We start from the raw sequence: 285,205 nt of genomic DNA, 5'->3' as shown, positions 1-285,205 counted from the left end.
TTTAACAAATTGATTTCTACCTGTTAAATATGATTCAAACCAATTGAGCATATTGCCATGGATGCCAAATTTACGTAACTTCATCAGAAGAGTATTTTTGGGAACACAGTCAAAGGCTTTACGAATGTCACAAAAGATTCCAATTGTATACTCCTTGTTATTCATAGCTTTACTAATGTGATTAAGTAGGTGAATCATGGGATGAAATGTTGAGTTATTTGGCTGGAATCCAAATTGTAGTTCATCAATAAGATTATTTTCAGAAAGATATGCTTGCAAGTTAATAGCAATAAACTTTTCTAGAATTTTTGAAAATATAAGAAGTAGAGAAATTGGCCTGTAATCATTAAGATTAAAAGGGTCTCCGCCCTTTTTGAAGACAGCAGTTACTTTTGCAATTTTAAATTGGTCAGGTACCGAACCAAGTTCAATTGATTTATTGAAAATATGGCATAAAGGATCTAAAATATAATGGACAACTTTTTTTAATAAGAATGATGAGATTCCAAGGTTGTCACAAGATTTTTTTATCTCAAAGTTATTAACAATTTCGGTTATATTTGCAGGTGTGATTGGGGGAATATTAAAAAGATTGCCAGATTCTTCAAGATAAGAATCAGGTGGTCTGTCAGTAGGTGGTATAGTCTGTTGAATATTAAGAGCAATACTAGAGAAATGCCTATTAAATGCCTGTCCTATGTTCTTTTCACCAAGAATGTCATTACCTTCAACAATAATTTTATCAGTTGTAAATTTTCTTTTTGAGTTCAAACCAGCTGCATCTTTAATAATTTGCCAACTCTTTTTAAGATTGTTTTGGTTGGAGACAAGAAGATTACTGTAATATAACTTTTTTGCAGTTTTTAAAACTTTGTTATAAATATTTTTATATTTAGTATACAATTCCTTATTCTCAGTTGTTGGAACTTTTGCTAATCTAGATTGTAATTCAAATTTCTTATTCCTAGACCTTAATATACCGTTGGTCATCCATTTTTGAATGAAGTGGTAATTTTTATTAAATCTGATTTCTTTAACAGGAAAGTTTTTCTCAAAAGAAGATTGAAATAAGTTTTGGAAAATAGCATAGCTTTCTGTAGGGTTATTTTTTTCAAAGACTTCATTAAAAGACAAATTACTTAAGTCATCTTTAAAGCTTTCAATATTATTGTCAGAAAAGACTCTGGTGGAAATTACTTTTGGGCTTGGCTTGTGTTTATTAGTGCTAATAAAATGAAAAGTTGAAAAGTGATCACTCAAATAAGTGGTTATTATTCCAGCAACCATTTGATCCTTAATATCATTTGTCCATATGTGGTCAATGAGTGTAGCTGTATTATTATGGGCTGACACTCTAGTAGGATTAGAGATCAGCTGCAGGAAGCCAGCGCTGAAGAGCATGCTGACAAAATCAGCTGTATAGTTATGTACATTATAAGATAATAAATCTAGATTAAAATCTCCACAGAGAATAGCTTTACATTTTCTCTCATTAATAGAATCTAAAATACCTTGAAAATGTTCCAAAAAAAGCTCAATTTGCATATTAGGTGTGAGATTGTTTACACCAGTGCTAGGAGATCTGTAAAAATTACCAATAACAAGTTTTTTCTTGTTGTTAAATTCTAATTCAATAAATAAGCTTTCAATAATTTTTTCATGAAAAATGGAGTACTCATTTAGAACAGAGAAATTTAAAGATTTGTTAATATAATATGCTACCCCTCCACCAACGAAAGTTGATCTTGTTTTAAATGATAGAGTTTAACTTAAAGTCAAGAAAATAAAACATTATGATAACCCGTTTTACCCCATCCCTTATCCTCTACCCCACTTTTGCTTTCATTACAAAATTCTTCCATCCTAACTTAACAACGCTATTCAATAATGTAGCTCACCAAATTTACACATAAGGTGACGTTAACATGGGAAATACATATAATTAATTATGAAAATAATATATCCAAGTGCATCTGTCGATAAAAAGAGAAAGACGCAATAAATCATTTAGCTCTTTATTTTTAATTTTTTAAGTTTAAAAATATTGTACTCGGCTATTCCTTGGCCGATTTAGGCTTTTAATCATATCCTGGCCGAGACAAATTTAGACCGTTGACTAATCAAAAATCGGTTCAGTTAGAGGGATACCCAACGTCTCAATTTATTGCTACCAAAAGTCTTATAACTACGTTGCAATTATATAAAAACCCGTAAATTGAGTTTAATCAAAGGAGTATACTACACATTTCAATCACGCCCCCATCCCATGATACAGCGTGGCATTAATTTGTCATCGACCGTTTTAAATACAATCGGATGATACAAAGATATTTCAAAAATGGATGGAATGACAATGGAGTAACATTCTTGTATACAAATGATGTCAAAAATAACCCCTTTTTCTTTCCAAAAATAAATTAAATCAGAAAGGCTAGAAAATTTAGCATTTATGGATTGTAAATTTATACTTAAAATAGAAATGTTTTTAGAGTTATTAAATTTTTCACAAAATTGATCAGGAGAATAATATGAACTATCTAAGTCAATTTCTTTATAAATATCAAAATCTTCGTTGTCATCATATAACAATCTATGAAAATTGTTGTTACTTAAATTGTCTGTTCCAAGCCTATGGAATGTTTCATTCATTTATATTAGATCTAATAGTAGGAGAGAATAATAATCCCACACACACACATACGTGGTAAAGTATACAGGTAAAATGAAGGGGGAAAGAGTAATCAAAAGGGAAAAGGGGCGGGAGAAGGAGGGAGGAAGGAAATAATATATACATGTGAGAAAAAAAAGGGTTGAATTTATCATTTACGGCTAAGAAATTATAGAAGTTTAGGGTGTCCGACAATTTTTTAAAATAAGTGATAAGGTTAAGTTATTAAATCAGATTTAATTTAATTGAAGAATGTAGAGGAATTAAATTGTTACATGAAAAAAAAGTAAAATTAAAAACTACATGAGGTAGAATTTTAAAAAACATAAAAAGTAAAATTGCGACATGAAAAATCCTCGAATTTTCCTAATGCACTTTACAGCATCATGAAATGGTCAATGCTAGTTTATCCTAATGGTAGTCATAAATCTATTTTGGTGTGCATTCACATCCGCGCTTGTATAATATTAAATTATTTTTAGTGCAAATAATTACAACAGCACAAATTGTCCATTGTTATTTGCTTTGCCCTTTTAATAATCATTTCCTTTTTATTTTTGTCAATGGATGTAGAATATATGTGGAATTGGGGATATTATGACAGGGGGATAAAGGTTGCTAACATGGACTATAAAGCACTCCATTTTTATTATATGCGGCAGAGGAGGCACACTACATATTTTTTCAAGCAAGATTGACAACTTTCATTAAACTGCAAAAAGGCGTTTGTATGTTCTTTTTTGCGGAAGCGAAGTTATTAGATAATTAGGGTAGCAAAGCAAAAGTACGTATGTCTTACACTATTACATCTACTTAGTATAAGTCACTTAAAGTGTAAGGACTTTTGTTAATTTACTATCATTCTTTCCCCAAACTTCCTCATTTTATGCCAGTTTTTTGGGAGGGTGGTAATTTATCATACATTGTTTGTCACAGTGTCCCTGTCAAAAACAATTATACATTGGAAAAAGTAGGAAAATGATATTATTCTGTGATTCTAAATACCAAATTGACTTTAAAAATCAGCATGTAGTGTTAAAATTTAACAGTGTGTGCGATTATATGGTCAATTTGTCACTCCGTTACCCATAAATTTCAGGAATCTTAAAGGATAAGACTATGGAGATAATTGTTAGTAGCCAAGCTACTCTATAATTCACTTTGTCTGTCCGTCAGTCAGTCCGTCCGTCCGTTACGCTATGGGAGAAATGGGATTAACTCAGCTCCTATAAAAGATAGAATTCTGAATTTTTTTTACAACAATCCAATCATTAAGGAGCACAATTAACTATAAAACATCAATGGCGGTCGGACGGCTTTTTAGCAGGCTATTTTTTTCCCCCACATTTTCCTCCATATCTTTAGTGTTTATGATCCGATTATTAAAATTTTTTCAGTTATAAATATCTAAATCAAATTTCCCGTCGTTTGAAGAAAACAATCATGACGGTCAGTCCCATCCACGAAATTTTGTGCTTCGCTACTTATGGATGTTGTCACCCTTGTTTTATATACATATCCCCAAATGAGGAGAAAAAAATCACCACTTGCATAAATTATAATTATTGTAGAAAAGTTTGGACACTGCTAGTTTGAACCAACCAATTAAGATTAAATGAAATTCAACGAAAATTTTAAGACAACGAATAAGAAAAAGTGATTATAAAATAATTTGCAGTCTTGTGTGCCTTCCATCCCTTTTAAAATTGTTTTGAATGTTCAATTTTATTTTTCATTCTTATTTACTAAGAGAATCTTTCAAATTAATGCCATTCTGATAATGACATTATGATTATCGTCACATGAAAATAAAATAACGGCACAAAAGACAAGAGTAAATAGTTTAATAGTAGGTTTTTGTTTTAGATTCTAAAAATAATCTAAAGATAAATATTTTTTTAATGAAAAAGACAATTTAGAGACCTGGGTGATCTTTTAATCTTGTTAGATTGTACGAAATAAAATTTTATGACACTGTAATTTAATTTTAACTAGAGAAATTGATGGGCGTTCATTATAGAATTTAATATGAGAGGAAAAAACACAAAAGCAAATTATCAAGGGGATGGAGCAGCTTACAGTAGCTGTAAAAAATAACGTCATACAAAACAAAAGACCAATAATAGGCCAGTGAACAATGTAATTTAACCAATGGTAAAATATATACTGGCCAATCATTGGTCATTTGTATCATAAGTATGGCGTCAATTTTTTATAGGCACTATTAGCTGCTTCAAGGGGGTATTTGAAGATGACTACAAGGATGTAATTAGAAAGGGACAGTTTGTGCTGTTGTAACAATTTGTAGTTTTAATAATTTGATAATGCGCGTAGGTGAAAGCACACCATTAAATTTCCCCTATTTGCAGGATTAATGTTGTTCTAGAAAGTTTTACATTTAGGCCTTTTTGAGCCGGATGTACGTTTTTGGTAGCGTAGCAACTCTATAACAAGAGTAGGTCGGTACGTCATCTTAACAGGTATGTTACCTTAAAGTGCCTATAAAGCATAATTCCCCCACCCCCTTATTTATTTGCAATATATATATATAAATGCAAATTTTTTGTATGCTTGTTTATTACTTTAGGGCATTTTTGGGTACTCGCTAGCTCAGCAAGGTTTTGGCTTTTCAGGGGTTAAGAATAAAGAAAAAAAATTCCCGCCCTTTTTTCAATTTATTTCAAAAATAGACAACCCTTTCAGAAAAAAATTATTACTTCAATCTTTTAAAATCCTTAAATAACTAATATATAAAACTTCATACACATTAAAACACATAAAATGATAATTTTTGGCCAGCAAAAAGTGTAAAATTTTCAAGCATGTCACTTTTATGCCCATTTAGGCAGTAAAAACAAATACTTAAAACATGTCCTAACTAGCTATAAACATCAACATAAGAAATATTTCAAATTAGTATGTTTCATTACTAGCAAAGCTACTTTATAACTTACTATGTCTGTCTAATCGTACATTAGGTTATGTAGGAAATGTTAAATCTAACGCTTTGGAAATTTCTAGTAAAGATTTTCTCGTATTCATTCGAATCCGGTGGATAGGAACCAGTTCTCATCCTCCGGCACCTCGAGGCTAAAAAAACTAGTTTTAATCTTATAATTGTACATTCTATATCCGCGGAAAGCCGTTTATAATACGATACGAGAAATAACTATTCTCGTATTCATTCGGATCCGGTGGATAGGAACCAGTTCTCATCCATACGAAAAAACAATGTCTAGCATCGTATTATATTCAGCTTTCTACGAATATAAAAATGTACAATCATAAGATTAAAACCAGTTTTTTTAGCCCGTGCCTTGGACACCTCGGGGCTAAAAAACTGGTTTTAATCTTATAATTGTACATTCTATAACCGCGGAAAGCTGTTTATAATACGATGTGAGAAATAACTACCTGAATACCTCCTTTCATATATATTTTTCCGTACGTCCATATGTCTGTTAACAATGCTATGGGGGGAAGGATATATTTACTTGCCTATATTTAGAGTTGTTACAGAGATCTTAAGCAACACAACGACAGAAATAAACACAGCCAATCATAACGGATAGAAAGCCAAATATAATTGGTATCTTTAGTTTTAATTTCGTGACCTAAAACGATGTTTTGATTGTTTTGTTACAAATATTGTGTCTGTAATTAAAATATTTATTTTTAGAAAGGCGGAAAGAAATCAGTGTGCATTCAATTCCGTATAATATCACATCAGCAGAGTGTTCATCATTCACAATACACAATTTAGATTAGAGGGTATTTTATGGCGGGAGTTTAGCAAAATAGAAAGAAGCAGGGTTGAATAGGTAGTACCCAAAGTTTTTAATAAGATGTTTCATCATTCGTTAACCGTTGGGTACTTTTCATAGACGTCCAAGGGGGGGGGTGTAAAGGGGTGATAACCCCCTCCAAATGAATTTGGGGGTGCCTACGGCACCCCCAAAATTTTGGATTTTCAATTTTTAACCCCCCCCCCAAAAAAAAAATTTGGATTTTCAAAATTTAACCCCCCCCCCTAAATAAAAAAGCTTGGACGCCCCTGGTACTTTTGTTAAATCTGGATTGGCTAGTTCAAACTTCTTGATCAATAATGGTGATGTATAAAAGTGGTAATTTGGCTTTTCGTCATTGGGGAAGTACATCGTCATCAGAGCTGGATCTTTAAATCATTTCAATGGTGCGCCATATCGGGGTGAGCCAACTTTCCACCAATGAGAGCACAGCATTTTACGAAATGCCGCGCTGTGATTGGCTGAAATTTGGCGCATCCCGATTTGGCGCACCATTGAAATGATTTAAAGATCCAGTTCAGTTTATCATTCATTGTATTATCCTTTAAGAAGGATTTTGCTATAGTAAAAATATGCAGTTCTGATTATTCAATAATGTGTCACATGTGTGGAAATGACGGGACACCAAGTAAAATCACTTCCCTTTTACAATGTGAAAGCTTTTTAAACATTGTTATTTAAACAAGGATGATAACAACAGAGGGCAAAAACGCATTTGATATCATTATTAGATCCTACCCCGTAACCTGTAAAAATATTTCATAGTCGAATTTTTTACAGTACATATTTCGAATAATTGATTTCATAGAGTTTTAAACTTTTTAAAACAAACCTTTACAAGCAGTAACTTGAGAACACAATTGATCTACTAGAAACCAAAATATCAATTAATTTTTATACCAACATATGTTAATTGTAATGTTATTAGCATAATTTTGAAAAGATTATATGAATAATAATATGTTAGTTATGACCACCTTTATTTTATTTTATGTCTTTTTAAATGTTTGTTGTCATAATGTTTTGAAAGATTTTCATAAAGTAGTCCACAAAAAAAAAATTCGACTAAAGAGAGTAAATTTTCCAGAAGCTTTGCTCTACTAAATATCTTAAAACAACTTTATGGGGCATTGGCTTGGCTTTGAAAATATACCATCCAGTAAAACAACTAAAATACATTTTTGTTTATGTCGACTTTAACACAGTAAATAAAAATAGGTATACATGACATACGATCGACACATATTACCATTATGACTCTAGTCTTATGTAGATATAATAACAGCACATTATGGCTGTGCTTTAAAATTAGTTGTTATGAAAGATAACTATAAATTCCAAAGGTCTCTAAGTTTAATTATAGTCCATCTTTCCGTTTTTTTTGTAGCGAATCATCTCTACAATTTAATTTGCCTGGTTGTCTTTTCTTTATAGATTCAGTTGGTCCGTTAATCCATTGTGCTGTGTTTAAAATAAGATTTTCTTAGCTGCTATAAATCATATACTACTAACTTTTTTGTGAAAAAATCGTATGGCTAACTAGTCTAAAATTCAAGTTGCTCGTTTCTCTTTTATGTTGTACTTGGTGTTTATTTATGAGCTTCGCTACTTATGGATGTTGTCATCCTTGTTTTTTAAGCACGCCATCAAATGCCATCAATGAATAAGAAAGTCCCCACTTCCTGCTTTTGAAGATATCTCTCTCTCTCTCTCTCTCTCTCTCTCTCTCTCTCTCTCTCTCTCTCTCTCTTTCTCGGTAATTTGGAAGATTAAAAACTTTGAAAGGCTCTTATTAAATTTTGATTGAGTGGTACAAACTAGCAGTGTCCAAACTTTTCCACCAATATGTACATCTCCATTACCATATTCCTTAAGAACCCTGAATATTAAACTAAAATTTCTATTTTTGTAAATATTGCAGACTTGAGATTTTTGATCTTTCAAAAAAGGATCATCGAACAATTATATATTTCTAAATTTGGTTATCTTTTCTAAAACTCAGGATAGGGCCACGTAATTCAAAATATATTTGTTCTTACTCTTTGTATCTCAAAGTATAACAAATGAAGCTCTAGATCTCGGTAACCACTAGACACTGCTTTTCAAGTCATATACCTACTGGGCATAAAATGGTTTTCATTTATGTCCCTATCAACCCTTTGGGTCAAGTTCCTCCACTTCATATGCTGCGGGCGAAGCCAGCAGTATGCCAATACAGTAATAATCAAAACATTGAATTCATTTTTTTCTCAATAATTTTCCCATTCGCTAAAAAAAACACAGACATAACAAGGTTATGCGTATGCAATGGAGTTCATACTAAGCTACCAAACTTTAAATATTAGTACTAATATATCATTAATGTTAGGGGGAATGTCTTGGCATTTCATCAGGTGCAATTAATCAAGATGTACAATTAGGACATACAGACAAAGGTCGCGCAAGCTAAAAGTTGTCTGTTAATATTTGATTTAATACCTCAGGTGTTTGGACAGAAAAGGAAAAATTCTTGGTTGTCAGACCTGCCGTTACAGTACAGGTTACAGGTAATTTACGATAATGTTGTTAATTTGATAGAATATTAAGTCAGCAATGACCACAACTATATATAAATGTATTCATTGCAAATAACAATGTTCCTAATTTTGACACCAGTCTTTCATTTGGTTTTAGCCTATTTTGTGGGAACGTCATATTTGAATAATTGAGAGAAAAATGAAACATGTTCCTTGGTGTGCAATCTTTTCCGAACACAAATCATTGAACAATGTGTTGCTTCCGAGGAAGTGAGGTGACATTGGACTGTTCACTGTTTAATACACTAGTTCCCAAAATCTTTCATTAACGTTTATTAATTCGTTGCCTTAACAACACTTATAACTTTTATTGAATTTTGATTGGTTGTTTCATTTAGTTGAGTGTCTAAACGTTTTAACCACTTATTTTAATCTACAAGGATAATTTTGTGTAAATTCATTGGCGATGTACATCAATTTATCGGTCATTGTCTTATCCCTTCCCGTTTGTCTCACTATAACCATAAAACAGTTCTTTTAAATTAATTTGCTATTGCGTTTTCATAATATACGGCAATGATTGCACACTGAAGAAATTTCCTTTTATTTTTATCTAATCAGATCACATCATTCGATCATCATAACAAAAATTTACTAATATTTATAACTCTTATTTATTTCTTCTTGGGATATATGGGGTTACCCCCCCCCCCTCTCACCAACCTTTATTATTTTAGGTAGGGAGGGTAAATTAGAAGGTAAATTACACTGGTATTCAAAGTTTTTAAATACGTTCTTTCATTCTTGGATCTTTTATCTGATCTTCATAGGGTTATAAACTAGAAATTGCCCTACTTTTTCACTAATAATATAATCTTTTCATAGGGGTAATTTTGTTTATTATCATTAGGATTCACATAAATTTGTTTATCATAAATTTTTATCAAATTGTACAATGTACATAACTAAAAAGTGTGTGTGTTAAAATGTACATACATACTACACATGCCCTAAAAAGACTCATCACTATAATACACACAGCCCTAAAAAATCCTCCTCCATTAAACATTATTTCAAGGATAAAAAATGAATAAAGGGATATGACAATGTTGTATTCAAACCAGCAGTGTCCAAACTTTTTGACCAATAAGTAAATCTACAGAAGGGGCAAATTCAGGAAATAATACATATCAGGGACAGAACAATGAACGATAAAATAATATTTCCCCTAAATATTGGGTGTTAAATCAGCTTTGATTGATAAATGGTTAATTAAAGGAGGAAATAAGGGCTGTAGATCGACTTAACCACCATTATCTTGTTGTCTTTAAAAATACATATGGACAAAGTCAGATAAAGAGTGGCTGTACTAAACGAAATCAAAAGTGATCACCACCCAAATTTAAATATCCCAAAAATAAAATGGATAACATTGTATAAATCGCATCTTCTCCACAACGTTATGTGTCGGTAAGTCTGTCAGAAATGATTGTATCTTCCTTAATTTATAATGGTATTACTTTTATGATATTTATTTTAATATACGTGGAAACTTGTCCTGAATGCGATTCTATACATGAACTTTTTTTAGTACGATTGAGAGCCGGCTGTAATCCTGCGGATATGGATCGGTTGCGACGCCATAGTGGAATATTTTTTTTTTTTTGGGGGGGGGGGGGGTGTTCATATTATTTTTTCCTTATAATGTGTGTGTGTATGCACTAGTATGTATGTGTGTGTGTGTGTGTGTGTGTTTACTATATGTATAGTAAAACACCGCCCAATAATAAACTAACTCACTTAGGTTTTACGTTTCGCATTGGATCATGGATAATCATTGGAAAAACAAGGACAATTATTAACAAAAGCTCCCATGTTAAAAAAAATGTCTTGTGATTATAACGTCATTAGAGTTTAGATCTGTGGATAATATGTCAGTCAAAACTACTTTGTAAAAATTTCATAGAGTCAACATAAACCATTTAAATTCAATGTGATCAAAATGAAACAATTTTTTTACCGTGATAATAACTTTAATGAACGTTAGACCGTCTTAAAATTGGACAGATGTATCCTATTTAAAGAGTAGCTTTCTGTCCTTCCGTAAGTCAGTCACTAACACTATAGGGTAAATGTCATTTTCTCGGGTGCTATTAAGGATAGAAGACTGAAACTTCTTTTCAACATTCCCATCACGAACTATAATTAACTATAAAACATCCATGGCGTGGTTTTTGACTATTTTTTATTTATCCTTGTTTTTCCTACCACCTAGCTGTGTTTGTAAGGGCGTGTCAAATCTTTTTCAAAGTGAAACTATTAACAACTCTGTAAAAAAAATATCAGAGGGCAGGGATATAAAGGGATAAGACAATAGCCGAATAATTAATGTTCATCCCCAATGATGAAACACAAATTTCCCCTTATATAGATTTCAATTAGTAGTGGAAAAGTTAGGACACTTATCTTAATGAACCAACCAATCAATATTCAATAAAAGTCCCCTAAGTTGTTAAGCTAACGAATAAGAATACGTTATTACAAAACATTGGGGACTAGTGTAATAAACAGCCCATTGTCCCCTCCCTCCTTGCAGATCCCTAATTCCGTGTTAAAAATATGCATAAACAGACTGACACCTAGTATTATTCTTTATCTATTATCAGGATGTTTGTCTGTTAGTTTGTGTGTCTGTAACGAAGGATTTCGCTAACCGCTGAACCGATCGGGTTCTCCTTAACAGGGTAGATTCTCATAAGTCCCGGGAAGGTTTTTAACTATTTTGGGAGAGGGTACCACCACCCTCCCAAGAGAAATAAAAAAGTTCGTTCTCGATTTTAGAAAGAGAGTTCAACGCAAACATAAACGTCTAACGTAGCCGCTAGTTTATTAATATACTAATACTGTAATGGATGTTGTCATTCTTGCTTTAATTTGATTTTATCTAAAATTGAAGGAGATGTTTTTTCATTTTTATATGAAAGATTCATTAACATCTTAAGGTAGCCTTATATCTTATGAGAATATAAGTTTTTTTCTGCTCCTTCCCCCCTTTCCCTTCGAATACAGAGCCCCTAGATTCTAGGGGTGCAACCGCTAGCATTTATGATTGTACTTAACCTATACGCCTCATATAAATTAGGGCAAGTTAATGTATATTATGTATTATGTGGTTGCGGTGGTTGTATCTTTCACAAAACCTAAGGACATGAATACTTGAAAACAAATTGTAAAGCAGGGAAGATCAACTACCCAAAGTTTTATTAATAACAACTTTCATCTATTGCTTAAAAACTTTGGGTACTTTTATCAAAACTTGGTTGGTTTTCAAACTTTTCAACCAATAATTGGAATCTCCAAAAGAAGTAATTTTGTTAGTCATGTGCATATAGGTTCCAGGAAAAACACAGAAGTCCCAAACGTCAGAGTGGACAAACGCAGGAGTGTTAAAATATTAATTTATTAAGTATTTCTAAACAGATTAGGTTAGGTTAAGATATGAATGATCAAATAAGCCCCCCGCAGGGGTTAGGCATTTAAAAAACCTGTAAGATGGTCTAAAATAGGTTAGGTTAGGTTAAGTGTCCACTCCGACGTTTGTCCATTCCGAGGTTTGGGACTCCTGCGTTTGTCGTAGGACCCATATACAAATATATCTTCCATTGTCTTTTCCCTTAATTTCCCTGGCGACACTTGTTTTAGTATTTTCTTATGAGAATAGCGTTCCCTATTCCCTGTTTGCGGGGGGGGGGGGGGGAAGAAGATTATAATTTTGTCCATTTAAGATTATCATGAGATTTTAATATGACAACCAATAACCAACTAAAAAATGGTGTTCATGCAATAAAGTTAAAAGTTAATTATCGCATCGTATTATAAACAGCTTTACGAATGCACGATTGTAGATTTTTATATTTGTATAAACATTTGATATAATACGATGCAATACATGATCTTTCAGTATGGCTGAGAACCGGTTCTAATCCACCAGAAATTAATCGGTTTCGAAGATGGAAAGATTATCAAAGTTGCTTTTTTTCGCCATTTTCTACAATTACATGTATATGTTGTAATTGTTATCAATACAGAATGGTACAATTTAATTGAAGTATGGCAATTCAAAAATTCAAGATACTGCGACGTACGCCCCTAAAACAATTTTTTTATTTCGCTTTTTTGTTTGGAGTTTAACTTAAGTAGAAACTTTATGTAAGGTTTTGGTTTTGTTTGTCTGTCAAGATCTCGTCAACCACTTGCCTCCATCCCAATTCGAATACACAGCTTTAGAGGCTAAAAAGCGCAGCAGGTATATTTTTGGTAAGTTTAAATAGACATATAAATAAATCCAGCAATCAATGAATCGGCAGATTTTATCTATCAAATGTTTCACGAACTACCTAAAATTATACCCCTCCAGGGATTGTACAATGGACAGTCAATTAACCTTCCCCCCAATAGGAATGAAAAATTCACCCCTGAGGAGATTTCAACTAGGTTGAAGAAAATTATTTGGAGTGTTTGCCATTCAATCAACTACAAAATTATCCAACAAGTATAAACAGGTTTTCAAATGTAGGAATTTTTTTGGAAGAATAAATTATCGTCCATTGTACTATCCTTGTAACCCTGATAAAAAGTAAACTCACATCAAGTGATATTGAAATTTGAGACCTTCACGTTTTGATATATCAATCCTACTATTTTTTATTTTGTTGTTTGTTTGTTAAGATCCCTCAACCGATTGAGTTCTCTATTTTAGGTAAGTTTCATGAAGATCTTGGCATGGTTTTAGGCTATTTGAATCAAATTGGATCAATCCTATTATATAAAGCAGTATGGTTTTTTTTGCAGTTTAGAAGATGTCAGAGCTTTTTTCAGGAAAAAAAAGTTTTTGGCAGTAACTTTATAGGCTCGGTATGTTATAGTTTCTGCTTGTGTGATGAGAGTCCCACAGGGAAAACAAAACTTTAGGCTTTTTCTATAGAATTGGTAATAATTATTTATCGCATCATATTATATACAGCTTTCCGTGGATATTCCGAGGGAACCTAGTAATAGTGTCTAACTTTTTATCTTTGTGACGTAACAAAAATCGAAGGATGAGAGGGGAGGTTACAAAGATAAAAAGTTAGACACTATTACTAGGTTATTCCGAGGGTACGATTTTTATTATAATAATTTTGGAAAATTGTCTATAACTCGATGCTATACATGATTTTCCAGTATGGCTTAGAGCCGGTTTTAATTCAACGGATATTAATCGGTTTCGAAGTTATACTGGGAAATATATTAAGACTTTGATTTGTTATAGTATCAAAAAATATCAAAAAGAAACATTTCAATTATATATTATTCCCTTTTTACTTATTTTCTATGAAAAAAAACTTTCATATCAGGTGATGGGGCATTTTTATAAACAGAAATTTTGACATTTTAGAGAAAAGATATAATTTAACAAGTACAGTTATGTCAATATGTAGCATAGCAATGAAAACAAAAAAAATATTTATAAATGTATATCAGTTATTAAAATCTTTACTACTTTCAAATAAAAAAAAATAGTGCGCAAACTCTGCTTTTAATTGCTTAATAATCACCAATAAAAAAGGTAAAATTAGCTTCTTTAACAAATTCAGACTGAGTGGCGTTATGACTTACGGACGAAAGACTATACCCAGTTATAGAGACGCTACGCTACCAAAAATATGTATTGAAACACACATGTCTAATTCTTTATGGTACGCATCAATTTTTAACTTTAAAAGTCAAAATATAATTTTCTTTAAAGAATTGAAAATAAGCACCTAAAAAAGGGTTGCCCTACATATTTTTAAAAGGGTAGTTTCTTTACAAATTAGGTTGATATGTAGGTAACATTTTCAGTAGTTATCTTTCAATCTATCTATTTTTCTCTTTCTGTATTAAGCAGTTTGGGAGATTTTTAATTACAAATAAACAGATAGACAAACAAACTCTCCTTTCTCTCATTCTCTTCCTCTATCTATCTATCTCTCTCTCTCTCTCTCTCTCTATCTCTCTTTATTAAGCAATTTGAGAGATTTTTACTTATAAAAAAAAGTAGATACACATCCTGCTACAAAAGTGTACTGTACTTGCTTTATGATTTTGCCAAAGAAGCACGTATGGTTTTCAGCGTTCGGCTTTGTACAGAGTACACTACATATTTTTGTACAGATTTATTTTTCGCAAGTTTTATAAATAATTAGAAAATGTTTAACATCTACTACTAAATAAAACAAATCTAAGATATTCTTAAAACAAAATATGGATTAAACTTAAAGAAGCAGTATCTAAAAGGTTTCTAACCCTTGTACTTTTTAAACTTGCATACATTCACAGTCTACTGGGTCATACCATCGAAAAGAAACTTTATAACGACGACAAAATGTTTATATTATTGTCGGAAGTCTTTCTAAAGTTTGCATGATCTTATGCTTTTTTCAACATTTAAGACATATCGTATTTTGGCATTTTAGCAAAATATCAAAAAGAAGTAAAAAAAATCCTCTAAAAATGTTTAAAAATCCGTAAAACTTGAAAATGACCATTGATAGATCTAAAATTAAAGTAAAATAATAGAAAGGGAAGGGGTTAAATAACTCTATGTACCCAGCCCGTTTCTCTGTGCCGACTTTCAATTGAGACTTTGAATATCAGCTAATAGCGTTGGGAATATTATCACAGCCAAGTCGAAACAGAATAGCAGAAAGACATTTACCAGCAGACGAAAAAGGCCTCCAACACTAAATTTGTAGTTGTTGGGGTTATACATCTATAAAAATACATTTATTGATCTAAATGCTTAATGATTTATTTGGCAATACAAAATTTTTGCTTAAATACATGAGTACTTTAATGTACATATTTTGTTCTTAAAATCTCTTTACCATGCAATGTTTACCAAATATACGGTGGATATGTAAACCAGAAAATAATTATTCTTTATCGAATCGTATAGACAGCTTTCCGCGGTTAATATAATGAAAAAATGTAAGATTTAAACCAGCTCCGCGGGGCCAAAGGCACAGGCTAACAAAACTGGTTAAATTTTATGATTCTTCTTTTAATATTTGTGAGAAAAAAATCTGAGATACGATGCAATACATGATTTTATAGTTTGGCTGAGAACCGGTTCTATTCCAACGGATATCAATCGGTTTCGAAGCCATACTGGAAAGGTTGTTGATGTTGGCATATTTTCGATATAGCAAAGTAATTTTATTTTAGTCTTATGTTGATACAATAACAGTATAACAAATCTTTGACGGAGTACTTATTCCAGATCTCCTTTTAAAAATCTTTTGGTTCGTCAATCCATTTTCATCCCCCGAATGTTTATGAATTAACAAATAAAGAATTGGGGAGGGAGGGAATAATTTTCCATCTATGGTCCTATCCCTGAAATATATTGAAGCAACTCTCCTTTCTCTTTTTCTTCAATTTGTCTTTCACACGATTTTGAGCCATTTTTTTCCATGGGTGGTGGTAAGATGTTCATTAACAAGGATGACAACATCCATAAAAGCGAAGCACTGAAACAGTAGGACAAACGGACATTAACACTTATATAGTGTCATAACTGAATAATCAGAATATAAATGTATAAGAGTTGAAGCAAAATTGTAAGTAAATTTGTCGTAAAACTGCTTGATACAGGATAATTTTTATGGACATACTTACATTTTTAGGACTTGATTATAGAGTTGCTTCGCTTCTAACATTATACTTTGTTGTCCCAGGAATCAATGTACCAAAAATCAGATCAATCGGATGATTAGATCACATAAAAATTTGTTGTTAAAAAAGTAAAAAAAATCCACATGTTTAAAATGGACGTACGGACATTTTGGTAATGATTATAGAGTTGCTACGCTTTCTAAATCGTACCTAACTACTAAAGAAATCACCATGCAATATTTGAAATCGATAGGACAATTCTAACATGCCTAAATTAACGGAAAAAGCTATCCGTTACGGAAGTATGGACGGACCTACCCTAATTGTAGAAAATCTTCGCTTTTAAAAAGACACTGCAGCATTTTGATTTTTTGTAAAGAAACAAGTACAATTATGATCAAAAGTAGTGCAGCAATATCAAGATAACAATACTCTATTACTTTTTTTCAGTTAAGGGCTAATAAGTTATAAGTTTTAATAGAGTTTAAAAGCAAATTAAAAGGACACTGCAGAATTTTATTTTAATTTTTTTTTGTGAAGAAACTAGTATTATCATATCCATAAGTAGGGCAGCAATATCAACATAACAAATAGAAACAGAAATTAAAAACCTGTTAGATTAAGAACAAAATTACTTTATACTTATAACAAACTTTAACAATTGTTTACCTATTATTTTTTAAGAATAATACTATCCTTTACTTTTCTTATGCATATTTCAATATGTGCTTAAAGTCTTGATCTATTAGATTTTAAGATCTAAAACTCATTTTCAATTTTCAATATAGCAATAGGACAATGGTCGAAAATTAATCTTCTAAATTTTTGTATGTAAAATCTTATAATAAAGATTGGGATATAGATCAATTTATAAACCCCTCCTTTTTACGTTTTACATAAAATAGGGGGGAAGAAACTCGTAATTGTTTAAGGAAATTTGCTACATGAAATTTTATCCTAATTTTCCTAATGATTCTTTCCTTAAAACATATAGCTTCATACATTGCCACGGTTATAGGTAAGTTTTCTATAAAAAAAAGTATGTATTTTTTAAAATATATAAGTTTAATAAAAAAAAACTATCTAAACTGAATGAATTAATGTAATTTACAAGAGAAATGGTTTATGTCGTCAAAACAAACAGTGTGATTTATTATTTGATACATATTAACAAAGAATAGTTATTTCTCGCATCGTATTATAGTCAGCTTTCCGCGGATATAGAATGTACAATTATAAGATTAAAACCAGTTTTTAGCCCCGAGGTGCCGAAGGCACGGGCTAAAAAAACTGGTTTTAATCTTATGATTGTACATTTCTACCTTCGTAGAAAATTGGATATAATACGATGCTAGACAAGTTTTTTCGTATGGATGAGAACCGGTTCCTATCCACCGGATTCGAATGAATACGAGAAAATATACTATGAATCAGGGGAATCTTATTTTGTAGGAAACAAAGTTTTCTTTCTGGGGAAAAATCTACGTTTATTTTTGGATTATAGTAGAAAACAAAATGATTAGCTCTTTTTCAGAGAAGCTTTACCTGTCTTTTAGTTTTGTATCTGACATAATTTAGGCAAATCTGTCACAAATCATGGGTGCTTCGCGTCACATAAGTTAGATACATTAAAAATGCAAAAGTTTATTATATTTATAAATAACTTTAATGATATAATAAATTCACTGAGTGAAAAAGTCTTTGATACTTATTGATAAGTTGATCTAAACATCTAAAGTTCTGCAAAAAAAAACCTAGCCTACTACAAGAAATGCAGAAAAATTATCCAACAATATTTAAGATATAAAAAGCAGTAAACTGTCAAACAGTAGGTAATAAAATAAGATTAGAATTTATAACTTTAAGAACTAAAATCAGAATACTAAGTAAAACAAGAAGGGGGAAATTAAAACCGACTTAGGACATCTTAGATAGGAAGGGAAAGCATCTAAGTCCTTATGCAAACTTAGGGCACCCAACATCGGAAGCGAATAGAGAAAAATACTAAGAAAAAATATTTTTTTAATCAACCTTCGATTACAGTTCCTTTGTCTGAAAGTCCTAAATAAGAAACCTATTGGTATATAAACCTAATTATAAGCTATGGCATTGCCCCTAATTGAATTGTCATGCTATTGACTTAACAGCAACTGATATTACCATTTTTAAAGTCCAAAGTTATGACACAGTTCTTAAATATACTCCAGATAAAACGGTAATATATAGGGGGAAAAAAGGTTATATTCACCCATTAAACTTCCTAAGTACTTTTATATTTTGTTTTTCATGAAAGGTTTCCCTATTGTATGATAAAAGGAAAGCATATAAAATGTATGATTGTCAGAATATGACAGAACTGTCAACTTTATTCACCCCTCAAAACACATATTTCTCCTAACACAAAAAAAAACCAAATATTTTTCACAAAAAAATGTGTATTGGTTTTCTCGTATTCATTCGAATCCGGTGAATAAGAACCGGTTCTCATCCATACGAAAAAACTATGTCTAGCATCGTATTATATACAACTTTCTACGATTATAAAGATATACAATCATAAGATTAAAACAAGCTTTTTTTTGACCCGTGCCTTCGGCACCTCAGGGCTAAAAAAACTGGTTTTAATCTTATAATTGTACATTCTATATCCGCGGAAAGCTGTTTATAATACAATGCGAGAAATTACTATTCATTCACTTTGTAGAAGTTTAATTTTTTTTTCTTTAGAAAGTAGTAGGTTGTTTATTTGTTTACAATACCATTAATTTCAATATGTGCATGAAGATTCCTTTAACTATTAGGTAAATGTTATTTTGAATTTAAATATTCATTATTTCATTTTAAATCCAATTTTTAAAATGATGGAATCGTTCTATTAATTTGTTCTTAAATGGTGATTCTTAAGACGCTACAAGTTTCACTTTAATAGAGTACATAATAAACTGGTGTAAGATCCAAGTAATAATACATCCATTCTTATTATTATGTGTGGAACTTCTCTTTTATAAATGTTGTCATCCTTGTTTTAAAAGAAACATTTAAGATACAGAAACCTAATTTATTAACAACGCCTTAATCAAGACAACATCATACATGTTTATGTTGTTATTAACCAAGGAAAGCGATTTTCATTATAATAATAAAAGCCAATTGCCGCTTTTCGTAAGGAGGTCTCAATTTTAAAAATCATCAAGATTTTGCCAAAAGTTTCAGAAATAATTTTTTGATTTATAATCTTAGTGGCTTTGCCCATAGCTTCTATGTATCCTACATAATTTTTTTGTCAAAGGGAATTGGAAAATCGATGGCTTCAAATCCGATAGATATCCGCTAGATTGGAACCGGTTCTCAGCCATACTTAAAAATCAAACAAAATTGGTTTTAATCTTATAATTTTTCATTATAATATCCACGAAAAGCTGTCAATAATACAACGCGATAAAATAAAATATTCCAAAAGAGACTTTAAGTTTAATACCTATACCAACCTTTCCTAAAACAAACATCTTACTTTAGTATACAAGAGGAAAATTTTATTGAAAATCTTTTGTAAAATTATCTTTTTCCCTGTGTATCTGTATACACACTTTTCCTCAACAGTTTAGCGGATTTAAAACCAACACGCAACAAGCGGTTAATGGATCCTATAAAAAGACATATTTGCTGAATCAAAACTGGTTTTACCTAAATTGTATCTGTTCCTTCTTCAGGATTATAGAATTTCAAAGATTTTAACCAAAAATGTGCGATGATTTGACTTTAAAATAGCATTTAATCTTAATGTTCATGGCTTATTAATATAAGTTTGTCATATTTGTTGAGGTTTTAAAACAATATTTAGCATATTTAGGATTTATAACAATGGTTATTTTATGCATTATGAGTGATATAAAAGTTAAAAAGTCATATCAAAAGTACTTTTTAATTATTAATTCTAATTGTTTAGATCCTTTGCCGTTTTTTACACAAAAGTAAATATTTTTGTTCTAAACCATTTTGAATTTTATATGGATAAAATAATTGATATAATGAACAAGGATGACAACATCCATAAAAGCGAAGCAATGAAACGGTAGGACAAACGGACATAAACACTTGTATAGTGTCAGAACTCAATAATCAGAATATAAAAGTACAAGAGTCGAAGCAAAATTGTAAGTAAATTTGTTTTAAAAAATCTGCTTGATACAGGATAATGTTTATGGACATACTTACATTTTTAGGACTTAATTGTAGAGTTGCATCGCTTATAATATTGTACTTTGTTGTCCCAGGAATCTATATACCAAAAATCAGATCAAACGGAGAATTAGATCACATAAAAATTTGTTGTTAAAAAAGTTGTTAAGTTATCAACATGTTTTTAATGAACGTACGGACATTCTGGTAATGATTATAGAGTTGCTACGCTTTATAATCGTACCAAACTACTACAGGAATGACCATGCAAAGTTTGTAATCGATAGGCACAATCGCTATTTTTTATATTGAGCTAGTATATCTTAATTAAACACCAAATTATTGTCTTGTGTATTTAAGATTATTTAGCAATTGAAAACAATTATTATTTAATTTTGTATCTTATTTAAGACATGGCAAAACCTTTTTCAAAATGTGATCATAATCTAAATAGTTCAAAGATTTTGGTCCTTGTTGATCTATAATTATATTTTTTTTAAAACAAGACTCTTTCAAGATAAAGAATAAAGGATAGAAGCATATACATACAACAAGTATCTTTAATACATGCAGGATTTTAAGTTAACAAACCAATAAAGGTTAGTCTTTAGGTTAGATTAGAAAACCTTTACATCTCATTTCTGCTGCTTGATTTTAATTTCTTTTAAAATCAAGCAGCAGAAATGAGATGTAAAGGTTTTCTATATTTATTGTTCGTCTATCTGTCCATAAAGGATAGATCTTATCGTTAATTTAGGCATTTTATAATTGTCCTATTGATTTTATACTTGGCATGGTTGGTTATTTCTGTAGTAGTAGTAAGGTACGATTTAGAAAGCATAGCAATTCTACAATCGTTGTCTATTTACAAAAAGTTGATTTGAAACATTTTTTATATTCCTACTACAAAAAGGTAGAATGTTATAAACAAAGCATATCAAAAATGTAGGAATGTCCTTAAACAGTATCCTATATTTTGCAACAAATTTACTTACATTTTTTTAGACTTATACATATACATATATGTATATTTGCTTATTCAGTTATAACACTCTACAATTGTTAATGTTTTTTTGTCCTACCTTTTCATAGATTCACTTTTATGGAAATTGTCATCCTTGTTATTTAATGTATAATCAACTATTAAGTTGTTAATTAATTTGACTAGGTATACTTATTAATAACAGTCCTTTGATACAATCAATAAAAGGCCTAATGTCTTCAACAATCTATTGTTTATGTGGTTGATAACTTTATACTATCGTGTCTTTTTTACATACAAAATTCGAGTGTCAATTCTAATTGTTTCTGTATAAACAAGGATGACAACATCTATAAAAGCGAAGCTATGAAACCGTAGGACAAACTGACATTATCATTGTGCAGTTTAAGAAGTGAATAATCAGAATATAAAGTTATAAAAGTCGGAACAAATGTGTAAGTAAATTTGTTTAATTGATTGTAATTAAAAAAACTGTTTAAATACAGGATAATGTTAAAGGACATAATTACATTTTAGGACTTGATTATAAAGATGCTTTGCTTTAAACATTGAACTTTGTTGTCCTAGGAATCAGTATTCCAAAAATCAGATCAATTAGATAATTTTTACACATAAAAATTTGTTGTTAAAAAAAGTTAAAATCAACATATTAAAAATGAGCGAATGAACATTCTGGTAATGATTGTAGAATTGATACGCTTTCTAAACCGTATCTAATTAGTACAGGAATAACCTTGCAAAGTTTGAAATCGATTGGAAAATTCTAACATGTCCAAGTTAATGAAAAAGGTAATTGTTCCACCTAAAAAGCTAACTGTTACTGACGGACGGACAGACTAACCGACCCCAATTGTAGAAAAGCTTCAATTTTAAAAAAAAGTATATGTTGTAAATCAATTGTGCCAGTATTTTTAGTTAAATGATATGTTTATTTTTTATTACTGTTTTTTCTTTCTAAATTTAAAATTTCAAGGTAATTTGAAGAAAAACAAGCATTAATTAAAGTCAGAAGTTACCCCGTCGACAATTTTATAAGTTATAATTAATCTACAAAAAAAGGTTTTTAAAACAACTACTGTTTTCATGTGTTAAGGGTAATATACAGCATATATATTTTACATCAAAGGCCATTTTAAAGTCAAATCATAACACATTTTTGGTTAAAATCTTTGAAATTCTATAATCGCGAAGAAGGAACAGATACAATTTAGGTAAAACCAGTTTAGATTCAGCAAATGTGTCTATTTATAGGATCCATTGACCGCTAGTTGCGTGTCGGTTTTAAATCCGCAAAACTGTTGAGGAAAAGCGTGTATAGGTATATGACAAACAAAGATGCCATCTCTCTGGGTTATCAAATAAAAGAATGTTAATTACCCACGAATATAGGGATAGCACAATGAAAGATAGGAAAATGATTCCTATGTGTAAAATTTTAATTTATCTATATTACTAAATGTATCTTACACCAGATTATCATGTACTCTGATAAAGTAAAAACTTATACCCAGCTAAAATAACACTTATTACACCATCCCCTCCCCTCCTACTGGATAAACGAACTGACAAATAATTGATGTCCATGTTAGCAATCTAAATTGACCAAATTTTTTTCCCTGTCATAATATCCAAGTATATTTTATATCCAAAGTCTAAAAATGTGGAAATAAAGTATTTTTTATTCTGATATGATAATTTAGGGACTTTTCTTTAGAGAAAGCATCCCCTATGTCCTTGCAATGACGCCCTGCAGAAGAAAAAAATGTCAACAATATGTCAAGTAGTAAAATTAGATTAAAGTCAACACGACGAGAAAAAAAATGTTCGAGCAATATGAACAAAAGATATTTGAGGATTTTTTGTGATGAATTCTCCTTAGCTGCAATGAGCGCATCTTTTTTATATTTCACATTATCCGTTCTTGTGTATATAATACTCAAGGATATGCTCTTAAGAACATTTTTTTGTGATGATTTCTGATTTGAAGAACTTACTTTGTCCGTATGAATGACTAAAAAGCACTTATTAAAAAATAAGAAATATCGCTAAAAATATGTAAACTATTTGTTATCTTATATTAAAACTTTTAACAGAAAGATATAACGGTTAACAACTTTCATAGGTTTCATTATTATCATAGCTTTATCTGATTTAAATAATCTTTAAGGTTTTAAGAAGGCTTAAATACATCCCACGCCTTCTTATTCCCCAGACAACTTTTAAGAAACAAAAATCAACTTTAAAAATTTAAGTAACATATTAAAATTTTAGTATTGGTAAAAAGCTTTATTTTTAAAATAATTTTATCATTAAAATAATGTCCTTTTTTAAATTCCTAAACTAATGCATAGATGTATGATGTACATCGTAATTTTGCCTATAGATTATTATTTAAATCTTTGAACGTTTATTCAAATGTATTTACTTATTGAATTTTTTAAAAGTAACAATTAAAATTCCTGTTCTAAAAATAACCAAATAACAGTTTTCGTCCTTTTTTTGAATCACTAAAAATCACTATTTCTCCATCTTAATGAAGAGTTAATAATTATTATTCACCAAATCACTTTGAAATCCAGAATTTTTGTTCTGTGTTTCTTTAAATCACTAAAATTTTAAAATACATGAGTTAAAATATCATCTAAGGATTTTTTCTAAAAACATTCATCAATAAAAGAAATTAAGCATTGTAAAAGAGTTATTTATCGCATCGTATTATAGGCAGCTTTTCGTGGATGTTAAAATTTAAAAAAATATATATAAGATTAAAACCAGTTTTGTTAGCCAATATGGGCAAAACTGGTAATAATTTTATGATTTTAAAAAATATTCGTGGAAAATTGTCTGTTATACGATGCTATACATGATTTTTCTGTGTGGCTGAGAACCAGTTCTAATCCACTGGTTTTTAATCGGTTTCGAAGCCATACGGAAAAAAAGATTTAAATGATTCAAAATGTTATAGACTTTTAATTCCATAATCATAATGAAATATTGATAAAGATCGATTAAATTGCATTAAATAAAAGTAACCATAGCTGACATTATATTCAATTACTTTAAAGAAGTTGTATCAACTTTTTTGCTTTTTATTTAAGATAGCTAGCCGGTTCTTTCAGTAAGTAGTAGATGTAAAATTTTTCATAGAATTCAGATATGCAATCGGTTTTTTTGTAGACCTCTTATTTTTTAAGTAATTCAAGTTTTTAAAAAAAATAATTAAGTCGGTTTTAAGGTACTAAAACGCAACAAAATAAAAGAAGAAAATAGCCAGTATGAACAAAAATAGTAAGATCTTTAATTTGACACCTTACTTTTAAAATTCTGTTGAGTAATTGTTGAAAAAATCTATTTTTTTAACCTCGGTTTAATCAAAACATTAAACCTAAATATTTTCTTATACAGACATAAAAATATAGGTTCATATATACCATTAGAATGAGAAAAATAATATGAATTCATTCTAAGCAAAATTGAAAAAGTTTAAAAAAATTGTAATAAAAAATAGAAAAAATAAAAAGTTTATTTTAAGAATTGTAACTACTAAACTAGCCAATCACAAATCGCAAAAATTGACGAATCGGGAAGCTTAACCTATAAGATTAACCTATAGAATTGCCAGAAAAAAAGGAGAACGTTCATACAATATATACAATAGATACTACAATAAATATAGTGATATTAAAGAACATGTAAAGAATGAAAAATTATGAACAAATATGCATCAGTCTGTTTATAAACTTCAAAACAATGCAGTTAAAAATACATTATTGTTTTTTTGTGTTTAAAAAATATCTGCTACATTGCATTGTCTTTTGTTTAGGTTTTGTTCAGGTTTGGTTCAAGCTAACCCTTTAAAGCCGAAAATTATGATTCTTAAATACAACTTATTTTTTTTATTATAGTTTTATAAAACTTTTTCAATTTTGCTTAGAATAGATTCGTAATATTTTTCTGATTCTAAAGGTATATATGAACCCATGTTTTTTATGTCTGTATAAGAAAATATTTAGGTTTAATGTTTTGATTAAACCGAGGTTAAAAAAATAGATTTTTTCAACAATTACTCAACAGAATTTTAAAAGTAAGGTGTCAAATTAAAGATCTTACTATTTTTGTTCATACTGGCTATTTTCTTCTTTTATTTTGTTGCGTTTTAGTACCTTAAAACCGACTTAATTATTTTTTTAAAAAACTTAAATTACTTTAAAAATAAGAGGTCTACAAAAAAACCGATTGCATATCTGAATTCTATGAAAAATTTTACATCTACTACTTACTGAAATAACCGGCTAGCTATCTTAAATAAAAAGCAAAAAAGTTGATACAACTTCTTTGCAATTTATTTTAAAATAAAATTTCTACAAAATAAGATATTAGGAAATTTTATTATAAATCTAAAAATAATATAAAAATTTTGATGTATATTCCAATTAATTTGTGCTTTATCTTACATAGAAATCTTAAATTTAATATCTTTTTAGTAGTGAAGCTAGTCTATAATTCGATATGTCAGTCCGTTTTTTCGAATGTCCATCTAAAAAGTTTTGAGGTAACATATATTTTCTAAGCGCCTATAAAAGATAAACGACTGAAACTCCTTGTCATTTAAAGCCTCTTTTCTTTGATACCACGTAATGACATTAAAACGGGGATTAAAACACCAAAAGCATATGTTGTTTAATAAAAGATTAATGCCTTTTTCATCTTAATTTTGACCTAATTTGCTATTATTTTATCATACATAATTCACATTAAATGATTCTTAATTCTAAAATCACTTCAATAAATTTTAACTCATGTATTTAAAGTTAATATCACCTTTTTTTATCAATATTAAAAATCTTTAAAAATCACTACAAAAAATGTCGGAAACGTGCGCTAGTAGATCCTAACGCAACAGACACTAATATCGTACTAAACATCTTAAGATTGAGATGCGTGTGTGTGTGTGTGTGTGTGTGTGGGTGTATTCGCCGTATTTTCCCCGAAGTTTAGGCTTCTGTCCATGCCGCCCCCGCTTGCGTTTGAGTCTTCTTCGGGATGGTTCTAATCCTATTTAGTTCTATTTAAATCACAGTAATGTTATAATCTAAGCAACACTGTAAAGGTTCTGTTAAATTAATAATAATAAATTAAATATTTTGATTGCATATAAAGAAAAGCAAAGATGGTTTATTAAAATTTAAAGAAAAATAGTCTTCCCCGGCAATAAAATCTATCTAAAAATGGCTTTATTGGAAAAAAGAAAGGGTTTTAGATTAATTTATGCGCCTATGTGAATCATCTATCTCCATATTTAAGAAAAGTGGAGAGATTGTAGAATAATTTCAATGTAAATCGACCAAAGAATTAATTGTTTTTTTTTTAATTGATTGTTTTTAATTTAAAGAGTTATTCTTTGAATTTTATTTAAGAAGGTCTATATCTTAGGAGGCAGTAGCTAACCTTAGATGGTGAGCTCAATTGGTTCCAACTGTTATCGAGATTTTTAATGAACGACAAAAAAATCCTTATTAATTTATATCATTGGATAGTAAAACCATATTGGTATAGGGAATCTTCACAACAAATTTCAGACTTCCATCTTATAAGGGAGCCAATAAAAATCACATTTCCAATTAAATGTTACAAACTTACGGACAGACATACTTGGATCTTACACCATATTATCAAGTACGCTAGTAAAGTGAAACTTGTAGCTGGCTAAAATAACGACCCCATACCCCTTTTACCCATCCTCTCCTTTCCTACAGGATTAACTGATCAAAAGATGTTAGCAGCCTAAATTTACGACAATTTTTTCCCTGTCATAATATCCATGTATACAGAGATCTGAAATGCTTGAACATTCAACTTAATAAATCAACCAATCAAATTCACTAAAGTCTCCAAAGTAGTTAACCCAACGAATAAGAAAACGTTATTATAAAACTTTGGTGACCATTGTCATAAACAGCCCATTGTCCCCTCTCTCTCTGCATGTATATTAAGATATATAAGTTGGAAGGAATTTTAATGTTAGGGTGAGATTTGAAATCTGCATCAAATTTTAAAGATTTTTTATAAAATTAGTTTTTTGTATAATTCTTTATCTAAAAGCGGAAATACAATTCTAGTTAATTAATTTTGACCAATAGGATAGGTGGATTAGAAACTACCTGCGCTCTGATTGGGTGAATGATGTACGACACTTAAGCTTCTCCAATCAGAGCGCAGATTTCAATCCACCAATCACAGATGTAAAAATTAATTAACTTATATTGTATTTACGCTTTTAGATAAAGAATTATACAAAAAAACGAACTGTATAAAAAAAACCTTAAAATTTGATGCAGTTTTCAAATCTCCCCCCTAACATTAAAATTCTTCCAACTTATATATTCTAATGTATATTCTATATCCATAAGAATACTGAAGTAGCTTCGCTGCTAAAAAAGGGAAAGTAGCTTACATTTTATCTGCATATACACGTACATTCAAGATAAAGCAAGAAATGGGTAATATTCATGGTGTTCCTACATAAAAATCAATATATTTCTAAAACTCATAGCAAAAGTGTTCTACAAAATAAAAAATAAATGATTTATTGACATTACCTGCCCAAAATTACATTATCTAAAAATTATATTGCTCCTTTTATTTAAAAACTGAATAAAAGTAACATGATATCTATCTGTCTGTATGTCTGGTTGTAGCGTAGGATCTCGCTAACCGCTTAATTTATATGGATCTCCTTTACAGGGAAGCTTCTTAGAGGTCAACTATTTTGGAGGAGGTTACCTCAACCCTCCCAAAAGAAATTGTCCCTAAAACACCCCTTCTTTAAATTTTTACTTTAAAAACTGGAATTGAAGTTGAGGGTTAAATTTCCCCTCTTTCCCTCAAGCAACCGTAGAATCCTCTAGGGGTGTAGCAGCTAGTTATTTATAATACACCATCTATAATACAAAGTAGTACGATGTCTGTCTGTCTGTCTGAAGCTTAAGATCTCAGTAACCACTGAACCGATTTGGCTCTACTCTTCAGGTCCTGCGATGGTTTTAAGCTATTTTCTTGGGGGGTGGGACACCTAACCCCACCAAAAAAATGAAAAATCTCCCCCCCAAAAAATCTTTTTCTTTTTAAATCTAAAATTTAAAAAGGGGGTTCGACTACCCCTCCCCCCCCCCAAAAAAAAATAGGTTGATCAAACCTCTTGGGGCAAAGCCGCTAGTTTACTAAAATGTATAAACGTCTAACATCGAAGCCTATTCTGAAAACATGATATTCAATTTAAATTTTATTAAATGGCCTATTATGTCGGGTTTATGTAGGGGTTATGTATACATACATACAAGGATGACAACATCCATAAGAACCAAAGCATAGGAACAAAACCAAAATAATTCAAACAGCAAATAAGGCTAAATTATTCGGTGAGTTGTATAGTAAATGCTCAATCATTGGGGTAATACAAGTAGTGTTTACATTTAACATCCAGCTAAACTACAAGACTGAAGAGGGTGCCATGTTTACCGTAATATATTTTATTAAATAACTAAGAAGTATCAGGATTTTTTCACTTAGTGAATTTATCTAATCAAGTAACTTCAGAAGCATATTGTATATAAGCATATTTATCCCTTAGAAATCACATTTCACCTAAAATGCAATGGATTAGGGTGAATTGAAAACTAGATTCACGTCATTCAGAGAAATCCTCACAAGAATCTTCAGAAGCTTATCTGAAGCAGGCCAGAGTAATTGATATTTCCATGTAGAAATGTCATTCTTTTATTGAGCAATTTACTGACATACGTTAATAGTTATATAAAAGATGTTTATTCATTTGAACAATCATCACAAACATTCTTTCAAATTATAGAATTGTAATCATGTCAGACAGACGTATTCTTAGAATTAAAGAGGAGCTTAGCTGCTAAAAATCACGCTGCTATATTGATAATCCTTAAAATAAAGCAACAGGATGTCTGTATGTCTATGTGTTTGTATGTTTGTACCGAAGGATCTCACTAACCACTTAACCGAATGGGTTGTCCTTAACAGGATAGCTTCTCATAGTTCCTGGGAAGGTTTATAGCTATTTTATGGGAGGGTACAAACACCCTCCCAAGAGAAATCACAAAAAATCGAGAGAAAAAAAATTTGTGAGAAGACTTAAACGAAACATAGAAATTATTTCTCAAATTAGATAATCGAATTGAAAAATCAAACAATTAAAGTGCCACTAGAGACTTCTAGGGGCGTAGAAGTTAGTTACTAATAATGTAATACATAAAACCTTAAGCCCTTTAAACAATTAGATTTTAAAACAAATATAATGAATATTGGATGTTATATAAAGAGATCTTTGAAACAACTAGACGACCGGACAATGTGAGTTATATACTAGATGCTCATTAATAATGTCCAGGAAGGGAGGAGACCTTGGGCTGTTAATTAAGATAGTCCCCAAAGTTTTACAATAACGTTTTCTTATTAGTTGGCTTAATAACTGTGGGGACTTTTGTTGAAATTTAATTGGCTGTTTCATCAATTTAATTGTGCAAACGTTTTAGCCACTAATTGTAATCTAAAAAAGGGGTATTTTTGTGTACCATCATTGGGGATGTTCATCAATTTGAGCTTTGGATAGTTGATTTAGATGCATGCAGCTCTAGTATTTCGATCATATTTTTTTTGTTTGTCCTCCTCATTTGATAAATAATTTTTTTAATGCTCCACTAATTATTATACAAATTCTATTTTATTTGGATAAATTTTTATCAATTATTATGTCTTTGAAACGTTGATTCCATTTATTAAATCTAATACAATTTTAACTGTCTACATATTATGTAAGACAGGTTTCGCTTTCTTTCTCTCGGCTCTCACTTTTTATGGGATTGTGTGTTTGTGTGTGTTGTGTGTGAGCGTGTGTGTGTGTGTGTGTGTGTGTAGTGTGGTGAGTATGTGTGTGTGTGTGTGTGAATGGTTGTAATATGGTCAAAACTTGAGTGTTTCTCTAGTACTGAGAAAGTATTTTTGTATAGATTATAGAATTAGTTTTTAAAACCACTAGCGGCTACGCCCCTAGAAGCCTTCAAATTTGAGTTTCAAAAGAGTTTTAAAAATATTTTTTTTGGGGGGGAAGGGTGGAAAAGACCTTCCCAGGACCTATAAGAAGCTTCACTGTAAAGGAGAACAATATCGGTTCAGGGGTTAGCGAGATCCCTCTGGACAGACAAAAAACGCTTACTACTTTATATAATAGGACTAGCGGCTTCGCCCCTAGCCTCTAGGGGCTTTGATCAAACCAATTTTTCGTATTTTAGATATAAAAGAAGATTTTTTTTTAAATTTCTTTTGGGGGGGGGGTAATTTTTTTGTTTTTGTTTTGGGGGGGGGGGGGTAGTCGACCCCACTATTTTAATTTTAGTTTTAAAAAGAAATTGTTTTTTTTTTGGGGGGGGGTATTTTTCATTTTTGGGGGGGTTGGAGGTGTCCCAACCCCCAAGAAAATAGTTATAAACCTTCCCGGGAACTATAAGAAGCTACCCTGTTAAGGAGAACCCGATCGGTTCAGCGGTTAGCGAGATCCTTCGCTACAAACAAACAGACAAACAAACAGACAGACAGACAGACATCGTTCTACTTTGTATTATAGATAGCAATGGTTTTATAAGATTTATAAACACTCAATCTTCTTAAATATTGTGTGAAATAAACAAGCAGAGTTCAAACTTTTCTACAGCACCTTTTTTATGTTTTTATTTGCATTAATTTTTCGTTCGTTGTTTTATCCATATATATAACTGGAATAACCCATAATTTTTCTTTTGCTGAAATAATTGATAATCCTGTTAAATAAAGTACTAGCGGCTTCGCCCCTAGTCAAACTAATTTTTAATGTTTTAGATTTTAAAGAAAATTATTTTTTTTTTTTGGGGGGGGGGTTATTTTTCATTTTTTGGTGAGTTACGGGTGTCCCACCCCCCAAGAAAATAGTTATAAACCTTCCCGGGACCTATGAGAAGCTACCCTGTAAAGGAGAACTCGATTAGTTCAGTGGTTAGCGAGATCATTTGCTACAAACAATCAGACAGACAGACAAACAGACAGATATCGTTCTACTTTGTATTATAGATTAAGGTTAATTTTTCTGAAGCTTAACTTCACATTAACTCCTGAACAGATTGGGTTCTCTATTACAGAAAAGCTTCACATAGGTCCTATTCTGGTTTTAGGTTATTTTATTTTCAGGTTTTAATTGATGGTTTTAAGTAATTTTTCTAGCCTATATATGCTAGGGACATAGCCGCTAGTTAAAGGTAATTAGTAGCTTCGCGTTAATACTAATGTAATACTTTCAACACCATATTCTGACTTTATTAAATTGTTAAAAAGGAATGAACTGAAAATCAATTTAAATGTCTGATTTTTTGCTGTTTCGTTTATGAAATGCTGTAATATAAAAACACTACCGGTCAAAAATATTCTATCAGTTCCTTTCCCTTTTAACTATAAAGAAATTATGTTCTCATGCTAGCGTATAATTTCTAAGCTTAGCGTATTTATTTTGGTTCGAGGATTTTTTTCAAATTATTGGAAGATTTTTTAACATTAAAATTTACCTAGTTGGACAACAAATTAACTTTTTGAAAGTAAAACATTTCTTATGTACATTTGGTTAGGTTAAATAAAGGTTAGAAGAGCTCCACAGGGGTGGATTCTCGTAGAGTTAGACATTCTTCCACGTTAGGTCCAGATTTTTAAAAGCGAAGCTTTTCTATAATTAGGGTCGGTCCGTCCGTACGTCCCACCGTCCGTCCGTAACGGATAGCTTTTTTCATTAATTTAGACATGTTAGAATTGTCCTAACGATTTCAAATTTTGCATGGTGATTCCTTTAGTAGATAGGTACGATTTAGAAAGCGTAGCAACTCTATAATCATGTTGATTTTTTTACTTTTTTAACAACAAATTTTTATGTGGTCTAATTATTCGTTTGATCTGATTTTTTGTATATTGATTCCTTGGACAACAAAGAACAATATTATAAGCGAAGCAACTCTATAATCAAGTTCTAAAAATGTAAGTATGTCCTTAAACATTATCCTGTATCAAGCAGTTTTTCAACAAATTTACTTACAATTTTGCTTTGATTCTTATACTTTTATATTCTGACTATTCAGTTCAGACACTATACAAGTGTTAATGTCTGTTTGTCCTACCGTTTCAGTGCTTCGCTTTTTTAGATGTTGTCATCCTTGTTAAAATAAGATGAGGTTAACTCAGGGCCAGTATAAAGCTTCCCTTTACAATAAACACCTAATACAGACAGAGAGACTAACAGACATCAAATTACTTTCGTTTTTAGTAATTTTATCCGTTATATTTCATTTAAATCTTGAATTTGAATTTTTGAATAAACACTCCTCTCTCCTATGGATAGTTGTTGGACTATTTGATTTCTTCTTTTAATGGATATAGAATACGTGGATATTGTTAGAGATTTTCGCATACCATGATAAAATGTTTTTCCAGCTGGCTTTTGTAACGATACTGCCCCCCCCCCCCCCTCCAATCTCATTACTTCATTACCCCATCCCTTTCCCTGTCAATGTACGAACGTATTGACCAATAGCTGAAGACTAAAATAGTAACCTAAAAATATCTCTGTCATAATATCCACGTATTTTATATCCATTCTTTTTTAACTCTCGTCCAACAAGTTTTTTTTAACATCCTATAACAACACACATCATTACATACTAAACAACTCATTTAATTTGTAGTGAAGCGACTCTATAAACAATGTATGTCCGACCATTCTACCGTAAAATCGTTATTACTTTTATTTTGTCAATTATTTGTAACTAGTGCTTAGCTGTTACTAGATTTTTTTATATAATTTAACAATAACTTTACTCTACATCATTTCCTATTATATAAAGTAGTAAGCCTTTTTGTCCGTATGATGGATCTCGCTAACAGCTGATTCGATTTGGTTCTCCTTTACAATGAAGCTTCTTTTAGGACCTGGGATGGGCTGTTTTAATTTATGAATAAGTTTTGGTATGTATTTAGGCTATTTTTCTGTCCTTCCAAATCCCCCCCATTCAGAGCCCCTCGATATTTGTGGCCTCTAGTATATAACAAACTATTACTGTATAATACACTAATCTATGAATCGAAAGAGGGATGCGACATTTGACTGCACTGGTATTAAAACGTTTCTTTTAATTCTTTCATTCGATGGTTAACAAAATTTGGCGCGCGACTTTAGTGAAATATTAATTTGTTGGTTTTAAATAGCAGCGTCCAAACTTTTTAACCAATGATTTAAATCTACAGGCCAATTTTGGCTATCATTATTGAGATTTATATCAATTTATTGTACACTGCCTATCTCTTAAAATCTCTAAGATATATAATAGAGATTTAAATTGTTTTTTTGTCATCTGTTTAATTAAACAGAGAGGTTTCGTGTTTTCTACATCATAATAAATTAAACAAAGTATATTTATTCCAATAAAGTAATAGAATGTACAAGATTAAAACTAGTTTTTTTAGCCCCGAGGTGCCGGAGGCACCGGCTAAAAAAACTGGTTTTAATCTTATGATTGTACATTTCTATATTCGTAGAAAACTGGATATAATTCGATGCTAGACATAGTTTTTTCGTATTGCTGAGAACCGGTTCCTGTCCACCGGATTCGAATGAATACGAGAAATATACCACGGGGCTAAAAAAAACTAGTTTTAATCTTATAATTGTACATTCTATATCCGCGGAAAGCCGTTTATAATACGATACGAGAAATAACTATTCTCGTATTCATTCGAAACAGATTAATATCCGGTAAATTAGAACCGGTTCTCATCCGTACGAAAAAATTATGTCTAGAATAATACGATGCAATGATAGTTATTTCTCGCATCGTATTATAAATGGCTTTTCGCGGATATAGAATGTACAATTATAAGGTTAAAACTAGTTTTTTTTGCCCCGAGGTGCCGAAGGCACCGGCTAAAAAGACTAGTTTTAAACTTATAATTGTACATTTTTATATTCGTAGAAAGCTGGGTATAATTCGAAGCTAGACATAGTTTTTTCGTATGGATGAGAACCGGTTCCTATCCACCGGATTTGAATGAATACGATAAATATTTTTACAGTATGGCACAGAACCGGTTATAATGCAGTGGCAATACTAAAAATCTTTTAAAAATACAAAAACAAGAATCAAAGCAACATAAAATACTTTCTTTTGAATTTTAAACTTAATCCTTTTATCAAATTGATTGGTTTTGTCAAAGGGATTTCTGTGAGCATCGTTTAGTAGCGCATCTACTCTGCGAATTCGGATTTCGTCTTGTCTTCGGATAATAGGATAGGCTAATAGGGATAAACTAACAATCATGCCCATTTGGGAATAAAGAATACGACAATTTGTCTAAATATAATATGGCTTTATTTAGCAGGTAATATTTAAGGGAAAAGGGTTGTAGATTAATTTTAGCACAATTAACAACTCTCTCTCTCTCTACATGCAAAGAGTTTTAAATATTCATGTAAGTAATGTTTTGTCAGGTCGACATAAAATAGGCTTTAGTGTTCCTTTGAAATCGTATAACAACATTGCTTTTTATGTTTCAAACCTTATATGTTAATATAGAGCGTGTTTGCCTAAATTAAGTACCCTAGGAGCTCTTGAGAGGGGGGGGGGGGGTTCGAACACTTTCAATTGTATTTTTAAAAGGTTTTAAAAAACTTTTAGTGGGGAAGGTCATATTTTCTATGGGCGATTTCTCTTGTGAGGGGGTGTTTCCCCCCTCCTATGACAAACCACCCTGTAAAGTAGAACTATATCGGTTTAGTGGTTCTGATCCTACATTTTTACTACGATAAAATTATTTTAGAAATACATTTGGCTATTTTGAATACTGCTGTTTTACGGAAACACCCGACGCCCAAAGCCTAAAGAATGGTAAAAGCTCGCAAAGTGAAAGAAAGAGAGAGTTGGCTTTCGAGTTTTTTTTTAAAGGGTCATTGGTTACGGGGTGGGGCAATAGAGGTATTGCTTGTAGACTGGTCAATGAATGAACTCTTTTGCATTAAAAGAATAATAGAGATGCTTCACTTAATTGTTCTCGGAATCGCCATTTGTATAGAGACAGAGAGGCAGACAGAGAGAGACATAGAGAGACAGAGAGAGAGAGACAAAGAGAGAGAGAAAAAATGAGAGACAGAGGGGGGGGGGAGAGAGAGAGACAGAGAGATAAAGAGAGATCGAGAAAGGGAGAGAGAGACTATAAAGGACAAGCCCTAATTTAAAAAGTAGATACTCTGTCAAAAATCTATCTTCTTTAACTTTAATGGTCTATTATGCATATGTAATGCTAGGCTTCGTTGGAATGCTGGGTAGTGAAAAGGAGAAAAAGGGGGGGGGGAGATTAAAAAGCAAAAGGTTTGTGAGAAGATAAAACAAGTACAATAATGTTAATGTGCAGCACTGCAACAAAAATAACAATACTCCAGTTGTTTTATGTAAGTGTCATTAAATATAGACATAAACAGCTTTTTAATAAATAATTTTGGGGTATAGTTCTTTTCGTGGCAATGTCTCTTAAGGGGCTTTTCGTCGTATTTTCACAGTAGCATTTCCCCTATTTCTAGCTCCTGCGGGGAGCTCTAACCCTGCGGGGGAAAATTGCCTAACCCTTAAACTAACTAACCTAAAATAACCTATCATAAGGTACTGTGATAATACCTGTGACTATATCCGACTTTTTTACTTTAATTTTTCTGTCCTTGTCTTGAAAAAACAGTAAAGACCCATAGAGAGGATGCTTTTTGAAACGATAAGGTAAACAAAACTTATAAAAAAAAAGTGTTAGAGAGAGAGAAAGAGAGAGATAGTGAGGAGGAGGAGAGGGAGAGGAGTACAGAGAAAGAGATAAAGTAATTGAAAAAGAGAACAGGGATAGAAAGACGGGCATATTTTAAGAAGAGATAAATTAGATAGCAAGTACTAATAGATAAAGGAAAAGAATAGAAGGGACAAGGGTTAATAGAAGGGTTGGGCCGGATAATTTTTTGGCCGGATACCGGATATCCGGCTGATTTCAAATGCCGTATATCTGGCCCAACCCTAGTTAATAGCCAATAGCGTCGGAAGTATTAATAAAGTTAAGTAGTTTTCTTGGTTATTCCAATAGTTATATATTTATTAATACATTATCAAATTCAACGTTGTCCCAGAAATGGTACCAATGAGAAAATGCTTTAATAGTTATTTCTTTCATCGTATTATAAACCGCTTTCCGCGGATATAGAATGTACAATTATAAGATTATAAGATAATTTTTTTTAGCCCCGAGTTGCCGAAGGCACGGGCTAAAAAAATGGGTTTAAGCTAATAATTGTACATTTCTACATTCGTAGAAAGCTGGATATAATACGATGCTAGACATAGTTTTTTCGTATGGATGAGAACCGGTTCCTATCCACCGGATTCGAATGAATACGAGAAAATAAAATAAAGAAATCATTACTTCCTTATTTTTATTTATAAATGCAGGGAGAGAGAGGGCAGTGGAATGTAAATTTTACTAGAAGCTAAATTTTTACAAACACCAAACTTTAGAAACTTGTATGTAAACTTAATAAATGGTTAGTTAAGACTAGCAGAGCCCAAACTTTTTTACCAATAGTTCTAATCTATTGAAGGGGAAATTTGGTTTGCCATAATTTTATATGTACATTAACTTATCTTCTATTGTCTTATCCCTGAACCCTAAGATCCCTGAGAATAAACTTAAAAACCAAAGTGTAGGTTTTAATGTTCATTTAAATTTTATAGAGATTTGCACTTTAAATTACTTTCTATTGACTGCTTAAAGTAATATTTATTCCTATGGTCCTTTTATTTTGCCTTTAAAATCAAATTTAGAAAATACGTAGAATTATTAAAGATTATATCAATGGATATATTATTACTTGGATCTTGCACCAGCTTTTTAATGTTTTCTAATAAAGTAAAGCACGCAGGGGGCTAAAATAGTGATTTTTCTCTTCCACTCCCTTTTTCCCATCCGCTCCATTCCTACTGAACGATGAACGAACTAACCAATTATTAACATGAAATATATCAACCTAATAAATTCCAAACCCTCTAATCATAAGCCCAAAGATTGCTCTTATATTTAAACAAAAAATATAAGACTAATCACTTCAAAAACACCGCGTAAAAGTCTTCACTGCTTTTTTTAAAAAATGCAATTTTCTTCCTAAGGCTTGTGAAGAAATAAAACAAGGTTGGCTTTTCTAGCATTTTTTAATAAACATGTGTGGCAGGATATTCAGGTTCCGATTTTGTACAGTTCACATTTTGTAAAAATAGGTTTTTCTCGAGATTTAAAAATATTCCTAAATAGATAAAAAAAAAAAATTAAAGCGAAGCTTTTCTATAATTAGGGTCGGTCAGTCAGTCAATTAGTCCGTCAGTCCGTCCGTAACGGATAGCTTTTTTCGTTAATTTAGGCATGTTAGAATTGTTCTATTGATTTCAAACTTTGCATGATGATTCCTGTAGTAGTTAGGTACGATTTAGAAAGCGTAGCATCTCTCGTTACCAGAATGTCCGTACGTCCATTTTAAACATGTTGATTTTTTTTACTTTTAACAACAATTTTTTATGTGATTAAATCATCCGATTGATCTGATTTTGGATTACTGATTCTAATTACATAAGGTACAATATTTCAGAGCTTCGCTTTTATGGATGTTGTCATCCTTGTCAGACTTTAACTATATCCCTCTAAGGGAATTAGAATACGTGGATATATTGAAAGGGGTATATTTTTTGCCAATTTAGGTTGCTAATATGAACCTCATTTATTGGTCAGTTCGTTCATACAGTAGAAAGGGTGGAGATGAAATAAAGGGGGAGGGTGAGGGGTATCATTATTTGAGCCAGCTGGAATCATGACTTTATTATAGCACACGAAAATCTGGTGCAACATGCAAATACTCAACTTTTTGAAGCAGTATTTTTGATTATTTGTTTTTGTACTTTTTAAACTTGCGTACAATCACAAACTAGTGGATATATGTCACCGAAATAAGTTTTTAAAACCTTGTAAGACCTTTTGTAGTAAGATTTCATTAAAACAGTCTCACCTAAAGTTATCCAAATTATTAAAATTACACAAGAATAAGTAGGCAAGGGAGTGATAAATAATGATGTGATTATCATTTACCCAACAACTATTGAAACCAGAGACAATTACTTCCGTAATTTTTTTGTCACACGTTCGTCGTGCCCCACCCACCCAGGGAGGGAGTGGACATTGGGCTGCTTATTACACCAGTCCCCAAAGTTTTATAATAATAGCGTTTTCTTACTTGTTGGTTAAACAACTTTAGGTTAGGTGTCCAAAAGTTTCAACCCCTAATTGTAATCTGCAGAAGGGGTAATTTTGTGTATCATTATAAGGGATGTACATCGATTTGTCGGCCATTGTCTTGTCCCTTTAGATTCCTGCCACCCACCAAATAGTAGGGTGTGCATTTATTTCCGTATAAGTATCATATTAAAGGAACCGCAATTTATTCCAATTTCTTCATATTTTTTTCATTCATAAAACACTTCTGATAAAGTAAAACTTGCAGCGGGCTAAAATAAAGATCCCCTATTACCAACCCGATGAACCAATTGACCAATAAATGAGAGGAGAAATAGCAACCTAAATTGTCGACAATTTTTCCCCTTTCAAATTATCCACGAATATTCTACATCTTGACATTGAGCCTTTTAGTGTCAATAGCAGCAATATGTGACAATGTGCGGAAGTGAATGCACAGCTGTTAAGAAACTCTTGGGATATAAGGATTGGGCAATGCAACACCCGTATAAATATATTCTTTATTAGTATCAATCAATCTAATAACAAAAAACAATATTTTGCCTAGCAATTCATCATAGGGATGTAAAACCACTTGGGAGTGTAAAAAGGGAATGCAAGCCTACCAAATTAAAATTTTTGTGGAAGTGTTGACACCCTTACTCTGAACGCCAATGACAGAGCTCCAGACGAACATAACTATGTTATAAAGCAGCTACACTACTAAAATCTACACGTTACATTCATAAATATTGTATATTTATAAATCATAGTAAAAAGAAAGCCAATCTTTGACAGGTATAATACAAAGTTACATTGGTCCATTCTATAGTGGTTTTATGCTACTGCTTTCTACATTTACTCTATCCCCCCCATCCCCACCCCTCCTCTCTTAAAAGGGGAAATTTTTTTTTCTCGTATTCATTCGAATCCGGTGGATAGGAACCGGTTCTCATCCATACGAAAAAAACTATGTCTAGCATCGTATCATATCCAGCTTTCTACGAATATAGAAATGTACAACCATACGATTAAAACCAGTTTTTTTAGCCGGTGCCTTCGGCACCTCGGGGCTAAAAAAAACTAGTTTTAATCTCCTTATTGTACTTTCTTTATCCGCGGAAAGCCGTTTATAATACGATGCGAGAAATAACTATTATAATATGAACAAAGACAATTATAACCATAAGTTGCAAAAAAAAACATTGATTATTAAACAAAAGAAACCTAATAAAAAAAAAACTCTTTTATATGAACACAGTAATAGTGTCTGACTGATTATGACGTAACAAAAAAATTAGCCAATGAGAGGCCGTTATTGACCAATGGTAAAATTTATAGTGGCCTCTCATTGGCTAATTTTTTTTGTTACGTCATAATCAGTCAGACACTATTACTGTGTTCCTTTTGTATAACCAACAGTTAGGCAAGTATGTTTCTAGCAGTGATAAGTCAATGAATGATAAATTGATATACACTCCTAATGATAATTTGAAAAACACGGCTAGTTTTCATCTAATAATTAAGAATTAATCCAAAAGTTTTTTAATAATAGAACGTTTGTGTCATAAAACTCTTAATCAAAGCGGTTTTATGATTGTTTAACAAAAATAATAATAGGTTTGTACGAACGGACAGACAGACGTAGGGAAGTATAGACAAGAGTAGCTACGCCACAATGACTAATGTTGAACTTTGTTGTCCTTGTTTATAAAATCAGACATAATTATTCTTTTCTTAGCTTTCTTTTCTCATGTTTTCTACTTATTCGTCATGCAAGACCAGGGATTTTAAGGGATAAGACAATGGATGATAAATTAATTTCCATTCTTAATAATAATATAAAAAATACTTTACCTTCTGTAGATCAAAGTCATTGGCTGAAAAGTTTGGACACTGCTAAAGTTTGGACCAACCAATCAAGATTTCTTTCTCTCTCAATCTTTAAATTTACTTTTATCTATTTTTCCTTTTATTACCTCCTTCTTTCTCTTTTTCCTTTTAGAATTTTCCCTCTCTTTCTCTCTTTCTTTCTTTTTTATATATTTTATTTCTTCTTTAAGTCTCTTCTCACCTTCACACACACCCCCTCTCCCTCTCTGTCTCTCTCTCTATCATCTCTCCCTATTTATATTAAAACCAACTTCTACCTCCTTTCCCTGTGACTAAGTACCATCATATTTTTATAATAATGCAGTAATCAACAAATTGTTAAACTAATACGTACAAAAATACACATAAAAAAGTTTTTTTAAATTCATCTTTTCAGGGTATATTTACTTTGATTAAACAAATGGCATGATTCATTTACAATTCATGCAAAATTAAATAGAATTCCTACTAGTAGCACAGCAATAACAAGTTATCCAGATTTTAAAATTTATTTATATAGAAAAAAATAAGTTTTAAAAAAAATAGTAATGGGTAAATATTAGTAATTTTTTTAATGTTTAAGTACATATTTTTATATAAAAAGAAATATACATAAATTTAATTTGTAGGTATTGTCAATTAAACAATTACTTTTACTATCGTTCCATGTTAATTAATTTGCCATAGGGCCGTTGTGACAGACGGATAGACATTGATCTATCATTACCTGGATGTTTCACCAGATTTTCATGACGAAGCCCATTTTGTTCCGAATTTGTATCACTTTTGAAAAGTGCGACTCCAGTTACGTCATATTTTTCTTTCCCGAAAAAGGGAAGGGGGAAAGAAAAAAAGGGAAGGGGGGGAGAAAAAAGAGATGAGAGAAAAGGGGGTTTTCCCCATCTCTTTTGAAGAGATTTTCTTCCCCCCTTCCCTTTTTCGGGAAAGAAAAATATGACGTAACTGGAGTCGCACTTTTCAAAAGTGATACAAATTTGGAACAAAATGGGCTTCGTCGATTTTCATGTTCTCTTAAAAAGTAAAACTTCCAGCGGGATAAAATAACGTTACCCCTCATCCACCCCCTTTACCCCATTCCCATCCCTCTTACTAGATGAACAAACTCTAGGCAACCTAAATTGACGACAATATTTCCCCTATTATAGTATCCACGTCTATTCTACATCCAATATCAGTTTGCCAAATAAGTAAATATACTCTGGCTTTATCAGAAATATTAAGCTTGAAAATGGATTAATTGTTGTGTGAGTATGATATCCTGCCAATGTCTGATAGTAGTTCTGTTTACAATGAAGTTTTTGATCCAGCCATACATGATAATCCAACTCAAGAAGGTAATATCAATTAAGTTTCATCTTTTGTGTATGTTTTCATCCTTGCTTACAAAGTGTATCTATAATAAATTAAAAAGTTATGTTTATTCTGCTTTATTCAGGCCTAGCTATTCTAACAATCAATTCTACAAAAAAAATCACGAAACCTTTTAAAGTAAGGTGGAAGTATATTTTGTTTTTTGATGTAACTGAGGAGGGGTGGGTAAGAAGGGGAGGAAAAGGGGAATGGGGTTGTGGTGAAATTTTCCTTAAGAATTGTTTTTCAGAAACACATTCCCTTTTCTCTGGCTTTATTTTTATCTAATTATGCCGCTACTCGTGTTTTATTCCTTGCAACTGTTTTTAATAGCGGTCCTACTCTATAATTTACTTGGTCCGTCCATCAGGCCGTACATAAAACCGTCAGTTAAGATTATTATTGAATGCGTTGTTACTTTAAATTTCTTAATGTCCGTTTATCAGTCTGATTTGTTGAGCCTTACTTTGATATGTTGTCATCCTTGTTATATCTAGAAGTAGATGAGTATGCCCGTGCCAAACTGGGAATTGATCCCGAGACTGAGCCAAACCTACTTCACATTGCCAGACAGGGTCTGACCGCCAAGCTACCAGAACCATGGAAACCTTGGTATGTCCTATTATTTAGTGTACTTAGGTATTTTTGGCTTAAGCTTAAGATCTCAATAGTTTTATGTAAGTTTCACATAAAGCTCCATTCTATCTTTAATAATAAGCCTTTATATAGTTTTAAGCTATTCTATTCTAGCTCTCTCATCGAATACAGAACCCCTAAAGGCTAGGGGCTTAGCCTCTTGTAAAACAATAAGGTATTGACTAACTCAAATTCCTAGTGGCTATGGGTTCAAGTCTTTACCAAAATTGCATTATAAATAAAAAGCAAGGGTTTTTCCAATATGTTTTATAATTAAGGATGCCTTGGCCCATAAACAGGCGTACATATAATTCTTTATGCTAAAACGTTTACTTTTAAGTTTTTATTATGCACATTAAAGCTACTATCAGCTAGTGTATGTCAAAATGTCTTTTTTTTATACAATAGTCTATTTACAAAAAAAAGTTTAGAAGCCATGTATATTAGGCAGATATTTTTGTGTGGATTTCTCTCTCAACTGAACACAGCTAGCTTAAGCCAGGTACAGGTTTACCTGAGCACGCCAAAGAAACTGACTAGCAGGGGTGTTCTAGGAAGGTATTGTGAGTTCATAACCACTCTTACTTAAATCGTAGCTGTAGCTTCCCTACTATGATTTTTTTCAAAATACATTTTCTTGGCTGCTGGGTTTCAATTTTTCTTTCATGAAATGAATTGTTTGTTTCAGTGAGCTAGTTTACAAAGTTTAAAGAGCAAATCTATCTGTTAACTGGATATTTTAGTCATATAATCCAATCCATCAATGAAAAATGATATAAGAATTCATATTCTTTTACTAATTATAAAATTTTAAAGTAGATACTTTCAAGGTTATATAATTTACATTTAGGCTAATAAACCATCCTTATTTTTAATTTAATTGATGAAAGCAATGATAAAAGCCTGGTGAATATGAATAAGATTGTCCCAGAATATTTCTGAGACAATTCTGAAACACCTAGTATATTTTTAATTTCTCTACTGCAAATTATATCTTTGAAGTTAAAGATAAATAAGATTATTTTAAACTTAATCATCTAAACTATAATATGTCTGAAACAAGTAAACTGAAATAATCATAACACAACAAGAACAAACTTCTTAGTAGAAATTATATTTTGATTTATTCAAGCCTTCTCAATTTTGATCATTTGAGAGTTACTGACTAGTAATATCAGTACATGTTTAACAATAGATCAGATAATTGACTCAAATTACATTGATAATTGATACCAGAACCAATTTCTTGTTGGTTGAACAAATTATTAAAGAAGGTCTCTTCTTTTTTAAAATCTGATAAACTAATTCAGATGATCTATACAGACCTGCATTTTTCTATCTTTGGAATCTTGCAGTCAAACAAATATTACAATTGCATTTCTGCTCCGTTTTATCATCTGAACAGGTACTTCTTTGCATAATAAGATCTTTATTATTAGGCTAGCAAGTAATTCAGTTAAATTACCAGTAATTTTTTGGCAGTACTTAAGATATTTCAACAAGTACTGCATTTGCCAGTTGGAAACACAGGGTTGTTAATGTTATAGTTCAAATTCACTAAATATACAGAAGCTCTCAAATGATTAGAATTGAGAAGGCTTGAATAAAGCAAAATATAATTTCTACTAAGAAGTTTGTTCTTGTTGTGTAGTATAGCTCTAACCGCGCGTTTTTTGAGAAATAAACATACCATGTAAACTATTTCAGTATCACCTACTCTCATTATTTTTTTTGTCACAATGGACACAGACCATGCCATATTTGCCTGTTAGTGTAAGGATTTTTTCAGTTTACTTGTTTCATATTATAGTTTAGATGATAAGTTTAAAATAATCTCATCTATCTTTGAAGATATAATTTGCAGGCTTGAATAAATCAAAATATAATTTCTACTAAGAAGTTTGTTCTTGTTGTGTTATGATTATTTCAGTTTACTTGTTTCAGACATATTATAGTTTAGATGATTAAGTTTAAAATAATCTTATTTATCTTTGACTTCAAAGATATAATTTGCAGTAGAGAAATTAAAAATATACTAGGTGTTTCAGAATTGTCTCAGAAATATTCTGGGACAATCAATACAGATTCACCAGGCTTTTATCATTGCTTTCATCAATTAAATTAAAGATATGGATGGTTTATTAGCCTAAATGTAGATTATATAAACTTGAAAGTATCTACTTTAAAATTTATAATTAGTAAAAGAATATGAATTTTTTTATTATTTTTCATTGATAGATTGGATTATATGACTAAAATATCCAGTTAACAGATAGATTTGCTCTTTAAACTTTGTAAACTAGCTCACTGAAACAAACAATTCATTTCATGAAAGAAAAATTGAAACCCAGCAGCCAAGAAAATGTATTTTGAAAAAAATCATAGTAGGGAAGCTACAGCTACGATTTAAGTAAAAGTGGTTATGAACTCACAATACCTTCCTAGAACACCCCTGCTAGTCAGTTTCTTTGGCGTGCTCAGGTAAACCTGTACCTGGCTTAAGCTAGCTGTGTGAATCATTGAAAGAGACAAGGTCCAACTTCTGAAAATTATTACCCTCTATTACTCGCTCTCTTTATTTCTCACTCTCTCTCTTACTCTCTCTCTCTCTCTTTCTCTCTCTCACTTCATCTCTCTCTCTCTCTCTTTTTTTTTCATTTCTTTATTTTGTAGTTATGATGAAGTAAGAAAGAGCTGGTACTATTTTAATTTTGGAACAGGAGAAACTCAATGGGAGCACCCTTTGGACAAACATTTTAAATTTCTAGTTCAACAAGCAAGAGAAGGTAACTAAATCAGATTATACTAACAATGAAACAAATTCGAAAAAAACATCACGAAAGCTATACATGCTTTTCAGTTGTCTTTGGGGTCAACACATAGTAAAATTAACGACTTTTACATCTGCCCCCCAAAATACTATTTAAGATTTATTTTGCTTGTTGGTTATACGTTTTTCCTGTGACTAAAGCTTTATAAAGGCAAACTATAACTAAATAATAACTAGGTATCTATCAACCATTCAGATTAAAAAGACAGATTTCAACTTTTGACATGTATATTAAATGAACCAGTTCATTATATTTTTAAAGGTATCTTTGCTTTTAAACTTTTAAAATCCATCAAAGAATAAGGTCACTAAAATGACTTTTGAATTTAGAGAATTAAAGTTTTTTAAAACCAAAGTCATATCTATTTTCTTTTCTGGCAATAAAACTTCCATTTTTATGTAAATGTATTATACATGTGATTTTGGTTTGGTTCAGGACCTTTTTTAATCCCACCAGAAATTGAAAGGATTTGAAATCATATTAGAAATAGCTTTTATAAATTCTAAATTATTTTAGGTAATCAAGAACAATTTGAAAATTACTATTTGGCTTCGCCTATTAAAGAGAAAAGAACAAAGGTAAAACAATTTGATAAAAATAAAAAAACAAATATATTTTCTGCTGTTTAAAATGAATTTTAATTAAAAACATGCGGCTATGCCCAAAGAGGAAGGGGAACCCTCGATCATTCCTTTTCAATTTTAGATTTAATGGAAAAAAAGTAATATAAAAGATTAAGTGAGTGTTTTTTTCAAGAGGCGCTTTCTCCTAGGATGGTGAATGTATTTCTTTCCTTTTATATAAGAATTATAAGAAAGATATCTCATTTTTTACATCATAAAATATGTTTGGCTTGATTCAGAAAATAATTATTCTTGTAATTTAGAATCTTGATGATACAGACGCATCTGGTTTAACAGACGAAGTTCTTGTGAATGATAATAATAATGACACTCATAGAATCATAGTTGACATTCCAAGTGAACAATGCAAAATTACATCAGAAAATGAAAATATTGATGTTGTATCTGGTGATAAAGATACTATTGACAATGAACATGTAGATACCGTTAACATTGTTAATGAGCCTAAAGATAACCCTAACAAAGATAATAATGAGTGTAATAGTAATGAGTTTACATCTGCTTCTGTAGAAATTGAAAAAAGCATGGAGCTGAGATCTTCTATGAAGTTGGTAAGTTTTATTATTTCAAAATTGAAGACAAACAAGGACAATTTTGTTCACAACAGAAGCATTTATGGAGATACGGAAAGTGTCATGTGTTACGTTATAAAAATATATCTAAAAAGGATGAATGAGAGGAGAAGTGGGAAAGGAAATCCCTAAAAAAGAGATGGATTGAGACGTAATTTTATGACGTCACACATGACACTTTCAGTCTCTCCAGCATTTATGTGTTAACAAAGAAGAAAAAGGAAATAAGATTTAGAGCACATAAATGACCTGAAGAGTAGCTTTGTGTTTGAATTTTTATTTGAATTTCAGTCGCCCCTGGCGCCGATTGGGAGCAAACCTGCACTTCCCCCTCTCAAGAAACAAGCTTCCATTGGTGTGTCTGATGGAGGAGGACTCGGATCCTCTGACAGGCTGGGCTCTGCCAGGTATGAATCCTTTCCAGCAGTGTAGCTGTCTTTGTCTATAATATAAAGTAGAACAATGTTTGTCTGTCTATCCATCTAGATGAAGCTTATAAGATCTACAAATGCTGGACTAATTATTTAGCTTTTTGGAAAATGTGTCTACTTAGGTTTTAAGCTATTTTTGAAATAAATATCATAAATATATTATGTCAGATAATTAAAAGTTAGGAACCCTAAGGAGTCAATAATTCATAATTATACCAATCTATTTACACAAACTAAAGTTAGGGACTCTTCTCTTATAATTATAATAATTTTATCCATTTATAGTTTTAATTATTTAAGTTTCATAAACCTAATTAAGGACCTAAGCAGTCAATAACAGAAAATATAACCATATATCTATTATCCTTTTATCTTTTTACAAATTTTAGGTTTGACAAATCATCATTAGGAACCCTTAGCAGTCAACAATTCTGAGGTTTAACCATCTATTAATCATTTATCTTTTTATATATTTTAGGTTAGACAAACCCAAGCTAGGAACCCTAAGCAGTCAACAATTTAGAGGTTTAACCATCTATTAATCATTTATCTTTTTATATATTTTAGGTTAGACAAACCCAAGCTAGGAACCCTAAGCAGTCAACAATTTAGAGGTTTAACCATCTATTAATCATTTATCTTTTTATATATTTTAGGTTAGACAAACCCAAGCTAGGAACCCTAAGCAGTCAACAATTTAGAAGCAGTGATACAAATCTAACCAGCAGTTTAGAACATCAAATTCAGGAGTGTTTTAAAATATAAAATTGGTCATTTGAAAAGTTTTAATAAGTATCTTACCTAGTTTATTTTGTGATATAAATAACACTAGCATAGATAATTTTTAAAAGAAAAATAATTGTTTTTTAAACTATAATTGTTCAAAATTTATTTCAAAACACCAAATTCAGGACTCGCTTTCAAATCCATTGGATAAACCAAAATTGGGTGGACTTTCAGGAAAACTTCATACATTTTAAAATTATTTATCAAGAATTTAAAAATTTTTTGGTAAAAAAATCTATAATTTACACAAATTTGTTACCTAATGTTTTTTCTTATCATAACTAACAAGATTTTACCATAAACTTTTTCTGTTGGTAGTGGATATAAGTATAATTGGCTGTTTTTAGAGAGGATACTCTTAAAGAAATGAATCAATCTCCTAAAGGCTAGGGAAGCATCCACTAGAATTTTGTACATATATTATATATTTAGGTAATTATAAGGTGTTTTCATCCCTTAATATCTTCAAAACTGCTAGACCGATTTCAAGCTAACTTTCACTAGGTTACAAGTGGGTGGGTTTCTTATACCCCCATTTTCAGGTAAATCACTTAGAACATAAAGGTGCAAAAATTTATGAATGCCATCTTACAGCTCGAAGTCTTGAAAGTTCCTCGAGGCCAGGATCTGGATCTACGCGGCCGCTAAGTGGCATTTCTTCAGGATTAGGTAAAAATGCATTCTAATATTATTATAATGTTGAATTGACAGATTTTTTTTTGTAAACAATTCTATTCTAAGGGGCAGGTTTTTTTCATTTGAACCTACATATATAATAAGTTAGCTAAAAATAGTTGTACCTCTTTCGATAAAGCTTTACTTGGTGAAATTATATCAGGCAAATATATTTGTTTCAATGATTGGATTGAATCATATGAAAAATAGATCCGTCTGCTAGAAAGTCTTTTTTAAATCAGACGGTTCATTGTGAATGCCAATCTTAACTAATAAATATATTACATCTACACTTGCCCTTTATTGATGTCTAAATTCTGTTGCAATTTGTCAGAATATAATAACGCAACCTTCCCTGTGATGCCCTTAGGTTGTAAGGAGGGAGATTTGTAGGAAGTTAGGATCCTACCTATCAAGCAACTGTAATCGTGCTTTCCCTCGTCCATGCTCCTCATTCATATGAGAGTGCCATTAATTAGGGTGGCTTAATATGGAACACCTGCCAAAACTCTAGGCCAGGGTGATGTAATAATTGAGTAGCTTCCACGAGAATTGCGGGTCAGCTTGTGATGTAACATAGAATAAATACACTCAGCTGTGCGCGAAGCTTACCAATCTAGGATTGGCCAAAGGATTCTCTCCTCCAATCTCCTTGTGCATCTGAATCCTAGCTTTAGAGAATCAAGGCTACTTACATACATAAATGTCTTCGAGAAACCTTCAAGGTGTTCATGATATATTACATTAATGACACTAAATGTTTTAGGGCATCTTGCTAGTGATTTACCAGGAGGGAGGCCTCCGCTTTCCAGAATAGGCAGCAGACAAAGTCAGGTAAAAACCTTCTTTAAAAATGAATAAAAATATATCCTTAGTAATTATTAGTTACCTGTTTTATTTCAAGTAATTTCAATTACAAAACCAATATATGATATTCTAATGGTTTTTTGTCTTATCCCCTAAGATCCCTGCTAATTTAGGAAAGTTCTGGCGGGAGTCGATCTAGCAACCTGTGGGACGCCAACAAGGACAGAAACAGAACTTCATTTCTCAAGTCTAATTCTGTTAAGTCAAATGATAGTGGAGACAATAAGAATGAATTAAGATTGGGCTCAGCTTGTAAGGAAGTAAGTATATGATTGTTCAAAAATTGATGTATATTTACTTGGATAATGCACAAGATTTTCGCCTACTAATATAAAGATACTTCCATCCACCCTTTTAACCCCATCCTATTCCCCCCTTGCTGGAGGAACGTACTGACCAACATATAAGGCCTAATATAGTAACCTATATTGACGACAAAATTTCCCCTGTCATCATATTCAATTTTTCAAAGGATGACAGGATTTTTAGACATGTGATAAGTTAATAATTTGTCCCTAGTATAAACCAATTACATGTCTCCTTTGTCAAAAGAATCCAATAATACGCTGGTACATTGAAAAGGAGAAACGTGATTGGTTGAATTTAGCGGCAAGTTAAAGATTATGGAAATTGTAAGTTGTGTTTAATACACAAACAGACACAAATAAAGAAATCTTGTTCAATTATTCAAGGTTTAAAATGTCTTTTGAATAAACACACAGACAGAAATCTTATAACATAAGGCCTTTAAAAATAGATTTGATTTAGGTTGACAAGTCAGAAAGTGAAGAAGAAACTGAATCAGATGAATCTACAGATAGACTTCAACTTAGGTAATAATTAAAAAGTAACCCATCCAGTAATAGTTATTTCCAGTATGGCTTCGAAAATATCCTTCGGTGTTTGGACATAGAAGGATGCGTATCAGTCACCCTTAGTCTTCCTGGATTGCTGGACCAGGACCTGGACAGTACATAAAGTCGATAAGTCCTGGACTGCAATCCCACCCGTGTACGAGGTAATCCGAGGTAATGGCTTCGAAACCTATTAATATACTGGATTAGAATCAGTTCTCATCCACACTGAAAATTCATGTATAGCATCGTATTATAGACAATTTTCCACAAATCTTAAAATAAAAATCATAAGATCGATACCAGTTTTGTTGGCCTGGGCCTTCGGTCCCTTGGGGCAAACAATGGTTTTAATATTATAATTTTTCACTTTAATATTGGAAAGCTGTCTAATACAATGCAATAAATATAACTTATATTATAATATATAACTACTAGCGGCTTCGCCCCTAGCCTCTAGGGGCTTCGCCCTATATAGTTTTGGGAAGTCAACCCACCTTAATAGAAATATTCAAAAAATTATTCTTTGTTTAATTACTCTGTGGTAAAATTAAACCCAGGTTGTGCGCTTTATGCACAAAAATTTTAATTTGTACAAATTAAACCCAGGTTGTTTGCCGTATACACAAAAATTTCAATTCATAAAAATTAGACCTAGGTTGTTCGCATACACAAAAATAAAAATTAAAAAGAAATATTTTGATTTTTTTTTTCGGGGGGGGGGGGATTCATGGGGGCTTCGCCCCATGTTGCAGTGGGGTTCCCCCACCCCAATTACTGGTTTTTGTTTTAAAAAAATTAAAAAAAAAAATTTTGGAAGTGGGGATTTTTTTTATTTTTGGGGGGGTTGGGGTGTCCCAATCCACAAGAAAATAGCTTAAAACCACCAGAGGACCAGTAGGTATATTCCCAGAAGGGTAGAGCCCAATTTGATCAGCAGTTACTGAGATTTTACAAAAAATGTAAAACAAAAAATTTTTGGGGTTAGATTTTTTTTTATTTTTGGGGGGGTTGGGGGTGTCCCACCCCCAAAGAAAATAGCCTAAAACCACTACAGGACCTGTAGGTATATTCCCTGAAGAGTAGAATCCGATCGGTTCAGTGGTTACCGAGATCTTAAGGGACAGACAGACAGACGGACAGACGGTCAGACGGACAGACATCAAGCTACTTTGTATTATAGATAATCTTATTTTCGTAAAATTTAAATTTATTATGCTGGAATTATTCCAAATACTCTGGTAATGTGAGAGCACATGGCTAAACTTAAATTTGTGCATTTTTAAAAGCGAAGCTTTTCTATAATTAGGGTCCGTCCGTCCATACGTGCGTCCGTCCGTCCGTTCGTCACAGTTAGCTCTTTTAGTTAAACAGGTTATAATTATTCTATCGATTCCAAACTTTGCATGATGATTCCTGTAGTAGATAGGTACAATTTAGAAAGCGTAGCAACTCTATAATCAATACCATAATGTCCGTACGTCCATTTTAAACATGAAAATTTTTAACTTTTTTGACAACAAATTTTGTATGTTAAAATTATCCGATTCTTTTGATTTTTTGAAAACTGATTCCTATTCCAACAAGATACAATGTTATAAGCGAGGCATCTCTATAAACAAGTCCCAAAAATGTAAGTATGTCCTTAAACAGAATCATCTATTTATGCACTTTTGCAACAAATTTAGTTACAATGTTGTTTGTGCATTTAATATTCTGCTAGTTCAGTTCTGACAATCTACAAGTGTTAATGTTCGTTTGTCCTTCCATTTCAGAGCTTCGCTTTTTATGGATGTTGGCATCCTTGTTATATTTTTGTCTTGTAATTGTTTGTCAATTTAATATTTTTTCTGACTGTTTGTATCCTGATGGCTAGAAAAAGCCTAGCGTGCGAAAATCAAAGGCCTTTTGAGCTATTTATTTTTAACAGATAATGAATTCAAAGATATTTTTACCATTTAGTGGTAGACCAGAAGTAAAAGGAATCTTGAAGTCATCGGACAATGAATCAAAGATGCAAAGGTGATATTTGACTTTCTTTCTTTCTATTTTTCTTCTTTCTACCTTTCTATGTATTTATCTTTTTAACTATGTACGTATCTATCTAACTCCATATACCTCTCTGTATGTCTATCTTTCTATCTATTTTTCTATATACCTTTATTTTCAGCTTTCTATCTATCTATCTTTTTGTTATCTATTTAGCCAATTACGCAGTGAGATGGCAGCCCGTGATAACAAGAGGATAATGTTTAATATGAACGCCAACATTCAATTTGCTTCAGAGGTAAACTTTTAAAAGAAAATCTATTCTGTAATTAAGGTTTGTCCTACCGTCCGTATGTAACGGATAGATTATACCATTAATTTAAGAGACGCATCTCTATAGTACATTTTGAAATGTAAATGTCCGTGAAAGATTAACATGAAATTTTTAATTAGACTTCTAGATATTGTTAAATATTATAAATGCTTTGTTACTCTATATATGTTAATGTTCGTTTGTCATGTTCATGGGAGGTGGGGTAAGGAGGTGGTAATATAGACATTTTAAGAATATAGACCCCATAATCAGTAAGTAAAAAGAGTAAGAAGGAGGCAATTATGCACCCCCACTCATGCATTAAAGAAATAGAAAAACTTTTTTAGACCTGTACAAAGTCTGTGATTGTATTGTTTATATTATTATAGTTTGCAAGATACTATCGGTTAAGCTCTAGTGGCTCACTATTCAAAGGAGTAAGAAGGGGTAAAAAAATCTTTTTAAAAAATAGCTTAAAACCATCCTGGGAGGTATGTGAAGTTCAGTTCAGCAGCTATATAAATCTTAAGCTTCAGAATTAATAAACCTTGCTACTTTATATAAAAGGATATCATAACATTTTTTATTAAGTCTGAAGAGACGGAGACTGATTCAAGAATGGAGGAGAGAAGAGAAAGATTTCAAAGTGCTCTGGGAGCTACCTCTCAAAATATTAACATTAACCAGCAAGTAAGGTTTAGAATTAACAACTATCCATACAGTGCTCTTGGAGCTACCTCTCAAAATATAGATATTAACCAGCAAGTAAGGTTTAAAATTAACAACTATCCATACAGTGCTCTTGGAGCTACCTCTCAAAATATTAACATTAACCAGCAAATAATGTTTAGAATTAACAACTATTCAGTGCTATGGGAGCTACCTCTCAAAATATAAATATTAACCAGCAAGTAAGATTTAGAATTAACAACTATACAGTGCTCTGGGAGCTACCTCTCAAAATATCAACATTAACCAGCAAGTAATGTTTAGAATTAACAACCATACAGTGCTATGGGAGCTACCTCTCAAAATATAAATATTAACCAGCAAGTAAGATTTAGAATTAACAACTATACAGTGCTCTGGGAGCTACCTCTCAAAATATCAACATTAACCAGCAAGTAATGTTTAGAATTAACAACTATACAGTGCTATGGGAGCTACCTCTCAAAATATAAATATTAACCAGCAAGTAAGATTTAGAATTAACAACTATACAGTGCTCTGGGAGCTACCTCTCAAAATATTAACATTAACCAGCAAGTAAGGTTTAGAATTAACAACTATACAGTACTCTGGGAGCTATCTCTCAAAATATAAAATTAACCATCAAGTAAGATTTAAGATTGACAACTATACAGTACTCTGGGAGGGGTTGTATAACAATTTTTTTTGTAATAGTGTTATCAGAGTAAAATGTCCCCACACCAACCTTGAAAGTGAAATACTTTTAATTTAGGATTCAGAAAGTGAAGCAGAGGAGGGGGTGGGGTACAGAGAAGAAATTATATTTGATGATCAATCTAAACAGAGTGGTCCAAAGCAGTCTGTACAGGAAAATGATCATTCAAGAAATACAGCAGCCATTGTTTTAATTTATTTTTAAAATTTTTATGTTAGTTGTCGCACATGAAAATACTATGAATGAAGAAAAATGTCACTATATAAAGATCATAGAATATACAAAACTCCAGTTGAAAATTGATTGTTATTACATTTAATTATGAACTTTGGACGAACAAATTAATATCCCATGGGGAGGGGGGATTGATACAAAACTCACAACAAAATTTTATTTGAATGACCATCAAGCAGGGAGGTGCAATAAAAGAAAATAATGCACAGAACGAGCATGATTCTCCTGTCTCTGGTTATATGAGTAAGTTATAATTTCTTCATAGAATTTGTATTATAAAAATACTTTTAATATCTTTATAGAAAGAGTCATATGTTTTGTGTAAATGGCTAAAAATCTTGAATGGAAAGACAACATTATACTCATGCATTCTCTCATTCGTTAGCTTATTCACTTTAAGACTAACTAACAGTGTCCAATCTTTTCCACCACTATTTTTACAAAAGAGATTTTGTTTAACAATTTGGGGTGTACCTTAAATTATCATGCTTTGTCTTATCTCTAAAAGTCCCTATCAAATATAGAATATCTACTTGTATGAACTTTCTAAGGTCATTGATATAATACATAGAAATATATGCGGGTATCTTATCAATGTATCATTATTTTTTATGTGTTTATTGTTTTTTTTGTATTTTGTTAACTTATATTAATGTTTAGTTTTTTAAGAAAAAAATCTGAATTTTATTGTACATACAATAAGATACAGGAAAGCAATATTCTTTTTACTGCTTCTAACAATATACTCTTTTGAAATTATGATTTAGTGTTTTTGTAGTTTTTGTATTATGAATGACTCGACAATAACAGATAAATTTATGTTCAATTTCAATGTTTGTTAGCAGGGCTCGGTAGCCGCGCGTCAGCCGTGACGAAGCCTTGAATTTAAACCCGTTTGGATGCTTCGAAATTTTTTTGTTAAAAAAGATCGATTGCCATATTTGGGTCAGGTTTAGACTTCACGCTGTTTTCTTATTAAATTGTAAAAAATTGATTTCTCTGAGGCTTTCGGATGTATGATAGGCGTTTGCCGAGCCCTAGCTTCTTAGAAATGAAAATAGAAGGAATATGAATTTATCTTGTATTGTCATATACTTGTATCCATATGATTTTCAGAAGTATATTCTACAAATTTTGGAAAATATTTTTTTTCTGCGGCAGAGAAGCGAAAGATTTTTGACGCCAAGGATCTTGCCCCAGCGCCAACAGAGTCACCCCGAGCCAATCTAGCCCCTTCACCTACACATACAGACACTAACAAACCAAACCCTACTTCGCCCCTAACTTCTCCTAAACATGATGCATTATTGTCTTCAAAAGAACTTATTTGTCCTTTGAATACTGATCAAATATCCAGTAAAACTAAAGTATTAAGTCCAAGGGAACATTTTATGCCTAATCCTAACCTAGAAATTGTTCCAATTTCAATTAATGCTAAAATAAATGATGATAACACAGAAAGTGTTAATGAAAATTCCTATCCTATGGAAAATAATGCTCCTTTTCCAAGTGAATTAATTCCTCATAATCAAATACAGGGTGTGTAAAGCATTTAGAATGATTCTAATGCGACTATGGCTGCAAATGTATTGAAAAATGTCCAAACACGTATATTAAAGCAGAATTAATAATATTTTACTTAGAACTAGCGTCAGCGCTTCTAAAATCTAGAAGCTTGAATATGAGTTGTACAATAGCCTAAAACCATCGAGAGACTCCAATCTAAAAACTCTGGGGACCTATGTAAAGGTTTCCTAAAATGTAGCACTCAATTGGTTTAGTAGTTATTTAAATCTTAAGCTACAAACAAAAAAGCCTTACTTCTTTATATTATGGGATTTACATGATGTGATTCTATCAAAAGCTGTAGAGTCTAAAATTGAGTCTTTTCTATTTTTATAACAAATTTTAACATTTCTAATATGTTTGAATGCCAGCTTTACATTCTTATTTTTCATTTGTTGGCTAGTTTTATAGTTATAGGACGCAAAAAAACGTCTAAAAATGCTTCGCCCACCCTGTCAACGAGTTAGATCCTAACGCAAATAACAATACTGAGACAGAAACAGAGTCTGAAAGTGAAGGGGTGTCAAGTAAGAACAAAATTGGACATATTAACAAATCTTTTGCTGTTTTGAATTCTAATTTTGAAAAATAATTTGGTCTATGAATACAAAAATGACAGCTTTTTAATTTATTTCATCAATTCAACAATTGATATAATCCCTTTAGTCCCCCCTTCCCCCATTCCACTATTACTCGTGATTAATGTCCCTGAGGGGTGCTTTAACCATGCAGGGCTCTTTTAAACTTAACTAAACATTAAATCATCCATAAATAACTTGAAACATATTCAGATTTTTAAACGAGAATTTATATATTTAAAATCAATTAAATGGCAAAAGATTTGTTTAAATCTCTAATTTTCTCTTCCACATAAGAAAAGAAACATACTGTAATATTAAAAGAATGTCTTTAATATGAAAAAAAGGACATAAAAAATTATGTATTTATCATTTAAAGCTTAATAAAATTATCATTATAAATTAAACTTATTTATAAACATATCATGCAAAGTATTAAAATTACTTAGAACTAAATAGATATAATATAAGGTAAGTAGAAAAACATACAATATTTAATAATCTTTAGGTAAGTTTGACAATTTGATTTTTACAAGACAAATAATAAGGTATAGAGCTAATTTTTACTTGTTATTGATATTATATATTTTTTATTCAAATATTTATTTATCAAATACTTAATGTTTATAAAAGCATGTTTAATGAAATATGAAGATATTTAAACATTACGTAAAGCACATATTATAATATACTGTAAAAAATAGACCTTCTAATAAATAAAATGCAAGTATATGAAATCAATGAAATTAACCACATCAGTTGTGTAAATTAAATTAAAGTTTTAGTGCCAATTTTATTGAAGGATAGTTTGCAAATAACATCAGCCACAATTTACCTCAAAATTTAATTCATTTCAAGCTCAAAATGTAATTTCTGAATGATTTAATTTACTCTGTTTTAATTTACACTACATCAAACCTGGTAGACTGGTACATTAAACCAACTTTGAATCACTATAACTACATGCAATATATAATTTTAAATAATTATACATGACAACTGATAAATATTAATATTGTAAATTTATTTTAATTATCAAAGCAAAATAATAAAATTATTGCTTCTTAACTTTATACTAATTAGTAATTATACATATTATATATTAATCAAAGACGACCTATTTACGAGGCAGACAAAGACTTGATTAAAATCCATAATTATATTGGTTTAAAAATTTTTTCTAAAGTTCACAAAGTTTATCATAAAATTAATTGTTTCTTACGTTTACAAAGATACATTATTCAAATTTAATTTGTAAGATTTTTTTATAAAAAAAAATTAAATGATTTTCTCATTTTGAAGATTAGACCTTTGTCAGCCCTGTTTAAAAATCCTTAAAAATATTATCCCCGTCCAATCATACCTAAATATAATATGCAATTACTTTTTAGAATCAAGTTCCCAGAATAGACCCCCTTCAGGAATAAGAAGGGGTCCTAATTATGAAACAGAAACATCAGGAATAAGGCAGGAATACAGTAATAAATAAGTTGTCAAGGCAACGAATAGATTTATAATTTTTAATTTATAGTGTTTTGGTTATAAAATTTTGAATTCCATTTGCCTTTTATAACTCTGCTACATTTTAAATGCTTGTTTCCTGTAAATTTAATAGACCACCCCTTTTTTTATTTAAAGGAAAGTATTATTTCATGGCAAGGAGTGAATCTTTTTTTTTACCCAAGAGAATAAAGTAATACAAATATTCAAAAATAAAATTTTACTTACTTATCCTGATATTCCTGTTACCAGAAGAGGTCCAAATTATGAGGCAGCCGCCAGTTCCGGTATAAGAAGAGGCCCTAATTACGAAGCTGCCGCGTCAGGCATTGATAATATCCAATTTTTTAAAATTTACTAAATAGGCCATTATTTACATACTAAAAAAAAGGTAAAAAATTGGTGACTGAAGACAATTTTTTGGCAATGGTAATTTCTCTTTGGAGGGTCCCAAGACCTATAAAATGCATGTCAATAAAGGAGAGTCATATGGATCTAGCTGTTAGTGAGATCCTATAGATATACATACAGATAGACATCCTGTTACTCAAATAAGGATAGCAACTCTTAATTTTTAAATTACTATTTTTTTCTTTAAAATTTTTTTATTTTGTTCATAACAGTAAATCTAACACAAAATTTATATACATATAACAATAGAGTAATAGAAAGAAAAAATTTTAAAATATTTTTCATTAAAGCAGCTTCTCTTTAATTTGGGTATATCAGACCGTCACGTGTAGTGGATATTGTCAAATGAAATTTGTAACAGGAATAAGACGAGGTCCGAACTATAATGAAGCTTTAACAAGGATGCAACAAACCATGGAACCAGAATCAGACTCTCAAAACTCTGAAGAAGATTCTTCTACTGAGCATTCAGGTCAGAGAATGGATTTATTATTACCTGGATCTTCAGATTTTCATGTTCTCTAGCAAAGTGAATCGTGTAGCGGGCTAAAAAACGATCTCTCCACCCCCTCACTTCCTACTGGATGAATATCCCGACCCATAATCGACAGGGGATATAACAACATAAATTGGTGACTATTTTTCTCCTGTCATAATATCCACGCATATTCTACATCCATTGGTTAGAGATATCAAATAATTAAATTCGTGTTCTTTAGACTTTAGGAAAGCGTTTGAGGTTAATAAAAAAATTGGCGTTTCAACAGTCAAACTATTACGCTGTAATTAATCAAAAATCTATTATTCTCCATCTTTTTTCTTGAGGCTATGCCCCTAGAGGCTTTAGTGGCGTATAAAATAGGGGGAGAGACCAATAATCAACTTGGATTTTAGTTTTAAAGTTAATTTTTTGTTGGGTAGGGTATTTTTTCTATGGGGATATATTATTTCTCTTGGTAGGTTAGATGTGCTCTCCCCCAGAACAGGTTTTGAAAACTTTCAAGGATAAACATAAAAAATTATTTAAATTACTTTTGATTAAAAACAAATTTATTGATTAATGTAAAAATAGAATGTAAGTTTTACATGATATAAAGTTTCTTCAGTTGCGTTAGACCAAGTGATTAACATAGATACACGTACTATATTATTCTTTTTATGTGATACTTGTCGCTGTGCCCCTAGCTTTTAGGAGAGCTTTTTTTGAAGGATAGGGAAAGCAGAAATATAGCCTGAAACCATCTCGAATCTTAGATTTAAAAAGTCAATAGCCTAAAACCATCCTGTGACCATAAACTGAAGAACTCAATCGGTTCAGTATCTTAATCAATGGACAAAAAAATACTACTACTTTTACTTTATATTATGACCAAAATCCAGTTTTATTCCTTTATTTAATTGCTATGTGTTAATTTAATTGTAATGTTATGGAAGAATTTCCTTAGGTTTTCCTTTAACACAAATATTTTATCTGTATACCATTCTCTCTGCACTTTATTGCTGTTTTACTTTTTTTATGGATTATGAATTGAATTCTCTTTTTAGTAAATCTAACATTTGCAAAGTTTCTTAACATTATAAAAAAATTGATTTATGATCACCGAGCATCTGCTCTATAACTCCCCTTGTCCATTTGTCTTCCATTGATGTTTTTTACGATTCATTACTTATGGATACTGTCATCCTTGTTTACTTTCTGAAAGAGTCCTAAATATAAATATAGTCTGCAACCATATTGGTATTAGCATATTATAATCTTATTTTTTATCATGCAACAAAAATATAATCTGCCTTTCTCGTATTCATTCGAATCCGGTGGATAGGAACCGGTTCTCATCCATACGAAAAAACTATGTCTAGCATCGTATTATATCCAGTTTTCTACGAATATAGAAATGTACAATCATAAGATTAAAACCAGTTTTTTTAGCCGGTGCCTTCGGCACCACGGGGCTAAAAAAACTAGTTTTAATCTCATATTTGTACTTTCTATATCCAGGGAAAGCCGTTTATAATACGATGCGAGAAATAACTATTATAATATTGATTAAAAAATAATCCCAAATAGCAAAATTAAATCTGTAAATCTGCAGGGGTAATGATTCAGTAATTGTGTTTAACTTGCCGCAAATTTGGATATTTTGTCATTGTAATTTGTGGGAAATATGATTTAGGGATGTAACTAAAGAGAAGTGGGTATGAAGGGGAAATTTATTAAATTATGTTAGTTGAAAGAAATCTTTTAGTTAAAATTGTTTGCCAGAGCTGTTGACTCGTTTAGTGTTGTTTTAAGGTGCTTTCCGTTAAAATTTCTGAAATCAGCCCTATCCCACATATTTTTTCCTATTTCTAACACTGCGGGGTTTATTCCTGCGGTTTTCACAGCCTGTATCCAAATACAACCCAATCTAATTAGACCTAAAGTAATAAACAAACAAACAAAGAAATACCCCATATTTTCAATAAGTAAGTCGGGGTTTCTGTGCTTGACTATGGACTTTGAGGGAAACCTATATATACCTCTTTATCTCTCTCTCTCTCCCTCTTTTTTTTCTTTCTCTCTCCCTCTTTCTCTCTCTCTCTTTCTATCTCTTTCTCTCTCCTTCTCTCTCCCTTTCTCTTCCTCTAGCTTATTATATCATGTAATCGTCTTTATCCCAATGAAAATAAACAATTATATTATTATTTTCTCTCTCTCTCTCTCTCTTTCTCCCTCTCTCTCTCTCTCTCTCTCTCTCTCTCTCTCTCTCTTCTCTGCCTCTCTCTCTCCCTTTCTCTTCCTTCTAGCCTATTATATCATGTAATCGTCTTCATCCCAATGAAAATAAACAATTTTATTACAGGCAAAGAAAGTTTTGGAGCATCTCTGAAAGCCTTGCTGAAAGAAGAATTGGATGAGATTGATAAAGTAGAAAGTTCTCCCTCTCCTAAGAGCTTGCATGGTACTAAAGCTCCGGGCAAAACAAAAAAATCAATTCTTCAAACATTATCAAACAGGTAAAGTTTTTTTCAAAACAAGGAAGACAACACTAATAAAAGCTAAGCAGTAAAAATCAAACAATCGGATTAACGATCGCACCCCCTAATTTTTTTTTTAAAAGTAATTTTTTTTGGGGGGGGGGTTTAAATTTATTTAGTAGTTATATCTCTTGAAAGGTTGATGGAAACCTCCCCTAAGATAGTTATAAACCTTCCCAGGACCTATGAGAGGCTACCCTTCAAAGGAAAACCCGATCGGTTCAGCAGTTACCGAGATCCTTCGATACAAACAGACAGACAGACAAGCATCCTGTTACTTTAATATAAGGATATGATAGAAATATCGGCTACTAGTGGCTTTTTTACCAAGAAGCTTCACTGTAAAGGAAAACCTTAACATTGATCCAGCGGTTAGTGAGATCTTAAGCTACAGAGACAGACATCCAGTTACTTTAAAGTTAATTTAGGTTAAGTAATGAGAGTGTAATGGATATATCTAACTCTCCCTCAGCTACTCCAAGTATAAATATTATACCTGGCGACACTGAGCCTGGCCAGGAACAGACAGCTGCCAGCAACTCTGCTCTGCAAGGTGTGAAGCTGGACACTAGCACTCTCTCAGCTTTAAGGTAAAATATCAGTGTTATAACCTTCTGTAGATTAGAAAAGCTATTTTTAATAAGATATTGGATAACACTTCCAGGGATGTAGTTGATCATGAAATTCATATTAAATCAGGTTTTGCCATTCGCTAGAATGAAACTTTTAAATATGAAAATTATTGAATGTAGCAAAGTCAAAGCTTTTTCACCGGTTAATTTTATTAATAATTCTTCCTTTTTCTTATCATAGAGTTTGTCTTTTACAGTATCTAATTTACTCATACTTTCTTTAAGATCCAAGAAAGCTGAGTTGATGTCACGAGATGGTGGGGACAGATCTCCTGATAAAAAGTTCAGCATACTCGCCAAGCCTGTGGATAAACCTATTGAAGCTACTGCTACCCAGCCTGATGATAATATTTCAAGCAGGTATTGTTTAGTTTTGGGGTGCTGCCATTTCTACAACACACAGAATTGTTACTTATTGCATCATATTATTATATTTCTCAATTCACAATATTTCTCATTTTTTCTAAAATTTTCCAAAATTTTTCTAACATTTTTCTTAGTGATATAAGTGAATCTCAGATGAACCATAAGACCATAAAAAATCAGAGCAGTAAATTGGTTTCTGATCAAAGAAGAAGACCAAATCAAATGCTACCTCAGGTGTAGTTATTGTTTTCTTATTATGAGCTTTCAATGACGGACGAGCGAATCGTTAAGTATACAGATTATAGATTATAGAGAAGATGTGTAAACAATTATTAAATCTATTTTTTTCCTTTTCTTTCAAAAGTTCAATTTTAGTCTTCTTCTTCTGTGGAAACCAATGAAGTTGAAACAAGAAGAAGACCAGAGAAATCCGCCAACGCACAAAAACGTGAACAATCAGCTGTTTCTGCAAAGTCAGCTGTTGCCGGAAAGTCGTCCTCCACACCTCAAAGAGCTTCCTTTGCTGATAGATCCAGAGATGGTAAAGTGGAGGGAAATTCAGCTACTAAAGATCATGATACCAGGTTAAGTTTACATGTAAAGATATGTTTGTTCGTCTATTTCTTGATATACACCAAATGACTGTTTGAAAAAAATAGTTAAACCTTCATGTTCTACTAATCAAAATCTGTCTATTCACTGTTTGAATTTTTATTTAGTGAAAGTCAGGAATATGGAGAAGACTCACAGATAGACGAAACTGAATGCTCCAATGCTGCACCGGCTCCTCTAGTCCCTGAGAAAATCTTCGAAATTTTAAGCAACTTTGTAGAGAAACAAATGCGGGAAGAGTTACTTGCCATGAAAGAGGAGATTGAGGAAGATAATAAGAAAAGTATTACTAATGTTCAAGAGTCACTGGAGAACAAAATAGAAAAGCTTGAAGAGAAGCTAAATTCTATGTCAACTGAAATGAAAGACTTTATAAAGAAACAACATATAGTTAAATCCCAAGGAACCAATAAAATAAGTTATAACAGACTAAATAGCCTTTTCCAAATTGTCCAGAAGTAGCGCAGCAACGAAAAGCTTACAATATTACAACTGTTAAACATCACAGTACACTAATGTGCATACATAAATTAATGATAATTAAATAAAAAGTGTAAAATTACATTTTTAGTTGCATTATCATGTGTGTTTGAGAGATAGAGAAAGATTGCGTTTAGGCTGTTGATTGCAGATAATAATAGACTGAGTAGAGACTGTTTTTCTAAACCCCCATTGTTGGTTATCAAATGCAATTTGAAAAAAAAAATAATTTTATTTGAAATTTAAACCAGAGCCTTCAAAAGAAGCAAACCTTATTGAAGTACCAAACGTGGAACATATTAAAACTGAACTTAAACAAGATATGGAACAAACTTTAAATTCTTTTAAGGTAAAAATATAAAAAAGAGCAACTTTTAAATAACAGCCCACCCATTGCATTCCTTGTAGACATTTGTCCAGAAGTTTAAATTGGCATGATATCCCCCCCCCCTCTTTTGTATTTTTTCCTATGCTTAATCTCTGCGATGGGCCTTAACCTTGCAGGGCTGTCCAGTACCAAAGAAAAAATCAAACAAATGGAATGCTCCGCCTATCCTCATTGTCTATTTATTTGAAAATTAAGGGGGGAGGCTTTGCTTTTCTAGGTTTAATATTAAGGCTTTTGACTATTTTAAGGAAACAATGATGTCAGATTTAAAAGAGTTTGTGAATGATAAACTAAATGAGAATGAGAAAACAAGAAGAGCAGACTATGAAGCTCTGGACAAGAAGGGAGATAAACAATTTGATGAAATGAAAACATTATTGCAAGAAGCACAAAATCAAAACAGTAAACAGATTAATTCTTTACAGGTTCTATTCAAATTTATAGTGTTAATTTTCGTGCCATTTAAGTTTTTTTTTTTGTAGCAAAGCTATGTGTTTAGATGACTGTCTGTACATCTAAAATGGAATTATAATTTACTGGGCTTATTCAATATATAACGATTCCTATGACATATATGTATTCTGTGTGTGTGTTATTTTTTCTGTCTGTCTGTCCTTAATACAATTAGTGATTTTATTTTTACTCGGGATATGTGATTTACACGTCTTCATCTACTCAATAATTCTTAATTTCCGTCTGTCTTTCAATAATTTTTCGAGGGTTAATTCGATTTCTATGAGAAAACGTAATTTTTGCTTTTCCATATGAAATAGGAATCTGAATTTTTTTGGCAAAATTCCTCTTATTGATGACCTTTGATTCTAAGTAATTTACTTTGTCAGTCTGTCTGTTGTATTTTTATTTTTCTTGATTTTTTTTATTTGCTACTTATGAATGTTACCATCCTTGTTAAAATATTAAGAAATAAGAAAACTTAATGTTTAGGGGAGTTTAAAAGCTGAAATCAAAGATGAAATAGATAAGCTGAGACAAGAAATACTAGAGAAGGTAAAAAATATTATAATAAACGGCATATTTCCCCAAAGTGCCTTGTTGAGCACTGAAACCCCACACCCTCTAATTTTCTTTAAATAATTGAAATAGTTGGTTTGTTTATTACTTGAGATAAGTTAAGGTTATATTAGGAACTGAGAAGCAATATAGGGTAAGTCTGCTAAACAAATAGTTTTTAAGTTAGTATAATAATTGTGACATATTGACTATCTAGGGGTATTTTAAAAATAACTAGCGGTTACGCCCCTAAAGTTCTCTAGGGGCACTTGAGGGGGGAAGAGTTGGAGATGCGATCCTCAATTTTCAAATTCTTTGAACGTACATATGAGACTTTTACAGAAATGCTTCGCATCCACAACTATCTATCTATGCTTGATATAAAATCAACACTTTATAGATCATATTATGAACCTTTGATTGACACGTGCCCTGCAATTAACTAGTAGCACTCAGGGGCAAGACACAATTACTTTAGCTAGGCCCAAGGCATTATTTGTATCAATTTATGCATTCATAGGCCTGTCTCTACCTATATGACACCATATACGGGTAACGAAAGCCTATTCATGGTAATCTGTATGTGATTTGCTAATAGTATATGTTTATTAAAGATATTATGTTTATAGTTAATGTAATCATATAAACAACCAGTACATATATGTATGCCTACAACCATGCCTGATTTACGTCACATATTAACACACAGATATTTAATTGCACAGACAAACACTAAAATCCTGGTCCAGAGCTAATGTTATAGCATGTACCTCTTGAATTTATTCAGTTATTTACTAACTCTCCTACCATCAACTTCTCTTTCTGGCTTTAAAAGGTAATGACTTAGTTGTTTGGCATGCATTGTAGTTTAAATTTAGGCCCCTTAGTACTTAGCATGAATTGAGCTCAGGCCTTATGTTAGAACTCTAACACTTAGCACAATTCACTGCTTGGGACTTAGGGCACATTTCTGTCCTACTCTACTTATAATTTTAACACTTATCCTGTAAATATTTTCATACTTAACTTATGCACTTGTAATATAAATACACTTTATAAAAACATTTTCCTTCCTTAATACTTAATATACTTATATAATTCTGATCGAATATCAAAACCAACCATTTATTCTTAGGTTAAAACAACATAATACTTCGCGTGGGTCTTTTGTTGAGCTTCCACCAGCTCAACCAAATTCGTATTATACTTGTGGGAATAGAGGGTTAAGCATTCTAAACAAACGAACCGACGATGAGAATGTCTATGTGTATTGCATTAAAATTAGGTTTTAGTAGTACTCATAGAAGAGCGGTCTCCATACCTAATTATGGACAAACGCCCCATTCGCACACACAATGGTGCAACTTACCGGTTGTATCTTGGAAAAATTTTACTTCATAAATTTTTTTTTCTTTTTTTCCTTACCGTACCCGAACCGCCTAAGGCAGGTATTTTTACCAAAATCGAATAATTGTAGCTATGGCAAAATCGGATTTACCAAAACCTGTGATACTATTTGAGAGCAAGGTTAGGACTATGAGGCGTTTGAAGAGATAGGGACTGAAAGGCACGACACAAATGCAATTGAGAGCCTCGTGTACGAGCAGTTGCACTAGCTGACACTCTAGAGGCCCTAGAGAATGCTAGCATATTTGTGGCCATTGGTCGCCGCCCTATAAGGACACTCGCACTGGTTGACACTCTAGAGGCCCTAGAGAATACCAGCACACCGGCACCTCCATGTCCGCCTCTCTTTAGTAAAACACTTGATTTGGAATAATCTATGATTGAGCTATGTGCAAAATTTTGATTTCTGGACTTAGTCAGAATTTTGAAATTTAGGAGTTGTGCTAGGTGGCGGAGTATATATATAAATCTTCGGACTTAGTATGATTTTTACTTATTCGGAAATTCTCTAAGTGTTGAAATACTTGAATCTTTGATACTTAAACCAGAACTTATTAAGAATCAAGCATGGAGTAACTTTTCATTTATAAGCTATCAAAATACTATTTGTAAAGGACCATTTTGAACTGCCTTATTAAATGAAAACTTAGGAGCAAATCCTATAGAACACGGGAAACGCTGTTAGTTGGGATACATATTGTCTTTGGAGCCATGTTTCTGAAACAATATGCCGAAAGCAGTTAGTACTCTTGAGTCGTAGTAAAGGGCCAAAAGATTATTACAAACTTGTAGCATTTATACTCAAGTTAGACTGTACTAATACTTTGGTGCCGTTAGAACCGATTTTCTGAGATTTGCACTTACTTATACATGCCTAGGACTTATATTCTTAATGCAATTCTGATTTATATGCGGATGTATCAAAATAACTATCGCCTCTAAAATTTTGAGTTAAACAAAATATTTCAAAGTCTCAAAGATATTCTCAACATCGATCGGTTGGAATGATATAAGTGTAGACAAATTGCTGTATGCAATCAGAGAAATAACTCCAGAGACTTCCTGAGACTCTGAGCAAAATATTCCACTTTTGGACTTAGCACCGTTTCTATTTCTTTTGTTACAGAGAGAATCTCGAATTTCTGGACTTATAGTAATTTTTATGAAATTGTGAATTTGGTTGGAAATTTACCAAAATTCGGACTTGTAATAATTACGATTTTTCCAACTAGATTAACAAATTTCATTTTCCACACTTAAAAGAAAATTTTGTCTTAGAGTATTTTTGTCTTAGCCAAAATATTCCAATTATGGACTTAGAGAGATTCTATTTCTTTTGGTGAAGGATAATTCTAACACTCTAATACTTTATAATTTTAAAATCCTTAACTTAGCGAGATTTGCATTTAGTCAAAATATTCCAACAGTGGACTTAGAGTGATTCTATTTCTTTTGACTTATAGGCAATCTCTAAAGTAGCGTTGTGAATGAACTGTTAGGAAATTTCATCTCGGACAAAATATTCCACGTCTGGACTTAGAGTAATTCTATTTCTTTTGTCTCAAGAAAAATTCACTAATTTTGTACTTAGCATAATTTCATTGAAAGGTTATGGACTTAGTCAAAATTCACTAATTTTGTACTTAGCATAATTTCATTGAAAGGTTATGGACTTAGTCAAAATTCACTAACTTTGTACTTAGTATAATTTCAATAAGAAAATTTTTTTTTGACTTAGTCAAAATTTGCTAATTTTTGTACTTAAGATATTTTTAGATTTTTTTTTTTCCCAAGCCAAAATTTATTGATTTTGTACTTAGAATAATTTCCTTAGAAACTTTTTGGACTTAGTCAAAATTTTCCAACTTTGGACTTAGAGTGATTCTATTTTATTTTGACTTAGAAAGTTTTTAATTCAATCTTAACTTAGAAATTTTTTTGTATGTTCTTTACAAACATATACATAAATACAATAAACAGTTCACTCAACAATAAGTAGGACATGAAAACTAAATTTTTACTTGCTTTGCTAATGCTAAAATTTCTATTTCATGTGCCGCCAGAATTCAACAGACAACTTGAGAAGAGTTATAAACCATCAATCATTAGTGATAGTGAATATTAGTGATTTAAAAGTATAGTCAACAACCTAAGCCCTATATGTAATTTAAAAGCACACTTATAAGAGACAAAGTTCTAGTAACCAAACGCAGCAAAAGGTTGCAGCAGCCTATCTTGGGAGTCTTGGGACGTCTCTAAAAGAAGTAGCAAGTAATATTGGAAGTACTCTACTGTCTTTATAAACATCCGGATTAAAACAAAGAAAGAACATTTTCTTTTTATACCATTGAGAAAATTTAATTTTACTTAGGATTATTAGCATAAAGTCTATAACCAAGTAAGATAAAGTGTGTACATATAGTTCATAATCTTTATAATCTAAAATTGTTACTTTTTTTAGAAAAAAAAGTGCACTAATTCAGCTAATTTGATTTTCAATAATATTTGACCAAGCAATAACACCAACCTTGTAGTCTACTTTAAAGAGTTTGATTGACAACTTCCAGCGTATAGATTGATCACCTTGCGTAGGATATCACACTTCAGTAAGACACATAGAATATTGTGTTCTCACTAATTAAGTGGAGCACATCCGGTCTATAATAACCTTGAAAACAAACTGATTATATTCATATATATAGGACAATCTAAATTGAGTCTCAATAATATAGTTATAAGGATTGAAATCACAAGTGAAGCCCCATAATAATTCGCGAATAATACTTAGTAGGATTGGTAGGCATACCCTAATACAACTATAAGTATTGGGTGCGAGATCTTTGATATTCAGGCAAAACAGTTGCAATACTATTAGAATATAGACGATCCTTTGGGAGTGAACCTTAGTAAGTTATATTCATAAAGCCTTACAGGAATAAGCAGATTGTAAGCTACATATCCTTAGAGTGAAGTAAGAATTCAACAAGGATTATAAATTGCTGTTTTTCTCAACAATAACATTTGCTAGGAAAAGTCGACGCCTAAGCAAATAACAGTTAATTTGTGATAGTATATTAGCATACCCAAATTAACTTCGCTGCAAACTTTAACATTCTATCTAACTTTATAGCTAATTTGTATAGCTAACCAACCCACATTAGCTTTGTAAGCAAATATAGAATAAATCTAAGTAAAAGTGTTTCTACAGTTGAGCTTAATTAAGGATAAGAGTGCATTAGCGCACACTCCAGAATAAGATTCCAAGCTCACACGCAAGCATTCACGACGTAGAAACAACTGTAGGTGAAGTAGACAATACATACTCATCTATATTTAACAATTTTAAAAGAAAAATTTGTTATTGTAAACAATTCCTGATTGTTTTAACGTTAAGCGCATTAGTCGGTTTCTTCTTGTACCTCTGCTATTTAAATCCTAAAATAGTACAACATCTCATAAGCTTCTTTAAAGAACTCATAGAAAGTTTAAAAGCTTTAAGCTAGCTGTAATGCCATTATTTAATAAAAGTAAGAAAGATGACAACGCTGAAAAGGCGAACACTCCACGTCGAGGACGCTCGACGACGCCTGGAAGAAGAACTCCGTCAGCTGATGCAGCTTCTGCAGGAGATGATACACGAAGAGAGGAACCAATGCCCAACCAGGAGGAACCAGAACAGAATGGTGAGAGAACCAAGACGCCAGAACCAGACAGGGAATCTGTAAGATCCATACCCATGCGAGAGGACTCACCAGATGCACTGATCAGAGATCGATATGTTAGAGCAACACTATCAGATCCTCTGGGAAATTTCCTGTTCCCACAATTCCTGGATACAATAAGACTTTGTAACCCCAACCTACGTGTGGACTCAGAAATGATGAGGAACTTCTGTACCAACTACACACAGAGTATGAGGGAATACAAAGAGGAACAAAGACGTGAAGTTGAGTTAGAGGCCCAGCGTATTGTACAAGAGGAGAATGACAAACGCACTCAACGACACTTCAGTAACTTCACCAACCAAACTGGAATTAAACCACCAAGCAGCTATGCAAGTAAGAGCACCCTAAGCAACGATCAAAAGCTTAAGTTAGCCAATGGAACCTTCCCTCTCAAGCATTGCTTCAAAGGAGACGGCAAACCACCCTACATTACTGATTACCTATCAGAGATGAACACTGCTCAGGAGTTATGTAACCTCTCAAGATCAGAATTTGAAACCTTTATGCTTAGAACCACAACTGGCGAAGCATATACTACTATCCAGCAGAGTTTCAACCTTGGACTATCTATTGAAAGTGTCTACAATAGCTTACTGCTACAGTATGATATACTCATCAGCCCACAGGAAGCTCAAGCTAAGCTGATAGCCTTTAAGGGAACCAAAGCCATGTCATTCCCTAAGCTTGTCAGTACAATTCAGAATCTTGCCAGCAGAGCCGCTGTTCATTATACAGACAAGAAGGAAAGACAGAATGTATTCAACATAACTGCAGTGGAGGCACTCAAACGTAGCTTACCAACAAATAGCCGCAATATAGCATCTGAAAACCATCACAATCTCACACATGATCTTGGAAGATCCCCTACATATCATGAGTTGACCGCTTCCATGTATCCTAGAACTGAAGACCTAGATCTGGACCTACAGCAGAATGGTGTATCAGCCAGTTACAATGGAGACTTATCGCTTCATAAAAAGACAAACAACACCAACTACTCACATGACAGGGATACAAGAATGAACAGAGACAAACAGCCTGCTAAAGTTGCCGCTACGTCAAGCTATTATAAAAGGCCAACAGTTAGAGAAGTTACTGCTAAACCAGCCTATCCTAAAACCTACAACAGAGAAAACAGGGATAATAGAGATAGACAACCACAAAAGAACACCAAACAAGATTATCATATCTCCTATGGTACATCCAATAAGCGCTACTGCGGTGCATGTGGTCAAAATTCCCACAAAATATCAGATGGATGCAGACTACTGTGCGATGACCAAGGACGACAATATCAAACAGCACTAACATCCGGATACTGCCCAAGCTGTCACAAGAAGTATGGCAAAGACCTATACCACGCGCAACACCTATGCCCTGGACGACCAGCAATGATGGAACTGTACCATAGTGGTAAAGTAAGACCTGGTGGTGTGTTTAGACAGGCATATGAAGAATGGGTTGAGGCCAAAGCCAATGGACAATCCAAGGAGCGTGGCAGAACAGGTAGGGTTAACACTATCACCGTTCGAATGGATCCAAACGACCCCAAGATTTTAGCGGTAGATAGTTCTGCAGCTATCATGGATGAAAATAGGAAAATGTACCTGAACTGTTCCGGCTGTATGTCAAATGGAAACTACGATGTATACATGACAGCTTTGTTTGACTCAGCAGCAGACAGAAATATCATGTCAACCAGCTATTTTGGTATGTTATTTGGAGTACAACAAAATGAGGTTAAGAACCATCTGGAAAAGAGTGACATGGTTCTTGTCAGCTATTCTGGACACAAAATCCCAGTAGCTGGAGAAATAACTCTCATGATTCGTCTCACACAATTCTCAGGCATCTATAGACCAGTACCATTTATGATTGTACCTGAGGAACACAAGAATGTCACACCTATGATCATTGGAATGAACGGCATTAGAGATCTCCAATTAGGGTTGACTTTCGTTGCGGATAATCACCCGCCAGCACCATATCTATACTCTATGTTCCATCCTGGGAGAGTACTAGATAGCCTGTTCTGTTCTGATTATGAGTTACAACTCTGCACAGGGACAATAGACAAAATTGAGCCTAATGAAACTCAGACTATAGAAATGAACATCAACCATTTCTTCAACTTAGCTCCTGGAACAAAAGTCATTCTCAGCGATGACCACATTGCTAATGATAGAAATGGAGGAATCAAAATTCAGCCTGGACAAACGCAACTGACTGTCAACAACCGAGGACAACTTAGTGGAAGAGCAATGATAACAAATGTCACTGAACATGCAATCACTAACACTGTTATCACCGGATACTTGGAACCCAGCAACCAATTTGTAGTCAAGGAAATCACCACAGACTTTGATTTCACACAATCATTCCTACACAATGTATCTGTGACAACTGAGCTAGATGAGATTGTACAGGCCCTGGAACAACACGCAGAAAAGGCTACGGCTCCAGCCATCAATCAGATCTCACTAGACACCAGAAACCACTCAGTTCAACTCTTATAGCTACCGAAATACAGCGCCATCAATCTGGTAGAACGATCTTTTCCTTTAGCTGACGGATATATACCGAATCCTACAGCTATAAACAATGACACTCCAGTACCAGGAGTAGCCTTATCTGACTACCGTTCTAATATTGATGAAATTCTAACTACACCAGATCCTGAAAAGAATAAACTCTTTGAGAATAGCGATGACGTTATTGAACTTGGCTTAAAACATATAGCTGAATCTGATAACCTTATGGATTATGTAACAGAACCTACTGGCTATAGTGTGCCAAAGGACCAGTTTGTTAAACCAGAGGATCTTGTGGTGCTGTCAGACTATCCACCAGAGGTAAGACATTATATAGAAGACATATTCCTAAAATCTTACCCTGATATCATATCTACACATTCTACTGATAGAGGTAACATGAGTAAATATCTGGGCAATTATACAATTAGACTAAAACCTGGTCAAACTTTACCCCAGCATAAGAAATTATATTATTTATCACCCGTAGAGAAAATGCAAATGCAATCTATCTTAGAGTTTTTGTTAAAGAACGGCACCATTGAAAGAGCTAATTTGGATGGGGATTCCTATAACAACTATGCAAGCCCAGCATATCTGATTCCAAAGTCGGATCAGGGGAGCTGTCCTCGTTTAATTGTAAATTTTCAACAATTGAATCCTTGTCTGCAGTCTGAACCTGCACTGCTACCCACAGCAGAAAATTTGATTCAGTCACTAAGGGATAAATTTGTGCATAGTAGTAGTGACATGGCTAACGCCTTTCATAGTATAACGCTAGAACCTTCTTGCAGAGACCTAACATTGTTTGCAACCCCATTAGGAGCTTTTAGACACGCATCCTTACCAACTGGCATTAAGACTTCACCTGAAAGTCTATCACGCTTTATGGAAAAGATATTACACTGGGAATTGGTTTATGATGATAATGGTAATGTTGTAATGGACGGTGATTTAGCCAAGATGGTATACTCACCTATCCCAGAAGTCCAACACATTTACGATGATTTCATTGTCTCAACTGAACTAGCTAAAACTAGATCAGAATCATTGAATATACATTTTAAGATTTTGAAGAAAGTTATGGGGAGAATACACACGCATAAAGGAAAGATTAGTTTAAAGAAATCACAACTTTTTAAAAGTAGGGTAAATTTCTTTGGGTTCTTCATTTCACATAATTATTGCTGTGTAGATCAAAGGCGAGTACAAAAACTTCTAAATATTCCCATGCCTACTGATATTACTATAATGAGATCTTTTATGGGAGTACTACAAAGTATGCATAAACATTTAAGATTTGATATTATGGCTCCTACACATATTCTAACTTCACTTACTTCTACTAGAATAGGTAAAACTTTTGTCCCAACTCCAGAACAAAGACAAGCATTCGAAGACATTAAGAAAGCTTTAGCTTCAGGACCAATTTTTAGCAAATTAGTTAACTTATCGGCACCTAAGATTATCTTATCAGACGCAGCCGGCACCTCAACTGGCTCATATTCGGCAGTCTTAGCGCAAATAGTGACACCAGAATTACAGGCTAAAACCCTACCCCCTGGGCTAAACTTCGATGACCCTGTACACCATGTTATTTATGATAATAGGTTACCAATTTTACCCCTACCTTTGCAGAATGAAGGTGAAAACATTAAGGATTATGCGAAGCGTATGTCTGAAGATGGACCACCTGAGTTTGAATATTTGGCTAGTAAAACTTTGGGCTATCCTGAAGACACTGTACACAATAGTCTCGGGATATCTTTACAATTGCTTCTAGAACTAAATAAAGTTCAAACACCTTTGACCACTATCCTGCAAAGAGCATCAAAAATTATACGTTCTACGATGTTGAGACAAAAGTATATTCAATTTGTATTTAATAATGATAGGGATAAATTCTTAGAATTTATTCGCAAACTAGAGCATGGATATGTATATCTAGATCCGCAACAACTCATATTTGAAGCTCTTAGTGTAGCTATGTACCGTCCTGTGATAGTTATCACAAATATAGAGGGTGCCAAACCTGTCACTCAACACTGTTCAGACAAAACAAAACCCCCTTTTGTATTTTTACTATATGGACACAAAGAGCAACACATAGTAAGACCCGCAATGGTCTCATCAACCAATAGCTTTAATTTAAAATCTTTAGCATCTATGTTTGAAATTATCGCATATACCTCAAAGAAAATTACCGTTGCTGAGTCAAGATTACATATCATAGACATTGAAATCCTAGGAATTATTTATGCAGCAAACTCGTTTAGAACTCTAATAGGTCCAAGCTGTGAATGTACTTTGTTAACAGACGCAAAGTGTGCTTACTATCTCTTCAATCCTAAAGCATTAACAGCCGTTAATAAGTTGAAAAGGTGGAATACCACTCTGTTAACTCTAATACCGAAGCTAACAATGTCCTTCTTAAGAGGAGAAGACAATTTGGCAGATTTCTTAACAAGGGCATATAAGGCTACTCTACCAAGCATTAAAAAAGTAGCCCTACCTAAATTTGTTAAATCTGGGTTTGAAGATAACTTACCCCAATATAAAGTTTGGACTATTGAAGAATGGACACAGTTCATTATGGATAACCCCGACTATTTGGGTTATGATGAACAACCCCCACAGCCAAAGCAACAAAAACCCAAAATCACCATAAATTCACTTGCCGCAGAACATAGAGTTATAGGCAAAGTACTAAGACCTTTGGAAATCCTAAAAGAAAGGATTAGCATAGAAAATATAATTGCAAACCAAAAAGAGGAATACTCTGATATTTACACACGTTGTCTAACCTCTAAATCAAATACCTACACTTATAAAAGACAGAACTACGAACTTAAAGACACGATTCTGTTTACAAAAATAAAAGGAGATTTAAAAGTTTATCTCCCAACCAAACTACTACCAGTATTAGTATGCTATACTCATCTTTTGTTAGTACATAGTGGAGAAATTAAAATGCTTTTGAATATGCAAAATTTCTTCCACCCTAATCTTAAGAAATATGTTAGAAATTACACTAGATCTTGTTTAAATTGTCAACTTCAAAATTCATCTACTAAACTAGAACAAGTAGGAACTTATAGTACAATTTCAAGACCTTTTGAATGTGTAAGTATTGACTACATACAATCCTTACCCCCTTATCGTAGTTATAATCATATCCTCACTATAGTCTGCCAACTAACAGGAATGATTCTTGCATATCCCATGAAATCACTAACATCCCGTGAATTTATAGACAAATTCATGTTTTATTTCTATCCTAATTTCTCCCCCAGACAAATATTGTGTGACAATGCAAAATCATTTTTAGAAAAGCAAAATTTGATATTCTTTGCTTCTATTGGCATCCGAGTTTTGTATTCTACTGCGTACTTTTCACCCTCTAAAGGATTGGTGGAAGCTAGCAACAAAGTAATAAAATGGCCAATCATTAAAATTTTAGCGCAAGACTCAACAACCTCATGGTTATATCTACTACCGTTAATAGTCCGACAATATAATTGCACTAAAATACCAAAAACTGGATTTTCACCCATGGAATTATTATTCGGGACACGTAGCTCCCTGTCTAAATTGTTCTTTGGAGCAATAAAACCGGATGAATATCACCCTGAAATAGCACGCACAGAAGCTTATGTGCAAGACCTCTCAGACGGTATACAAGAAAACCTGGACATTTCAGCAAAAGCTATTGAAAAGGGAAGGGAGGCAAGACTAAAGTATATTAACAAAACCCGCATACACAAACAATTTGATATAGGAGATCTTGTCTTGGTTAGAAATAACACTATTACACCTGGTGTTAACCCCAATCTTAGACCTATCTATCATATTTCACCCTATAGAGTTTTAGATGTAAGCCCTAACAGTTGCACGCTTGAAAGAATTTCTGACAAGAAGACTGAAATATTTAAATACTCTTTCAATGAAATCAAAAAGTTCAAGCCAATTGACGAACATTTTGACACCCTCCCAGAGGAAATAAGGGATATTATCACAAAGCCTTATAATAAACTCACAAATCAAGAGATAGCCACATTAGTTAAAAATGACACACTTCCGCTTATATTTCCGGTTAATTCAAAAGATCCACAACCAGGAATACGCGCACACTCACCCTTAGAAACACGAAAAGAAGCGTCACAAAATAAGAAACCATTAGATTCTGATTCGGACATAGAGGACTCAAGTGCCGACGAGGACATGACACTCGATTCCGTATTTATTACCGGAGGTCGACGACTTAGGAAAATAAATGATAGACATGTCAGATTTCGGAATGGCACAAGTTCACAACCATAATTTACATTTCCATTTACCCTGTAAACTTGTGAACAATATGATAATATGTTATTCTAATCTGATAACTAAGTTATCATATTCATGTAAATTTTCCCACTCAAGGTTATATATCCAGTGGTAAAATATACATCTTTTCTCTTCAGCAGGGGAGACCAACTATATGCAATATACGTCGACTAAAGAGTCGATCCCTTCAAAAACACTTACATAAAAAAAATTTGCATATAGAGAGTTTTGAGTCTGTATAGGCAAACAGAGTCAAACGATTGATACAGATTGTACAAAAATGCGAATGTTACAAATGTTAAATACGCACCCTAAAATATACACAAAAACTATTTAAAACATTTAATACAAATTGTACAAAGTGTACAAACATAACAGTACTAATAGGCAACCTATATATATACGCCTTGAATTATGATGAGTTGATTAGTTATTAGAAACTATAACCACTCTACATACAAAAAAAATATGTCAAAAACTTTAATTATAACTTCGGACAGGAAACGCCCACTCAGAATTTTAGTAGTAGTAAACAATAACGATAACTTAAATTTTACCCTGAAATTGAGTCAGTTTACTATAACATATCCACAAGTGAGGAAATCACCAACCTTGTGAAGTACTACAGTTATCACATAACACGTAAGTCTTAACAGAATATCTTACAAAAGTTATAAAATGCAAACTAGATTCCGAAAGCCTATGCCTAGATCACAACGAATTCTACATGAGACCTTCGCAAACCTAGTAGAATATTGTTATAACTTGCTTACGATGATTAAAGAAATGTTAGCGTTTAAAATTAGTTGTGGAATCAGCCAACCTAGTCGTATTGTACGATACTTGCATTGTCGTATACTTAGAAACACTTATAGAGACGCATACAACCGTTTGGTTATACGGTATAGACAGCAAGAGTATAGAAACCGACAGACTATAACAGACGAATTACGGGCAGTAGCACGCCAAATAGAGAATCTGAGAGACACAGTCCTTCTTATTTCTGGACATTGTACTCTCCCCACTATCCACGAAGAGTAAACTAGATTACAACTGATTCTTATAATCTGATTTCTAAACAAAGACGTACGGACGTATCCTAACGATATAAAAGTTTTGCATATGATAAAACCTCTTGTACATATGTGTATTGATGTAAAATACTTATATTCTCATATATCTCTATGTAATTATTGAAAACGATAGAAAATTAATCGCATAAATCATAGTAGAGATATCAAAAAGAACATAACAAGAAATTTTGTTATTTATACAAGTTATCATAAACCAAGTGAATGTAAGCTAAACTAAGCACTTTGCAAAAATAAACTTTAATTACGTATCTAACTAAATTAAGGAACAGACAATAATACTTATAGAGTAGCTACGTAAACGAGAGTTGTACACAACAAATACTAAATCAGTAAATAACAGTGTATACGCTACTTAAAATTGCTATATTTATTTAAACAAAAGTAAATAATCTTTAGAAAGGTATAAAAATTTTGACAAATATTTTTCTTTGGTGAAAACTTAAAATTAAATCAATTTTGAAAACAGAACATAAACTTTTATTTTTACAGTATTTGAAAAACATTATGATAGTAAGAAGTTTTCTGACAATTTAACATCTTAGTTAATATAATTTGGACATAAGCTGTATAATGGCACATAATAAAACTTCGAGATTGCTAAATGTTGAGTTTATACATAAATGTTGAATTTATACATATAAAAAGCACATAGCCTAATAACAAGCTAACGGGAGCCAAACATTTAACTCTACTTGTTGGAAATAAGACTTAGTTTTAAATCTAAAGGGACATAAGAACATTTTACCTTGAGACTTTAAACTTTATGACTATTGTATTGAAATTTAAAAGGGAAACGCTATTTATTCTAAGCCTTACTAATTAAATAAAACTTCCTTAATGAGATCATCCAATCAATGATATTACTTTAATTACTTGAGTTACAAACAGTCTTTACATGAGTTTTCTTAAAAAATACTTGAATAAGCGTATGTAAATAATTTTGTCTAACGTCAGTCTTTCGGTCTACTTAGATATTGGTTACAAAAAAAAAAATATATATGCTATTTACAAGTCCTCTCTATATCACAGCACAATTAAAATTCACGATTAATGCACAGGGATGGATATAAATGAAATTTAGAGAAAAGGTACTGAGTTGCGAGTTCGATTAAATATCTATATATACATGACCCTTACAAGCTAACAAGAATGAATAAACTGCGACATAAGGCTGTAATTACAGTTGTTAATATACTATTGAGAAAGAAAAAGGATTAGTTCGCTTACGAAGAAAGTAATTAAGAATTGAATGAAGTTTTAAATTATGGGCATAAAGAAAATACAACCTTATAATCATTTCCTTACATACTAAATATCCTTACAGACTAAACATATATATACATAATATAATGGCAGAAGTGTAAATTAATGTTTGGCTTTGTACAGTATAAAAAAGTCATAATGTCTAATAACAAAAGTCTTTACTTCATAGTGATTACTATTTTGACTAGTTACATAAGAATAGAAAATCTGTAAATTTAGTCACATGTTGTCTAAAACTGGTCATTGTCTTAAAATTTGTATGTCATATTTTCAACCAAGCTAACAGCGCCACTTTACGGCGTACGTCTAGGGAACATGGGACCCCGACGTCGAGGGACTCCCTCGACGCCGGAATCCTCTGTCCTGTTATTATCTGAGGAATGCGTAGCTGAATTGAAGCTACTCTCCGCTGATGTTATCTCTTCCAAGATAGCAGGCGTTGGAGTACGCATGGAGCGGCGCAGACGTTCTAAACTGAGGACCCGCAGTGGAGTGGGGTACTCGATCTCATCAGTCACCGCATTAAATCTAATGGGCGGGAGATCGGGGTCCTCGATATCGTCAACCAGTGGGACTAAACTGGCCGCATCCTAAAATTAAGAAAAGGGACATTATTAGACAATCATGTTAATAAATGTTCACAAGAAAATTTATCAACGCTAATCCATATATGTTTGTGAGTCAATTTTTACTAATACTTTATCTAGAATCTTGCTATTAACTATTAGGAAGAAATTACACCATAGTTAAAGTAAAGTTATTGTCTAAAAGCATAGCTATCTGAGCTAAACAGCCTAGTCTAAGTTACGTAATTTTTGCAACGAAGAAATATTATAAGAGCTTATCAAACTTACCACAGACAAATCAGCTGCAGAAGGAGATTCAATGCGACTTAAGCACATAATAGAGCTCAAGGAAGAGCTGTCGCTGGATCCCTCAGCTGTCCTCTCAGAGCTGACTCGATTACACCTCCCCATATTGGTGTAAAACTGTGCCAGGGGGATGGAGTTGGTCGCCTAAAATATAATAGATCTTATTAGTTTAATCCCAACGCCAACAACGAGTCTAGGAAAATCAGGAAATGAGAATGCCTAAAATCCTGTAAAGCTATATGATTAGGTAGCAATTCAACCCACTTTATACTAGAATTAAAATCTTAGATCGGTTCAAAAATGCTTATGCAACCATACATTTTAAGATTAATATTCTACCAATAAAAGAATTTTAGTTGCAAATACCTCTAGATACGTGTACAAATATACAGCCTCTTTCTAAAAATTAATAGAAAACTAAAGCATGGATACTTACATGTAAACGCTCTGTTTGATCAACGATCAACGGACGGAAGCCAGGACTTCCCGTCGAGGTTTCCAAGCCCGCAGGCACATTTCTTCCAGTAACCCGATCCTCAGTGGCAGACAAACAGTGTACGGCAAACAGGCCAATTCTGGACCTTACTTCTGCTGGAGTCGATGGACTAGCAGAGGGAGCCTAAAACAAAAGGAAAACATTAAAGTCTTGATCTAACATTTAAACCCCCAATGAGAAACGTACGGCACGAGCAAACTCTTAACCTTCCCAGAGGGAAATAATATTAGGTTGCTACTTAAGATTTTAGTAAATGTTAACTGGTATCTCAACTTAATTGCGGTAACCGAGCGGATTTCTCTGGCGACATAAAACGACGACAAACGGTGAGCGATATATATGGAAGAGCCGAAAGTCAACGTTGAGGAAGTGAGAATAGGACAGAACAACCCTGCAACAACATGATGCTTTATTAGACAAAACGGGTGGCAAAAAAAAATTATACAAAACAAAAAAAAAGAAATATACAACAGAAGAAAACTCACCTGTGTATCCGACAGAATATCATCAATCTCAGAGGACGCGGCTTCATACATGGTGTCCGACGGCTCCGCAGTTGGCGACATAGCCCCAGATCTAGTCCTGTTGGTCCTGTTACTGCAGTGAAGAAGCTCAATGGTCCTGACGCCTATGTTTCGGAGGCGCGTACATACATCTCTTATCCAGCGAGCCAGCGACCTGTCTGAGGTGTTGTCAATACGTGTTAGAGTCTCAAGCCCTACAGCACCGAAGAAGACCACTATGAGAGCACATGAAAACAAGCCTAAACCCAACAACATGTTAATTAAGCCATCCATGTTGAATGTGTCCAGACTCGTCTTCTGGTCTCTCCCCAACTCGGCAGACCCAGAATCACCTCCGGCAACATCGTCACCAATGTCACCGCAGGAGTTCTGCATCACCGAGTTGAGGAGAGACCAGATGATTTGTATCGTTCTACTAAGCATCAGTGAGAGATGCTCGTTGCCGAACATCTCCCCTTGATCCCTTTCGGACTCTACAGTACTTGTACTCCCATAGTCATCGACATCAGCAAGGCTTGGCATCCCGGACTGGTCGCTGTACACTGAACTCGAGTCGTCTAAGGAGTTTTCAAGAAACGAGGAATTGGCAAGAGTGGCCGCAGCCGCCCTCATTGATTCCTCGAATCTTTCCTTAATATTCTGATGCGCGTCCAGGCTGTCAGGCACATACATTATGAGCGAATGTAAATTTAAAATAGAGGACTAGTGATTCTGAAAGGCAATATAGTAAAGTTAATTTTATGAAAAAGACTGTACACACGAATGTTTTTGTATTTTAAGCAACTATGGTTGAACCTCCTAACCATTAAACTTTGATTTATCATCTAAAAGTAAAATTCTTTAAGTTAAAGAATATGTAATTAATCTTACATGATTCAACGCTTAAAAATAGCTATCGTTAAGCTATTCAAACATTAAAACTTTGTTTTATTAGATTCAATTAAGTTAAAGAATATGTAATTAATTTTACATGATTCAACGCTTAAAAATAGCTATCGCTGAGCTATCAAAAACATATTCATTATGATGTATCAAGCAATTAAAAAAACTTATGTACTAGCTAAATCTGAATATCTTCAATGATGTTTAAAAACACTCTCGATAAAGCTAGCTAAATATAATTTTTGTAAGCGACCATTTTTTTTAATATGGTTGAGTTACTCGTAACATAAATAACCTATCAATTAACGTCATTATAATTGAATTAAGTAAAAAGAAAATCTTATTTTAAAACCTATAGTAAAATTGTTTTAGAAGATTTGAATCAGGACTCAATAAGTTTTGATTATAAAAAGGGAACGCTGTAATCAAAAGTTAAAACGAATAGAATGATGGAACATATCTGTGTCAATATAAGTTTTGTTTATGATGAACGAATTTAACTTTTGCAGCAGACGGAAAACGTAAACAAAACAAGGTACATCAATTTACCTGATGACTCAGATATGTCCTATCAAAACTACAAATATTATATAAAACAAAATTGTCATATATTGAAGACGTACCCATATTGCTTCTAACCCACTTTCGTTTAAAAACACAGTGATAAAGGCCTTATCGACGAAGAAAATAAGATTCTTGAGTCTTAAATAGCGGCTAACGAATGCAATAATGGGCATATCAACAATCTATAACATAAAAACATTCATATAAAACAAACGGGTTACTATATTTTATCACTTTTATATAAATTCTCTTGGAATTTAGCGGTAAAATTAAACACTCGAACGCAAGCTCCGCTCGCAAAGACAATTATTATATAAATGAGCATAATTACTGGGCCGCCAGCTTTTTATAACCTCGCTCAAATCCAACCCCTATCACTTTTGACCGCCCAAACATAAACAAAGGGTTGACAACTTATTGTTACGTAAAATTTAATTACGGACGTCGAACGATATATTTTGTAGATATTAAGTCTAAAAGGTACACTTGATAGCGACGTAATGTAAGATATTAGTCTTTAAAATGATTAAAATTTATTCATGTTAAAAATAACATAAATACAGTTAATGCCAACAATGGTATAAACCATATGTACATATACAAAATATACAAACAAAGGGTTACCAACTATTGTTAGTAAAATCTTATATTTTTACATACATACGAGTAATGTAACCAAAGAAAATAATACGATATGTAAATACTAATTGTACTTTTTATACTTTTTATGTACATTTTATATAAAATATTGTTTATATTCAGGAAACAGTTATATTTAACAGAAATAGAGATAACTAACCAATCCATTATAGGTCTATCTGTAACGAAAGAATTTCTAGAATATCCCAGGGATAAAAGGATTAATAAAAGATTATTAAAACTTCTTTTGTTTAGATTACCATAGCCAGGATACCCCAAGGAACCGGATGGAGCACGCGCACTAACTCTTTTTAGGATCTACCATGGACCAGCCTGGAGATAACCTAGATGATCATGGAGTATTGGAGCCCTACCACCACCCTACCTTGGACGGATTGCGGTTGTGTTCCTGTCAACACCTTGACACTATAGACGAGAACAACAACATCATCACCACACCAGAGTACGATGGATTCTCAGAGAACCTGTCCATCACCATCAGGAATTTCTTGTTAAATACAGCCCTGACTACCAGAGAAGATAGTAGAGTGGAGACCGATAGTGACACTAGCTCCAGCAGCACACTGTCCCTCTCTACCAATGACCTCAACCAACTCTACTATGACCTGGAAAATCACTCAATCACCTTGGACGAGAATGGAAACGAAGTAGCACAAGTGGACGCCCTTGGCTACATATCTACCTCACCCCCAACCTCAACCTACACTTCGAACGAGAGCACTTCACCACCTAGTTCATCATCAGAAGAAGCTGAACTATCCAGAACAACCAACGCAAAAACATTTATTGATGTGACAATGTTAGATAAAACTAAACCCCTCAAGAAAAGAATGTATTCTATTTGGGAGGTTTATCATCTTGTATACCCAGCTATGAAAATACGCAAAGCATACTTTCTTAATGGAAAGCGTATTTAACTTAGCTTGGAATACATTATAGTTTATTATATATGCCTATATACTGGGACTACTAAACTTTTTCTTTTTCTCTTTTTTCTTTTTTAACAACTTACCCCCATTGGAGATGCGATCCTCAATTTTCAAATTCTTTGAACGTACATATGAGACTTTTACAGAAATGCTTCGCATCCACAACTATCTATCTATGCTTGATATAAAATCAACACTTTATAGATCATATTATGAACCTTTGATTGACACGTGCCCTGCAATTAACTAGTAGCACTCAGGGGCAAGACACAATTACTTTAGCTAGGCCCAAGGCATTATTTGTATCAATTTATGCATTCATAGGCCTGTCTCTACCTATATGACACCATATACGGGTAACGAAAGCCTATTCATGGTAATCTGTATGTGATTTGCTAATAGTATATGTTTATTAAAGATATTATGTTTATAGTTAATGTAATCATATAAACAACCAGTACATATATGTATGCCTACAACCATGCCTGATTTACGTCACATATTAACACACAGATATTTAATTGCACAGACAAACACTAAAATCCTGGTCCAGAGCTAATGTTATAGCATGTACCTCTTGAATTTATTCAGTTATTTACTAACTCTCCTACCATCAACTTCTCTTTCTGGCTTTAAAAGGTAATGACTTAGTTGTTTGGCATGCATTGTAGTTTAAATTTAGGCCCCTTAGTACTTAGCATGAATTGAGCTCAGGCCTTATGTTAGAACTCTAACACTTAGCACAATTCACTGCTTGGGACTTAGGGCACATTTCTGTCCTACTCTACTTATAATTTTAACACTTATCCTGTAAATATTTTCATACTTAACTTATGCACTTGTAATATAAATACACTTTATAAAAACATTTTCCTTCCTTAATACTTAATATACTTATATAATTCTGATCGAATATCAAAACCAACCATTTATTCTTAGGTTAAAACAACATAATACTTCGCGTGGGTCTTTTGTTGAGCTTCCACCAGCTCAACCAAATTCGTATTATACTTGTGGGTATAGAGGGTTAAGCATTCTAAACAAACGAACCGACGATGAGAATGTCTATGTGTATTGCATTAAAATTAGGTTTTAGTAGTACTCATAGAAGAGCGGTCTCCATACCTAATTATGGACAAACGCCCCATTCGCACACACAGAGTTGATTTCGAAAACCCATTTTTTTTATTTTAGACTAAAAAGAAAAATTAGAAAAAATTTGGGGCAGGGATTTAACTTTTATTTTTTGGGGGAAGGGTATTTTTATTTTTATTAGGTGGGTTGGGGGTATCCAATCTCCAGGAAAATAGCTTAAAACCACCCAAGAATCATTAGGTATATTCCCTGAAGAGTAGAGCCCAATCAGTCCAGTGGTTACTGAGATCTTAAGCTTCAGACTGACAGACGGACAAACATCGTTCTACTTTTTATTATAGCTATATTTATTTATGTTTCAGTATGAAAAAGAATTAGAAACACGGCAAAAAAATGAAAAAGAAACAGAAAATCATTTAGAAGATTCAAAAATCGAAGCCACAGTTCAAGAAATATTATCAAAACCAGCTATTACCAGCAGCAGAAACTTTGAGTGTGCGAGTCCGCTGGTGCATGAAGCAAATTCAGAGAGAAAATTTGAGAGTAGAGTGCAGAATGAAATAAGTTCTCTGCAGAATAAATTGAAAACTGATTTTGCCAAGGAGATTAATAATATTGAGGTAAATTTTGCTATAATTTCTGCTATAAAGTAGTTGGATGTATGTAAGTTTGTATTTATTTATTATACTTAGGATCTCATGAACAGCTCGACTAACACTTCGACAATAATTAGAGAAGGTTAAGCTGAAGAAAAAATATTAATTACATATTTAATGCCAACTTATGGACGAAAAACCTGTGATATAAAATAAAATTAACATTTGATATTTTCTTTATGAATAATGTTATCCTTGTTTATATATATTTTTATGTTTATTTGTAGGCTGAAATTCAATCATTGAGATCCAGATTAGAAAATGATGGCCATACTGTAAATATTTCCATGGATCAAAGTAAGTTTTTTCTTTAAGTACCCGTTTATCTCATTGAGTTAAGGTTTTTTTGTCTGTAGTTTAATTAACTGTTGTAACGATTGAGTTCTCCCTTTAAGTGTAGATTCAAATATGTCCAATAATGGTTTTAGGCTATTTTTTGCCCTTTTCTAGCTCTTCAATATATTCAACAGAATAAATTTAATATTTTACTTAATAGAGTAAAAACTAACATTTTTATTTACTCTTACCCATTTTTTATTATTCAAATTTGAAAAAACTGATATTTTTAATATTATAATTTTTATTAGACCTTTTTTTTGCCGATTACAATGAGCATAGCAAGTATGTTTAGACGCTTGCAGCCACAAAAGCTCTTTTTTTAAAAGTAAATAATCGATTCCAACAATATTATAATGTTATCTTTTGTGATTAGGTTCGATGACAAGTTCAGGTGATGAAGAAGAATTGCCACCAAAATCTAGAAAAAATAAATATAAATCAAGTAAAGAATTTCTTTATCTATTCATGTATTGAAGTAACAGGATAACAGACACGCCAACACATAGACAGACACAGATCCTTTTTTTATTTAAAGGAGGACTGTAATAGACATAATTTTTTTACTTATATGGACATCTAATAACTTTCTTCTTTTACTAATGTCTGAAAATATGTTCTATAGAATTTCACAAAAGTTTCGTTGCTCTTAGCCGTAATCGTCTTTGTCTCTAAAGTATTATTTACTTTTAATGCTGCGCTACTTAGCCTCAGATAGACTTTTAATACTGCGCTACTTAGCCTCAGATAGACTTTTAATGCTGCGCTACTTAGCCTCAGATAAAATTTTAATGCTGCGCTACTTAGCCTCAGATAGACTTTAAATACTGTGCTACTTAGCCTCAGATAGAATTTTAATACTGCGCTACTTAGCCTCAGATAGAATTTTAATGCTGCGCTACTTAGCCTCAGATAGGCTTTTAAGATCTTATTTTAGTGTATCTCTAAACTAAACATTGCTTAATAATGTGCATGGTTATATGGTCAAACGTTCTTCAGATAAAAAACTCTTTGATTTCACAACCTTTGTCTGGAAGTCTTTCCTGTGCATGGCTATGAGTTGCTCCTGTTTTGGGCAAAGGCATCTCCCTGCTATAACTAATAACTGACATAGCAGCAGGATGATGCGCTACGTCGTGGGTTATGCTGCGCTACTTACATATATGACTGTTCTTTTCTTGGTAGGTATGAGAACTGCCTGGACAGCCGCAGATGAAAGTGATGCTGACAGTTTGTATGACAATTCTGTTACAGGTAGGCGTGTAATATCATGGTAAATTTTAAATTATGTTATTTTAAAGTAAGATTTGTTCACAGTATAAAGCTTGCTAATAACGGGTCTAAAAAAATTAGAAGCCTATACTGCATAGAAAATAATAATATCCTATAGAGATCCAGTTTCTTTAATATTGTTGAAAACAAAATAGATATACAGACATAATTGTTGACAGACGAACATTTTTTTTTATGGCAAATTTGTGCATGTAGAAACCAATATGTTTAATAATCAAATGCTGCTCTAAAGTCACACCGTAAATCATGTATTTTAAATATTTTGATCATAAATATACAATATATTAAACAATACTTGCAGAGATGGGTTTTCGAAAGAAGAATGCCGCGTTTTTTCGACACTTTTTTAGACCTGTCGTCTTCGTTCAATCAATCATTACTATGAAAAGGCCCTGTAAGATTTAAAAAGGGTATACAACTATTTATTTATTTATTTCGCTTTTGTTGGTAAGGCTTTTAAAGAATAAAAATGAATAATCTTAAATACATTTTTGCTGTATGTTAATTAATGCATCTTTTTAGACCTTTTTAGACATTATACAAATGGCTGAAATAATAATTTTAAAATTTTGAATTCCTAAGTTGTATACTCTGTTTAAATCCTACGAGGCATTTTCATAATAATGATTGATTGAACGAAGACGACAGGTCTAAAAAATGTCGAAAAAACGCGGCATTCTTCTTTCAAAAACCCATCTCAGATATTTCACTAAATAAGCATTATAAATATTTAGACCATCGCAAGGGCTTTAGACAATTTGTCGAGGACTTCTTCCACAAGCAAAATACCTAGTTAATCTAACTAATATTGTTCTATTAAGAGTTGAATAAATCACTTGGACAACTGCTGCAGAGAGTAAACACGATAGAGAGAACATTGGTTCCATTCACAGGTTTATTATTCTCATTTTATAGACTTTAGTTGATAGGAACTGAGTAAATGTCGTCTTTGTGTAAAGTTGTTATGGTAATAGAGTGAAAGTTGGCAATAAATAGACTTGTCTCATATAAGTGGACAAAACTTGATTTAATTAATCCAAACAATTAAGATTTAGAGTAAAATCTTTTCCAGTTGGAAACCGTTTAATATCCACAATTATCGAATTATACTGTAGAAAATTTCAACAAATATAAATAAAACTCATAAAGTTCATACCAGTTTTTTCGGCCTCGACCTTTTGTTCTTAAATCTTTTATTCAGGCAAAAGAGCAACAACTTCATGGAGATGGGAGGATGACAGTGGTGTTATGTCTGTCGCCAGAAATATGGAGAGACATCCAGGTAAAAGTATTTTTTTATCAAAATTTAGCAAATAAAATTTTAAATTAGCTTCAGTGATAGGACAATAAAATAAGTGGGAATCTTCTTAAAGATTCTGTAAATTATTCTTCTTATCAATTCATTATTATAATCAACGGCTTTTAATCAGAGGCGTTCACATTTACTATCCAACCCCCTGAAAAAATTATTAGGGGGGGGGTGGGATATACCCCTCTTGTCAAGGGTCTACAACCCCCTAATACAGACATTGTGGTTAAAAAACTGCCATCCCATAAATCTTCAATCTATTAAAAATTAATTGAAAATTATATTAGTGAATACGGGAAGCGACGCGATGACCGCCTTGGATATTCAGATCAATCAAACCAAACAATGGCTGAGAGAGAGAGCTATGCAATTGAAATAAGGATTGTTCAATTACACAGGGATGACAGACAGTGTCAAATGCTTGTTTCAAGTCACAAAAGAATACCAAATTAAAAATATATTAAATTTGCAGAAATTTACATAGTTCCGAAACTTACATTTATAACTTGAATTGTATTTTATATTATAAACACTTTCAGTTCTTATTATTATTGTACTGCACTGCCATTATCAATTATTTTTTTCCAATCTCGTAAACCTCATTAATTTGTAACATTGAAAGACTTAACAATGTACTGTATGAATGGTCACAAAGTCATTTCCTAAATCCGAGAAAATTTCGATTTTTTGCTCGTATTCATCCTGAATCCCTTTCTAATTAATTAACATTTAACTATTTTGACAATCTGGTTCTAATAGACAATTAATATTGAAAGAAATCCTCGGATAGCCATTAAAATATTAGTGCGATTCACTCCCATAATTCTGCTTTAAATATTGTTTTTTTTTTCTCCTTCCTTCCTTCTTCTTCAATATTATTATGACCAGTCTTACTGTACATAACTTTATGTGCCAAAACTATAAAACCTATGTTCAAATCTATGCAAAACATTGTTATTAAAATTATTTCATTTTCCATATGTCATGATTTGTGTTTTAATTGATTTGTATTAAAATAAATGTAACCAGACTTTACTTTATTTTTCAATATTGTACACTACCCACTGCGCCTCTAGGGGCTCCATATTGGAAGGGATAAGGAAGGGCAGAAAATAGCCTAAAACTGTACAAAGACTTATTTATACTAACAAAATAGCCTAAAATCATCTCATGACCTACATTAGTACATAAGCCGCCAAAACTTTAACAGCAGCAGCCGCCCTGCCCTATTTAAAGCAGTCTTTGTACCCTTATTCCAATAAAAAGTCATATCTCTTTGCAATTAGTAAAAACAAATAAGATGCTTTTGAACCGGTTTATTAATATTTTTGCATTAAAAAATATCACAATTTTTCAATAATTAAGAATAGGTATAATATATCAATAGGTAGTTATTAAATATATTTTTTATATGAATAACACTGTATAATATTTTTTTTCAATAATACTTCAAGGAATCAATCATTTAAAGGATTATTTTAATTTTAATTGGCCGAAAAGATAAAAATCAATACTATGAAATAATAACAAATGATTGTTTAAGAATGTTTTTGAATATACAATACACCAAGTAAAATTATATTTTGAATGTTTTCAAAGGATGAGCAGATTCAAAGCCCTGCAAAAATATACGTTGTGTGTATTATTTTGCGGATTTCTTAAATTACAATGTGCGGATTATTTTTAATCACTGTCCTCCTCTTCAGAAGATCCGCTTTCATCGCTATCGTCTTCATCTAACCAATCAAGGAATCCTTGGATCTTGGATTTTATACTTGTATCCTGAAAATTAGATTTTATTTTACAGCAAATATGGTTTTAATCCAGGGGGGGGGGGGACATTGGGCTGTTTGTTACACTTGTCCCCAAAGTTTTACAATAACGTTTACTTGTTCGTTGGCTTAACAAATTCGGGGACTTTTATTGAATTTCTATTGGTTGGTTCTTTAAGTTGTGTGACCAAACGTTTCAAATTCGAACTATAAACTACAGAAGGGGTACTTTGTGTATCATCATTGGGGATGGACATCAATTTATAGACCATTGTCTTATCAATTTAGATGCCTGGCTTTAATCAAAAGTACTAATAAAAAGATTTATTTCAGGCTGTAAGTAGCATGAAAGGGGGAGGGGCGAAAGTGACACTTTTTGTAACCAAAACTAAAAGTCAACAAAGGAACTCAATAATATTGGAGTGATTTTTTGTTTCTTTTTAGAAAATCTTTCTATTGGTCATAGGTGTGCTAAAATATGATTCAGCCAATGTTAAAAAATAACGTTGTAAGTTATATGTATATATTATAAAAAGATCTCAAACGTTTCGACCGATCGCCACATAATTTTCATAGAAGTATAGAAATGGTGCGGAGGAGGTTTTGGGCTATTTGTTGATGTTTGGTGTGGCCAAAACCCTCCCTCTCTCAACCAAAAGAAAAATATGCATTAATAGGTGGACCTAGTGTTAGGAAAAAATAAGAAGCTAATTCAACATTTAAGAATCTTTTAAAAAGATAATTATTAGGGTGGGTCCATTTCCCCCTTTTTTTTAGATTTTACTGTTATCATAAGTTGTGGAAGTCATATATATTATATATGTATGATCAGCCCCATTCAAGTTTCAAAAGTGACTTGGCTCTTATGGCTGCTGGCGCGCGGGGGGTATAATATGTGCCCACCCCCTTATAAAACCAAAATTTAAATTCCTTCAAACACAGGCATGTTACACATCAAAATGACCGTATTGAAATGCTGATTACGAATCTGAAAACCGTTTTGAAAAATATTGCTCCTAATTCGAATAAGATCTCATTAAGTACCTAAAAACAGCTGATTTAGTCAAAATTGTTCATTTGGTAGGTTTTTTGCAAATCATTTAAGACTGAATCAATATTTTTGAAAACGGTTTTCAGATCTGTAATCAGCATTTCAATGCGGTCATTTTGATTTCAATTTTTGGTTTTATAAAGGGGCTGGCACATTTTATACCCCCCGCGCGCCCGTTGTTTTTGGATTTAAAAACCTCTTTCAAGTTTCACAGGGTTTTATATTGGTCCAGTAACCATTGCCAATGTCTACTAATGTGAAATTCCAAAATCTATCCACCCTAATAATTATTAGCAAAGATTATTAAAACAACAAAATATATCACAATTAAGGACACAAGGAAATTTAGGAAAGGTTGGAAAATCCTCTGTACCTGTAACTTCGAAGACCACTTAAGGATGGCATCTTCTCCTAGAATGTCTAGTTCGTACAACAGATGTAACACCTAAAAAAAAGTTAGATAAATGATTGGAGCTACTTCAAATTAGAGATTTTTCTATAAAAGTTTCAAGATTGGTTTCGGATAAAAAATAATTTTAATCTTCTGTAAAAATAACTTGAATACTTCTAAACCAAAACCACATGCCAAAGCCCCTCTTAAAATTGAAATTGGTTGGAATGCCTACCTTACCCTTTTTCATTTCCTAATGTTATCACCCCCTCGTAAATGGCTCTGCACGCCACTGTCAACGCTATTTTGACTTTTCGTACATCGTAATGTGATTTTTATAACCTCTAAAAATTAAGGAAGATCATTACCCCGCAATCTCGAGTAAAGTTCATCATTTTAACCCCCCCCCCCCCCAAGAAAGTTTAAAATGACACCAAGAGCGATCAATCATCTAGATTTTAAACTAGAATCTTTTCATTTAAAGTATTTAAAACAAAAATTTAAATATTTAAACGGAGTCTTTTGGAGAATTACAAGTTTAAAATTGATTTTTAACAGACCCACCAACACAAACATAAAATTACTTGACAATTATAAATTGGATTACCTTGGCTATAACTTCCAGAATCGGCGGGAACCTCTTAATAAGTTCAGGTACAGAACTCAGGTAATAATCTTGTCCAGATTTTGATTGGGAATACTTCAACAGTAACTGTTTAAACTTCATAATATTAGCCTAAAAAAAGGGTAAAAGTTTCATAAATAGCTCAATGATACATTAAAAGTCTGCAATGGGGTAGTTGCAAGAAATACATTTAAGCTTAAATTAGAGAGACCAGTACTTTGTCTAAATCAGCCAATAGGAAACAATCCAGTCATACTATTGATTAGAAAGTGTACAGATTTTAGTGAGAAAAGGTGATTATTTCATTTCAAGAACACAATAAGTAAAAATTTCTCCGCTCCTGTAATGTGAAGCATGTGTCAAAACAAGTAATATAAGTCAGCTTTTAATAGTTTTATTTCTTAAGATAGAGCCAGCATTCGATAAATTATAACCTCAAAAATTTTCATCCCTAGTATAATTAGAAAAAATCGTGTAAAACAAACATAAATAAAGGTGTCTGCTAAAATTCTCCATATAAGTTTGACGGATTATTGTGCCAGTTTGACCACCTAGGTCTAAAATACTATCTAAACAAGGATTATACCTTTAACTTTGCTAGTAACTTAGGAGGTGGTAAGGTAAAGTCTGTTCCCAGGGTAAGAACTAAACAATTATCATACCTTTAACTTTGCTAGTAACTTAGCAGGTGATAATAAGGTAAAGTCTGTTCCCAGGGTAAGAACTAAACAAGTATCATACCTTTAACTTTGCTAGTAACTTAGGAGGTGGTAAGGTAAAGTCTGTTTCCAGGGTAAGAACTAAACAAGTATCATACCTTTAACTTTGCTAGTAACTTAGGAGGTGGTAAGGTAAAGTCTGTTCCCAGGGTAAGAACTAAACAAGTATCATACCTTTAACTTTGCTAGTAACTTAGGAGGTGGTAAGGTAAAGTCTGTTTCCAGGGTAAGAACTGAACAAGTATCATACCTTTAACTTTGCTAGTAACTTAGCAGGTGGTAAGGTAAAGTCTGTTCCCAGGGTAAGAACTAAACAAGTATCATACCTTTAACTTTGCTAGTAACTTAGCAGGTGGTAAGTTGAAGTCTGTTTCCAGGGTAAGAACTAAACAAGTATAATACCTTTAACTTTGCTAGTAACTTAGGAGGTGGTAAGGTCAAGTCTGTTTCCAGGGTAAGAACTGAACAAGTATCATACCTTTAACTTTGCTAGTAACTTAGCAGGTGATAAGTTGAATTCTGTTTCCAGGGTAAGAACTGAAAATGTATCATACCTTTAACTTTGCTAGTAACTTAGCAGGTGGTAAGGTATAGTCTGTTCCCAGGGTAAGAACTGATTCTAACACACACTGATTCACTTCACACAAGGTCGTATTCCTAAATCAAGAATGAATTGTTAAATTTCAATGTTAAAAAGTAAGAAATAAAAAATATATCTTTGCATTTTGAATCTTTTAAGTAGACTAAATATTTCCTCAAGAAATTTTCCGGATTTTCTATTCTTAAAATTAGAAATACATAATTTCTGTTTATTCTTAATACAAGGTTTTTAGTGGTATTATTCGATTTAAATTTCAATAAAATTACCTTTTAGGCAAATGAATTGTTGGAAATTAATACACAAACTCATATTTTATTATATTTAGCAGCTAGTTAAATCATTTTTTTAACTGTTTTTTTTTGCCATAGAAAAAACTTATTAATTTTTCAGTTTCATAATCAAAATAATATAATATACCTAATAATATAAAGGGTACGATATTGGACGTGAACCGCCAATTATGATAAAAAAATCTACCCCTTCCAGAGGTTAGAATAATTGATGCAAAATTTTGGACATTGCTGGTTTGTTCTATCCAATCAAACTTTATAAAAGTTCAAAAGAAAACAAATGTCATAACGTTATAATAAAACTTTGGGTACTAGTATAATTTACTGCCTCCAAGGTGACATATCAAATTCAACCTTTTATTTTTTTGGCAAAAAATGGATAAACTTACCAAGCATGTTTTGAGCTGTTAATTTCTAATACAAGGTTATCAGTGACAATGTTCCCGTCTGTTTCTGCTCTTTGTAAGCTTTCCATTACCTCTCTCCTACAAACATAAATATTTCATTGTACATTTTTATCTTCATAAATTGTTTTTTTTCTTGTTCTTATAAAAAAGTACCTAACAATAAGTTTAATAAGACAAAAATTAGATTGGTATATCAATGTCATACTTGAAGTTTTTAACATCATCATGTTCACCATCCTCCTCGTTTTCCATTCCATCCTCCAATTCTTCTCCATCACTATAATAAATAAAAATATCATTGAATGTATGTTTGTAGCCCTGATTCTCTAAAGTTAGGATTCAGATGCACACGGAGATTGGTTGTTAGAATCCTTTGGCCAATCATACATAGGTAAGGTTCAGGCACAGCTGAGTGTTTTCTATGTTACATTACAAGCTGACCCACAATTCTCATTCCATTGCAAAAAAAAGGTGATATTTGGTTTAAGTAAATATTCTTTTATTCAAACATTGTAATTTAAATGCTACATATGATTATCATTTCATTCATATTTTGGAAGCGTGGGAAAATTTTACGAGTGTGAGAACCTCGGTATTAAATGATGAGCTATCGCTCGATCATTTAATACCTTGGGATTTAAATACCCATTTATGCTAAATTTTGTTTGTTTAAATAACTCATTGAAGCTTCACAATCATTTCATCACTCTGGCCTAAAGTTTTGGCAGGTTTTCTCACTCCTCACAATCTAAGGGCATCTCAGGGCTTGAACTCGTTTTTTAAACATAGTTTAACATATTATTATTAATATTATTAAGTCTAAGTGTACTTAATATTGACAAAATGCATGGTAAAATTAAACACATATTTAATAACACTTGCAACTTAATAATAGCTTTCGATTAAGTTACCACACGGATTTTACGCAATACAAGCACGAACTACTCCTTCCTTTATCCATATGTAAATAACGAGGATCTTAAGGGAAAGACAATGGATGATAAATTGATATGCACCCTAATAATAATAAGCAAAATTACCATTGTTTTAAAAGTTTGAACGCTATGAGTGTGGAACCAACCAATTAAAATTAAATAAAAGCACCTCAAGATTTGATCCAAAAAGCAATAAATTCTAAAACTTATAAATTTAGGTGAACAGTGTCTCCTCCCTCCATGAGTAATAAGACCAGAAAAGGAATATTCTATGATTGACCAATGATTAGTAGAAGATTGGTTATTCAAAAAAAATTAATTTGTCAATATTAAAAATATGAAGATTGAAAAATCGTCAACCGAATATACAAAGGGTTACTAAAAAAATTAATAAAAATACGCCAATCATGAGAAAAATCTACCAATAAATTATAAGATAGTCATTATACCTGAGTTCATTATCAGCCCAGCTGTCATTAAGATCATTGTTGTCATCATCATCATCACTGAGCTCTGATCCCTCATCATCTGTTACATAAACCTCGCCCCAGTTGCTTGCTCCAACATCCTATATAAATATAATCCCTCAAAGCCCCATTTATTAGGGAGATAAAATTAGTGGTATTCTTATTATTTTTTAAAACTCCTATGAACTAAAAGGATCTCTTCAAAAAGAGAGTTTACAATAATCACTTTTAGTCGAGTTATAAAATACTTCAAATATCACCACAAGGACACTTTGTAAGATAAAATAAATAAGTTGCTTATTGCTTATTTTGTATCACATTGATGCAACTATCAACCCAATGATCACTTATTTTCCTTCCTTCTTTCCAAATAAATGTTCAATTATGTGCCAAAGGGACATTTAACCATTTGTTAGAATTACCAATAAGATTCAAAGACAAAAATTTAACATTTTCTAAAATTAAGTTCTTTTTCTCTAGAAGAAAAATCAATTTTAATGTACAGAGTTTAACTTACAGAATAGCTTTGCTCCTAAAATTAAGAACAAACCTTTTCATCTTCATCCTCAAAGTCTTGATCCTCATCCTCAACCACATAGTTAAATGCGCAGGGACCATATTCTCCTTCTAGCATAGTCACTAGCAAAGATATATAAGCATCATAATCATAGTAATCATGGTCATTGTTCATGAATTTTCATTTTATGTTTGAATAAAGTAGGTACACTCAAAATAAATAACAAAGGGGGGAGGTAGCTTTTGCAGAATTCCGTAAAGGTGTGAGTTTTAAGACTTTAAATTAGGGGTAGAACTCTAAAATTTTGAATAGTAGTTGCTTTTATAAGGCATAAAGTGGATTTGTGAAAAACGGCGGCCGAAAACAGTCGATTTTTTTTCGCGTTTTATCGCCAAATTAGACAATTTTGAATCATTTGAGACTAATTTTTTTCTAAAAAAGTTCCTCTATATTTTCTCCTGACACAAATAGTTCTATACTACCATATTAGAGCAACTACCATACTAAATTTTAGAGTTCTTCTCATAATTTAAAGTCTTAAAACTCACACCTTTGCGAAATTCTGCGAAAGCTACCTCTCCCATAATCAAATTCAATATTATTCCCCAAAGTTATTATGTTATTGAACCAACGAATAAGAAACTGACATCATTAAACTTTAGGGACCAGTGAATAAAAAGCCCAAAGTCTTCTCCCTCCCTGAGGTACATTCGTGACAAGTCAACAAGTGAATAAACTAAAAATCTGTAAAATGTGCAAATCAAGTAAATCCTAATGAAGGATCATTAAATGACAAAATTGATCAAATAGTGAACATAAAATGATAACTAATCAATAATCATCAGACTATCAACTTTTGTCATTGATATAGAATGATATCAAAAAGATATAGTTATCTTTATTAATCTTCAATTATTTGTAAATAGCCTTATTTGATAAGTTTAAAAATATTTGATATTTAACTGGATGTTTTATCATTTAAAAAATATTATAGAGGGATATAATCTACTTGAATGTGGCCATTGTGGCTATACAAAAGTGTCTCGTTCAACTCTATGACTACTTAGGTCTAAAAACTAATAAACTATGACAACTTCTACTACTTAACACACACCCACACACACACACGCACACACACACACAGACACGCACAAATGATTACCTTGTCCTTCTCCTTCATCGTCTGAGAAGCCATCAGATTCCTTCACACTTGATATCCTAAATATAATAGATATAGAAATTATAGTTACCTTATCACTTAATTGGACCAATAGGAACATAGTGAAGGAACAATTTGGCCAATTCAATGGTTTAATACATTTATTTTTTTTCATTTGATTTGTATAATAAGTGAGAGATAAACTGTTGTTTTTCCTAAGATGGATCTTTACTTGGAGAAATTATTTTCTTCTATTTTTATATTCTAATCTATCTATTAAGTACCTTGTTCCTTCAGGTATAGACTGTTCAGGATGTAATATTGAATGATGTCCAACTATAACCTTGCCATTAATTTCTACTCCATCGGGAACTTCAACGTTCTCTCCAACTACAGTTTTAAATCATTGAATGGCTAACTAATATCAAAACACTAAAATTGTGCTCATTCTGCCTCATTTAAATTACTTAAACTGTTTCTTAATAAAATCTGCAAAAGAACTACTTTATTTGAAAAATTGAGACAGTCAATAATACTTATAACCTACCAAGCTAAAATGTATTTTTTAATTTTTTAGTTTTCAATTATACTGTGATTGTAATCAACAAATAGACTATTGCAATATTTTGATGGAATTGTTATTGGACTGTCAAGTCTTACTGTTAAGTAAGAGAATCAAATATACCTACCATTTATAATTTTAAGGGGGGGGGGGGGGGGGCGGATGTGCCACTTTTTGAAACAAAAAGTAAAACGCGCATGATTTGGCGAAAGAAGGCAAAAAATTTTCGGCGGGAGCGGCGATTCCGCCGCCGTTTCTTCACAGTTCCATATTGTTCTCCACAAAAGCAACTGCTATACCGAATTTTAGACCTGTAACTCTTTTATGGGCTGAGATCATGCGCGTTTTACTTTTGGTTTCAAAAAGTGGCACATCCGCCCCCCCCCCCCCCCCCCTCCCTTTAAAATAGTATTCAATGATTTCCTAAGCAATCTTTAAGAATGCACTTTGCCCCAATCATAGAGTTTCTCATGATTATGCTTCCTAAAAATAATGAAATTTTTAAAAAACATAGGTACCTATTCTGAAATTCAAACAAAATTTAAGCATTAAACTAAAAATCTTTTGCGGTATCTCTCATTTAAAAAAAAGATAAACATACTAGTATTCAAGATAAACCTTATTTCTCGTACTCATTCGAATCCGGTGGATAGGAACCGGTTCTCATCCATACGAAAAAAACTATGTCTAGCATCGTATTATATCCAGCTTTCTTCGAATATAAAAATGTACAATCATAAGATTAAAAACAGTTTTTTTTTAGCCCGTGCCTTCGGCACCTCGGGGCTAAAAAAACTTATCTTTTAATCTTATGATTGTACATTCTATATCCGCGGAAAGCCGTTTATAATACGATGCGAAAAATAACTATTAAAAGTAGTGATGGGAATCCGAATCCGGAATCCGAATCCGGAATCCGCCCAATTTTCGGCCAATTTTGGAATCCGAATCCGGATCCGGAATCCGTTTTTTATAGCGGATTCCGGATTCTAAATTGGTAGGCTAAATTTAATTTAAATAGGTTAGAAAATACCAAGCACATTTTTAGGACATACGTAGCACTTAAATTTTTTAATTTACTAATGTGATGTAAATGTTTTAGTTATGCTGGAAGTCAACACTTTAAACAAATCAAGGCTTCAACCAAGTAACATAGTGATAAATTAACGAAAAAAGCTATCCCTCTGTGACGGACGGCCTTTTAAAATACTGCTAGAATCCGGAATCCGAATCCGGAATCCGCCAAAAATAAGAATCCGGAATCCGCAGGAATCCGTCACTTTTTTGACGGATTCCTTCAGAATCCGGAATCCGAATCCGGCCCAAAAATTCGACGGATTCCCATCCCTAATTAAAAGTAACATGATGTCTGTGAATCTGTGTGTTTGTTTGTGTCGCCTGTCTGGGTCTGATCTCGCTAACCACAGAACGTATTTTGTTCTCCTTTACAATGTATCTTTTCATAAGGTCATAGGTCCTGCAAATGTTTTTTTTTACAATTTATGGGGAGGATAACAGAAGAATTTTTAAACCTGAAACTGATGTGTTTTCTCCAATTTTAACTTCGTCCTCCAGACTTGATCGATTGATTGTACATCCAGGCTCAATATTCACTCTAAAGAATTTTTTGAAGAAAGTTACAAATGTTGCCAAAAATACAGTAAAATATAATATCATACATACATATAATCTATTCAAATATAGTAAAACAAAAAATAGTAAAGTTATAAGACAAAAGTTCCTTGATAGCTATAGAACTAAACACAATTATCTGGTGACCGTCAATGACGTACTGACATCCAATAATTATGAAGTTGCTCCGCCACCAAACATTATAACTGAATGCTATACCTGTTACCAACATAGCTGGTCTTTTAACCAATACAAGTTCCCTTAGCAATTGAACTCTTGTAAACACTATTAACTAGTAACCGTCAATGACGTACTGACATACACTAAATATAAAGTAGCTGCACTACTAATCATAATATAACTAAATTCTACACCTGTTACCAACATAAGTGTTTTGACCAATACAAGTTCCCTTAGCAACCCAATGACGTGAATGACGTACTGATATACACTAACTATGAAGTAGCTGCACTACTAAATAAAAAAAATTCTATACCTGTTACCCAAATAGGTGTTTTGACCAATACAAGTTCCCTTAGCGACCTTAGCACTGGAACTCTTGTAAACACTGTTATTCAACACACAGACTTTGTCCGTTTTTCCAAGGATTCTTCTGAAAAATGATAAAATATTAGCCCTTTATTAGGATTTCGGAGGGGTATTGTCATACTAGATTATTTGTTATACTTCGCTAAATAAATTTTTGAATCTATCAATAAACAAAAAGTTTATTGTCATTGTTACTGACAAATTAATAAGGACGAACGGACACACGAACAGACCCTGGCTATAGAGTATATATTTTATCAAAAAGGAAGTTTGCATCCATACTATAATATTTACCTTTCTGGTACAATAGGATAAACCCATCTGTTGAGAACCTTTTCATGTACAAGTCCATACAGGTATGGGTTCGATACGCGGCTGCTGAAATCTGAATAAAACAAGATTAATTTGATTGAAAACTATACCTACTTAATTCCTTATTTTAAAAAAAAATATGTGTAAAAACAAAAGGAAACTATGGAAAATATTTTCCCGAATCGCTTCGAAACCGATTAATATCCGGTGGATTAGAACCGGTTCTCAGGTATACTGAATTTTTTTGTTTAGCATCGTATTATATCCAGTTTTCTCGGCATTTCGGGGCTAAAAAACTGGTTTTAACATTGTACATTTTCATATTCGCGGAAAGCTGTTTATAATACGATGCTAGAAATAATAATGGTATTTCTTGAGGCAAATCTGATGAAAAATGGCCAAGATACACTAATATATATAGAGACATAAAACTTATACTTGGGCAGATAGACATCTAATTATGCATAGAATGACTGAAAATTATTCAACAATGAATTGAATATTCTTTGAAAATCGGTTATAGCATGCCAAAGAGTATGCAAGAAAGAGAGCAAGTGATTCTAAGCACCTTCCAGCAGTGATTCTAAATGTTTTTTTGGTTAATATAATAAGGTTATGTTTAATATCATTATAGCAATTTAAAAAAAATAAGTTTCACTATGTTTTTATATGAAAAAAAAACTTTAAAATGTTAGGCATTTTTTGGGTTATATATAATCAAATGTTTTGTCGAGTTCAAACTGCTGTGACATTAAAGTAAATGAAAAATGTTAATTTATAAAAATGGATGGTAACTTGTAATATTGTAAACAGTTTTATTAATGTACTTTCGTAATTTACAGCATTTCATTATGTTTTGGTGTGTTATTTTATTTAAACCTTTAAACTCAACAAAACATTTGATGATATTTCATCAAAAGACAAAAATGCTTAACATTTCAAAGATTTATTCATATAAAACCATGGTGAAACTTTTTAGTTGGTATAACTGTATTAATCATAACCCAATTCACAAAAAAAATATTTAGAATCACTGCTAAAAGATGCTTCCTCTCGTTCGTGCATAGTCTCTTTCAAAAAGTGGAACAGACAGACAAACTTTTCCAAATTAGCATACCTAGCATCTATATTTTATTACTTGTCTATGTATTTGTAGGTTTGAATCTATCCATAATCTTTCCAAATGTTTATAAATCCTGTTACCTGAATTTGAAACTTGCATGTAGATAGTTGAATCTATCAATTCACTTTCAATGATTTCATTTACCATTCTGTCCATATCTAAATAAGGACAAATACGTTCATATGTAGAACTAGCAAAAATCTATTTTATTCTTTTGCACAGAACGATTAGAATTGAGAAGGCTTGAATAAAGCGAAATATATTTTCTACTAAGAACTAGTTCTTGTTGCGTAGTATAGCTCTATGCCGCGCGTTTTATTCTTAAATTAGGGATGGCCCAACATTGAAGGGGCGCATGTGCTTCTATATTATAAAGACTATTATGTGGGTTATTTCTATCTAAAGGCAAGTTATCTTGGAGGGGTGGTAGTACCATTCCCAAACATTTATAAACCACGTCTATGAGAAGATACATTGTTAAGAAGAACAATATCAGTTCAGAAATTAGCGAGACCATTCTGTAGTATAGTTAGACATCCTGCTACTTTTATATAAAGATAATAAAACTAGTGCTGTCAATGAGAAGCGCGAACAAAATGAACAGTAATCTGTTATACGGTATTATCATAGCCAATTTAGTAAATGTAAGGTTTTGGCAAAGCCTTTAGAAAATATACAATAGAACCATTTTATAATCATCTCTGTGTAAGAAAACTGCATTAAGAAACTAAGAAACTATTTAGATGTAAACTGCGTTTCTATTGAGTAGCTGGTCTGATAAAGAATTACCTTGAATATCAAAGTTGTCAGAGAACAGAGAGAGTAGGATGGGAGAACAGATGTATATTCCAGAGTCGAGGATATCAAAATACACATTCACCTATACAAACATATCCTATTTTATAAAGAAATAAGGTTTTTTTTTGTTTGTACCTTAAGATATTGATAACTACTTAACCGATTGATGTTCTCCATTTTATGAAAGCTTCTTATAGGCCCCTGGATAGTTATAGGCTATTTAATTGTATATGTAAGTTAGGTTTTAGGCTATTTTCCTTACTCCTTCATAATACAGATCTCCTAGATGCTAGGAGTACAGCCACTAGTATATTAAAAGAGGCTAAAAAAGCAGCCAGGCAGCAATCTGGCTGCCATGACTCATGGATGTAAGAATTAACAAAAATTCTACCATGGCTCAAAATCCCAACTGTAACAGACAACCAACTCTTTGAATACACGACGTTTTGAGTATACATTGTGTGGTGTCTCTTTTTGGCCAAAGCATTCCCCCTACTCTTAATATTCCACCATCTTATATAGCATATCTTTAGTTATTGCGTGGTTTAGGCAGATATTCAAACCCAATATCTCTCCGACACTAGTGTAGGAACTAAGTGTTACACTATTGTAGAGGGTTTACAACATAAGAAACAACTATTTATTTAAACTAGTGGCTATGTCCTTAGCATCAAGGGGATCTGTATTCTTAGATTTTAAAAAAATATCATAAAACTATTCCAATACTTGAATTTACCAATTAAATAGCCTAAAACCATCCTGTGACATGTGTGAAGCTTTTTTTAAGGAGAACTAAATTGTTACAGTATGTAGACAAAAAACCTTACTACTTTATATAATAGGATAAATATGATTAAGATTAGAACAATTAAATGTATACCTGGTCGTGTTGAAACAACTCAATAGGGAATAAAGTTGTCTTTGCATTGGATTTCTGGTAAAATAATACTTCATCACTTTCCCTAAATCAAGATATATGTGGTACACCTAGATGGCTAAAATAACAACTCCCTCCCTTTCAACCCCAACCCCATATCTCCTACTGGTTACATGTTATTAACCTATTAGACGACAATTTTCCCCCTGTCATAATATCCGCGTATATTTTACATCCATTTGTGTAGTAGATTGTTAAATTTTTATCTTACCTACAGAATCTTTAAATTTATTTGTTTAGCAAAGCATTTCAAAGGAAATATGTTTTAAAGAAAATAAGGTGGGGGGGGGGGGGGGGGGGTTTAATGCATCCATCTCGTAATCAGTGAGCAAATGGCACTTAGAATTCGAATTTCCATCTATATTTTTGCATGAGTAATCCTTGGTAGATCTATTTTCCCTAAATCGAACAAAAAGTTGGAAAAGTAACGGCTAACGGCTGGCGGCTCAGTCGTTTTGCCATTTGTTTGATATCTATATTGCAAATTAGTCACGAAACCTCTCTCAACATAATACTCTTTCTTACTCCAAAACGCTATCAAACGGTTCTAGACGGTAGCTGTTGGTACTAGAAGTTTTAAAATTGGTTATTGCTATCATTTAACATGAATTAAACCAAAAATATGTTTTAAAAAGTTGATTCCTACGTAATTGATGATGGATTTACCCTGAAAATAGGCAAAAACGGCTGAACGGCTGAGCCGCTAGCCGTTACTTTTCCAACTTTTTGTTCGATTTAGGGAAAATAGACCTACCAAGGATTACTCATGCAAAAGTTCAGATCGAAATTCGAATTCTAAGTGTCATTTGCTCACTAATTTCGAGATGGTTGCATTAAAAACCCCCCCTTATTAAAAAAAATAATAACTTTCCTTCTTGTTTGGGGGTGCTGCCACTTTTACAACTAGCAAAAATACAGCCACTTTGTATTTTTGACAAAAATTGGGTGTGTTGTTTGTAGTTGTACAATGTAAAATAGATTATAAAAAAGCAGATTTCTGGCAATAGTGTTGCTATGCTTTCTAAATTGTAAATATGTTTTTAAAAATCACCGTTCAAAGTTCGAAATAGATGAATTTAATTTTAAAATTCTCAAATCAACGATCACAATTATCCTTGAAAAGTCTAGAAAATTGGATGTAGAAAAAAAACTTACTTATCTGTTGCTAGAACCAGTTCAGAGCCTTTACATCTTAGGGGGTTGCCTTGGTACCCCTAGAACAAAATTCAAATTAATTCAAAAGAAGGATAGGTTATAAATCTATTACCCTTGATGATCACTCGACGAATTTTGTACGAATTAAATGACCGAGGGCTAGATCAACATCTAATTTAGTATTAAATATGTTCCTCCGATCCTTCGTAGTGGTAGTGATTGGAAATAATACATAAAGCTGACTTTGCACTATTTACCCCAACATGTACTCGTCCCAACTATTAATATCGTCGGATTTTTACTGCATTGTTCTTAATGGTCCAATTATGAGACTGTTTATCTAGTTCTTTATATTTATTGTTAATTACTAACCTTAGAATAGACAGAGGTCATAATTGCCTTTTTATCCTTGGCCATGATTTGTTTATGCTTAGCAAGATAAGGAGCAAGGTTCAGGTTGGATACAAGATCACCTAGAGATAACAAACTTTAGTTTTAGATTAATGGCGACTAAGATACTAGATGGTTTGGGTGCACTTGAGGATAAAAGGGTGGGTAGGATAAGTTAACCCTACCCTTTCAATTTTTATTTTATTTTAAATTTGGAAGAGTGGGGAGTATTTTTTTTTGCAGATTTTTCTTTTGAGGGTGTAGGAATCTTCCCCAAAATTAGTTCTAAACATTCCCGGGAACTGTAAGAAGCTTTGAAAAACAGTTAAGTCCAGCGGATGGCTAGATCCTTCGGTACAGACAGACAGACAGACACAGAGATGTTGTTACTTTACTAGCAGCTTTAATATAATAGCTAATGGTCTAATTGTTGAAACTTAACATTATTGGTTGTTATTTTATGTATCCACATAGCTACTAATCTCACAGAAGAAAAAATTCTGAACGTCCATTTAGGTAAGAGGTTTTGAGACATTTTTGTTGAATGGAAGGTCTGATTTTAAAATATTTTAAAAACTAATGCACAGTGAGCATAGGAATCCAATTTTGTGGAAAAAATTAATAACTTCCTTATTTTTCAACCAAATCAAACAATTTTTTTTTTAATTAAAAGGTTTTTATAGTACCTTTTACAGAATTAACAAGATTACCTCTTTCCCCCTCTCTAGATGATTGGGGGGTCAAAATATCACCCCCAAAAATTGGTTTTTGGTCGATTTTGACCCAGGCCACTTTGAATGGCCATCGCGGCCAGGGAAGTGATGGGAAAAAAATTGTGCAAAATAGCAAAGATGGGCAATGGCCCAGTGTGTCAGGTGACATGTGTCCCAGGCCTGTCAGCCAAGCAGTCTGGCCGCACTGGCATGCCAAAAATCCTCAAAAACTTAAATTTTTGACAATTTTTGCAACCTTTAACTGCGGCTGTCGGCCAAACGGCCGGTCAGACCACCTCCGGCCGCACACCCGCCAATCTGGCTTGGAATGACCTACAAAAAAGTGGTAATACACGTGGCTGCGCCACAAACACACGCCGCCCTGTGTGCAAAAAACACAACAAAAAATTGTCATTTTTTTGGTGTGCTAACTTTGCCGCCAATTAAAGGACGGAAGGCGGCCGGCAATTATATCTGACTTTTTCTGATTGCAGTTAGAGCCGGCCATTGTGGTTCTAAAGATACCTTTAGATTTCTGCTAGCCACTCCAGGAGGCCCTCAGGGTCCAATACACAATGGCATAGTAAAATTTTATTTTGAGGTGCTCTAACTTTTCCACCACTGGTGGGAAAATTTTATGCCATGATTTTTCGGAAAGGCATTTTGCCAGATTTTTACCCTGTAAAAGGATTTTTCTCTATAATGAAATCCAGCAACAAATTATATAAGAATTATACACTAAAAATAGCTTAAAACGACCTTTACAAAAATATCTACAGAGGTTAAGCAACTAAGTGAAAGTTGATAAGACCAATGGGATCCTCTTATATATTGCCTAATTAATGCTAGAACTTCATCCTAAAAATTTTCACCTCGTTGCTAAAAATATCAAGGTATTTGAATCAGAGCTTAAAAAAATATTCAATGTGCTTTTTTTTGCATTTTCACCAACTTTCTTTAATATGGATTTAAGAGTTTTTTTTTAAACAAAACTATTTAGTTTCTTGTTATCCAGCATTAGATAATTGCACGACGTTTCTAAAATGGTATTACATTACGTCCTAAGTTAATATTTGATTAAATGGCAAGTAAAACAAAAAAAAATTTAAAAATATTTTTTTTGGGAGATTTTTGTATCTAAATTTCGTGAATTCCAGGGTAACAACTTCAGAAGGCCATAAAAACTTTAATTTATTAAATTTTTCATTAATTTAAAATGGCAAACCTCCTCTAATATGATAAATTTTAACATGGACTTTTAAAATAATTGATTTTCTAAAGTTCGATTTTGGGCATAAATAATTTTTTCCACAAAGTTGGATTCCTGGGCTCACTGTGTAATGGTTATTGCTTTAACAGCTTGCATCTATGGTGGTTAGAGTTACATAATCTAGTTACGAAGAAGCTATGCTTTTACCAATGAAAATGAATCTACCTGAGACAAGAATAAAATCATGGCGTAGAATTCCTTTGTCATACAGGTCACGCATAGCGTCGCCAAAAGATCTTGAAAATGTAAAATAATGAATAGTTGCTAATGTTTTAAAAGTGCTTCAAAATGTTTCTATAGGTTGACTTTGTACGTCCGTACGGCGGGGACGGTTGTATATTTAAGATTTAAAACCCTGTATCGGAATTCCTAATATAAACGAAAAAGTTTCGCATAAAAGAATCGTCATTTCAATTATAAACTTTGTTTTAATGGGGTTTAGTTATGTTCACCAATTTACACATTTTTGTAAAAAGACTGCTGAAATTTGAAAAGGGAGTGAGCAAAATTAGCCTTAAACCATCAAGATAAATTTTTAAAAACTACTTATCCCGGGACCTATGTGAAGCTTCCCTAAAATGAATATATCAATCAGTTTAGTATTTAGCGAGATCTTAACCGACAAACAAAAAGAAACCCATTTTACAGAAGAATATAAGTAATATTTTTACCTACAATCTTCGTTGACAATTGAGCTGACAGTGAATGGAGCAGCTGAAAAGTTAGAATCCCATGGCGATGTTTTTAGCCAGCTTTTTACCTAACAAAATATTAATTCAGCTGTGGATTATTTAAGTTTCATTTTACATTATTTTTAAAATTAGAATATTTTATTTTGTTACAAAACTGGGGATACGAAATTTTGTATTTCAATTCTAGTTTTTAAAAGAAAAAGTTTCGGCCCCCTTTTACAAAGGGAAGTAGTTAGTCCAACAATAGCGTCGCCTTAGCAACACGTTAAAAATATTGGGAGGGTTGTATCCTCCACTGAAAGTTATAAACCTTTCAAAGACCTATGAGAAGCTACATTGTAAAGGAGAACCACTACTATGCAGCATCTGGTAAGAACCTTCGGTATAATTTGTCATAGTTTCTTAGAGTTTAAACCTAAAACTCCTGGAGAAATCGGCAAAAATCAAACAAACAAGGATGACAACATCCATAAAAGCGAAGCACTGAAACGGTAGGACAAACGGATATTAACACTTGTATAGTATCTGAACTGAAAAATCGGAACATAAATGTATAAATGTCGAATCAAAAGTAAATTTGTTGAAAAACTGATTAAAAATACGATAATGTTTATGGACATACTTACATTTTGGACTTGATTATAGAGTTGCTTCGCTTTAATATTGTTCTTTGTTGTCCCAGGAATCAATGTACCAAAAATCAGATCAAACGGATAAATAGAACACTTGAAAATTTGTTGTTAAAAAAGTAAAAAAATCAACATGTTTAAAATGGACGTACGGACATTCTGGTAATGATTATAGAGTTGCTACGCTTTCTAAATCGTACCCAACTACTACAGGAATCATCATGCAAAGTTTGAAAACGATAGGACAATTCTAACATGCCTAAATTAACGAATAAAAGCTATCTATCTCGGACGGACGTACGGACAGACCCTAGTTATAGAAAAGCTTCGCTTTTAACAATTCCTCGGTACAGACACACACATAGAGATCCTGTCACTTTATTGTTAGGATAATATAGAATAGCTGCATTACCAAAAAAACTGACCTTTGAAGAATTTGTAGTTAAATAAATGATAACATCTTGAACTCCACTTTTAGCTAAACACTGAAATATAATAGTTATTTATCGCATCGTATTATAGTCAGCTTTCCGTGGATATTTAAATGAAAAATTATAAAAGTAAAAACAGATTTTTTCCATTTCATGTCATAGTTATGTCATAATAGTTTAAATTCTTTTATAAGATGGTTGGATTTTAAGAATAAGTCAATGGCAGATAAATTGATGTACATCATCAATGATGATACACAAACCCCTCTGTAGATTGCAATTAGTAGTTGAATTTGGACACTCAACTTAATGAACCAACCAATCAGATCCAAGAATAGTTATTTCTCGTATCGCATTATAAACGGCTTTCCGCGGATATAGAATGTACAATCATAAGATTAAAACTAGTTTTAATCTTATGATTGTACATTTCTATATTCGTAGAAAACTGGATATAATACGATGCTAGACATAGTTTTTTCGTATTCATGAGAACCGGTTCCTTTCCACCGGATTCAAATGAATACGAGAAAAGTTCTTATAAGTTGTTAAGCCAACGAATAAGAAAACGTTACTCTAAAACTTTTGGTACTAGTATAATAAACAGCCCAATGTCCCCTCTATTTATTTCTACACTAGCTTATCACAAACTAACACACACACACTTGAATAACTTGTTCACCTGTAATGTATAATCAAGAAGAGGTCTGCCCGCCAAAGGTAACAGACAAGAAGGTCCATCTTTTGTCAAAGGAGCAAAACTAAAAAGAAGATGTAAAGTTTTCCAGGTTTTATTAAATAAAAATGCTTTATGAAGCTCTTAGTAGGTATTTGTTTTTAAAAATTACTTCTAAGAAAATAAGTGTATTATGAGAAAATTGTAATTATTTCACGATTCTTTTTATTCCTAATAATGTATAATTATTTTGGGATCTTTCACTTTTAACTAAATTCTTTTATAGAACATTTGTATAAAGTAAAGTATTCATGATGTGATGTACCTTGTATTAAAAGATTCACTGTTAAAGGAATCAGCTACAATTACTGCTTGGACCACGTCCTCCTTCTTCATCTCATCTTTATTCCCCATTTTATATCTGTAAATTTATTTTAAATATATAATTTAGGGGGTAGGGACTTATGTCACGTTCACTAATTCCGTGAATATTGTTTCATAGACAGACTACATGTTATTTCTTGATTTGTTATTTTGCACATTGTATAAGACAGCTTTGCACGGTTGGTAAAATGAAAAATTAAAAGATTACCTATTGATTTTATGATTTTTATTTTGATATCCCTAGAAAATTGGTTACAATACAATTCATGATTTTTAAGTTTGCCTCAAATACGTTTTCAATCCAGCAGTGTCGAAGCCATATTGGAAATTAAATTTTATTTATATTGTTTCTAACATATTTTTTTTATAATTACCTATGGGTTCCTATTTTGATTTAGCTCTATAGACCTCACCTGGATCCTATTCCTGGTGGTGAGAATCTTTCCAGGTAAGATTTAATAACGAGGCCGGACTGGATATCAGATTTCTCAAATTAATTTCTGTTTCTTTTTTCATGTTTAATCACCATCACAACAGGGTGTATATTTTTATAAGCTTGCACTTCTTAGGAGGAGGGGGGGGGGGTATATAGTAATATGTACCACTGCCTCACAAATAAATATAATGTATCACAGCTCAACTAGTGGTTTGTTCAAAGGTTCATAATTTTCTTGCCTCCATAAACCTAAAATATAAAGTTGTTGTAAAATATTTATTTGTCCATCAATAACTCGCTAACCACTGAATCGATCGAATCAGTCACATAGCTTCTGGCATGGCAACTATAAACGACTGTTTACGTTTGGCACTTTCTTTTCTACTTTTACAAAATAGAGACACATTTCATTTTTATTGGATTTTTTTTTGAAGGAATGATTTTGTTTTTGAGTGACCATAATTATCAGTGATCTAAAGGGGTAGCCCATACATTGATGTACACCCCCAATGATGATACACAAATTTTCCCCTGTTGTATATTACAAAACGTTATTATAAAACTTTAGGGAATAGTATAATAAACAGCTCAAGGTCCCCTCCCTTTCTGAGTTGTTATTGATATTTTAAGATTCTTATTGAACAGGGGGGGGGGGGGGGGGGGAAGTTTTGACACATTTGCGTAAACCTGGCACCTAGGCTTTATCTTTGGACTGAGAGGATAGGTTATTGATGATAAAATCATTCTTATATGATGAATTTCACGAAGTTTTAAGATTTTTTGGATAGGCCTCCAGGTTCCGGAGCTCCAGGCCTCCAGGTGGTCTCTGTACAGGTAAAAATGAAAAAGAAAAAAAAATTTAAGTTACAAATCAACTTATAAAGCAAAATATGCATCTTTTTTCTTCAAATATGTGATTAATATTAAAAAAGATGCATATTTTGTTTTATAAGTTGACCTGTAACTTTGAAATTTTTTTTTTTTTTTTTTCATTTTTACCTGCACAGAGACCACCTGGAGAACCTGGAGCTCCGGAACCCGGAGGCCTATCCAAAAAATCTTAAAATTTCGTGAAATTCATCATATAAGAATGATTTTATCATTAATAACCTATCCTCTCAGTCCAAAGATAAAGCCTAGGTGCCAGGTTTACGCAAATGTGTCAAAACTCCCCCCCCCCCCCCACCTTGACTTTTGACCTGTCTACCATCGTTAAAGAGTACTTCTAACACAAATCTTACCTATTTCATATGCATATTTTTGTAATTCTTCGTGTTCAGTAATATGAATTGGTCTGTCAATATCTTCATATTTTGTGAACCCTTCTCTAGCTCGAGTTTCTCCCTTTCCAACCTACAAAACATAACAAATGTGTCAATTTAAGTAACACAAAAAGGGGAAACGGGTTAAATAAATTGAGTCAGACAAACCATTAAAGTTAATCAATAGAGGAGGAAGGTGTTAAATAAATATTAAACTGTGTCAGACAATCCATTAAAGTGAAACAATAGAGGGGGAATGGGGAATGACTGTATGTCCCCCTCGTTGACCCTGTGCCGACTTTCAATTGGGTCTTTGACTATCAACCAATAGGATCTGGATTATATACATACTTATACATTCATTGACAATCCAAATTATTTCGAAAAAAATCCGCCATTCTTATGTTGCAAAACCCGTGAAAACACCTATTTTTATATTTAAAACTATAATTTTGATAAACGAGGAATTGCACTTATCTTAAAAAATTGACATTAGATAGGCTAGGCTATGTTAAGTTGGGGTTTTTATATAAGGGGGGGGGGGTAAATGCAACCATCTCGTAATCAATGAGCAAATGGCACTTAGAATTCGAATTTCGATCTGAACTTTTGCATGAGTAATCCTTGGAAGGTATATTTTCTCTAAATCGAACAAAAAGTTGGAAAAGTAACGGCTTGGTTGCATTAAACTCCCCTCCCCCCCCCCCGGCCCCTTAGTTTAAGGATATGGTTTATTTTAGGAGCTTTGGTGCAATCCCGTGTGGGTTGAAGCCCTTTGATACAAGCTGATAAAAACATTGATTTGCGGGGTCAGTAAAGGGTTAATGAGTTTATCACCATTGTCCCTTCCTCCCTGGATATTACCCAAGAAAGGTTATAAATACCTTAAACGTAGGTCTGTATTGTTCCATAATATTAACGTAGGTGTCTGTAGATATTTCATCAGCTAAGAACTTTAGAATTTGTTTCCCTTCGTCTACTAGCCCCGGCATTACGAGATGACGCACTAACAGCCCTTGCTTTGCCAATCCTGAAATTATGAATTTAAAAAACAGTTTGTCATAATACCGTAAAACTACAGAGATCTAAAGAGATAAGACAATGGCCGATAGATTGTTGTACATCCTCAATGAATATACTTCAAATTACCACTTCAGTAAATTTAGGGACTAATGTAATAAACCGTCCAATGTCCCCTCTCTCCCTGGTAAAACTAAGTGCATAGTAATGGATATATACAGAGATGGAAAAAAACAGTTTTTTTTTAAAAAGAACAAACCAGTTTGTTTTTTTTGGTTTAAACCAGTTTTTTTTGATAAAAACCAGGTTTTTTTTGGTTTTTTTAATAATATCCAAATTATAGGCCTGTCCCCCCCCCTCTTTTTCTCACCCCCCAAACGGGAGGTGCCCAATTCTGCCCAAAAGGACCCGAAAATGGGCAGCCCAAAACCGCCCGCGCAAAAGCGCCCGCCCGATTTGACAACCCTGGATGATACGGTAATTTAGGTTTTTGACAGTTATTTACTGTATTATCTACGTTATGAAAAGATATAACTGGAAAGATAGGCCGTTGTATAAATATTTTTAAAAAAACCATCCCCACCTTGTTTTTTTTTAAGCTTGTTTTTTTTGGTTTAAACCAAGTGGTTTTTTTATGCCATCTCTGGATATATAATATGTGGATAATATAACAGGGGAAGTTTTGTTTTCAATTTCAACACCAAGACATTTATAAAGCCTTCCTTAAATGGAGAACACAATCTGTTCAGTAGGTATCGAAATCTTAAGCTACAGACAGAAAACCTTTTATATTTTATATTATAGAATAGGTAGTGTATTACCATTATGATCAAATATAAGGTCTCCAACTTGTCTATGCATTTCTTTAATCACAGCCTTTGTTACTTCGGGATAATCTTTAGCCTGATTATTTAGGCCTTCATTTCAATGTTGTAATGTTGATTGAGGTCAGGGATCTTAAGGGAAAAGACAATGGATGATAAATTGATTTACAATATAAAAAATCCCCAATTGTGATAAACAAAATTACAACTTCAGAAACTTTAAATGATTGGTAGAATTGTTTGGAAACTGCTAGTTTGAACTAACTCATCAAGATTAGTACTCATAGTTTTATACCAACAAGTGAAAGAACATTTTTATAGCCATTGTGTATTAGTATAATTTACCTGGATCTACTGCAGTTCACGGTAAAATATTATGGGTATTCCAGATTATTTGTAGGCCTTCTTATGCTGCTTAAAACAGTGTGCGGGCATGATCTGTACGATCAGCCGTTTGGCAGCTAGCAGCCTTTAAAATTCATAGATTTTTGGCAATATTCGTTACCAGCAATATTTTACCGTGAACTGCAGTAGACCTATTTACCTACAGTCTAATGTCCTCTCCTTCCCTGACTATAATGCTCTTATGTAAGAGCAAGAAAAACAATTTTAGGATATGAAGTAATATTTCTAAGTGCCCATAACACTGTGATAATACTTTAAATAATCCCCCTCCTTTAAACTCTCGTAGTGCAAAATATTCTACTAACGGCTACACACCTTGAAGCCTCTAGGGGCATGTACAATGTTTTCTTTTCAATCTATGTTAAGATCAGCTGTTTACCAAAAATATTTTTTCGCAGCTATGGGTAAATTTGTTTTTTTGGCAATTCCTTCCAAAAAATAGCTAAAAACCTTCCCAAGCCTGTGAGATGATAACTGTCAAGGAGAACCAAATCAGTTCAGTAGTTAGCGATATCCTTCGGTACAAACAGACAGACAGACAGACAGACAGACAAACACAGAGATCCTGTTATTTTATTAAAGAATAAACAGAGCAGTCGTTTGATGAATATAAATGAAGGCTTAACATTCCTTGCAGAGTCGCTGGCTGGTTTCTGGGGTCCAGAATTTGAAATCTGGCATATAAATATCAACTATTCCATCTAGATAAAAATAAAACTTTTTGATTTATTCGATAATAGCAGTTATGCCCCTAGCATCTATAGGAGTGAGTCCAGAGCTGGATCTTTAAATCATTTTAATGGTGATTTAGATCGGGGTGCGCCAAATTTCAGCCAATCACAGCGCGTTATTTTAAAAATGCCGCACTGTGATTGGCTGAAATTCGGCGCACCCCGATCTAAATCACCATTAAAATGATTTAAAGAATCAGCTCAGTATAAAACCATAATTTTAGAGACTTCAATTTAGAAACAAATTGCCTAAAAACAGTCTTACGTGCATATCAGAATTTAAATTAAATTGTTATTTTCTGATCTTGTTATACTTACTACCATATTAACAGCAAAACTGTGTAATTTTGTAAAAGATAATTTTCTTTTACATGAGACTGTGTACTTGCAAAGACAGATGACCATATGTCATACAAATCCAAGACTAACTTTCGATAACTAGTGCCTTTTTTTCATGTAAGCTTTACATAGCTACCGTTGAAGGTTTTAGGCCTCTGTATTTTCAGATTTAAGTCTTGTGCCCATTCGACACATGGTTTTAAGCTATTTTTCTAGCCCCTAGAGCACAGTGGGATCTTTTGAAAAAAATCGGGACATCCAAAAAATTTAAAATTGACTTTTATCTATCCTAGGAATTAATAATGGCTGTAAGTAGACAGCTAGAAAAGAAATTTTTAAAAAATATTCATTTTTGGCGGATTTATGCCATTTTTAAAAAAGGTAGTGAAAAATTTCTTTTCAGTTTTGATGATTTTCCAGATTTTTTTACACAATTTTTTCAAAGCAACAAAAAATACATTTGTGTTCATCTTATGAAAATAATTTTTGATTGAGGTACTTTTCAGATACCTGTACCAATGTCTAATTAAAGAAAAAATTTTAAAAAATATTTTTTTGGTGGTGTAAATTGACATTTTGTAAGAAAATTTCACCAAAAATATTAAGATTTTTAACCCCAAAAAATCAGTTTTCTCCATTTTACACAAAAACGGACAGGAGGCCCCGGGTTTTGCAATAATAATATCAATATACAACATGTATTGTGTATTAAACAGTTTTCACAACCTGGGGCCTCTTGTCCGTTTTTGAGTAAATGAGCATTTTATATTGCATGGTTTGAACAATTTTGTTCTTGTTAATTTCAAATTTTCCCCCGTTAGAGGGGGAAGGAGTCATTTTAGAGCCCAAAGTCATCTATGCAATGTTTTCTAACTTTTTGAGGCGGAACTTTCTTTACTTCTGCATTATTTGCCTCCGGCCAACCGTTACCCCGTTATTTGCCGCCGTTGGCGAGATTTTTAACGATTTTTGCCGTTCTCGCGGTTTTAATGGACATTTAAGGGTTTAAGGAGTCGTTAAATAAAAATGACTTATAAATAATTTTATTTTAGCAATTAAATTTGCTAAATTTCATGTGTTTTAAAAAAACTTGTATTTCTAACTGGTTTTGGTCCAGCAGAAATTTAAATGTGCGAATTAATTATAATATTGCAAAAACATTATATACGCATCAGAGAGAGAGAGAGAGAAATATACGTTTGAGAGAGAATATAATATTAGTAATTATGTTTATATTCTTATACAAACTTTAAATGAAGATAGCTAGACTTAGAATAAAGGTATTAACACAAAATCAAAAGTGTTTTGAAAATTATGTTATTGTTGTTTATATCTGTAAAAAAAACATTTGAAAACATGCCTTATAAGTGTCCTATTTTACTTATACTGGACCTACCTAAAAATGCCGGGACTCAAACTGGGTGCACCTGACGCTATATTCATGTTCACAAACATTGTTTGCATTGAAGAAATATTTACATAGACGTTGATTTTGTTAAAATATTCCTATCTTAACTAAAGTTATGAAGTTTTATAGATTTTTTAAAAATAGGGTAGCTTCGCTCCTCCAAAACAGCAAGACGTACATACCAAATGCACACTAGAAGTTAACTGGAGCAAAATTTATGTTATTTTTGAGTTAAAGCAAAAGAAATTACATCATTTCGTCAAATACAAGCTTTTTTATTGATGTTTACTTTTGTCTACCCTTAATGTCCCGTTTTTTGGCAAAAGATCCTACTGTGCTAGAGGCTAGGCGCGTAACAAATTGTAAATTTATGAGATATAGCTTTGCCTTTCCAAGCTAAAAAAAAAACTATTTTTTACCTAAAAGTTGCAGAGATTTAACAGAATCATAACTAGAGGTGTTGTAAACGATTGGAAGGTTTAGTCCCATTTCGACTGCACAATATATTGCTTCTATTACCTAAATAATAGATATTATGTCATGTAAAAAAATGTCGACAATTGGTCAATTCGTTAACCAATACACAAATTAACTCTACAGCTAGTGCCTTTCCGTTAGTACCTTTCTAGAAACCTAAACACTTCTCTCTAATTCATCCAAAGTAAAAAATAATTTTAGCAGATAAATATTTTTGTCACCTATGATTCAATTCCATAATGAGTATCTTCTGTAAAAAAAATGTGAACATTTTTAAAACAATAATGTGATCGGAGTGTACCTACACTGTTCCTATTGGTCCAATTAAATGACTGAGTATCTAGACTTACTATATTTATCAGGGGTGTATTGTATATTCTGCAAGGGATCCCTGGCTGAAGGGGGGTGGGGTGTGAAATGAAAAACATGTGAGATGGAAAGAAATGAATATTCACTGAAGAAAAAAATCCCACTTCACCCTTCTTGGGGACAAAAAATATGTAGTAGGGGTAAAAATGAGTAAAATAAAGAGTACCTACCTACTGAAAACATTTTTCGATTCCCTCCTGCCTCTTATGGGTAAAAACTATTTTTTTTTTTTTTGGGGGGGGGGGGGATCTTGCAGCCGGGGAAAAAAAGAATTTTGTGTAAAATATACACCCCTGATATTTATAATTATTGACCTGTGGAACAACATGTTCTGGAGTAACAAAATTAATATTGTGACATTTGGTTTCTTCTTGTAGCTTCAACATCAGGTCTGCTATCTCTTCTGGCTAAACAGGGGGGAGAAATTATTTTTATGCAGTGAGGGAGGGGACATTGGGCTCTTTATTACACTATTCCCAAAGTTTTATTATAACGTTTTCTTATTAGTTGGCTTAAAAACCACGAGGAATCATTTATTCGAGTGTCCAAACGATTCAACCACTAATTGTAATTAAAGAAGGGGTAATTTTGTGTATCATAATTGGAAATGTACATCGTTTTATCGGCCATTGTCTTACCCTAATTCAGAGTTCCCTTAATCAAAGCAGTGCGGTGCACAATGATTTTCCAGGGGGCTGAAAAAAGGGTAAGGTAGTTCTACCCAATTTCATATTTTAGAATGTGGTAACATTCTCATACCCCCCCCCCTTCTTCTCGTCTATATAGTAATTTTCTTTTGCATATGAATTGCAAAGAGTTGGATGTTTATTGTTTATACTTGAATTTAATGAAATAAAAACCAATAAATTGTGGTATTTTTACAGTTAAAGATTTTCATTACCATTCCAGTTTTGGGCTTATAGTAAACAAAAATCAACCCTTAATGCTCAAACTTGTGAGCACACCACGCCCTGGTTTTATATTTACCTTTAAATCCCAGCCTTGCTTTTTCTGACTTATGTCCCAGTTCTGACAAAACACACATCTAAAATATACAATCCTAAGGTTAAACATTTCATACCTAGACAAAATGAATTGAAAATCATTGCTAAAATCGAAATATATCTTCATGTCCTGAAATAGTCTATTTGAATATAAGAAGACGAACCTTAAATTGCATAGTCCAAAAAATATGGTGCCAGAACCATTCCAGCCCTGAAGTACTGACTCCTCACCAAAGTGGGGAAACGCTGAACTCACAACAGCATACCTGAAATTGTTCAGACTTAAGACTGCCCAATCCCATTAAAAAATGTGTCCCATTCCACCCTCCTTAATCTTAGGGAGATGAGGACTGTATAAATTATCAAAAGTATTCCCTTGTTTAATTTTTACAGATACCCAGTTACATTTTTTATTTACTTGAATGATCTTGCGCAATTTGTTTTATTATTACGACATACATGTATTTTATAATATTCTTTATGAAAGCTTTAGAAATTTTTTTCTAGGAAGCTAGCTTTGAATAAGTAATATGTTGGTGTGCATTCACTTCCACAAATAATTATTAAACTATTATTCTTTACTATTTTTTCTTTGGAGAACAATTAAAGTTGAAGAACAAACGGGGACCCTTTGACGACTTTCAATTGGGTCCTTGAATATCAGCAAATATAATAGCTAACATAGCCAAGTCGCTACAAAAGGGCAGAAAACAATATGCTTGCAGACGAAAAAGTTCCCAACCAGTACTTGGTATGTTATGCATCTAAACTTATACATTTATTTGGGAACATACAGCTTGCAGAAGTAATAGTCCACCTAAAATATAATATAAGATACCTGCCTGTGTTGCAGGCACCCTTCTTATCCTCCAGTCTGTTAACTCCACAGTTTCGGGGACACATATAGCAATCCTTCAATTCTTCCCTGAAAAAGAAAACGATTTTGAGACGCGTAAATAATTGTAGATGAAAAGATTAATGGTGAAATTTAAAATAAGGGGTGGTGGGGTAGTTTTTTCTTTGTTTGTTTATTTATTTAGGTTAGGACACCGCAGTTATAGACCTCACAGGGTTAAGACCCCCAACTAATTTAACCGCTGAACCGATATGTTTCTACTTAAAAGGGAAGGTTTATAACTATTTGGGGGGAGGGTATCACCACCCACCCAAGATAAATCGCCCGTAGAAAAATATGACCCCAAAATTAAAAAAGAGGGTTGCCCCTTCTCCCTTACTTCAATTGCCCCTAGAGGCTAGTATTACATAAAGTAGTAAAGTTAGTCCATTTACTAACATCTCAATCGCTTGAATTTCCATTTAAGGGAAGCTTAAAATAGGTCCCCTGATGGTTTTAGGCTATCTTATTCATAAATAAAATCTTCGGATGGTTTATCCCTACCCCTCTATGTATTTGTACAAAGATCAGAGATTCGAAGGGCACAGCCTCTCCTAAGTTATAGAGAAGCTGCGCTTTGTAAAATAATATGTATACATTGCCATTTCCACTCTTTCTTTAAGCATTCCAGATCTTTTAAAAATAATCAGTTTTATTCAAACAGAAAGAAAAAATAGTAGGCTCTTATCATTGAAGGGGGGTGGCAAAAGTGACACTTTTTGAAACCAAAACTAAAAGTCAAATGAACTCAACTAAAAAAAGAGTTGCAGGTCTGACATTTTGCATGGCAGTTGCTTTATAGGGGTACAATATGGAACTGTGAAGAAACGGCGTCGCAACCGCCGAAAACTGCCGAGAAAAGGCAAAAAAAAATTCGGCGGGAAACGGCGGTTTTCGGCGGTTGCGCCGCCGTTTCTTCACAGTTCCATATTTTACCCCTTTAAAGCAACTGCCATGCAAAATCTCAGACCTGTAACTCTTTTTTTTAGTTGAGTTCCTTTGTTGACTTTTAGTTTTGGTTTCAAAAAGTGTCACTTTCGCCCCCCCCCCCCTTGTTCTTCATTAGAATAAGAAAGTTTTTTTTTTGAGTTATAAAAAACTCATTTTATATTGTCATTGTAACCTTTTCATTTTAAATAACACTGTGACTTTACACTCTGTTAAACAACAAAATGTTTTATTAAGACGACTCTTTCAAAATGGCAGAAGAAAGGAATTACTTAAATTCTAATATCTTTGAATAAAACCAGTCCTGTAGGCTTTAAGCGCCATGGGTTGATAGTCAGAAACCAGGAAAGGTGGAGCCAGGTATAAGTTTCTTTCACCCGACCTATATAAAGGGTTTAGGTGGATTTGAAACAGGGAAGCTTTTCTAAATTTTTTAGTCGTCTATGGATGGATAGCAAAGATCATCAATTAAGGTATGTTTAGAACTGTCGATTTCATGATGATAATTACACTGATTTTTATAATGTTTATTCCAAGGACGATTAGGCCCTTTCCAATAAGCGAAGCATCTTTATAATAACGTTTAAGTATGTGACTTAAAAAATATAATTGCCCTTTTTTCAAGTTCGCTAGTCTCCGATTTGTTGAGCTTCGCTTTTATGGAGTCATGGTTGTTATTAAGTTCACTTATTAATTTTCACTCTTGGATCAGAGCAAATCATATTTTATAACAGTCAAGTAGAGTCCTTGAAACACTTTAATGATGGAAACGTAACAATGTTGTTATTTCAAGCGCATAATGATAATAGCAAGAGTTTTATATCCAGTCCATATTCGGGCGAAATGTGTTACTCACTATAAGGACTGACGAATAAAACGTTGTGCAATCAAAGGTTTAATAGAACGATTATTTAAAGTATATGACGATACTGCCTTTTAAAAATATGTCAATAATATCTAGGTATGTGTTATGAGAGTTAAAAGAAAACGGACCAGCACTAATTTCTAATTACCACACATGCCTTTTAGATAGGAATTTTAGTAAGTTTCTTTGGAGTTGCATTTTAAGGATATCTGAAATACGATACAAAATCATTTTCAAATAAAGTAGAAAATTAATTTTTATTCATTAATGTTGGAAATACAAATATGATTATAATTTTCGCAAATGCAACTAACATTTCATAAGAAAAAAAGAATTACATTTTAGTTGAGATCATTTATTTTGGTTTATAACTTCAATTTTTTAGTATTTTTCTACTTTTTAATCTCATTTTTTTATACAAATTGAAATGTAATATTGACATAAAGTTATATTAATAAGAAAATGATACATTAATAATACAAGAAATACAATAACATATTTATTGAGTGTCAGTTGTGTGTCTAAGAAATTGTGGGGGCAACTTATTGTCAAGCTTTCATAATCCAATTATTGACTTTTCATACCACATGAGAGAGAGAACAGGGATCTAAAGGGATAAGACAATTTCCGATAAATAAGTGTATATCCCCAATGATGCACAACTGAGGTCCGGATATAGTTCTTATCTGAACAGTTACAAGGACCGTATAGAAAAGACTGGTTCCTTAGTGGATAAATGTCCCAACTGTGACAGTTGACACACAACCCAACATCTCTTCAACTGTCGACAAAAACCCACTAACCTCAATACGAAGGATCTATGGAAAAACCCGGTGAAAGTTGCCAGATTTATGGATTTGGCAACAGATGTTAATGATAGAGTTTAGAAGGATCTTGGCTAAAGAAAGAAAGAACATCCCCAATGTTAATATAAAATTACCAATTCCATAGATTACAATTACCTTGTAGTTCAAACATTTGGACACTCACCTCAATAAACCAACCAATCAAAATTCAATAATAGTCCCAATAGTTGTAGGGCCAAGAAAAAGAAATCGTTATTATAAAACTTTGGGGGACATGGTAGTGAAATAAATAGCCTTAAACATTCATATATTTTTGACATCAGCAAAGCATTTGATGGTTAAATATACACTTTACTTACTGCAACTGTACCTAGTAATTCAAGTTCATAGAAATCTTTCTGTGGCGTTTCCAATAGTCCCTAACACATGAATTACGTGATCTTTACAATAATCTAATTGTGCCCCAGTTTGTTTACACAAAATATTCTTCTGAATTTTCTATCGATGATAATAATCGAAAATAATTTCAATTTCTTAGACATTTAATACAATACAATTTAGGTTAGGTAAGGTAAATGTTAATGATTGCCCCTCAGGGTTAGAAAATTGGCCCTGGAAACACATTACTTCGTTTACTTCCCATGATTCAAAAAATATTTTAAAAAACTTGTTTGAAACATTTTTAGGCTTTTGGTTAGGTACTAGTACAAAATGAACATGATTTATTGAAAGCGTCGTCGCTTCTCTACAATTATATATACTTGATGATTCATGATTGATGTTTAACTGAGTTGATTTGCTGCTTCACAGGCGTCAATCCATTCATTATACACGTCCAGCGGCTCTGATAGGAAGTTTATCGTTGCCTGTAAATGAGATATTTTAATTTTTTTAGTCGGTCGATAAGTTATATACTACAGCCAGAGTAGCTTCCTGCTTTAATAACAAATTGTGCCTTGGCATTAAAGGTTTGAAACTACAAAAAATAACACCATTTTAGATACCTCTATAACATAAATTATTTCTAATTATTAAAGAAATTTTTAGACATAATTAATATAAAAACAGAAATTTTTAGACATCATTAATATAAAAACAGAGGATGGCATGTTTTAACTAATGTTATTAGTACCTGAAAATCTTCCATACATATAGTACACTGGATTTTTGCCGCGTTCTTCGTTTTATCCATTTTTACCTAAATAATAGTCAATCAATAAATATAATATTAGGTATAGTGGTAACTTTGTTAAATATACATGTAAAAATATATACATTTTTTTAAAAATTTACAAGTAGTCCTATCTCAGTAAGCAATAGGTATATAGTTTCACTTTTTATAAACCCTAAAGTCTTTGATTTATTGTGCTAGGTCCGTGAATCCTACAACTCTTCTCTAAATATTCAATCCTTATATATCATTACATTTTTTAACTAAATATGCCATATATAATACTAGCGGCTACGCCCCTAGAGGCCTCTAGGGGCACTTGAGGAGAGAGTTGAATTTAATAATTCAATTTCTTATTTTAGATTTTAAAAGAAAAAGTAAAAATAAATTTTTTTTGGTGAGAAGCTACCCTGTTAAGGAGAACCCGATCGGTTCAGCGGTTAGCGAGATCTTTCGGTACAAACAAACACACAGACACACAAACACACATCCTGTTACTTTATTATAAGGATATTGTAATTATTGTATAAAACTCGCCATTCATTAATGTTGCTAGCTTTTGGCAAAATCCAATGAATGTAAAATATATGTACGTGTATATTATGACAGGGGGAAAATTGTCAATTTAGATTGCTAACATTGAACTCGTTTATTGGTCAGTTCGTACATCTAGTGGAAAGGTGGGGATGGGTTGAAGAGGGGGGACCTTTGTTTTAGCCCGCTGAAAGTTTCATTTAATTTAATAGAGAACATTAAAATCTGGTACAAGATACAAGTAATAATATATCCATTCTTAATAAAATAGTTATTGATTAAATTATAATCTTTACCTCACATGATTTTTCATGATTACAAAACGGACAGTTGAACATTGTATCCAGAGGTTCAATATTCTTCTTTTTAGGTCCGGGCTTACGCTTTGACTTTCTTCTTCCCATTTTTTTATGGTCTAGACTCTTAACTAAATCTGAAAACAAAATCAAATTTACCTAAATTATTATTGTTATTACTATGATTATATCATACAGGAATTTTATTATTATTTCATTTAATAAAAAAACAGGGAATTAAAGGAACAATGAAAAATAAAATAAAACAAAAAATAATTAATGGTAATGTATTGTTATTTAAACCTATAGTATTAAAAGAAGGTATATTAACTAATCTTTATAGTATTTTGGTGCACTTAAGTAATAAGTATTTTTTTAAATTCTAGTATTTTTCAAATTTTAAGAGAATAAAAGCAGTAATTTTTACATTTTAAAAACAATTTTTCAAAATATATAAACATATACATAATTAAAAGATTTTATTTTATTTACTAAAATCGCTGTAACTCATAAAACAAAAACAATGAGAGAAATACTTCAAAATATTTGTGAAATAAAACTTAATTATCCAAAAGATAACTAAGTTTTATGAAAAATGTGTGTGTGTGTGTGTATTTTTTAAAATATTATTTATTACAAGACTAGGGTAAAACTTTTAACTTTAAATAGACATTTTTGGGTCAGAAATTTGAAGATTTATTTCAATTTAAGGGGATTTTCAGATATACCCCTTGAACAGTTAAAAGAGTGGAGGGGAATCTTCCAAAGCCATATGGAAATTTCAAAAGAAATTCCCCTTTGCTCCCAAGGGATGAGTAATTTTTTCCTCCTCTCTGTCTGTTCAACTGGTTTTTCTGCACTGTACGTACATCCTAATTTTTTTTCAGGACCTACACTAAATCATTAAAACTAGTAAGAAATGTTTGGGGGGGGGGTCGGTCATTTCGTAACATATTGATCAAATAAGCATGTAAACAAATCATGAATCTGAGAATTGAGATAAATATTTGGTATATAACAAGTTATGTTATAAGACTTGTATGTGACAAAAATAGAACAATAAAAATGTGTCAATGTACACTAAAAATTCTTAATTCTTTTTTTTTCTGTTTCTATCTAAATGTTATTAGTTCATATTGATAAAATGACAAAGATTTGTAGAAATTAGGGTTGGGCCGGATACTTTTTTGGCCGGATACCGGATATCCGGCTGATTTCTAATGCCGGATATCCGGTTCTGGCCGGATATCTGGCCAACGTTCAATATTCGGCAAATTACCGGATGTCCGGCCAGATAACCGGATATCCGGCGTCAAAAATCAGCCGGATATCCTGTAACTGGATAGTTTTAACTGGATAACCGGCCAAACCGGATATCCGGCCCAACCCTAGTAGAAATGTCCCCCCCCCCCACAAATTAAAAGTAACTACTATACTGACATCACAATTTCACTAGGCATATCAAAAGAAAACATCGTTAATAGGTATTTTTATTATCAGTTTATCAAAAATATATTTTCCTAAAATCAATGTTTTAAAAACTGTTTATTATTAATATTTGGCTTGTTTGTATATATACAGAAAATTATTAAACAGATTCTAGAAAAAGCTCATAAAAATCAGTGCAATTTAAATGGATATTAGTAGAAATTAAGGGTCTAGTGGTAAATAAGAAGGATCCCCTCAAAAACACATAAAAAATCTTAAAAAAGCTTTAAAGGGACACTTGGTATTTTACTTAATTATTAGTTGGGACTGCAATGAAGATACTAAAATCAAATAGTATACCTAAAAGACCAACAAACATTTTTGTAGAGTTTGAATAGTAAATGAATCAAAACATTTTTTTAATTTGCTATATTATGTATGTAACAAATTTATATATGTGATAAAATTTTGTGTGCTTTGTTTTTGTTCTACTATTAGTTATAAGAATCTTTATTTGTCCCTATTATTTGTTTCTGCTGATAAAACTCTGATACGCATAAAATCAACTTTTGCTATTGGAAAAAAATACCAGGTTTATATATAAAAGTAACTTTAATTTTAAATATGGCTTAAAACAGTATTTTATTGGCAAATATTGTACTCAACAATGACAATTGACAATTGTGTTCATAAGTAGCGCAGCAATAACATAATTAAGACATTTTAGAATCTTCAAGAAGATAAATGAGTTCTGTTTTGTTTGTGTACTTGTATCACTTGTTTACTTCATGTGATTCAACTTTAACGAATGAAGAGCAAATACACCCTAGTTATAGAGTAGCTGCGCTACTATTGTATATCATGTGCTTATTGCTAGTGAAAAATATAATACAGAAAAAATGTGGCATGCATTAGTATTATTTTTGAATTTTAAAAAAATTCTTAAACTAAAGCAACTTAACAAAAAAATGCATTTGCCTAGATATTTTTAGGCTGCAGATTAAAAAAAATTACAACATAAATAAAAAAACACTATTAATAAGGAGGGGGAGGTGCTTTTTACCATTTTGGTTAAAATTACTGATGTAACATCAATTATAATTAAGGTAGTGACAAAATAACTTTTTCAAGTTGCCAATATAATACATAGTAAGAGCATTGCATTAAAATAAAAATTATTAGGTATCAAACACACGGATTAAAGCAATAACGACAAAATGTTAAAATATGAATAATATGCCCAAGTTATAAGTTCATGGTGTGGTTCCTGCGAATATGTAAATTTTTGCTATATATAAAGAACATTTAAATTGGTAAAAGGAACCATTAAAAATAATGAAAAATTAGCTCATTGGTTAATTCCTAGCGATTATTTTTTTACTAAGCACATTTTATTTTAATTATTACACTTATAAAAAATTAATTCATATCACGATATATTTGGAAGATTTTTATTTTTTTTTATCATTCATCCAGATTTATTTCTGTTTATATCTTTTTTTTATCACATTTTATTAAAATCAACTAACGGACCTTTCTATACAAATAATATTTTATAGTGACGATTCCCTTAAATGGGTAAAGGAAACTTTTTTAGCTTAATGAAAAAGAGGGGGGGAAGTTTTGACACATTTGCGTAAACAGTGAGTATAGGCTTTATCTTTGGACTGAGAGGATAGGTTATTAGGGATAAAATCATTCATATATGATGAATTTTCCCAAGTTTTTAGCTTTTTTGGATAGGCCTTCAGGTTCAGGAGCTGCAGGCCTCCAGGTACAAGAGCTGCAGGCATCCAGTAGGTCTCTGGACAGGTAAAAAGGAAAGTGGATTTTTTTAAAAAAGAGATAGAGATCAACTTATTAACAAAATATGCATCTTTTTACTTCAAATATGTAAATAACATTTAAAAATATGCATATTTTGTTATATAAAATAACCTCTAACTTTTCAACAACAAAAAATTAATTTTGTTATTTACCTGTCCAGCTACAGCTCCTGAACCTGGAGGCCTATCCAAAAAATCTTAAAGCTTGGGAAAATTTATCGTATATGAATGATTTTATCCCTAATAACCTATCCTCTCAGTGCAATGCAAAGATAAAGCCTATACTCACTGTTTATGCAAATGTGTCAAAACTTCCCCCCCACTTGTTCTAAAATATCCTCTGATGAAACAATATGGACGAGACAACAATTTTGTATGTGTTAAAATCTGCCTTAGGTGTATATATGGTGAATATTGAGGCAAAGAATAGTGATTTAATGCATCGTATTATAGACAGCTCTCCGCGGATAATAAAATTAAGATTAAAACTTAATTTGTTAGCCCCGAAGGACTGATTCCCAGGCCAACAAATCATTAATTTTATTTGAATATTCGTGGAAAATTGTATGTTATACGATGCTGTACATGATTTTACAGTATGGCAGAGAACAGGTTCTAATCCAGTGGATATTAATCGGTTTCGAAGCCATACTGGAAAGTGCTATTAATTTAATTGCTATTGTCCACTCCCTCAGAATAACAAGATCTTTAAACTAAATAGTAACTAACTAGGGCAAAAACAGATCTTTCAATTTTTCATATACACAAAAGAATTCTGCAAAATAAAATTTAATGAAGAAAAAATCATTCAAATTTCATCTTTGAAAACATAAAAATAATTGTATATACCTACTAACCATTTAAGATCACTTTCGAAGAAGAAAGGAACTCCAAACATTAGAAATAATCTCGGTTGACAATACTGACAATTAGCATTATAAATTATTTTACTTCAGTATGAGAATATGATAAATAAATCCACACATAACTAGAGAAAAGAAAGTTCATTTTGTTTTTTAGTTTTTGTAGATTAAGATCATTTGACCGATCATGATCTTGAATAGAATTGCATTATATGACAATCTAAATAACTTTTTATTTGTAGTATTTACTATTGTTTACTTTCAACCATTATTTGTTTTCAGCAAATTATATTTTTTAAAATTCTTAAGAACCAATTTAATTTGACTTCTCTTTGACTTGATGCTGATTTCTTGGCATTTATTTAGCTGCAGCAGAGGCGGTTTCTGTGTCTGAGCCATCTTCGTTTTCGCTCACGTAGCCCATTTTTGCCAACATCTTAGCCTTCTTCTATAAAAAGAAAAAAAAACATGAAAATTTTTGATTTTGTATCAAAGTTGTCATGTGAAATATTCTGATGTTAAGGGAGTTAAGATATCCTTACATAAAGTAGTAGTATGTATGTCTGTATGTAGTAGCTAGACCGATATGGCTCTCCTTTACAGTGAATCTTTGTATAAGTACCTCCCTTCTTTCAAGAGAAATCGCTACTGGAATTTTGTGTTAATTTTTTTAAATTGAAAGTGAAGGGCAACCTTCCCCTCTTCTTTACTCTATTGACCCTAGAGGCCTTTGGGGGGCGTATCCGATAGCAGCCAAAAATACATTTGTTATTAACTCAAAGTTCTACTTACAATATGATGGAAAAATATAATGAATCATGCCTAGATCACTAACCTATGTTTTTAATACTTCACTTATTAAAGAAACAACGAAATACTTAATGCCATTAATCTTTAAACACAATTTTAAACTGAAACTGTAATGCTATACAAGTGAAAAGTCCTTTTCATTAGTTCTAACATTGCTGCGATAACTATGCACATAGTTGTCCTTACGTAATAATCCATTGTTTAGGTTATCCATCAACAATAGAATATCAACATTTGCCAGAACAAATCCAAAGAAAATAAAGTCATAAACTACATACAACAAAGCACCAAATCTTATCCACCATTGCTCATGTCCTAGCATTTAAAGAAACATATCTACAGAACTAATATTGGGACATCCAAGACTTTTTATTATTTATAATCTTAATTCAAATGGCTTTTTAACTTTCTTAACAATGGTTTTTAAAACTCTTTATTTTATGTTTTTATAAAAATACAGTATATCTATTTTTATTGAGAATTTTACACATTTCATATTTTAGCATAAGCAAGTGAAAAAAACATTTTATTATTCTTAATCAATTTTGAATATTAATATAAACATTTTATTAGTGAGAGAGCCTCTGTTACTTGTACTATGTCCTATTGTGATTGTATCCATCTATTGTCCATAAGATGTATATTCTCTCATTGGCTATGTACAGTTGGTAACAGGGTCTCTCTCACTTCAGATCATGATAACGGATGTTTGAGCGTTTGGTATCACTTTATTCTAATCTGAAAGACCTAAGACCTACAGTAGTGCTGCCAGCGGGAGGAAGTACTGATCCTCCAGAGGCAAGCACACAGTGTTGGGTCAAGCTATATCTTCACATAAAACAAGGTGTGTTTTTGTTCCAATTTACGTGGTGGCAGCGAATTAAAAACTCACACTCTCTGAAGCAGCTTAAAAATGACGGCCAGAATAAAAGTCGATCCTCCAACACAACTTCCATCTTCTGGAATAACTGCAATCCAGCACAAGCAATGGAAAGTTGCTCTAAAAATATTCCTTCATCAGACTCCAGAATTTCGAGAATTTTATCCTGGAGGACTCTACCCTACCTGGGTCTCTCTGGAAGAGGATCCAAACAGAATTGATAAACTGGTTGGATTAGACACACCCCCAGAAAACTCTGACAAGAAAGAACATCTTGCCCAACGCAGAATATACCTAGAAACATTTCTGGGAATAATAGCAAGATATTCTGATGAGGGTGACTTTGATGACATTATGGAAAAAAGTACATCACTCGAATGGATCTTCCAACACCATGAACGTAGATATGGTATCCAGAGGAAAGGACGTTACTTATTCAGACTAGACAGTATAAGGTTCGACAAAGCTACTATGGATGATTACAATAAATATTACAATGATCTTCGTTCATGCTTCAAAAGTAATTTGAGAAAAAAAGATGAACTTATCAAATATAGAAATACAACTTTGAAAGAGGATGAACGTATATCACCTACTACAGAGTGTCTCCTCATCCAAATGACACTGGAAAGAATTGATCCCAGACTACCAGCGGAGATAGATCGCATTTTTGGATACCGTATGGATGATAACACAACACTGATTGATCTACAAAGTGAAATCTTTTCATATATACCACGTGCATTAGCTTCTTTAGACCGAGAGGAAAACATGTCTTGCAATGCACATTGTGTTAGAAATGAACATTTTCAACAACCAACAAATACAGAACCAACTCAACATGATCTCAATGCCATGTATGGCCGACAACAACGCCAACAACCGCAACAGCAAAGATACCAACAGCGGGGTGGTAACAGACAACAACATAAACCTGCTCAGAAAACACAGAAATTCTGTAAGGTTTGCCAAGCGCTTGAACTTCCACAAAATGTAGTTCAATCCCATTATCCAAATCAATGCAGACGTAAAACAATGATACAGGAAATAAACGTCGACACTGTTTCTGGATATGATCAAGATTCTTGCCAATACCAATCAGATGACCAACACCAAGGACACACGGATTACCACGATTGACTAGGCAGCCAGCAGCCTCCAGAGGCTGCTCTCGGATCAATCACAACAGATAAGGAAACAAAAACCTTAATCCCACACCCATCTCAAATATTAACTGTGTTTAAAAAGGACAATTCACCAATTCATATCACCCTCGATGGGGGTGCAACAGGCAGTTTTGTACGTCTTGATTATGCAATAAAGAATAAATTCAAGATATTCAAAAATAATCAAACTGCTGGTTTAGCTGACAACATTACCAATGTAAAATCTCTGGGCTACGTTGAGGAAACTTTTTACAGAGATAATTGGAATGTTCAATTTAAAGCGCTGGTGGTTGATAACTTAAAGGCTGACTGTTATGGAGGCCAACCCTTTCTCATAGAAAATGATATTATACAGAGGCCCAAAAAGCAAATCATAACGGTTCACGGCAAATACACCGTTATGCAGACCAATGCAAACATACCTGCTACAATGCCTTACTCCTCTGCAATATTAACTATAGCTAACATGAAACTTAACAACACTGTTCTCTTTCCTGGACAGAGTATTGATGTAACCATACCTGCAACAATTACAACTCCACATGTAATTATTGAACCAAGATTGGAAAACAAGCAAAATTGGCCATCCCCTCAAGTAATAAATGTTACAGATGGTAAAATTCAGCTCTCTAACAATCAGGACAAACCTGTAATTCTTGGTAATGATGTTCATGTTGTTAGTATTTCAGCATGTGATGAAATTGACCAATCTAAAATTAAACAAATTCCTCACACATCAACAAATATAGTTACCAGAAAGGATCATATCAACCAGGTCAACAAAACCATAAACAAAAATGTCTTATCTGAAACTCAAATCAAAAACCTCGAGACTACTCATACAAGATTCCAGGATGTTTTTGACGGCCAAATGACTGGTTACAATGGATACTACGGTAAGCATTTTGTTACTTTACAATGGGCGGACGATTCTAGACCAAAAACATCAAAACTTTATAGTCCAAAATGGTCATCAAGTAAAGATTTAATGTTACAAAAAAAGATTGATCAATTAACTGAAATGGGCGTGTTGGCTGATCCGTATAAACATGATATCCAAGTAAAATCTATTCATCCATGTTTTTTGCAAAAGAAATCTAGAGCCGCACATAAAGATATTGACAATTGTGACATTTCTGAAGTTAGATTTCTAACGGCGCCAAATTCGGTCAATGAAAAATGCCGCCAAGTGCAAACAAAAGTGCCTGACCAGACTGAAATTTTCCAATTTTTGGGGAAAAATCCGTGTGTCATATATGCAGATCTCTTTGAGTCTTTTTTTCAAAACCATTTATGCAAAAAAGATTGGGGTTACATGGCAATAAACTCACCCTTCAAAGGTCTTCGTGTTTATACAAGATCCACCCAAGGCCTTCTAAATCAAGATGAAGAACTCCAACAACTTCTTAATAAAGTTTTAGGTGATCTTATCATGGACGGGATATGTATGAAGATCGCCGATGATCTCTTGATTGGGGGAAAATCATATGATGATGCAATTTTAAACTGGCAAAAAGTTTTAGAAAAACTCTCTCTTTCTAATCTTAAATTATCTCCTTCCAAAGTCCGCATATTCCCCTCTGAGGCAACAATATTTGGCTGGCTTGTAAAAGGCAATGTAATTACCCCCGACCCCCACAGAAAAGTGGCTCTAACTAAAACTAGGTATATTGATATCAAAACAATCAGTGACATGCGCTCATGGATGGGTATATACAAAACTTTTTTGATTGCCATGCCAGCATTGGCTGAAATAATGGATCCCTTTGATAAACTTGTGGCTGGTGTAAAAGATGGTAAAGCATTGATTACATGGACTGAAGATCTTAAAAATAAGTTTGAGATCGCCACAAACAGGATTATTAATGATACTAAATATCTTTCTCTTCCTAGACCAGATGAACAACTAGTTTTGATGCCTGATGCTACTGTGAAGGATCCTGCCATTGGTTTTATTCTCAATGTTGTCCGGCAAGGTAAGATGTTACCAGTTATCTATTATAGCTACAAACTAAATGACAATCAAAAGAATTGGTTTCCATGTGAAAGGGAAGCACTTGCCGTCGCTATTTCTGTAAAAAAATGTAGCCATTATATTGTAGAATCAAAGTCTCCCACTCTCATTTTAACTGATAGTAAACCCGTTGTTGAAGCCGCAAAATTGATTTCAAAGGGCAAATTTTCTGCATCGTCTAGAATGACGACTTTTCTTATGTCAATCAATAGATATAAATTAGATATTCAACATGTCTCTGGCAAATATGGCCAAAATTTGGCCGCTGATTATTTATCGAGAAATCCGTCACAATGTATAAACTCTAAATGTCAAGTTTGTAAGTTTATTACTGAAACTGCCCAATCTACATTAGCTTCTATTGAAAGCTCAAATGATATTCCTCTTGGTAATTTAAAGTCCTGGAAATTAATGCAAGAACAAGATTTTGCATGTAGCGAAGCCTATAAACGGCTAAAATCTGGTCAACAACCTGCAAAAAAAGGTCCTTTCTCTAATGATATTAGACGCTACTATAATGTTTGCCAGGCCAAAGAACTACTAGTTGTTGAAGATAAGATTCCTAACACAACCCAAACAACATCTAGAATTGTTATTCCAAAAGAAATGGTCCAAGCCGTAATTGTCCAATTGCATTATTCAAATGAAAAACACTTGTCTGCATACCAATTAGAAAAAGTGTTTAATAGATATTACTTTGGCATACACATTAAACAGATTATCCACGAAGTATTGGATAATTGTATGCTATGCAAAGCTAATAAAACTATTCAAAAAACAACGCCAGAATACAGATCTGTATCCAATCCAGAGCATCCAGGTCTAATCTTTAATGCAGATGTAATGAAAAGACATGGCCAAAAATTTTTGATCTATACTGATTTATTCTCTTCATACACTACAGCAAAGATTATTTCAAATGAAAAGAGCACATCTCTTTTGCAAGGACTTATTGAATGTGTCACTCCAATAAGATCAACAAATCCTATTCTAATAAGAACCGATGCAGCCACAGGCTTTCAAGCATTGCAAAACGATCCAAGCCTGCAAAAATTGCATATAAAAATTGAAATTACAGATCCTTCTAATAAAAACTCAATAGCTACTGTCGACAAAGCTATCAGAGAATTAGAAAATGAAATTGTAAAAATTGCGCCTCATTCCTCTGCTATTAATCAAACTGTTTTATCAGCAGCATTGCAATCTTTAAATTCAAAAATTCGCAATAGAGGCCTCTCTGCTCATGAAATTCTATTTTCACGTGAAAACCAGTCCAACAAAAATTTAACACTTTCTGATGATAAATTGTTAAATATTCAAAAAGAAATTAAAGAATCTAACAATGAAAAGTCCGCAGCTTATATATCAAAAATTCCCTCTAAAAATGATTGTTTTCAAATTGGCGATATCATTAGTATAAAGTCTGAAAAAAATAAAAACAATATTAGGGATGGATATATGATTACATCCACTAATAAAGAAACCTTACAAGTCAACAAACTTATCAGATTCCACGGTGAAAATACAAAATTGCAAAATAAACCACGTATAATCCAATCAAGGGATGCATACAAAATAGTCCAAAACGTGAAAAATAGCAATTTTAAAAATTCTGAAATAAATCCTAGTAAGTTAGAGTCTGAACATATCAAGATTCAAAAGGGGAAGGGGGTAACAAAACCAGCTAAAAAGTGGCAAGCATTTGGTAATTTTGAAATTTCTTTTGATGAAAATTATGAACAACCTAAATCAAAACCTATCAGTTTGAATTTGCCCAATGAAATCAATAATGAAACAGATGATGAATTTTTTGACTTTGATGATACAATAATTGATGAAAACCAAAATGATCCTTATAATGAATATAGAGAGTGGGAGCGAAACCAAAGAATTCATGCAAGGGAATCTTTAAATCATTTAAATTCAACTCCTAAAAGTTCTACAGCTGATCTTGTAAACAATATTAACTGTGAGAATTTACCCAGGCAAAGATTAAGATCTTCAACCAATTATGAATGGGACCATAATTTTGATTTAAATCATTCTACACTATCTTCATCTATAGATAGCGATGTTTTCACTTTACCAAACCCATCTCCATTCTTACAGGTTCATAACGTGGATGAATTAATACTAAGAACATCTGAAAACATTGATACCAACAGATGCCAATTATTGGAAGGTTTATTACCTCCACCATTACATACGTCAGGAAAGAAAAAGAGAATATCTCCACCTAGACAGCAATTACCAATGGAAAGGACAGATACACAGGAATCAGAATCAAGTCCTCCACCAGCCGCCAGGACTAGATCCAGGACAAGGTAATGTACAGTAACATGCTCTCATTTATTAAAACTATAGTGATAATAAATGTGAAAATATGCCATTAATGCCATTTGTTTTTTTTAAAAAAAAGCCAAAAGTTAAATTTCTATGAAAGAGAGGCCAAGGAGGACAGCGTAATAATCCATTGTTTAGGTTATCCATCAACAATAGAATATCAACATTTGCCAGAACAAATCCAAAGAAAATAAAGTCATAAACTACATACAACAAAGCACCAAATCTTATCCACCATTGCTCATGTCCTAGCATTTAAAGAAACATATCTACAGAACTAATATTGGGACATCCAAGACTTTTTATTATTTATAATCTTAATTCAAATGGCTTTTTAACTTTCTTAACAATGGTTTTTAAAACTCTTTATTTTATGTTTTTATAAAAATACAGTATATCTATTTTTATTGAGAATTTTACACATTTCATATTTTAGCATAAGCAAGTGAAAAAAACATTTTATTATTCTTAATCAATTTTGAATATTAATATAAACATTTTATTAGTGAGAGAGCCTCTGTTACTTGTACTATGTCCTATTGTGATTGTATCCATCTATTGTCCATAAGATGTATATTCTCTCATTGGCTATGTACAGTTGGTAACAGGGTCTCTCTCACTTCAGATCATGATAACGGATGTTTGAGCGTTTGGTATCACTTTATTCTAATCTGAAAGACCTAAGACCTACAGTAGTGCTGCCAGCGGGAGGAAGTACTGATCCTCCAGAGGCAAGCACACAGTGTTGGGTCAAGCTATATCTTCACATAAAACAAGGTGTGTTTTTGTTCCAATTTACGTTATGTTATTACCTTGGCCTTAGATTTATCGCCCACAGCGTTGGTGATGTAGTGTTTGCGCTTTGTTCCCCTCAACTGGTCAGCCTTCAACTCCTCGGGGTCTTTAGGCTTCTGGTACTCACAAACCTAAACATTCATCAATTATTTGCAGGGGTCTAAAGGGATAAGACAATAGTCAATAAATAAATTGATGTACATCCCCAATGATACACAAAATTAACATTTCTGTAAATTACAATTAGTGGTTGAAACGTTGACACTCAACTAAAATGAAATGTCAATCAAAAATCCCCCAAGTTTAATCCAACGAATAAGAAAACGCTTTTTAAAAACTTAAATAGAAAAAGCAGAAAAAAGGTAAGTTGAAATGTCGGATTTTCAGTGCTTTTTTTTATAACAATTTTGCCTTTATAACATCTATCTAACTTTAAAAAGGGAAATCAATTCCATCACTACTTCTAAATGTACGTTCTTATTATTATTACCTTAGGATAGATATGTTCAACGGCAGCCTGGACGTTAGCCACACTTGGAGCGGTTACTGTGATACTGCCTGCTCAAACCAGAGTTGCCAATTGTTTTAAATTAGTTTTCATGTTTTTTTTATTGTACCTAAGCAAGACGCTAATCATAACAAAGAATAGGAAAAATAATAACAAATACTAATGCAGTAGATACGACGTTAATAATGATTCTTTTAAAGTCGGCAACTATGTTTTCCTGTGGAAAAAATTTTCAATGTGGCTTTTGGGTGTTTCAACTAGAGGTATATTTATTTTCAACATTTATATTTAAGCAACAAAGGGGGGGGGGGGAGTTTTGACACATTTGCGTAAACCTGGCACCTAGGCTTTATCTTTGGACTGAGAGGATAGGTTATTAATGATAAAATCATTCTTATATGATGAATTTCACGAAGTTCTAAGACTTTTTGGATAGGCCTCCAGGTTCCGGAGCTCCAGGACTCCAGGTGGTCTCTGTACAGGTAAAAATGAAAAAAATTTTTTTTTTTTAAAGTTACAAATCAACTTATAAAACAAAATATGCGTCTTTTTTCTTCAAATATGTGAATAATATTAAATAAGATGCATATTTTGTTTTATAAGTTGACATGTAACTTTAAAAAAAAATATTTTTTTTTTCATTTTTACCTGAGCTGGATCTTTAAAAGCGTAGCCGTGGCCGTAGTCGTGGTCAGAGTTACAGCCACCAACCTAATAGCGATCTTTAAATCATATTAACCACGCGTTGCCGTGGTCACAAAAAAAAATGCGATCTTTAAATCATGTTGACAACGCGTGGTCGTAGTCGTAGCGTGGTTAACCACGCTAAAAGTGACCACAGTCCGTTAGTGTGGCTAAAGTGTGGCTACAACTACAGCCATGACTACGGCCACGGCTACAGCCACGCCAACGGCTACACATTTAAAGATCCAGCTCTGTACAGAGACCACCTGGAGGCCTATCCTAAAAATCTTAAAACTTCGTGAAATTCATCATATAAGAATGATTTTATCATTAATAATCTATCCTCTCAGTCCAAAGATAAAGCCTAGGTGCCAGGTTTACGCAAATGTGTCAAAACTTCCCCCCCTCCCCCCTTTGTTATAAACTGATAATAATTTTAGAAATTGCTCCTTTCCAGCCTAACTAAAGAATAAACAAAAGAGTAAAAATTTGGATATCTCAAGGGAATTATATATTTTTGGGGGGAGAGGTGGAGGGTATTAATTTATGAACTATAAAAATAGCAAATTATCTAACGATTTTTTTCAATTTTGAAAAAGAATAGGTAATGTCTATGTTGAATATAATTCCTTGTATGTAACACCAGGATGTAACTCAGGCTCATAACTAGCTTCCTGAAATATTTGAAGTTAAGGAACATAATATCAAAAAAATTACCTTAGGGATAAAACAATGGACGAAAAAAATTATGAACATCACCTGCAATTACCAATGCAGTAAATTAATATTATTGGTTGAAAAATTTGGACATAAATAGTTTAAACCAACTATCAAGATTTACTAAAACCCAACGAATGTTAGAACAAAAAATATCAACTCGTTCATCTTAAACAGCATCTGAGTAAATTAACGTCCTCATAGCTTTTCAAGTATATGTAAACTAGGACGTACAGAAAAAGCAAGTTATAAAGTAGCTTCGCTAATAACAATTTCATTTTACTAACCTTGAATGCCTGTGAGAAAGGAACAATTTTGATACCAAAAGGAAGGTTACAAGTGCCCAGCACGTTCACTATTCGCCAGTTCTTTATTCGAATATTCGCATACTTGGGATCTAAAAGTATTAATCCTATTAAAATGGCCGCCATTATAAAAAATGAATTCTGACAAACAATTCTAAGTGAAAATTTCCTCACAACCCCCTTCACTTATCAGAGAAAGGGGAATGTAATTCTGACAAACAATTCTATGTGAAAATTTCCTCACAACCCCCTTCACTTATCAGAGAAAGGGGAATGTAATTCTGAAAAACAATTCTAGGTGAAAATTTCCTCACAACCCGCCTTCACTTATTTCTCCCCCTTCTTACCTACTTCCCTTTAGATACATCAAAAACAAGTTTTACGCCAACTCGACGCCAACAAAAAAATTAATTTTCGTCAATTTCAAATGAAATTAAATAAAAAATAAGTGGTTGGAGGGAAAAAAAATGTAAAAATTAAGAAAACTGAAAACATTTTTTCCATCCCCCCCCCCCCCCTCCTTGGTGAAAAAACTTTAAAAATGTGTGGTAGGAGGAATAAAATAAATAAACTATAGAGTTCTTTAAATATTTTTCCATTTTCCCCCTACTTGGTGAGTAAAAACTAGGGGGGGGGGGGGGGGGGGAAGAAAAATGAAAAATTTTGTAGCAGGGGAAAAAAAAAATCTTGTGCAGAATATACACCCCTGTAATTCGATGCAATACATGATTTTTCACTAAGGTTAAAAACCAGTGGATATTAATCGGTTTCGACGCCATACTTGAAAGGATTTTCCAAGCAAATGTGTAAAGTTTCTACCTAATTTCTGCAAGATTCTTGAAAACTTTCTGGCTGCAATTTTGGCGTCTTCCTCTAAAATTATTTTAAAATAGGTCAATAATATGGTAACATTGTTGTTGATTGATGGCTCACACAAAGAAAACAAAGTAAATATCATAAGAATTTATATATTTATTACTAGTATGTTGCACCAGATTTTCATATACTCTAATAAAGTGATGCTCGCAGCTGGCTAAAATAACGATACCCCTCATCCATCCCCTTTACTCCATTCACTCCCCTCCTACTATTAAGGGAACTGACTAACAATTGAGGTTCATGTTAGCATCCTAAATTGACGACAAATTTTCTCTCGTCAATAAATCCACGTATATTCTACTACATCCATTGCAGCTCAATATTAACTAATCCTGGCAATGATAGCATGTGTCCAAATTAAGTCCAAGAGAAGAGAGTAAACAAATATTTAGATAGCACAATTAGGTTACTTGATGGTTACTTTGGATAAATATGGGAAGATGAATACCTGTATTAGCTCCTGTACACGTGACTTTACCACTGGACCATATGGATGCTGTTGTGTATGGATGTCTTAATTTCATAGTAACCATACCGTTCTCTCGTCTAGATACAAAATACAGTGGTTTATTTGCTTTACCCTGTGGTGCTTTTACCGAGCGGGCTACCCTGTATCCAATATAACCTAAGCTTACACAAACATTCGAAAAAATATTTCGAAGTTAAAAAGGTCATTATAAAAAATCGCGAAATAAGAAAAATTAACGAGAGAAGGAAGTACGGAAATCATAGTAATGCTTCGATACTGAAATCAAATTATATGTTATTTCTTACCTGTACTCTACATTAGATCCCGTGAGAGCAATCTCCTTTAGATTAAGATGGCACCTCACAGAGAAGGAACACACTACGTTGTTGATAAATATGTCCATCTCAGGCTCCTCTTCTAGATACAGATTTATATGTATAGGGATAATTACACAACCACATGGAAGTAAACTAAAGTTATTTTTGTCATAGTCAGATCAGATAAAAGAGGACTATCCACGAACCAGAGCAAGTGATTCTAAGCATCTTCCAGCATTGACCCATAGTATTTTTTTAGTGAATATACTAGGTTTATGTTTAATATTTGCTTTATCGACTAAAAAGTTATGTTTCACCATGGTTGAGTTCATAGGACAAAATAAAATAACACTACAGAAAAGCATTAAATGTTGTAAATTCCAAAGTACATTAAATAAACTGTTTACAAGTTACCAACCCTTTTTCTAAATAAACATTTTTAATCACAATAATATACTTTTGTGTCAAAGCTATTAAACAACAGTTTGAACTCATCAAAACATTCGATGATATTGCACCAAACAATGCTTAACATTTCAAATTTTTTTTCCATAAAAAACCATGGTGAAACCTAACTTTTTAGTCGATAAAACAAATATTAAACATAAACCTAGTATATTTACTACAAAAATACTATGGGTCAATGCTGGAAGATGCTTAGAATCACTTGCTCTTGTTCGTGGATAGTCCTCTTTCTATCAAATATCAGAATTCAACCATTTTTAGTTATGGTACACGACTATATTAGTAAGCTACCTTGCTTTGGTTGAGCTTCTTCTTGTGTGATCTCAGCTTTGTTAGGCAGTGCCACACTGGTCCCTGGCCCTGTCGACAATTCTTGCCCGTTTGAACACTGTACTGGCCCGTTGGAATTTCCTAAAAATATTTATTTATCATGGGATGTCTATTGTATTTTATTCTAAAATTCATCTCATTTCACTATCTCGAATTATCCTTAAAATCATCATAAATTGCAGTATTTTATAGTATGGCTTCGAAACCGATTAGTATCCGCTGGATTAGGACCGGATCTCAGCCATACCGAAAAATCATGTAAAGCACTATACTACAAAGAAATTTCTACGAATATTAAAATAAAAATAATAAAATTCATACCAGTTTTGTCATCATAATCTCTTTTAATAACATGAAGCGATAAATAACAAATACAGTCTTTTAACAATCAATCAATATACACTCAATATTTACCTGTGTATTGATTATTGATGGAAGAGGTTGACTGAGAAGTTGAAGGTTCTAACTTTGGCTTTACATCAACAAACATAAATTCTCCTAAAAACAAGAACACCTGTCATAATCAAGCCGCGATAAATTCTAATCTAGTTAGGATTCCTAGTCTGAAATTTTACGCAATTTATCCTTATATAACAAGTAACAGGATGTCTGTTTGGCTTGTTTAACTAAGGATCTGGCAAACCGCTGCAGTTCTATGCTTCTCCTTTACAATATAGCTTCTCACAGGACCAGAGAAGGTTTATAACATTTTTTTCTGAAGGTACAACCACCCTCCAAGAAAATCACCTATAGAAAACAAACTGCCCGCCCCAATTTTCTTTTTTCTTTCTTTTTGAAATATAATTGTCACCAAGATTTTATGGGGGGCGTAACCGCTGGTGTAGTATAAGTAACTAATCGTTACCTGGACCGTTCTGCACGGAGGTTGTGGCAGCCGTGGCCGTGTTTATTATACTTTGACTGCTAACTGCAGCTGCTCCCTGATTGTTAGCTGCCACAGAGCTAGATGTTGTGTAAGGCAGTTGTTCTTGTTGTTGGGTTTGGTTTAGCTGTTGTTGAAGTGACAAGGACTAAATAAGATTTGTCTTAGCGAGTTTAAGCTTTTAAAATTGAAAAAAGGTAACTGAACTAAGGAAGTCTAAGTTATTTTGAGGGGGGTAAAATCAGGGGTTTCAAAGTTTGAGGGGGGTAAAAACCCATTTACTAAATAAACTTCCCATAGAAGACCAGAAATTAGTAAGTTTTTCTAAGCCAAGAATTACTTTAAAATCGGCTGAGATTTTCTCTTTTATATAAAGATATTTATTTAATTTCGATGAAACAGACACCCTTTTATTTCAAAAAGAAATGAAAATCCTATTCTAATACTTAATTCTGAGAAAAAATCAAACAAATTTCATTATTTTTCACACTTGCTGGAAAAAACTATCAATTTATCTACCTGTGATGAATTATTTGAATAGATGGGGCTTGGCTGGACAGGAAGATGAGATGTTGATTGATTTGCTGGTGCCTGCTGTTGCTGGCTACTCAATGTTGTTGCCGCAGGGGCGGTCAATCTGTTTATCACCATGTTGGCCTCCTCGTTTAACATGCCAACCTAGCAAAATAAGATCAGATGTTAACCAGAAAATATCTGCTAGGCGAAGCTTTATATATTATTATTTCATTAAAATAGTACCTACAACAAACTATAATTTAGAACTTGATAATATTGACAAATTCATTTTTAACCTGTATCACTAAGATTTGAATTTAGTACCTGACTAACTTTGGTTATTCCATTTTGAGAAACTTGTGTCACTGACATTGACTGCTGATGGCTTCCCGTCACAGTTGAGTATCCTAGTATGGAGGGAGGGGACATTAGGCTGTTTATACACTAGTCCCCAAAGTTGTATAACAGCGTTTTATTATTCGTTGGCACAATAACTTTAGGGACTAATCAATTTGAATTGGTTGGTTAATTAAGTTGTGTGTCCAACCTTTTAACCATTAATCGTAATTTACACATGGGGGTAATTTGGCATATCATCACTGGGGTTGTACTTCAATTTAACGGCCTTCGTCTTATTCCTCTATATCCTTGGAGTAAGTTAGCATAGAAAATTAACCAGTTTTTGCCTTTAAATCATATGAATTCGTCATTTATAATAGGAGACAGGGGTGTATATTCTGCATGGGATCCCCGGCTCAGGGGGGGGGGGGGGGGGGGGGAAATAAAAAATAAGTCGTTGGAGGGAAAAAAAAAATGTAAAAATTAAGAAAACTGAAAACATTTTTTCCATTTAGCCCCTCTCCTTGGTTAAAAAAACTAAAAAAATGTGTGGTAGGAGGAATAAAATAAATAAAATATAGAGTTCTGTAAATATTTTTCTATTTTCCCCCCTACTTTTTAAGAAAAATCTAGGGGAAAAAAAAAAAAAAAATTTGTAGCAGGGGAAAAAAAATAGATCTTGTGCAGAATATACACCCCTGATAGGAGAACAAAACAAAAATATACAGGGGCGTAGATTCAAAACAAGATTAATTTTTTCCCTGCTGCAAATTTTTATATTTTTTCCTTCCTAGTTTTTTACACAAAGGAAAGAGAAACAATGGAAAAATATTTTCAGCTCTATATATCAACTTTGAAGTGTTTAGCAGCCATTCTTGCAAAAGGTTGAATATTTGAACATAAGAAAAATGCGCTAAAACCATTTTTAGACGTTGACACCTAAGTTTTGAATTTTTTATTTTACTGTACTTTTTAAATGAAAACTTAAATATTTTTTTGGTGTTCTATTAATTGCATTAAAAAACAAAGAAAATAAGCCATTAATCATTAAATTCTGATAACTATAAGTGGGGTAAAATTGCTTTCAAAAAAGTTCTCATAAAAAAAACACACTGTACAATTGGCCTTGTTGCGTCAGAACAACATATATAGATGCATACACTAGATACTAATCAAGTCGTGAATATAGAAGGCATACATGCAGTACTTTTCAGCTCCTACAGGGGTGTATATTCTGCATGGGATCCCCGGCTCAGGGGGGGGGGGGGGGGGGGAAAATAAAAAATAAGTCGTTGGAGGGAAAAAAAAAATGTAAAAATTAAGAAAACTGAAAACATTTTTTCCATTTCGCCCCTCTCCTTGGTTAAAAAAACTAAAAAAATGTGTGGTAGGAGGAATAAAATAAATAAAATATAGAGTTCTGTAAATATTTTTCTATTTTCCCCCCTACTTTTTAAGAAAAATCTAGGGGGAAAAAAAAAAAAAAATTTGTAGCAGGGGAAAAAAAATAGATCTTGTGCAGAATATACACCCCTGATAGGAGAACAAAACAAAAATATACAGGGGCGTAGATTCAAAACAAGATTAATTTTTTCCCTGCTGCAAATTTTTATATTTTTTCCTTCCTAGTTTTTTACACAAAGGAAAGAGAAACAATGGAAAAATATTTTCAGAACACTTAAGGTATTTTTTTTCATATTATTATCCCAAAACATATGTTTTTCTTTACAAATGAACTAAAAAAATCACCTTGGTTTCCATTTATTAATGTTTGAGGCACAGTCGTGGCTACAACAGCTGTTGGCTGAGAAACAACAACTCCTAGAAAGAAGAAGGTCTTGTTGCTACAATGATGTTGTCTGAGAAAAAACTTCCTATATTGATATAATAAATTGTGTCAAAAAAATATGCTATTTGAAAATCAATAACTTCTAGAAATAGAAACATTGTAGCAGGTACAGTGTGTTTTTTTATGAGAACTTTTTTGAAAGCAATTTTCCCCACTTATAGTTATCAGAATTTAATGATTGATGGCTTATTTTCTTCGTTTTTTAATACAATTAATAGAACAACAAAAAAATATTTCAGTTTTTATTTAAAAAGTACAGTAAAATCTAAAATTCAAAACTTAGGTGTCTTCATCTAAAAATGGTTTTAGCGCATTTTTCTTATGCATAAATCTTCTACCGTTTGCAAGAAAAAAATTAGATTTTCTGTAGTCGACTTTGAGGGGCCAGTACTCCTTCCCTGGTTGAGATATGACCTTCAAACTTTAATATGTTCTAGTACAAGTCCTTAATAGTATCTGTTTACATTTTTAGCTCTATATATCAACTTTGAAGTGTTTAGCAGCCATTCTTGCAAAAGGTTGAATATTTGAACATAAGAAAAATGCGCTAAAACCATTTTTAGACGTTGACACCTAAGTTTTGAATTTTTTATTTTACTGTACTTTTTAAATGAAAACTTAAATATTTTTTTGGTGTTCTATTAATTGCATTAAAAAACAAAGAAAATAAGCCATTAATCATTAAATTCTGATAACTATAAGTGGGGTAAAATTGCTTTCAAAAAAGTTCTCATAAAAAAAACACACTGTACAATTGGCCTTGTTGCGTCAGAACAACATATATAGATGCATACACTAGATACTAATCAAGTCGTGAATATAGAAGGCATACATGCAGTACTTTTCAGCTCCTCAGTTCCACTAGGTGGCCCCTCTCCTCCTTATAGAAAAATATTCTCTTATAGGTCTGCATTTAGGTGTTAAAAAAATTTTTTGGCGCTACGCGCCAAAACATCACTAAAAACTACTTTTGGCGCTTCGCGCCATAGTAACACTAATACAATGGTAAGGGGGGGTGTCTTAACCTCTTTTCGAGGAAGCTTTGTGTTTATCAAGTACGAAATTAATTCCTTATCATTAATCCTAAAACTAAGCGCAAATGTCGTCTTTTTTGACTTTCCCTTCATAAAGTGACGCAGCATGGATTGTTTATATGCGCCCACGTTTTTCACTTTTGAATGAGACATGAGTGTGTGAAGATTTCGGAGAACAAAATTGGGCCTATCATTGGTCTCATAGTGTGTGAACGACCCTAGTATATCAGGGATTTGAAACCATAAGAGCTTCAGGTAGAATTTGTTAATTTTATAAGGAAGAATGGTGTATAGGACGATTATATGTAGTTTTAAAAAGGCTTTAGCCAGCTAAGCATGAAACTTAATTATGATTAATATATGTTTTAGTAATTTTTATGTGCCTTATTGTTACATTTAACAATGATTTATTAAACCAAATAATTTTCCTTTAAAGCCAAAGTTTCCAAAGATTTTTACTGTAGAGAAAAATGATTTTTAAAAAGCAAATAAGATTACGTGGTTATAAATAACTGGAATTATGAACTAATTGATATTGTAATTTCAGGTCTTTGAAATAATTTCATCAATAAATCTATATTCAAACCTGCTGTTGAAACTTGATGGTTCCTGGTATTGGGGGTTTGTATGTTCGCCAACTGATCTCGTGAACTTCCCGCTAATTCGGAAGTCAAGCTCAACCAAAGTGTCATGGTTGAGACAGGGGGGGAAGTTTGTACAGTTATAGGAAATGAAATTCAGTACCAAATTTTGCCCTGGCCGTTTGGGCTTGTTTTTATAGTTATCAACCTAATTCTTTTTGTAAGCGCTCTTATATGATTGGATCTACCTGTAAAACTTTAAAAATTGAATTTTGGGACTTTCCCTTAAAGGGGCTAGTGGAGCAAAAGATCCCCTAACACTAAAATTTTAAGTTCTGAGCCTATTTTCAGAGATATTGTGACGATTTTTTTTAATGAAAACACTTTTTAACAAAACCGAACTAAGTAGCCAATACAAATTTCATTTTGGGACTTTCCTTCTAGGGGCTAGTGGAGCAAAAGGCCCCCCAAACACTAAAATTTTAAGTTCTGAGCCTATTTTCAAAGATATTGAGATGATTTTTTTTATGAAAACTTTTTTCACAAAACCGAACTAAGTAGCCATTACAAATTTCATTTTGGGACTTTCCCTTAAAGGGGCTAGTGGAGCAAAAGACCCCCAAACACTAAAATTTTAAGTTCTGAGCCTATTTTCAGAGATACTGAGATGATTTTTTTAATGAAAACTTTTTTCACAAAACCGAACTAAATAGCCATTACAAATTTCATTTTGGGACTTTCCCTTAAAGGGGCTAGTGGAGCAAAAGACCCCCAAACACTAAAATTTTAAATTCTGAGCCTATTTTCAGAGATATTGAGACGATTTTTTTTAATGAAAACACTTTTTAACAAAACCGAACTAAGTAGCCAATACAAATTTTATTTTGGGACTTTCCTTCTAGGGGCTAGTGGAGCAAAAGGCCCCCCAAACACTAAAATTTTAAGTTCTGAGCCTATTTTTAGAGATATTGAGATGATTTTTTAAAATAAAAATATTTTTAACAAAACCAAACGAAGTAGCCATTACAAATTTCATTTTGGGACTTACCTTCTAGGGGCTAGTTGAGCAAAAGACCCCCCAAACACTAAAATTTTAAGTTCTGAGCCTATTTTTGAGATATGAGATGATTTTTTTAATGAAAACATTTTTAACAAAACCGAATTAAGGAACCATTACAGATTTTATTTTGGGACTTTCCTTCTAGGAACAAGTGGAGCAAAAGGCCCCCCAAACACTGAAATTTTAAGTTCTGAGCCTATTTTTAGAGATATTGAGACGATTTTTTTTAATAAAAATATTTTTAAAGAAATTAAACTAAGTAGCCATTACAAATTTCATTTTGGGACTTTCCATCTAGGGACTAGTGGAGCAAAAGACCCCCAAACACTAAAATTTTAAGTTGTGAGCCTATTTTTAGAGATATTGAGATGATTTTTTTAAATGAAAATATTTTTAACAAAACCGAACTAAGTAGTAGGGTGGGTCGATTTTGGACATTTTTTTTCTGAGGCCAAAGCGGGGATCTGCACTCAATTTATATAGATATAATACACCTCTGGATGATTTAAAATTTATCCTAAGTCTTAAAACCGCTGACGACCAGACATTCAATTGTATAGCTATTTGTAAATGGGATTCAAAAATTTATTGAATCAGAACTATGGCTTCATGGTGCTCCCTGGAAATGCCTTGAGGAGCTGAGTCAGGAACTTTTGTCCGTTTCAAAAAATCTCGTTCCTAGCCTGAGAAAATCTAAAAAACCTCTACAAATTGGACAATTCTCAATAAACCTTAAAAAATTTTGTTTTTTTAGTGATTTCTAAGGCTAGGAACGAGATATTTTGAAACGGACAAAAGTTCCTGATTCAGCTCCTCAAGGCCTTTCCAGGGAGCACCATGAAGCCATAGTTCTGATTCAAAAAAAAATTTGAATGTCGTCTTTGCATACTAATAAGTAATGAATTATATTTTTAAGTGGTCGCGTTCTAAAACTCAATTTTTTAAAATTCTTTTTCGGTCAGAAATGTTTTTAAGGTTAATTTTATCTGTTGCATATACCCGCTTTGTCTAATTCCGATATGAACCCACCCTACTAAGTAGCCATTGCAAATTTCATTTTGGGACTTTCCTTCTAAGGACTTGTGGAGCAAAAGACCCCCAAACACTAAAATTTTAAGTTCTGAGCTTATTTTTAAAGATATTATGGCTGATTTTTTTAATGAAAATTTTTTTTCAAATAACTGAAATAAATAATCAGAAGATAAAATTTTAGTGTTTGGGGGTCTTTTGCTCCACTAGCCCCTGGAAGGAAAGTTCCAAAATGAAATTTGTATTGGCTACTTAGTTCGGTTAAAAATGTTTTCATTAAAAAAATCATCTCAATATCTCTGAAAGTAGGCTCAGAACTTAAAATTTTAGTGTTTGGGGGGTCTTTTGCTCAACTAGCCCATAGAAGGAAAGTCCCAAAATGAAATTAGTAATGGCTACTTAGTTCGGTTTTGTTAAAAATGTTTTTATTAAAAAAATCGTCTCAATATCTCTAAAAATAGGCTCAGAACTTAAAATTTCAACTAGCCCATAGAAGGAAAGTCCCAAAATGAAATTAGTAATGGCTACTTAGTTCGGTTTTGTTAAAAATGTTTTTATTAAAAAAAATCGTCTCAATATCTCTAAAAATAGGCTCAGAACTTAAAATTTCAGTGTTTTGGGGGTCTTTTGCTCAACTAGCCCATAGAAGGAAAGTCCCAAAATGAAATTAGTAATGGCTACTTAGTTCGGTTTTGTTAAAAATGTTTTTATTTAAAAAAAATCGTCTCAATATCTCTAAAAATAGACTCATGTTTTCTTTAAAAAAATCATCTCAATATCTCTGAAAGTAGGCTCAGAACGTAAAATTTTAGTGTTTTGGGGTCTTTTGCTCCACTATTCCCTAGATGGAAAGTCCCAAAATGAAATTTGTAATGGCTACTTAGTTCGGTTTTGTTAAAAATGCTTTTATTAAAAAAAATCGTCTCAATATCTCTAAAAATAGGATCAGAACTTAAAATTTCAGTGTTTGGGGGTCTTTTGCTCCACTAGTCCCTGGAAGGAAAGTCCCAAAATGAAATTTGTATTTGCTACTTAGTTCGGTTTTGTGAAAAATCTTTTCATAAAAAAAATCATCTCAATATCTCTAAAAATAAGCTCAGAACTTAAAATTTTAGTGTTTGGGGGGCCTTTTGCTCCACTAGCCCCTAGAAGGAAAGTCCCAAAATAAAATTTTGTATTGGCTACTTAGTTCGGTTTTTGTTAAAAAGTGTTTTCATTAAAAAAATCGTCTCAATATCTCTGAAAATAGGCTCAGAACTTAAAATTTTAGTGTTTGGGGAGTCTTTTGCTCCACTAGCCCCTTTAAGGGAAAGTCCCAAAATGAAATTTGTAATGGCTATTTAGTTCGGTTTTGTGAAAAAAGTTTTCATAAAAAAAATCATCTCAATATCTCTGAAAATAGGCTCAGAACTTAAAATTTTAGTGTTTGGGGGTCTTTTGCTCCACTAGTCCCTTTAAGGGAAAGTCCCAAAATTCAATTTTTAAAGTTTTACAGGTAGATCCAATCATATAAGAGCGCTTACAAAAAGAATTAGGTTGATAACTATAAAAACAAGCCCAAACGGCCAGGGCAAAATTTGGTACTGAATTTCATTTCCTATAACTGTACAAACTTCCCCCCCCCCCTTAATTTTTATTAGAATTAGATATTATGCTGAAGATAATCAAAGAATCCCCTTCTTAACAATCTTAAAGCAATTTTATAGTTTTTTTGTGAAAAAGAAATATTTACAATTTTTTTTAAAAACTGAATTTTGATCAATTTGATTGGTTAATTAAAATGATTGATATTTTTTACTTATTATTACTTAGGTAGTTATTTTTTAGACTTCAAGAAATATTTTTGTATAATGAATATTAAAGGGGGACGTAACTGAAGCTTTTTTGATGCAGGGGGGGGGGGGGTTCTCAGGAACCACTTGATGAACCGTGTAAATTTTTTGGACTTAAGCTTTTATGGGTATGAACATCTTATGGTTTCAAAGTCAACACCCTACCCACACCCCCTAGCCCCCCAGGGCTCAAAAACCCCCTAAAAATGAACCTAACCTTAATTTTCTCAGAAACCATTTGACCAATAGGGATGATTTCTTAAACTTAACCTTTTATGGTTATAAACTAACTTCTATTTTAAAAGTTACTCCCATGCCGCCAACCCCTAGCCCTCCCTGGCTCCAAAAAACCCTAAAATGGACCTATCCTTAATTTTCTCAGAAACCATTTGACCAAAAGAGATGATAACTTTAACTTAAGTTTTTATGGTTATAATCTAGCTTTTAGCCTAGAAGTCACCCTCCAGCCGCCAACCACTAGCCCTCCGGGGCTCCAAAAAACCCTAAAAATGAACCTAACCTTAATTTTCTCAGAAACCATTTGACCAATAGAGATGATTTCTTAAACTTAAGCTTTTATGGTTAAAAACTAACTTCTAGTTTAGAAGTCACCCCCCTGCTGCCAACCCCTAGCCCTCCGGGGCTCCAAAAAACCCTAAAAATGAACCTAACCTTTATTTTCTCAGAAACCATTTGACCAATAGAGATGATTTCTTAAACTTAAGCTTTTATGTTTATATACTAACTTCTAGTTTAGAAGTTACTCCCCTGCCGCCAACCCCTAGCCCTCCAGGGCTCAAAAAAAACCTAAAAATGAACCTAACCTTAATTTTCTCAGGAACCATTTGATCAATAGAGATAATTGCTTAAACTTAATCTATAATGCTAATGAACTAAATTTTGGTTTAAAAGTCACCCCCCTGCCGCCAACCCCTAGCCCTTTGGGGCTCCAAAAAACCCTAAAATGAACTTAACCTTTATTTTCTCAGAAACCATTTGACCAATAGAGATGATTTCTTATACTTAAGCTTTTACGCTTATAAACTAACTTCTAGTTTTGTAGTTACCCCCCTGCCGCCAACCACTAGGCCTCCCGGGATCAAAAAAAACCATAAAAATGAACCTAACCTTTATTTTCTCAGAAACCATTTAATCAATAGAGATGATTTCTTAAACTTAAGCTTTTATGCTTATATACTAACTTTTAGTATAGAAGTCACCCCACCTGCGCCAACCCCTAGCCCTCCGGGGCTCAAAAAACCCTAAAAATTGACCTAACCTTATTTTTTTCAGAAACTATTTAATCAAGAGAGATGATTTCTTAAACTTAAGCTTTTATGCTTATAAACTAACTTATAGTTTAGAAGTCACTCACCTGCCGCAAACCCCTAGCCCTCCAGGGCTCAAATAACCCTACAAATGAACTTCATTTTCTCAGAAACCATTTGATCAATAGAGTTGATTTCTTAAACTTATGCTTTTATGCTTATAAACTTACTTTTAGTTTAGAAGTCACCCCCCTGCCGCCAACCCTTAGCCCTCCGGGGCTCAAAAACCCTAAAAATGAACCTAACTTTAATTTTCTCAGGAACTATTTGATCAAAAGAGATGATTTCTTAAACTTAAGCTTTTATGCTTATGAACTAACTTATAGTTTAGAAGTCACCCCACTGCCGCCAACCCCTAGCCCTGCGGGGCTCCAAAAAAAACCTAAAAATAGCCTAACCTTAATTTTTAAAATCAGCATGTTTTAAATGGACATTTGGACTTTCTGTTAATGATTATAGAGTAGCTACGTTTTTTAAATTGTACCTAAATGCTATAGAAATTATCATGCAAAGTTTAAAATCAATAGGACAATTATAATATGTCTAAATTAACGAAAAAAAAGCTAACCCTCACAGACCAAACCTTATTAAAGGAAAGCTTTGCTTTAACAAAATTTTTAATTAACAAAGTATAGAGTCCCAACTCTTTTTCCCATAACAGCTGAAGTCCAAAATATCTGCATTTAATAATGCGGTTCCTGAGAAAACTGAGGTTAGGTTATTCCTCTGAAAGCCTACTAAAAAAAATTTACTAGAAATTTAAGCTAAAGTATATTTTTTAGGAGGTTTTTGAGCCCAGGGTGGCTATGGGGTGGGTGACTTCTAAAATAAAATTAAGTTCATAACCATATTTCTGCCAAACAAAGTAGTTTATACACATAAAAATTTATCTCTATTGATCAAATGGTTTCTGAGAAATTAAGGTTAGGTTCATTTTTAGGGTTTTTGTTAAGGGTTAAGGGTTGGCGGCAGGGGGGTGACTTCTAAACTAAAAGTTAATTTATCAGCATAAAAGCTTAAGTTTAAGAAATCATATCTATTGATCAAATGGTTTCTGAGAAAAATAAGGCTAGGTTCAATTTAGGGTTTTTTGAGCCCTGGAGGGCTAGGGATTGGCGGCAGGGAGTTGATCAACTAAACTAGAAGTTAATTTATTTGCATTATAGCTTAAGTTTAAGCAATAATCTCTCTTGATTAAATAGTTTCCGAAAAAAATAAGGTTGGGTCAATTTTTAGGGTTTTTGAGCCCCAAAGGGCTAGGGGTCGCAGGCAGGCTGGTGACTTCTAAACTATAAGTTAGTTTGTAAGCATAAAAGTTTCAGTTTAAACTTTAAGAAATCTGAGAAAATAAAGGTTAGGTTCATTTTATGGGTTTTTTGATCCCCGGAGGGCTAGGTGTTGGCGGCAGGGGGGTAGCTTTGCTTTAACAAAATTTTCAATTCACAAAGTATAGAGTCCCAACTCTTTTTTCCCATAACACCTGAAGTCCAAAATATCTGCACATTTAATAATGATGTTCCTGAGAAAACTGAGGTTAGGTTATTTCTCTGAAAGCCTACTAAAAAAAAATTTACTAGAAATTTAAGCTAAAGTATATTTTTTAGGGGGTTTTTGAGCCCAGGGTGGCTATGGGGTGGGTGACTTCTAAAATAAAATTTAGTTTATAACCATATATCTGCCAAACAAAGTAGTTTATATACATAAAAAATCATCTCCATTGATCAAATGGTTTCTGAGAAATTAAGGTTAGGTTCATTTTTAGGGTTTTTGAGCCCCGGAGGGCTAAGGGTTGGCGGCAGGGGGGTGACTTCTAAACCAAAAGTTAGTTTATAACCATAAAAGCTTAAGTTTGAAAAATCATCTCTATTGATCAAATGGTTTCTGAGAAAATTAAGGTTAGGTTCATTTTTAGGGTTTTTGTTGGAGCCCCGCAGGGCTAGGGGTTGGCGGCAGTGGGGTGACTTCTAAACTAGAAGTTAGTTTATTAGCTTTATAGATTAAGTTTAAGCAATTATCTCTATTGATCAAATGGTTTCTGAGAAAATTAAGGTTAGGTTCATTTTTAGGGTTTTTTTGGAGCCCCGGAGGGCTAGGGGTTGGCGGCAGTGGGGTGACTTCTAAACTAGAAGTTAGTTTATTAGCTTTTTAGATTTAGTTTAAGCAATTATCTCTATTGATCAAATGGTTTCTGAGAAATTAAGGTTAGGTTCAATTTAGGGTTTTTTGGAGCCCCGGAGAGCTAGGGGAGTGACCTATAAACTGTAAGTTAGTTTATAAGCATAACAGCTTAAGTTTAAGAAATCATCGCTATTGATCAAATGGTTTCTGAGAAAATAAAGGTTAGGTTCATTTTATAGGTTTTTTTTGATCCCCGGAGGGCTAGGGGTTTGCGGCAGGGGGGTGACTTCTAGACCAAAATTTAGTTTATAACCATAAAAGCTTAAGTTTAAGAAATCATCTCAATTGGTCGAATGGTTTCTGAGAAAATTAAGGTTAGGTTAATTTTTAGGGTTTTTATGGAGCCCCGGAGGGCTAGGGGTTGGCGGCAGGGGGGTGACTTCTAGACCAAAAGCTAGTTTATACCCATAAAAGCTTAGGTTAAAGAAATCATCTCTATTGGTCAAATGGTTTCTGAGAAAATAAAGGTTAGGTTCATTTTATAGGTTTTTTTTATCCCCGGAGGGCTAGGGGTTGGCGGCAGAGGGGTGACTTCTAAACCAAAATTTAGTTTATAACCATAAAAGCTTAAGTTTGTAAAATCATCTCTATTGGTCGAATGGTTTCAGAGAAAATTAAGGTTAGGTTAATTTTTAGGGTTTTTTGAGCCCCGGAGGGCAAGGGGTTGGCGCAGGTGGGGTGACTTCTATACTAAAAGTTAGTTTATAAGCATAAAAGCTTATAAACACCAAAGAAATGGGTAAAATTTGGAAAATATAAAAATAGCCTAAAACCTGCTAAAAAGCAGTCCGACCGCTATTGATGTTTAAGAGTTAATTGTGCTTCTTAATGGGAATGTTGTCAAAAAATTTCAGCTCTCTATCTTTTATATGAGCCGAGAAAATCACGTTTCCCCCAATTCATTAATTACGGACGGACGGACAGACGGACAGACGGACGGACGGACATTGTGAATTATAGAGTAGCTTCGCTACTAATAAAAAAGGGGGGAGGCGGATGTGCCACTTTTTGAAACCAAAAGTAAAACATGTATGATCTCAGCCCATATAAGAGTTACAGCTCTAAAATTCAGCTCAGTAGTTGCTTTTGTGGAGAACAATATTGAATTGTGAAGAAACGGCGGCAGAACCGCCGCTCCCGCCGATTTTTTTTTGCATTTTTTCGCCAAATTAGACAGTTCTCAATCATCTGAGATAAACTTTTTTCTCATAAAGTGTAAAATCTTATAAGTGTCAAGGCAAAAGAAATTTCGGCGGGAAACAGCGGTTTTCGGAGGGAGCGGCTGTTCCGCCGCCGTTTCTTCACAGTTCCATTTTGTTCTCCACAAAAGCAACTGCTGTGCCGAATTTTAGAGCTGTAACTCTTTTATGGGCTGAGATAATGCACGTTTTACTTTTGGTTTCAAAAAGTGTCACATCCGCCTCCCCCCTTTAAAAAATGCATTTTAAGTGTCCTATTTTACTTATACTAGGCCTACCTAAAAATACCGGGACTCGAACTGGGCGCACCTGACGCTATATTCTTTAACACAAACTTTGTTTGCATATAAGAAATATTTACATAGACGTTGATTTTGCTAAAATATTCCTATCCTAACTAAAATTATGATAATTTATAGATTTTTTAAAAACAGCCAGACGTGCTTACCAAATGCACATTAGAAGTTAACAGAAGCAAATTTAAGTTATTTCCGAGCTTAAGCAAAAAAAATACATCATTTCTTCAAATACAAGCCTAGATATTGAAGTTTACTTTTGTCTAAAGATCGCAATGTGTAGTTGCTCCTCTTTTTTGGAGGTTGGCCCCTCCTTTTTAATGTGGTGGCCCCTCCTTTTCAAGGTTATAACACCTTAAAATAGAACATAATTCTAATCTATAATACAAATTAGAACGATGTCTGTCTGTTTGTCTGTCTGTCTGTTTGTTTGTAGAGAAGGATCTCGCTAACCGCTGAACCGATCGGGTATTCCTTTACAGGGTAGCTTCTCATAGGTCCCGGGAAGGTTTATAACTATTTTCTTTGGGGGTAGGACACCCCCAACCCCCCCAAAAATAGTGGGGTCGACTACCCCCCCCCCCAAAAAAAAAAGTCTCCCCCCCCCAAAAAAAAAGGTCTCCCCCCGCAAAAAAAGTCTCCCCCCCCCAAAAAATTTTTTTTTTTAAATTTCCTTTAAATCTAAAATACGAAAACTTAGTTTGATCTAACCGCCTGGGGCAAAGCCCCTAGAGGCTAGGGGCGAAGCCGCTAGTTATTTAATAAAGAATCATAATATAAAGAACTAAAATAAGAGGTTGCTCATCTTTTTTAGAGGTTGGCCCCTCATTTTAGGGGGGTGGCCCCTCCTTTTTAATGGAGTGGCCCCACCTTTTCAGGGTTAAAACACCTCAAAACAGAACATAATTCTGATTATTTAATAAAGAATCATAATATAAAGAACTAAAATAAGAGGTTGCTCCTCTTTTTTAGAGGTTGGCCCCTCATTTTAGGGGGGTGGCCCCTCCTTTTTAGGGGATTGCCCCACCTTTTTAGGGGGTTGCCCCTCCTTTTTAATGGGGTGGCCCCTCGTTTTCAGGGTTATAACACCTTAAAATAGAACATAATTCTGATTATTTAATAAGGAATCATAAAAAGAACTAAAATAAGAGGTTGCTTCTCTTTTTTAGAGGTTGGGCCCTCATTTTAGGGGGGTGGCCCCTCCTTTTTAGGGGATGGCCCCTCTTTTTTTGGGGGGTGGCCCCTCCTTTTTGGGGTTGGCCCCTCCTTTTACTAGGGTGGCCCTTCATAAGGAGGAGAAAAGTTGGGTTCCAGTTAGGTTCCAAGAACCCAACTACTGCATGTATGATAGAAGGTTATATGTACAAAGTTTAATTCTTTGTTCGAGAGGCTTTCCAATATAATCATACCTTGAGAGGGAGGTTGTGCTACGACATAAAGCTTGCCATTAGACAAGGCTACTGTTTGTCCGTTTGACATCTTAAATAACTGTTGCTGGCCTGTAATAAAATGAAAACTTAGGCTTTATTTATTATTGAAAAGAGATAATTATCACTTGTTTTACCGAATAGAATGAATGTAAATCAAATCCTATAAGTTTAAGCTATAAAAAGGAAAACTGAAAGGATAAATGCAAAAGTTGAATTGATGAAAAGAGACAAAAAGTTTTTTAATGGGCTTTAAAAGTTTAGATTTTTTAGTTTAAAACAACGCAAAGCACACGAATTAAGAAGGTTATTCATTGGCTGGTTTAGCTTTTTTTGTCTTTACCTGAATTTCCATTCAGCGCGACAGTCTGACCATTACTGAGTCTGACAACTTGCAGCTGCTGCTGACCTGCTGCCACATGAATCTGCTGCTGTTGTTGACCGCCTACAGTTATAATATTGCCACTGCTTAACTGACCATTGTTAACTAAAGTAACAAGTAACATATTCATCCGTTTTCAACATAGAAAGAAAGATCTTGATTTCATAAAAAGAATTATAAATAAGGTTTTCGTCAGGGAGTGCTCATTGAAATTTAACTGTTACTCAAAGTTTGAAATCTTGACTGGTTTGGTTAAACCTTGTAACCACCATTCTAATCTAATTTATAAAATCAAAATAGGTACTATGTTTTCCATTATTTCAAATATTTTCTCTTTTTATTTGTGTAAATATGTTAATTTCCTGAAAGAATTTGCTGTGCTTGTTGTTGTGTGTTATTTACAATAACATTTCCAGAGGAAACTACATTTCCGTTTGGGAGACCGTTACTAATACTGTTCATTAAAGACGTATTGTAATAAACATTATTTATTTTGAGAATTGTCACTCTGTAAATTACCATGTCTATACTACTAGTACCCTCTGATGTATGTTTGGATGTTTTTAGCTTAATATTTAAACCATTGCACGTTTATAGAACGGGCAAACTGTACTACCATTCATATATCGTTAAGAATTCAGTGTAAACGTAACTCTACAGTTTCTTTGCAGCTTCTACTCTACACGTATGTCGTAATTTTAAAAACACTTTACTATTATCATGAGATTTCCTTTATTACCTGTTACAATTTAATAGCTTACTTTTTTACTTAATTAAAATCTGCTATTGTCACGTGTAATTGCAGTGATTCTTAGTCTTATAGTTTTCAATATGTTAAAAATGAAGGACCCAATCGTCTTTCCTATTGCCGAGTTGAATAACAGAATTGGCTGTAGCTGCCGACCTCTGAATAACAACTGGGCTTCCACCGATCACAGTCCGCTGACCAATACTAAAAATTAGTTTTATACAAAACGGGGCATTATTTTTAATTTTATGAAACTGAAAGCAAAGGGAGTATAGTGTAAAGGAATTTATAGGAATGAAAACTAAAATGAAAGTAATCTAATCTAGCTACCAAAAAAGTTGACATCAAATACTTAGTTCAGTTAGGGTTAGTTTAGATATGAATTTAGTTGTGAATTTATCAAGATAATCTTTCCACGATAGATATTATTAAAATTAATGTTTAACGAAGTTACAATTACATAATAGTTATTTATCATATTTTCATAATATTGTGAATGCTAGAAAGGATATTAAAATTATTTCAACAATTTTGGTCATGTGATCAAAATTTGAATTTTCCTTCTACTATTGCCCCCTCTGGGGGCGAAGTAGGTGGAAATTTAAATTTTTATCACTTGACCTTAATATTGGTGAAATAATTTTGAATGACCTTTCTTGTATAAGCAATATTAATAAAATATGATACTTGGTTTTGTCTCATTCTCTATCTTTTTCTTAAATTCAAAAAAGTCTATCAAAAAATTTACATCATCTAAGGGTGAACAATAAATATCTCTGTCTATTTTTCTCTATATTTCTTCCCCCTCCCCCCTCCCTCACTTTTCTGTCTATTTCCTTCTCTCTCTCCTCCTCTTTTGTACGTTCATTTATACAATAGAGATAACCTAGAGACAGCACAAGGGAATTTTGTTTACATTATGTATCAGCTATAAATTGTTGAATATCTTAGGTTAAAGCTTTCCTTGGGTGAAATATTTGAAGAAAATATTTCCTCCCATCATATAATGTGAAGCGTATGACACAACATATAATAAGTTAGTTATAAATAATTTAATTTCTTATAATAAAGTTATCTTTCTAAAAATTATATCATTGCAAATAATGTTGCCTATAGGGCTGTATTTCATATACAACAAAAAGTGAACAAAGGTTTCTTTTTAAGAAAAAAATGGGGTCAGATTGACCATCTATGTCTAATGTTTATACCCACATCAAATATTAAATTATAACAATGTACAGTAGAGTGGATCAATTTTGGACATTGAATTTGTAATCAACATCTACAGTTTAAACGTCATATAAGAAACCTAAATATAAAAAATTGATTTTGTCCTTGAGGGGAAATGGGGGGAAGGTGTTTCCATGCATTAAAAATTTTAGAAGTTTATTCTGGAGGTGCAACTTTTTTTCTTTCAAAGTATTGCTTTATGCATCTTTTTGAATTTGTCTTGTTGATTAATATAAGAATATCAAATTGGTTTTAAAAAATATTCATCCAAGCATGAAAAATCTTAAATTAAATGTAAAATCTCTTGGTTTTAAAATTTATTTATGGATTTTTCTTGCTAGGATCAATAGTTTTAAAAACAGATTTTTTATTATTATTCTACTCTTCAAGACAAAATTGGGAAGGTGCATAAAGCTATACTTTGAAAGAAAAATAATTGCCCCCCCCCCCAAAAAAAAAAAAAAATTCTCCCCACAAGTGTCTTTCTAAAAGTTTACATGCATCAGTGAGCCTCCCCATTATTCAAAATATTTTCTTTTCATTTTTTGGTTTCTTATATGATGTTCAGACAGAAAGTGTATGTAGCACATTTAAAATTAGAAAATCATTGAAAATCAAGCCACTCTAATGTACAGCATTTATTTCTTCAATTCCACAGTACAAAATTATTCCTGTATTTAAATTTAACATATCATATAGGAAAAAATATTCTTGTATTTAAAATTAAAAATCATGTTGGAATTTTTTTTACAATTTTTTAATTTTTTAATAATGTACGGCAAATTATTTCTTTTTTATCTCATGTTTTGAAATTTATAAGATAGTTATAATAAATTACAGAAATAATGAAAGATCTAAAGAAGAGAGCGTCAGGGGGGGGGGTCGAGGGGGGTTTCCCCCCTCAGGAGAGGGGGGGTTGAGGGGGGTCTCCCCCCTCAGAAAAAGCTTGGGCTTAAATCTTCAACAAATAAAGAAAACAAAATTATTTTAAAAATTTCTTTTTTATGTTACATATTATTATTTTTGTGACACTTGATTTTGAATGACAAAAAATGTTGAAATAAATATTACCCACTGTATGAAATGTTAAATTAGAAATCAATAATGATGTTGGAAAATTTATTCTCATTTTATACTCTGAAAAAAGGAATTGACAAAAATAATAATTTTTATTCCAAACTTTTAAAACAGCATGCCTATTTCTTATTGGTTGACACTCGAATTAAAATAAAATAATGAATATTATTTCAAGACCAGAAATAAATTTGAAATAAATAATTTTCTTTCCCCTATATTTTTTATTCCAAAATGCCAAGAATTAATTTTGAAATAAAATAATTTTCTTTCCAATATTTTTATTCCTTTTTCTTATTGGACGTCATTTTGTGTCCAATGAGAGACTAGTGTTTAAATATTTTAAAGCTTATTACAGCATTTATTTTGAATATGATAATAGCAACATTCTCACATTAAATGTGATAAAAATAATTAATACCATAAATTGCTAGGTATTTACAAATAATAAACAATTGGACACGATTTACAACTAGCTGATCTGGCGAAAAAACTTTTTCAACCCGTTTCTATTTGGTTAATTTGTTTTCTTTTAATCAAGCAGATAAAGATTTTGTTTACCTGTTGTGGCTGCTACTGAGGTTAATGACAGACTGGTGAGTGTTACTAATTATATTGTTTGCACGCTGAATTGTCAATGGTTGACCACCGTTCATGCTAAAACGAGAGATTTTTGTAAGAAATCAGAAAATACTTCAAGGGGTTCCAATTATTCCTGATGAAAAACTATTTTGCCCAAACTCCTCTTCAATAAGAATCTCCAAATTAAGTGACTATTTGTCGTCATATACGGGTAGAGTATAATACTGAAAAATAGTCAGGAAATTGTTTTTTACACTTGAAGTAGTTTATTTACAATTTGACATACTAAAAAATAGTTTTTGGAAACCATTGTTTTAAAGGTCCATGGGACTACACAAATAACGAGAAAGCATTGAAATATAAATTGATTCAACAGGTAAAAACGTTGTGCACTTTATCAACATACCTTGATTGATTAGAGCCTAGGGTTATGACTGAAGGCTGAGCTCTGTGAATTGTGCTGTTCTGTCCACTGCCAGCAACTTGTATGTTTGTGCCTCCAACTGTCGTAGTGCCTCCACCTGGAAGCTGAACTACTATATTGTTGGCCCCCTATAAAACATATCAAGGATTATAAATCAATAATTTATCAATAGAAAAGCTAGATACATTGTTGTATTTAAGTTCAGGCTTGTTTTAGTTTAGAATTAGAAAATAAATTACTAATGCGCGAATCTAGTGACAATGTCACTTTTAAAAGTTTAGAACTATAATAATCAAAATCAAAGTCTTATTTTACAGCAAAAATGCCAGGTTTATGGATTTTATCAGGCGAACAGGATCCAAATTTTTGTGATGCGAAAATTAAAAATTATTTTTCAAAATATTTGTATTAGTGTGCAAAGTATAAATAAAAGCATTATATTACCCCGAGTTGAATTTGAGATTGTCCGCCATTGGCCCCAGCCACACCATTGCTAGACTTCACCAAACTAATTCCTGCAAAATTAAGAATTATAATTAGCAACCTTATTAGTGTATAACTCACTGGTATATCTATGTACGTACGTCAATCTATAGAAAATCTTTATGGCCTAAGGTCCATATCTTATTTAACTAAGATGGTACTGTAACTAAGAGAATATAATACCCATGACAGAAAGGCTAACACTTGTACGAAATATATGCTTTGAAATGATATAAAATTGACTCTTGGGCCAAAATTAACATAATGGAACTCAATAGGTAAAGAAAAAGTAAGTCTTACCATTAATAGAAAGAGTCTGATTAGGCCCGGAAGCTCCGAACCTATTCATTACTTTGCTAATATCTGGCTTAATCTGAAATTGAACAAATGAAATATGCTTTAAGGTCTTAGCTAGCTACCTAAACCATGATATATTTACACTGTCGAGACATTTATTTTTTATTACCTATATTCTATAAATAAAATTTTTATCTACAGAATAATATAAAGTAGTAAATTTTCTATCTGTCCATTATTGATAAGCTATGTTACGGGGATGAGAGGGGGCGGCTACAAAAGTACGAATTTAAATATAATATATTCATGAAACATTTAAATATATAGAAAAATCATCAAAACTTATATGAAATAACATTTATGCTAAATTTCTATATTCAATTTGTTATATAAAATATGCAATTCTAAGAATATTACATTATAAAGTAAAAATATTTCTATATATAATATTACAATTTAATTGCATATATATAGCTAGATCATAGTATAGTTTAGTATATAACTATATAATCATTGAAAAGTTGTTTTAGACCAAATTTTATTATTGTAAATATTCTTTAACTATTTAAAACTGTAAAAACCACTATAATTGTTAAAAATAATCCTTATAATCATGTAAAATGTAGAAAATTTGGCACCGACACCCTTGCTAGTAGAAATCCTAAAATCATCTGTAGTAAACAATCAATCAATCAAAAATTGAGCGCAAGAACAGAGATAAATGCCGCGATATACGTTGGACATTTTCTTCTTTTTTAAATATTTCCTTATAAAAATGTAGAGGTTTATTTGTTTATAGTTAAAGACATGAATAAAAATTACTATTATTTGATTACTCAAAATAAAAAAATAAAAAATGATATACTTTTTAAAATTTAAACAAAGGTTTTAACACTTTGACATTTTACGATTTAAATGGAAAATATATCAGGAGAAATACTGTCCAAGTGAAGAATTTAAATGTCCAAGACGACATTTACCAATAAGAAATAGGAACGATTCCCTTGCGCGTTTTTTGTTCCATGGCTTCTAGTAAATATTACAATCTAAATTTTATTTTTTAAATATAACCACACTTTGGGGCATTTATTTGAAAAAATAATATTAATAGATAATTACCAAAAACATATTTGTTTATTTTAAAATAAGATATTTTAATTGTTTGAAAGTTTATAATTCTTTGTTTCCAAATATATTTACTTTCACCAAAAGCCATAAAATGTTATGCAATGTTTTTAAAATTGATGTAAGTCGTAAAAATTACGTGAATTTTGCTTTTTATGATTAAAACTTAGATAATTTATTATTTTATTTCAATTTTAAAGCACCAGTAAATTACAATTTTCAGTGCAAAACAGTTTTAACCTTTATCACAATTGTAATTGTGTATTTTTAGCCATAATCAAGTTTTAGAAAATCAACAATGACTACTATTTATAGAATATTAAGAATAACAGACATAAAGAAAATTGCATTTAGTACACACATTACAAGATTCTGTCATAATCATCCAGGTATTATCAATAGATTGGTGGGACAAAAAATTATGAAGAAACAATCGTAATTGTAACAAATAAAGAAAAAAGACAAAGAAACAGATGTTACAAACAACGATTTTTTATTCAGGGCAACCAACTTGGAAAATAAACATGTTGTACGACAGGTATTTATTATTAACCCACCCTAGAATAGCCATAAAGTACCTATATGAACTTGAGATGTACCAAAAAAAGATGAACTAACCGCTCCATTAGATATCGAGACCTTGATCTTCATTTAGACGGACAGAAATACATCTATTATCAAAGATACCCATGTCCTAAGATATTAAGAGAATATAGATATTAATGCAAATAATAAAAACTGTACCTAATTAAATTACTTAGCAAAATAAACTTTATAGAAGATCCAACGGACAGAATTTCTAGAAACCTGCTGCGCTCCTTTTATAAAAAAGTTTTTTTTTCAGTGAATGTCCTCTTTGTATGCATGAAGTTAACTTTCTAATGAAAAGAGACAGGAATGCGTTTTTACGTTACTTTAGTAATGCAACATTTATGATTTATGCTTATTAAAGAATGGAAAATAAACAGTCGTAAAGGCAGAATTTAGAAAATAATCTTTGAGAAATCCACAATGCGAAACGGACGGTTTAGCTACCTTAAACATCTGATTACCAAAAATGTTAGGGTGTTATAATACCCATAAGAACGTTTGGCATGGAAACAATGAAAATGTAGTTTATTTGCATAACTTTTAATTTCTTAGGTAAATAAGGACAGGCTTACGTAAAGCAGCTCAGTTACTAAAATTAAACCTAACAGAAATAGCACTACGTGTAGTAAAAATGTGTTAAAATTAGAGAGAAGCAAATAAAGTTTACAGATATTGCAAAATTAGATTATGATCCCAAACTAAACGGAGGTAATTTAAATTTAAACGTAAATAATGATTCTAAAACTTTAAATCAATTCTATAATTAATATTTTTATTTATATTACTAATTTTATCCATAATATATTTTATCTGTAAGAATGTCAAGTAGTAAGAGATTTAGTCATAATTGAATGGACTCTTAAGATGGGTCATTTAGGGTGGTTCTTTACTGGTCCCCGGATGGTTTTGGTCCATTTACTAGGGTGTTCTGTTTATCTTCTTAAGTCTAGGTCAATTAGTTAATATACTATAATGTTAAATATCTAAGAAGTAATTTGTAAGTATTTAGATGTAAGTTATGAAACCGGAATGAAAAAGATTTATGCTGTCAAAGCCAATGGAGAATTAATATCTGGAATGGAAGTTTTTAGAGAAGTCTATAAGGTAGATTTTGGATTATGTTTAGATAATTTAGATTAGTGCAACTGATTTATAGATAGGTTTAGTCCACACGCCTGTAACTCTGTTAAGGTATATTATGACGCACCATTCCTCTTTACATTAATTTTTAATTTAGGCAAAAAATTGTCTGAACTTCAATATGTATTGTATTCTGAAGAAATGTTTTTCTTTTCTTTAGGCAGTTGGACTTGGATGGGTTTGGGCATTTACTCAGCTTCCAGGTTTAAATTTTTGATCATCTCCTAAGTAAAAGACTGGTTTTAATTTATACCTGCATGATTTTAATACAAATTATGATATACCCCATAAGCAAAGTTCAGAAATAATTGCCTACTTAAGAGCATCCAAATTATAGTTATATTAGAAATGTTAGCGATATGATTATTTCTTATAGCAATTATTAATAGAATCTTCTCTATAAAAAACTTTCAAGTCCAAAAGTGAATGAGAATACCATTGTTGCCCTTAAACTTATGGATGGTTAGACAGACGAAACAAAGTGAGTTATATAGTAGGTATACTTCTTCATAGGTATTTAAATAATGACCTAAAATGTAAATTTCTTTTCAGGATTTTCTGTCCTCTTTGATAAATTCTATGATGTGTGGGCTTCGTGGAGAATGAAAATAACTGGACGGCCTGACCTAGAAATTGTATTTCAAGAAAGGAAAAAAATATTGGAAAAAATGAGTAAGGGAGCAGACACTCTTTGTGAGGAAGATAATTGCAAGATAAAGTAGATGTACATTTGTTGTGAGAAAGTAAAAAATGCTTTGGGAGTGACGGATTTGCAATTCAGAGAAGAATGGAATAGAAAAGATTGATTAATATTTTGAGATTTTGGAGGAGGCACCGCTAGAAATATAATAACCGCTGAGAGTTCTTTGTATCTCATTAAATTACACGAAAATTTAAACAAAGATTACCTAATCACTTTTCAGATATAAAATGGGAGAAGAACAAAAGTTTTTTGAAACAACGGACGGATATGTTCTGCATGGAAGGGATGACGAGGTAGGAAATATTTATGGTCGGGGTTTACCTCTACGAGTCTACATGTTACTGGCGGAGCCACTAAAAGCAAATTCAACAGACCAATTAACTTTTTTATCTTAACATAGAAAGATTATGATAAGTAGTAAGCATATTAAAGCATATAAAAGAAAATGCATGTACACCCCAGTTTATAATTTAGGACGACGATGCCCCGCGTGAAGGAGAATTGAGGGAACAGGACAGATTTCTGCCCATCTTCAACATTTCAAAAGTAAGTTCTCTAAAAACTTGGAATGGGTTGTACTCTACTTTTACAGAAAAACTTCAGCTTTGATAGAGCTTAAAGTGATGAGTGGATTTATTTAATGAGTTAAAATTGGATTTTATCTCAGTACATAAATGATTTAGTTTCTGAGAAACTTAGGTACAAAGGAAACCATTGTTTAACTTTTATATTCTGCATTAGTTTAAATAATTCGGCGTTTTTGCTCAAAAGTCAAGTGTAGGTGATTAAGATTTGTAAATAAGAGGGGGAGGGAGGGGGGGGGGGGTTAATTTTCCTTTGTTTATTACTAAAGATTAGGTTAGATTATATTGGGTACTAGGTAGCCCCGAAGGATTGGAGCTTTAGTAGGAAAAAATCTCTTCCCCCTCCCCAAATTTCAGTTTATTAAAAAAATTTGCAAGGGTGATGGGGTGCTTATCACGCACTTTGTAGGAAAGCACCGAAAACATACCTAAGTTACAAATAATATTATTGCTCATTTTTTGCAGGTAATGAAGAAAGTTGTTCCTCCTTCTGGAAAAGTAGCAAAGGAAAGTCATCACATTTATAATAAAAAATACAAATACCTAATATTTCCCACTCTCTGGGTTCCTTTTGAAGAAAAAATTACCATTTTAATGGGTACGAAAGTAAAGGAATTGTAAATTGGCGGGAGTTAGGAAAAAACTCTAGAAAAAATATCTAAATTTTGTTCAGTATTCCAAAGATTTAAAACAGGGATCATAAGGGATAAGACAATGAACGATTAATTTAGGTACGTCCCTAATGATGAGAACCAAATTAAAAATCTTAGGTATATGTCAACCAATGAGATAATCTGTTTGTAAAACTTTGGTATTAGCATAGTTGATCTAATAACTAAACAAAAATTATTTAAAACAAATCAAAAACAGTTGTCAAATGTTGATGGCATTATCTGCAGGAAGCTCGAGAGTGTGTTCAGGAATGTGTTTCTGAGTTTATATCATTCATAACTAGTGAGGCCAGTGAAAGGTGTCAGGTAGGCAATTATTAACAAGGGGGAGGTCATTTTCTAGTAAAGGTCGTAAAGGTGTGTAAAGGTGTGTGTGTTATAAGGCCTAAAAATAGTAGTAGAACGATAAGGTGCTCCCTATTGTTCTATTCAATAGGGAATACAAATATATAGAGCACCTTATCGTTCTACTACTATTTTTAGGCCTTACAACACACAAACCTTTACGGAATTTACTAGAAAATGACCTCCCCCTTTTAAAATAAAGAGGTGTGAAAAGTATACCTAGATGATTAATTTCTATATGAACCAATAGAATATATAATAGGAACAATTTATCAACATTATTGGTTAGAAAGTATCCAATTTTTAGTATGAAAGCGCCAAGTCCGCTATTAACGGTTGAATTTATTAGGTCAAAGCTTTCAAATTCCGTCGCTTGTATTCTGTATTTGTGTCTTAATTGACTATCTGTGGTAATAAAACTGTTTTTTTTTTAAATATAAGAGGCTGTAAGGGGATTTCAAATAGCAAATCATTTTTTTTCCCGAAATTTCAAAACTGGCTTTTATACCTACCTACCTACTTAAGTATTATGAAATTTAAATTTTTGTCACTATTTTTTCTAGGCTGAAAAAAGAAAGACAATTAATGGAGAAGACATTCTGTTTGCCATGTCCTCCTTAGGATTTGACAACTACATCGAACCTCTCAAAATATACCTTCAAAAATACAGGTAAAATTTAGGGATCTTAAGGGATAAGACAATGATACACAAAATTACACAATTTAATAAGTTGTTGTAACGTTTGAACATTCAACTTAATGAAACAACCTATCAAAATTCAGTATAGTCTTGAAAGTTGATGAGCCAACAAATAAGAAAACGTTTTATAAAACTATGGGGACCAGTGTAAAAAAGACCTTCCCCCCTCCCTGTGTAAAATATCTGAGGTGGATTCTTAAAAAAATTAGGCTAGCAACTCGCTGGTGAAGCAAAATTATTCTTGTGAAAAATCCTCCAAAATCACATTAAAAATCTACAAAAATTAAGCTAAATCTTATGCTAGTAACACTTTTATGATTTGATTTATTTTTTGTCGATTTTTTATGCGATTCTGGAGGATTTTTCACAAAAATAATTTTGCCTCACTAGCGAGTAGCGAGCCCCCTTTTTTAAGAATCCACCTCTGGTTTAAATAATTTACAACCCATATTTCTACAAAACATTCATGAACTACTTCTAATTAGAGGGATTCATACAAGATATTTTAGAGGAAGGTCCTACATTGTCGTATTCTCAGATCTTTGGTAATTAATGGTGCTTTTCAATAAAAGGGGGGGGGGGGGGGGTTTAATGCAACCATCTCGTAATCAGTGATTAAATGGCACTTAGAATTCGAATTTCGATCTGAAATTTTGCATGAGTAATCCTTGGTAGGTCTATTTTCCCTAAATTGAACAAAAAGTTGGAAAAGTAACGGCTGGCGGCTGGCAGCTCAGCCGTTTAGCCGTTTTTTGCCTATTTTCAGGGCAAATTAATCAATTATTACATAGGAATCAACTTTCAAAGACATATTTTTGGTTTAATTCATGGTAAATGATAGCAATAACCATTTTTTAAATTTCTAGTTCCAGCTGCTAAACGGCTAGAACCGGCTGAAAACGGCTGGGAGCTGCCAAGAGTTTAAAGTGTAGATATGGCTTGTGACGTGTCTAGGGGTAGGTTTTTATGGCTGCTGAGCTCAAAAATACTTCCAAAAAAAGTGGCCGCCCATCCATATGGCAGCTGGGTAACAGCTGCAGCTCAGCTGGGAGCGGCCAAGAGTAGAATGAGTAGATAGGGCTTGTGACGTGTCTAGGGGTAGGTTTTTATGGATGCTGAGCTCAAAAATACTACCAAAAATAGTGGCGGCCCATCCATATGGCAGCTGGGTAACAGCTGCAGCCCAGCTGGGAGCTGCCAAGAGTATGAAGGGTAGATATGGCTTGTGACGTGTCTAGGGGTAGGTTTTTATAGCTGCTGAGCTCAAAAATACTTCCAAAAATAGTGGCGGCCCATCCATAAGGCGGCTGGGTAACAGCTGCAGTTCAGCTGGGAGCGGCCAAGAGTAGAATGAGTACATAGGGCTTGTGACGTGTCTAGGGGTAAGTTTTTATGGGTGCTGACCTCAAAAATACTACCAAAAATAGTGGCGGCCTATCCATATGACAGCTGGGTAACAGCTGCAGCTCAGCTGGGAGCGGCCAAGAGTAGAATGAGTATATAGGGCTTGTGACGTGTCTATGGTTAGGTTTTTATGGGTGCTGACCTCAAAAATACTATTAAAAATATTGGAGGCTCATCCATATGGTGGCTGGGTAACAGCTACAGGTTTTTATGGGTGCTGACCTCAAAAATACTACTAAAAATAGAGGCAGCCCATCTTTATGGCAGCTGGGTAACAGCTGCAGCTAAGCTGGAAGTGGCCAAGAGTAGAATTAGTACACAGGGCTTGTGACGTGTCAAGGGGTAGGTTTTTATGGCTGCTAAGCTAAAAAAAACTACCAAAAATTGTAGTGGCCCATCCATATGGTTGCTGGGTAAAAGCTGCAGCTGTGCAGTAAGCCGTTGTTTAAGACTCAGCTGTAAGCACTTTTTGGGATTATTGAAGGGTAACCAAATATTGAATATTTCAGTATTGATTTAGTTGTTAAACAGCTGAAATTGGCTGAGAACAGTTACTAACAGATAAAAGTAAAGGTTTAAGACATTGCTTGTGATGTGTCCAGGAGGATATCAAAAAATTTATTATTTCAGTAGAATTAAACTTCTCCCAATTAACATTATAACTTTTTTTCGTGGACATATTACTAGTAACACTTTTTTAATTTCTAGATTTCACTGAAAACTACTAAAAACCTCTGAAAACAGTTATCAACAGCCAAAAGTAAATGTTATAGATATAGCATGTGACATTTCAAGGGTTTTTATGGGGGTGTTGAGCTCAAAAGTACTACAAATAATAGTGGGGGCCCATCCATATGGACGCTGGGTAACAGCTATAGCTGTGCAACAGCCATTACCCTGATGCCATATGGATCGGCCTTTCTATTTTTGGGAGTATTAATAAGCTTGGCACCCATAAAACTTACCCAACACATCACAAGCTATGTCTTAAACTCTTACTTATGTCTGTTGGTAACTGTTACAACTAAATCAATACTGAAATATTCAATATTTTGTTATCCTTCAATAGTCCCAAAAAGTGCCCACAGCAGAGTCTTAAACAATAGCTTACTGCACAGCTGCAGCTGTTACCCAGCAACCATATGGATGGGCCACCACTATTTTTGGTAGTTTTTTGAGCTTAGCACCCATAAAAACCTACCCCTAGACACGTCACAATCCCTATCTACTCATTCTACTCTTGGCTGCTCCCAGCTGAGCTGCAGCTGTTACCCAGCTGAAATATGGATGGACCGATACTATTTTTGGTAGCATTTTTGAGCTCAGCACCCATAAAAACCTAACCATAGACAAGTCACACGCCCTATGTACTTATTCTACTCTTGGCCGCTCCCAGCTAGGCTGCAGCTGTTACTCAGCCGCCATATGGATGGGCCGCCACTATTTTTGGTAGTATTTTTGAGCTCAGCACCCATAAAAACCTACCCCTAGACACTAAGAGATATAAGTTTTCCGGAATTGTAATGTAGGGAGTAGATTTGAAATCTGCATCAAATTTTAAGGATTTTTTATAAAATTCGTTTTTTGTATAATTCTTTATCTAAAAGCGGAAATACAAATTAAGTTAATTAATTTTGGCATCTGTGATTGGTGGATTTAAAAAATCTGCGCTCTGATTGGATGTCGTACATCATTCAACCAATTAGAGCGCAGGTAGTTTAAAATCCACCTATCCTATTGGTCAAAATTAATTAACTTAAAATGTATTTTCGCTTTTAGATAAAGAATTTTACAAAAAACGAATTTTATAAAAAATCCTTAAAATTTGATGCAGATTTCAAATCTACTCCCTACATTAAAATTCCGGAAAACTTATATCTCTTACTAGACACGTCACAAGCCCTATGTACTCATTCTACTCTTGGCTGCTCCCAGCTGAGCTGCAGCTGTTACCCAGCTGCCATATGGATGGGCCGCCACTATTTTTGGTAGTATTTTTGAGGTCAGCACCCATAAAAACCTACCCCTAGACACGTCACAAGCCCTATCTACTCATTCTACTCTTGGCCGCTCCCAGCTGAGCTGCAGCTGTTAACCAGCTGTCATATGAATAGGCGGCCACTATTTTTAATAGTATTTTTGAGCTCAGCAGCCATAAAAACCTAACCCTAGATACGTCACAAGCTATATCTACCCTTCATACTGCTGGCAGCTCCCAGCCGTTTTCAGCCGGTTCTAGCCGTTTAGCAGCTGGAACTAGAAATTTTAAAAATGGTCATTGCTATCATTTACCATGAATTAAACCAAAAATATTTTTTTTAAAGTTGATTCCTACGTAATTAATGATGAATTTGCCCTGAAAAGAGGCAAAAAACGGCTAAACGGCTGAGCTGCCAGCCGCCAGCCGTTACTTTTCCAACTTTTTGTTCGATTTAAGGAAAATAGACCTACCAAGGATTACTCATGCAAAATTATAGATGGAAATTCGAATTCTAAGTGCCATTTGCTCACTGATTACGAGATGGTTGCATTAAAAACCCCCCCCTTTGAAAGCAAAGTGACTCTAATTTCTGCATAGCATTTTAGACGGAAGAACAATTAATTGTTTAAAAATGCTCATTGGTCAGGAACAACTAAAAAAATAGCTGTTACCTGCAGGGGCGTCCAAGCTTTTTTATTTGGGGGGGGGGGGGGTAAATTTTGAAGAAAAAAAATTTCGGGGGTGGCACCCCCGATCTCATTTTGGAGGGGGGGGGGGGGGGTAATCTTTATTTTATAGAGGCATTTTTTTTAATTGAGGGGGGGGGTAAAAATTGAAAATCCAAAATTTTGGGGGTGCCTACTGTAATCACTCCTTTACCCCCCCCCCCCCCCCCCCCCTTGGACGACTATGGTTACCTGTGATAGAAACCAGCAAATCACATTTTCTTTTAGACAAAGTAGGTTTCAGAGTAGCATCGCTACAATAACAATTTAAGAGCTTATTCAATTCATGAATGATTAGAAAATAAATCTTGTATTTTTAGGGAAGCGATGAAGGGCGATAGACAAATTGAAAATCTTGGCCAATTGAGTGAAGGGGTAAGATATATGTTTTTAAATATTTTATAATATTACCTAGTTTTTTTTATGACCTATATGCCAATTTATATTCTACTAGCGGCTACGCCCCAAGAGGCCTCTAGTGGCACTTTGAATGCTTTTTTTATTTCAAATATCTAATTAGAGAAATAATTGGTTTATGTTTCGTTGAAGTCTCTTTTTTGGGAATGGTAATTTTTTTCTAGGGGCGATTTCTCTTGGGAGGGTGGTGGTACCCTCCCCCAAAATAGTTATAAACCTTCCCGGGACCTATGAGAAGCTACCCTGTTAAGGAGAACCCGATCGGTTCAGCGGTTAGCGAGATCCTTTGGTACAAACACACAGACATACACAATACACATAGACAAGCAAACATCCTGTTACTTTAGTATAAGGATATTATCTATAACTAGCGGCTACGCCCCTAGAGGCCTCTAGTGGCACTTTAAATGTTTTTGTTTGCTACGATAATTCTTTAGTACGATACCTCTTTATTTTACGTTGAAGTCTCCCGTATCTAACAAAAATTTAAGATCTCTGTAACCACTGAATCGATCGGATTCTACTCTTCAGGGTATATACCTATTGGTCCTGTGGTGGTTTTAAGCTATTTTTTGGGGGGGTTGGACACCCCCAACCCCCCAAAAACCAAAAAATCCCCCCCCCCCATTTTTTTTGCTGAAGATTTCCTTGGTCCCTTAAGTTTTGTAGAAGATTTCCTTGGTCCTTTAACGAATTTCGCCTGGCACCGGCTAAAAAAACTAGTTTTAATCTTATGATTGTACATTTCTATATTCGTAGAAAACTGGATATAATACGATGCTAGACATAGTTTTTTCGTATGGATGAGAACCGGTTCCTATCCACCGGATTCGAATGAATACGAGAAAAGAATTTAAGTTATTTAAAATGAAGTTTTAAAATATCAAGGCTTTTAACCATGTATTTATTAATTCAGATGATGACCGCTGGCCAGCTACAAAGTTTGACCGAGAACGGTGAAGTACTGTTAACCTATCCCAACCAGCAATTCAGCATCGGCTAATAAATACCATTATGCATAGAATATGTTTTTTTTCTTTAAAAGCTCTTTTTTTTTAACTTAGGTACATTGTGGACAAAAAACAAAACAAAAACACTTGGATACAATATAATAAAAAGATAACTTTAGTTAAAAGCAAGGATAGGTCAATGGCTGATAGATTAATTTATCGCAATTAATTTTTTCTTTGTAATAAAGAAGCTTTTATAGGATAACATATTAAAACTACTATGTAATTGTATGTAAAATATTGATTAAGGTTTATTATATACTTTTTGTACCTGTTTTGGGTTAAATCTAAGAATTTTTCAGTTTTTCACTTTTAGCATTTATATTGCTGACTTTTTTAGTAAACATACCAAAAATGTTATCTAACTATTTAGGCATTACAAAACTTCAAAGCTTTGAAAAGTTCTTAGTTATGATCGAAACCCAGTTCTATCTTATTTTTGATAGTTTTCTTTTAGTTGATTTTTGGCGTAATTTTCAAAATTTTCGTAATTTGTAAAACATTTGATTAATTTTTAAATAAAATAATGTATGTATTATATTTAGACTTAATAGTATATAATAATGTTGTCAGCAAGCATCTTATTACGACAAAGACCGCAGGTACAAAAACATTTCTTTTGGCGTAGCTACTTTATATCCTATTATTATTATATAGAGAAGATAGGTGATTTTGCCTAAAGCTTAAGATTTCAATAAATTATGAACGTAATGATATCTCCTGTTTAGAGAGGCTTTACATATGTTCTTGGGTGGCTGTAGGCTATTTCATATACAGATTTAAGCCTAGAGATGTTTTTTTTGCCATTTATATGCCCCCCTGCTTACTAATCCTTTTTAAATACAGTGTGCTCTAAATTGCTTAAGGCGCGGCTGCAAGTATTGTCTTTTTTTTTGACCAAGATCTAAGGATTTTCAATAACTGCTTAGCTTGGTTTTGCACGTACGAACGCACAACCTATTCACAAATCATTCAACGGGCCTTAAATCACACTCAATGAGTGTGTCATATTATTTTTAATTTCAAATAAGATTAAAATTATTTATATTTTTAGGTTATTAAATTAGGCAGTCTATTGCGGCAGAGTAATATTCAAATTAATAAATTTTCATCTGAAGCTGATGACTCGGGTATGTTTCTTATACTTTTTAGTAGCGAAGCTACTCTATAATTCGAAATGTCCGTCCGTCTGTCCGTCCGTCCGTCTGAGACAAAGTGGGGGAAACGTGATTTTCTCGGCTCCTATAAAAGATAGACAGCTGAAATTTTTAGTGAAGATTCTTATAACATATGCCCATCTAATCTATACATTGTTTTGTCCAACCGTCTGTCATTTGGGGTGCTAGATCGATTCCTACATTTTCATGTTTTCTGATTTTCTCAACTCCTTTTTAAGATAATGGGCTGAAATTTTCAGGGATTGCTTAAATTTACATTTTACATATTTTCCTTAAGTTTTATTACCATTTTTTTAATAATAGGGGTGCTAGATCGATTCCTAGATTTTTATGTTTTCTATTGTTTTCTCAATTCCTATTCAAAATTTACGGCTGAAATTATCAGGGATTGAATATGCTAATAGTCTACATATTTCCATTAAGTTTCATTAAGATTTGTTTATATATTGTGGTGCTAGATCGATTCCTAGATTTTTAATTTTTCGTTATTTAAAGGTAGCGTGATTTTGAAGTTTTCGTCATTTCCCTATTTCATCAAATATATAGGATGACACTGGTATATGGTAAATATATTCATAATATACATACATAATTTCTGAGCTTCGCTACTTATGGATGCTGTCATCCTTGTTTTTTGTATAAAAAGGCATATTGTTTCTACTTCTACCACAAACTCAAAATTTAATTTAATGTTTTCTCGTCAATTTGGACCTTTTTGATCATCCAAAAGTTGGTGTGTGTGTAACGCAATCCTTTTGCTTCAGTTAAGTGAATGTGTGCATCTTTAAAAGGCATCAGTTTTAATAGAAACAAATCTTTAAGCATAACTTTTCTACAATAAGAGTTGGTCTGTCCTACGTCCATGGCGGTTAACTCTAATATTAACTTTAGGCTTTTTAAAATTTTCTCTATAGACTTGAAATATTATATGAACTGAAAAGTATATTGACTTACATCATTACCAGAAAGTATGTACCTACGTAATGAAAATTATTTTATTTTTTGTTAAGTGGCGACTGGCGGGCTTACGTATAAAGCCTGTAGCTGCGCTACAAAAAAATGTGAACTGACCGGCTTTTTAATATTCAGTTTACCTATGTTTTATACCTATTCTTTTCAGGTGACAGAAAATTGAAAGGATTATTATCATCCTTGGGAAAAAAGAATGCCAAAGAACCTAAACTTTCTCAGCCGAAAGGTAGGATATCATTCAGGGGTGTATACTCTGACCCTGCTAAAGGGGGGGGGGGGAGTAAAAAAATAAAAAATATGTGAAAAGGGGAAAAAATTAAAAAATAAAGAGGTTTTAACACCTTTTTTCCCCATCCTTGGGGGAAAAAACTAGAAAATTTGTGGGATGGGTAAAAAACATTTTTCCATTTTTTCCCCCTTTTTCTGAGGAAAAACATAAGGATGGAAAAAATTGCAGCAGGGGAAAAAAATCTTGTGCAGAATACACCCCTGATATCATTTCATGCTAACTTATCTACCTATTGTGTTAACTATACCTAGTAATCTCGTGTGTATGAGATGCAACTATTTGTTATCAGTTAATATGCTTTGGTTTATTATTTTAAATCTTGCATACAATCTACATAAAATAAGCGTAAAATGCGCATGTTTCGTCAAGAAATTGGACTTTTTCTCATTGCAAAAATCTACTTTTGATAATTTTTTAATGGATATATTAAACATTTATAAGTAAATCATAGAATAAGGAGGAATAGAAATGAAAACCCTAAATATTTCTGGGAAATTTGAAGGAATCTTTGACTTGCGCAGTAAAGACAATAATGATAAAGTACAAATAACAATGACTAGTTGGACAAAACTAGAAAAGTTTAATTTGTATCAACATCTAATATAAGAAACATAAGAGCGCAACCTAGTTTTATAATATAAATACTGAGACCAATATTTTTTTTGTAAATTTTCTTACATAATTAATTTTTTTAGGCTTAATATGCACATTAAATTCATTTTTAATCCATTGTGAATAGGGAAGAGGAAGCTGGATTCTTGGCTACATGGCTTTTAGTAAATCATTGGAAAAGAAATTTATTTTGAATATTTTTTCTGAATAATTACTGAAATCATGTTATTTACTAACAGCCTTGTAGCCGTTTTGGTCTTTCAAAAGTTCCAATTTTACTTCAGGCTAGCCAGGCAGAATCTTCTACCTGGATTCTATTCTATACTTTATCTTCTTTGAAGTAAATGCCAAGTTTTGTTTAGGTGGAATGAAATTAAAGAAAGGAATTAAACCTGAACATGATTCTACAAACGAAGGTAAAAATACATCAAAGACTTACAAACCATAAAAGTGGCAGCAAACAAGGATCTAAGGGGATATAAGACAATATCCGAAAAATTGCTGTTCATTTTCAATAATGATACACAAATTACACCTTCTCTAGATTACATTTAGTGGTTAAAACGTTGTGACACCTAACTTAATGAACCAACCTATCAAAATTCATTAAAGTCCCCTAGGTATTTACGCCTTCGAATAAGAAAATGTTATTATTAAACTTTGGGGACTAGTGCAATAGCCCCTTCCTCCCTGAGCAGCAAAGCATTTGAAACACATCCACATTTGTTGGATGTTAAAAGTGCTGATTTTAGCTTAAAAAGTACCTATCATTTTAAAAAGAGGAATTTATAAATAATACCTAATGGTTAGATATCAATTGATTTTATAAATAAATTATGGTTGGCAATCCGTATCCGAAACCAGAATCCGCCCAATTTATGGTCAATCTTGGAATCCGTTTTTTAATAGCGGATTCGGATTCTTAGTTGGTAGGCTAAAATTACCGTCTTGAGTTTTTTTCTTTCAACTCCCCCTTTTTGAGGGCAAAGATTTTCATCATTATATATAATATCTTTTAAAATCTGGTTCGATTCTCGGAAGTGAATTATATAGAACACCAAGAACATTAATTTTTAGGACATACGTAGCACTTAATTTTTTAACATTTTTTATAAAAGCATTTTAAAATATTTCAAGATTCCGGAATCCGAATCTGGAATCCGCAAAAAGTATGAATCCGGACCATTTTTTGGACGGATTCTTGTAAGATTTCGAATCCGGTCCAAAAATTTGACGGATTGCCATCCCTAAAATAAATATAATAATATGGATATGTGACGAGACGAGAGAAAAAGTAAAAAGTGGAAAATATTTTTAAAAAGGAAGGTTAAGGTGATTTGATAGAAGAAACAAGTAGATCAATAATGTTTTTTTTAAATATGCTTTAATAAGTCTAACTAAAACTTATATTTTCAGAGTTGGATACAGAAGTGGTAAATGCAGCTAAAAACGTGGCGAAAGCATCAGCTGTAAGTTTTTTTTTATTATTAGCTCTGCTATTCCATCACAAGGGTATATTTTTTTGTTTGTCCAACGGTTTCGTTAGAAAACTGTGCTTAAGGAATTTTATATCAGTTATTTTGAAATGTTAAGTTTAAATTAGGAATTTTGGGAAAAAATTAAATTATTCCGTACTAGTGTTTAAATCCGTGTCGGGTTCAAGTCTGGATTAAACCGAGTCATACTAGAGACACGTTTGAAATTATATTTACTGTTGCTATGTAATGGGATTGACACTTATTGGTACGAGTAGGGGAGATGCTTTGACTCTTAAACAGGTGAAAATCTATATGGATTACCTTAGTTAGGACTTTCAGACAAGGGTGGTGCAATCAAAGGGTTGGTTGTCTGTTGAATGTTAGCTAATACCCCAGGTGTTTGGGCAGTAAATGAGACATAGATCCTTTTAGTTATTCCTGTTATAAGCAGGACAGCAGCCTTGCCGATACGATGTGATTAATGCAGGGGTGTATATTCTACACAAGATTTATTTTTTTTCCCTGCTACAAATTTTTTTATTTTTTTTCCCCCCCTAGTTTTTTCTCACCAAGTAGGGGGGAAAATGGAAAAATATTTAAAGACCTCTATATTTTATTTATTTTATCTCTCCTACCACACATTTTTTAGTTTTTTCACCAAGGAGGGGGTGAAAATGGAGAAAATGTTTTCAGTTTTCTTAATTTTTACATTTTTATTCCCTCCAACCACTTATTTTTTATTCCCCCCCCCCCCTGAGCAGGGGATCCCATGTAGAATATACACCCCTGGATTAATGAGGTAATCCAATACCTGCTTTTTTAGGCCCCCGAAACCACAGAATCAGATTTATTAAAGAAGCTGAAAGAAATTTCAGAAGTAGCAAAAACTGCTAAATCTGAAAATGAAGTCACAGGAGAAAAGCCCAATTTGGCGGATCTTTTTGGGTAAGTGTATTTTTTAAATAAAATAAAACCTTAAAAGGTTATAACACGCTGAGACGAAATAAATTAAAATTTATGAACATTTGCAAGAAAAAATTATAATACATAACATTTATAAAAATAATAATATAGGTACATAATACATATATCTATGATTATATGAGAACGTTATATGTCCGTCCATCTTGAATTCTGTGTTCAAAAGAATATATACAATAATACAATAGTATATAATTTTCAGTATGGCTTTTTGGATTAAAGTTGTGCAATTGTTGTAGGCTTTTTTTCTTCCTTTTCTCTAGACCTTCGAATACAAAGCCTTTAGATGCTAGGGGTGCAGCCGCTAGTATATCTATAATACAAAGTAGAATGATGTCTGTCCGTCCGTCCGTCCGTCTGAAGCTTAAGATCTCGGTAACCAATGAACCGATCGGATTCTACTCTTCAGGGTATATATCTATTGGTCCTGTGGTTTTAAGCTATTTTCTCGGGGGGTGGGACACCCCCAACTCCCCATAAAACAAAAAAATCCCTCCCCCCATTTTTTTTTGTAGAAGAATTCTTTTGTAGAAGATTTCTTTTGTAGAAAATTTCTTTTGTAGAAAATTTCTTTTGTAGAAAATTTCTTTTGTAGAAAATTTCTTTTGTAGAAGATTTCTTTAGTTCTTCTTATTTTTTTTTGAATTTTTTTTGTTGTCATCTCTTGGGGCAAAGCCCCTAGAGGCTAGGGGCGAAGCCGCTAGTTATAATATATGTGAATTTGTAAGAATTTGTTTATTTTAGTAATATGAAAGTAGACAGGAAGCCTGAATCCTCAGTAAAACGTGCTGTGGCTGCACAACAATATAAACAGGAAATTAACAATTGCATTATCTTATGAATTATTAGCGGGTATGTCCCTAGAGGCCTCTAGGGGCACTGGAGAGAAGGGGGGGGGGGCTGGTTGTTTGGAGGCCATCCACTTTCACTTTTAGTTCTGATAAAAATTTGAGGGTATTTTTCCAAAGATTATTTTTCTTTTGATTAAGGAGGTACGTTACCCTTAAATAGTTTAAAATCTTCACTGGGTCTATAAATAGCTCTACTCTGAAGATGAACCTATCAGTCGGGTTACAGACAGACACACACAGAGAATGTCAGACATCCTGTTACTTTTAGAATATAGAGGGAATTTTCAACCAAAAGTAGTTAAAAGAATATAAAGGGGGGGTTTTTTAATGCAACCATCTCGTAATCAGTGAGCAAATGGCACTTAGAATTCGAATTTCGATCTAAACTTTTGCATGAGTAATCCTTGGTAGGTCTATTTTCCCTAAATCGAACAAAAAGTTGGAAAAGTAACGGCTGGCGGCTCAGCCGTTTAGCCGTTTTTTGCCTATTTTTAGGGTAAATCCTTCATCAATTACGTAGGAATCAACTTTATAAAACATATTTTTGGTTTAATTCATGTTAAATGATAGCAATAACCATTTTTGAAACTTTTAGTACCAACAGCTACCGTCTAGAACCGTTTAATACTGTTTTGGAGTGGCAACGAGTATTATATGGAGAGAGAGGTTTCGTGACTAATTTGTATTATAGATATCCAAAAAATGGCAACCACCCCCCCCCCCCCCCTTAGATAATAAATAGTTGTACGGTTTATATTTTACAGAATATTTACAGATAATTTATAATTTCACTAGGTACTGATTGTATGCAATAATTACCTAAATTAGGATAAACAAAAGAACTTAAGCCTTGAGCAGAAAGCTTTTCTGGACAAACGTGCCCAGCTACGCAGCCAGAAAGCCAGTAAAAACCTGGAGGAGACGTATGTTCCTATTGATCTCTTTGGCGCCGAGCCATTAAATATTTTTACAGGTATTTCAATTTGTTTGTTGTAAAGCAAGTTAAGTGTAAGAAAATATTAGAGGATTTTAACAAAAGGGGTAGTTTCACGAAATGCATTTGAACTTAATTTAGTTAACCGCATAATTTTTGCTGGTTAATTGGTTAAACTACATTTATATGGCATATATTTGAAAGAATTTCAATTTTCTACCACGTAGTTTTTAAAATATATGTTATATAAATATACTCTAACCCATTATCTAGCAAAAATAATGCGGTTCTTTACATTAAGTTCAAATGCATTTCGTGAAACTATCCCTTTAGGTACTTTTAACCCTCGCTTTTTAATAGTATTACATTGTTAGTACCTCATCAAAACAAACAATGGATATAGATTACGTGGATATTGTGACAGGGAAGTTTTTGTCATTAATTTAGATTGCTTTATAAAGTCCTGAGATATTGGTCAATTCGTTCTTCCGTGGCCATTTGAGGGGAATAGTATCATTATATTAGCTAGCTGGGAGAAACATTTTATCACGGTATGCGAGAATCTCTCACAACATCCACGTTTTCTATATTCATTATACTAACATTAGCTGTTAAATAAGGGGAGGGGGGGGGGGGGGGGAAGTTCTGACACATTTGCGTAAACAGTGATTATAGGCTTTATCTTTGGACTGAGAGGATAGGTTATTAGGGATAAAATCATTCTTATATGATGAATTTCCCCCAGATTTAAGATTTTTGGATAGGCCTCCAGGTGGTCTCTGTACAGGTAAAAATGAAAAAAAAAAATTTTTTAAAGAGTGAGATGTCAGCTTATGAGACAAAATATGTATGTTTTTTTCTTCAAATATGTGAATAACAATCAAAAAGAAGCATATGTTGTTTTATAAGTTAATCTCTAACTCTTCAAAAAAAATCTTATTTTTAATTTTTTCCTGTACAGAGACCACCTGGAGGCCTGGAGCTCCGGAACCTGGAGGCCTATCCAAAAAATCTTAAATCTGGGGGAAATTCATCATATAAGAATGATTTTATCCCTAATAACCTATCTTCTCAGTCGAAAGATAAAGCCTATACTCACTGTTTACGCAAATGTGTCAGAACTTCCCCCCTCCCCCTTACTTACTTTTAACAGAATACTCTTTATGATTTTAGAAATTACTCCAACTGAAGCCAGCGAAAAACCTGTAGAGGAGGCAGGTCCAGTTTTAAAAACATGGAGGGCCTGTTCAGAAAGGGAATTAACTCTACTTTCAACACCTCCACCCAGGTTTAGTTCACATGTCAAGATCTATGGAATGACTTTTCTTGAAAGCTATATCTATCATTTCTATATAGTTGGTACTTTTACCTTTACCCTCCTATTATTGAAATATAATCTAAGATAAAACCGTTTTAAAGTAGTTTATCACATATAGGTTATAACTGAATCCTCATTGGTCCTTGATTACAAAATCTTTACTAAAATTTAATCAGCTAAACAAATCACTTTCTCCTGTAACAAAGCTGTATGACTTCCAAGCGACAATTTGGAATTTTAGAGTAACTTCGATACAGGGTTTAAACTTGCAATTTATACTTATTTTAATTCTAATCTTTATGAACTAAATGAGCATGTGTAACTAACCTACTTTGCATAGAAACGCTTTAGAGGAACAGATAATGTGGACCTTGCAAGGAAAACTTTGGCAGTTCCCTGTTGATAATGAACAGGTAGGATACTTTAATTTAAATTAAAAATGCGCTCACTTTATTTTGGGTTTTGGATTGGTTCATGTTGGAGTATATAAACCTGACCACTATCTATAATACAAAGTAGCTTGATGTCTGTCCGTCCGTCCGTCTGTCCGTCCGTCTGAAGCTTAAGATCTCGGTAACCACTGAACCGACCGGATTCTACTCTTCAGGGTATATACCTATTGGTCCTGTGGTAGTTTTAAGCTATTTTCTTGGGGGGTGGAACACCCCCAACCCCCCCAAAAACAAAAAATCCAGCATTTATTTTGAATGAAAGAATAGCAACATTCTCTCACTAAAAACAATAAATATTAATTTTTTTATCACCTCTTGGAACAAAGCCCCTAGAGGCTAGGGGCGAAGCCGCTAGTACTATATATTGGATATTAAATAAAAAAAAACCTTTTCGTTCATTAAAATTATAGGTGTAATAGTTTGGACACTCCTAGCTTTGAAGAAACTCAATCAATTTTTATAAAAAGTATCCAAAGATTTTGAGCCAAAGATATGTAGTTGAGAACAATTAATCTATATTAAAAGAAAGTAAACTATTAGTATACATAGAAGTTTGAGCATTGAGATAAATTAAAGTATCTTTCCATGTACAGGGTCTTGACTACAGCCATGAGAAGTTCCATGAACACCTGTTCCTTGACGGCCATATCAGATCTTGGTGCCCTCCTTCAGGTACACAATTGTTGTTTTGTTGTATTGACTAATGGGATCATTTTTTTCATGCATTTTCTGTAAAGTTTGTGTTACCGTTTAGTCAAATGTGCATATTAAGTCAAACTGTTCTTAATTATGACCATTTCATATATAAATAAAGTCTATTAAGAGTGTAACCATATAGGTATTTTGAGAACTTTCATCAAGCATCTTAAACTCGCCTGCTCTTCTCTCTTTTCAACATAAAAAAATCAAATGGAAATACATCCGCTAGTTGTCGTTAAGGTGATGAGTTTGAAACTAGACTTTAAAAAAATGCTTCGAAATGGGTCTAATTTGGCAAAAAAATAGCAAAAGATTCTGCGGTCGATAGCGAATTTCATTACATTTTCCCTACATAACCAATTCCCAGAAAGGATGGGGACAAAAGGCTGTTTATTACCCTAGTCCGCAAAGTTTTATAATAACGTTTTCTTATTTGTTTTCTTAGGTTGAGTGTCCAAACGTTTCAAAAAGTTATTTTAATCAACAGATGAGGGAATTTTGTGGATGTACATCAATTTATCGACCAGTGTCTTATCCCTTTAGATTTCTGACAGTGACCACTTCCTCCCTCCGATAAAATATTTTTGTCAATAATTTTTCTTTTATTACAGGTCCTGTGCGTCACTTCATGGAGCTTGTTTGTGTGGGATTATCCAAGAACCCGTACGTTTCTGTACAATACAAGGAGGACACTCTAGAATGGTTTAGAAATTATTTCCATTCTGCTGAAATTAATGAAATTCTGGTGTACAAGGGCGCCTGGCCCGAACAACCAACTTCTGCTAAATAATTTCACTAAAGTTTAAACAAATAGAAAAGAGGACAAGAGTATTGTAGGTATCTCGTAATCAATGTAAAGGGCAGGGCACCATTTAAAAACATATTCAAAAGTATTCTTAGATTTTTTTTAGGTCAAAGCACTTAATTTTTCTGATTTAAAAAAAATACAATAACATAAGAACAAAAACTATTAAAAACATTAGGTATTGAAACTTATTTTTGTAATATTTTTGACTTGTGGAAACGTTGGAGGCAAAATAAGGTTCTTAAGAAGAAATATCTCTTGAAAGATTTTATATTTCAACATTTTTGATAGAGTTTTGAATATTTGCTTTTGTTATTATGTTTAACTGCTTGTTACGTTCCGTCTTAAAATCGCAAATTTAGTTAATTACCTACCTAATCAAAATTAATTTGTACTTTTTCAGAAAGTAAGTTTTAGTCAACGAGAAAAATGTTGAGCTTTTCACATACAAATCAGTTTCTTACAGGTAGTTTTTTTTTATGTTTTTTAGGGTTGGCAATCCGGATCCGGAATCCGGGATCCGGAATCCGCCCAATTTTTGAGCCAATTTTGGAATCCGAATCCGGATCCGGAATCCGTTTTTTATTAGCGGATTCCGGATTCTTAATTGGTATGGTAAAATTAGCGTCTTGAGTTTTTTTTTCAACAATCGCTTTTTGAAGGCAAAGATTATTATCATTACATATAAAATTTTTCAAAATCTGGTTTGATTCTCGGAAGTGAATTATAGAGAACACCAAGAACATTAATTTTTAGGACATATGTAGTACTTAATTTTTTTAAAAAGCCTTTAAAAATACTGCTAGAATCCGGAATCCGAATCCGGAATCCGAATCCGGAATCCGTCAAAAATAAGAATCCGGAATCCGCAAGGAATCCGCCACTTTTTTTGACGGATTCTTTTGAGAATCCGGAATCCGAATCCGGCCCAAAAATTCGACGGATTGCCATCACTAATGTTTTTGTTCAGTAACGCAGCCACTTTTACCACATGTTATGTCCGTACACAGGGTTTCGGATCCGCATTGATTTTTTGCGGATCCGGATCCTCAAAATTTGGTCAGTGCGGATCCGGATCCGGATCCTTGACAATAAAAATAAAATCACCAAACCTTTCAAAAATATTTATTCTTTAATTCGAAGTCAAAAATACTTTTAATTTTCAAGTCTGACCTTAAACCCTAAAGATTGGCTCTCATCAAGAGAATGTCTGAGATTTTATATAAATTTAGGTAGATTTTTCCATTTTTTCCGCATTTTTTTGAGTCCAAGGATCCAGATCCGGATCCGCACTTTTTTGCGGATCCGGATCCGGATCCTTGGACTCGAAAATATGCGGATCCGGATCCGAAACCCTGTCCGTACATCAGACTACTTCAAGAAATTGACTTCTGTGTCTTTGATTAGAGTAGTTATTTATCGCATCGTATTATAGACAGCTGAACGCAGGTATTAAAACGAACAATTGTAACATTCAAACACGTTTTGTTAGCCCTGAGGGGCCCGGGCTAACGAAACTGATATGTATTATTTATATGAGTTTTAATTTTAATATTCTTAGTAAATTATAGGTGTAGAATACGATACTAGACATGAATTTTGCAGTATGTTGTAAATAGGATTTGATAAATGTTATATAGTATTCTTTCTCTTGTCTTATATATATACATTATTTATTTGTAAAATATGTTTACTTTTTGGTTATCAATATATGCTTTATGCAACTTAATATTTATACTTTTTTGACCAAACCAAACACAATGATAATTTAGAATTTAAAAATAACTTTGCTTTAATTAGGTAGTCTCAACAGATTTTTCTCAATTTCACAAAAGCGACCCGAATCCATAGGTGGCTCTTAGAAATTATATAATGATTTTGTCCTGTACTGTGAACTGTGAGGGGAAAGTCAATTTTCCTTTCAATGTCTTTAAACAAAAATATATTTATCATATTTTAATAAATGCATTTAAAGCATTACTACTCTAATTACATTAACTCTGTAAATGCACTTCAGGTTTCCAAGGAAATGTATTACGATCAACAAGAAATTCATACAGAAGAAGGTTGGTTCATTTTTTTCTCTTCTAATAATATGTAGAAGATGTTATTTGCTTTTATCAAAACAAGGACATTAATATCTCCATAAATAGCGTTTTAAATGAAACTACGGCCCACAAAAAACCATTAGGTACTACATAGTCAAAGGGATTTAACTTAGCTGCGGCAAACCGCAAACAAAAATATTTTATTTCTGTCTTTTCTCCACTCTTTACTGTAAAAAAAAGAATACTTATTGATTTATTTCTAAAAACTTATTATGGACTGACGAACAATTAAGATGCGTTCTTTCATTTAACGAAATAAAACATTTCGAATCTAGTGAAGTTCACAGTAAAATGTTCCTGGTTGGTAACGATTATCTCCAACATTTCAAATGATATTTAGTGTAAGCGTTGGGTTGATATGTGAGCAAAGCCTCCAGGAGACTGTCAGAAATATTTCCTGCTTATCTGCTCCAGAAATACAGGTACAATAGTTTTTTTTTTCAGGTATCTTAAGGTATAAGTCGATGGACGATATATTGATTTAGTGATGGGAATCCGGATCCGGAATACGAATCCGGAATCCGCCCAATTTTCGGCCAATTTTGGAATCCGAATCCGGATCCGGAATCCGTTTTTTATAGCGGATTCCGGATTCCAAATTGGTAGGCTAAAATTACCGTCTTTTTTCTTACAACTCCCTCTGTTTGAAGGCAAAGATCAAAAAAAAAATTTCTACATAACAAATTTTAATAATTACTAATGTGATGTAAATGTTTTAGTTATGCTGGAAGTCAACACTTTAAACAAATCAAGGCTTTAACCAAGTAACATAGTGATAAATTAACAAAAAAAGCTATCCCTCTGTGACGGACGGCCTTTTAAAATACTGCTAGAATCCGGAATCCGAATCCGGAATCCGCCAAAAATAAGAATCCGGAATCCGCAAGAATCCGTCACTTTTTTTGGCGGATTCCTTCAGAATCCGGAATCCGAATCCGGCCCATAAATTCGACGGATTCCCATCCCTAATTGATATACTTGCAATATTAAATAACCCCTTTTGAAGCTTAAAATGTTTTGTTGAAAAGTTTGGACATAAGGGGGGGGTTTTTAATGCAACCATCTCGTAATCAGTGAGCAAATGGCACTTAGAATTCGAGTTTCCATCTGAAATTTTGAATGAGTAATCCTTGGTAGGTCTATTTTCCCTAAATTGAACAAAAAGTTGGAAAAGTAACGGCTAACGGCTGGCGGCTCAGCTGTTTTGTCATTTTTTTGATATCTATAATGCAAATTAGTCACGAAACCTCTCTCAACATAATACTCTTTTCTACTCCAAAACGCTATCAAACGGTTCTACGCGGTAGCTGTTGGTGCTAGAAGTTTTAAAAATCGTTATTGCTATCATTTAACATGAATTAAACCAAAAATGTTTTAAAAAGTTGATTCCTACCTAATTGATGATGGATTTACCCTGAAAATAGGCTAAAAACGGCTAAACGGCTGAGCCGCTAGCCGTTACTTTTCCAACTTTTTGTTCGATTTAGGGAAAATAGACCTACCAAGGATTACTCATTCAAAATTTCAGATGGAAATTCGAATTCTAAGTGCCATTTGCTCACTGATTACGAGATGGTTGCATTAAAAACCCCCCCCTTAGTTTGGAACCAAACAAAAATAAATTAATGTCTGAGGAAAGTTTATTTTGCAATGTTGTAATGTATAAATTTTAGGTTCTTGCAGAAAAGTCAGTCAGCGAGTTAAACACATTTTTACATTCAAACAATATTCAACAGGTATTTAGTTTTAGTCTTGAAAGTACTATAGAATCTTCAGTCTTGTCCAGCTTCTTTCATCAGTGCACTTGTCTGTTCCTTAATCCTGTCCTAAATTAGAAGAAGGGGGTGTCCTTTTTCCGGCTGGGGATAAGTCCTATACCTAGGAAATAGGATTCTAACAAAAATCAGGAATACAAGAGTAAATATAACAAAGGGGGGAGGCGGATGTGCCACTTTTTGAAACCAAAACCAAAAGTCAACAAAGGAACTCATCTAAAAAAAGAGTTACAGGTCTGAGATTTTGCATGGCAGTTGCTTTATAGGGGTACAATATGGAACTGTGAAGAAACGGCGGCGCAACCGCCGAAAACCGGCGTTTCCCGCCGAATTTTTTTTTGCCTTTTCTCGGCGATTTTCGGTTGTTGCGCCGCCGTTTCTTTACAGTTCCATATTGTACCCCTATTCAGCAACTGCCATGCAAAATCTCAGACCTGTAACTCTTTTTTTAGTTGAGTTCCTTTGACTTTTAGTTTTGGTTTCAAAAAGTGGCACATCCGCCTCCCCCCTTTATTTCCTTGATTTATTAAAATCTGTAAAAAGAATAATTAAATAACTTAAAATTATAAAACAAAAGCAATAATAAATAAGCACAACCCTAATAGAATAACAACATAATATAAAGTAAACCAATGAAGAATTGAAGACAAAACTGATAAAAGAATTCTCAACGATTAAACCACGTTTTAATCGGAAATTATTACAGTTAAGTGCGTAACCTTTTTCAGAGATTTCGTTGTGGGGAAGACGAAATAACAACATTATTCTATTATAAAATCATCCAAAATTTTCTATAGTACAAAGTAGTACGATGTCTATCTTTCTGTCCAAAGCTTAAGATATCGGTGACTACTATATCGACAATGTTGTGTTTTCTGTTTATTTTTTACAATACATACTGGTCCTGTGGTGATTTTAAGCAATTTTCTTGGGGATGGGTCATCCCCCTGCTCTTAATTTCATTTATACTAGCGGCTTCACTTTCAGATGCCTCTAGGGGAACTTGTTGGTTGTGGGTTTGAATTCTACAACACAATTTTTCATTTAATTTTTTTTTGATTAGAGGGTTATAATTTCTCTTGGCAGGGTGATGATACCCTCGGAACATACAGACAGAGATCCTTTTAGAGATGACTTGCTTTAGGCCAAGATTCGATCTAATTTGGGATTTTAATTCTAACTCTTATTTATAATATTCTAGGTTCCTAGTCTGGAGAAAAACATTGGAATTGCCTACAGATTACTGCATCAAAATGCCACGAAAAAATCAGGTTTGGTATTTCATCCTAAACAAGGATAATAAGTTACAAGATTAAAATATTATTTGTAAAATAACACTAACATTCCAACATATGGACGGACAAGGTACGATACACTTAAGCTTCACTCTTGTTATTAGATTCTTTACTAGAAGTTTCATCAGCTATCTTATTTTTCAGCCTTAACTGAAAAAAATCAAATATTTACTAAAGAATTCCTCTTACAGCGTAATAAACAGTTTCTATTATTGTTGAAAAGACTTAATTTTCTTTTTAGGTGGCTTTCTGAGTTCATCCTTTTTGCGACAAAAGACATCTCCAATGTTGTTAACCTCCAGAGGATTTAAAACAAAGTAAGTTTTTTTTAGTTATTTGCTTAGCAATTGGATTGTTATATGTACTATAACATATTACTTTTCATGATAACCATTATCGTTCGTTTATTATTGATCAAAATCATTTAATGGACATAAGAAAGGGTGATGTTAGTTCATACACCATAAATCTGTTTCAACCTTTTGTATTTAAAAAATAATCATATAGGTTACAGTCATGATTGTTCTTGTTTTCTAGGCGAAGCGACAGCAATACAGATAAACCTTTCACCAAGATGAACAATTCTGAAGGAAACAAAATAAATTTAATTTTAGTAGCGAAGCTACTAGATATCTGAATGGATAAAAGCAGTTGTAACCCACAACGGATTTAATTCGACAAAAATATTTAATAATTTCAGCTGATTTTTTAGTAAAGACGACCTTTTTATCTGACCCCGCCCCCTTCCCCCCCCCCCCCCCCCAAATATTATTTTAGATTTATTTCGCTTGTTGGCTATACCTAATTCCTGGGATAAAAAGTAATCATATTTATTTTGACAAAAAATCAGGAAAAGCTGAAGATGCAAATATAAATGAGATACTGAAACATTTTGACATATCTGCCAAGGAGAAGGAAAAAATTAACATTGCTCTAGTCTCTTATGCTGCAGGTTATTAGTCTTTTCAGTAGCGAAGCTACTCTATAATTTTAATTTGTATGTCTGTCAGTCTGTAACTCTATGGGGGAAATGTGTATTTCTCAATTTCTATTAAGATAGGTAAACATCGGATTTTTTCTTCAAATAACTTTATTCTTGATTAATTACAACTTAACATGTGCTCTTTAAATCACTCTGTCCGTAGTTTCATTCAAACTTTTTTGTGCTTTCCTACTTTTGGATGTTGTCAACCTTGTTTGTAAGAATAGAAATAATGAAGAGACATACTCCAAATCAGCTAATAGGATAATAGTGGAGGTACTGGTACATTCATGACATGTGTTTGGTTGAAATTGTGTATAGATTTTGGTAGGAAAGGGCATAATTTTTTCGTTTTGTTTACATAATAAGTCAACTATAAATAGTTGCATTTCTTAAGACAAAGCTTTTCTTGGTTAGATTATACCGTGTAAAATTTTAAGTCCTAGTATAGCGTGAAACACATGACAAAACCTGTAATAAGTTAGCTATGAATACTGAATAAAAATTTCGTCGCTTGTATAACTTAAATTCAAAAAAATAAACCAAGGTGTTAGTGTTCTATGGAATCCTTATTAAGTTTGACGAATTTTGGGGTCAGATGGATGATCTAGATATATTATGTCTATGTTTGTAGGAGCAGCCAGAAACAACGACGCACTTGGCTTGGGAAGATCGGCAGCTGGGGACAAAAACAAAGGATTTGACTGGGCCAAAGTAAAAAACCTAAAAAATGTTCTCGTCATCTTAGGAATTTATTATTCATTTTTGATGAAAAAGTTCTTTTATTTCATATTAATTCTATTTTTTTGCTTTACTCAATGTGTATTTTTTGAAAGTTTATAGAACAATATTCCTGGTAGCCTATGAGATCTTATTGTTGACACCAATATAATCATCTAGCTTCTTTAGATTATATCAGCAACCATGACATCTAAGGCTTTGTATTTATGCGAAAGGCAAAGGAGTGGGGAGAAAAAACAAGGGTGTCTGTATATTCTGCAAAATTTACTCTGCTAAAGGGGGGTGGGGAGGGAAATAAAAAATATGTGGTTGGGGGTAAAAAAGGAAAAAAAGGGGGGGGGGGTTTAATGCAACCATCTCGTAATCAGTGAGCAAATGGCACTTAGAATTCGAATTTCCATCTATAATTTTGCATGAGTAATCCTTGGTAGATCTATTTTCCCTAAATTGAACAAAAAATTGGAAAAGTAACGGCTAAAGGCTGGCGGCTCATCTGTTTTGCCATTTGTTTGATATCTATATTGCAAATTAGTCACGAAACCTCTCTCAACATAATACTCTTTTCTACTCCAAAACGCTATCAAACGGTTCTAGACGGTAGCTATTGGTACTAGAAGTTTTAAAATTGGTTATTGCTATCATTTAACATGAATTAAACCAAAAATATGTTTTAAAAAGTTGATTCCTACGTAATTGATGATGGATTTACCCTGAAAATAGGCAAAAAACGGCTGAGCCGCTAGCCGTTACTTTTCCAACTTTTTGTTCGATTTAGGGAAAATAGACCTACCAAGGATTACTCATGCAAAAGTTCAGATCGAAATTCGAATTCTAAGTGTCATTTGCTCACTGATTACGAGATGGTTGCATTAAAAACCCCCCCCCCTTAAGTAAAAACATTTTTCCATTTCTCCCCCTCCTTGGTGAAAAGAAACCCAAACAGTCTAAAACGATTCCAATGCTCAAATTTTAAACAAAAATGCATTAAAACATCCCTGGCCCTATGTGAAGCACTAGAGGCTACGCCCCTAGAGGCCTCTAGTGGCACTTTAAATATATTTTTTTAATAATACGTAACCTTTCAGATGTTGCCTTCATGTCTCTACGTAAAAAATCGATTTTTTTTTTTTTCTTGGGAGGGTGGTGGTACCCTCAACCAAAATAGTTATAAACCTTCCTGGGACCTATAAGAAGCTACCCTGTTAAGGAGAACCTCGGTTCAGCGGTTAGCAAGATCCTTCGGTACAAAAAAAAACAGACAGAAAAACACAAATCCTGTTACTTTATTATAAGGATTACTAATATGAAGAACTCTAATTGCTACCTATCCCTGTGGGTCTCACCTAACCCTGATTTAAAAACACCAATGCATTATAGGTATCCAAATACGGTTTTACTGAGCTGGATCTTTAAAAGCGTAGCCGTTGCCGTAGTCCTGGTCAGAGTTACAGCCACCAACCTAATAGCGATCTTTAAATCATATTAACCACGCGTTGCCGTGGCCACAAAAAAAAATGCGATCTTTAAATCATATTGGCAACGCGTGGTCGTAGTCGTAGCGTGGTTAACCACGCTAAAAGTGACCACAGTCCGTTAGTGTGGCTAAAGCGTTGCTAAAGCCACAGCCATGACTACGGCCACGGCTACAGCCACGCCAACGGCTACACATTTAAAGATCCAGCTCTGGATTGACTTTGGTGTTTTAAATATTTCCTTCAGTTTACCTAAAAATGTACATATAAATTGAAATGAATGCATAAATGAATAGGTTTATCCTTAGCTGTCTTTTTCTACTTCTCCAACAGGCTGGGTTTCAGTTTCAGACTGGCCCGAGGCAGCAACGAGATTTCACCAGAGGATATTGAGGTTAGTTATAGAGTAGCTGCACTATTATTTGTATTTAGAAGCACAAATGCGCAACAAGTCTTCTATGTCACTGTGCTTTTTATTTTCATAGGTCTACAAAGCCAAAGCACACATATTTAACAAATTAACATGTTTTTAAAGCCATGTAGTTTACGCTTTTTACAACAATTCAATCTTTTGTGATTTCTATTTTCTTGTTATTTGTATAGACCGAGGGATATCAAAAATAATGTTCTCCAAAAAGTTTTTTTGTCTGTGCGTCCAACACTCACACTAACTCTAACTTTGGCTATAGTATAGCTAGACGAATGGTTCTTACAGTTTTAAAATCGTCTAACCTAGCCTAATAATCTAGGACACGTGACTACGGACTTCTTTTCCGCTCATTTGTTTGTTTTTTGTTAGCTTGGTCTATTTTGATGTTATTTTAGAGGACAAGGGTGCTATTTATTGATTTTAAACTTGTTTAGCCTTTAGACAGAAAAAAATTTCAATTTATAAGGTAGGTATCAGTTTCAGTTTCATGAAAGCTAATCTAGTTAATTATAATAATACTAATAATGCTTTTTTATTCAGATTACATTTGATGATGTAAAAGGTTGCGACGAGGCAAAGAAAGAATTGCTAGAAGTTGTAGATTTTCTTAAACACCCAGAAAAATTTATCAACCTAGGTAACTTGTTTATTGGAGGAATATTAATCATAGATTATTTCATCATATTATTTCAAACAACGTTAATATGATTTACCTAACATTTCTTACTGTGCAGTTTTGAACAGCAGTGCCTTTGAATTTTTATAGTTGTGATATATGCAATAGAAAATTATGAGATCTAAAAGCGCTTTCTCACAAAGTACAGTGGTTAAGCACCAATAACCCCTGCCACCACCCCCCCCCCCCCCCCTACCTTTTATTATTTCAAAAAAGTTAAGTTAAGTAGGGAAAGTTAATTTTTCATTTGTTTATTACTTTAGGTCAGGTAAAATTAAATACTGGGTAACGCAGTAGGGTTAGTCAAAGCCTAAGGAGACCCCCCCCCCCCCTCCTTGATTTATTTTAGAATTAAGGAGGGATTATCAGTGTTCAATAGGCACTATTTGTGTCTACGCCGAAATATGGATTATTTCAGTTCATGTTTAACCTACATGAAAATACTTTTGCATTTTTAAGGTGGTAGATTGCCCAAAGGTTGCCTGTTGGTTGGACCTCCAGGTACTGGTAAGACCTTGTTGGCCAGGGCCGTTGCTGGTGAGGCAGGTGTCCCATTTTTCCATGCATCTGGGTCAGAGTTCGATGAAATTTTGGTCGGACAGGGAGCTAAGAGAGTCAGAGAACTTTTTAAGGTAGAATTATCAAAAGTTTTATTTGGCCTGATTGAAAAAAAACATATAGTTTTTGCTTCTTCTGGCAATTAAAAAAATATTTATCATTTTTAGTGTTCACAAAAAGTGTGTTTACAGTATAACAGTTCTATATTTTGCATACCTAACTTTTTCTGATTTTAAATATCTTTTTATTTGTCTATTTTGTTGCCATTTGGGTAGGTTTTAGGTGATTTTTAAAAGATACCTTTAACCTTATTTCTCGTATTCATACGAAACAGATTAATATCCGGTGGATTAGAACCGGCTCTCATCCATGTGAAAAAATTATGTCTAGCATCGTATTATATCCAGTTTTTTACGAATATAAAAATGTATGATTATAAGATTTAAACCAGTGTTTTATAGCCCCGAGATTCAAAGGCGGAATATCCGCGGAAAGCTGTTTATTTATAATACGATGCGAGAAATGACTATTAACTTTTTCTAGGCTGCAAAAGCCAGAGCTCCATGTGTGATATTTATTGACGAGATCGACAGCGTGGCTTCCAAGAGAACAAGTTCAAATATTCATCCTTATGCTAATCAAACTATCAATCAACTGCTCAGGTTAGCTTTGCTTTGGTCATTTTTAACTATTTATTTTTTTATAATATAAATGGCTTATTTTTCTGTTTATTAGTGAGCAAGTATAACAAATATTTGTTTCATAAATATTATCACTTTATAGCAAATACAATATTATGATTTAGGAAAACTTTTATTTCACATACTAAATTATTCCTTATGTATTCACTTGAAACTTGACGGCGCCGGTTCCGCTATCGTACTTTAACCAAACAAATTGCCTCGCAAAATTCCAGCTTTAAACCTCCTTCTTTTTGCTGATTATATTGTGTTCTAAGATGGTTTTGGAAAGTGTTACAAGGATAGGAGTAGGTTGCGGGTATATTCCGTAAAGTTGTGAGTTTTAAGGCTTAAATCAGTAGTAGAACGATAATATTCTCTAAATATGTGTATTCCTTATTGAATAGAAGCATAGACAATTTTTTTTTAAGTTAACATAAATTTTTATCGTTCTACTACTGTTTTTAACTTAAAACTCCACATTTACGGATTTTTAGAGCAACCTACTTCTCCCTTTATGTACATTCCCAATTATTATACACAAAGTTACCTTTTCTGTATATTACAATTAGTAGTTACAATGTTTGGACACCCAACTTAAATAACCAACCAATCAAACTTCAGTAGAAGTCCCCAAAGTATTTAATCCAACGAATCAGAAAACGTTATTATAAAACTTTAGGTACTAGTGTAATAAACAGTCCAATGTCCCCTCCCTCTCTGTTTAATGCTGACTTTTGCTGTATTATAGTGAAATGGACGGGTTCATGTCAAATGAAGGTGTAATTGTTCTTGGTGCTACAAACAGAGCTGATCAGCTGGACAAAGCCCTGCTAAGACCTGGCAGATTTGATTCACAGGTTATATTTTAAGTTCAGGTTTATTACAGTATGGCGTCGAAACCGATTAATATCCGCTGGATTAGAACCGGTTTTAACCCATACCGAACAATCATCTATCGTATCTTATTATATCCAGTTTTCAACGAAAATAAAAGATTGCCATCATAACATTAAAACCAGTTTTGTTAGTCCGTGCCTTCGGCCTCTCGGGGATAACAAAACTAGTTTTAATCTTATAATTGTACATTTTTATATTAGCGGAAATCTGTTTATAATACGTTTGGATAAATAACTATTATAGATATGTTGTTCCTACTGTTACAAAAGCAAACATAAAGGGTATATAGGGGTTATCAATACCCTACTTAAAGTTGAAATTGGGAGTACCATTTTTTTCTTTTTTTTACCCTAAGAAATACAACCCCCTAACTAAACCCTGTACGGTACACGCCACTGTTTGTGATAAATAGTTTAATTGGAGATAATGGTTTTTTGTTGGTGCACCTTTTTAAAATGATCTTCCCTAACTCCCTAAAATAATTCTATATTGCTTTTAAAGGTTGAGGTGCCTAAGCCAGACCTGAAAGGTCGCACAGAGATTCTACAGCTGTATTTGTCCAAGATTAAGCATGATAACAGCGTTGATCTTGATAAATTGGCCAGATTGACCGTCGGTATGTATTACTGATTCTTTTAGTAATAAAGTACAAGTTATTACTGTCAAACCAGTAAATTAGTAATTAATAAACTTGATAACCTTTTCTAATGTCTGTCGTCTAATAATTTTAGGAAGGGAGGGGACATTGGACTTTAAATTACACTGGTACCCAAATCTTTGAATACTTTTATTGGATTTTTAATTGGTTTGTTCCAATCTAGTAATATCAAAACTTTTTAATCATTTATCTTAATTTACAGAAAGAGTAATTATCCCTTATCCCTTTAGATCCATGAATGATACCACCAAATATTTAGGATTTTCTGGTGCTGATATTTTCAACATGGTGAACACAGCCGCTATCCGGGCCGCCGTTGACTCGAAGGATTTTGTGAGTATGGCAGAGTTCGAGTACAGCCACGATAAGCACACACTGGGCACTGACTGGAAGTCCAGAGTCAGGGACAAGGTAAGGTCAATTAGGTCCCCAAAGTTTTATGATAACGTTTTCTTATTTCTTATCATCTTTGGGGATTCAGTAAATTTTGATTCTTTCATTAAGTTAAATGTTCAAACATTTCAACCATTATTTTCAATCTACAAAAAGGTTAATTTTGTGTATAAACATTGGGATTGCACCACATCAATTTATCGGCCATTGTCTCATCCCTTTAGATCCCTGATTGCCAGGGTAAAATTTAAAATAAGAACAAACACTTTAAATCATGCCAAGAATTGAAATTTATAGACTTAGAAATATGATAGATTTATGTATTTCAACACGAGCATTAAAAAAATATATATATAACTGTGAAGTGTTTTGGAGGTTCTTAACCTTCCTCCTTAAATTTAAGGGGGATTTCTGAAATTAAAAGATGTAGTAACTAAATATATTATTAAACTTTGGACTGGCCTAGAGATTACAGTTTACCACGAAGCCGGACACTATTATGTACTTAACTAGAGTATCCAAACTTACTCAATAATCCCCTTCTTACGCAACCATGGGAAGTTACGTGATTATTATTGCGAATGAGAAATTCGAGTCAAAACACATGGAGAATTGAACTCGAACTCTCAACAACCGTAGCTAAGTGTGGTACTACTAAGTGTAATGTTTAACTTCAGACTGACCTGGAGATAACAGCTTACCACGAAGCTGGACACACTCTAGTGGCATATTTTACTCCTTGTGCTACGCCTCTATACAAGGTTAGTAACTACAATGGATATTCTATTATATAAAGTAGAAAGCTTTCTTGTCTGTAGCAAAGGATCTCGCTAACCGATATGGTTCTCCTTAACAGTGAAGCTTCTTATAGGTCTAGAGAAGGTTTTTATCTGTTTTGGGGGATGATATCTCCAATCCTAAAAATACTCCCCCCCCCAAAAAAAAAAAAAAAAATTGATGTAAAAGTTACTGGAAATTTGTTATTTTGTGCATAGCTTAATAACCGGGCAACCGATATAGTTCTACTTTTCAGTGAATCTTTTTATAGTTCCATATAAGTTTAATAGCTATTTGCAGGGGAAGTACCTCCACCATTCCATGAGAAATCAAATCACCATTAGAAAAAATGTCCCACCCAAATTAAAAGTTTAGCCAACTTTCCTCTGCTCTCTCTCTCTCTCTCTCTCTCTCTCTCTCTCTCTCTCTCTCTCTCTTTTTCTCTTCCTTCTAGCTTATTATATCATGTAATATTCTTTTTCAAAATAAAAATAAACAATTATACTTTTCTCACACATTTGTGGGGGAGGGGAAAGAGAAAGGGAGAGGGGGGACATAATAGCTCCGCTAAAGCGTACATTACTATCAAAAGTCCATTTTCCTAAGGTTAAAAAGCGTACATTACGCTCAAAAAGTGTACATCTGGCACTATTGCTCTCTTAGTGCCCCTATAGGCCCATTGAAGTAGTATCTCCTAAAATACTTGATATTGTTCAGGTTACAATTGTTGCTAAAGGTCAAAGTGGAGGGCACACAGCATTTTTGCCAGAGGGGGACAAGTGGCATCAGACTAAAGCCCAGGTAATTTATAACTCAAGAAACCGTTAATGCTAAGCTTTTCTTTAATTAGTGTCTGTACGAATTACGTCCATACTTAACGATTAGCTTTTTCGTCAATTTAGGCATGTTAGAATTGTCCTATAGATTTGAAACTAATAGTTTGGTACAATTTAGTTTTAAAAACATCAAGACTTGAAAATCATGTTTTTTTTATATATGCAACATAAACGGCATGCCTAATTGTTTGCTATTTGTTGTAATACAATATACTTGCAAGATGGTGTACTTGTAACTTGTTTTTTTGCAATCAAACTTGTTAAATGCACTTAATTATCCCTTGACTTGAGTTTTCATGCAGTTGCTTGCCAGAATAGATGTTGCAATGGGAGGACGTGCGGCTGAAGAGCTCATCTTTGGAAAGGACAAAATCACTGGTGGTGCCAGTGCAGATTTGCAAGACGCCACAAAAGTTTCAGAGGTAATAGTAGCTGGTTCTGATATACCCCACACCATCTTCCCACCGTGTATTAAGTTTCAATTCTATAAAAATGTGTGTATTGCCCCGAAGGAAGATTTAACCTTACGAACCATTATTCTTGCTTGTACGTACATGGTTCAATTTGAGTTTAATTGAAACTGTCGAGTCAATAAGAATCTAGGATTTACAAGAATAAGACAATGACCGATAATTTGATGTACATTCCCAATGATGATACTTCAAATTGCCCCTTCTGTATATTACAACGTTTGGATTTCAACCAATCAATATTCAATGAAGTCCCCAAAGTTGTTAAGCTAACGAATAAGTTAACGATATTTTTAAACATTGGGGGCTAATGTAATAAAGACCCCAATGTCATCTTCCTGCCTGCATGAGAATCCACTTATAGACTAACTTATCACTGTTTAAGGCGATGGTAAAACAACTTGGAATGTCTGAAAAGATTGGTTTGAGAGTCGTGCAGGTAAAATGAATAAAAAGAGTTGGGATGTCTCTATGTATGTCTGTTAGTCCTGTCAATTCTTGCTCGACTGTTTTAGTAATGGATATACAACACCTGGGTACATTAAATTGATAGGAGGAAAATTTGTCTCTAATTTTGGTTGCTAATAAGAAACTCGTTTATTGGTCATTTATTGGTGCAACATCCAAGTAATAATATATCGATTGTTTTGAGTTCATAAAAGAACAAATTAGACATGTCTTCTTTTGTTCTCTGAAGAAAGTGCAATAACCAATACCCCAAAAAAATTCATTCAATTTTTATGATTTGAGAGCTGAAATAAAGATTGACTGGAAAAATACGCCAATAAATTCTTGTCAAATTTTTTCAGAGGTGAATAACTAGGTATATTCTGCATGGAATTCTCTTATAACAAGGATGACAACATCCATAAAAGCGAAGCGCTGAAACGGTAGGACAAACGGACATTAACACTTGAATAGTGTCAAAACTGAATAATCAGAATATAAATGTATGAGAGTTGATGAAAAATTGTAAGTAAATTTGTTGAAAAACTGCTTGATACAGAATAATGTTTATGGACATACTTACATTTTTAGGACTTAACTATAGAGTTGCTTCGCTTATGATCTTGTATTTTGTAGTCCCAGGAATCAGTACACAAAAAATCAGATCAATCGGATAATTAGATCATATAAAAAAGGGGGGGGGGAGGGGGGCGAAAGTGACACTTTTTGAAACCAAAACTAAAAGTCAAAGGAACTCAACTAAAAAAAGTGTTACAGGTCTGACATTTTGCATGGCAGTTGCTTTATAGGGGTACAATATGGAACTGTGAAGAAACGGCGGCGCAACCGCCGAAAACCGCCGAGAAAAGGCAACAAAAATTACGGCGGGAAACGGCGGTTTTCGGCGGTTGCGCCGCCGTTTCTTCACAGTTCCATATTGTACCCCTATAAAGCAACTGCCATGCAAAATCTCAGACCTGTAACCCTTTTTTTAGTTCAGTTCCTTTGTTGACTCTTAGTTTTGGTTTCAAAAAGTGTCACTTTCGCCCCCCCCCCTTTGTTGTTAAAAAGTAAAAAAAATCAACATGTTTAAAATGAACGTACGTACATTTTAGCAATGATTATAGAGTTGCTATGCTTTCTAAATCGTACAAATGAACGTACGTACATTTTAGCAATGATTATAGAGTTGCTATGCTTTCTAAATCGTACATAACTAATGCAGGAATCACCATGCAAAGTTTGAAATCGATAGGACAATTCTAACATGCCTAAATTAACGAAAAAAGCTATCCGTTACGGACGGACGGACGGACCGACCCAATTATAGAAAAGCTTCGCTTTTAAAAATAATGTGGAAAAAAATTCCCCCACCTAGAGAAGAAAAAAAATTGAGGGGGGGGGGGAGAGAATGAAATATTTTGTAGCCGGGGGAAAAAGGAATCTTGAGCAGAATATACACCCCTCTATCTCTTTTAGAGTGATGAGATGGCACCTGGTTCTGTTGAACTGATGGATGTTGAGATAAACAGAACTATGAATGAATCTTACAAAAGAGCACAAACTATTCTTAAGACATACAGGTCTAATACATTTATAAAGCTTCCGTGACCATGAACAATTGAATTCACTTCCTCCTACCCCCCTCCCCCAAGACATAAAATCGGCTTCTTTAAAAACATATTTTAAGGTAAGGCGTCGAACTTCACCAATCTTTCATAAATGCTATTAGAACCATCTAGATGCATAGTTTAGTCGCTATCCTATAGTCAGGTTTTTTATGATGCTTTAGATTGCAATAACTTCTGCACAGATCGAGTTCTCCATTTTAGGGAATGTTCACATAGGTCTTGTGATTTTATAGGCTATTATATTTTTAGATTTAAGTCTAGGGATGCTTTTTTGGCAAGTTTATAGCCTCTCCCTAACCGTGAGCCCCTAAATGCTAGGGGCGCAACTAAAAACTAACTAATTTTTACTCTTTGCATACAGGAAAGAGCTGGACATGTTAGCTGAGGCTCTTCTGCATTTTGAAACCCTAGATTTTGATGACATCAAGACCATCATTGAACACAAGCGTCCTCCTTCAAACAAATTTCCAGTGTCTAGCGCCATAAGATTGGCCAGCAAGACGGCTGGCAGCTCGGTTGATGTTCCAGGTAAGCTAATAATGTTTATAAATGCTCAAAAGGCACTTTGTGTGAAAGCACAAACTTTTAAAGTACTAATGAAAACAACCCATCTTCGCAGGGATCTAAAGGGATAAGACAATGGCCGATAAAGTACATCCCCAATGATGATGCCAAAATTACCCCTCTTTTAGATTACAATTTGTGGATAAAACGTTTGGACACTTTACTTAATGAACTAACTAATCAAATTAAGTCCCAAAGTTGTTTAGCCAACGAATAAAAAAACGTTATTATAAAACTTTGGGGACCATTGTTATAAACAGCCCAATGTCCCCTCATTCCCTGCCATCTTGCACTTATTTTTAGTTATAAAATATAATAGAAGAAACTGTTTGATATTTCAGGTATGCCACCAGTGCCTGCAGGCTCACCGGCTGGGCCTGTAGGTGGAGAGATCATTGGTTAATTCAAGGATTCTCATTTAAAGTTTATACATCTTTTCAAAAGATGACCATTGCAATTTTTTAATTTTTTTTCATATAAATAAGCAATATGTTTGTAAAGAAATAGTTTCAAAAGTATTGAAATATGTAAATATTGCTTATTTTGTTTATCAAGACTTTTATTAAAACTACCTAACAAAGTTATTTTTTATATTTCAAATCATGTTTACAAAAGTTATTTGCCCATTTATTCAGAAACTATGTTATTCACAATGTTTATAAAAAAAAACAATAAATGGGATTTGTTAAAAAAATTTTTAGATATTTTTGATTGTTCTTTACTTCCTATAGTCAACTTATTATGCTGAATGTTTTTGTAATTGAAAAAAAAAGGAAAAATTCTTTTTCTTATCCAGTGACCTTGTAAGATTATTGTGATAAACATTAATTTAAAGTCAGGCATAAATCATTATGTTAGGGGTGATTACCATTTAGACTAGGCATGAAGGACATTACATAAAGTCATATGGGGAACTTTTTGAAAAATAAGCAAAAAGCTACTTGTCTTCTCAACTAGAGACACAAAAATCCCTTAGAATGATGGGAAATTTGATTTTAATTAGTGCAAATTAGGGAGGGTAAATAGAATATTTTTTTTCGCAACAGGGGAAAAAGATTAATAACTTTGCCCTGATAATGCTCTATTTAATTCACTCCTTTATTGTTGTTTATTTACAGATTCAAAAATATCAATGCAGAAATAAATATAAGATATATAAAAGCTGGTAACCCTTTGATTATGCTTGTTTTTGTTGTGTGATCTTAAATAAATAAATATTAATATAAAAAGAATATTTAAACCTTTTTTTGCTTCTAAATATTCTTTGTTTCTTCAACATGTTGACTACAGCTGTGTCAATTAATATTTAAATAACTTTTCAGATAAAATGAAAATGATTAAAATTAACTAAACATCATTTGTTTTGGTTTTAAAGGTATGTAACTTTATTTAATATAGTTTTACGAAGAATAATAACAATTATGTCCATAAGTGGTACAGCAACAATAGAAACAAGTTGTTAATGAGAAAAAAAACCTAATATAAAAAAATACTACCTATTTATAATATGATTTTATTTAAAAGCAATTATCAGATCTTGTGACTGAATTTGCTAAATGGTCTTTTTTATTTAGTTAAATAATAGTTTTATGCTTATGACTATTAGTGAATGAAATGAAATTCAGGTCACTGGTTACTGGTCGAATTGATATATTTTCACTTAACTCTCTAGGTACAAACAAAACCAAATATTGTCAGCTTTTTGGCAAATTTTTTTGGTTGGTTAAAATATCCTTTGCAATTTATTTTTAGTATATTGCTAATGAATTGCTATAATTAAGTCTTAAAATATAATGTAAGTATGTCCTTTTAATATGATGAAGTAATTTTGTGACATGAGTTACACATAAAACTTTTGTGCAGGCTTCAAAACAATATTAAATAATAAAAGTGCTGTTTCTCTTAATTTGTAAACGTTGGTTTGTCTGACTGTTATCTGATATGTTAGACTTCAATTTGATGGATGTTGTCATCTTTGTTTTAGGTATCTTTTGAGCAACGTCATAAGAAAAATACCTAGCTTTCATCATGCCTAAAGCCAGAGGTTCACGATACAGCCGTTTTTTCCCAAGATTTGATTGCAAATCCATGGAGGAAATGTACCAGACATTGGAGCTAATATTTGCTGATGGTCAACGTTTTTTGGGCGATTTTAAAATTCTACCACCTTTGCAACTGTTTCTTAGTAAGAAAGAAGATAAAATGTTCAACGAAATTTCACTTAGTTTGATTGAGACATGTTCATGGTCTCCAAGAATTACTTAAAAATCCAGGAAGGAATTGATCACGAGGTTAAAGGAAAATCCACCAGAAGTGAATTATAAAATCCATACTTTTCAACCGAACATTCTGATAGAGACCTGTGGATACTCAGACATATTATGCACTATGGTTTGCAAGTACCAGGAAGTCTTGATAATCCAATCGGTATGGGCTACTTTAGTGACTTCTACTATGAGATGATTTTTGGTAACTATACAGATTTCATTGAGCGCCTTGAGAATTTGCCTGAATCAGAACTTAAGAAAACATTGCAGCTAAGAGAAGGATACTGCCAGATAAGTCCAATTTTTGCACCAATTCTGGGTAGAAAGATGAACAAAGTTGCACTGGACGAATTTCTAACTGCTGAAATGAAAGCCGAGTTTCATATTATGTATCACGGCAACAATGAAAACAGGCATTTTGACATCTTAGAAAAACTGCTGGAACTTGGGTGTGATCCTAATGCTTTTGATATTGGCGGTCACACAGCACTCATGCAAGCAACACAACTACTGCCTGATGATTGTGCAAGATTTGTTGAAATTTTTGTTCACTGAGGTGCCAGAAAGAAGATTGGGCTTTCCACAAGGTTACTTGCAAGAAGAAACAAAATACCACAGAGTAAAGGCACCAAAATAGTAATATCTTTAAAGGGAGGGGGTTAAAATAGGAATAGATTATAGCCAACAAGCGAAATAAATCAAAAAAATATTTGTTAGTAACAAATGGGGGTAAAAGTCCTTCTCGTAATCTGTGTAATCCCCCATCTTTGTATTTAAAATGTGCCATATGATAAATTGAAATCGACCAAAGTTGATGCCACAATCATGCCTCATAATGAAAGAGAAATATTATCAAATTTAGCAGACAATAAGAGCAAGCTTTTAAAATAAAAGTAAACTGTAGTTTATAAAATTTCTGGAGAAAAACTTTTTAATGTTTTAACAATAAGGTGATTAAAACTATGGGAAATACTCATTACCCATATAATGTAATTTCGCATCTGGTATGCATTAGCTTTTTCTTCTGTTATTAATTATTAAAATATTCAAATTTTAAGTACAAAATTTTTTATAATTTCTCATAAAGTATATGTAAAAATTCTTGTCAATCAATACGCTTATTTTTCATGCCAAAATATTTATGTGATATCTCAGATCTTAAAGAAGACTTATGACATGATGCTTTTAATGATATTTGTCATATATTATGTAAAAAGAATATGTATTTTTATCTCTATATTTTTTATATTTTTTTCAGAAAGCGCAATGCCGCTAATCATTATGACTGGCTTTCCAAGTTCTGGCAAATCAACAGCTGCTAAAAAGATACAGCAATATTTTGGAGAAAAAGGCAAAGAGGCTGTTATTTTGACTGAAGGTTTTAATTTTTGATAGCACAGCTACTATACAACTATGGTATTTCCATTTGTTCTTTTGCTTGGAAGATTCTATACAAATTTTAAACAAGAGAACACACACTTTAATCATAGATCTTCTCTAATGTGATTTTATTAAAATATTACTTTAACTGTAAAAAATAACAGTTTTTTTTACATTATTTCATATTATTAGGTACCTAATGTTATTTAAATATTATTTTACATAATTTACAGTCCAATATCATCTCCCACACTTGTCTGAGTAAATGTGATTTCTAAAAAGCTTACAACTCCTGTTATGCTATTCGAACAATATATTACCTATCAACGTTAAAAAAATTATCAAGCGTTTCTTTTGTTATCTGAAATGGATGTTGCCATCCTTTTTGAATTAGATATTTACCAATACCCAGGGATCTAAAAGGATAAGACAATGGCCGATAAATTGATGTACATTGTACATTTCAAATGATGATACACAAAACTAACCTTCAGCAGATTAAAATTTGTGGTTTGAACGTTTGAACATCCACTTAAAAAACCAATTAATCAAAATTCATTAAGAGACTCCAAACTTGCGAAGGAAAACTATTATCATAAAATTTGGTGACTAGGGTGAGTAATAAATAGACGTTTGTAATCCTCTCTTTTATATTTACCATATTTTAAGGCTTAAAATTTTTTTTTTATATAAAGAAAGTTTGATGGATGAGAGTAAGAATGAAGTGTTCTCAAGTTCTAAAATAGAAAAGGAAGTGAGAGGAAGATTAAAGTCTGAAATAATCAGGTCAGTAATTACTTATAGGGATCTAAATGGATAAGACTATTGCCGATGAATTGATGTACCATTGTACATCCCCCAATAAAGATACACCAAATTACCCCCTCTTTATATTACAATTAGTGGTTGAAACATTTGGACACTCGACTTAATGAACCAACCAATCAAAATTTTAAAAAGTCCCAAAAATTGTTAAGCAAATTATTAAGTTAACGTTGCTATAAAACTTTGGGGACTATAAGTGCAGTGGAATGATAAACAGCGTAATGTACCATCTCTCCATGATTAACCTCTGGCCTTAGCTTTTCCCAACATTTATGTACGTACAATAACCTCATTATAAAGGAAATAAACATTTATTTATCTACCTATACAAGAAAAAGCTTCTCTGTAAAAGAGCGTCTTATCTGTTACTTTTTTTATGTTAACTTAATACCTTTTCCTTTATGGATTTTCTTTTAATTTCCCTCTAAAATTTGCTACCTAGCTACGTAATAATATTATTTAGTTAACCAAGGTGTTTTTACTTCAATTTTATTTATCTTTACCTAACAAGTTTCATGCTTTCACAATCTTCAGAAAGCTAGGTACGTAATTATGAATTAATTTTTTTATTTGTTTAGATTATTAGACAAAGAAAAGACAATCATATGTGATGGAGCTAACTATATTAAAGGCAGGTCATATAATCATTTTATACATAATTTTACTCTCCTAAACATATACGAGTTTGCTAAAATAATAAATTAAATTTAAAATAACAGGGTGGGTTGATTTAGTTCTTTCTTTCTCTATACCTAACATTGTGGGGGCTGCCCATTACCCAATATAACCTAACCATACCTAAAGAAATGAACAAAGAAAAGAAAAACTACCTTCTCATCTCATTTTTTTTAATTAGGGGGGGGGGGTATCAGTGCTCAACACGGCACTTTATGTGGAATGTCCCTTGTTTTGATAAAAGTGTAATTTAGGATTCAGATATGAACTGTATTGCGCCAGCAAGGCCAGTAAAACTACACAAATAACTGTTTTCTGTGATCTAAGGTAAATCTTGAAAATTTAAGAAGGATATATTTTGCCTCTTAATGTAACATAAGATCCAAAAATTTATTAAGCATTTTCAGACTGGCCAGAGTGTACGTTTTGTACGTTTTGTACGTTACGCATCGAATCTGTGTACGTTCTGGACGTTATTTTGATATGTGTACGTAACGTATTTTGAAATTTGTATTTTTGTACGTTTTACGTTTTTTAAAAAATAATAAGAATCAAATATTAGCAGAAAAGTAATTTGTATGTTTTGTACGAAAATTTTAACAAAAACTATAGGTGTATTATAAAAAAATAAATTCAATAATATCTTAAATTTTCATAGAACAAAAATATGTAGGTAAAATATGTGATATATGTATGTTTTAGAACTTATAGTTTAAATTTATGGATTTGAAATGTATGTTTTCTATGTAGATATAGTTTAAAGAATTGAACAGAAAATGATATGCAGTTGACTAATTTCAAGTCTAAATGCACTTTGTGCAACTAACCTGTAATAGATTTTACAATAATTTTTTTCAAATTCTTTATATAACTACTTAGGTAAATTTTCCGAGATATCATATGGTGTTCAGTTTAGGATTAAGAAGTATTATTTTTTGGTATCTTCAGTTTTTAAAGAATAAGAATCAAATATAAGTATAAAAGTATTTGTATATGTATTTGTATTTGTATAAAAAGTATTACAAAAATAGTATATTATCTATAATACAAAGTAGAATGATGTCTGTCTGTCTGTTTGTCCGTCTGTCTTTTAGAAGCTTAAAATCTCAGTAACCACTGAACCTTTTAGGTTCTACTCTTCAGGGAATATTTTTAAGCTATTTTCTTGGGGGGTGGGACACTTAAAGCTTTTTACTTACTACTAGGATTAGTGGCTTTGCCCCTATCCTCTAGAGGATTCGTTCCCTCCTTTATAGGATCGTTTGTTCGTAATTAGTAAAAAAAACGAAAAAAAGATATTGTGATTTTTTTTCATTTAGGCCCCACCCAGCTTATTTGCATTAGTTTACAAAAATAAATTAAGGGGTGGTTGTTTTCTTGGGGGGTTGGGTTTTCCACACTCCAAGAAAATAGCCTAAAGCCACCACAGGACCAGTAGATATATTCCCTGAAGAGTAGAACCAAATCTGTTCAGCTATTACCAAGATCTTAAGCTTCAGACAGACAGACATTGTTTTACTTTGTATTAAAGACTAGTATTTTCTGAGATCTTTAGCATTAGACAAAATAACCCTATATCCTATTACTAGCGGCTGCGCCCCTAGCATCTAGGGGCTATATATTCGAAGGAATATGAAATGTTAGAAAAATAGCCTAAAACCATACCCAGACTTATTTCTAAAAACGAATAGCCTCAAACCATCTCAGGGTATGTAATAAGCTTTACTGTAAAGGAGAACCATATCGGTTCAGCGGTTAGCTAGATCTTTCGTTACAGACAAAAAAGCATAAAACACTTTATATATTAGGATATGTATAATCCTCTAAATCCTTTTTTTTCTGTAGCGAAGAATCTCGTTAACTGCTGAACCGACATGATCTGGGAGAGGTTGTAGGCTATTTTCTCTGTCCTTCCATATCCCTTCGAGAACCTGTATTCAAAATGGTAGAAAAATAGCCTAAAACCATCTCGGTAACTGAGTGAAGTTTCCCTGAAATTGAAATCAATCGGTTCAGAAGTAATGAAAATCTTAAGCATCAAACAAAAAACTTACTACTTTATATAATATAATAGGATATACTTAGTACGTAATAACAGGATGTATGTCTGTCTAATTGTTTGTTTGTACCGAAGACTCTCTCTCAACCAATATGGTTCTCCTTTACAGGGTAGCTTCTTATAGGTTCTAGTAGAGGGTACAACCACCCTTCCAAGAGAAATCACTCTTAGAAAAAAATAACCACCCTTCCCCTATTTTTTCTTTCTTTTTAAAATTGAAAACAGAAATGGGGGTGGTCTAATCCACCCCCCCCCCCCCTTCTCACTAGAAAAATTATTAGCGAAGCTACTCTATAAATACTTTCTCAGTCCGTTATGCCATTGGAGAAACGTGATTTTCTTGACTCTTGTTTTTTTGATTAAATAAGTTCACATCCTACATATTTTCATTGAGATTTACCTTTTGGTTGGGGTGCCAGATCTATTCCTAGATTTTCAAGTTTTTGTGATTTTCTCGACTCCTATTCAAGATAGACGGCTAAAATTTTCAGGAAATAGATAAATTAACATTCTACATATTTTCAAAAAGTTTCTTTAAGGTTTGTCTATTTGTTGCAGTGCTAGATCGATTCCTAGATGTATAGGTTTTTATGATTTTCTCTACTCATTTTCTTTATGGATGGTTGTAATTTTCAGGGATTATCTAAGTTTTTATTCTCAATACTTCCACTTTGTTTCATTGAGATTTGATTATTGGTTGGGGGGCTGAAATTATTCCTAGATTTTCACGTTATTATATATTTTTAAAAAGGTTTTGTGATTTATTTGAATAAGTTAAATGTTTTTTTTTATGACACCACTCTATGCCTAGTTTATTTATTTTCCCAGATTTCCATCCATAACTTTTGAGCTTAGCTACTTAAGGATGTTGTCATCCTTGTGTTTTACTTTTTATTTTTAAATAAAAAATATAAAATTGGGTGTTTGAATTCAACTCCCCCTTAATCAAGTTTCTCTAGAGTCCTCTAGGGGCGTAGTCGCTGGTCCTTATAATAGGATATACTTTGTACATAACTAGCGGCTTCGCCCCTAGCCTCTAGGGGCTTTGCCCCAAGAGGTGATCAAAAAAAGTGTAAGGTTAAATTCGTAAAAAAAAAAAAATAAGGACCAAGGAAATCTTCTACAAAGGAAATCTTCCACAAAGGAAATCTTCTACAAAGGAAATCTTATACAAAGGACTAAGGATATCTCCTACAAAAAAAGGACCAAGGATATCTCCTTAAAAAAAAATGGGGGGTTGATTTTTTTTGTTTTTTTGGGGGGTGGGGGTGTCCCACCCCCCAAAAAAATAGCTTAAAACCACCACAGGACCAATAGGTATATACCATGAAGAGTAGAATCTAATCGGTTCAGTGGTTACCGAGATCTTAAGGGACAGACGGACAGACATCGTTCTACTTTGTATTATAGATAACAGGATGTCTGAATATTTGTACCAAAGGATCTTGCTAACCGCTGAACCGATATGGTTCTCCTTAACAGGATAGCTTCTCATAGGTTCTTGGAAGTTTTAAACTATTTTGGGGAAGAGTATCACCATCCACCCTTCCAAGAGAAATCGACTTTAGAAAAAAATTACCTCCTCCCCTCAAAAAAGAACTTTAATTGCTCACTGATTTTTTATAGTTAAATTTTTCCAGATGTCTATATAAAACTTTAGAGCTTTGCTACTTATGTATGTTGTTATCCATGTTTTTTACTTTTTCTTTTTAAATCTAAAATAAAAAAAATTGGGTTATTGTATTCAACCCTCCCCTTCTCAAGTGCCCCTAGAGGTCTTTAGGAGCGTAGGCGCTAGTTCTCTTTAATAAAGTAATAGGATATCTTGTGTCTGTCAGTCCGTTATGGTGTTTCTCCGCTAGTAGACTTAAATGTTTTGATAATAGGTAACTAGGAAAATAAAAACATCATTTTTATTAGGAATGTACGTTTTGTACGTTTTGTACGTTTTTTTTTACTTTTTTTATGTACGTAACGTATTTTTTTTGTGTACGTTTTGTACGTTTTTTATTTTCAAAATTGGCTGGCCAGTCTGCATTTTTAAGTATAGTAGTATTGAATGTAATGTTTTAATCCTGTATCGATACATGAAAGTAAGAGGATGTTTGTTTGTACCGAAAGATTTCACTAACCACTGGACCGATATGGTTCTTCTTTTCAGTGGATCCTCTTAATGTTCTTGAAGGGTTAGGTTAGGTGTAGGTACCTAAACTCCCAGGAAAAATGCCCCCCCCCCTTAAAAATATAAAAATCTTCTACCGATACTGTAAAAAATCAATGTTAAAATAAAATAAATGCTTTGTAGAACGTGACAAACAATTTTTCTTTCCCCCTTTAATTATTATGTTCATGTTTTAATTTGATTAAAATTTTAGCGTACCTGATATTGAAGAATTAAATTCAAGCAGACCTGACAATCACAAATATTCCACAGAGGTAAGAGTTCATTTGGTATGAAATCCTCACTAGGGAGGGATTGGACATGGACTGTAAATTTTACCGTTATCAAACGGTTTTTAAACACGTTCTCTCAATTAATGGCTTAAAATGTTTGGGTGCTTCATTAAGTACTAGCGGCTACGCCCCTAGAGGCCTCTAGGGGCACTTGAGGAGGAGAGAGTCGAATTTAATAATTCAATTTCTTATTTTAGATTTTAAAAGAAAAAGTAAAAAAAATTTACGTTTGATGTTTGTTTTTCGTTTCTAAAATTGAGAAATTTTAAAAAAATTTAATTTCTCTAGGGAGGGTGGTGGTACCCTCCCCCAAAATAGTTATAAACCTTCCAGGGACATATGAGAATCTACCCTGTTAAGGAGAACCCGATCGGTTCAGTGGTTAGCGAGATCCTTCGCTACAAACAGACAGACAGACAAACAAACAGACAGACATCGTTCTACTTTGTATTATAGATTGATTGGTTGGTAAAATATATCAAGTCAAGATTTTTCCACCAATAATATTATATATAACGATTATTTGAAATGAAAGTTTGATACGGTGTAAGGAAACATGGAGGAAGAAATCTATCAAGCGAAGTTAAAAAAAAACTTGGAAATTTATTAGAATTCGAATTCGAATTTAGGATAACTTTTTCTTATTCGTTGGCTTAACAACGTTGGGAACTTTTATAGAATTTGATTGGTTGGTTCATTAAGTTGAGTGACAAAACGTTTCAACAACTAATTGTATTTACGGATGGGGTTATTTTGAATGTCATCAATGGAGTTGTATATCAATTTATCGGTCATTATCTTATCCCATTAGATTCCTGGTTTTTTATATTGTATTGATATTGTAGGGTATGATTAATATTTCTTTCCTTTACGTATCTCTGATCCCTGGCTACGATGACAATGACATAGAAAAACTTATTCTTACTTTTTCTTTCAACTAGAATTAATTACTTTGTTTGTTTAACTTCAAATTTTATTATTTTTACACAGTGTGTCATAATTTCCGCATTGTATATTTTCAGAGAATTTTTTCATATCCTAATTGTAGTAGTAGAATGTGTGTAATGTGGAAGTCTGTCTGTAGATTAAGATTTCGCGAACTCCTCAACCAATAAGGTTCTCATATGCAGTGAAGCTTCTTATAGGCCAAAACAATTGAATACGTAGCAAAAAAAGTTTTTGTTTTATGTTCAGAAAAATTAAAGGGGCAGAATAGATCAGTTTGTTCTGCAGCGTTAGTTTGCAATTTTGATAATTTGACAGATTTGGCGGAAATAATAGCGAACCGTTTCCCACGCTTTTGAGGTCAGGTCATATCTTAGACATGGAAATAAGGAGGATGAACGTTAAATTCATCTTTCCCTTAATAGTCAAATATTAACAATGTACGGAAAGTTCGCAGCACACAAAAACGCACGAGAAAAAAATAAAATTGCGCATTTTCTAATGTTGCGTATTTTATTCCGCTTTATTTGTTATTTAAACAAAGAAAGTGCTTTTTCAATATTTAAAAATATGATTTCCCCCTACTCTAACTATCTATTATATGTTGCTCACAGTCACATGACATAGCAGAAGTAGGAACAATTTTTAACGTCTTGTGTTTTTTTTTGGGGGGGGGGAGGGGGTTCAATTGGAGAAAAAAGAATTTGCCAACTAATCCTGATGTAAATTTGCAGGTGTTGTCAGAGATGTGTCAACGTTATGAAGCTCCAATCTCGGCAAATAGATGGGATTCACCTTTATTCCTAGTTTTGAAGGTTGGTACATTTTCAGAAGCGAAGCTTCAATACAACTACCCTGGTTAGTCTGTGTCTCTTAACGCCATGAAGTTATTTTATATACAGATAAAAAGGACTAGGCTTTATTCATGCCTTTTTAAAGATTTTTAGATTTTTAGTAGTTAATGGAGCTACTTTGTAAAGATTCTGTTGTATCCAATAGTATGTGAGGCACAAAGTTGATATTAAATGTTACGCCAAAATGAGATAAATGTGGATGATTGATATTATACTTCATAGTTAAGCGGATAATTTCAAGGGCTGTTTTGATACAGAAATAAGGTATAATCAACAAGCGAAATAAATCTAAATTAAATTAGGTCGTCCTTTCACCGATGCGTTGACCCTCCAAAATCATTTGTTTAAATCACCTGGAATTACCGAATATCTTTTCGAATTAATTCATTTGTTAGTTACAGCTGTTTTTCATATAAAAAAAAACTTATTTTTTTCATCTTAAGTAAAAAATAATACATAAAACTCAAAGGGGTAGTTTCACGAAGTGCATTTGAACTTAATTTAGTGAACCGCATTTTTTTCCTAGTTAATGGGTTAAACTATATTTATATGGCATATATTTGAAAGAATTTCAATTTTCTACCACGTAGTTTTTAAAATATCAAGACTTAAAAATCGTCTTTTTAAATTGCATATATCACAAAAAGACAATTTTCAAGTCTTGATATTTTAAAAACTACGTGGTAGAAAATTAAAATTCTTTCAAATATTTTCCATATAAATGTAGTTTAACCATTTAACCAGGATAAAATATGCAGTTCACTAAATTAAGTTCAAATGCATTTCGTGAAACTACCCCTTTGATATTTTTCAATATTTTTTGTTAATCCTGCAGGATGGAAATATAGATGGGGATGGAATGTTGAAATGTCTGTATGAGAGGGCTCCGCCCCCACCCAATCAGTCCACACAAACTCAACCACTGTCAAATACAGACTTCTTATACCAGGTACAGATTTCTTATTAATTAGCTATTCATTATTTTTAATTTTTCTAACTGTGAAAAACTGTCTTTAACACATTGATATAAAAAGCTATGATGCTTTTTTGGCTTCTTGTTGCCCTGTTACTTTTATACGCCCCTAGTGGCCCTTAGGGCACTTGAAGGGGGTGGAGGGTATTTAGCCCATTCCCCCCTCTCTCATACAATAATTTTTCAATATGTTGAAAAATTTGGGAAGAAGTCATTTTTTTCTAGTGGCGATTTCTCTTAGGAGAATTGTGGTACCATCCTTAAAATTAGCTATAAACCTTTTCTTAACCTGATGAGAAGATACACTGTAAAGGAAAACCATATCGATTCAGCGGTTAGCAAGTAGATCCTTCGGTACGGACAGACACAGATCATGTAACTTTTATATAAGGATTGCACTTACATTTGTGATGTTTTTCTTATTGCATTTTTAAATATATTTGTTTGAGCTTTTTCTATATAATATATGTTTGAGCTTTTCTATAATGTTATTTTTAGAAAGAAGAAAACAAAGTTTTATTATTTCTTACAAAGTTTAAGTATATTTGGTATTGGCTAATATTCTTTTTCCCTTTTACTTTTTAAAAGCGAAGCTTTTCTATAATTAGGGTCGGTCCGTCCGTAACGGATAGCTTTTTTCGTTAATTTAGGCATGTTAGAATTGATTTTTGGTTTTCTGATTCACGGGACAACAAAGTACAATATTATAAGCGAAGCAACTCTATAATCAAGTCCTAAAAATATAAGTATGTACATAAATATTATCCTGTATCAAGCAGTTTTTCAACAAATTTACTTACAATTTTGCTTTGACTCTTATACATTTACACTCTGATTATTCAGTTCTGACATTATACAAGTGTTAATGTCCGTTTGTTCTACTGTTTCGGAGCTTCGCTATTATGGATGTTGTCATCCTTGTTTTTTGTCAGCGAAGCTTTCCTAAATATAGGGTGAATCAGACGATTGTACGCTAGAGATGTAATCACATTCTACAGTAATGTAAAGCATGTTTTGTTGTAAATATTTAAAGTTTCTGTATAATATGAAATACTAGCGGATACGCCCCTAGAGGCCTATAGGGACACGTAAAATTGTTTTTTTTTTTCAATTTATTTTAAAATAAGCTATTCACCATAAATATTTTTTTCGCCGCTAGATGTTGTTAATTATGTTTATTGTTTATGGTTAATTGCAAAAATGTCCGCAGGGCGTCGTTTTTTTATTTTTTTTATTTTGTCGATTTCTCTGGGGAGGGCTGTGGTACCTTCCCCCAAAATAGTTATAAACCTTCTAAGGGCCTATGAGAAGCCATTCTGTTAAGAAGAACCCGATCGATTCAGTTGTTAGCGAGATCCTTCGATACAAGCAGACAAACAAATAAACATCCTGTTACTTTATTATAAGGATTTTAAGGAAAATATTGTCAAACGGGTTTCGACTATATATCATTCGTTCATATTTATTTTGTATAAGAATCGTCCTATCTATTTCAAACTTTGTAAGGCCAATCATACTACAATGAAGAACAATCTTGAAAGCGTTGTTATGCTACGACGATTTACTTTGTTGCTTTTTACTTTTTGGATGTTTTCCTCCTTGCTGTTTTTACGCCGCAGTTTTGTGAAATATTTAAATAGCTTAAAGGAGGCTGTAGGTCACAAGGGATAGGTTGAATAAAAAAATTTATTTATAATATTTTGATTACTTTAAAAGTAGTAATTAATGTTTTATGTCTGAATCTACAGATCTTTAGAATAGTTATTCTGGTTTAATTGTGCTCTGCAGGGTAGCTTTGTTTGAGTAAAACACCCTTTCTAAACAAAGATTGAAAGCAAAATTCAAAAGGGGTAATTAATCAAATTACTCTATTGTTTTAGAATTTTATAATATTTATCCAAATTCCTGAAAATTATGTTTTTTTGCACCTTGTAAGTTGAAACCAATAAAAACAATAAAACTTTTCTTTATCTTCATTTCTTGTTAAGAAATGAATTACAGAATATTGGCAGCTAGAGAATATTAAGGTGCGATACTTATTGATATAATTATCTGTATTACCCATTTACGCACTTTTTCAATTTAATACATTTTCTTTCTTTTTTTTCTTGTATCATTTCGAGACCGATTAATATACGATGGATTAGAACCAATTCTAAGCCATAATGAAATACTACTTATCGCATCGTATTGCAGACATTTTTCTACAAATTATAGAATGAAAATTATATGAAAAAATACCAGTTTTGTTAGCCCCAAAGGGCCTTAGATCTAGGCTCTCTCTCTCTCTCTTCACAGAGAGGGCTAATGGATCTAAATAAATATGAATATAAACACGAGTATCTCCTTGCTTCATATGCTTTCTCTCTAATTTTCAATGTTTGTCCTTATGTTACTAATCATTTTTCCCCAAACAACATTGCTAAAATTAGATCTAAAGGATAAGACAGTGACCAATAAATTGTTGTATATCACCAATGATGATACACAAAATTACCTCTTGTTTTTATTTTAATTGCCTAGTGGTTGAAACGTTTGGACTCTCAACTTAATAAACCAGCTAATCAAAATTCAATAGTAGTCTACAACGTTGTTGAACTAATGAATAAGAAAACGTAATTATAGATGTATGGGGACTAGTGTAATAAACACCCCAATGTCCCCCCCCCCTTCTGGACTATTGGACGTGATCGTCTTTGTTTATTTTAGTTAGACAAGCAAACACAAGAGATTGTGACAAGAATATTAGAAGCTCAAAAACTTTCAGGTGAAGAAAAAATGAATGAGAGTTAAGAGAATTTATAGTATGGCTTCCAAACCGATTAATATCCGCTGTATTTGAAACGGTTCTTAGGCATTCTGAAAAATTATGTATCGTATCGTATTATAACCAACTTTCTAAGAATATTAAAATAAAAATCATAGAAATAATACCAGTTTTATTAGTCCGTGCCTTCGGTCCCACGGTGCTTACAAAATTGCGTAAGTCTTATAATTTTTTATTTTAATATCCGCGGAAAGCTGTATATAATCTCTACAACGGCTGTTTATACTGTTTTTACCTACCCAAGCTTTATAAAGCTTTCCTGAAAAGTACAACTAATTCGAACCAGCATTTTCTAATATCTTTAGCTTCAGACAAAAAAATCTTACTACTTTATATAATGGGATAAAGATTATAATACTGATTATAATGTATTTTTACCAGGAATTGGAGAAGAAATAAGTTTTAGTAGTACACAGGAAAAACTAGTTCTTAGTAGGTAAAAACATTTTTTAATGATTACCAAATTTATAAGAAGCACAACAATAACAGCTAAGCAACATTTATTATGACAAATATTCAGTGAAGTAGTAGTACTATACAAATGGATTTATTATTAATTGAATCTTACACCAGAATATCATATACTCTAAAAAAGTGAAACTTGTAGCTGACTTAAATAACGTTCCAACCCCTTTGTGATTGATGAACGAACTGACCAATAAACGATGCCCATGTTAGCAATCTAAATTGACGCCAATTTTTCTCCTGTCATAATATACACGTTTATTTTACAGTCATTACTGTACATAATATTTTTTTTAAACAGACCCAATTTTTTTCAATATGACAGGCCTACTAACAGTCTTCAGTAATAAATTAAAAAGCTGCTATTTTAAATTCACTGAGTGAAAAAGTCTTTGATACTTCTATTTAAATTGAAATGTTTGTGAAGCTTATGGGTTCAATTCTCGGTCCAGACTGTGTCATACCTTAAGACGGTAAAAATACCATACACAACTGTTATGTAACTTTGGCGTTATTCATAGTAAGATTGGGGAATGCCATGACTCGACACAAATTGACCTGCACATTTAGGACGTACAGACAAATGTCGTGTTGTTGGTTGTCTTCAACAGTTGGGCTGAATAATAACTAAAGCTTTAATCAGCCATCAATTTGTGCTCACCTGCCATTTGTAGATTTGTAATTTTTTTTATATTTTCAGGAATTATACATTATCAGAATTAGCAAGAACTAAAAGACAATTTATTAAGTATGCCAAAGAAAGGGCAATTCAGGTACTAATTTAAGAAATAGTTGGGAATAGTCTCTCTGTGGCAACGGCCCTTAAGGGGCGATTCGTCGTATTTTTAAAATGGCTTTTGATAGGTTAGGTTAGGTTATATTGGGTTAGGTGATTGTCCCACAGGGTTAAGCAATTGGCCCCGCAGGGTGAGAGCCCCCCCCCCCGCAGGGGCTAGAAATAGGAGAAAAGCTACTATAAAAAAAAGGATCGCCCCTTAAGGATTGTTGCCACGAAAAGGACTATACTAAATAGTTTTATATTTTTTAAAACAAAATGGGGGGGGGGGAGGCACGTACCCTTTTAAGTAACAGGATCTGTGTGTTTCTGTACCGCCTAGCGTAATTTTTTTATTTTTGGTAAACAGCTGTTCTTAACATAAATTAACATTTTACGTGCCGCTAGAGTTTCTTAAAAAGCACAGGGGCTGCTATTCAGCCAATTAATTCCATTTAAAATTGCCAAAAAAATAAATATTTTGTTGGGAGTAAAACTTGTTTTTGGTATAACTGAAAAGGAAGTGTGTAAGAAGGGGAGAAAAAAGAGAAGGGGCAAATCTTCACTTAGAAATGTTTGTCAGAATCACATTCCCTTTTCTCTGATAAAGCAGAGCCTAACTGGTTGGCAAGATATTTAGCCTCATTCTGAACCTTTTTTTTTGTATTATAAGATGAGCCTTGCCTTGCTACTTATGTAATTTTGTCTAATTCTATTTTAGGACGTGGACAAATTGGCGTCAATGTTTGTACAATACTTGAGATCCAATTTGATAGCTTAAGCAAACCATCACATACGACACATAAAACAAGAAAGTGTGTGTTCAGAGCAAGAAAAAATGGCATATAGTTAAATTTTTCCGTTTTATAATGATGTGTTTGAATAGTCTTTTAACAATAACATGGGATGGTTAACAAGAGGGGGGAAGTTTTGACACATTTGCGTAAACAGTGCAGTGAGTATAGGCTTTATCTTTGGACTGAGAGGTTAGGTTATTAGGGATAAAATCATTCTTATATGATAAATTTTCCCAACTTTTAAGATTTTTTTAATAGGCCTCCAGATTCAGGAGCTGCAGGCCTCCAGGTGGTCTCTAGACAGTCAAAAATAAAAATTTATTTTTGAAGAGTTAGAGGTCATTTTATATAACAAAATATGCATATTTTTAAATATTATTTACATATTTAAACAAAAAATATGCATATTGTGTTTAATAAGTTGACCTCTATCTCTTTAAAAAAATTATTTTTATTTTTACCTGTCCAGAGACCAACTGGAGGTCTACAGCTCCTGAACCTGGAGGCCTGCATCTCCTGAACCTGGAGGCCTGCATCTCCTGAACCTGGAGGCCTATCCAAAAAATCTTAATACTTGGGAAAATTCATCACATAAGAATGATTTCTTCTTTGATAACCTATCCTCTCAGTCTAAAGATAAAGCCTATACTCAGTACTCACTGTTACGCAAATATGTCAAAACTTTCCCCCCCCCCCTCTATTTTTTTGAAACCCTTTTTTGGTTTTTGGTAGATTTTATTAATTAATAATATTTTTAAAAAAAACTCTCCTATATATTTCTTGGTTCCAAAATTAAACTCCACCCCCTAGAAGATGCTAAGTAGTTATCAAAAAATATCTGAATCTTATCTAATAGTAATCTTAGAATTTAAGACTTTACTGATATGTGATATCTGTCGAATAGAAGGGACAATAGTATAACTTGACAGCTATAAAAATATGTAAATTTTACAATGGAGGGAGGGAGGGGGCATTGGGCTGTTTATTACACTAGACCCCAAAAGTTTTATAATATCGTGTTTTTTTATTCGTTGGCTTAATAACTTTGGGGGCTTTAATTGAATTCTATGGTACATTTAGTTGAATGTCAAAATTTGTCAACCATTTATCATTTTTTGCATCATCATTTTAGCTGTGCAACAATTTATTGACCAATTTCTTATTCCTTTAGATCCCTTAAATTTTACACCATCTTAAGATCTAACACAACAAAATGTCTAGGTAAACAGTTTTATAACTAAGACATTGAATTGTAGACATAAAACGTGTTGTAAAATATTTTTATACATGCTTAAACTTGGATTTGAAGTTTTAAAAAAAATATTTTTTGTGCTTTCTGTTTGTACTTATGCAATTTTTTGTTTTTACGCGAAAATAAAGGAACTGTCCCTCTATTTGAATCATCTATAGTTATAGTAATTTTAATTTTAATGATTATATTTAATATTTAGTGAATTTTTTATGACCATTACATAACATTTCTGAAATGATAAACATTTACTCGATTTTCTTAAATACCAATAAAAATCTACCAAATGCCTAGAAGTAATTTTAGTTTAGGGTTTTATTTATATGGAGGAAGAGGACAACGGCGCTAAAATAAATCTTCACCTCTTTCATTCCCCCAAATGATATTATCTACCAAATTCATACACAGGACTTTTGGGGGAAATTAATTTTATAATGTCAGGTCCCTGAATCCCTGGTTTAATTTATTTTGAATGTAAGAAAATGTAACAATGGCACCTTGCTGCTTTGCAGGATGGAAGGGGACAATGGGCTGTTTATTATAATAGTCCCCAAAGTTTTTCATTGATGTTTAATTATTCGGTTGTCTTAACAACTTTTGGGACTTTTTAAAAATTTTTATTGGTTGGTTTATTAAGTTTAGTGTCCAAACTTTTCAACCATTGATTGTATTTACAGAAGTTGTTAATTTATCTATAATAATTTGAGTTGTAATTAATTTATAGTCCATTGTCTTATCCCTTTGTTCCCTTGCTGCTTTGTCATTGGAAAGGAAAGATGTTACATTCACTTTTACTGTGCCAGTCATTCCAGATTAAATCCAGGGACGGGTATAGGGTTACTAAGAAATTTATTATGGGAAAAAAAACGGGTTAAAAGATCTGCAACTCCTAATAATTCCTAGTAAACGGAAATAGAATTTAAAACATCCAAGTAATGGGAGGGGGTTTGATTAATTCATTAGCCATTAAACCTTTCTTTCTTTTATATTTGTAGTTTGACTTAAACAAAGAAATTGATTTTCATTCCTTTTCTTTGAATGTTCCAGTATTTTCCAATTAATATCCATGTTTAATTTTTAGTAGCGAAGCTACTCTATAATTCGCTTTGTATGTTCATTAATCTCAGTCCATCCGTAACGCTATGAGGAAAATGTGATTTTCTCAGATGCGATTTAAGTAAAGACAACGGAATTTTTCCTGTACAAATGTGCACTCAGTTGGTAAGTTTGTTCTGTCGGTAAAAGAAAAAATACTTATTTCTTGCAAAGGTTCCCCCCTCCCCCTTTAATTTATCGCAAGTTTTTGCTCTATTATTCGCTATTTATAGACGATGTCATCCTTGTTCTATTATTATGCAGAAAAAAATCAAGTGCCTCATAAAATTATTTTTTTTCCAGATAAAATGTCTCGCATGATGCCGCCAAATTTTCAGCGGCCGCCTGGCAGACAGAAAATAGTCAAATTTATTTATCAGGTCAGTGTGTTGTTGGTTCGAGCTCTGTTTTATCTATCTACATATTTTACAATTAACAATTTTCTAAGTATCTTAAAGTGGCTTTGAAACAGATTAATATCCGCTGGATAAGAACCGGTTCTGAGCCATACTGAAAAATTATGTTTAGCATAGCATTGAAGAAATTTTCCACGAGTATTAAAATATAAATCATAAGATTACTAACAGTGTTACTGTTGATAGCCTAGGCCTTTGGCCCCTACGGATTAACTAAACTTTAGTTACTAAAGTGGTTTTAATCTTATGATTTTCATTTTGATATCCGCGGAAGGCTGTCTTTAATACGATGGGATAAATAACTTTTATTTTTTGAAATATTTCTTGAATAATAATACTTTTCTAGTTGGATGGTCGCACATCTGAAGAATTGATAGACCTGCTAAACATAAATGAAAACTGGAAGAGCCTTGCCCTGGCCATCAACTGTAGTCAGGAAAATTGGCCAAAGCTTAAATATACATTGAAATAATATCCCTTTAATTAAGCAACTACGAAAAAGCAACATTTCAACAAAGAAAAACGCGCCAAACTTTGAGCGCAACAATGCCGCGTTGTTATTACCCCTAGATTTTCATGTATAAGAATGATACACGCCAAAAATTTTATGTTTTCAGTTTTTAAACTTGATCACGGTTGGTTTTTTATTAAATGAATAAGTTAGGGTACAATGTTTGGCACTTTCGATATAAGTAAATGATAATAAAAAACCCATAGAATGCGATAATAACTTCAGAAAAATCGAAGAAAATAGTTTTCATACCTACTTAATTAACGTTTTTAAGTTTTTCTTCAAAAAGTTTAGATAAGATGCCTTTAAAAGTCGTCTATGATTTTTTCAGGGATAAAAATGTAACTTTAAAATAAGAATTACAACATATTTTTTCAATTAGTACAAAGTAAAATTTTGAACATTTTATTGATCAGTATATTTTTTAAAATGTGAAGTAGAAACCTGAATATTTTATCATGAAAATTGTGTTATGATTTGATTGTCTGCTAGATTACAAGAAAAAAGATGCTGACAGTACTTGTTGGTTCTTTAAAAAAATTAGGTAGATTACTTTCAGAACCCCTCTTTTTGCAACGTTATTTCAATAGAACAGAGCCGTAGTCTTAGTGTACTGAATATCTAGACAGCCAACCATTGTTTTAGAATTGTTCAATTTTTTTAACTTCTGATAAAAACAGAATTAATGGTATTTTTGTAAATATTATACCTCCAAGAAATGGCTATACTTCCCAATCATATGTTGTGTGATATTTAAGAGGAATTATTTTGATATAATGTCATTAAAATATTCGTTGAAAAAAGTGCTATTCTAGCTTATACTTTACATTTTAATGTGTATGATAATTCAAATAAAAGATAATGAAGATTTATGTTATATTTAATTGTTATAATTATAAAGAAAAACCTGGAAACAGTAAAAAACTGACTTTATTTTATTGACGTAGGGAAAATTTTGTCAAATATTTGAATAAAAAAACAATATAAAACAAAATAAATTATTTTTAATATAGTCACAAAAAGGCTCAATGAGTTTAGGAAATATTTCATTCACTAATCATGTCATTTAAACTCTATTACACAGAATACAGTGTAAAAAGATGTTCTCGTTTTAATTTTAAGTAATTTCAAATGCATTTTAATACCTTTTAATGATTTATTTTTTGAAACATCTTTTTATAAAATGTTATTGATTTTTGAAGTTATATGTTAAAATGTTTTTAAATTTTGTTAACATTTTGTTTTAAATGTAGAAAATTGGTAATTCTAAACATTCAAAAAATGATTTTATTAAATTTTTATCACTTAAATTGCATGTTTGATGAAATTTTCAACTGATAATTCAAGAAAAATCGTTTAAGTTTTATTATATTTTACTTTGAAATGTTAAAAAAATATAATTATTGTCAAAAATCTGGAAGTTATACTTTCCTCAAAAAAAGACCTAAAACATGCAAATTAACACGTGTAATGAGATTTTTTTTCTTTCAGGTTTTATTTTAAGTAATTATTGATATTTTTTGTAAAAAGGATTTTATATAAAAAGTTTGAAAACTCGAGTTATGTAGTGGTTTTAAAAAAGGTTGCGAATTTATGCAATTTTCTTGCAAAAAAAAATTTCTAGGATTTTAAAAATAGCAAAGGGTGTTATTAGACGTACTTACAGATACAATTGCTAAGTCATTTTGGCCAAACACTAAAATAAAGTTTTTACATCTGAGGGTCCAACCGTGTGATTAAATAAGATAAAATATATTATTATAATAAATTAAGAATGAACTGATAATATTGGAATATTATTTTATAAAATGACATTGTTACAAACTGTTGTAATGTTGAAATAATATCCGTGCACGCCACTGCTCTGGAATATTTTAAGTTAATGTCCAAACCAGTGTTGCGGATCCGCATTGATTGTATGCGGATCCTCAAAATTTGGTCAGTGCGGATCCGGATCCGACTCCAGATCCTTGACAATAAAATTAAAATCATCAAACTTTTCAAAAAATATTTATTCCTTAATCTCGAAGTCAAACATACTTTTAATTTTTAAGTCTGAACCTAAACCTTAAAGATTGGCTCTCATCACGAGAATGTCTTTGTAAGTGACTATTTTATATAAATTTAGGTAGATTTTTCCATAAATTTATACCCCAGGATCCGGATCCGGATCCTTGGACTCAAAAACATGAGGATCCTTGCGGATCCGGATCCACAACTCTGGTCCAAACCATTTACCCACCAAACTCCTTTAATTTTTTTGTGGAGTCAAAAACCTGTAGATTATGCCAGTAAGGAAGGGGACAATGTGCTGTTTATCAAACTAGTCCACAAAGTTTTTTAATAACATTATCTTAAATTGATGACTTAACAACTTTGGGGACTTTATGATAGATCAGTTTATTAAGTTGAGTGTTCAAACGTTTCAACCAGTAATTGTAATCTACAAAAGGGTCAATTTTGTGTATCATATTTGGGGATGTGCAATGTTATTCATTTTATCGGCACTTGTCTTATCCCTTTATATTCCTGAGGTTATGCACATATTACCAAAGTTGGCAAAAAAAGGGTTGAAAATCAAACATACCTTAAATTTGATAAATATCCCTATTAAACATAACACACACACCAACTAACAAAATTCCATGAAAAAAATAATTGTAGACTTAGTGTTATTAATCTTGAAAATTAATTGCATTTTTAGCACGTACTTTTATTACTAAAATGATATATTAAAGCCGTAATTACTTTTTCAGCATGTAGGTGCTATTTTGTCATCCTTATAATAATGTAACAGGATGTATGTCTGTCTGTCTGAATGAACAAAAGGAACTCGCATACCACTGAACCGATATGGTTCTTCTTTACAGGGTAGCTTCTTGTCCTAGCTTCTAGGTCAGGTTTATAACTATTTTAGCGGAGGGTATCACCACCATCTCAAGAGATATTTTTCTTCCTAACTTTACCCTAGATTTCAGGGATTGAAGGGACATTTAGCTGTTCATTACACTAGTCCCCAAAGATTTATAAAAATGTGTTCTTATTCATGGGCTTACAACTTTTGGGACTTTTTTAGAATTTTGAATGGTTGGTTTATTAAGTTTAGTGGCCAAACGTTTTAACCACTAATTGTAATTAAGTTGCCATTTTGTGTCATATTATTTGGGATATACAGCATTTTATCGGCCATTGTCTTATCCCTTTTTATCCCTGATAAAATGTAGCTTTGCTACTCCAAGATAAGGTTTGGTCAATTGGTTGGGCTTCAGGTACAAATTCAGAAGTTTCAGAACAGAATGTATCAACATGGAGGTTCTCCAGCCAAAGCAATATTTGATTTTCTAAGTAAGTTCTAATTCACTTGTGAATAGTAACAAAAATACATAAAGAAGTTAAAAATACTTTTAAAAATCCCAGTTTTGGAAGTAAAAATTTTAGAAACCATGATTTTGTTATCCAATTTGAACAATGTTGTATTTTTTCTGGCTTTTAGGATAGTTCTTTAAAGTTTTCAATATCTTTAATTTATATGTATGTACTTGAAAATATTCTTATATACAAAATAAACACACCAAGTGTTGACAAAGACAAAAAACTTTTAGAAAAAAAACTTTTTATTGGAGGATTGTGCTGACACTTTGAAAACTTATTTACTTTATTACAACTTTTTGTCTTATTGAATTTAAACATATTCTCTTTTTCTCAATTTTGAGTTTATTTGTCTCAATTGTTTTGATACTTTTTTATTTCTTTAAATGAAATTGAAAAAGTTTTAATGTTAAGTTATAAGCAATACAGTGACGTAAAGGGGGGAGGATATATGCAATTTGAGTCTTGATATTTTAAAAACTACGTGGTAGAAAATTAAAATTCTTTCAAATATATGCCATAAAAATGTAGTTTAACCAATTAACTATGAAAAAATATGCGGTTCACTAAATTAAGTTTAATTGCATTTCGTGCAACTACCCCTTTATCTTTAAGCAATAAGCATGCATATCTTCTTTTAGAAAACATTAAAAATGATTAGGATAAAGAAGTTTTATTGTTGATAATAAAATTTTCAGATAATAGAATAGAATTTAAACATCCATAGGTCCTACAATTAAATACACATATTCAATATTTACAAAATAAAATTCATAGTTATGGTTTTAATTCAAATGAGAATGAGAGCAAGTTATGTTAAGCACTTTCCAGTAGTGATAATAGATATTTTTGTGATTAAATTTTAATATTAATAAGCATAAAATTGTACCATAAAAATTAAAAATATTTTAAAAAGGTGTTTTATAGATCATTAAATGCTTAAACACAAAAGCAAACATTTAGAGCATATGTTACATGTTTTGTAAAGATAGTAGAAATTTCTGATTATTGAATAGTGTGCTAATGTACTTTAATGTCATTCAAGGATATTTCTGTTGTGGTCATTTAAATACATTTTGAACTCAACAAAACATTTGATACTATATAGACTATAAGTGTTCATATATTTAACTACATCTTGGATATTTTATTTTATAAATGCCTAGCATCAATGCTGAATCGTGCTAAACATCTCTTATTCTCATTTTTTAGACCTTTTTTGAGATAATTGAAGGTGTAAGTGACACATATTTCACTAATGTCTTATAATGTGTACAGCCCTCTTGATATGTTCATAAAATTCAATAGCAAGATCAAAGAGTCCAAATACTGACAGACCCAACCACAAGCCAACAGAGCTGCCAACATCAATGATAAACTCAAACGGTCCATAGTTGAACATCTTTTCGGTTTCATAAACTGTTGAGTCAAAAACTATTGACGCTTTTCCAATGTGTGCCTTATCTGGTCTTCCTTTATCAACATACAACATTTGATCTCTGATGTTCACATGCAAACTTGTATGAGAACAAAACTTTCTACATTCCATCTCTGCCTGGGTCTTTCTCAGAGTCCACAGTGTTAAAACATATTCTGCTTCAAAGGCTTCATCATCAAAGTTGATCTTGTTGTTGAAAGGTCTGGTGCATTGGTTGTGTGGTGAAAGCCAGGGTGGTATACATCCTAGCTGTTTTCCCACATCATTTTGAATTTCTTCTTCTACACAGGACTTGTATCCATATTTTCCATTGTTTTGGACATTGCAGGTTGATGAAACTTGAAGATTGATGGTGATACTTAAATGTCTTCCAGGCTTTATTATGAGATGTTCACCTTGGTGAGAAGAAATATCAAATGAGAAATAAGTTCTTTTTGTTTGGTCAGTGATAAAAAGTCTCATTGTTACATTTCTTTCATTTACAATGTCAATCTCTCTGCTTGGATCATATTCAGAAATCTCCTTACAGAATCCATATCTGTAAATATAAACTATTTGTGATTCTCCAACTTCATCATCTTGCTCAAAGATGATTTCTTCAGCAATACTAGCATCAAGGGTTAGGTTTAAAATTTCTTGAAATGTTAGATTATGCCTCTTTCCCCAAGAGTCACAATCCTTGGCCATACATGTAACATAATCTTTAACCATACTGTGAACATATGACCATCTACCAATTTCATTTAGTCTGGATAGATTAGTCTGGTCATATGGGCAAATAGTTATGATTGGCAGATCAACTTCAGTTATATCCTTTTCTATTGTAGAATCTACTGTTGGGGGAGATATAAGGTTGATGACAGCAATTCTCAGCTGGAAACAGAACATTGCAAGAGATATTATCAGTACAATATACTTAATGCAACCTAGTTTCATTCTAAAAATGATTTCTAATATTTAAAATTAGAAGTTTCTCTGTTGGCAGTTAGTACAGTAATAATTTCAAATACAAGTACATTGATTTATAATGATTATATTAAATTGCAACTTTTATTTGCTTTCAAAATAACTAAAACTTTAATACAAATATTTGAATTTGGGGAAGTAAAATGGGGAGGGGTATATTGGCAATCCAGCAGGGGTGTGGAAGGTATCCTCTGTCCTGGTTTGAGGTTCTGCAATACCTTTAAAAATAAATCTGATTGCAAAATTCTGCTGCAAACCAGTGCTATCAGATAGTTATATAAACAATATATTGCGCCCATAGTAGCCTAAGAATGTAGTTTTGTTCTGATTGCATTACTAGAAGGGGTTGAGACTATTGAATTATGACCCAGTGTCCCCCCCCCCCATCTCCCTCAAATATTCTTAATATTCATTCAGTAGGAATTCATTCATAATTGTTATATATTATGTGTAAACAAATCATTGCAAAAGTAAAAAATTTGCTGCATAAAATTTTATAAGTTACGTATAAGCTTAGACGTTGACAACCTTTTTTATAGCCTCATACGATTTTTGTTTTGAGATTCTAACAATCTTGAGGAAGAAATTCAAAGTTTCATGACTGGCCAAATACAAAATGTATGTTGTTTATGTTGGTGAGCTTTGCTGCTTATGGATTTTGACATTCTTATTTTAAAGCTTATATGCTTTTAGGTAGTAAGAACACAGATGTAGAAAAGATGTTTCTTCTCCTTCATAAGATTGAGCTTTATCGTGGCATGGACCTTCTCAAGGAGTTTGTTAAAAAAGAGCTGCATGATTTAATAAGGTAGATTATTAGTACATCTTTTGATTACAAAATTAGGCCATGGCTGACTGTACTTTCTTACACTTAAGTACATTGGCAACATTGAGTAGCTTTTTACATGATAGTAAGTATATTACTCTACCATACAATGTTATTCATTTATTATTGCTGCGCTTTTTATTTCCTTGTTTTAAAATGCATAAAAAGGAAAATTTACCCAACAATTAATATTAAAATTATAAATGTATATTTAGCTTTCTATTATGTTTCTAAGTAAAATATTTTAAAATAGTCTTTGATAGTTTAAACTTGAGTTCTACAGGAGATCCCCTACCCCTCTCTAAATTTAACAAAGATCCGTATTAAACAATCACACCCCTCAACTACCTCAACAAATTTATACAGAAATCCTAACAATATTATTATTTAGACAAGGACCAGTATTAAGCCCTGAAATGAATAAACACACCCCTGTTCTACCTCCTACAAATTCATACAGAAATCCTAATAAAATGTCTTCAGGTAAGCAAAAAAATTTCGGCACTATTCCTGCATTAAGTTCTCAGTTCCATTGGTTCTCTCATTCCTGTCATTCTTTTCAACCAATAATTTTAATCTACAGAAGGATTAATATGGTTTATCATAATTGGTGTTGTACATCAGTCTTATCATCAACTATCTTATCCCTTAAGTTCTCTGCTCATTGGAAAAGATAATTTTTTTAATTATTTTTAATCTAAGGGAGAGGCATTTAAGATAAAGTTGCAAAATAGGTTTCTTTCACAATACATATCATCCATCCTTAAAATAAATTCTGATTTGAAGGTGGTTTATCGGGTGTATTGCTTGACAATGAAACCCGAAGTATGAACTTGTCAACAGCAGTGATACAATCAACAGGGGATGGTCCTAATAATCAACAACCACCAAGATTAATGCCTACAAATCAACCACAACAGGTTAGACTATAATATCTTTTCCAGTATGTCCACAAAACATATTTTATCCCACTGCTGCCACCACATTATATTATGACAAAACGCACTATAAAAAGCTTGTTTTTATTATTTTTTTTTATAAAATTCGCGGAAAGTTGTCTATAATACGATAAGAATAATACTTACAAATCAACTACAACAGGTTTGAGTATAATAGCTTTTCCAGTATGTCCTAAAAACAGATTTATATCTGCTGGATTATAACCGGTTCTCATCCATACGAAAAAACTATGTCTAGCATCGTATTATATCAAGTCGTCTACGAATATAAAAATGTACAATCATAAGAATAAAACCATTTTTTTAGCCCGTCCCTTAGCATCTCAGGGCTAAAAAAACTTATAATTGTACATTTTATATCCGCGGAAAGCTGTTTGTAATACGATGCAAGAATTAACTTTTCCAGTATTGCTTCAAACTCAAATATATCCGCAGCATAAGATCCTGTTCTAAGCCATAATGAAAAATCCTGTATCGACAATTTTCCACGCTTAAAATTATGTTTAATGTTATGATTTTTAATGTACTATCTGCGAAAAGCTGTCAATAATACGATACAATAAAAAAACACTTTTTCTTGAATATGTTTTCATTTAGTTTTTATTGATCTAATTTATTTACAGAGGTATGATCAGATTCAATCCTTATTGATGAACAAACAACAACCACAGCAACAACAATATGATCATCTTGATCAACAAAGGCAACAACTTCAAGGATATCAACAATATGTGCAAAATCCTAGTCATTTAGATCAACAACAACAAATGCAACAAAATGCGCAAAATTATTTGCAAATAAATGCGCAACTGGGACAAGATCAGTTGCAACAGTACTACAATGGTGGACAGACAGTAGTGGGAGGTCCTGCTGGTATGGCTATTAATCAGAAAAGATCTCCACAGCTGAGAAATAATAGGTACTTTTCCTAGCTATAACCATCAACTGAATTAATTCGAAATTATATTTTGGAATTTCTGTTAATTTCGGAATGCAGTCTTAGTAAATGATAAGTTAACTACCCCCCACAAAAAACAGTTAAAATTACATAATATTTTATTCGAATTATTTCACTTCTTGGTTATTCCTATATCTGATTTTTTTCCTTCCTTACATATTTTCAATATTTTTTACAATTATCATTGAAAAACATAAAAATGTAAAACCTTGCAAATTGTATAAAATCATAATGAATGTATTTTACTTGTTAGATCTCCAATTTCTCCATCAATGATGGTTGGTAGTGAGTTACAGGAATGGATTTAGAATATATGGATATTGTGGGAGATTTTCTCATATCCTAATAAATATTTCTCCCAGCTGGCTAATATGACGATATTTCCCACCATTCCCCCTTTTACCCCATCCCCTTTCTTGACCATGGAGGAACGTATTGACCAATATCTGAGAATTATATTATTAGCAACCAAAATTGACGACTAAAACTCCCCTGTCACAATATTCACTTATTTTATATCCATTGTTACAGGCTCCTGCTCAACAAATCATAGGAACTAGTCCAAATCAGGTACAGGGATAGATAGATAGATAGATAGATAGGTAGGTACCTCATTCAGTACATCCGACAAATATACTTTGTAGACAAACGTACTACTTAGATCAAATTGGGTAACAAAGTAATGTTCACCAAGCCATATCCTATAACAAACTAAGTTTAACACTGCCTGACAAACAGTTCTATGTGTTGATGTATATACAGATAACTACCTCCCTCCCTTTTCCATTGACCTTTTTCGTCTGCTAGCAAATTGTTTTCTGCTGTGTTAACATTCCCGACACCATTTGTTCATTTTCAATGACCCAATTGAGAGTCGGCACAAGTTAATTGGGATTGGGGGAGATACAGTTATTTAACCCCTTGCCTCTCTAGTGTTTTACTCTAATGACTGATAGCGGGTAGTCGGTGGACTTATTCTTCTCTCTTGAAATATCCACAACATATATATAGTTAAATAGACAAGATTACAGAAAGAAGAATATTTAGAAGGTCAGATTTGTAGATGGATAGGTATATACAACAGTTTGATCATACAATGCCAGTCATATAGACAGAAGAAAAGAATGATTTTTTCGGATATAGTCCATTTCGTGACAAAGCCTCTTAAGGGGCGTTTCGTCCTTATTTTCACAGAAGCTTTTGATAGGGTATTTTAGGTTAGGTTAGGCGATTGCCCTGCAGTTTTAGAGCAGCCACTCGAAGGGGTAAAATAGGGGAAAAGCTACTGTGAAAATACGACGAAATGCCCCTTAAAAGGCGTTGCCATGAAAGGGACTATATCCATATCCAATTTTTCTTTTTCAGACAAATGGAACAAGAAGCCGTTATCCCTCCACTTGCTGTACTTATAATACATATACTAGCACACAGAGTAATAACTCTTGTGTTAGTAATCTTACTAGAGTTACTATAGGTAGTTTATTTATATATCTGTACCTACAATACATATACTAGCACACAGAGTAATAATTCTTGTGTTAGTAATCTTACTAGAGTTACTATAGGTAATTTATTTATATATCTGTACCTGCAATACATATACTAGCACACAGAGTAATAACTCTTGTGTTAGTAATCTTACTAGAGTTACTATAGGTAATCTATTTATATATCTGTACCTACAATACATATACTAGCACACAGAGTAATAACTCTTGTGTTAGTAATCTTACTAGAGTTACTATAGGTAATCTATTTATATATCTGTACCTACAATACATATACTAGCACACAGAGTAATAACTCTTGTGTTAGTAATCTTACTAGAGTTACTATAGGTAATCTATTTATATATCTGTACCTACAATACATATACTAGCACACAGAGTAATAACTCTTGTGTTAGTAATCTTACTAGAGTTACTATAGGTAATCTATTTATATATCTGTACCTACAATACATATACTAGCACACAGAGTAATAACTCTTGTGTTAGTAATCTTACTAGAGTTACTATAGGTAATCTATTTATATATCTGTACCTACAATACATATACTAGCACACAGAGTAATAATTCTTGTGTTAGTAATCTTACTAGAGTTACTATAGGTAATTTATTTATATATCTGTACCTGCAATACATATACTAGCACACAGAGTAATAACTCTTGTGTTAGTAATCTTACTAGAGTTACTATAGGTAATTTATTTATATATCTGTACCTGCAATACATATACTAGCACACAGAGTAATAACTCTTGTGTTAGTAATCTTACTAGAGTTACTATAGGTAATTTATTTATATATCTGTACCTACAATACATATACTAGCACACAGAGTAATAATTCTTGTGTTAGTAATCTTACTAGAGTTACTATAGGTAATTTATTTATATATCTGTACCTACAACACATATACTAGCACACAGAGTAATAACTCTTGTGTTAGTAATCTTACTAGAGTTACTATAGGTAATTTATTTATATATCTGTACCTGCAATACATATACTAGCACACAGAGTAATAACTCTTGTGTTAGTAATCTTACTAGAGTTACTATAGGTAATTTATTTATATATCTGTACCTACAATACATATACTAGCACACAGAGTAATAATTCTTGTGTTAGTAATCTTACTAGAGTTACTATAGGTAATTTATTTATATATCTGTACCTACAATACATAACTAGCACACAGAGTAATAACTCTTGTGTTAGTAATCTTACTAGAGTTACTATAGGTAATCTATTTATATATCTGTAGTCTGTACCTACAATACATATACTAGCACACAGAGTAATAACTCTTGTGTTAGTAATCTTACTAGAGTTACTATAGGTAATCTATTTATATATCTGTACCTACAATACATATACTAGCACACAGAGTAATAACTCTTGTGTTAGTAATCTTACTAGAGTTACTATAGGTAATCTATTTATATATCTGTACCTACAATACATATACTAGCACACAGAGTAATAACTCTTGTGTTAGTAATCTTACTAGAGTTACTATAGGTAATCTATTTATATATCTGTACCTACAATACATATACTAGCACACAGAGTAATAACTCTTGTGTTAGTAATCTTACTAGAGTTACTATAGGTAATCTATTTATATATCTGTACCTACAATACATATACTAGCACACAGAGTAATAACTCTTGTGTTAGTAATCTTACTAGAGTTACTATAGGTAATCTATTTATATATCTGTACCTACAATACATATACTAGCACACAGAGTAATAACTCTTGTGTTAGTAATCTTACTAGAGTTACTATAGGTAATCTATTTATATATCTGTACCTACAATACATATACTAGCACACAGAGTAATAACTCTTGTGTTAGTAATCTCACTAGAGTTACTATAGGTTGCTTGTGATTATCCCGGTTGCTACCTAGAGTTACTATAGGTAATTTATTTATATATCTGTACCTACAATACATAACTAGCACACAGAGTAATAACTCTTGTGTTAGTAATCTTACTAGAGTTACTATAGGTAATCTATTTATATATCTGTAGTCTGTACCTACAATACATATACTAGCACACAGAGTAATAACTCTTGTGTTAGTAATCTTACTAGAGTTACTATAGGTAATCTATTTATATATCTGTACCTACAATACATATACTAGCACACAGAGTAATAACTCTTGTGTTAGTAATCTTACTAGAGTTACTATAGGTAATCTATTTATATATCTGTACCTACAATACATATACTAGCACACAGAGTAATAACTCTTGTGTTAGTAATCTTACTAGAGTTACTATAGGTAATCTATTTATATATCTGTACCTACAATACATATACTAGCACACAGAGTAATAACTCTTGTGTTAGTAATCTTACTAGAGTTACTATAGGTAATCTATTTATATATCTGTACCTACAATACATATACTAGCACACAGAGTAATAACTCTTGTGTTAGTAATCTTACTAGAGTTACTATAGGTAATCTATTTATATATCTGTACCTACAATACATATACTAGCACACAGAGTAATAACTCTTGTGTTAGTAATCTTACTAGAGTTACTATAGGTAATCTATTTATATATCTGTACCTACAATACATATACTAGCACACAGAGTAATAACTCTTGTGTTAGTAATCTCACTAGAGTTACTATAGGTTGCTTGTGATTATCCCGGTTGCTATTTAAGATGGACATCTGATTTTTTAGGGAAGATATCTATGACATAAGAGCATTTTATCTATATTTTCTTTTATCAGTAAATCATCTTGCATATTCCCTCAGTTTTTCATTGTTATGAGAACTGAAAATCTGCTCTATAACTCACTTTGTATGTTTGTTCATTCCATGATTTTTTTGTGCTTCGCTACTTATGCATGTTGTCATTCTTAAAGGTATGGAAACCTTCCTGAGTCCCTTTCCTATTGGGAAAGCCTCTAATGACTAGTAGCAAATCTACTAGTAAAAAATCAGTCATAACGATTTTTAGTTAAACGTTATCTTTAGGTAAAATAACATAAAATCTAGCAAATAGCAAAAAATGACTCTTAACATGAATTTCAGAGGATCTTGCAACGGCTACAGAAAATTGGAAACCTTTAAACAAACTTGGTAGTGGGGGGTATGGAGAGGTGTTCAGGGGAATATGGCACCACCAGGATGTGGCTATTAAACGGATCAGGTAATACAGCGTTTTCCCTCTTATTGCATTTGGTCTACAAATGAGAAATAAATGAGAAAGAATGCATATTGATGCTTGTTTTTTTTAAAATTAGGTTAGCTTAAGTAGAGGGCTATAAGAGCACCGCAGGGTTTTAACGCCGCTATTGGTGTTATTTTTCGGTTTACAAAGTTTAGTTTGAAGAAAATACTGAGAATAATTTGCGATGTTTGTTTTTAAATGTTATTGATAGAAAAAAATTTTGAATTTTGTGAATGATATTAAATATTTATTTAGGAGAGATCTGACAAATAGAAATTCAGACAAACAACTTTGGACTTTTTCAAAGGTTTAATTTATCCATTTTGTAAATATTGTCTTTATAGATGTTTTATCATATTTTATTTAGTTACATTTTACAGCATTTAAAACAACTTTTCATAACCAGGTATCAAACTGTTTTCTAGGAATAGGAAGTTAATTTTTTTCATAAGAAACAAATCAGAATTAGTTTTTGCCATACCTACCCAATTTTAATATCTATTGATTTACTTTATTTTGCTTACCTACTGTTTTTGTTAGGAGGTTGAGTTTTTAAACAGTAACAAGTCTGAGTTCATATTGGCCATCATTGCTTTCTGTGATAACCCCGAGGATCCATGTATTGTTACTCAGTTTATGAGGAATGGCTCTCTGGATGACAGGTAAATTTCTGTGATAGCTCCGAGGATTCATGTATTGTTACTCAGTTCATGAGGAATGGCTCTCTGGATGACAGGTAAATTTCTGTGATAGCTCTGAGGATTTATGTATTGTTACTCAGTTCATCAGGAATGGCTTTCTAGATGACAGGTAAATTTCTGTGATAACCCCGAGGATCCATGTATTGTTACTCAGTTTATGAGGAATGGCTCTCTAGATGACAGGTAAATTTCTGTGATAACCCCGAGGATCCATGTATTGTTACTCACTTCTTGAGGAATGGCTCTCTGGATGACAGGTAAGTTTCTGTGATAACCCCGAGGATCCATGTATTGTTACTCAGTTCATCAGGAATGGCTCTCTGGATGACAGGTAAATTTCTGTGATAACCCCGAGGATCCATGTATTGTTACTCAGTTCATGAGGAATGGCTCTCTAGATGACAGGTAAGTTTCTGTGATAACCCCGAGGATCCATGTATTGTTACTCAGTTCATGAGGAATGGCTCTCTGGATGACAGGTAAGTTTCTGTGATAACCCCGAGGATCCCTGTATTGTTACTCAGTTCACGAGGAATGGCTCTCTAGATGACAGGTAAATTTCTGAATCTTGATTGATTTATTTATGTTCCATAGTTTCTAAGTATTTAGGTCTGAGATGGGTTTTTGAAAGATAAATGATGCGTTTCTTGATTGATTGATTGACTAGTCAAAGTATACAACTATTTATTTAATTATTTCGCTTTTGTTGGTACGGCCTTCATAGCATTAATTAATATGCAGCAAAAATGGATTGAAGATAATTTGTTTTTCTTCTATGAAGGCCGTACCAACAACTGCGAAATAATTAAATAAATAGTTGGGATCTACTGCAGTTCACGGTAAAATATTGCTGGTAACGAATATTGCTAAAAAATTATTAATTTTAAAGGCTGCTAGCTGCCAAACGGCTGGACGTACAGATCATGCCCACACAAAGTTTTAAGCGGCATAAAGAGGCCTACAAATAATCTGGAATAGCCATAAATCAATAGTGCATAATTATCTTGCAGTGCAGAGAAATGCGCGAAAAAGACCTATTTTACGCGGTTATTCTTCAGTGAAGCTTTCCCTGTGCATCATTGGATCTTATCTATTCCAGATTATTTGTAGGCCTCCTTATGCCGCTTAAAATGGTGTGCGGGTATTATCTGTACGTTCAGCCGTTTGGCAGCTAGCAGCCTTTAAAATTCATAAATTTTTAGCAATATTCGTTACCAGCAATATTTTACCGTGAACTGCAGTAGATCCAATAGTTGTATACTCTGTCTAGTCAATCAAACAATCAAGAAACGCGGCATTAATCTTTCAAAAACCCATCTATGTGTCGTCATGGGGTCATTTTTTGTGTCTCAAAACTATGATAAGGCAAGTGGCTTCTCTTCTAGACTCTAGTAGCTTTGACCCACCCATTAAAAAAACACTGTATTTTTTTTTCTTGGTTCCATAAATCGTAGGGGCGAGTCGAGCGGTTATGTACCCCCTCTTCAAATAGACTGAAACCTGTCAAGATACAATACTTATCTACCAGTCGTTTACGATATTTCAGCAAACACAAAGACAAACATCCTGTTGATTAATAATTATGATAATGATGTATACTAAAAATTAAGTTATATGAAACAATCATTTTAGCAATGGGAAAAAAATAAAACATAATTATGTGTTACTTAAGAAAATTAATTTTTCTTCCCCATAGGTACTGAATGTACAAACTGATTGATTACCATATTAGAAACCTATTTTTTTCCCTTTCAATATATCTACGTATTCTATTTCCATTGTTATTGTTCAGATTAAAGTGTAAAAGTGGAAGCTTGCCACTGAGATGGAGAACTAGATATAACATTGCTGTGGGAACTGCTAATGGTCTTCAGTTTATACATTCAAAGAAAACGGCCAGGTTTGTCATATTTCTGTAGAGCAGCTAGGTACTTAATATTTGTGGTACGTTCGTATGTTAATTTGAGACAATGTTCAACTACTTAAACCCCTTTCTAAAATAGGCTAGAACTAGACCATGATTTTAAACCTTAATTAAGTTATAAACCTTTTTTAAAAAATATTTTTTTTCTCTTGGTATGGATTGGCAGTTAAAACCTGTAAAAAATATGAATTGGTATTAACTTAAGACCTATGTCTGAATCAAAATACCCAATATTAGCTGATAAAAGATAAAGTATAGAATATAATCCAGGTAGATGATTCTGCGTGGCTTGGCTGAAATAAAATTTGAACTTTTGATCATACTAATAAGTTATTATGGCTTTTAATAAAATCACATGATTTCAGATGTCCTCCAGATTTATAATTCAAAATAAATGACTTTTAAAAATTAACTAAAACCCAAAATACCTAGCCTTTAGACACCCTTATTTTATGTGTCAGCTTTTATATGACTTTGTAGATTGTAAGTAAAAAACATTCCCATTTAACAAAAATGAAATCTATATTTTGTTTTCTTTTTAGTGGAATCAGATTAGTGCATGGAGATATTAAGCCTGGAAATATATTGCTGGATCAAAATATGGTGCCTAAGGTAAAGGTTTTCTTAGTAGCGATGCTTATTTATACTTATAACTAGATGGTTCGCCCCTAGCCTCTAGGGTCTCTGCCCCAAGAGGTAAGGAGCAAGGGCATCTTAGTCAAATCATTAATAGAGAATATTTATCCCTATACCCATGTTGACATACATGAGAAATTTCTTATGTAGATTTTTAAAAATTTGGTTTTTTTGGAAGGTGTTGGGGGTGTCGCACCCCCCAAGAAAATAGCTTAAAACCACCACAGGACCAGTAGATATATTCCCTTAAGAGTAGAATCCAATCGGTTCAGTGGTTACCGAGATCTTAAGTTTCAGACGGACGGGAAACGAATTGAATATGATCCAAAGTGTCATTTAGTTTTACATTCTTAATGAATAATTCCCCCCCTTCCCATCTTTAGATTACCATCACTGACTGGTATTATATAACAAAAATATTAAAAATATTTTCTATATCTAGGTACAATGAGAGGGGTAGAATTCTGGTAAAATCCGTAAAGGTTATGTGTTATAAGTTAAAAACAGTAGTAGAACGATAAAAATTTATGTTAACTTTTTTTTTTTAAAAAATTTGTCTGTAGTTCTTTTCAATAAGAAATACACATATTTAGTGAATATTATCGTTCTACTACTATTTTTAAGCTTTAAAACACACACCTTTACGGATTCTACCAGAAACCTACCCCTTTCATTTATGTTTTTATTATGTATAATCTCAAAAGTAATTTAATCCTTTTATTCAACAATAAGATGCACAAAAAATATTACATCAAAGAATTTCATCTTATCTACATATTGTCATATCTTATTTTCTTTATTATAACTTCTCAAATTTTTGCAGGGAGTATGGGGATATTGAGCTATTATTCCATTAGTCCCAAATGTTTTATTGTAGCGATTTATTATTCGTTGGCTCAACAACTATGGGCACTTTCGTTGAATTTTGATTTGCACGTAAGAAAATATGATGTCATGGTTTCTCTATTCATCTTAATAAGGATTATATGTCATATTCTTCTGAACTGTCGGTGGAACATCATTACCCCTTCACCCAGATTATTTTTAGAAACTATTGGCTTCGCCCCTAGCTTCTAGGTGCTGCATATTTATTTATCTATAAAACAAAGTAGAATGATGTCTGTCCGTCCGTCTGGCTGTCCGTCTCTCCCTTAAGATCTCGGTAACCACTGAAACGATCGGATTCTACTCTTCAGGTAATATACCTACTGGTCCTGTGGTGGTCCATAAACATAAAATCCCCCCCACCATATTTTTTAAAATTATTTAAAATAGTGGTGGAGTGGGGGATCTTCACGTAATAAAAGATGTAATTATATACCTCTTTGGGCAAAGCCCCTAGCTAGAGGCTAGGGGCGAAGCCGCTAGTTTATTATGAATCATAACTATTAACTAACCAACCTTTTTTTTTAGAAAAACAGGGTTGTATATTCTGCATGGGGTCCCTGTTAAAGGAGGGGGGGGGGGGGAGAGGGAATAAAAATATATGTGAGGTGGTGGGGAAATGAAAAAAATAAACAGCCATGAAAACATTTTTCCATATTTACCTCCTTGGGGTGGAAAAAAAATAAAGAGTACCTAAAGAGAATATTTTTTGCCCTAGGAGGAGGGGGGGATAAAATATTTTGCAGCGGGGGAAAAAATAAATCTTGTGCAGAATATACACCCCTGCAGAAACATAAGCTGGGTTGGTGATTGGCCCAGTGAAAAGTAAAGTGATTATTACACAATCATATACCTAATATATATATTGAGATTATAATAGTTACGTCATAAACTTAATCCTACTAATTTAGTTTGAAGACTTTTCAAGATTGTTATTTGTACTTGTCATAATATGTTCATTCAAGTGCCTTAATTAGTAAAAGGTATTTTTTTAAAAGTAAGGATATTAAACCATGGCACGAAGCGCCAAAAATTAGGTTTTAGGTTTAATTTTTTTTTTTGGGGGGGGGGGGGTTAGTGGTATTACCCCCCAACCCACATAGATTTTTTTGGCTCTCACGAAGCATAAGGTGGCTCCTGTGTCACTCCCAATTTGGGAAGGGGATGGGGATTATAGGTGGGTGATTATAATCTATTAATTACGCAAAACTTTGGCGGGGACATACGGCAATATTACTTTTAATTGTCAATCTTTTACTTTTTAGGCATTTTATTATTTTTGCAGTTGTAAATGCAATATTTTTATAAATATTTTGTTTTCTGTTTGAAAGTCAAAACTTTAAAACATGTAAACGTTTAAAAGTTTATTTGATCTATTTCTTAATAAATATTGGCTTATTTATTAAATAGTAGTCTAACACATTTATTATACATTTGTACTAGCGACTTCGCCCTTAGTCATAGAGAGGGTGGATACTTGAGAGGGGTTTACCCTCTATCATAAGTTTAGAAATTATATAGTTGATTGGTAAGGGGGAGGAATGATTTTGATCTTTTTCTCCCTAAAAGGGATAGTTCTACGAAGTGTATTTATAGAGTTAAGGTACTTAGAGTAGTGAACTTTTATATGTCTTAGTAGAATATATTAGGCATTGGATAGATATGATTATATGTTAAAGAATTTTTAACATTGACCAGACCAAACTTTTTTTATTTGACAATATCTAAAAAAGTTAAAGTGATTTGCCACATAAATTACATGAGAATGGTCTATTTTTTCCAAATATGTATAGCCAAAACACCAATATCGGAGAATCTTTTTCTACACATTTCACAAGAGTTATAAAAAAATTGAACAGGGGTTCCCCTTGGGACAAGTTACTTGAAAAACATAAAAAATAACGTCCGGTTCATAATAGGACAGGTTTTCTATAGATTCTTTTTAAAAAAATAAAGAAAACCGTCCGGTTAACTTACAATATACACATAATCTCACGCTGAAATACCAACTAACCATACAACATATATATATATATATATAAAGACAATTCTCATGTAATTTATGTTGCAAATCACTAACTTTTTGAGATATTGTCAAATAAAAAAAGTTCGGTCAGGTCAATGTTAAAATTCTTTATCGCAATCATTGATATCTATCCAATGCCTAATATATTCTACTAAGACATATAAAAAGATCACTACTCTAAGTACTATACTAAATATTTTATTGGTCATTCTTTGTTGTTATGTGTATTTTGTTGTATAAAAAGTTTGAAGTTCTATTAACTAGTAAATGCTATCTAAAGTTGTATTTATGACAAAAAAGTTTTTGCCATATATAACATGCAACGAAGTTGAAAATAAAAATGAAAAACTCATTTTTTAAGGAAAATCCCTGGTCAAATCTTTTAATTTTAATCAATAACTTTATATTATGCACTACTACGTTATTTAAAATAGAAAAAACTTACAGTTCACTATTTTTTTTTTAAATGCACTTCGTGAAACTATCCCTTTAATAAACCTGTCCCCTGGTGAATTATTAAGCTTTATTGAAAAGACAACCAAATAAGAATAACTGTTATTGTTTCGGTACGCATGCCTTGCCGTACACGAAATCTTAATCTCCAAGCCCTCCGAATGACCAACATGTGAATGTTTACAAATGTGTATTTATTACCATGAAAACGGTGAATCTAAAACAAAAATATAAAAATTAATTACATAATATTAATGGTTTATTATTTTTGTATATCGAGGTTGCGTGATTTCAATTTAATTAAAAATATAAAATTCCTAAAAAACTTTAAATTGGCACGAAACATATTAAATAGCATCAGAAATTGATAATTTTAGATTCAAATGATCAATAAAATTAAGGAAAATATTCGTATGTCAAAAGTTAGCAGTTAAATGGTCTATTTGTTGAAAAATTAATGTTTTAAATTTCTTCGTAAAAATATACCATACTACACTTATTATTAAGAATTAAGATAAATTCTTACCACATTATGATGTCAAACTAAGCAGGAAGGCTTATTTGAGATCTTCCACGGATTAGAGCGCATGTATATCCATCCAATACATTATTTTTATTCACGTAGCTCTTCACATGGGAATCAACAAGGAAAAATGTGCGCGCCTTTGTTTGTTTACAAGCGAAGCGCGGAGATAGTTAGGAATGCCGCGTAACACACTCATTCTCTGGTGTAAGGAAAAGGGAATTAATGGGTTCGAACTTGCCAGGGAATACAAGAACATCATTCCAACACACACCCGTCTAGTCACTGGGAATCGAACACAATAACTCATCTTAACATCATGCGTGCAGACAGTGTCCACAGATCACAATCTCATAACGCATAAATTACAAGAGTTTAAAATGGCATGGCCATCAGGCCTAAAATTAATTATGGTAACTTACGAACACCACAATAACTCAAACCGACTCCACTACCACATAAGGATAGGAATAAGGAATGGGAAAAGCATTCAACATTCAGAAATGCACATTTACCACTCACACATCTCATTAATCATGGCCTCATAATCTCAATTAAAGTTAGAATTACAGACCATGTAATTGCGAATACATGAATTAATAATCAATAGTACCTAAACTTTGATTAGGTACCTACATAATAATAGGCAAATGATTTTTATATTAAAAATCGCATCAATAATTAAATAATCAACTCAAACTTTTAATCAAAGAAAGAAAGATTAAATAATGACATTTTTTCTACTAAATCTTTTTGCTAGAAAAGAAAAATAGAATTTTCATAAAAAACTTCTCAAAATTAAGCATTTTCTCCAGCGGAAAAATACTCGGGCTTACATCTAGACATTCTTAGATAAAATAGGTAAATCCTTAAATCTAACATGTTTAATAAAATAGATACTTAAATCTAAATAAAATATGACTGTGAAAAAAATCATCAAACATCGGAAAATTAAAATCTCATAATTTTAAATCTTCGTGAATCAAAATTGCGTAAAATAAAATTGCAATTGAAATATGCAAATTAAATTACCAAAATAAAACAAAAGCTCAATTATAAGAAAAGAACTTCTCTAAATGCTGAGTTTGCAATTTCTCTCTGTTTTAAGAAGAAAGCAACTTGTACATATTCATACAATCAAAATTAAGGCAATTTGGGGCCTCAGTTAGAATGAACCCCTCAAGATACAAACTAACCAATCTTTCAAATATTAATAATGCCATGTTCCAGCTATCCTGACGGACGTTATGTCTTTCCATCACAATTTTTTGATACTGCATAATTTCCGACAGGATTTCTGGCGCAGGGCTCCATCAACTGAAAATAAACATAATTAGTGATGTTTAAATCAAATCAGAAATTAAAAGAATCATGAATAATTCAAGAAACTTTAGAATCATCAATCAAAGCAATCAAAATAAAATTATCTTATGCTTTAGTTTTGCCGTTCTGTAGTATGTCTGGCCGAGGTAACAGAGCTAAGATACACTATAGAGCGGTCTTATTAAGCTTAAATCTTCGAACTCAAAGAATCTACTTAATTCAAGACGAAAAAAAATCTGCATTTTTCTTTAGGTACATCGGTTAAGAGGTAAATAGAAATAATTTTAATATATATGTAATATTAAATTATCTATGTGATTATAATAAATCTTAAAGAAATATTTGTATGATGTAAAAAATCTCATTGTGTTACTTTTTATCATATCGAATTTCAATTAAACAAGGATAAAAATGTTCGTATTTGCGTAGGTACCTAGGAAAATTTCCGCGAAAAAAAATCCCTGGTCCCGGAAAGACTTAAATCATTGAAAAAACTTGCGTAAACGTATAAATAACTTAAGTTTGCATTTCAAATGAAAAAATCTTGCGTCGATTTGAAAGTTTAAACGAAATTGAGTCAAAATTTGCGTTTTTTGTCTTTCGAAAAAAAAAATATCTGATAAATCTACCGTAAAAATAAAATTCAAAGTTAAACAAGAACGATACTTATACTAAACTTTGGGTAGATTGATCTTGAGCAGACGTCTTGCGGAAGTTTCGTTACTCGTGGCGGCTGCGTCATCTGATAATTTGAACTTGCAAACCACGGTCCTCCCACCTGGGCGCACTTCTTCCACACGCCCCAATCTGAACTTCTTCATCAAATTTGTGCTATCGTCGATCAGCACCACGTCTCCCGGCTCGAGCAGCACCTTGTTGCTGCGCCACTTGACGGACTTGAGTAGCTCAGGCATGAGCTGCTCCTTGTACACCTGATGGAACTGACGGGTCAACTCCTCCAAGTTCTCCAGCCTCCTGGTGATGGGCTCTTTACAACCTGTCTCCAAGGTGCAGATTGCATCGTTGGTCCTGCCGCCTAACAGATCAGCAGGTGAAATTATTCTCCAGCAATTGACGTCATCTCCTTGGGTGGCATAGGTCAATGGCTTAGAATTCAGGACTTTTGCAGTCTCAGCACACAATACCAATAAATCATTGAAGGTTACAGTAGCACCAGCCAACTTCTTGTTCAACACACGCTTGACCAGCCCAACCTGCCTCTCCACAGTACCCACGAACGAGTGTGCTGCGGTGGGCACCAGATGCCATTCAAAATGCATTCGGGTATCCTTCAAAAGTTCATCCATAATTCGCTTGGCACCGGCCATATTGGTGCCTCTGTCTGTGGTAACCCTTCTAGGCATATTGTAAAACGCCTGAAGTTTTCTCAAGCCGACCAGCACGGCTTCAGTTGAATAATCAGTCAACACATCAACAAACACAGCCTGTGTAAATCTACAGGCCACAATCAACAACCAAACTTTGTACTTTGTCTTGGAACTCCTGGTACCAACGCCAGGCTTCGTAACTTCGATCGGCCCCGCAAGGTCCATATGCACCTCCTTGAAGGGCACAGAGGGCTCGACACGATCTGGCAGAATATTAGCAATTGCGGGACTCGAACGCTTGGCATATTCAATGGAACATGCAGCACAACTCTTGACCACTTTCATAGCCTCCATGCGGCCATGTGTGATCCATGCATACCTGCGGCTTTGCGCCAACGTCTTACGATGGCCTCCATGCCCCAATTCATCGTGGGACTGTTGAAGGATGAGCCGCGCCAGCCTGTTGTGGCGGCTGAGCAAGACAACACCTGGGCTGTCCTTCATAATCTTCCTGGGGCCTCCAGCAGCGGCCTCAAGAGCCTCATCTCCTCTCCCGGACATTTTCAATATTGTAAATGTCCTAAGAGGATAACATCCATCATGACCCACAATGGGCCAACAAACCTGGACCTTGTGATGATACGGTTGAAGGGAGTCAAATTTCCCCTTGGCGTCCATGGTCATCTCCTCCTCTTGGTTGAAGGAAGTCAAAAACAGGTCACAAACAGAATCCATGTATGTATTTGTGAAAGTATAGTTCTCATAATACTTAGAACTATCATTGTTGCTAACACCATCCTCATTTGCTGCAACGCCACGTTTCTTGATAAGCAGCGTTTTAAAGCAGTTGGCAGCCTTAAGAACTGCGGCCACAGTCCTCCTTGCCTGCCTGTAGGTCCTTCTTGCCAGAGACCTCCAAAAATCATTGTCCACTACCTGTGTGAACATTACCTTGAGCTTCGCCATCTTGGGATTTAGCTCGCTCTCGGGAATGGATGCATTTACCTCACCCGCCGTTTTAACGGGCCACTGGTCCTGTTCCAGGCGCAACCAGCTTGGACCTTCCTGGTATGTAGATCCAGGTTGTACATCCTCAATCGTACACAAACCACGCGTTGCCAGATCGGCAATGTTGTGCTGGGTTGGAACCCATCTCCAATCTTCAGGGCTCGTCAACTGTTGTATCTCGGAAACACGATGACTGTTAAAAACATTTAACATAACACTGTCACTGGATAGCTCAGCTAGGGCGCAGCTGCTATCACTAAAAAACACTTTGCCAGAAATGTTGAAAGGTAGAGCTCTGGCAACAGTATCCACAAGCCTTGCCAAAATTAGACAACTAAGCATTTCTAACCTTGGAATAGACTCAATCTTCACTGGTGCGACACGTGACTTGGCGCAACACAAAACTACATCATATCCTCCAGGAACTGGCCATCTCAGGTAGGTGATGGCTGCATAGGCCTGGTTAGATGCATCGCAGAAACCAACAAGCATTGGAAGCCCCAACGGCTTATCAGGAACCATCGAACGTCTGAACGACACATTTCCAAGTGCCGAACGGTCCTGGAGGCTGGACACGAGCTCCGACCTCAACTCTCCAGGTATAACATCATCCCAGTTACATCCATGTATGCAAACTGAGCGCAGACAAAGCTTGGATTTAAGCAGCAATGGCGCTGCTAGACCCATTGGGTCATAAAGTTGTTGCACAATTCTCCAAACTTCACGTTTAGTTATCAACTCAGGTAGACTTCTCCAGAGATCCTCCAGGTCCAGATCCTCTAGTAACTTTCTACCCTTAATCTTCTCGCCGTGGTTGGCTCTGACAGGTAGGAACAACTTATCCTGTTTAGGGTCCCATACAAGGCCCAGAACTTTTACACTGTCAACATCATCTCCAGAATAAACAACAGATTTAAACTTGAAATTGCCAGGTGCAATCATATCTTCCAGCTCTTGGACCAGCTGGACAGCTTCAGGTTTGCTGTTATGACCGCTCAAACAGTCATCCACGTAAGTACAAGTCTCCAATTTGACCGATGGAGGATCTTGATACAAAATAAATTCAGAACTGAGTGGTTGCTGAACATCTCTCCACACATCCTGCTGGGCTACAACGTCACAACCTCTAATCTTCTCAGATCCATAAACATCTTGAACATCCTGCTGGGAACGTCCACCAAAAATACGACCAGTGAGTCTGAGGGCGGTCACGGCCATATCTCCAGCCAAGGCCTCACCAAAGTTGATGGTTTTGGTAAGGTAGACCTCTGGCTCTCCATCAACTGTATCAGCGAAAAAAACACGTTTCAGCTGAGAATCTTCATAGGTAGCTAATAATGAATTATAGAACTTCTGAATATCAGCCACGAATGCACACTTATAACTTCTGAACCGGATAAGATTGTGCATCAGAGTATATAATGGAACTGGGCCATCCATCATAATACTATTGAGGCTTAGCCCCTTGCAGCAGAGGCTAGAATTAGCGCATATCCTCAACGGCGTGGAAATAGACTCTTTATATGCGCAGACTAGGCTCGAATAATACACGGGCTTAGTATAAGCTAGGTCTTCTGGCGAAGCTTTCTGATATACTCCACGAGACACAGCTTCTTGAAACACTTGGCAGAAGGTGCTGTATTCACCTTTTTTAATCATTCTCTGCCGGTCACGTAAGCAGATCTTATAGGCCTGCTCTGAATTGTCAAATAACACACTTGGCGGCTGCTTGTAGGGATATGAGGCCGTCCAAATATGGTTTTCAAGATCTAATGTCAGACCTTCTTCAATCAGCTGCCGCTTACGCACGTCCAAGGCGGACTGCCCGGCGGCTATGGCGGCGCAATGACGGCAGTTCTTACAACCGCTGCACATTGATGGCGGCTGTATTCCCAAACTCTCAGTACTCAGGAACTCCATCTTGCTGACCTCCAACTTCACAGCTTTACAGGCGACAGGATTAGCAACAGTCCTGCCATCTGCAGACACAACTAAATAGCCTGTACCAAATAAACTTCTGTACAGTCTAGAGTCACCAACCATTTTATCTGCACACGGGAACATAGCTGGTGTTAAATGGCCGATTAAAACATCAATCTTGCCGTCGACCATAGAAAAATTATCAGGCTTCATGTTGAAAATGTCGGCGGCGGCTGTAGGATCAATAGAACGCAACCCTTCTTCAGTACCAATGCTGGGCACTACCGCCGCCTCCAGAATATGTGAATTCCGGTTGCGGTCAACCAAACAAATCTTGACTGTAGGACATGCTTGGCTCTTTCCATCTGCCAGAGAAATAGTAGCTGTGCGACCAGTTGATGGCAACTCTAACTTCTTGGCAATACTTCTAGAAATCAACGTCAAATTTGCTCCACTGTCCCACATGGCGTTAACGGTGACTTGACGTTTGTCAGCCGCCAACGCCGGGACCTGCTGCAACATCAGCATAAAATTGTTCTTGCTAAACAATTGTGATTCATACACTGCCGCAACTTGTCCACTAGCAACTGATTCATGTAATAATGAATTATGAGGCTGGTTGCAACTGTCAATGGTACAGCTGCCAAGCTTATCGGCTCTGGGACAATCGGCCACCCGATGCCCTTTTTGTAAGCAGAGCAAACAGGCGCCTATCTTCTTGATGAAGACTTTGCGTTCAGGAACAGACATATCCCTAAACTTGGAGCACTTAAACAACAGGTGATCAGAGTTACAACCTTCCGACGGGCAAGGCTGTTTCTTCTTGGTCTTAGCTGGAGACCCAGGTTTACCAACGGCTGTAGCTGCGGCCGCAGGATTACCTTTCTTCTTGGAGGGGGTGTCTACATCGATTGAACACCTCATCAAAATGGCGCCACGCTGTTCCTCTATAATCTTCAACAGCTTAGGAATATTTGGGGTATCCATCGAGCCCAACGCCAGGTTGAGCTTGTCCTGGAAATCACGTGGCAACTTTTTGGATAACATTTCCAAAAGAATAATGGTCAACCACTGGCTTGTGGTGACTTCCTCATCATCATCATCTTTAGTCAGCTGATCGAGCTGGCTAACTGCACCACCAAACTCTGCTAAGACTGTCACAATCTGGTTGGAGTCCGACGGTTTAGGCTTCTTCTCCCATTGGTTGAAAAGGCAGAGCATCTGACGTGTTTTGGACTTAAAACGTGCGTCGAGGTAAGCCCATTGAGATTCATGTGATTGAATCTGAATTAACTGAAGTCTTAACTCTTTATTTTTGCAGACCTTTTCACTGCTCAACAATAACTGTTAATATGACGGGTCCTGTCCTACGGTAAGCTTTTTAAAATTGTCCTTGAAACTTACGTAGGCTGACTCTGAGCCGTCAAAGCTTGGAAGAAGACGTTCGTCGACACGATTCATATATCCTGGCGTGAACATAGAACCGGTGCCGAACTGTGGTGTGCCAAACGGCGACACAAATGGCGATGCTGTCGAAGCACCCGCCGTCGTTGTAGGCGGCTTCACAGGTTCAAGCTTAACCTCGGCCAGCCGTTTCATCAAAGCAGACAAAGTGTTTATAATTGGTTCTGGTAAGGGAAAGTATGACCCTTTAATAACCTTCACAATCTTTAAGCAACGATCATATAGTTCAGCCTTATGGTCAGGCAAATTATCACCAACTAAATCAACAACACTTTGAATGTCACTAAGCTCCTCCATAGCATCTAGAGCATCTTTCAGAGCGTTATAATCTTTTTGCACAGTAATTATATTAGAATAAATGTCACTAAACTCCTCAAGCTCTTGGATTCTCACACCGAGCTTGCTAAAACCGACCATAATGCTATCGAATGTCTCGAACTTGTCATGGACAAGGATTGACTCCTTAGTGAAATGTCTAACATCAAGCTCTGAAGATTCACTGACCAACTTCATCACTTTATCTAGTTCACTGGTTAGGGCCTCAACGGCTGGGCGCAGCCGTAGTCCCAGTTGAGCGCCTTTATTCTTTTTAGGACCCATGATTGTCACAATAATTAACTGTACTGATTACGATTATAATAGTGTGTGGTAAGGTATCACAACCAACACATTCACAAAACTTCACAGATATTTTCTTAGCCGCATCTGTTCTGTCTCGTTTTCATTGTTTCGGTACGCATGCCTTGCCGTACACGAAATCTTAATCTCCAAGCCCTCCGAATGACCAACATGTGAATGTTTACAAATGTGTATTTATTACCATGAAAACGGTGAATCTAAAACAAAAATATAAAAATTAATTACATAATATTAATGGTTTATTATTTTTGTATATCGAGGTTGCGTGATTTCAATTTAATTAAAAATATAAAATTCCTAAAAAACTTTAAATTGGCACGAAACATATTAAATAGCATCAGAAATTGATAATTTTAGATTCAAATGATCAATAAAATTAAGGAAAATATTCGTATGTCAAAAGTTAGCAGTTAAATGGTCTATTTGTTGAAAAATTAATGTTTTAAATTTCTTCGTAAAAATATACCATACTACACTTATTATTAAGAATTAAGATAAATTCTTACCACATTATGATGTCAAACTAAGCAGGAAGGCTTATTTGAGATCTTCCACGGATTAGAGCGCATGTATATCCATCCAATACATTATTTTTATTCACGTAGCTCTTCACATGGGAATCAACAAGGAAAAATGTGCGCGCCTTTGTTTGTTTACAAGCGAAGCGCGGAGATAGTTAGGAATGCCGCGTAACACACTCATTCTCTGGTGTAAGGAAAAGGGAATTAATGGGTTCGAACTTGCCAGGGAATACAAGAACATCATTCCAACACAGTTATTACAAACCAGATTCTACTTAATATATTAAGATACTATTTGTGTTCTCGTATTTTCTGTTTATCGAAGTTCAAAAACCAAACTCTTTTCTATTTTAGATTGCGGATTTTGGTTTGGCGCGTGAAATGAGTGTTGACCAATCCAAGATCCAAGTTTCCCAAATATCTGGAACACAGTTCTATTTGCCATTTGAATATATCAGGGAAAGACAGCTGAAAACTAAGGTAAAATTCTGATTAATAACTAAGAGACAAAGGGAGCGGTAGCTTTCGCAGAATTCCGTAAAGGTTTGTGTTTTAAGACTTTAAAACAGGAGTAGAACGCTTATGTTAACTTGTGTTACTTGTAACTTAAACTATAAATAATACCTCTAACATCTAAAAAATCGGTCTAATTTGGCTATACTATGTTTTAAGTGATTTTTTGTCAGTTCGACTAAACAAAGTATTAGACAAAAATTTGGCGATTTTTTCAATGATATTCAGGTATCGTAATTTTCTAAAATTGATTTTCTTCTCAATATTTATTTTCAATAAGATGCTATGTAGTGAATATTAGCATTCTACTCCTGTAAGTCATAAAACACACGTTTACGGAGTTCTGCGAAATCTACTGCTCCCTTTTTGATATCACTCTTGGGCAATTAAAGTTATTTAACTTGTATGGAACCATTCTGCATCCTGTTTTCTGACTGTTAAAAGTTGCTCATAATACTATTAAAGGAACTGTTTTTCCAGTATGGCCTTGAAACCGATTATAATACATTGAGTTGAACCTTAATTTAAAATTTCATGTATTACAGACAATTGTCCACAAATATTAAATTAAAAATCATAATATCCGCGGAAAGCTGTCTATAATGCGATGCGATGAATAACTATTTTATATCCAAGGTTCAGGATCTAAATTGTAATTGTATTATTAATTGTATTTAAGCACTTTCAATCTTTGTGAAATGTAATTATATTAAGGTTGATACTTACAGTTTTGGAGTTGTTTTATTTGATTTAATAACTGGAAAGCCACCCAACTACAAGCCTGATAAGAGCAAGCCTTATCTTATTGATATCTTAAGGTAATATTAGAATTAAGATCATTTCACCAGTGAATTTCTTTGTTTATATTTAATATTCATATGTGACGTAATACACTTACAGAATAAAACATTCTGGTACTTTGCCTCAAAATGCCTATCGAGCACTGAACACCCCCCCCCCCCCCTATTTTTTCTATGCCTAATCCTGCGGGGCTACCAACTACCCAATATGACCTAACCTAAAGTAATACACAAACAAGCTAACTATTCAATTTATTTTTAAAAAATTCGGGAAGGAGGTTCTGTGCGTTACAAGGCACTATAAGGCAATTTTCCAATTAGTGAGATGGTTTATCAAAAAGTGGAATAATGATGGCTTGATAAAAGCTGCTAATAATAAGTCCCGAAGACTGAATATGAGACAGAAGCAATGGATTATATTTTTAGAGAGTCTGTAGAAAATATAAATGATTGGGTGGACAAATCAATGCCTGTTAGCCACGAAGAAAATGCTGAAAATATTGTAAAGGTATTATTTTGATAAATTTTCTAGTGAGAAAATTCCTTGGGAGGGAGGGAGGGGACATTGTACTGTAAATTAAACTGTTAGGTTTATTATCGTAACTTATTAGTTGTTTGTAAAACTTATTTTTTTTATTTTAAATTGATCAAAGTACCAAGTGTACTAAATAGTAATTTCAAAAAATTTCAAACAATAATACCTGTTAATTTTACAAAAGGGATAATTAAGTTGATCATTATTGAAGATCTATAAATTGTCTTAACCATACAAAATTTATTTTTTAAGGCCATAATAAGGAGACCAGTAGGTAAGTTGCGGGTAAATTCCGTAGAGGTGTGAGTTTTAAGGCTTAGAAACAGTAGTAGAACAATAATATTGAAAAGAACTTCAGACAAAAAAAAAAATTTCAGTTAAAAAAATTGTTTAAAAAATCGGAAAATTCATTGAATGCTTCGCTAATGTCAAGCTGACAATAAGAATAAAATTGACAATTACCTACCTATAAAAAAAATTTTGGAAAGAGTTTCAAAAATTACAAATAATGCCAATTATTTCAAAGATATTAATAATGAATTTTTGTCAGCTTGACATTAGCAAAGCATTAGATTTAAGTGAAAATTTCAGGGGGTTTTTTTATAACAATTTTCAGGTATCATTAACTTAAAAAAATAAATTTTTTTGTCTATGGTTCTATTCAATAAGGAATACACATATTTAGAGAATATTATCGTTCTACCACTGTTTTTAAGCCTTGAATCCTCACATTTACGGAATTTACCCGCAACCTTCTGCACTGTGGGCTAGAATTGAATCAAGACAAAAGTAAGTGCCGAGCCCTGGGACCTATGTATGGTGAAAATAGACATAAAACCATGATGATTCCAGGTAAAACCAAAATATTTCAGCGGGGGCTTTTTGAGAAAATTAGATTTAAAAATTTCAAGTTCAATTTTCACCCTCTAGGAGTTGCCGCAAAATAATGACAAGAAAAGCAAATATTATTTATTTTAAATAATGAACAACTTTGCTTTCATGAAGTCCTTCTTAAAACCTCTATATATATGATTTATTATAGGCTGAATTTTCGTGACCTTTGCAAAGCAAGTGATAAAAATGGCCATTTATTAACTCCCTTTAGGAGTGGTTTTATGAAGAACTTTATAAAAGCAAAGTTGTTCAAAATTTAAAATAAATAATATTTGCTTTTATTGTCATCATTATGCGGCAACTCCTAGGTGGTGAAAATTGAACTTGAAATTTTCAAATCTAATTTTCTCAAAAAGCCCCCGCTGAAATATTAGTTTTACCTGGAATCATCATGGTTTTATGTCTATTTTCACCATACATAGGTCCCAGGGCTCGGCACTTACTTTTGTCTTGATTCAATTCTAGCCCACAGTGACTGGTCTCTTTATGAAACTAGTCTATCAATTGCTTTCTTTAAGTCAAACATGCACAAATTGCTAAATATCATTTCCCGGGATCTATATTAATCTTTCCTTAAAAAGAGATCTCATACGGTTAAGTTGGAATGATCTTAACGGGCAAATTGGATATATACGTTTGTAGGTTTTACTTAGTTAAAAATGTGGTTACTTCTAGATTTTGTACGAGTATGGATTAAGGTGTACTCGGGACAAGGCCAAGGACAGACCTGAGATGGAAACTGTTTACATAAATCTTAATGAACCTCTAAAGGTAGTATTTTCTTTCATGGATCAGCAATATGTCAATATTTTGAATAGATGTATGTATAACCCAGACAACTACCTAACCCTATCTTGGGGATCTTTTTGTCTGCTAACAAATTGATATCTGTTCTTTTTTTGTAGCGACTTGGCTGTATAAATATTTACGATGCTCTTGGATGATATTCAAAGACCCAATTCAAAGTACGTCGACATAGGGTTCATTTCTTAAATCCATCTCGCTCTATTGTTTTACTCTAATGCAACGTCCTTTCGTCCATACTGCACGACTGTGACTTCTGCCAAGCAACTCTTTTAAATTTAATTAGTGGATTTGTTTGTCTTTCACTCATAACATTATAGACCTAATTATTTATATATGTAATTCCATTAAGATAGACTATACAAATAAATTATTTTAAAAAGAGAAATATAGGTTGCACTAACAACAAGCCGCATGCCTAATCTCAAAATATTTTTACCTGAAACTGATTATAAAAACGAAAAAAATTAATGATTTTTAGGTTTGGGAGTTACAGCTCCACTATGACTCTATCAAGAGCCAACAAGATTCGCCAAGGATGTTACTACAACAAGGTCAGCCAAGGAATGCAGATGTAAGTCCCAGAATTCAGAGAGTATGCCTGGATGAACCAAAAGTTTCTGGTGAGTCTTTAATTTATGAAGAAATATGAAAATATATCACTAAAGAAACAATTTCTAAAATCGGGCTCTTTAATCGTATCAGAAAATAAGTATCAGCCTTTCTATGAAGTATTTGGAGAGCTACCTATCAAAGTAGTAGGATGTTTGTTTGTCAGTATGAATTTTGAGGTATTTTAGTCCATTTTTCAACGGATTTGTAATTTGATTTCAAACTTGTTTTGGGCCAAAAATATTGGAAAATACATTAAGTCTTGTTATGAGTTTTTTTTTGTACACAAAATACAGTTACCTATCTTTTTTTCATTTAAAAAATACATTAATTATCATGGAAACTAATCTTATTGTTTTCAAACAATTTATGTTTTTTAGCTTATACGTGCTTTACTTATTTGTATACTTAATTTTATTTATGATTTAAGGAGAAGATATGAAGCAAGTACAAAAGGTTGCTCTACAAGAAGTGGACTTCATAAGACAAACTGGAGGATCTAATGTGTATAATCAAGTACAAGCAGGTTCTACTACTGGATATAACCAAGGACAGCCTCCCGCGGACTTTAACCCTTTATATCATAGGTGAGAAGTTGATAATTCAGCGATATATTACCTACGCTTTATTAATGTATTGCAAAGTTTTTTTTTCAATTTCTTGTTCACCGCTTGTGTTGAGACATTAATCTGAAATTTTAAGCATTATACCTATAATATTTTTATTCTATATGTATTATTGTTCTACTTTGACAAATATGTTAATGATTTTTCCTTTTATTTATGAGAATTTTCATCTAGCCTTTGTTTTGTCACGTAAAACTTGATGTTATATTTATATAGGAACATAAGATCAGACTTACTCACTATGAGCTCTATGTCTGGTAACAACCTGCCTAAACCAATCACGCTGGGGAGATCACCTCAGTCAGCCACAGCAACAGCAGTGCCATCAGCAAATGTTAAAATTTACAACAGCTATAGAATTCAATCTACAGGTGTTCATACAAAATTGTTGAAAAATCTACGAATGTAAAATAATAACTTTATGTACTTGCCAAATGGGACAAATATTATGCAAAAGTACATCAAAGTGCAGATTTAAGTCAATTTATAGTTGTTTATTATTATGAATACGGTACGTTAATTCTAAGAAAATCCGCAAAAAAGGATAATTTCTTTAATTAGTAGAGGATTAATTAATAATTTATCTTCCCCATTACCCCAAAATTTTAATAATTTTGTATGAATTGATCAGATCTCCAACAAATGCCAACAACACTAAACTCAAGTAATGTTATGAAGAGTCGACAAGTTAGAAATTTAACAACGGATGATGTCAATATACCTGCAAATCCGTCCAGCAGTAGTAATTTAGTCTCAGGAAAAATACATTTTATTTAATTTTCTACTCTATATATTAGTATGTTGTATGCGGTTGTGTGTTTCCCGAAAGATCTCGTAAACTAGTGAATTGATTGTTCATGAAGTTTTAGTATTGGTCCAATGAAGACTATAAAACAAACACACATAAAAATATCCTCCTCGACCATTTGAACAACTAGCGGCTCTTTATTTTAGGGATAGGCAAGGGCAGAAAATTTTTTATCTGAGACCTATGAAATGCCTACTTAAAGGGGAGAACTCCATCGGTTTTTTTTAAATTTAAGTATCTAACAAAAACACCGTTATTACAATAGGTTTATTGACCTATTCATATGTTTTTCCTAAAATTGTACGTACAAAAAATCAATGAAATTCATTGTTAACAGACTATCAATCTCTGCCAGTAACAATAAATGACCACCACCATTCTGGAGGACCAACAAGTACGGGCAGTATACAGATTCCAACTGTATTAACTTCCGCCAGTCATATGGGTAGCACCAGAAATATTTCTCAGTTTTCAATGCAGTCTGGTGATCATTGTCCCGTCCCGGATTTTGACGGTAAGGAGGGGAGGAAGGGGACTTGGTATTGGAAAATAAGATTATTTTAGTACATTGAATTCATATATTAATCCTTGGATGTTGCTCTTGATTTTCATGTACTCAGATAAAGTAATGCTCGCAGCTTGATAAAATAAGGAGACCCCATCAACCTCTTTTACCCCACTCCCTCTCTACTGGATCAACGAATTTTTCATTAAATGATGTCCATAATAGCAAGCTAAATTAACAACAAATTTTCCCCTGTTAATTTATTTAAGTATATTTTATCCATTATTGGGCCTTTAGTTAAATCAACATTCATTTTTTTAAAAACTTTAAATTCTTTTTGGGGATCTTAATTGGTTGTTTCAAAATAGCAGTCCCAACTTTTTAAACATTAATTTAAATCTACAGAGCTAGGGTTTTATTTTTGTCACTATTAATATTAATATTAATAATATTTATTTGTTGCAGATCTAATGTGTAGCCAACCCTCTGTGTTAAATTCAAATACGTCTTCATCTTTAGGTACAGTTACTATATTTGAATATTAGTTTTTTTTTAATTATTTGGAAAATCTAATTGTGCATTCAATAAATTTTAATTCATTCGTATTAAACAATTGAATACCACATATATTATCCTTATAAGGTACCTTTTAAATGTTGGTATTGACATGTTGGTAGCCTATAATGAACTTTAAATTACACTGGTACCCAAAGTTGTAAAAGCACTGCACGTTGCCCCAAATACTTTGGACCCTTTATTGAATTTTGATTGGCCAATTCCAATCTTGTAGCGTCAAAACTTTTAACCAATAACTTTGATCTACAGAAGGGTAATTTTCTTATGATTGTACTTCAATTTATAGCCCATTGTCCTATTTCTTCAGTTCCCTGGATATTGAACTTTATTTAATTTTAGTTTCTGGTGACACAGATTCTAGCTCAACAATTGATGATTCAAACAGGTGAACATTATTGTATGATGTAGATAGTTGTTGGATAAAAGGACAAATGGGTGTAAAGACGCCAGGTAGTAGGGGAGGGAAAAAAGGTGTTTACCCCCCTCAAACTTTAAAACATCGCATTTTACCCCTAACAATTTTTTTAAATTCTTGGACTTCTCTCAGGTGAACATTTTTTTATAGTGATTTATAAGGACACTAGCGGCTTCGCCTCTAGGGGCATTACCCCAAGAGGTGATTAAAAAAAGTTAAGGTGAAATTCGTAAAAAAAATAAAAAGGACCAAGGAAATCTTCTAGTACAAAAAAAGGACCAAGGAAATCTTCTATAAAAAAATGGGGGGGGATTTTTTTGTTTTTGGGGGGGTTGGGGGTGTCCCACTCCCCAAGAAAATAGCCTAAGACCACCACAGGACCAGTAGGTATATTCCCTGAAGAGTAGAATCCGATCGGTTCAGTGGTTACCGAGATCTTAATCTTCAGACGGACGGACGGACAGAGATCAACTTACTTTGTATTAAAGATAAAGAAGGAGATGGGGGTTATCCCCCTCAAACTCTGAAACGCCTCATTTTACTCCCCCTCAAAAAATTTAAAAAAAAACATTAGACTACCCGCTCCCAACCTTTGAAACCTCTCCCTTCCCCCCGTAAAAAAAAGCTTGACGTCCCGTTATTGGTTATATCATTCATGGAATCTGCACTAAGATCTGTTCTTAAATTTTTTTTTTAGGTTTTCTACCATAGATGATATGGCTAGTGATATGGCTGATATGAATTTGGATGGATGGTAGAAATATGAGAGGTTCCTTTTGCTGCATGGGTTTATTTCTTCCTTGTTCTGACATAGTAATCCTAATGATGAAGTAACAGGATATCTGTCTGTTTTTATAACTGTGTTGAAGGATCTCGCTAACCGCTGAACCTAAATGGTTCTTCTTTACAGTGGGCAGCCGCTCGTAATATATAAACCGGATATGCCCCTTCCCTTTTCCCAAAATATTTAAACTTTTCGGGGAATACTTCACTGTAAAGAAGAGCCTTATCGTTCCAGCTGCTAGCAAAATTTTTCGTTACAACCAGACACAGAGACATCCTTTTACTTTAACATTATGATTGATAATGATATAGATAAAAAATGGACGATTTTTAATAATCTTTAATTTTTGTTTAAATGCTTAAAAGCTTGACATTTTTTAAGTAAAAAGATTAAAACAAAGAAATATATTATTACCCGTAGCAACCCTTCGTAAAATGAACGCATATCTGCTTACAAATATTCCCCTGCTTCTGCAGTACAGAGCTGGATCTTTAAATCATTTTAGTGGTGAGCCAGATCGGGGTGAGCATACTTTCCACCATTGAGAGCTTAGCATTTTATGAGATGCCGCGCTGTGATTGGCTGAAATTCGGCGCATCTTGATCTAGCTCACCACTAAAATGATTTAAAGATCCAGCTCAGGTAACTTGTATTTATCGAATTGTATTATTGAGTTTTCCTCGTATAGTACAGTAAATAATTATGAAATTGATTCCAGATTTGGAGATTAATTCTATGATTTTTTGTTTTATTTTTCGTGGAAAATTTTCTATAATACGAAACGATACAAGATTTTTCATTATGACCAATAACTGGTTTTAATCCAGCGGAAATTAACCGCATTTAAAGCCATACTGGAACAAATATTAAATATTGTATTTGTCGATTGTCTTCCTTGTTATATATGATATTGTAAATCTGTTATAAAGTGATATTTGTTGGTATATTATTATTCATAGATATGTTATGGACTTAAAAGTAGCGCAGCTACCCTTTAACTAGGGTATATCTGAAATACATGACTCAAACTCCCTTTATAATTATGAGATTTGAAAATTAAACCTAAAAATTTAAATAAGACGAGTCACGTGTAGAAATTTAATATTTTAAATATGTACAATATTTTAGGTATAACACTTTAAAAATTATTGTATAACAAACTTAAATTTTTTTTTAAATTGAACTCAAAGTAACGTTAGCTTGTTACTGTTGCGCTACTTGTGGGCATAGTTTTACTTGTTTTTACTTTTAAAGTTTATTATTTTAGTGTAATTTCTAAATTTTTGACACCTTTTTGGACATAATTGGCATTTATTAAAATTTACACATTTATCACAGAATGGACTCTTTTGTAGATTTTTTGTTAAAGAGATAATAAGGTCAGTTAAGAATATAGCTTTTTAAAAAGCAATATTGGATTGATATAATCAATACTTGATTGCTTTAAACTCCCCATTAACTTGAATTTATTAACTTTGTTGGTTAATCATGTTCTCCATTTTGATTTCTGAAATCTGTATAAAAATGGATATATTATTACTTGGATCTCATACCAGATTTTCATGCTCTCTAATAAAGTAAAATCTACAGCTGGCTAGAAAAACAATTCTTCCCTTCTACATCCTTACATTATCCTACTGGAGGAACGAACTGACCAATAAATGAGGTCCTTGTATTAGTGATGGGAATCCGGATCCGGAATCCGAATCCGGAATCCGGAATCCGCCCAATTTTCGGCCAATTTTGGAATCCGAATCCGGATCCGGAATCCGTTTTTTATAGCGGATTCCGGATTCTAAATTGGTAGGCTAAATTTAATTTAAATAGGTTAGAAAATACCAAGCACATTTTTAGGACATACGTAGCACTTAAATTTTTAAATTTACTAATGTGATGTAAGTGTTTTAGTTATGCTGGAAGTCAACACTTTAAACAAATCAAGGCTTCAACCAAGTAACACAGTGATAAATTAACGAAAAAAGCTATCCCTCTGTGACGGACGGCCTTTTAAAATACTGCTAGAATCCGGAATCCGAATCCGGAATCCGCCAAAAATAAGAATCCGGAATCCGCAAGAATCCGTCACTTTTTTTGACGGATTCCTTCAGAATCCGGAATCCGAATCCGGCCCAAAAATTCGAAGGATTCCCATCCCTACCTTGTATATTCCACATCCATTTGTAATATAAATGAAACACCTTTTTTTTTTACGAAATATCTACATTATTTAAGTCCCATTCTAATTCAATCATTTATATATATTTCTTTATTGTTATTATATGTTACAATTTTATTATCATTATTATCTTAACCTGGTGCTAAATTCATTAAAAAACCATATAAATAAATTTCAGATATTAAAAATGTAAAGAAATATACAAAAAAAAGTTACAAATATAATGATGTAAAGAAAAAAAAATCCACGAAGAAAATATTTTATAACAAAATGAATGCCAGGAATGGACACAATTTTTTGGTTACAAAATATTTTATATGAATACAGTTATACAATTTTTTTAAAAGCAAAGCTTTTCTATAATTAGGGTCGGTCCGTCCGTACGTCCGTCCGTAACGGATAGCTCTTATCGTTAATTTAGGCATGTTAGAATTGTTCTATCGATTTTAAATTTTGCATGGTGATTCCTTTAATAGTTAGGTACGATTTAGAAAGCGTAGCAACTCTATAATCATCACCAAAATGTCCGTACGTCCATTTTAAACATGTTGATTTTTTAAATTTTTTAACAACTAATTTTTATGTGATATAATCATCCGATTTATCTGATTTTTGGTATGTTGATTCCTGAGACAACAAAGTATAATGTAATAAGCGAAGCAACTTTATTATCAAGTCCTAAAAATGTAAGTATGTCCATAAACATTATCCTGAATCAAGCAGTTTTTCAACAAATTTACTTACAATTTTGCTTTGACTCTTATACATTTATATTAATATTATCCAGTTCTGACACTATACAAGTGTTAATGTCCGTTTGTCCTACCGTTTCAGTGCTTCGCTTTTATGGATGTTGTCATCCTTGTTTTTATGTTCTTCAAAAATCTTGGAATCCCAAGCCATTGAGAATTTATTTTTATACTTAACTATTACAAAGTTTCTTTCATCTGTCTAAATGTACAATTTGTCTGTCTGTCAATCAATCAGACGGTAGAAAGTTGATTTTGCAAGGATACTTTAAAAGATATCATTCTAAAATTTCCTCTAAACATCCTTAATGATGATAAACAAATTATTGGTTTAAATGTTTAGACACTGTTAGTTTTGAACTAACCAATCAAAATTTAGTAAAGTTATGGAGCCAACGAACAAGATAGCATAAAACTTTGGGTACCAGTGTAATTTATAGCCCAATGTCCCCTCCCTTCCTGCCTTTAGAGAATACATCTTATCAATAGGAAATATTAAATTAAAAGCAATCAAACCTATGGCTTTTGTCAACCATATTTTGAATTTAAATTATTATCTGTCCACTTTGTTAGATCTCATGTATTTGAGCTGGCAGTAGAGGGATGTCAGGTTGAGGATTCTATTTTAGCATTATTTCATCCTATTCTCTTTCATAGGTAACATAGTTTTTTTTTTAACCGAAGCTTTTCTATAATAAGGATATGTACGTCCGTAGGTTATTTTTGATCATTTAGGTATGTTAGAATTGTTCTATCGATTTCAAAGTTTAGAATATTATTCCTGTAACAATACCTATTAGGAACGATTTAGAAAGCGTTGCAACTCTTTAACTGGTACAAAAATGTCCGTTCGTCCTTTTAAAACATGTTGGTTCATAACCTTTTTGACAAGAAAAAATTTCAATCCAGTATTTTAGCGGTTTTGCAACATATTTACTTACAATTTTTTTTGGCCTTGATACATTTAAATTCTAAAAGTAGGGAAATTACATCCCAGAAGGAAACTTTTTGGTCAAATAAACTATAATACGCTTACACGTAAGACAAAGCCTATGCTATTACTCACCGTTTACGCAAATGTGTCAAACCCTACCCTCCCTTTAATTTGATCTATATAGATGTAGTAATCTTTGTTTTATTTTTAGAACGCTGGGCAAGTTTACTTATCAGTATGAAAGTTCCTACAGTATAGGCACTGTCGGTTATCAAGATGTTGACTGTCATACTTTTGATCACACATATGTCAGGTAGTCTGTTTTTGTTTTTGGTAGCGCGGGCTACCTTACAATAGGTGTATGTCATGTCATTATCCAAATATACAGAATATGAGTTTCAACTAGGGAGGGAGTTTTCCATTTCGTTGGCATGACTTTAGGACTTATTTTAAATTTAAAATGGTTGGTTAATTTAGTTGAGTGTCCAAACGTTTCAACCACTTATTGTAATCTACAGAAGGAGTAATTTTGTGCATCATCATTGGGGATGTACATCAATTAATCGGCCATTGTCTTGTCCCTTTTGTATAACTTATGAATTATTAATTTTGACTTTTTTCAGAGCATCGTCTCCAGGTCTGGACTCCTTGATAAGACGTGAAGTTCTCACATTTGCTGAACAAATAAAAAACTCGCCTGGCTCAAAGTGAGTAATTGGCAATTTCACATAAATCACCTTTTTAAGCACTGATAACCCCCCTCCTTTCTCTTAAGGGCATTTTCCTCGTAGGATTTACAATTTATATAAAATAAGGGAGGAGGGGGGGTATTAGTGATCAACAGGCTTTTTATGTAAAAGCGAAGGGGACATTTTACTATACTAGTACGAAAAGTGTTACAAATTATTTGTTGGCTTAAAATTATGGATGATTATATCATGAAATTTTGTAGTTGGTACAAACTACCATTATTCAACCTTTTAGTTTTCACTATAATCTATATAGAATAGGTAGGTAATTTTGTTTATTATCATTGGGGATGTACATTGTACATTATCGTCTATTGTTTTATCTCTTATGATACCCGATTATTTAGATTTTTTTGGAAAGCGAAACTACTATGTAAGTGACCTTGGTCTTATACTACAAATTATTTCCTTAAATCATATTTTAAATTCTTTACATTTATATTCTAATATTTGAAGCTGGAAATATCAGGGGATGAAAGTGGTGTGGATTAATTACAGGGGTGTTTATTTTCAAAATTGATCCTGCTCAGGGGGAGGGGAAAAAAATAAAAATAAGTGGTTGGAGGGGAAAAAATGTAAAAATTTAGAAATCTGAAATAGTTATTTCTCGCATCGTATTATAAACGGCTTTCCGCGGGGCTAAAAAAAACTAGTTTTAATCTCATAATTGTACATTTCTATATTCGTAGAAAGCTGGATATAATACGATGCTAGACATAGTTTTTTCGTATGGATGAGAACCGGTTCCTATCCACCGGATTCGAATGAATACGAGAAACATTTTTCCTATTCCCCCCCACCCCCTCCTTGGTGAAAAAAACTGAAAAAAATGTGTGGAAGGAGTGATAAAATAAATGAATATAGAGTTCTTTAAATATTTTCCATTTTCCCCCTATACATGGTGAGAAAAAACTAGGGGAGGGGGGGGGGAAATAAAAAATTTGTAGCCGGGGGAAAAAAAAATCTTGTGCAGAATATACACCCCTGATTAGTTAGTAACATTATTTTAGGACTGGACAAATCTCCCTGGAATTCTTTCAAAGAAAACGCACAAGATGGCCGTTCCCGCCAGAGAATATTCCGTGGGAGGTGTGGACCATCAGGGTGGAGCTGGTCAGCCTAGAGAATGAATATGCCAGACAGAAATGGAGAGAAAAGCTAGGAGAAGATCTGTGTGAGAAGACCCTGTATATTACAGAGGTAAATTGTCATTTATGTATTACGTATAAGGGCTCCATATAAAAAGAGAAGATATCGACAGAAAATAGCCAAAAATCTTACTAGTACTTGAATCTAAAATTAAAATAGCCTAAAACCATCCCAGGATCTATGTGAAGCATCCCAGAAATGGAGAAGCCAATTGGTTCAGTAGTTATGTCTTATGGTACTGACAAAAAATAGGATGCTTTTTTATTTTTGACTAGTCAATACTCCCCCTAGCATCTAGAAGCTCTGCATTTGAAGAGGTAGGGTGAAAAGAAATAGCCTTAAACCATCTGAAGACTCAAAAATTAAACAGACTAAAACCATCTCTGGACGTATGCATAGCTTCCATAAAATGTAGAAACTCAATCGGATCTGTAGTTATCGAAATCTTAAGCTACAGACAAAAAACCCTAAAATTTCTCAAAATTTATTCTTACAGTTTACAGATTACAGTTGTTTCAGTACTTGGTAAACTTAAGTAGAAAAAAAAATAAATCTTTACAATAATTTAGGTGATGAACAAGCATGAATTTTTGCCTAAGATGCCGAACAAATCTGATTTAGAACTAGTTTTTGATTCATCATTCCATGATGTTCAACCTTATCTGTTTAAAGTAAGTAGTTTTTGTTTTAAAATAGTTGAATTTAGAAATATTATATCTCACAATGTGTTACAGAGAATTAAGCTTTTGACAATTAGAATCGAGATTGAATTATGTAATTGAATGCTGTGAATTTTTGAAGTTTATATCCATTGTAATTAGTCTGGATACAAAATGGATACACTTAGTAAGAAATGACCCCTCCCCCCCCCCCCCCACTTGTATGTTGAGTTTGTACTTATACATTGGGATATAAAAAATATATCAGAAGGGTTACAACTGAAAAATAATATGTAGGTAGGGTAAACTAAAAAAAAAGATTCATCAGGGTTGGTTTATAAAATGACTAAATTCAAGACACAACAAGAACGTATTAAATTAAAATTATTTGAATGATGAAAAAAATGAACTATTTTTAATTTTAGATATGTCACTCCACTGCTGGTCCGTCTACGCCAACTGTGGGCATTGGAACTGTTAGAAGACTTCTCAAAGACACGCTGGCTATTTAACAATGAATCGAGGGATTGTTAGGACACCTCATATTATATTTTGGCTTTTTAACTTTCATTTCTTTTTAGTTTTTTTAGGCCTTACTTCAGCAAATTAATACCGTTGAAATAGCTGAATAATTTTTGTGACGCCATGTTTGCGCAAAACCTGTTTTTTTTTGTTGTAAATAAAGGAAAGTGGATAAGAAGGGGATGAAAGGAAGTGGGTTTATGGAAATTTTTTACTTGAATTGTTTGTCAGAATACTGTCCCTTGTCCCTGTTTTTATTAGGTACAAAGAATTGAAAATTATGATGTTTGTTTGAAATCAAATTGGGTTGAGAAAGATTTCTAACTGAATGGTTTTGAAATCATATTATCGAAGTAAAACTGGAATTTTTATGAAAAATGCTGAAATCCTATAGTTATTTCATTAAATAAGGTCGTTCATAAGAAGCGAAGCGTTTTTCAACAGTTGTTTCAATATTGGCAGAAGTGTGAATTTAAAATTACGGACATATAGACGGACCAACCAAGATATTATCACACCCAACTTTAGAGTAGCTTCGCTATAAATTTTGATATTTAACTTTGTAAATAATTCATTCAGAAAAAAAACTTGTATCTAAATTCTATAATAGATGTATCCAAGGCTCGGCAGCTGCACGTCTTAATGGCGGCTAGTCTACCATTTTGGAATGCAAAATTAATGTCTACTGTGTAATAAAGATAGATTTTTGGTGCGGCTTCATATAAATAAGTGCGGTTATGTTCTGTTGCGGATGCGGCTACCGAGCTTTGGATTTAACATTCTTTTAAAATATTAAATGTTAGTGTAAAATTGTCTTGCCTTTTTAAAATTCTGAAATTGAAACAATAGTATTCTTAGATGAAAATATATTAAAATTGATTAATTGTGCTTTTGTATCTTATCTTCATCACATTATTATATGCTTTATATCTTAGTTATATGAATTAAATCTAAAATTTAAAAATCTATAAGTATAATGTTTATTATTTGTAATTTGTATGTCTTGCACTATAATTTAAATTTATTTACTGATTAAAATATGCAGTTGTCTAGTATTATAAATGTCATATTTTTAATAATTTACTGTATATATTATTATAATAAGAAATATCTGGTATGCTACGAAAGGAAAATTTTATTTGCAGAAGAAAAAAATTTATAATGGCTGCCATAGCTTATGCGGGACCTCTGAAACATCTGAAACACATAGCTAAAGAATTAAGATTGGCTAAGGTAGGGGTAACATTTTATGTTGTCGGGAAGGTGGTAGGTTCAAATCGCGGCTCAACATCGCGTCATAAGTAAAGACGTTAAAAATGGTTCCTCCAGCTGCTATGTCAGGTGTGCAACATTAGTAGTTGATAGGAATGCCTTGGCCCAAGACACGCAGAACTTGTTACAACAACTTTTTAAACCTTTTTTGTTTAAGAATATCTATAAATGTATACGTTACATTTAAATTAAATCGAATCATTTTATAATTTTAATTGATTAACCCTTTATTTTATCTTTATAAGACCCAAAAAATGATTATGGTGATTTTGTTTGATTTCTGCCTATTAAATATGTTTTAAGATTCTTTAATCTTTCATTTTCTACTTCCAAAAATAAGATAAATAATTATTTTATTTCTCTTCAGATTGATAAACTGCATGGAACCCAGTCAATGAACTATATTTTTAACCAGGTAAATAAATATAGAAAATTTAGTTATTTTCCAGATTTTTAAATGGTTGCTAAAATCTGAGGTCGATTCTTAAAAAATAAAATAAAAGAATTGGCTAGGTAAAGTAGGTATAGGGTAGCCGTAAACCCAAAATCACTTTTAAAAACTTATTCTTCAAATTTCTGAATGATATTCGATTATACCCTATCTAAAGCTTCTTTTTTTCTTCTCCAGAATTCTCACAAATCACTGCCACCTTAGAAACCAACCTAGGGTTTGGAAAGTGCATTTTGCTCTATATAAATCTTTCTGTCTTTTCCTTATTGTCAGTCTCTTTATTTTAAATCAGGGGTAACTATTCTAACCAACAATTCTACAAAAAATCACGAAACTTTATTAAGTATCTGGTGGTATATTTTGTTTTTGTCCTGTAAGTGAAGAGGGATGGGAAAGAAGGGGAGGAAAAGGGGAAGGGGGTTGTGGGGAAACTGTTTGTCAGAATATCATTCCCTTGTCCCTGATTTTAAATAAGAAGAAAAGAAAAGATTTTTTATATTTCCTATTTCTTGGTACAATGCATATATTAGATATTACTTGGATCTTACACCAGATTTTCATGTTCTCTAAGTAAAATTTGCAGCGGGCTAAAATAATGAGCATCCGGTTCCCTTTACCCCATACCCTTTCTTCCTACTTGATGAACGAACTAACCAATTAACGAGTTCAATGTTAGCAAGCTCAGTTGAAGACAACTTTTTCCTTGTCATATTCTATATCCTTCTATATCCATTGATTAATGTTCACCATGAAAGTTTGAAATTTATAGGACTGTTCTAACCAAGGAATGCAATCAGAGGCACTTTCATGAAATAGTATGTATATATGGTATCTTTTACTGAAAACTCGAGTTTCATATTCATATTCGTTAGCTAAAAAACTATTGGTATTTTTATAAAAATTAATTAGTTGAAACTATTGTTGTTTAAAATTTTTCATCAAAAATTCTTATCTACAGTACATTTTTTGATGGGTGCTCCATTGTTTTATCCCTTAAGATCCCTTAGAACCTGAATCAATGTTTAGTTTCGTGCAAATGAGGTAACCCAAGAACAGTACTGCAAGCACAAACAGGAGATGGAATTTCTGGCCGATACTTATGCTACTTATTTAGGTAATTTTAGTTGAGAAGCTATTCTAATTCCCTTTGTCCGTCAGTCAGTCCGTATCGCAATAGGAAAGACGTGATTTCCTCCGCTGCTCTTGAAAATAGACAGCTGAAATTTTGACAATAAAATGCGCATGGCTTTCTTACAGTATTTGCATATCCTTTCTTATCTTCGTTATGGTAACTGAACATCTGCTTTATAACTCAATTAGTCTTCTTGTCCAATCCATGATTTTTTGTGCTGAGCCTCTTATAGGTTTTGTCATCCTTGTATTTTTTAAAGGGTCAGTAACTTATAGGTGAATTTTAGTCCTTGGTCCCCAGAACTTATGGAGTAGGTTGACACTTTTGTATAGCCACTAGGGCCAGTTCATTCTCTACGTTCAAGCACATTTTGATTATTGCACTTATGACTGTATAACATTTGATTATATTTTGTCATTACTGTTTATTCATATAACTTTATTTTATAATATATACGGACAAAAATCATGTTATAATTTTTTGGTTTGTTAGTTTTAAAATTGTAGTATTCACAAAAAGTTATGTATCAACACTTGCTTTCGTTCTTGCATAGTCCCATTTTGATAATCTACATTCTACGATTATTATTTCACTTAAAGCACGCCTACAAGAAATACCACGCTTTAACTGCTGAAAGACTGCCACAAGTAGACCCAATACCCCAAATTTAAATCCTTCAGCTTCAATAACAAAATAGTTCTTGGCATTTTAAAATAGTATTTTATGTACAATGAAATTTTTGAAAGATTTCCAATGCTTATAAAAGAAAAAACAATATTAAATTACGTCGCCTAGACACAAAATTATAACCTTATCTTTGTCAGAAACTTGGATTGCCGGTAGCTGATTACATTTTTACAATAAAAACACCACATTTCATAGTCAAAATCTATGAAAAAAATTCGATTTAAATTGCATTTTTAAACGAAAATCATAGCGGAAACAAAGGGGGAAACTAATACAAGCATAGCTGTGATTGGTTGTTAAGCTGATTCAGCCTTCTGATTGGCTACAGTACACTCGGTACAACGCAAGTTAAACTTAATTTTTTTTAATGATTTTGACTATAAAAATAGATATTTATTGTAAAAATATAAGGGGGGGGGGGGGTTTAATGCAATAATCTCGTAGTCAGTGATTAAATGGCACTTAGAATTCGAATTTCGATCTAAAATTTTTCATGAGTAATCCTTGGTAGGTCTATTTTCCCTAAATCAAACAAAAAGTTGGAAAAGTAACCGGCGGCTCAGCCGTTTGGCCGTTTTTTTGCCTATTTTCAGGCCAAATTCATCATTAATTACGTAGGAATCACCTTTTAACCCATAATTTTGGTTTAATTCATGTTAAATGATTTTTTTTAAATTTCTAGTATCAACAGCTACCGGCTAGAACCGTTTGATATGGTTTTGAGCTACATAAATCATTATGTGGAGATAGGTTTCGTGACTAATTTGCTCTTAAAGTAGCGAAAAAAATGGCAAAATGACTGAGCCGCCAGCCGTTAGCTGTTACTTTTCCAACTTTTTGTTCGATTTAAGGAAAATAGACCCACCAAGGATTATTCATACAAAATTTCTGGTCGAAATTCGAATTCTAAGTGCCATTTAATCATTGATTACGAGATGGTTGCATTAACCCCCCCCCCCCCTTTGTTACTGAAACCTAAATTTATGACAAAAATAAGCTTATAATTTTGTTTCTAGGCCACGTAGTTTAATTTCAAAGTTTTCAACATGAGCATTGCAATTCTTTCAAAATTTTCATTGTACATAAAATGTCATTTTAAAATGCCCAGAACTTTTTTGTTATAGAAGCTGAAGGCCTCTAATTTAGGGTATTTGATCTACTTGTGGCAGTCTTTCAGCAGTTGAAGCGTGGTATTTCTTGTATGCTTCCTTTAATAATATTTTTAAAAATTCAGAATCTCAGCGTCATTACAAAGTACTGAAGGACGAATACCATGGCAAGGGGGAGAGATCCATCAGACAAACAGCAAAGGTAACCATCTTTCTCGTATTCATTCGAATCCGGTGGATAGGAACCGGTTCTCATCCATACGAAAAAAACTATGTCTAGCATCGAATTATATCCAGCTTTCTACGAATAAAATAATGTACAATCATAAGATTTTGCGGATCTTATTGGTTTGTATCTTATGTAAACTTGCAAGTCTTCTCTATTTTTGTAGCGCAACTACTCTATAACTAAGGAATGCCCTTCCGTATGTCACTCCGCAAAACTCTTCAGCTTATAAGGTTTCGTGATGTTTAATGTATTTTTATTTGCAGTTTATTCAACTTTCTTACCTGCATTTCTTACCAGGGATTTTCTTTTTATTTACTTGATATCCAAGCGATTGTTGACTTTCAATGCTGTGCTACTTATGGAAACAAATGTCCTGGTTTCTTGAATCATAAGCTTAATCAATTCCTCGCCTCTTTTATTTTTCTATTCTAATTTATACAATGTACATTAGGATATATAAGTTGGAAGGAATTTTAATGTTAGGCGGAGATTTAAAAACTGCATCAAATTTTAAGGATTTTTTATAAAATTCGTTTTTTGTATAATTCTTTATCTGAAAGCGGAAATACAATTTAAGTTAATTAATTTTGACATCTCTGATTAGTGGATTGAAAACTATCTGCGCTCTGATTGGAGAAGCTTAAGTGTCGTATATCATTCACCCAATTAGAGCGCAGGTAGTTTCTAATCCACCTATCCTATTGGTCAAAATTAATCAACATAAATTGTATTTCTGCTTTTAGATAAAGAATTATACAAAAAAAACGAATTTTATAAAAAAAAATCCTTAAAATTCGATGCAGATTTCAAATCTCCCCCTAACATTAAAATTCCTTCCAACTTATATATCCTAATGTACATATGGGCATATTACTTCAAATTAAATGTTTTATTTTTGAAGAAAAATGGCTAAAATCTGCTTTTGCTGATTTTAACATGATACTATTGTTAGTTTGCTATTGCTATTGCTATGCTTTTTATTCTTTTTTCTTTTACAAATTGTTTATTTTTTAGATGGTTGGATTTAACATGCCCGATGAACCTAAAGTCCAGAGACCACCCAAAAATAAGAAAAAGGATGATTAAAATGATTTAAATGTTGGACAATATATTGTAGGCTGTGTTAAAGGGGGGGGGGGGGCGAAAGTGACACTTTTTGAAACCAAAACTAAAAGTTAAAGGAACTCAACTAAAAAAAGAGTTACAGGTCTGACATTTTGCATGGCAGTTGCTTTATAGGGGTACAATATGGAACTGTAAAGAAACGGCGGCGCAACCGCCGAAAACCGCCGAGAAAAGGCAACAAAAATTACGGCGGGAAACGGCGGTTTTCGGCGGTTGCGCCGCCGTTTCTTCACAGTTCCATATTGTACCCCTATAAAGCAACTGCCATGCAAAATCTCAGACCTATAACCCTTTTTTTAGTTGAGTTCCTTTGTTGACTCTTAGTTTTGGTTTCAAAAAGTGTCACTTTCGCCCCCCCCCCCCCCCCTTTTGTTATTTCATTATTATTATTTTATTGTTTTTTAATAAAGATATGTAGTCATTCTGAAGCTTATACTTATACTTCTTATATGCAAAAATTAGCTACAGTTAGGCGTGTCCGTGCGACCTTCGTTTCTAGAAATTATTTACGTTCATTTTAAACTTAATGGTTATTTTTACTTGTTAAAATTATCATTTTATTAACTAAACCTTTGAAAGGACGTTTGAAAAAATACAGTTATCAATCTTTTTAGTCAATTCTGTATAAGGCAATATACACCAGAGCTTGATCTTTAAATTATTTTAGTGGTGAGCCAGATCGGGGTGAGCCAACTTTCCACCAATGAGAGCACATCATTTTATGAAATGCCGCGCTGTAATTGGCTGAAATTCGGCGCACCCCGAACTGGCTCACCACTAAAATGATTTAAAGATCCAGCTCAGACTTCAAATGAATTTTCGCCAACACTTAACTAATGTACTTACGTATGCTTGGTCGAATTTTTTGACCCTCAAACAGCGGTATTATAAAGGTATTACAAGAATGGATATAGAATTCGCGAATATTGCGAGATATTCTCGCATACCCTGATGAAATGTTTCTCGCAGCTGGCAAATATAACGCTACTCCCATGCCTTATGACCACCCCATGCCCTACCTGGTCATGAAGGAGCGTTATAACTAACATCTGGGAACCATATTAGCAACCCATATTGACAATAATTCCCGCCACAATATCCAAGCATTCTATATCCATTACTACAAGATAGAACCTCCAATCGTATGCTTCCATGTTATACACTAGAATACTTGTGTTGAAAAGCCTCGGCCTGCAGGAGTGAGGTATAGCTAACAGGTGAAATAAATATAAATTAATATTTTGGGGACAGATAAAAATGTCGTCAATTTTACTATGTGTTTACCCCCAAATGCCAGCTGAAAATCACGTATAGGTTTCGTGATTTTTTTCGAATTATTTTCGTCGTTTGTATAATCTGCATGGCCTAAAAATAGAGAGGCTAGACCCAGTTCGCCCCTAGCCTCTAGGGGCTTTGCCCCAAGAGGTAATTAAAAATTAAAAAAATAGTACTTCTGGTGCTGCCAGTAGTTTTATGTGAACTAACTTCCCCATAAACAAAAAAATAGGCGGGGGGGGATTTTTGTTTTTGGGGGGGTGGGGGGTGTCCCACCCCCCAACAAAATAGTTTAAAACCACCACAGGACCAATAGGTATATACCCTGAAGAGAAGAATCCGATCGATTCAGTGGTTACCGAGATCTTAAGGGACAGACAGACATCAGATACTTTGTATTATAGATGGTAAAAGAAATAAAATGAAAGCAAAACAAAAAAAAGAGTGTAATGAATGTAATAAAATGAATAGAAACAAATTAAATTATAAACTTTGTTTATAATTTTTATTCTTCGCCATTCATTGTTCTGCAAAGAAATAAATAGCTGGAGAAATAATTTATAGTACCTATCCTATTATATACCTACCTAAAGTAGTAAGTTTTTTTGTCTGTAGCGAAGGATCTCACTAACCGCTGAACCGAATATAATTCTTTTCAGTTTAGCTTCTAATACATGTAGATCATTGGAAGGTTTATAACTATTTTAGAGGAGAGTACCACCACCCTCCCAAAAGAAATAGGTCTCTGAAATAATGATTCATTAAAAAAATTACTTTTCGATACTTAAAGGGCGAATATAGGTTGGATATGATATGAGCTTATATCAAAGGTGCATGTATATACATTATGAATAACTCAAGCAAATAAAGATATTCCATTGGATAAGGCCGTTATAGCTAAAAACCTAGCCATTTGGGCTAATTTGTGACGTCAGAGGAGTGGTTCCCTAACATATTCAAATACCCATATTCACAACAGGATGCGTGTAAAGTTTGCCTAAATACTGTTGTTATATTGCAGTACAAATAAATGAGAAAAAGGTTTCGGGAATTAATCAGGGGTAAATATACCCTCCTTCTACCTTCATACAAAATATATAAAGTAAAATATTTAAAAGTTAAAAAAACATCAAATAATGTAAAAAGTAAAAAAAAAATAATCAATAAAATTTTCTTGGAGGAAGAATGATTTCAAATCCCTGTTTTTTTGTGGCCGTGTGTGTGTGTGTTGAAAATGCGTAATTAAGGGTGTTTATATCATCTAGATTTAATCAATTATCTTTGTACAGAAAATAAACTTTAAGACGTATTTTTTACCCTAGTCAATATTCCTGACTCACTTCTACGCAAATTATTTTTACGCTTTTTAAAAACGAAATAAAATAGTATTTAATCTAAAATAATAAACATTTAAATTATCATTTAAGATGTGTGCCAATGTAATAGTCAATCAAACTTAAGCAAAATAGTCAAAAAAAAGTCTTGTAAAGGGCTAAAATAATCGATTTTGTCCCCAATCTCATTTATTATATGTTCAATTGAAACAGAAAATTTCAAAATCTACTTAAGGATATTTTTGAATTATTAAATTTGGAATAGATATTCTAAAAGTATATAATGGCACCTTTGATATAAGCTCATATCATATTGAACCTATATTCGCCCTTTAATTTTTCTTTGGAGTTGCTAGACACTCCCCCCCCCCTTTAAGGGCCACTAGAGGCATAAAGGGGCGTAGCTACTGGTACAAAAATAAATTTCCTAGTTTAGTTATTGCCTATTTGGCAGGAATCTCCTTTGATATCAAGTTATCCTGTAGAGAACCCAATAGGGTTTGCAATCCGAATCCGGGATCCGCCCAATTTTTGGCCAATTTTGGAATCCAAATCCGGAATCTGTTTTTTAATAGTGGATTTGTATTCTTAATTAGTAGGCTAAAATTAGCGTCTTGAGTTTTTTTTCAACTCCCCCTTTATAAAGGCAAAGATTATCATCATTATACAGGGCGTTTTAAAAAAAACTGCGTTTTCCAAATTTGAAAAACAACCATTAGGAGTACAAAAAAAAATAATTAAATTATATGTCAATATTCTCTATAAAAATATGCATCGAAATGTTAAATGCTTTAATAAAAAAAATTCAAACTTCAATAACTTTTTTGTCTTTAGAGATTTTTTTATCAAATAAAAAGGAGTTTTTTTTCTTTTTACTATAACCTTCGTTATTAAAGTAGATTCTTTTACTGCAAATGCATCACAATCAAGAAATATGAAAAAATGACAATTTGCAGTTTCTTAAAAATGCTTTTGTGAGGAGCTAAAAAGCATTTCACCTTTAAAACTCATTAAGGTACTTTTCTTTTACCTTTTTCTAAATTAATATTGAAATTCTACGATTTTTTTTATACATAATAGAAGAGTTATTTTAATTTTTCTTGCACAACATTTTTCACATAAAGCAATTTTGGAAACTATGTACCTATCATAGAGGCCGTATTTTTAGAGATAATGAAAAACACCTTATATAAATTTGATGTACTTTTTTACAGAGAATAAGGACATATAATTGTTTTTTCTTTATTCCTTCTGGTTGTGTCAGAAAAATGGAAAACGCAGTTTTTTCTGAAACACCGTGTATATATCTGTCAAAATCTGGTTCTATTCTCGGAAGTGAATTATAGAGAACACCAAGAACATTAATTTTTAGGTCATATGTAGCACTTAAATTTCTTAATTAGAAAAAGGCTTTTTAAATATTGCTAGAATCCGAATCCGGAATCCGCTAATGTTTGGGCGGATTCTTTTAAGAATCCGAATCCGGTCAAAAATTTGACGGATTGCCATCCCTAGAACCCAAGGGCATCATCCACTTGTAATTGGATGCAATACTGTAACGCCCACTATAGGTTATTAAGTTAAACTGTTTTTAAACTATTTTTGAATGGGGGGGTCAAAAATATACTAGGACACCTATAGAATCAGACTGCAGAGCCCAAATTTGAATTAAGTCCCCAATAAACTTTTTTTGGGGGATTTAAAAATTAATTTTTACTGTTGCTCTGGTCATTTTTACCAGATCAAAGGGTCTTTTTTTACTTCGTGTAATATTGTAACTTAGTGAACAATTTTATATAATTCACTTTATACTGATACAATAGAAAAAACATTACTCTGTTCAATGGAAATAATTTTTTTTCTAAAACAATCAATTTCATTGAAAAATCTGACATAATACAATAAAAAACATAATGCTGAATTTAAACCAATTAGAAATTAGAATTTCCGAAAGAGTGTTTTTACAAAGTGACTGACTTCAAACGTAATTAAATAATTTTATTTAATAAAAATGAAAAGAATGAAAACCCTACTCATAAAAGATACATACTTTTTAAAAATATTTTTAAAAATATGTTTGAATAATCTTATTTTATATCATATTTGTATATGTGACAAAAATAAATTTGTTGTATTGCATAAACATTTGTTGTCATCTTAATTTATTTAACCCTTTACAGCCAATTTTTATGTGTTTTAATGTATAGTAAACATGAAACATTTTTATGTTAATTCATTGATATATTGTAAAGAATTAATTTTTAATTAGTATTGATAGATAAAATCAAAAGACCTAACTTTACTGTATACTAGCATACAATATTTACGAAGCAAGACACTCTAAAAGCTGAGTATTTTACCTACAAAGGGAAGAAACATCACGATTCAGTAAAAATTATTTAATCTATAGTAAAAAATAAACTTTAAAATCCTAATAAAAGTTGATGTGGGCAATTGTTCTCATTTTTGGCTTTGCAGTATGATTCTACAGATGTCAAAGTATATTTTTAATATACCTTTTAAAAATAGTTTAAAAACAGTTTAAGTGATATTCAACAGACAAACAACCCTTTGATTGCACGACCCTTGTATGGAAGTTTTTACAGCGTATGGTTGGATAGAAAGATAATTATTAAGTATTGATAAATAAGTATTGGGTAGCAGTTAGAAAGAAAATGAGATTAACTTTTACATTGAAACAAATACATTCATGTCCATAAGTGAAAAAAAGACAATTATAAGCAAAAAGTACACATTTTTAACATACAACAGTCACATGTTAATCATAGTACAAACAAGGATGACAACATCCATAAGTAGCGAAGTTTAAAAATTATGTATGGACATACAGGAAAAATAAACTATAGAGCTGTGTGAAAATTTAGGAATCGATCTAGCACCACAACAGATAAGTAGATCTTAAAGGAAGCATGCAAGAAATACCACGCTTTAACTGCTGAAAGACTGCCACAAGTAGACCAAATACCCCAAATTTGAAGCCTTCAGCTTCTATAACAAAAAAAGTTCTAGGCATTTTAAAATGACATTTTATGTACAATGGAAACTTTGAAAGAATTGCAATGCTCATGTTGAAAACTTTAAAATTAAACTACGTGGCCTAGAAACAAAATTATAAGCTTATTTTTGTCATAAATATAGGTTTCCAGTAACTAATAATATTTTTACAATAAAAATACCCATTTTTATAGTCAAAATCATTAAAAAAAATTAAGTTTTACTTGCGTTGTACCGAATGTACTGTAGCCAATCAGAAGGCTGAATCAGCTTAACAACCAATCACAGCTAAGCTTGTATTAGTTTACCCCTTTGTTTCCGCTATGATTTTCGTTTAAAAATGCAATTTAAATCGAATTTTTTTCATAGATTTTGACTATGAAATGTGGTGTTTTTATTGTAAAAATGTAATCAGTTACAGGCAATCTAAGTTTCTGACAAAGATAAGGTTATAATTTTATGTCTAGGCAACGTAATTTAATATTGTTTTTTCTATTATGAGCATTGGAAATCTTTCAAAAATTCCATTGTACATAAAATGCTATTTTGAAATGCCTAGAACTTTTTTGTTATTGAAGCTGAAGGCTTATAATTTAGGGTATTGGGTCTTCTTGTGGCAGTCTTTCAGCAGTTAACGCGTGTTATTTCTTGCAGGCATCCTTTAATGAAACATTGTGAAAATATGCAAAATGTGAACTTATTTGGTCCCGGAAAATTTCAGAGATGGGTTTTTGAAAGAAGAATACCGCGTTTTTTCGACATTTTTAGACCTGTCGTCTTCGTTCAATCAATCATTATTATGAAAAGGCTCTGTATGATTTAAACTTAGTATACAACTATTTATTTAATTATTTCGCTTTTGTTAGTACGGCTTTTATTAGAAGATAAATAAATAATCTTAAATCCATTTTTGCTGTATATTAATTAATGCATCTTTTTAGAGCTTTATTAGACACTAGCGGCTTCGCCCCTAGTCTCTAGGGGCTTTGCCCCAAGAGGTTTAATCAAACCAATTTTTCATATTTTAGATTTAAAAGAAAAAATAAAATAAAATAAAAATTTTGGGAGGGGGAGAATTTTTTTTTTTTGGGGGGGGAGTAGTCGACCCCACTATTTTAATTTTAGTTTTAAAAAGAAAAGAAAAAAAAATTTTAAGGGGGGGGGTATTTATTATAGATTATACAAATACTGAAATAATAATTTTAAAATTTTGAATTCCTAAGTTGTATACTCTGTATAAATCCCACGTGGCATTTTCATAATAATAATTGATTGAATGAAGACGACAGGTCTAAAAAATGTTGAAAAACGCGGCATTCTTCTTTCAAAAACCCATCTCAGGACTACGAGTTGAATAAAACCTTGAACACTTAAAAAAACTAGAAAGCAATCTAGCACTCAAATCAATAAGCAAATCTCAATGAAACTTATTATAGGTATTCAGAATTTTAACTTATTTAATCCCTGAAAATTTCAGCCGTCTGTCTTGAATAGGAGTCGAGAAAATCATAAAAACTTAAAAATCTAGGAATCGATCTAGCACCCTAATTAATTGACAAATCATAATTAAACTTGGTGAAAATATGAAGAATGGGAACTAATTTAATCATGGGGGGGGGGGGGGGGGGTCGGATCTGACACTTTTGCGTAAACAGGGTGCATAGGCTTTGTCTTAGGAGTGAGAGGATAGGTTATTTGGGAAAAAAAGTTTAGTTTTGGGGTGTATTTTCCTTATATTTAAAAATTTTTTTGATAGGTCTCCAGGTTCAGGGGCTGCAGGCTGGAAGGTCACTTCTGGACAGGTATAAATGAAAAAAAAAATTGTTTTAAGAGTTAGAGATCAACTTATTAAACCAAATATGCATCTTTTGGGATGTTATGAGCATATATGAAGAAAAAATAAAAATCAGCCTCTAGGTTCAGGTCCTGCAGGCCTCCAGGTGAATTCTAGACAGGTAAAAACTGAAAATTTTTACTTTTATAGTTAGAACAAAACTTTTTAACAAAAGTTGCTACTTTATGGATGGTATTAACATATTTGAAGAAAAATTTGAAATCGGGCTCCAGGTTAAGGTACTGCAGGCCTCCAGGTAAATTCTGGACAGGTAAAAACTGAAAATTTTTACTTTTTAAGTTAAAACAAAACTTATTTAACAAAAGTTGCTACTTTATGGATAGTATTAACATATTTGAAGAAAAATTTGAAATTGGGCTCTAGGTTCAGGTACTGCAGACCTCCAGGTGGATCCTGGACAGGTTAAAACTAAAAATGTTCACTTATAAAGTTAGAGCATAACTTATTTAACAAAAGTTGCTACTTTATGGATAGTATTAACCAATTTGAAGATAAATTTGAAATCGGGCTCCAGGTTCAGGTAGGTACTGCAGGCCTCCAGGTGAATTCTGGACAGGTAAAAACTGAAAAGTTTTACTTTTGAAGAAAAATTTGAAATCGGGCTCCATGTTCTGGTACTGCGGGCCCGTAGGTGGATTCTGGACATGTAAAAACTAAAATAATACCTTTGAAGTTAGAACAAAACTTATTTAACAAAAGTTGCTACTTTGTGGCTGGTATTTACTAATTTAAATTTCGGGCACCAGGTTCAGGTACTTAGGCCTCCAATTGGATTCTGGTTAGTTTAAAAATGAAATAATCTTGGGCACAATGTTTGTGTGCAAAAGATTGGCGGCAGTTTTTTTCTTAATAACGATGCTCATGCTTCTCATGAGATTTATGAGATGTTTGTGCAGAAACATGTGATTTTATTGGCAATTCAATCTGACAATGAATAGATGATGTCTAGGTATTGTGTCTACTTGTTGGATTTTTACTGCAGTTAGAGCAGTGTATTTCCTGCAGGCTTCCTTTAGTGACTGGCCTGTTTGTGTTTTTTTTCTAGTCGTTTTTATTCTAGTTGATAATTCAAAATGTAACAAAATGGTTGGATTTAACTTAAATCTTGAGCCCGATTTCAAATTTCTCTTTAAATTAGTTAAATAGATATAGTTCTAACTCTTAAGTTAATTTTAATTTTTACGTGTCCAGAATCCACTTGGAGGCATACAGTACATGACCTTTGAGCTCGATTACAAATATTTCTTTAAATAAGTTTCGTTCAAACTTCAAAGGTATTTTTAGTTTTTACCTGTTCACACTCCACCTGAGGCCCGCAGTGCCAGAACCTGGAGCCCAATTTCAAATTGGTTAATACTGTCCATAAAGTAGCAACTTTTGTTAAATAAGTTATGCTCTAACTTTAAAAGTGAACATTTTTTAGTTTTTACCTGTCCAGGATCCACCAGGAGGCCTGCAGTACGTGAACCTGGAGCCCGATTTAAAAATTTTCTGCAATTGAGTTAATACTATCCATAAAGTAGCAATTTTTGTTAAATAAGTTATGCTCTAACTTTAAAAGTGAAAATTTTTAGTTTTTACCCGTCCAGGATCCACCTGGAGGCCTGCTGTACCTAAATCTGGAGCCCGATTTCAAATTTTTCTTCAAATATGTTAATACTATCCATAAAGTAGCAACTTTTGGTAAATAAGTTTTGTTCCAACTTCAAAAGTAAAAATTTTCCGTTTTTACCTGTCCAGAATTTACCTGGAGGCCTACAGTACCTGAACCTGGAGCCCAATTTCAAATTTTTCTTCAAATGAGTTAATACTATCTATAAAGTAGCAATTTTTGGTAAATAAGTTTTGTTCTAACTTCAAAAGTAAAAATTTTCAGTTTTTACCTGTCCAGAATTTACCTGGAGGCCTGCAGTACCTGAACCTGGAGCCCGATTTCAAATTTTTCTTCAAATATGTTAATACTATCCAAAAAATAGCAACTTTTGTTAAATAAGTTTTGTTCTAACTTCAAAAGTAAAATTTTTCAGTTTTTACCTGTCCAGAATTTACCTGGAGGCCTGCAGTACCTCAACCTGGAGCCCGATTTCAAATTTTTCTTCAAATATGTTAATACTATCCATAAAGTAGCAACTTTTGTTAAATAAGTTTTGTTTTAACTTAAAAAGTAAAAATTTTCAGTTTTTAACCTGTTCAGAATTCACCTGGAGGCCTGCAGGACCTGAACCTGGAGGCTGATTTTTATTTTTTCATCATATATGCTCATAACATCTCAAAAGATGCATATTTGGATTAATAAGTTGATCTCTAACTCTTAAAACAAATTTTTTTTTTCATTTATACCTGTCCAGAAGTGACCTTCCAGCCTGCAGCACCTGAACCTGGAGACCTATCAAATTTTTTTTCAAATATAAGGAAAATACACCCCAAAACTAAACTTTTTCCGAAATAAACTATCCTTCCACTCCTAAGACAAAGCCTATGCACCCTGTTTACGCAAAAGTGTCAGATCCGACCCCCCCCCCCCCTTAGTCCCTGAAAATTTCTGGCGTCTATCTTAAAAAGAAACCGAGAAAATCATGTTTCCCTCAAAACGTTTCAGACGTACATTTCAAATTATAGAGTAGCTTCGCTACTAAAAAAGGTCAGAATTTTTATTAAAAACGTAACATCATCAAGTAGTGTCTTAATTGTATTTTTAATCAATTGTTAAATGTTCACAAGCCGGACCTACCTTAACAATAGAGCAGCTGTGCCACATACATAAATTTAAAGTGTTTTTCGGCAGGGCTCGGCACTAACGACAGAGCCTTACATTTAAACCTGTTTGGAAGATCAAAATTTGTTTTTTAAGTAGATGGATTGCCCTATTCTGGTCAGATTTAGACTTCCAACCGATTTTTGAAATTGTAAAGGTTAATTATCCTTACAGGCAACTGGCGCGCGGCTGCCTAGCCCTGGTTTTCATTTTCATATTTCCTGAATCTGTAAATGCACTCTTCTTCTAACCCAGAAGAAGTTCTTCTACATTCCCCATTAAAATACAGCCAACATTTTTAAGGTAAATTCACTAATGATAAAAAGTTATATCATTAAAAAAATTAAAGGATGACATCATTCATAATAAACGAATCCCTGTAATGTAAATGCAAGAACTTAACAGCAAACGGAAGGGTAAAAATGAGCAAAACAGGCTGACAAAGTAACAGTTTTAGCGGTCAAACAACGAATCCTCACATATATACTATTTCCTCGGTAAAAACTAAGTACCGATAGTCAGATTGACAAAGTAATTTATAGATTAGATGTTAATTGCGTTAGTGATATTTTAACTAAAAATCAGCCTTCTAACTTAAATAGCAGATGAGAAAAACAAATTTCCTCTTTAGAATTGTTTGTCTGCGTGTCTCACTTTCCCGTAAGATCTGGACTGATTTATGAAAAAAGATCACAACCTATATATTTTTAAAAGCGAAGCATTTCTATAAATAAGCGTAGCAACTTTTTAAAGAAATACCAGAATGTCCGTACGTCCATTTTAAACATGTCGATTTTTAACTTTTTTGACAACAAATTTTTGTATGTTAAAATAATCCGATTCTTCTGAATTATTGAAAACTGATTCCTATTAAACTAGGTACAATGTTGTAAGCGAAGCATCTCTATAAACAAGTCCCAAAAGTGTAAGTATGTCCTTAAACTGTATTATCTATTTATGCAGTTTTGCAACAAATTTACTTACAATATTGTTTGTACTGCATTAATATTCTGCTAATTCAGTTCTGACAATCTACAAGTGTTAATGTTCGTTGTCCTTCCATTTCAAAGCTTCGCTTTTATGAATGTTGTCATCCTTGTTTTAAGTAACAGGATGTCTATATGTCTGTCTGTGTGTACCGAAGGATCTTGCTAACCGTTAAACCGATATAGTACTTCTTTACGAATGTAGCTTCTCGAAGGTTATTAAGGAGGGGGGTAGGGTAAAAATATTATTTTCTCGTATTCGTTCGAATCCGGTGGATAGGAACCGGTTCTCATCCATACGAAAAAACTATGTCTTACATCGTATTATATCCTGTTTTCTACGAATATAGAAATGTACAATCATAAGATTAAAACCAGTTTTTTAGCCGGTGCCGTTTATAATACGATACGAGAAATAACTATTATTGTTAAAGCTAAAATTAAATGCGGTGCATCGATTTAACTACCCAAGTTCCTCAAGGGGCGTAGCCGCTAGTAGCAGATAAATCAGCAGGAGTGGATGTGAGCCCAGGGGAAGTTTGTGCTGTGGTAATAATTTGCGAAAGTGATGTCACACCAGGTAATAAGTTTGATGTCAAGTTTTGGTTGAAAATTGCACCAAGTTTTACTTTCATCTCAACAAGCTACAGCGCGGGTTTTAGGCCATTTTGGGCTGATTTAACAAATCATTTTTCAGTACTTTATTGGTGAAATCTGTAATGTTATGCTAGAACAATTTTTATTGTTAAAACCCGCAATGTAGGATCCAAGTTCAAATACTTTTAGCATAGTTTTGTTCAACCCTCTTTCTTATGCCGTATGAATCTTAAACAAGAACCTGTGTGTGTGGTCATAGGAGCCTGGATGTCAACAGATTAAACAAGAAAAAACAACACACCAAATCAACGACATAGTTGTTAAAACTTCTAAATAAAGGTTGTGCAATCTAAGAGTTTTTTTTTTTGAAGGTTACTCAACCTAATATCCTACATGTCCTTTTCACCTGATTTTTGAAATACTGATTCATATTACAACGAGGTACATTGTTATAAGCGTAGCATCTCTTTAACCAAGTCCTAAAAAAGTAAGCATGTCCTTAAACAGTATCCTGTATTTAAGTAGTTTTGCAACATTTACTTATAATTTTGTTTAGACTATACATTTATAGTCTGCTTATTTATTTTTGAAACTTTACAAGTGATAATGTTTGTTTGTCTCACCGTTTAAGATCTTCGCTTTATTGGATGTTGTTATTCTTATTAGTGATAAAATTGAAGCTTTTGAATATTTTTTCTTCTTATATAATACCCATAAATTATGTAATCAAGAAAATTTATGAGGCATTAAGAAAATAAGTTTCATTTATTTTTTATTACTTTTATTCATAAAGTATATTTTAATATTTAAAATACATTATTTCAAATTATCTATATTTTGATAATAAAAAGACCATGTTACAAATCAAACCCATAAAATGGTTAAATTCATATACCATAGGTTATTTCAAAGTTTCTTATAATTTTATATAGTGTTTTATTTATTTATTACAATTACTGCATGCTTTTGTACTTTAATCTAAGGGGAAAAATTTTACGTATAAAATAAACTTTATAAGATTGTATTTTATAATTTTAGATCAGATGTTAATGTGTTTAATTTGATACATGGCCTAACACGGAAGGAGGTCCAATTTTGATTTAGTTGGAAGCTGAATTTCTCTGCTTTTTCTTATCCCAGACTTTCAATGGAAAGTTGGAAAGTGGCGGAGCCAGGGGGTGGCAGGTCTTTACACTTGGTCTGTGGGGTCTGAAATTAAAAAATAATTAGGTTAGGTTAGGTAGGGAGGGGAGGTTGGACTGTAAGTTATACAACAATTCGCTGCCCAAAAACTTTGGGTACTTTGATTAGTTGTTTAAAATAGCAGTGTCCAAACTTTTCAACCATTAATTTAATCATTGGACTGTAAATTAAATTGGTATCCAAGGTTTTATACACCCGTCCTCTAAGGATTTAGATACTTTTTTATTCTGATTGGTTGGTTCAAACTCCAGGAAGTATCTAAACCTTTAGACCAATTAATTTAAATTTAAGAAATGGATAAATTTGTTTATCACAATTAGGGATGTACATCAATTTATCGTCCATTGTCTTATCCCTTAAAATCTCTGAGAAATATGCATTTCTTAAGGCAACTAATATAATATCATATCATATTTCTTTTCATCTTTTTAATTTTTCAAAATAAAAATGAAAAGTATTAGTTATTTCTCGCATCGTATTATAAACAACTTTCCGCGGATATAGAATAAGATTAAAACCTGTTTTTTAGCCGGTGCCTTCGGTACCTCGGGGCTAAAAAAATGGTTTTAATCTTATGATTGTACATTTTTATATTCGTAGAAATCTGGATATAATACGATGCTAGACATAGTTTTTTCGTATGGATGAGAACCGGTTCCTATCCACCGGATTCGAATGAATACGAGAAAAATATTACTAAAACTAAATACAGGTTTTAAAAAATAGAAACAGTAGATCTATATGGCCAAACTGCGACCACAAATTTTAGCAGAAAAACACACAGTTTAATTTTTGTTTTATACGATTAATTGCAATAATACGAGTTATGAAATTTTTCGTCGATATCATTTCCATGAGCTAACTTTATCAGCTGTAACCAACAACTGAAAAATATCTGCCCCCAAAATATTATTTTAGATTTATTTCGCTTGTTGGCTATACATTATTCTTTTAACTTAATATTTTCTAAAAAATGCGTCTGTTATGAAAAAGAAATGAAAAAAGTAACTGCCCTTTCTGTACACTTTTAAATCAATAATATGACTAGAAT

At 32.8% G+C, this 285,205-nt stretch overlaps 19 protein-coding genes across 31 annotated transcripts in view; 13 read left to right on the top strand and 6 right to left on the bottom strand.

The window, feature by feature from the left end:
- Positions 1-42,358: 42,358 nt before the first annotated feature.
- On the top strand, positions 42,359-54,714 carry Cep164 (centrosomal protein 164). Its single transcript, XM_080177501.1, has 15 exons — positions 42,359-42,491; positions 43,005-43,119; positions 45,817-45,929; positions 46,491-46,552; positions 46,861-47,169; positions 47,482-47,597; positions 48,278-48,372; positions 48,912-49,076; positions 49,849-49,916; positions 50,063-50,209; positions 50,718-50,782; positions 52,766-52,825; positions 53,009-53,090; positions 53,697-53,795; positions 54,568-54,714. Exons 1-15 carry the CDS (start codon positions 42,422-42,424, stop codon positions 54,712-54,714), a joined length of 1,713 nt encoding a protein of 570 aa, XP_080033627.1. The 5' UTR covers positions 42,359-42,421.
- A 194-nt stretch (positions 54,715-54,908) lies between these two features.
- On the top strand, positions 54,909-63,904 carry LOC145332497 (uncharacterized). Its single transcript, XM_080177500.1, has 10 exons — positions 54,909-54,987; positions 58,280-58,355; positions 58,641-58,714; positions 59,161-59,271; positions 61,643-61,796; positions 62,246-62,407; positions 62,675-62,809; positions 62,950-63,049; positions 63,191-63,399; positions 63,535-63,904. The coding sequence occupies exons 1-10, from the start codon at positions 54,909-54,911 to the stop codon at positions 63,887-63,889; spliced, it is 1,455 nt and encodes a 484-aa protein (XP_080033626.1). The 3' UTR covers positions 63,890-63,904.
- Positions 63,905-64,159: 255 nt separating this feature from the next.
- LOC145332026 (uncharacterized) lies at positions 64,160-90,074 on the top strand. Its single transcript, XM_080176935.1, has 10 exons — positions 64,160-64,256; positions 64,544-64,720; positions 65,241-65,303; positions 86,037-86,294; positions 86,558-86,627; positions 87,043-87,111; positions 87,852-87,920; positions 88,781-88,852; positions 89,161-89,241; positions 89,556-90,074. The coding sequence occupies exons 1-10, from the start codon at positions 64,230-64,232 to the stop codon at positions 89,645-89,647; spliced, it is 978 nt and encodes a 325-aa protein (XP_080033061.1). The 5' UTR covers positions 64,160-64,229; the 3' UTR covers positions 89,648-90,074.
- LOC145332365 (uncharacterized) lies at positions 80,864-82,066 on the bottom strand. The gene is made up of 2 exons (XM_080177365.1): positions 81,506-82,066; positions 80,864-81,143 (listed from the first exon to the last, which is right to left on the bottom strand). The coding sequence occupies exons 1-2, from the start codon at positions 82,064-82,066 to the stop codon at positions 80,931-80,933; spliced, it is 774 nt and encodes a 257-aa protein (XP_080033491.1). The 3' UTR covers positions 80,864-80,930.
- Positions 90,075-90,569: 495 nt separating the features above from the next.
- eIF2Bepsilon (eukaryotic translation initiation factor 2B subunit epsilon) lies at positions 90,570-110,531 on the bottom strand. Its single transcript, XM_080176931.1, has 24 exons — positions 110,397-110,531; positions 110,078-110,156; positions 109,390-109,449; positions 108,315-108,403; positions 107,809-107,879; positions 105,643-105,743; positions 105,271-105,329; positions 104,059-104,140; positions 103,170-103,260; positions 102,461-102,538; positions 101,240-101,330; positions 100,893-101,009; positions 100,297-100,379; positions 99,191-99,247; positions 98,487-98,595; positions 98,206-98,261; positions 97,077-97,165; positions 96,509-96,627; positions 95,330-95,401; positions 95,107-95,202; positions 94,381-94,483; positions 93,090-93,218; positions 92,465-92,536; positions 90,570-91,050 (listed from the first exon to the last, which is right to left on the bottom strand). The coding sequence occupies exons 1-24, from the start codon at positions 110,483-110,485 to the stop codon at positions 90,952-90,954; spliced, it is 2,091 nt and encodes a 696-aa protein (XP_080033057.1). The 5' UTR covers positions 110,486-110,531; the 3' UTR covers positions 90,570-90,951.
- LOC145332025 (uncharacterized) lies at positions 110,485-121,643 on the bottom strand. Of its 3 annotated transcripts, none has more exons than XM_080176932.1 (13): positions 121,587-121,643; positions 120,880-120,955; positions 120,223-120,260; positions 119,569-119,655; positions 118,895-118,996; positions 118,714-118,771; positions 118,041-118,133; positions 117,300-117,399; positions 115,035-115,103; positions 113,995-114,078; positions 113,038-113,183; positions 112,133-112,244; positions 110,485-111,140 (listed from the first exon to the last, which is right to left on the bottom strand). In XM_080176932.1, exons 1-13 carry the CDS (start codon positions 121,634-121,636, stop codon positions 111,085-111,087), a joined length of 1,071 nt encoding a protein of 356 aa, XP_080033058.1. In that variant the 5' UTR covers positions 121,637-121,643; the 3' UTR covers positions 110,485-111,084. The 3 variants fall into 3 exon arrangements, with proteins under 3 accessions (XP_080033058.1, XP_080033059.1, XP_080033060.1); XM_080176933.1 differs by having other exon boundaries at positions 121,596-121,643; XM_080176934.1 differs by having other exon boundaries at positions 121,567-121,625.
- Positions 121,644-121,646: 3 nt separating this feature from the next.
- Positions 121,647-124,382, bottom strand: LOC145332027 (transcription elongation factor 1 homolog). Of its 2 annotated transcripts, XR_013884007.1 has the most exons (4): positions 124,246-124,382; positions 123,377-123,442; positions 122,691-123,110; positions 121,647-121,959 (listed from the first exon to the last, which is right to left on the bottom strand). XR_013884007.1 is itself a non-coding variant. In XM_080176936.1 (3 exons), exons 1-3 carry the CDS (start codon positions 124,351-124,353, stop codon positions 123,027-123,029), a joined length of 258 nt encoding a protein of 85 aa, XP_080033062.1. In that variant the 5' UTR covers positions 124,354-124,382; the 3' UTR covers positions 121,647-123,026. The 2 variants fall into 2 exon arrangements, 1 of the variants encoding a protein (XP_080033062.1); XM_080176936.1 differs by having other exon boundaries at positions 121,647-123,110.
- On the bottom strand, positions 124,382-162,472 carry LOC145332023 (uncharacterized). 7 transcript variants are annotated; one of them, XM_080176924.1, is made up of 25 exons: positions 161,819-162,472; positions 161,480-161,550; positions 161,018-161,163; positions 160,591-160,686; positions 157,842-157,929; positions 157,342-157,433; positions 156,939-157,084; positions 156,578-156,667; positions 144,532-144,603; positions 142,768-142,850; positions 142,447-142,605; positions 141,910-142,075; positions 141,459-141,542; positions 141,006-141,125; positions 140,238-140,349; positions 139,912-140,009; positions 139,404-139,457; positions 138,567-138,676; positions 138,194-138,236; positions 137,099-137,137; positions 136,861-136,931; positions 136,388-136,501; positions 127,823-128,810; positions 126,051-127,270; positions 125,181-125,786 (listed from the first exon to the last, which is right to left on the bottom strand). In XM_080176924.1, the coding sequence occupies exons 1-23, from the start codon at positions 161,865-161,867 to the stop codon at positions 128,721-128,723; spliced, it is 2,193 nt and encodes a 730-aa protein (XP_080033050.1). In that variant the 5' UTR covers positions 161,868-162,472; the 3' UTR covers positions 125,181-125,786; positions 126,051-127,270; positions 127,823-128,720. The 7 variants fall into 7 exon arrangements, with proteins under 7 accessions (XP_080033055.1, XP_080033056.1, XP_080033050.1 ...); XM_080176927.1 differs by having other exon boundaries at positions 126,051-127,210; positions 128,357-128,810; XM_080176926.1 differs by having other exon boundaries at positions 126,051-128,160; positions 128,451-128,810.
- Positions 131,649-136,201, top strand: LOC145331642 (uncharacterized). Its single transcript, XM_080176419.1, has 3 exons — positions 131,649-132,114; positions 133,112-133,194; positions 135,342-136,201. Exons 1-2 carry the CDS (start codon positions 131,649-131,651, stop codon positions 133,126-133,128), a joined length of 483 nt encoding a protein of 160 aa, XP_080032545.1. The 3' UTR covers positions 133,129-133,194; positions 135,342-136,201.
- Positions 162,473-163,142: 670 nt separating the features above from the next.
- Positions 163,143-165,602, top strand: LOC145331891 (uncharacterized). 2 transcript variants are annotated; one of them, XM_080176764.1, is made up of 7 exons: positions 163,174-163,329; positions 163,442-163,478; positions 163,785-163,835; positions 164,178-164,239; positions 164,541-164,635; positions 164,832-164,874; positions 165,224-165,602. In XM_080176764.1, exons 1-7 carry the CDS (start codon positions 163,239-163,241, stop codon positions 165,391-165,393), a joined length of 549 nt encoding a protein of 182 aa, XP_080032890.1. In that variant the 5' UTR covers positions 163,174-163,238; the 3' UTR covers positions 165,394-165,602. The 2 variants fall into 2 exon arrangements, with proteins under 2 accessions (XP_080032891.1, XP_080032890.1); XM_080176765.1 differs by lacking the exon at positions 164,832-164,874 and having other exon boundaries at positions 163,143-163,329.
- On the top strand, positions 165,537-173,757 carry Nf-YB (nuclear factor Y-box B). 2 transcript variants are annotated; one of them, XR_013883952.1, is made up of 8 exons: positions 165,537-165,667; positions 165,849-165,920; positions 166,424-166,469; positions 166,862-166,935; positions 167,538-167,644; positions 172,105-172,159; positions 173,118-173,491; positions 173,658-173,757. XR_013883952.1 is itself a non-coding variant. In XM_080176766.1 (7 exons), exons 1-7 carry the CDS (start codon positions 165,602-165,604, stop codon positions 173,202-173,204), a joined length of 507 nt encoding a protein of 168 aa, XP_080032892.1. In that variant the 5' UTR covers positions 165,537-165,601; the 3' UTR covers positions 173,205-173,757. The 2 variants fall into 2 exon arrangements, 1 of the variants encoding a protein (XP_080032892.1); XM_080176766.1 differs by having other exon boundaries at positions 173,118-173,757.
- On the top strand, positions 173,689-184,186 carry mRpS31 (mitochondrial ribosomal protein S31). Its single transcript, XM_080176760.1, has 12 exons — positions 173,689-173,813; positions 174,266-174,341; positions 175,510-175,587; positions 176,625-176,678; positions 177,679-177,731; positions 178,564-178,685; positions 179,466-179,537; positions 180,403-180,545; positions 181,680-181,794; positions 182,165-182,237; positions 182,870-182,948; positions 183,587-184,186. The coding sequence occupies exons 1-12, from the start codon at positions 173,775-173,777 to the stop codon at positions 183,763-183,765; spliced, it is 1,083 nt and encodes a 360-aa protein (XP_080032886.1). The 5' UTR covers positions 173,689-173,774; the 3' UTR covers positions 183,766-184,186.
- YME1L (ATP-dependent zinc metalloprotease YME1L) lies at positions 184,106-202,405 on the top strand. Of its 2 annotated transcripts, XR_013883951.1 has the most exons (24): positions 184,106-184,246; positions 185,798-185,846; positions 186,229-186,310; positions 187,562-187,624; positions 188,865-188,934; positions 189,200-189,275; positions 189,496-189,552; positions 189,813-189,910; positions 190,575-190,689; positions 192,451-192,547; positions 193,124-193,220; positions 193,719-193,891; positions 194,361-194,479; positions 195,249-195,357; positions 195,899-196,013; positions 196,315-196,466; positions 197,126-197,209; positions 197,943-198,026; positions 198,364-198,483; positions 198,917-198,970; positions 200,458-200,561; positions 200,971-201,137; positions 201,515-202,033; positions 202,292-202,405. XR_013883951.1 is itself a non-coding variant. In XM_080176759.1 (23 exons), the coding sequence occupies exons 1-23, from the start codon at positions 184,210-184,212 to the stop codon at positions 201,574-201,576; spliced, it is 2,184 nt and encodes a 727-aa protein (XP_080032885.1). In that variant the 5' UTR covers positions 184,106-184,209; the 3' UTR covers positions 201,577-202,405. The 2 variants fall into 2 exon arrangements, 1 of the variants encoding a protein (XP_080032885.1); XM_080176759.1 differs by having other exon boundaries at positions 201,515-202,405.
- Positions 202,406-202,493: 88 nt separating this feature from the next.
- LOC145331893 (uncharacterized) lies at positions 202,494-204,694 on the top strand. The gene is made up of 2 exons (XM_080176767.1): positions 202,494-202,548; positions 203,158-204,694. Exon 2 carries the CDS (start codon positions 203,555-203,557, stop codon positions 203,993-203,995), a length of 441 nt encoding a protein of 146 aa, XP_080032893.1. The 5' UTR covers positions 202,494-202,548; positions 203,158-203,554; the 3' UTR covers positions 203,996-204,694.
- A 3-nt stretch (positions 204,695-204,697) lies between these two features.
- LOC145331889 (protein KTI12 homolog) lies at positions 204,698-219,285 on the top strand. The gene is made up of 11 exons (XM_080176761.1): positions 204,698-204,818; positions 205,516-205,606; positions 206,224-206,276; positions 206,575-206,647; positions 210,755-210,815; positions 212,513-212,593; positions 213,468-213,581; positions 216,315-216,372; positions 216,814-216,868; positions 217,598-217,670; positions 218,394-219,285. The coding sequence occupies exons 1-11, from the start codon at positions 204,707-204,709 to the stop codon at positions 218,451-218,453; spliced, it is 831 nt and encodes a 276-aa protein (XP_080032887.1). The 5' UTR covers positions 204,698-204,706; the 3' UTR covers positions 218,454-219,285.
- Positions 219,286-220,402: 1,117 nt separating this feature from the next.
- LOC145331885 (uncharacterized) lies at positions 220,403-258,244 on the top strand. The gene is made up of 28 exons (XM_080176758.1): positions 220,403-220,939; positions 221,047-221,193; positions 221,576-221,666; positions 225,011-225,085; positions 228,207-228,321; positions 228,731-228,822; positions 229,126-229,259; positions 229,922-230,217; positions 230,510-230,553; positions 230,789-230,826; positions 231,622-231,730; positions 234,830-234,947; positions 235,224-235,275; positions 235,509-235,630; positions 237,462-237,569; positions 238,136-238,205; positions 250,674-250,799; positions 251,547-251,650; positions 252,059-252,140; positions 253,737-253,832; positions 254,347-254,488; positions 254,908-255,064; positions 255,320-255,474; positions 255,735-255,860; positions 256,249-256,425; positions 256,882-256,935; positions 257,332-257,377; positions 258,105-258,244. The coding sequence occupies exons 1-28, from the start codon at positions 220,925-220,927 to the stop codon at positions 258,163-258,165; spliced, it is 2,952 nt and encodes a 983-aa protein (XP_080032884.1). The 5' UTR covers positions 220,403-220,924; the 3' UTR covers positions 258,166-258,244.
- Positions 258,245-260,526: 2,282 nt separating this feature from the next.
- On the top strand, positions 260,527-265,130 carry Atg101 (autophagy-related protein 101). The gene is made up of 7 exons (XM_080176762.1): positions 260,527-260,648; positions 261,690-261,773; positions 262,262-262,363; positions 262,674-262,757; positions 263,810-263,999; positions 264,518-264,619; positions 265,033-265,130. Exons 1-7 carry the CDS (start codon positions 260,638-260,640, stop codon positions 265,117-265,119), a joined length of 660 nt encoding a protein of 219 aa, XP_080032888.1. The 5' UTR covers positions 260,527-260,637; the 3' UTR covers positions 265,120-265,130.
- A 9-nt stretch (positions 265,131-265,139) lies between these two features.
- On the top strand, positions 265,140-271,173 carry LOC145331894 (protein FMC1 homolog). The gene is made up of 5 exons (XM_080176768.1): positions 265,140-266,362; positions 266,769-266,816; positions 267,879-267,966; positions 269,906-269,982; positions 271,024-271,173. Exons 1-5 carry the CDS (start codon positions 266,246-266,248, stop codon positions 271,093-271,095), a joined length of 402 nt encoding a protein of 133 aa, XP_080032894.1. The 5' UTR covers positions 265,140-266,245; the 3' UTR covers positions 271,096-271,173.
- A 12,542-nt stretch (positions 271,174-283,715) lies between these two features.
- Positions 283,716-285,205, bottom strand: part of LOC145332808 (apolipoprotein D-like) — an 11,298-nt gene continuing 9,808 nt past the window's right edge. The window contains exon 10 of the mRNA XM_080177876.1: positions 283,716-284,160. Coding sequence (XP_080034002.1) covers positions 284,083-284,160 — 78 coding nt within the window. The 3' untranslated portion in view covers positions 283,716-284,082. The remainder of the gene's footprint in view (positions 284,161-285,205) is intronic.

Source organism: Acartia tonsa, chromosome 11 (genome assembly GCF_053477335.1).
Source record: "Acartia tonsa isolate MP-2025a chromosome 11, ASM5347733v1, whole genome shotgun sequence".
NCBI classification, from domain to species: domain Eukaryota; kingdom Metazoa; phylum Arthropoda; class Copepoda; order Calanoida; family Acartiidae; genus Acartia; species Acartia tonsa.
The sequence above is the reverse complement of the archived record's forward strand: the minus strand, read 5'-3'. Positions and strand labels throughout refer to the sequence as shown.

Bases quoted from the DNA above. Each gene is read 5' to 3' on its own strand.
- Cep164 (XM_080177501.1), top strand. From the start codon at position 42,422: ATGTCTGATAGTAGTTCTGTTTACAATGAAGTTTTTGATCCAGCCATA. The intron at 48,373-48,911 runs GTTTTAAAATAT...AACTTTCACTAG, and splicing joins AGAACATCAAATTCAGGAGT to GTTACAAGTGGGTGGGTTTC. The intron at 50,210-50,717 runs GTAAGTATATGA...GATTTGATTTAG, and splicing joins TGGGCTCAGCTTGTAAGGAA to GTTGACAAGTCAGAAAGTGA.
- LOC145332497 (XM_080177500.1), top strand. From the start codon at position 54,909: ATGACCATCAAGCAGGGAGGTGCAATAAAAGAAAATAATGCACAGAAC. The intron at 62,810-62,949 runs GTATTGTTTAGT...CATTTTTCTTAG, and splicing joins GATGATAATATTTCAAGCAG to TGATATAAGTGAATCTCAGA. The intron at 63,400-63,534 runs GTTAAGTTTACA...ATTTTTATTTAG, and splicing joins ACTAAAGATCATGATACCAG to TGAAAGTCAGGAATATGGAG.
- LOC145332026 (XM_080176935.1), top strand. From the start codon at position 64,230: ATGGAACAAACTTTAAATTCTTTTAAG. The intron at 86,628-87,042 runs GTAAGTTTTTTC...TTTTGTGATTAG, and splicing joins AAATATTTCCATGGATCAAA to GTTCGATGACAAGTTCAGGT. The intron at 89,242-89,555 runs GTAAAAGTATTT...AAATTATATTAG, and splicing joins AAATATGGAGAGACATCCAG to TGAATACGGGAAGCGACGCG.
- LOC145332365 (XM_080177365.1), bottom strand. From the start codon at position 82,066: ATGCCAAGCCTTGCTGATGTCGATGACTATGGGAGTACAAGTACTGTA. The intron at 81,144-81,505 runs GTGAGTTTTCTT...CTTTTGTTTTAG, and splicing joins ATATTCTGTCGGATACACAG to GCTCCCTCTGCTAGTCCATC.
- eIF2Bepsilon (XM_080176931.1), bottom strand. From the start codon at position 110,485: ATGGGGAATAAAGATGAGATGAAGAAGGAGGACGTGGTCCAAGCAGTA. The intron at 95,203-95,329 runs GTATGACATTGA...TTATGTTTGTAG, and splicing joins GATGATGTTAAAAACTTCAA to GAGAGAGGTAATGGAAAGCT. The intron at 94,484-95,106 runs GTAAGTTTATCC...TTCTTGATTTAG, and splicing joins AACAGCTCAAAACATGCTTG to GAATACGACCTTGTGTGAAG.
- LOC145332025 (XM_080176932.1), bottom strand. From the start codon at position 121,636: ATGCAACTCCAAAGAAACTTACTAAAATTCCTATCTAAAAGGCATGTG. The intron at 113,184-113,994 runs GTAATACACTAC...TCATAATTTCAG, and splicing joins CCTTATATTTGATCATAATG to GATTGGCAAAGCAAGGGCTG. The intron at 112,245-113,037 runs GTATTTATAACC...TATGTTTTGTAG, and splicing joins AATACAGACCTACGTTTAAG to GTTGGAAAGGGAGAAACTCG.
- LOC145332027 (XM_080176936.1), bottom strand. From the start codon at position 124,353: ATGGGAAGAAGAAAGTCAAAGCGTAAGCCCGGACCTAAAAAGAAGAAT. The intron at 123,443-124,245 runs GTAAAGATTATA...ACTATTATTTAG, and splicing joins ATCATGAAAAATCATGTGAG to GTAAAAATGGATAAAACGAA. The intron at 123,111-123,376 runs GTACTAATAACA...TCTCATTTACAG, and splicing joins TATGTATGGAAGATTTTCAG to GCAACGATAAACTTCCTATC.
- LOC145331642 (XM_080176419.1), top strand. From the start codon at position 131,649: ATGCCTTACTCCTCTGCAATATTAACTATAGCTAACATGAAACTTAAC.
- LOC145332023 (XM_080176929.1), bottom strand. From the start codon at position 161,867: ATGAATAGGTTCGGAGCTTCCGGGCCTAATCAGACTCTTTCTATTAAT. The intron at 161,164-161,479 runs GTAATATAATGC...TATGTTTTATAG, and splicing joins AATCTCAAATTCAACTCGGG to GGGGCCAACAATATAGTAGT. The intron at 157,930-160,590 runs GTAAACAAAATC...ACTAATTTTTAG, and splicing joins CTCAGTAGCAGCCACAACAG to TATTGGTCAGCGGACTGTGA.
- LOC145331891 (XM_080176764.1), top strand. From the start codon at position 163,239: ATGACTACTATTTATAGAATATTAAGAATAACAGACATAAAGAAAATT. The intron at 164,636-164,831 runs GTAGATTTTGGA...TCTTTTCTTTAG, and splicing joins TTTTTAGAGAAGTCTATAAG to GCAGTTGGACTTGGATGGGT. The intron at 164,875-165,223 runs GTTTAAATTTTT...ATTTCTTTTCAG, and splicing joins GGCATTTACTCAGCTTCCAG to GATTTTCTGTCCTCTTTGAT.
- Nf-YB (XM_080176766.1), top strand. From the start codon at position 165,602: ATGGGAGAAGAACAAAAGTTTTTTGAAACAACGGACGGATATGTTCTG. The intron at 167,645-172,104 runs GTAAAATTTAGG...TTGTATTTTTAG, and splicing joins ATATACCTTCAAAAATACAG to GGAAGCGATGAAGGGCGATA. The intron at 172,160-173,117 runs GTAAGATATATG...TTATTAATTCAG, and splicing joins TTGGCCAATTGAGTGAAGGG to ATGATGACCGCTGGCCAGCT.
- mRpS31 (XM_080176760.1), top strand. From the start codon at position 173,775: ATGTTGTCAGCAAGCATCTTATTACGACAAAGACCGCAG. The intron at 177,732-178,563 runs GTAAGTTTTTTT...CTGCTTTTTTAG, and splicing joins ACGTGGCGAAAGCATCAGCT to GCCCCCGAAACCACAGAATC. The intron at 179,538-180,402 runs AATTAACAATTG...CCTAAATTAGGA, and splicing joins GCACAACAATATAAACAGGA to TAAACAAAAGAACTTAAGCC.
- YME1L (XM_080176759.1), top strand. From the start codon at position 184,210: ATGTTGAGCTTTTCACATACAAATCAGTTTCTTACAG. The intron at 186,311-187,561 runs GTACAATAGTTT...TATAAATTTTAG, and splicing joins TATCTGCTCCAGAAATACAG to GTTCTTGCAGAAAAGTCAGT. The intron at 196,467-197,125 runs GTAAGGTCAATT...GTTTAACTTCAG, and splicing joins AGTCCAGAGTCAGGGACAAG to ACTGACCTGGAGATAACAGC.
- LOC145331893 (XM_080176767.1), top strand. From the start codon at position 203,555: ATGCACTATGGTTTGCAAGTACCAGGAAGTCTTGATAATCCAATCGGT.
- LOC145331889 (XM_080176761.1), top strand. From the start codon at position 204,707: ATGCCGCTAATCATTATGACTGGCTTTCCAAGTTCTGGCAAATCAACA. The intron at 205,607-206,223 runs GTCAGTAATTAC...TTATTTGTTTAG, and splicing joins TTAAAGTCTGAAATAATCAG to ATTATTAGACAAAGAAAAGA. The intron at 216,869-217,597 runs GTAAAAACATTT...TTATATTTTCAG, and splicing joins GAAAAACTAGTTCTTAGTAG to GAATTATACATTATCAGAAT.
- LOC145331885 (XM_080176758.1), top strand. The intron at 229,260-229,921 runs GTTAGACTATAA...ATTTATTTACAG, and splicing joins CTACAAATCAACCACAACAG to AGGTATGATCAGATTCAATC. The intron at 256,426-256,881 runs GTAAGGAGGGGA...TATTTGTTGCAG, and splicing joins TCCCGTCCCGGATTTTGACG to ATCTAATGTGTAGCCAACCC.
- Atg101 (XM_080176762.1), top strand. The intron at 262,364-262,673 runs GTAGTCTGTTTT...GACTTTTTTCAG, and splicing joins TTTGATCACACATATGTCAG to AGCATCGTCTCCAGGTCTGG. The intron at 262,758-263,809 runs GTGAGTAATTGG...ACATTATTTTAG, and splicing joins AAAAACTCGCCTGGCTCAAA to GACTGGACAAATCTCCCTGG.
- LOC145331894 (XM_080176768.1), top strand. From the start codon at position 266,246: ATGCTACGAAAGGAAAATTTTATTTGCAGAAGAAAAAAATTTATAATG. The intron at 266,363-266,768 runs GTAGGGGTAACA...ATTTCTCTTCAG, and splicing joins AAGAATTAAGATTGGCTAAG to ATTGATAAACTGCATGGAAC. The intron at 266,817-267,878 runs GTAAATAAATAT...ATCAATGTTTAG, and splicing joins TGAACTATATTTTTAACCAG to TTTCGTGCAAATGAGGTAAC.